The sequence below is a fragment of the Dromiciops gliroides genome, chromosome 1 (genome assembly GCF_019393635.1).
Source record: "Dromiciops gliroides isolate mDroGli1 chromosome 1, mDroGli1.pri, whole genome shotgun sequence".
Classification (NCBI taxonomy): domain Eukaryota; kingdom Metazoa; phylum Chordata; class Mammalia; order Microbiotheria; family Microbiotheriidae; genus Dromiciops; species Dromiciops gliroides.
Genome location: NC_057861.1, coordinates 683,291,635 through 683,579,992, shown reverse-complemented (window position 1 = coordinate 683,579,992; position 288,358 = coordinate 683,291,635). Strand labels below are relative to the sequence as shown.

General features: G+C 36.5%; 2 protein-coding genes and 1 pseudogene across 2 annotated transcripts; all 3 read right to left on the bottom strand.

Moving 5' to 3' along the window:
- Positions 1–33,528: 33,528 nt before the first annotated feature.
- Positions 33,529–33,883, bottom strand: LOC122736395 (annotated as a pseudogene).
- A 25,073-nt stretch (positions 33,884–58,956) lies between these two features.
- LOC122738765 (calmodulin-A-like) lies at positions 58,957–59,406 on the bottom strand. The gene has a single exon (XM_043980708.1). It carries the CDS (start codon positions 59,404–59,406, stop codon positions 58,957–58,959), a length of 450 nt encoding a protein of 149 aa, XP_043836643.1.
- A 16,940-nt stretch (positions 59,407–76,346) lies between these two features.
- Positions 76,347–223,115, bottom strand: LOC122753596 (CCR4-NOT transcription complex subunit 9-like). Its single transcript, XM_044001107.1, is given in 6 exon segments — positions 76,347–76,886; positions 76,888–77,260; positions 78,322–78,484; positions 189,929–190,117; positions 222,822–222,929; positions 223,037–223,115. Coding segments are annotated over 6 exon segments (1,452 nt in total).
- Between the last annotated feature and the right edge of the window lie 65,243 nt (positions 223,116–288,358).

Below are 288,358 nucleotides of genomic sequence, written 5' to 3'. Positions count from 1 at the left end.
ATTAGCCAGGTCACACAGCTAGTAAGTTGTCAGAGACAGATTTGAAATCAGGTCTTCCTGATTCCAGTGCTCTATCCATTGTACCATCTAATTGTACTTGGCTTACTCTTATTATATTTTTCTGTGTCTCCCCTCCTGAATTTGATTATACAATTTTTCAAGGAGAGAATTATGTTTGTTAGTTTGTTTTTGTGGGGCAATAAGGGTTAAGTGACTTGCCCAGGTTCACACAGCTAGTATGTGTCAAGTGTCTAAGGCCTGATTTGAATTCAGGTCCTCTTGAATCCAGAGTCAGTACTTTATCTACTGCTCCACCTAGCTTCCCCCCCCCCCCGCCTTTTTTTGAGGATTATGTTTTATTCATGTTTTTATTCCCTACAGTGGCTAGCAAAATTATTTGTATGTAGTAGGTTCTGTGAGAGACAGCATAGTATAATGGATAAAGAGCTGGGTTTAGAGCAAGGGAGACCTAGCTTCAAGTCCTAACTATGATATATTTTGTAATGTTGGACAAAATACTTTACCTCTTAATACCCAGGCTTCTCTTTACTGTCCATTTTGCTAAACTATAGTACATAAGTTTAAAGTTCTAATTCTGGGAATTCCCTGAATGGATGAAATCACAGGCTTGGAAAAAAAATAGGGAACATAAATATTTTTTTGACTCTGATATTTGAGAAATTGTTACATTAATTAAATATTATACAGATATTAAACATGTTTAAAATAGTTCCTCCAATAATTTTAACTTCTTATATTTTAAAAGGTTCAAGACTGTGTACTATTCATTCTAAATAAAAATAATTGAGAGAACGGGCATATTTCTGGCAAATACCCAATGAGAATGCATTTGACTCTTAGCCCAGTACATTCCATGTAATCTAACAGCAGGAAACACATTCAAGTTGAGATTATTGTAAGCAACCAGCCCATATCATGTTCCAAATTCCTCTATCCAATCAACCCAGTATCATTTTGGAACTAAGTTAAAATATGAAATATTTTCTTTCAAGTGGCCTCATTTTATTTCTTAAACTATTTTCAGGTTATTAGGTACACATGATGATAACTCTTATCCTTTAAAAACATTACATCGAAAAAGGAGATATGAGATTTAGGGTTAGAACAAGGTAGAGAAACCAGTCCACTCCTTTTATAGATAAAGGAATTGTGGCTTGAGGGTTGTTGTTTTTAAAACAAACAAACAAAAAAGTAAGATATGAGAAAGTCCCTGCTCTAGTCTTTTTTTTTCAGAAGTGAGAGGTCCATGGGTGTGATACATTGCATATATTTTCATAATTTTCAATGTATTGATCTTAGACTTCATGATCATTACGGATGAAGTAATAAGAATCACAGATTTGGAGAATGTTAGAGCTAGGAAGGGACCTTTGAGATTATCTAGTCCAGGGGCAGCTAGGTGACTCAGTGGATAAAACACTGGCCCTGGATTCAGGAGTTCAAATCTGGCCTCAGACGCTTTACATTTACTAGCTGTGTGACCCTGGGCAAGTCATTAAACCCTCATTGCCTGTGAAAAAAAGAAAAGAAAAGAGTTTATCTAGTTCAAATGGCTTTTTGATTGTTACTATTGATAATATTTGACTATTGCTAATAGTCTAGTTACTCAAGTTAAGGATTGGATTAATATAGCTTGTCTGAGTGTACAAAAATTTCTGTATCTGAGTCTCTGCAAGCACATATATTTCAGAGGTATAACTAAGAATTTTTACAATGGGGGCAAAGAAGAGACAAGATTTGGGAAAGTTATGTGAAAAAACATGTACTCTTAGGAGAAAGCTTAACTTAGGACCTTGAGAGAAGTTTAACCTACTGAAGGAATGGCTGCTTCTAGGGAGAGAAGATGGGGTGGGGAGAAAGAATGGGCCCAAAAGAACAATCTTTGAGAGAGAGGCTGAAATTATAGCTCAGGACAATGCTGACTATACCCTTTAAATTTTGGCACCCTGGGAGAAAACTTGTCACTCTACCCTAGTTGAAATTCTCTATGTCTTATGGGGGAACTGCTAGAGATTTATGAGGTAGGGAATTTTATATCAGGAAATTTGTACTTTCATCAGTTCCCTGGGATTCAGATATTAGAATTATTTGGCAAAAAGTAGAGCTGTTAATAAAACTGATGGAATGCAGTTGTTATCACTTCTTGGAAAAGGAACGGAAAATAGACTTTGGGGTGAGCAAAAGGATGCACAGCTTGGTACATTTCTTCAAGTCTTAGGGGTAGCTCTAGCTGTGCTCAGGTGAGAAAAGTCTCTTTGTTCCATTTCCTTATGAGAATAAACCCATTAGTGTTTTGGCAGGGCATAGGTCAGTGACATTCTAGATGATGGGGTTGGAATAGGTAAAATTTGTTTGTGAAATTTTTCTTTCAGCTATTGTGAAATGCAGCTTTCAGAGATAGATATTTTGAAACACAAAGTTATTCCACCTTTAACGTGTAAACAGAACATAATAGAGAGTGCCAATTTTGTCTTCTTTTGACATTTGATTTGTGTGGCATTTGGACCAAGTCAACCATTCTGTGCTGTTGGGCTGAGAAATAAGTCATGAGCACAAAAAAATGGGGCCATAGGTGATGGTATTGATTTTACCAAGTACAAAGTTGAAGAATCAACTTACTGGCATCATAGTAGAAAAATCACAAGCTGTTGTCAGAAGATGTTGATTCAAATTCTGATTCTGATGCTCAGTACCCTCGTGACCTTAGGTGAGTCACTTAACCTCCATTGACCTCTGCCTCTTCACCTGTAAAATGAGGGAGTTGAACTATATAGGTCTTTTGAGGTCTCTGTCAGGTCTAGATCAAGGGGCAGCTAGGTGGTGCAGTAGATAGAACACTGGTTCTGGAGTCAGGAGGACCTGAGTTCAAATCCAGCCTCAGACACTTGACACTTATTAGCTGTGTGACCCTGGGCAAGTCACTTAACCATGATTGCCTCAAAACATCTGGGGCCATTGCCAGCTATCCTGATGTATATCTTGCCACTGGAACCAGATGACTCTGGAGGGAAGAATGAGGATGGCGACTTTGCATAGCCATCTCTCACTTAAATCCAATTTACTGCAAGTCATGAAATCACCTGTTATGGTCATCTTCAAGAATGAAGGACAAACAACAACAAACATGTCCAGATCTATAATCTTATTAAATCTTTCTTAAGTATAATGAAATTTAGAATCAGCTTTTTCAGGAACAAAAGACAAAGATATTAGCTGTGATTTTAAGGAGAGACAGCTTTCTTTGTACATAAAAGAGTACCAGACTAGGAATTAAAAGAAGAGTCCTCCTCTTTATTTCCCTTATATTTCTATTCCCTAATTTATAAAATGGAAGTAATATTACTGACACTACACAGGGACTTTGGTGAAGAAGATGATTTAACTGTTAAATAAGAACCTTAGAAGAATGAAGGTACTGGACAGGATGCTGGATTTTTGGTCATAGGACCTGTGTTTGAATTCTGGGTGTGCCCCTGGTATCCTCTGTGACCTTGGGCAAATCACTTTATCAGCAAGCTTCTATTAAGCACTTAGTATGTTCTACATACTTTGATGTTTAAAATCTAAATGTGTGGTCCCCTTAAGTTAGGAGCTTTAGCACCAGTCTCTGGGCATTAAGCATTTATTAAAGCATACTAGGTATTAGTAAAAAGAGAACACATGGAGTTCAGAGAGTTAAGAAAAGGCCTTTCTAGCCTAGAGTTCCAGCTTGGTCTGGTTCTTGGTCTGGTTCTTCCTCAAGTCCTCCACCACAAGCCTGCTTCAACCACAAACTGCTCCAGCAAACAGTGTGGAAGCTTTTTATAAGTCCACAGCAGAGGTGGTCCTTACACACTGCTTCAAGCTGATTGGTTAGCATCATCCAAATCCATTGGTTTACTGGATTTGAAAGTAGTGTCTTGTGTTGAGTTCAATGTCCTTAGCTTCTGAGAACAATACCTTCTTAAGGGTGAGCAGGCTGGCTACTATCTAATTAACTTTAAGTAGGCTAATCAGCAAAATCAATCACTCTCACTTAATTGAATCAATTTAGATTAATCTCCAGGTGGGACCTTTGAGTATGTGCCAAATCCCATTATTTTCTCACAATACTGTGCAGGGGGTGTGGTTGTTGTTGATCCTCCCTTCTGGGAGAGGATCAATGACATGAGGAGGGTGATGTCTTGACTTGCAAGTGAATTGAATTTAAGTGAGGCAGAGTTGTTCAGTCATCAGTCTCACTCCTCCAGAGTCCTCTGAGTCCAGTAGTAAGATATAGGTCAAGAGGATGGTGATGTCCCTGGATGCTGCGGGGGACCTTGGCCTTTTTAAGCTAAGGTCTTTTCCAGGTCTCAGTTTGTCTGAGGCAATGTCCATTCAGTAATTGAGGGCTAGGGAAGAAGTAAGGCAAAAGTATCTTCTCAAAAGTATCAGTTTGGGATAGGAAAGACCTTCAGAGTTTTTTGGCTAGAACAGTTCTATTTACAATCACTCCAATTCATTAAAACTCATAAAATTAGCAAATGAGGCTTGGGCTGGAACCTATTATTGGCCAATTAATGAAAGCCAGAGTGATTTAGTTTCAAAGGCATAGTCAAGTAGCTCTATTTGAATCATAATGGGTTTGGAAATACTGAATGATGCAGGATGCAGGGCATACTGAGCAAAAGTAAAAACAGTACCTGCCTTCAAGGAGTTTACATTCTAATAGTGATGACAAAATATTCACACATTTGTCTCCATCTAAGATAGATAAAGAGCAGATATAAGGTAGCCTTAGAGTGGGCAGGCACTGGAAGCTGGGCCTCAGTTTCCCTGTCTGTAAAAAAGATCAGTATACTAGATGGCCTGTGAAGTTCCTTCTAGGTCTATAGTTGTGTGATCTTAGGCTAGGGATGAGACTTGTGTTTTCTAAAGGTAAGTTGTGTGAAGTCAAGGCCACTGTCAGTTAAATGAAATGTATGAAGCTCAGGGACAATATTGTTAATGGAACTCCACATATACTTTTAAATAATATTTTCCAATGAGACTTCCAGATGTTTGGGAATAGGTCTACAATTAAAGCTGATAGGAAGGTATTAATGAACCATAACTTTAATCAATGGCCATATGTGAAAGAAATGAATTTTCATGCCTAATATTCAGCCTAAAACAATTCAGCACTGCCACCCCCAACACTTCCACCTGGAGAAATAGGGGTACATTGGAGAGGGGGTGGTAGATTTGGAATGCGGAGACGGAGTTCGATTCCCAGGCTTGATTCTTACTAGCTATGAGACAATTTTAATTTCTACTTCCATAAAGTGGGAGTATTAATAAGTGCATTTCTTATCAAACAAAATTGTTTTAAGGGAAGATACTTTGTAATAGCCTTCAAGCTCTCTATAAATGAGATGTAACATGTGAGAGGAAAGAACACTGGCTTAGGTCTATCTCTCTACTTGTCTGTAACCTTCTTAGGTAAAGACAGATGCTGCCCAGTGGTAGTCCTTTTCCAAACTTTACCTTGAATTCCATCACAGTAGCATGCCCCTTTAGCAGCTGGTGTCTTTCTCTCTCTGGTCTTCAAAACTGTCATTATCCTGTTTATTTAGTTTAAATAAAGAATGGCAGTAGAGGACTAGGATGGGACCAAGATGACTTTGCTGGGTCTTGTCCTTCATTTTAACCTTCATCTGGTCTCCACCAGATTAAAATGTAATGGGAAAACATTTAACAAAATATAGACAAATACAATAGAACATAGATAATGTTAACATGTCATTCAATCCTGGGTGGTAGCTCCTATTATTATCCCTATTTTACAGTTGAGGAAACTACACTACTAAGCTGTTCCTGCCATCTAAGTATAAGTGCTGATAAGCTGTTCCAAGCTGGATAAGATTTGATACATATGGTCATGGGGGTAGAGTGTGATGTTCAAAAACCAACCTAGGTAAATATGGAGAAGTCACTTAACTTTTCTGGTCGTCAATTTCCTCAACTGGAAAATAAGTACTTTGGGAATAAATGGCTAGTTAAGACCTCCCTTAGCTCTAAATATATGAACCTATGCTCTTACAATGATTATTATACCTAAAGAAGACAGTCAAGAGGACTTTTGACCTACATTTTTACTTTTTCAACTCTAACACATTTTTATGAAACTGATCTCTGCTTTAGTATTAAGGACATTTTTTGATGTGAATATGAGAAAAGAAGCTGCAGAATTTGGCAAATTATTTTCAACCACAGACTGTATCTTCAGTCACAAATCAGTGATAGGTACAGAAAATATGATTCCATCATATTATTTTTGGCTTAAACATTTTTTTTATTTGGTAGTGTAAATTATGGCCTTAAAGATGGGTCCATCAATAAGTGGTCCATCATACATATGTTAAGGTACAAGATCTTTTATAAATATAATAACCTATGATTATTCAATGTTCAACAACCATTCAACAAACCTTTGTTTATTAAAATTAAGTAAGGTATAAAACAAGCAGAAATTAAGGGGAAGGGGAGGGAATAAACATTTATATAGTACTAACCTACTATGAACCAGGCACTTTGCTAAGCACTTCCCCTCCTCCCTGATGTCATCTCATTTGATCTGAACAACAACCCTGCTAGGTAAATACTATTATGATCTCTATTTAATAATTTACGAAACTGAACAGAAGTTAAGTGATTCGCCCAGAGTCACATAGCTAGTAAGTATCTGAGGCCAGATTTAAACTTAAATTTTGCTTACTCCAGGACCAATAGTCTATCTACTGCACCACTAGTTGTGATGTTTGGCAAAGGTATTTTCATTGACATGGAAAACATGCTGGATCGAAATGGAAGAGAAATTCTGTATGGATGATGAAGTTTTACAGTTGCTTGCTGATAGATAATGAGCTGGGACTAGAATCAGATAAGAAGAAAGTTTGTATTAGGGAAAATTTTCAGTCATTTTAATGATCCCAGGTTACTTGCTGTACAACCCCATTTTTTTACACTAGTTTTCTAGAAATGATCATATTTGGTTTGCATACTTTGTATTCAATAATAATTATAACAAAAATAACTAAAATTTATATAGAAATTTAAGGTTTGTAAAACACATCATGTATATTATATAATTTCATCCTCACAACAACCATGGGAGATAGATGCTATGATAATTTTCATTTTACAGATGAGAAAATTGAGACATATATAGCTATGTATCTTTTGAATATATATTCTCTCTCTATATATAATTCTATGTAGCATATCTGTTCTTTATAGAATTCTATATGTATTTATACCTATATATAGTATATATAGGAATATATATAGAACACACATATGTATATACACACATATACATATATACATACATGGAGACAGACAGAGACAAAGGGAGGAACAGGTAGGGAGAGAGAGGGGCAGCTAGGTAGATCAATAGAGAGAACACTGAACATGAGTCAGAAAGACCTGAGTTCAAATCTGATCTCAAATACTAGCTGTGTGACCCTGGGCAAGTCATTTAACTTCTGTTTGCCTTAATGTACTGGAGAATGAAATAGCAAACCATTTTAGTATCTTTACCAAGAAAACCCCATGGACAGTATTGGTGTGTTGTGTTCTACAGTGTCATAAAGAGTCAAACAAAACTGAATGACTGAACAAGAACAAGATATTTATCGTCTATCTATCTATCTATCTATCTATCGATCGATCGATCGATCGATCGATCGATCATATAGACAATGCTGCAGGTGGACTCTGAATTAGGCTCATAAGCAAATGGGAGAGATTGGAAATGATTGATTCGAGAAAATTGTATTGTGCTTTTAATCATCCTAAGTTGTTTCCTAAGACAAAGGCTGGCTGTCTTTTTAACATCAATATTCTCTTAGTGATGTTGTATGGTTGTGAGTCATCGAGTGATGCTGTGTGATTGTGCGTCATGCAATACCACAGTCTCTGAATAGTTGATGTTGTGGGTCATCCAAAAGTCAAGGAAGAATTACATGGTGCTGATGTGTGGGCGGTGATGTATTTATCAACAAGAACTTGCTGAGGAGGCAGAAGAAATGAGAAAAGATGCTGTGTGACCAGAAAAGGAAGTGGACCATTCAGGTGGAAAACCAAGAAAAACTGAGAGACTTAGAGAAAAATTGAAGGGATAGACTGGGGGATTTATGGAAAGATACAGACACAAGCTTTACCAAGCATAGGAAGAATTAGATAGGTTGCAATATCAATCAAATCTCAGATCCAGTGAAGTATATGTTTAAATTCATCATTCTTTCCCTGTGAGAAGATTTTTAATAAGGATTGGAGTACAGTAACACTGAGCACTTTGTTTATATGCCTTTGGCAGGCAAAAATAGGAGGGCAAGGGAATTGACCTGGACTGGGGACTGTTCCTGGTGAACATTGAGAATACCACCAAAATACGAAAACCATGGCAAACAGGAAAAACAGAGTAAAACAAATGATTATGACTCAAGATTCAGATGGTAGCTGCTGTTGACCACCACTTGTTCAACTCAGCTGCTTTTATCCATGTTGTCTTCATTTCTATTATTTCGACTTGTTAAATTTTGTCCCTGTACCCATATTTTGAAAATTAACACATGTTCATTCTCTCTCTTCCCACTGTTTGCTTTCTCTTTCCATTCCTCTTCCTTGCTTCCTGCTGCTTCTCTTTTCTCCTCCCTCTCTTCACTGTCCCTGTCATTTAATCTTTGTCTCTTTTCCCATTATATTCTACGGTCCATTTAAAATGATGACATTGATCTAGTTTCGCCATGTTGACATGGCAACAAAAATAGTCAATTTAAGTGAAAAAAAAAATCAAGTCTGTTTTTCAGTATCACATGGAAGAAATATTAGCATGATTGCCACCTGTTTAGAAGAACTGAGGAAATTACACCGATGTTTCCCCATTGTATAGGATAGCTTCATAATCTTAATTATGTCCAAGCACTGAATATTAGAACTGGAAGAAATGATCTGGTTCTAATTCACTCCTTTTACAAACAAGGAAACAGAGACATAGGGAAGTTTGGTAACTTGACCAATTTTACACAACTAGCATATGATAAAAATAAAGCGCATGGTCAGGGCAAGGTAATGGCCATTTTATAAAGTGCTTACTGTGTGCCAATCACTGTGTTAATTGCCTGACAGAAATACAAGAAAAATGAAAGGCAGCCTCTGCCCTAATGGTTGTACATTCCAACTGGGGACATGAAAAGGAATGATGTTTAACTTTAGAACAATGAAGGTTGTCTATCTTGGGCCTGTCCCCAAAGCATAGACACTGGGGGAAATTTACCAATGAAAGAATGGGGCCAGTCACAGAAAGATGTTCCAGAATGGGAAGGATACAGGGGCAGATGCATAACCCAGAGTGGGAGGCTGAGACTGCAGTTGAGGCAGGATGTTGAAGTGCAGAAAGTCAGAAACACAGGTGAGAGAATTATGGGGAGTTCGTTGACTTCCAGGCTCGTAGATTTTATTTTATTTTGTCTTTTTGGTGTTATTTCAAAATCCAAAGATTGATATATGAAATACAAATGAAATGACATATTTGTGATGAATAATACCTCTATATGATTACAAAAAGTACTGTGGGAGGAGAGGGGATTAACATTAAGGTCAATAATGTCTATAGGAATTAGATGAAATAAAAGAAATTACACATTCTCTTATTTACATTAATGATTATACAAGTTGTGCATAGAGAGGTGGCTTTGTAGTCAAGAAGACCTGATTTTAAATTCCATTCTGATGCATACTGACTGCATTAATCTGGGCAAACCAATCAGCCTCATAGTGTCCTAGACAATCTCTAAGGCTATAGGTTACAGAGAAGGTATTGGTAGAGGAAATTCCTCATGAAGAGTTCCCTCTATAAAGATCTAATTTTAAAAATTCCTGAAGATTCATAGAAGATTATTGGAAAGGAATAGGAGAGTTCACTTAAACTATGACCTTGTATTTTACCAAGTTTACACTTAAATCAACTACTTAGAAGTCTAGCCTGTTTTTAAAGTCTCCAGGGAAGTTTGCTTGGGATCCTTTAATGTTGAAACACCTTGAGCTGTTTGATAGATTAGAAAAATCATTCCTATTGCCTTTTTGCTGTATCCTAATCTCATGTACTCTTAGCAGGGAATATGAAGACACATAGGATATTTTTTTCCTGAATATCTAGGCCTGGAATGATTTGGAAAAGTCTATGCCTAGTGCTTGCTCATGCTATTAGTGTTAGAAAACCTGTAGGCTTATATTCAGTAGGTCTTTATGTCTGAATAATTTATGTGTTAGTTGTTTCAAAGGCAGCACTGAGAGGGATGTAATAAGTAAAGGTTGATATAAGTCATGGACATTAGGCTTTTTGTATATGGCAACCAAGAATTATAGATGTATGCAACAAAATTGGAAAGGAATGTGAAAGATCATTCAGTTCACTCTTTCTCTCCTTAAATTTACAAGTGAGGAAACTGAGTCCCAAATGACAATAGCTTATATTTATAGAATCTTAAAGTTTGCAAAGAAGTTTCTATACCATACCTCATTCAAGCCTCAAGACAACCATGTATAGGTCTGACTATTCCCATTTTAAAAATAAGGAAACTGAGCCCATACAGAAGCTAAAGGACCCTGACTTTCATATTTATGTGGCTTGCAAGTGTCAGAGATGGAATTCAAACCAACATCTCATTGACTCCAGACTCTACTACACAAAATTATCTCCTGGATGGATTGAATGACTTACCAAAGCAACAGAGGAGCAGATTTCAAATCCAGGTATTCTGTTTTAGCCTCCCTCTCCCTTTTTAATTTAATATTTTGTTTTCCTCCCAATTACATGTAAAAACAGTTTTTAACATTTGCTTTCAAAATTTTGAGTTCCACATTGCCCCCCACTCTCTTTGCCCTCATCCCTCTTTGAGAAGGCAAACAATTTGATACAGGTTATACATGTTCAGTCATGCAAAGCATATTTTCATATGAGTCATGTTGTAAAAGAAAACATAGACCAAAACAAATGGAAAATAAAGTAAAAAAAGTATGCTTCGATCTGTATTGACTCCATCACTTCTTTCCCTGGAGATGGATAGCATTTTTCATCATAAGTCCTTCAGAATTGTCTTAAATCTTGTATTGCTGAGAATATCTAAGTCATTCACAACTGATCATCATACAATATTGCTGTTACTATTATAAACTGTTTTCTTTCTTCTGCTCACTTCACTTTGCATCAGTTCACATAAACCTTTCTAGGTATTTCTGAGAGAATCCTGCTCATCTTTCCTCATAATAGCACAATAATATTCCCTCACAATTTCATACCATGCCTTGGTCAGCCATTCCCCAATTGATGGATATTTCTCAATTTCCAATTTCTTGCCACCACTAAAAGAGCTGCTATTAACCAAATCCCACTACTCTCAATGGTAAGAGGTTAAAACCACTTGTCATAATCAAAGCAGCAATTATTATACATGGGATACATCACTTTATGTCTTAAAGACTTGATGTCAGGCCTGATTTTCTGAAATCCTGATAAGATTTTTCATATGAAGGTGTCTTGTTTCCTAGGTTTATCTGTCCCATATCTTATGATTGCAATACTTATGGTCACTTAGAAATGCTTTGGGGATGGTTCCCATGTGTTTCCCTCTAAAATAGAGACTTTTCTACTGTGCAAACTTACAGCTGTTTGTTTGGCAGCAGAAATAGCTTGCTTTATAATGTTTCATTTTAAGAAAAATCCAAAGGAACAAATAAGTCATAGAATTTTTACCATTATCATTCAATTCATTAAACCCCTAAAGTATTGAGGTAAAGAGGTAGAGAAAAACTGAGATGAAATAATTTGGAGTACTTCTTTTTTTGGAGTTCAGGTTTGGTATAAAATTTTTTTCAGAGAAGTCATGCTTTCTTAAAGTACCTTCAAATAAAAGGTGTTCAGAAGTGGGATAGCTTCTATTCTAATACTTCTCCCTTTGTGCTTTCCCAAGTGACATCCATCGAGGTACTTGACTAAGCTTTCAGTCCACCATCTGTAAAGCCTATGAGATAATGAGGAAACAACTGCTGGACTCAATTTCCTCATCTGTAAAATCAAGGAATTGGACCAGATGTTCTGTAAGACTGGATCCAGCTCTGACATTCTGTGATGTGAAAGTTTGAAGTGTATATACACACTAGTCAACATAAGTTTTAAAAAGGAAAAAAAGTCAGTCTCATATTAGGATGTTTTGTATATACAATTTAAAATAAATAGTTGGACCCCGAGTAATTGACTTAATTTTTTCCATTTTCAGATGCTGCATAATTTCATCCTGTTTGATTAGTGCTTCATAAAACATCAACAAAATGTCCCATAAACTCTCATCAATATTATTAGATATTAATGGGAAATTAAAATTAGCTACAGGCTATATTATAAAAAGAAAAACATGATTTTGGGCAATTGGATAGAATTAAATGTTCTTAATTCTCAATTTAACTCTATATCCACTTCCCTAAAAATACATATGCACACAACATCACTACTAACACCTCAACCATAAAAATAGTTCTCTCCAATTCTTTTGTAATAGACTTTAAAAAATATCAACATGTATATTTAAGATTTAACTGTGTATATGGCTCTTGGGGTTGATGGAAAGAATGAAGACAAATACATAGCACTAAAATTCCTAATAAACATATTTTGATACCCTAAATTGATATTTAAAGAGGTAATGAGAATGAAATTTTGTGTGGTTTAGAAAAAAGTTTATTATTCACCAGGTTGGGATATATCTTGATGAATCAAATAGGATTATTATCTTTTAGAACTAAAAAGTTCTAAATTATTATCTAAATTATTAAAGATAATACTAGCTGACATTTAGTGCTATAAAGTTTGCACTGTGTTTCACATACGTCATCTCATGTGACCCTTAAAACAACCCTGTGAAGTAGATGCTATTATTACTTTACTGCCGAGAAAACTCAGACTGGGGAAGGTTATATAACTTATCCTTTGTCCTCATCCAGACTGCTCTGTCAGTATTTTCACATTCCATTCCCCTTGTTCTGACTTCATTTTCCTCCCCCTCTAATATCAACCCAATAACAGCCCATTTCGATTCTATACTGCCCTCTGGTCTAGAATCCCTTGCACTTTTGTTGTATTATATGCTTCTCTCTTACTAACCTCAGTCCTGGCTTTATTTCAATGTCTGCCTCCTCTGTTCCCATTTAGAAACGACGAGATCCTGCCAATTGGGTATGATATTGTTAAGGGCTAAAATTCTAGCTAGTCTGTCTAAAATATCTAATGAGTGGTTGCCAATAAATTATAAGCTTTAGCAAGAGTTAGACTTTTAAGCATTTATTAAGGAGAATAAGAATTTGGTAAAGAGAGAGAAAGTCCTAGATTCCTATCTATTAAAGGGAGAGCACATTTCTAGCTCCGCTCTCCACCAGAGTCCCAAGGAAAGAGCCAGACAGAGCGCTAGTCTCTTCCTTCTTCCTCCCACTACCCAACATCACTTCCTGATGCCAAAGAAAAGACTCCTGGTCTTGCCCTCAAAGACCTTCATTTCATGGGCAGAACTCTTCTACAGTAAGTCTCCAGCAGGTGGCATCATTCCAATTGTTACAATATCCAACTTCAAGTGGATGCTCACTACAGCAAGACTATCCTCTTTCTAAGTGATTCTCCTGCTCACTCCCCATAGAAGCTGTTTCAAACCTTCCCTTCTCAAAACACCACAATTCTTTCTCCCATTTTTCTCCACTAAAAACCTTGCCTCTTGCTTTACTGAGAAAATTGAGGCTATTCGACGTGAACACACTCTGGACAATTCTCTTCATCTCAATCCCTCTTGGTATCATCTTCTACTTTTTTCTCCCTTCTCTTACTATCTGAAAAAGAGATGCCCCTTCTCCTTGTTAAGGCTATCTGCATCATATATATGATTGTATCTACTTCTGTCAATCAACCAACCAACTAATCAATAAACAAACATTCATTAAGAACTTGCTATGTGCTGAACACAGTACTAGTGACTGGGGATATAAGTACAAAAAATTAAATAGTCCCTAATTTCCTCACTTTCAATGAGCCTTTTATCATGTAAGCTCATGGAGATTAGGTGGGAGGACAATATGTACATATTAAAATGTATTATATTATGTAAATATAAAACCCAACATGTTCAAAACTAAAACTATTATTTTTTTCTCCAAAACTCAATTTCTAAACTTCTTTATATATGTCAAAGGTACTGCCATCCTTCTGGTCTCCCACATTCCCACATTCAGAACCTTGGTGTTATCCTCAATTCTTCATTCTCTCTCACCACATAGCCAATCCAGTTCTGTATCTTGCCATGTCTACCTACACTACATCTCTTATATCTCATATAGCCCATGTAAAGAATTAATTGTTATTTGAGGTTTTTATGCCTCGGCACGCACTGGCCTGGGGTTCTGCAAACTGCACGGTGCTCCACCCACTGATTGTAGCTGTTGCCAGGGCTCTGGCACCTCACATCATCACCACTCGCCCACGCCTACATGGGCCTGGCAAAATCATAATGATTGGAAGTCTAGTGAGGGCAGTCATGTGACTGTCATAGCGGCCATCCCATTGGCTGGGCTGTGTGGGGTGTTTCTAGGTTTGGGGAGGAGAATTGGGCATTCTAGGTAGAAGCTGGAAAGAGACAGGCGTTCTGCTTCATATTTTCCACTGATTCCTGGGTGGTGTTATTTTTTCAGGTATTATAATTTCCCTTTCCCCATTTTAATTCCTTTCCCTTGATCCTACAGATCCTGTTTGTGTGTGTGTGTGTTTATTTTTAAGTTTGTTCTTGTTAAAATAAATCTTGTTCTGTTTTGAGGGAGGCTGCCTGTCTCCTTCCTTGCTCCAATATTGCTGCGAGCCCCTTAGCTAGCACTTCCCAATTAAAAATTGGTCCCCACACCTTGTCTCTATTTACACAGCTACCAATTTAGTTCATACTCTCAATTAGTTTAGTTCATGCTCATTATTACTCTTGCTAGATTATTTCAAAAGTCTTAAGTTTGGTTTCCCTCACTCATCTTTCTCCACTCCCATATCTCTTCTCACTCTAGTCAAAGTACTTTTCCTTAAGTGAAGATACAACTATGTATCTCCCCATCTCACTCAATTTGAGTGGCTTTCTATTGCCTCTAGCATTAAATATACATTTCTTTATTTAGACTTTAAAGCTCTCTACTAAGTGTCCCTAAACTATGTTTCCAGCCTTCTTGAACATTTTTATCCCTCCCTCACCCTGTGATTCATCCTTTTCTTTGTTCCTCATAGGTAATATTCCTCCCCATGCCTTTTTTGTGCTAGTCTTAGCACATGCCTGGAATTCACTCCCTTATTAAGACTACCTCATGGGGCAGCTAGGTGGTACAGTGGATAGAGCACCAGCCCTAGATTCAGGAGGACCTGAGTTCAAATCTGGTCTCAGGTACATGATACTTACTAGCTGTGTGACCTTGGGCAAATCACTTAATCTTAATAGCCCAGCCAAAAAAAAAAAAAAAAAAGGCTACCTCATAAAGACTTCTTTCTTTAAGAGGCGACTCAAGCATCATCTTTTTTCATGAAGCCATTATTGATTCTCCCTACCTCCATTGCTAATGGCCATCCACCATTGTATTTAAGTACTTTTTATGTATTTATATTTATTCACTTTATATTTATGATGGAAGGAATGGCCAAGACTAGTAAAGTTGCATATATGTAGGTACTGGTTGTCTACCCAATTAAAATTTAAGCTCCTTACTAATAGACATTGTTTGATTCTTTGTTACATATATCTACAGTGTCTCAAATATAGCAGGGATTTAATGAATGTTTGTGGATTGATTGACTTTCCCTGGGTCAAATAGCTAGGAAATATCTGATGTAGGTTTGAATCCAGATCTTCTTGATACCAAGTTTAGTCCTCTAACCCTTATACTATGCTCCCTCTTCACTATGTCATGGTACCCATTAGCAGTCTGATGAAACTTAGGAACCTGTTCTGAGAATAATGTTTTTAAATGCATAAAATAAAACACAGAGGATTACAAAGGAAAGCAATTATATTGAAATACTTAGCAAATACTACAGGAACAATATTCATGGATACCAGGTTAATATCTGCCCTTAGGATAATCTCATCATTTAAATGTAAATATATTGGTTCTGCATGGAATTGTGGAAAAAAGGACTGAACTTAGACCTGGCTTTTGAGTTTTCATTCTGACACTAAGCTACATGATACTGGGTAAGCAGCTTCAACTCTCTGAATCTGTTTCATTATCTGTAAAATTGTATGAAATAATTATTATACTCCTCACTGACAGGGTTCTTTTGGGGAAAGTAGCTGGTGGGGGAGGGGAAAAGCATTTATTAAACACCTATTATGTGCCAAGAGCTTATAGTTTTTTGCAACTATTATAATATGTAATCCTCATAACAACTCTGGGACATAGGTCCCATTATTTCCCCCATTGTACAGGTGAGGAATCTGAGGCAGACAGACCAGGGTTACACAGGTAGTAAGTGACTCAGGTCAAATTTGAACTCAGGTCTCCCTGATTCCAGACCTAGCCCTGTATCTGTTGCACCACATAATTGCTACTTTTATAAACATTCAAGTGTTTGGTGTAAGTTAATATCATCGCTTGCCCAAAGGCACATAATTAATAGTAAAACCTTAATTAGAACTAGCATCTATCATGATCAAAGGAGCCTCATAGATACTATGTTTGCGTAGTTTTATTTATTAAATTGTAAGATTTTGGAGCCATAATTTCTGAGATACAAACTATTTTTTTTACAGATGGGGAAACAGGCTCTTAAAAATTGTACTTTGCCGCCTTAACAAAAAATATAGTTGGAGCTAGGTCTATAAATGGCATAGACACTGGACAAAAAGTAGGAAAAAAGTAAATCAAAGAAATGGTTTATACATAAAATACTAAATATTCTGCTATCTCTAAGGATCTCAATTTGTCATGTCTCCTATATGTACCTGTTTATGAGTGGGCAATAAGGCATTTAGGCAGTTCATTGTACTATAATTTTTGGAGGGGGTTATAATAATATTTGAGTAACATGACATCAATAATTTCAACTTTGTATTAATAATACAGTCCAAAAATTTTTTAAATTTAACATATAACTTTCAAAATATTACATGTGCTCTGTCTAGAAGTGCTGCTTGTATGTATAAAAAGTTGAATCAGTTCATAATAGTTTATAATTCTGTTAATGTGTTCATTTTATAAAATAGAGGATTAAAAAATATTTCTCTTTTCTCCTCTTCCCAATCTTTCTACCTATATGCTGAAGAGCAGGGACTGCTCTTTGTAATGTATCTCTCTCTTTTATTCCTTATTTTCTCTTTAAGTTACTTGTGATGAAAAGGAAATAGTTTTACAGAAGTGCCCACTCAGTCTATTAGGCAAAACATCAATTGTGAAACCCCCCTCTCAATTATTTCCATTAGAGGAAGGGAGTAGTGTCTATTTGGTTCTTTTCTGAAGCTAAGAAGTAAAGGGATTTTTTTTTTCCTCTCGGTCATGATCCCAAACTTTTATTTCCTTCAGACAATCTGTAGGGTGCTCTGACAACTAAGCAAAAGATATGCGAAACCTCACGATATCTTACATAATTTTTGTCATGATTTCATTCTCTTTCCTTCCATTCTACTGAAAGGAAGCATAAAGTGCAAACTAGAAACAGGCTATTGACCTGCCTCAATATGGAGGACACAGCTGATGATTTAAAGGCATTGAAATATGGACTCTCAATTCTAGTGGGAATTTATTTTATTAAACTCTAGTTGGTCTCATTTCACTGCCCAGCTTCAAGAGCAAAAAGACAATAAGGGATATAAACTTAAGTGATTTTCTGCAGTTAAAATTGTTCTGGTATTTTAAAAAGCTGAATGCATTGACATTTGCCAAATGTAAATGCATTTTCCATCAGCTCAGCCAAGAGGAGTTGGATAACTTTGTTAATTTCTCAAAGGAACTACAATTTTCTCTACTTTCACAAGCTTTAGAAATTGGGGTTCTAGGTCTCTTTCCTACAATAGTAAATAACAGTGGAAAGGTACTTTGACTTAACTAAAAGTCAGTGGTGCCAATGAAACACCTCAGACCCTGAGGTCTGAGGGGGAAGCAGAAAGATAATTTAAAGGAAGGACAAAGAGAGAACTCTGGATGATCATGTTTAGAATACTGTGTTCTGCTTTGGGTACCACATTTTAGAAAGAGCATTGACAAGCTGTAGCACATCTAGAGCAAGGTAGCCAGTATGGTGTTGGAACTCAAAAGCATGCCATTCTAACACACATCAGTTGAAGGAACTAAGGATCTTTAAATTGGAGGAAGAAAGACAACAGTGGGAAGGACACAGTGGCAGTCTTCAAATATTTTAAGAGTTATTGTGGGGGGTAGCTTGGTGGCTCAGTGGATAAAGCACCAGCTCTGGATTCAGGAGGACCCAAGTTCAAATTTGGCCTTGGACACTTGACACTTGACACTAGCTGTGTGACCCTGGGCAAGTCACTTAACCCTCATAGCCCCACAAAAAAAGAGAGAATAAGAGAGAGAGAGAGTTATTATGAAGGAGAAGTAAACTTTTCCTTGACTCTGGAGGTCAAAACTGCATTGGACCAAGGATCTATAGGTTTTCTTCTAGCTCTATATCTAAGATCCTGTGAAGTTATAGGAAAATATTTCAGCTTAATTTAAAGAAAAATATCGTAAGCATTAGAGCTCAGAGTGAAGTGATCTTCTAGATGTAAAGAATATTCTCTCCTTGGAAGTCTTCAAACAAAGGCAGGTCCATCATTGGACATATTCAAAGGAAGATACATGCTTCAGGTAAGAGCAAGACTATAAATAGAGTAATGCTGTTTATAAGAGTTGTTATTGTTTAGGAACCAGAAGACCTTCTTCACAGCTTGCTGATTATTTCAACCCAGGTTGTAGGTTGACTTTCCTGTAGAAGGCTACTTTCTTCTACACAAACAGAAATGCTATTTCATATACAAAAAAGTCTTCCCCCCCCCCAATGTGAACCTAAATGAATATAACAAAGCAAAACAAACTTCAAAGCCCCTGTTTTAATGATAATCAGTGGTGGCTAACTTTGCATGCAAATGGCAATACACATTCATCTTTCAAAAAATAATCCCTGATTATATAAAAGGACCAGTTCAAATTTATATTTTTAAGAGCAAGAGAATATCATTTTGTACACTGAATTTATGAGAAGCCATCCATTAGAAAAAACAAATTATTAGAATGACTGTTTTTAGAGCTAGTAGAAAGTTTATGAGATAACCTAATTCAGATCATTATCAGGACATAATAAAGTATCTTTCATGTGCTAAGAAACTGCTGAAAGTTTATTGAAAAAAATAAGTCAATTATCCTCATTTAACATTTACTTATTTAATGCAATTCCTCTATTGCAGTCCTTCTCTGATGCCTCATCACAATGTGGTTGTGACACTTAGTTCTCAAAGGCTGTGTCAGTATAGTTCAATCTAATTTAGAGATATAAAATTTCCTCTAAGAACTTATTTGGCTGCAAACCATAAGTTTTGGTATGTTGTCTCATTATTGTCATTCTCTTGAATGAAGTTATTGATTGTTTCTATGATTTGTTGTTTGACCCACTCATTCTTAGGATAAGATTATTTAGTTTCCAATTAATTTTTGGTCTATCTTTCCACAGCCCTTTATTACACATAATTTTTATTGCATCATGATCTAAAAAGAATGCATTTACTATTTCTAATTTTCTGCATTTGAATGTGAGGTTTTTATGCCCTAATACATAGTCAATTTTTGTGTATTTGCCATGTACCACTGAGAAAAAAGGTATATTCTTTTCTATCCTCATTCATTTTTTCTCCAAAGGTCTATTATATTTCATTTTTCTAAAATTCTATTCACCCCCCTAAGTTCTTTTTTATTATTTTTGTGATTAGATTTATATAGTTCTGAGAGGGGTAGGTTGAGGTCCCCCTGTTTATTTCTTCCTGTAACTCACTGAACTTCTCCAAGAATTTGGATGCTGTACCACTTGGTGCATACATGTTTAGTATTGATATTACTTCATTGTCTATGGTCCCTTTTTAGCAAGATGTAGTTTCCTTCCTTATCTCTTTTAATTAGGTCAGTTTTTTCTTTTGCTTTGTCTGAGATGAGGATTGATACCCCTGCTTTTTTTATTTTAGCTGAAGCATAATATATTCTGCTCTAGCCTTTTACCTTTACTCTCTGTAGGTGTTTTATCATTGATTCCCTTCACTGAGTTTATCATAGTAATTGTCAATAGTGAGAATTCTTTTTTGTTTCTTATTAATATTTTAGCCTCTTTTGTGAATTTTAAAGTTGAGTTATGCTCCTGGGGCACAGTGTGCACTTTCCAGAGCTTCTTTTGCTAGGAGCCAGTGGCTAAGTCACCAGCTTTATGCTCTGAGGCATCAGCAGGTTGCAGCTTGCTCACTGTACTGGAGTGGCCCAGCCTAGTTGGGCCTATTGGGTAGTCAATACTCCAGCTGTGTTGGGGCTGGAGGCCTCACAACTGGCCTACTGTGCCAGTAGCTTACTAAGCTAGGATGGCAAGTCCCCAGCTGCTGACCTGTGCTGTGACTGAGAGCCTTTTGCTGGCTTGCCCAGACACCCTTTGTGCTGAGCTGTGCTCCCCTTTTACTCAGATGAAACAGACCTTTCCTGAAAATCTTCTAGGTTATATTAAGTCAGAAGATTGTTTCACTCTGTTTTCTGTTTTGTTTGCTTGTTTGTTTGTTTTGGGTTTTGCAGATCCAGAATATATTGAGATGCCTAATTTAACATTATTACTGAGGGAAATTTAGGAGAGCTCAGGCACCTTGCTGGTTTACTCCACCATCTTGGCTTTGCCTGCAGAGCTCCAATGTAGTTCGGTCTCAAACAGATTTAACCAGGATTGAATATAGACCTAGAATTGTGCTACATTGTCCAACCAGTGGCCAAACCAGCTACATTTGGAGAAGCCCATCAAGAGGTTGTCCAAAGAATAATGAATTATTTGGCCAAATCAGCACTAAAAGACCAATTAGTAAATTAAATAAATGTTGTCATCATTTTTGGTGAATGGACTGCCCGCACCAATACAACTGCATCCTTGAATTAAATAATTTTTCGCTACTAGTGTATAAATTATATACTCATTTCACAAATGAGGGAGCTACTTTTCAAAGTGTTCCAATTACTATGACCCAAGACCACTGAAATACTAATTCATTGGATCATAAATCTAGAACAGAAAAAAATAGTAGAGGCTGATTGTGTAATCCCTCAATTTTGGAGATGAGGCAACTGAGACCGAGAGAGATTAGGGTAGTTGTCCAGTTACATAGATAATAAGTAGGATAGGCCAGGATATATCCTTAGACCATCAAACTATTAATCTAGTGACATTTCCATTATAATTACTGACTCTCTGATGGTAAAGAAATGGCCTTAGAACTCAGATACCTTTGTCTCCTTTTGTACAAAACTGTTTGCTTGAAAACATATTTTTTACATTCCATGTGCTAGAATAAAGAAGGGCCTAAGTTATGAAGAGTTCTAAACAGAAGATTTTTTATTTGCTCTTTGAGGTGATACACACACACATCCTCTGGAATTTATTGAATTGGGGGAGGGGGTGACATGTTTAGACATGTGCTTAAGAAAGATCAGTTTGGTAGCTTGTTTGAAGATAAACTAGAATAGGGAGAAAATTGAGGCAGAAAAATCAAACAGCAATCCAGGAATGAGGTGATACAGGACTGGACCAGGATGGTGGCAGTGCATATATGAGAATTTTTAATGAAAGTAAACTTTACAGGACACAGTAAAAGATTAGATAGAGGTGAGAGAGAGTAAAGAATCAAGAATGACATCTAGTTGTGAAGCTGTGCACTAGGAGGATGGTAGTACACTCAACCATAACAACGAAGTTGGGAAGAGTGGAGGATTTGGTGGGGGGGAATGTCTATGGGACATCTGGTTCAAAGTTTCAAACTAGCAGTTTAAGAAAGACTGGGCATCATGAGAAAAGTTAGGGTTGGACAAATAGATTCTTGAATTCTCTGCATAGAGAAAATTGGTATCCCAATAATTGTCAAGATCATCAAATTAAATGGTACATAGAGAGAAGAGAGTTCAAGACAAAGCAGACCTGGAAGAAGACCTAGCAAAAGAGACTAAGCAGTAGAAGACAAATAGAAGGTACACTTAGTGATATCAATGTCACAAAAACCTAGAGAACAGAGAGTATTGAGGGAAAGAAGATCATCAGTATCAAAGGCTATAGAGAGCTCAAGAAGGGTAAAGAATGAGAAAAGAGAATTCATTTTGACAATGAGGATTTTATTGTTAACTTTGAGGGAAACAATTTCAGGTGAAAGAAGAAGCTGAAATGGAGGCACTGATTGCAGATGACTTTCTCAAGAAATTTAGCAATAAAAGAGAGGAGGGATATGGGACGGTAGCTTATAGAGATGGATGGAGGGATCAAGTGAATATTTGTTGAGGTTGGAGGATACACAGGCATATTTTTAGGCAATAGGAAAGCAACCCGTAGCCAGGAAGAGATTGAGGATTAGACAGAGTGGGGATGACAGAAAGGGCAGGATGCTAGGGAAGAAAGGGTAGAATGAGATCACTTGTACATGGGGACTGTATTATTCCAGGACTGTTCATGTAAATTACGGCTGTTAGACAGGAGGCACATTTAAATGTCACTGTTGTTGTACCAAATTGGACACTCCTTTCTGCTCTAATGTGATTTGCTAATGACTGATAGAAGCCTTGTAATACAAAGACTTGGGATCTTTGTTCTTACACTTAATAGCTATGTATAACTGGGCCTCAGTTCTATTACTTGCAAAACTGGGATAAGAATGATTATATTGCTGTGAGGAAAGACTTTTGTAATCTCAGAGGTGTGATGTCATTATGCGCTATTATTCAAAGGGTAAGTTAAATTGCTTTTACTTTTTGATATTTAACTCACATATATTATTATCCTGTAATTGTGAGGAACGTTTTGATTTTTTGGAAATTTAGCTATCCCCCTGTCAGTCATCTTGATAAAGTACAAATTCAAATTTCTTGTATTCTATAATCCAAAAGAAATACAATTATCTCCCTCTCCACCAAAAATCAAGCAGGCCAACAAACAACCCAACCCCTTTCCCAAATTTCTGTTTTTGGTCACAGTACCCAAATCCTTCTAGTTACATGAGTTGCAGTCATCCTACCAGATTTCCCCACATACAATTACTTGAGAAATTTTCCCTATTCTTCATCTATAATATCTCTTGTATTTACCCTCTTCCCTATATGTGCACAACCACCACCCCAATTCATGCTTAAGGGAAACTGACAAGCCAAGGGTCACTCTAAATTTACAAATCTGGGTCAGTTGGCAAGATACCTCTTCCTGCTTAAACTCTGTGAAACTAGTTAATACATAGCTACCAAAGTAAAAATTCTGCTATGGAAATAGGCCTCTAACTGATCACTGAAATAGGCCTCTAACTGATACTGCCTCATGTCTCTTTCTTTACTTGCCACTTACCCTTCCATGTCACTCAACAAATTCTACCCATTCTCTTTAATCATTTAGACTCTTCCCACCTTCCCAGTCTTCTTTCACACTATACTACACATTTCATGGTCCTATTAAATTGTAATCTCCTGGAAGGAAGGGTCTATCCTTTATCTCCATTTGTATTCCTTGCACTCAGCACCATGCTTGGCATATAGCAGGTGCTTAATAAAGATTGATTAATTCATGTTGCAAGGCTAGCCTTCTTTCACATCCTCACAAAAGACATTCTAGATTTCATCTCTATAACTTAGCACTGGCTGTCTGATATGTCCAGTGTACATCAGGTGCGTATCTGGTACACTCCTTCCTCACCTGTGTCTCTACTAATACTTTGTTTATGTCAAAACTCAGTTCAAATATCACCTCTCAGATAAAGTCTATCCTGATCCCCTGAGGAGCTAGTGATATACCCAATCAAATTATCTTGTATTTATGTACCATACATGTTCTATCACCTGATAGAATGGATGCTACTTGATAGTTTGGATTCTTTCTCTTTGGTCTATGGATGTCTATCTAGAAGAACTTAACATAATGCTTGGAACACAGTACACAGTAGGTGTTTATTAAATGCCTTTCAATTTGCTACCTTCCATGCAGACCAGAAATGTTTTGATACAGAGAGAAGGGAAGGGTAAGACTCTAAGTGCCACTGTATCTTTATCAATTATCCTTGCTCTGTTGAAACAAAGTAAACCTCCTTTTGTTAACCTTTCAATGACTTATAAGTGGCTCAGTTTGTCCCAATGTTAAAAAGGAATTAATAGTGTATGGCCTAGGCCTCTGCCCAGAACCTGTAATCAGGTAGATTTTTTTTCTAAGTAGGCATCTGAAGGTGCAAAGGGAGAAAGCCAAAAACACTATTTGTTTAGACTTGTGAGACTACATCATTCTCAAATGTCCTTTCTTGTGACCTGTTTTTCATTACAATAACTTAGTAGCACGACATTAAATTAGTTATGCCCTATCAAAAAATGACAGCAGGAAGTTTAGTTGAACTTCAATGCCAAAAGGAAGCCATATGTGATTCATTTTTATTTTTTAATGGCTTCCATAAATGGTCCCAGATTGAATTAGGAAAACCGGTATAGGTTTTTTGATTTGGTTACATGTGGTATTTAGTTAAATACTGAAGGATAAAAATGGAAACCAACAATACCCAGAAAGACCACAAGTTTTCATTTATTTTGTGAGCCACCGGGCACTATGGACCAATTGGATCTTGAAACTATTTCTTCATCAAGATGTTACCGCTAGAATTTTTCTATCAAAAAATCAAATGAAAATTTGACAGAATTGAGGGCATTTGTAGCCACGTAAATAACATCTTTGTTAAGTAATTATGAGAAAATGATATATGATGAGAGTTCATCTTTTCTCAGAATTTGGTGGAGCAGAGCACATTTCATTTTGCATAAGGAAAACAAACAAACAAACAAAAACAACTATGGGCTGTGGGATACCTAAAGGTTTCTCTATGGCTTATATAGTAGCTAACAAACTTATCATTGTCAATAAGGAAGGAAAACTGATAAGACCAGTAATTATAACTTGAAATTATGTACTTTATTAGGTTCTATGATACATTTTTTCTTCACTGAACCTGACAATGACCTAGTGATGTATGCAATTGCTGATAGAATGAAAATAGAAAAAAAAGTGTTGCATTAGTCATCTTGGAATATAATATGATTAGAAATTTACTATATCTTGGTGAAGCCATGTGGCGCAATAGATAGAGCACTGGCCTTGAAGTTGGGAAGACCTGAGTTCAAAGTACGACACTTACTAGTTTTGTGAACCTAGGCAAGCCACTTAACCACAATTGTCTTAAACATCCAGGGCCAACTCTAGTCATTCTGATGTATATCTTGCAACTGGACCCAGATGGCTCTGGAGGAGAGAGTGAGGTTGGTAACTTTGCATAGCTCCCCTTCACTTAAATCCAATTCACTGCAAGTCATGACATCACCTCCCAAAGTCATAGTCCTCTTTGAGAATGAAAGACAAACAACAGCAACAACAACATCCTGGTATTTACAGCCACAACTAGGGTGAGAAATTCATTTCCCCCCTCCTTGGGGTACTGAAATTAGAGGACATATACCACTGTGTGGTTTTTAGCAACATCAAAACAATAGTGTTTAGTTAGTAAGAATAATTATTTAAAATAGAAAACTTCCACAGGATGGGCTGGCTCCAATACTATTCTCTTTTACTGAAGTGAGTTTTAATTGTTATAATTCTTCTCCTAAAACAAAAAATTTATCTTTTTATTCTGAACATTTTTCTGATGGTACTATATGCTTACCAATAATAGAATACTGAAATCACTGAACAATCACAATGGCATGCTATCTAAAGGAAAATGTGCGTATATACATATACATATACATATATATACATATATACACACATACACATATACATAATATATCATATGTAACATATACATATTCTATATGTAATATAAATGGGACTCCTCTTAAAAATACTGTTGAGCTTTGATTAAAGAAATGCTAAAGCCTACTCTTGAATATGTTGTTATCTAGAGAAGATGGTATCTTTTTGTCACAAAGAGGTCTGTCTGTTCAATTTTATGATTATCCTATATCTGTGCTAGTTTTGCAAAATAAATATGTTTTATGCTATTTCTAAACTATATCTTAAAATTTAAATATTTTATACATAAACTATTTTATATTTAATATTTAACAAATTTAAAAAATGAAAGCATTTTCAACATCTTTCCTAGACTCTTAATTTATTGCCATATATCTACCTGTACCTTACCCTTACTCTACTCATTTCTCTGTCTTTGTCCTTACAAATTCTGGATAACCTATTGGAGAATGATCATGTTACAGGTTATTTCTAGTTGCTCTTATCCCAGATACAAACTTTGAGATAAAACAAAAAAGGTTTTGTTTTAAGGAAACTAAAGGGTGTGGGAATAAGTATTGGAGTTTTACTTATTTTCTATGAAGAAGCTGCCATGAGATGAAGTAATATAATGTAATATAATGTCAGAAGACCTGAAGAACTGCTTTTAGCATATTGCATAATCTTCACCTTTTAATGTAATGCATCAGTGAAATCATTGGTGTATTGGAATATAACCACAACTAATAAGTACAAAATTACTGTGAAGCATTCTTTTGATATCATTATCCTATACATTCAACTTTGAAAGTGTCATGACTTTCCTCATTTCCTACATGAAATTGATGATCAATTCTTATTACTTTTACTTGAACAATTTTTCTCTCATATCCATTCATTTTCTTTGCCAATACCATTTCAGGCTTTTGTCACCTCTCACTGAGACTTTTGCAACAACTTCCTGCTTGGCTTCTTTGACTTCATCCTTCATCCAATTGCCAAAATAACACTCCTTACAAATAAATCTGTTCACTGCATCAACTCCCCCCAAATCACACAATCAGAAAGCATATCAGAGGCTTTCTAGTCCAATATTTATCTGAAGAAGAAGGTTTTATATACCAGCAGTCCCTGCCTGAAGCCTTTCAGTCTTTTCTTGAATACCTTTCATAAAGTTTTGCCTGCTGATGCTAATTAGAAGTCTAATCCTTCTTCTACATATAGCCATTCAAGTTATAAAAGAGCACTCTGTCTCCCTCACTTCACTCATTAGTCTTTTCTTTTCCCTGGCTAAAAATCTCCAGTTACTTTCACCTCTAGGATTGCCTATATGTTAAATTGCAAACTTCTTAGCTAGACATTCAAGTTTCTTTATAATTCTTAGGTTCCTCCAACCTTTGAGCTTTGTTTTTCTTACTACTCTACTTTATAGTCAGAGTAGAATGATTGCTGCTTCCCATATTTACCCAAGTCACTTCTGCCTTTGTACTCATTGCCAACTATGTCTTGAGCACACTCCTAACACCTCCATCTGTTGAAAACCTTCTGTTACTTCAGGACCTAGCTCCTCAATGTGCTCTTTTCACTCCAAACATTGACAGAACTAAATTTTTCTTCATTGGATTTCTCATGTCACACTGTTTATCCTCTCCTGTGCACTTCATTTTATTCTAATTTGTATTGTAATAATTTTATGCATGGCTTATTCCTTCTAGGAGATTCTAAGCTTTTTGCTAACTTGGACTATTTAATTTTTCATCTTTGAATTCCTTTCTTCTATTGTAGTGACATATATGTTTAAATACTTTTTGAATTGAATTAACTTTTTCCTGTCATGTTTTCTAATTCTAGATTTTATGCCTTCATTCCATTTGCTTACTGTGACTCTCATTTGGAATGACATTCTTCTTTCTTTTCATTTATCTAAGGCTTCTTTGGCAGATCAGTTAGCCATTGAGTATTCATATAACATTTCTCATATTTTACCTAGGCTACCAGCAACCACCCTAGCTCAAAAGCAGTATATATAGAAGATATAACACTGCTATTAAGGACAAATTTATCATTATTCTTAGTAAGAGATGTGTCAGCTGAGGAAGAGATTCCAATAGGCAAGTAATTTTGATCAATATATTCAGATCTTCAAGCTCTGAAATCACCATAGGGACAATGAAATGAGAACTGATACTAAAGAGTGGGGCTTCTTAAATTTTTTTTCTTATGAACCATTTTTGCCTAAGAAATTTTTATGCAACCCTGGGCATATAGGTATATAAAATAGGTATACATAACCTTTTACTATTGCCAAATTTTTTGCAACCCCCACATTCAGTTATATAACCCCATATAGGTTATATAACCATATAGGTTATATAACAATCTACAGTTTAAGAAGCTTTGGTATAGAGAACAAGCATTGGCTACAACTCTATACCTCCTTACCAATCACACCTAGTCAAGAAGCAACCTGCCTTAGTCATTCTTCCTTGCAAATACAAACTTGCCCCCAAACTTTAAATGACTTCTCATTGACCAGAACATAAAGTTTATACTCCTTGAACTGGTATTTAGGACCCTCCAGAATCTTGACTGCAACTACTTGATTGTGTGATTCTGCCTTCTCAGACTTTACCTTCTACTAACTGTGTCTTCCTAATGCATTTGATCTGTCCAAATTTGTATACTCATTGTTCCTGAACACCCCCCTCCCCCCCCCCCCCCCCCACACACACACGATCTTTCCCAGGACATTCTTTCTGTCCTTTCTACACAAGGTCTGATAGAAAAAAAAGCTATATGTTGGGAGCCTTGAGGCCTTTATTTTTGCCTAAACTTTGCCAGTTGCATGATTCTGGGCAAATTACTTCCCCTTTATTACCTCCAGTTTACCTTCCTCCTCTAAATTTCTAGAATAATTTTTGTCTTTACCAATCATTTTATATTAATCATATGATATATTGTCATTTATCCTTTTTATGAATGTGTTTTGTTTCTTCTCCTCATTTCTAATCTTTCTTACATCAGTGATCTTGTCTTACATATCTATTTGGTATGCTTAGCACCAGACACAATTCTCTACATAAAAAATTCTTAATACATGTTTGTTATTGATGATGATAAAGATGACAAAAACAATAACTTTTATTCGTTTTATCCATATATTTCTAATTTTCCTTCCCTAAATTTAGTATTAGAGAATTTGGTGTAGAAGCCCACATTTACCTAATTGATACTTTTTTGATTTTATTGATCAATCATATTCCTTCATAATGTTGTCTTTTCAGAGATTTATAGTTGTTTATGGAATATATTAAAAACATAAAGTATATATACATGGGGTGGTAGTATATACATTTATATGCTTTATATAGTTATATACTTTATATCATTTATTATATATATAGTATATATATGTATATACTATATATAAAATAAATATGATATATATAGTGTGTGTATGTGTGTATATATGTATATATTTGTGTGTGTGAGAACCTACTTAAGTAAGAATGATTAAATTGAGACCACACAGTGGCTGACCCTGAGTAAAATGTTGTTCTCAGAGGCTGTGGATTATGACATCCAAAGGAGACCATGCCTGGCTGGCCCTGAGTGGCATGTTGTTCTCAGAGGCTGTGGACTATGCCATCAACAGGAGAGCACTATCAACCAATCAGCTTGAAGGACCTCCCCTTTTGGGGAGGGAGACAGGAAGTAGGAAGTGGAGACTGGTTCGCTGGATCTTTCTCTTTTCATCAAGAATTTTGGCATGGTGGTAGCAGGGGCAGAACAGAGTAGAAAGATCTACTCCACGTGTTCTCTATAGAAGTGTAGATAGCTAAATAAAGGTGGTTTTCTCAACTTCTCTCTCTTCACTACCTTCTAATATACTTTAATAAATCATTAAAACCTAAACTCTTGCTGAATTTATCAGTAATGTTAACCAGTTTCTCCCCCCCCCAAAAAAAAACTGGGGGGGGGCAGGTTAGGACCCATATTTAGATTTTAAACATCACAATACATACATACATACACACTTTAAAAAATAACAATGAATTCCTTATTGGCAAAGCTGATGGACTTTTCTCCTTCCTAATTCTCCTTGATATTTCTGCTACATCAGCCACTCTGGAATATTTATTTCCTTCTTGAAACTCGCCAGATGCCTTGGAAAATCCTGTACCATCCAGTTTTTCCTCCTCCCTCTATGACTGTTTCTGATTCTTTATCTGGCTTCCACTTCCCCTTAACTGTTGAGTTACCTAAGGCTTTATTTCTGTCCCTTTGTTATTCTCTCTATATAAAATTTCCCTGAGCAAGTGTATCCATTCTCATGTTAATCTCTTTACCAAATGTCCTCAATATGGGGTCCAGGAACATTTAATATGTTTTCAATAACTCCATTTTAAAAGAATTTATTTCATTTTTAATACAATTTATTTTATGCATTTAAATGCATTATTCTGGGAAGGGGTCCACGACATACAAAGAACTTTAAGAACTCCTGTTCTATATAGATTCTTATTCACACATATACTACACACATTCCTTTTCTCTCAGATAACATTTAGATGTATATTTCCAGATGTTTACTAGAAATTTCCTTCATCACCTTATACTCAATATGTCTAAAAGATTCTCAATATGGTACAATTCAATGCAAAAAGATATTACTATGTGCTGCACTCTGCAAATTTTTTCTTTTCCATGAACCCCCTAAGCAAACCAATGCCCTTTCTCTTAGAATGGTGCCTCCATTAACTAACAATACACCGCATCTGGAGGCTTTCTTTGGATCACTTCTCTGCTCCCTACCACCACTCCACTTCATTCCATAATCTTATCAGGCATCAAGTCCTATTTATCATGTTTTTAATCTTAATCTCTCCTTCCCTATTTCCACTGTCATTACCTTATTTCCAGAAAATGTGGGATAGTAAAAAGAATACTAATTTGGAATAAGTGTACCTGGATTAACACTCTCCTACTTCCTTTCCAACAGTGTGATAACTATTCAATAACTATTTAATAAGTGCCTACAGGTAAGCTAAGTGGCACAGTGGAAAAAGCATCGACCCTGGATTCAGGAGGACCTGAGTTCAAATGTGGCCATGGACACTTGACACTTACTAGCTGTGTGACCCTGGGCAAGTCACTTAACCCCCATTGCTCTGCCCCCCCCCCCAAAAAAAAGAAAAGTAAAAAGAAGAAAAAAAGAAGTGCCTACTATGTGCCAGGCACTGTGCTTAAACCTGGTTATAAAAACGCAAAACACAAAACAAAAGAAACAAACAAACAAACAAAACAAGCAAAAGACAGTATGTGCTCTCAAGGAGCTTGTAATCTAATGGGAGAGACGGCATGTAAAAATATATATACAAAGCAAGCTATATATAGCATAAATAGGAAATAATTACAAGAGTGAAAACACTGGAATTAAGAGGAGTTAGGGAAGGTTTCTTGTAAAAAGTGGGATTTTATTTGGAACTTAAAGGAAGCTAGGGAGGTGGAAAATAAACCATCAGAACAGAAGAAGGAGAGCATTTTAAACCTGAGAAACAGCTAGAGAAAATGCTTGGAGCAGTGAGATGGAGTATCTTTGTGGAACAGCCAGGAGGCAGACGTAACTGGATTGAACAGAACATGTCCAAGAGTAAGGTATAAGATTTTTTCCATTGCCCCATCTATAAAATAAAGTAGTTGGATTAGATGATCCTTAAGGTAAATTCTATTATCACTTCTTATTGCAAGCCTAAATTACTGTAGATGCCTTTATCTGACTGGTGTCCTTTATTTCAGTGTACTCCTACTTCAGTGGACAGCTAGGTAGTTCAATGATTAGAGCACCAGGCCTAGGATCCAGAAGACTTATCTTCCTGAGTGCAAATATGGCTTCAATTCTTACTACCTGTGTGTCTCTGGGCAAGTCACTTAATCTGTTTTGCCTCAGTTTCCTCATTTAAAAAATGAGCTGGAGAAGAAACTACTCCATTATTTCTTCCAAGAAAACCCCAAATGGAGTCAAGAAAAGTTGGACCCAAATGAAAGCAACGGAACTTCAACTGATCAATCTTCCACTAAACAAACAAACAAACAAAAAGCAACTGATTTAATTAAATGAAGGGGTTAAACTACATGATATTTCAGATCCCCTCTAGCTGTAAATTTATAAGCTTATACAATTTACTTCTTTGGCCTCTTATGCAGTGCTAGTCATATAGCATATACTTATCAAATACTTGCTTACTTGATGTTTATTTTATTTTATTTTATTATTTTTCCAATTGCATGATATGATTCAATTCATGAGGTTGTATCCTATGGGGCAAAAGGACAAGCAATACTCTCTAACTCTGCCTTTTTTGGTTACAGTATATATTGACTAGAGCTTTTCTTAGAAGTCTAGTGAAAGTCTGGGGAAATTAAGTTCTTTCCCACAATGGAAAGAATTTATTCTCACTCACATTCTTCCTGTGTGTGGGAGGAAAACCTTTCCTTTTGTTGAGAACACAAAGGATTATTTTCTTTGCAAATTAAGGCTGCTTCTCTAATAAGTTGTAGGATATGTCTACTGTAGTCAAAGAGAGATGTGGTGAGAAGCTGGTGTTTATGAGGTGATGACACTGACTGAGCCTGACTGTTTGGTTCAAATGGTTGGTGAACATATACCTAATGCCTTTAGATACATGAAGGAATGTTACTCAACTTGTTCTTGGAGAAAGCATGAGTCCTTTCATATTTCACCATGAGAGTTTAAATGACTGGATGTACTCTTCCATATTTAGGGGAGGGGGAATATATATGTAGTGGATCCAACTGATCTTCCCTTTCCTTCCCTCACACATCATACACCCCCATGTAGATGGGATAATGACAGGATTCCAGCAATTCACTTCTGCCTCTTAGAATCTTTTGCTCCCTTAAAGATTTAACTGAAATCCTGCCTTCAGCAAGAAGACTAACCTGACACTTACTAGCTGTTTGACCCTGGGCAAAGCATTTAACCCCAATTGCCTTAAAACATCCAAGGTCCTATCCAGTCATCCTGATGTATATCTTGCCCATACTGGACCCATATATCTCTGGAGGAGAGAGTGAGGTAGGTGACCTTACACAGCCCTCCCTCACTTAAGGTCAAGGTATTAAAGTACCTTGAAAGATTAGTTTTGCTACTTCAGGCAACTGAAAATATTTCTGCCTTTACTCAAGGATATATATCATGATTGGAGAAGGTCAAATGTACTTTCTTAGAAAAAAGGTAAGAGGATAGAGTATGAAGCTATAGGCTTATAGCTTGATCTCAATTCTGATCAAATTTATAAAACATGATATTAGATCATTGGTGAGCATTTAGAAAGGGAAGCTTTGATTATATGGTTTTATCATGAATAGAAATAGATCTAGATGTCCTAATTTTTTTTTCAAATTTTGCCGAACTTTATTGAAATTTTTGAAAGTTCTGTTTTCTATCACAGTAGTCCTTGAGCATCACTGTTTGGTGCTGGATTCTAGCAAGTCTTTTGCTTCATTTATTTTGGTTGTTAAATAAGGAGATCTACCTTTATCTGGGTGATTCAAAATCATCATTCTCCTGTGAACTGTTCTAATCTTGGCCTTGCCAGGAGATGGGGGAAGAATAAATCTTCTTTGTAGTTTCTGCAATTACTTGTTCCAGAGGCTTTTAGATTTGAAATGCACAGTGACCTGCAAATGTGAAGGCTGCAACCACTAATCCCACCACTATCAGTGTCCTGGCTAGTCCCTGGTTGATATAGGTTGGGGACGTATACTCCGCATAATGCAAACTCTCACTGGCCAGCCAGCACCTCTTGCAGCCATGGCAATTCAGGGCGGGCTGACGTCCAGATGTCCTAAATTTTGATCAGTATTTTTAAAATATCTCATACCATTCAAATAGGTAAATGTCAGCTAGACAATCATACAATTAGATATGTTCAAAATCAATTAGATAGTAAGGTTCGAAGAGTAGTCATCAATAACTAAAATAATGTTAATAGGTTTCCATGAGAGTGATTCACGGAGCTGTAATTGACGCTGTACAGTTTAATATGTTTGTCAGCGACTGAGATAAAGGGCTAGATTACATTGTCATCAATCAGCAGATGATAAAAATAAAATTGGGTTAGTAAATTCATTTTTATATATGTATATATGTGTATATATGCATACATATACATACACATATATACATATACACACACATATATGTGTGTATATATATATATATGTGTGTGTGTATGTGTGTATAAAGGCTTTGAGAGGCTAGAGAATTGAACTTAGAGAATTACCATAAAATTTAAGGTAGATAAATATAAAAAGTTTTATGCTTTGGTGCAGAAAGAAAACTTAAATGTATAAGATATAAAATGCATGATTGCATAGCAGTTTCTATCAGAAAGGTTTAAGGGTAAATCAAATAGCTTGGGGTTCATTAAGAGAAAGTATCAGTGATCTCATAATTGCCAAATATAATGGCCTTTTCTCAGTTTTCATCTTTAAAAATCTCTCTTCACTTTTTAATAATGTCCCCCTTTCCTGGATAATCTTTCTGCTCTCTACTTTCCTTAACTGACCATTCATTCTCAGTCTCTTTTTCTCTAATTTCATATAGGTCATGCCCACTGACCATGGTTATCTCCCAAGGCTTTGTTCATTTTAACCCTTCATTTTTTCCTCTAAACAATCACACTCGGTAATTCCATCATTTTCATGGGTTTAATTTTCATTTCTAAGCATGTGATCTCAGATCTCCACAAATATCTCTAATATCTCTTCAGAGTTACAGTGTCATATCAACAATTATCCTTTCAACATTTTGAATGGAATGTCCAGTATGCCTCTCAATCTCATCACATATAAAAATTATCTCATTATATTTTCCCCCAAACCTATCGGTCTTTGATCTCTTTGGGGTTTAGGACTAGAAGTCATATTGATGAGTGAAAGGTAAAGGCAGTTTAGTTACTTTGGGGGGAATAGTTCCAATTCCTTTCCAGAATGATTGAACTATAATGATTAGAGTGACGCCACCTGCTGGAGAGTTACTGTAGGAAAGCTTGGCCATGAGGAGAAGGTTTCTGAGGGCAAGCCTTATGACTTTTCCTTGGTGTCAGGAAGTAGCGTTTGCTCATGGGTACTGTCTATCAAAGCTACCAGCCACTTACCTTGGAGCTGTGTGTGCTTGTGGATGGGATGTGCTCAGTTTCACAGGAGGCTTCTGGGAGGAAGAAAATCTTGGGTCCTTTTTGTTCCTGACCTCACCATGGCAGGTCAGATGATGGGGTCTCTTAGAAATAGATTTTTACCTTTCTCTCTGATCATTAGATCCTAATGCTCTTTTTTTTTTTTTTTTTTTTTTGGTGAGGCAATTGGGGTTAATTGACTTGCCTAGGGTCACACAGGTAGTAATTGTTAAGTGTCTGATGCCAGATTTGAACTCAGGTCCTTCTGAATCCAGGGCAAGTGCTCTATCCACTGTGCCACCTAGCTGCCCCCCTAATGCTCTTTAATAAATACTTAAATATTCTTGCTAAAGCTTCTAATTTATTGGTGACCACTCATTAGATATTTCAGACAGTATAGCTAGAATTTTAGCCCCTTACAGATCAAATCAAATGGTGGCTGAGGAGGAGGAATAGCCACATACTGAGAATAAGGACTAATAAAGACCAAGCACATCCACACTTAAAGTCCCACAATCTTAATAAAACATCTAGTGTATTTCCTCCCTAAAGTATTTATGCAATGGTATGGACAAGGAATAGCGATGAAAGAAGATGGATGGACTGGCCCAATTTTTGTTTTCTATACAAAATATCTGATCTTTTGCCTCCATACCTTTCTTTGCACATGCTGTCCTCTTTTCTTAGAGTGTATGCCCTCATCTCCTCCTCCTCTTGAAATCATGGGCTGTCTTGGAGACTTGACTCCAGTACCATCTTCTTGACGAAGTTTTTTCTTGATTATGCTGATTGTTAGCTTCCCACCCCCCCCACCCCCCAACCAATTATTTTGTTTTTAGAGGCAACTTGGTGGCTCATTTCATCTAATGACATTGCTTTGAACTAGGCACTATTATTATCCCCATTTAGATTTAGAGCTGGCAAGGCCCTTAGAAGTCCTCTAGTTCACTCCCTCATTTTGCAAATGAGAAAAATAAGGCAAAACACAGTAAGTGACTTTCTTGATGTCACATCTATTATAGTTCTGTACAGTGATTTGAATCCAGATTTTTTTCAATTCCAAATCCTGCATTCTATCCATTAGAACATAGCACGTCTCTAACCCCTTATTGTATTTTTGCATTTTTGCCTTGGATCAGGCCTTCATATTTTCATTATTTAATTTCATTGTTTTTTATTTAAAATCAAACACATCAATCTTTTGGGATCCTTGTTTGCATTCCAGTTCTGTCATATGGCATATTAGCTAGTTGTTTCCACACTCTAATCCATAAATTTGAAGAGGGTCTCATATAAAATCTAAATAATGGTTGGAAATGGTCAATGGAATAGGCATAGCCAGATGCTTCCCTGCTGAAAACCTTCCAAGTTGACAGTGATTTATTAATCCTCCTTAAGTATAGTTCAACCAGTTATGAATCCATGGCATTACATTAATACCAATGTCAAATTTTGCCATTTTATCTTCAAGTATCTTTCTGGAAAATTTACAAGAAAACAATTATCACATGGGATTAAGAGAAGTAGATCCTAGGATAGAGACCCACATAAGTAAGATCACGCATCCATTTAAGTAAAAGGTAACATGGATACCATGAGAAATTTTGGTGCATGATCTATTACATTAAATCTGCCTAACTATAGATATTCTGCATTGTTGTCTGTCCTAGTTAGTATTGGTTTTCTGTTCTTTAGTAACATCAGTAATTCTGAGCTATGCTTATCCTTGGCTAATAGGACTAAGGCCACTAAGTATAGTAGTTGGAAAGATTTTCCAAGTTGCCATTGGCTGGCTGAGCTTCCCAGGATGTTAGCCATGTCAACCATAGGAATGCTTGGAGCATGGTCCAGATGTACCAACATACATGGGCACAGCTGCCCCATGTGCTATACTCATGAAGATCCTAACTATACTCTTTCTAGCCTTTCTAGCTTATAAAATAAAATTTGCATTTAGTAAAATTTTAAAATAAAATGACAAAATGTGAGTTACACAGATATGTCAATTCTGGGTTTTTATGATAATTATTCTTTTCATAGGTAGGAACAGTGTTGGGAACTCCTTCCACATGCATGACAGGTATGACAATTAATCTCTAAGTTATGGCCTTTGTTAGTCTCATGGAGCATTAAGAGGTTAAATGACCTGCCACTGATCACATAGTTTATAAGAGTCACAGGTAGGACTTTAACCCCGGCATCCCTGAATCAAAGGCTGGCTCCAGTCCACAATTCTATGTATGAATAGAGAACAATGCTAAATTTCAAACAATAAAATTTGGCAAGAAAGAGCAGTGTTGCTCAAGTATGAATGAGTGACTTTCTAAGCTTGAAATTTTTCTATACAGCTTTGACATCACTTATCACACAATTGTGAGCTGTTATAAGGAAGTAGAACAATTACAGAATAGCCATATTATTCATTTGGGGGGGGGTGGTGAGGTGGGTGATAATGGGTTTTTCCTTCATCATATTATGTAATTCATCTTAGTAATTAGGTAAGAAAGTTAGCATTGTATTAAATTCACAAAGGTCATTGAGGTTGACTAATTGTTGTTCTTACTTTCCCTCTGTGGTTTCCTATCCTCTTATTCTCATTAGGCCATGCTGCAGTTTGGAATCTAGGAAATAAGTTATTCTTCTCTTTCTAATGCCTATTCCCTTCACTGAGTTCTTCTGTAAATGGAATCAATGTACAGGTTCAGTTTGCAGAGCTTTTAGCCTTCAGGCTAGAATGATTCCTTCATACACAACTGGGGTATTTCTGTGGATGCAGATATACTAAGCATATTCCAACTGAAGAACAGAGGTATTCCTAATGTAGGATAAATGATGCTTTGTTCCATGGTGAGCAAAGAAGATACCAAAATTAGAATGGTCTAATAACATGTATAGTCCTTCAGCATCATAGAAACAACACAACCATTAGTAAAAAACAATAATTAGTAGGTGGCCCAGTGGATAAAAACACCCACCCTGGATTCAGGAGGACCTGAGTTCAAATCTGGCCTCAAACACTTGATACCTACTAGCTGTGTGATTCTGGGCAAGTCACTTAACCCTCATTGCCTTGCAAAAAAAAAGGAAAGAAAAAAAGAAAAAATAATTAGCTAAGAGAGAGCTTCAAGTTGGTAGGTTAGTGTATCAAGTTGTGGGTTGTTGTTACTGGGTCATTTCAGTTTGTCTGACTCTTCTTGATGTCATTTGAGTTTTTCTTGGTAAAGATAGTGGAGTGATTTGCTATTTCCTTCTCCAGGTCATTTTACAGATGAGGACACTAAGGGAAAAAGGGTTCAGTGGCTTGCCTAGGATTACACAGCTAATAAGTCTAGATTCGAACTTGGGTCCTCCTGACTCTAGGCCTGGCACTGTGTCACCTAGCTGCCCAGTTGTTTTGCCCTCGTTGAATAGTTCGTAGTTAAGCCTCTGTCACCAGGGATAGAAAGCCACAAAGTAATGTGACTTCCTTTTCATAATTTCAACTTTTAAAAATGCTTTGAGAGTTGCTTTTCTCCTCCTTACCAGGGAGATAAATTTTCTCCTTCATCTGTCCATTTTCTGACTGAGCATATGATACATGACTGGGGCAAACCAACTGTGTCTTCTTCAGTTTCTCTCAATTTCTCCTCTTCATATATAAGACCAAGAAAGGAAGTCATGTTGCCACATTTGCTATATAATACTTTTACTATAAATGTCTAAGATGTAATTTTACTATAAATTCTAGATGATAAGTTTGATTTCTACCACTTCTGACTGATATTTGATTACTTTCTAAATTATTATTTCAGATCAACTGAATTTTCATCAGTTGTGATTCTTTAAAAAATAGAAAATTATTTTCCCTCTCCCTATGCTCTTACCCTTGAATGGCTGAATAGATTCCTCACATTTTCCAAAACAAATAAAAAAATCACCTTTGGGTAGAAACCAAAGATGGAAAATTGCAACCCAAAGGGGGAATTATTCATAAAATTTAAGTGTCCCTAAATTAGGGCTTATAGTGGAAACAGTTTCACAACTTTAATTATATTGGTCACTCTCCCCAAACTATATAATGAATTACAGTAGTACCTAAGCACCATGAGAAAGCCAAGGACAAAATGTCAGACCTAACAACCACATCAAGAAAGGCCCTCAATATTTTTGCTAATTGTCTGCTCCCTACTAGGCATATGTTGCGAAATGCAGACATGGTCTTCAGCAAGGAACTGGCACATCCTTGTCTCGCTTCCCCCAGGGAGCTGGAGTGGAGATCCAAGGACTTAAATGATTGATTTTTGTTTCTTTTGGTTAACTAAAAATATTAAAACCACCAGTCCTCTTGACACAAAAGCTGAGAGATTAAATGCTTCTTTATTTTATGGTGGACCATTGCCTTCATTCTCAAATAGAATAGATTTTTTCCGACACAAAGGGATTCTGGGAAGCAAGGCAATTGCTTGAAGCTCCTGATTGTGCTGAAGATTATCAATCAGTAAAGGATTTGCTTTTTCCAGAAGAATGGATTGTTGCATGGAGGGGAAACAGCTGTTCTAAACATTTCTGTTAGTTTTTCTCCACTCAGGTTGACTTCAGATAAGTACCTTGGGGTTAGGTAGGAGGAGTGCAGAATTTACTCCCTTGGCTCTGGTTTGGTTTTTCAGAGAATGTGGTCTCCTGGTAGAATTAATAAGCAAAGAAATGAATGAATGGTTGGAGACTTTGAATATAGAGATTTCAGTTCCAAGGTGAAGTGACTTACCTCTCAAAGTTTGAGAAAAATAAAGATTTTATTAATGGTATTGACTAAGAAACTTTGAAAACAAAAGAAAAAGTTAATCCTTGGGATCACAGATTTGGAGTTGAAATGGATATTTGAGGTCACTGAATCCATCTCCATGACTTTACTTGTGAAGAAACTAAAAGTCAATTGAAGTTATCACTTGTTCAGATTCACATAGCTTATAAGTTTTTGAGGTAGGTTTTGAACCTAGGACTTTCCAACACCAAACATTAAATGCCAGTTTGATTATTAATGGCAACTTTCTGCTTTTTTTTTTTTTGAACAGCCACTGCAAGGTAATATAATAGGTTCTAGAATACCAAGATAAAATGAAAAATAGTCCTTTCCCTCAAGGGAATTGGGATAGCAGAGTGGGGGGTAGATGTAAATACTCATGTTTTGTCTATGCATTATAATTAGAGAAGTGGGAGCAAGTAGTAATGAAAACAGGGATCAGGAAAGGCTTCTCAAAAGAGATGGAACATGAGTTAAGACTTGAAGAATGTGAAGTTGAGAATAGAGTATATTCCAGATATGGGTGACAGTCTGCAAAGGTGCAGAAGTGAGATATGTAGGTCACAGAAGATAGATGTCTGCAAGAGATGGCTAAAATGTTCACAAATGGTTGGCTGACTGATGACTTCCTATTAAAGAATCAATCCTTTTATTCTCACTCCGTAGCCTAATGAAGTCAGAAACAATCATGTTGTACTAGGAACTGATTTTGAAATTTCCTTTCCTACCAAAGCAGAGAGGGAAATAGATCTTGATAGGCTACAATAGTCAGGTCAATAGCCAAAGGATGATTCTTCTAGATAGCTTCTACAAATAAGGAAAGAACAGTGAACAGCAGCTCTCTACCTGAAGAGTTTACCTTCTCTAATCTGTCTTCCTTAAGTGAAGTTCCTGCTGCTATATAACAGTAGGAGGTGTCTCCAGCCAACACCTTTGCCAAAAGTAGACCATTTGGTAAGCATAGGGTTGAGTTACAATCTACAAGGAAACCCAGAGGCATCTAGAATAAATTCTTTATTTTACACATAAGGAAACTGAGGCCCACAACTTCATAGACCACATCTCCAACTTTGCCCCAGCAGCCTTCTCATATTGTCAGTATTTCCAGCACCATGGCTTCTCAATCTGATTGGTGCATTCCTAAATGGAGGTTGCTCCATTTAAAGAAACACCCATGCCAGCTACATTCTCTTCAAACCCAGGTGAGTCCATTACTCTCTGGACTAGCTCTTCAGCTCAGCAGCAGCAGATTTCTTATACTAGTCCTCCTACAGCCTCCATTGTATGTGTTGTCTTCCCCTGCTTATATTATATATATGCTCCTGAGTGCACGAACTGTCTTTTTAGTTGTATTTGTATTCTCAGGCTTAGCCTAGTTCCTGGAATATAGCAAGCCCTTAACAGAATGGACTTTTTCTTTTCCATCTTTCCTTTCTTCCTTCTTTTTTCTCACCTTCATTTCCTTCCTTGACTTGTTGAAGATCACATAATTAGTTTGCATCAGAGACAGTATGGAAATCTGATTACTCTACCTGCAGAGCCACTTTCTACTGTATAACAGTAGACCTGGAAGTTAACTTAGAGAATATTTAAATGAATCTCCTCACTCTACATATGGTGAAACTAAGACTGAATAAGGAAGTGATTTTTTTTTCAGGGCAATGAGGGTTAAGTGACTTGCCCAGGGTCACACAGCTAGTAAGTGTCAAGTTTCTGAGGCCATATTTGAACTCAGGTCCTCCAGGGCTGGTGCTTTATCCAGTATGCCACCTAGCTGCCCCCCCCCCAAGGAATTGATTTCTAATCAATCAATAAGTGCCTACTATATGCCTAAAACTGGAGACAAGGGGTAGGAATCGAGAATGGTATCTTCTAACCTTGTTACCGATATCTGTGGTCAAAACACAGAGTCCCTGATTTTAAGATATAGGGTAATTCTAGAGTTGTAAGGGACCATAGAGGCCACCCATCTAACCTCATTACATTTGAATAAACTGACATGCATCGAGGTTGTGGCTTGTCTAAGTTTATTTCAGTAGTAGGAAACTGGCCCAGTGGATAGAGCACTGGACTTGGAATCAGGAAGACTCATCCTTATGAGCTCATCTGGCCTTAGCTACTAGCTATGTGACCCTGGGAAAGTCATTTAACTCTTTTTGTCTCAGTTTTCTCATTTATAAAAATGAGCTAGAGAAGGAAATGGCAAACTACCCCAGTATCTTTGCCAAGAAAACTCCAAACGGGGTCACAAAGAGTTAGACACAACTGAAATGAAGCAGCAACACAGGAAGAAAAGTTTGAGAATAAACCAAAGGAGGACGACTTTATAGAGTCAGGAAATGCCTAGCTCTGCCCCTCCTCCTTGTGCTCTCAATTAGGTCAGCTGTTTTTCATTACATTCATTAATGAAACTAAGGGAGAGGCACCTACCATTGAATATGGATTAAAAAAAGAGGTGAATGTTATACTTAGAGTGATATACTTTAGTGCTTAAGTCCTTGAGACCTTGATGGTTTCTCAGTTGCTAATTTCTTAATTTGTGCTTCTCCCCCTAAAGTCTTAAATTCCATGATTTACTTGACCCTAAATGCATAGAAGGGAATCTAAGGTGTCTATTATCACAAGGGAAGCTAGCTGGTACAGTGGCTAGAGTGTTGGACTTGGAGGCAGGAGGACTTGAATTCAAATCTAACCTCAGTCACTTATTAGTCATGGTGAGTGAATCATTTGACTACTGTTTGTTTCTATTTCCTTACTTGTAAAATGGGGACAAATAACAGTAACTTCCTTCTAGAGTTGTTGTGAAAATAAAATAAAATTTATTTATGTGTGTGTACAGTTAGATAGATATGTATATAAAGACAAATATATATATGCATACATACATATATCAATATCCATGTGTGCACACACACATACACATACATATATGCATACATACACGTATGTATATGCATACACATTCTCATACACATTCATATACACACAAATGGCAGGAACAGGTGGGTTGGGTAAAAGATAGAGTGTAAAACTTGGAATCAGGAAGACTTGAATTTGATTGTTGCCTCAGACATTCCATAGCTATGTGATCTTGGGCATGTTACTTAACCCACTTTAGTTTCCTCACTTGTAAAATGGAGAGAAAACATAACATTTATCTCACAGGGATATTATGAGCATCAAATGAACTCTTTGCAGGTCTTAAAATGTTTTGTAAATGCTACTTATTATTATTAAAATCATGATTATTACTTTACTAATAAATGTTAATTTAAAAGGCCCAGAGAAGTAGGGATTGATCTCTTTGTGAATGGAAACGTCTGGATTTGAACAGTTTGTTTGACTCCAAATTATCACATTAACTTTATTACCTTTTTTCTTCGTCATAATTTGCGTCTTCAGCACAAATTATCTTGAAAATCATTACCAGTTTGAGAGGAGCAAATAGTTATCAAAGGTCAGAGTTAAACTAGACATTCACAGTGCAGAAGTAATCCTTAGTCATAGTGTACACAAGCAGTGGAAGAGGGATATTTGTAATGTGTTTTGGTCAGTTGTTTTTCAGTCATTATCTAACTCTTTGTGACCCCATTTGAGGTTTCCTTGACCAAAACACTGGATTGATTTGCCATTTCCTTCTTCAGCTCATTTTACAGATGAGGAAACTGAGACAAACAGTGTTAAGTGACTTGCCCAGGATCACACAGCTAAGAAGTATCTGGGGCTTGATTTGAAATCAGCCAGATGAGTCTTCCTGTGTCCAGGTCTGGCACACTATCCACTATGCCACCTAGCTGCCCCATGAGTAATGTAGTATGGATCAAATAAGATAACATATAAAGCACTTTGCCAACCTTTAAACTCAATATAAATGATGATTGTTTTTGTTAATTGCAAAACAAATGACTTGTTGAATATAAAGGGAAACTTTCCGCAGAGGCATCTCTTGATACTGTTGCATTGGCAGAAACTATCAAATGAACAGATTAATGGGGAAATTAACTGAAGTCTAGAGGTTGTAGTAAAGACAACATCAAATGGAATCTGACACTATGTATGTTAGCTTGGGCAGTTCACTTTTTTTTTTTTTTGCAGGTCAATGAGGGTTAAGTGACTTGCCCACGGTCACAGAGCTAGTAAGTGTCAAGTGTTGGAGGCCGGATTTGAACTCAGGCCCTCCTGAATCCAGGGCTGGTGCTTTATCCACTGGGCCACCTAGCTGCCCCCAGTTCACTCTTACTGTTCGTCTCAGTTTCTTTTTTTTCTTTTCTTTTCTTTCTTTCTTTCTTTTTTTTTTTTATGTGAGGCAACTGGTGTTAAGTAACTTGCCCAGGGTCACACAGCTAGCAAGTGTCAAGTGTCTGAGGCTGGACTTGAACTCAGGTAGTCCTGACTCCAGGGCCGGTGCTCTATCCACTATGCCACCTAGCTGCCCCATCTGTTTCTTAATCTGTAAATTGAGGACAGGAGACTATACTAGTAGGCGTCTGAGGTCCATTACAACACTAGATCAATAACATTATGAGAGAGAGACAGAGAGACAGAGATAATAAATGAATATAAAGGAGTGAAAAGTGAGAGCAACTTATCAGACCCGAATGAACAACAAATAATGTTATGACTCTTCAATACAGAAGAATTTGCAACTCAGGTATCATTCTCATTGCTTCTTGAAGTCAAAGTGCTTTGTAAAACTCAAGCTATCATCCTATAACACTCCTTTCTTCATAACCAAACTCGTAGAAATACCTGCCTATGCTCAGTGCCTCTATTTTTCCTTCATTTATTTTTCAACCCATTCCAATATGGCTTCTGACATAATCAGTCAATTGAACTGCTCTCTCCAAAGCTATCAGTGATCTCAAAATTAGAAAGATTGTGCCCTTCTTACAATTGTCCTCTTTCCCAACATGTCTACCATATTTGATACTCTTGACAGCAAGATTTCCCTGAATAATTTCTTTTCTTTAGGTTTTTATTGCTCACTCTTGGTTTTCTTCCTACCTCTTCCTTCTCAAATTCCTTTCCTAGTTCATAATCTGCATAATATCTCTGTATATACTCTGAGTGTTTTTGACATTTTATTATCCCTTTATAAAAGTTTTATTTCATTAGATATTTCATAATTACACATACCTTTGTGAACAATAATTTTTTAAGATTTTGAGTTCAAAAATCTCTCTTTCTTTCCCATCCCTTTCCCTTCCTTGAGAAGGCAAGCATTTTTATTTAAATTATACATGTGAGGTCATGCAAAACATATTTCTATATTAACCATGTTACGAAAGAAAATTAAAAAAGTAAAAAGCATGGTTCAATCTGTATTCAGAATAAATCAGTTCACTCTCTGGATGTGTATAGCAATTTCCAAAATGTGTCATTTGGAATTATCTTGGATGATTGTCTTCATAAGAAACTGCAAATCTATTTTATAGAACTTATATAACTTGCTATTCCTTTTTCATATATAATGAATTTATCATGTAAATTTCTTTGTACTTTTCTCTTCCCCCTAGAGATGCCTATCATTCAATACAAATATGTATGTATGTTTATAAATTTATGTGTATATACGCATATATATACATATGTGAAATCATTCTATAATACTTCTATTTCTAAATTCTTTGGTTGCAGATAGTATCTTCCTTCATAAGTCCTCTCTAGTTAATCTGAGTAGTCATAATAGGCAAAAAGACTTATTCATTCAAAGTTGTTCTTAAAATATTCCTGTTACTGTATACAATGTTTTATTTGTACAAAACCTTTTTTTTTTAAGTGACTTGCCCAGGGTCACACAGCTAAGGGTCAAGTGTCTGAGGCCATATTTGAACTCAGGTCCTACTGAATCCGGGTCCTGTGCTTTATTCACTGTGCCACCTAGCTACCCCCTGTACAAAAACTTTTAAAAATTAATAATTTAAAAAAATTAATAAAACTGAAATTATCCATTTTACACCTAACTTTACTCTCTATCTCTTGTTTATTCATGATTGTTCACCTATCCATTAGTTTCACAAGTAATGTGTTCTATGTTCTTCACATTTTCTTGTAATATCTCCCTTTAAATCTAGGTCATGTATCCATTTTGACCATATCTTGGTAAATGATATAAGATATTGGTCTATGCCCAATTTCTACCATACTATTTCAAGTTTTCGAAATAATTTTCCCCAAATAATGAATTCTCCTCCCCAAAACTTAAGTCTTTGACCAGTCAAATACAAGGTTACTATATTTATTTGTTGCTGCAAATCACATGTGAACTCTGTTCCATGGTTCATATTATTATAATATTCAGTGATAGAATATGCCACAGAAAATGAATGGCTAATAATATTTTGAGTATGTCATACATGTAGAAAATTTCAGCATAACGTAACGATATTCATTTGCTCATTTAAAACTCATGATCTGTGTGCTATGGAATTTAAATACTATTTTTAAAAAAAACTCTAGGGCTCTCATAACCTCAGATTTCTCTTGATGTTTTATGGTAAGATATATTTTATACCTTTCAATACTTTAGTATAATCTTTAGAATACTTTAGGGATTTTTTTTTTCAGGGAAATGAGGGTTAAGTGACATGTCCAGGGTCATACAGCTAGTAAGTGTTAAATGTCTGAGGTCAAATTTGAACTCGGGTCCTCCTGAATCCAGGGTGTGTGCTTTATCCATTGTGCCACCTAGCTGTCCTCACTTTAGGGAATTTTCAACTAGTTTTTGTCACATACAATTTCATTGTATGACAGAAGAGCCCATGTGCCCTTGTTTTTAATGCATTCCATGGCATGGGTGTTCATCTCTCTGGAATTGTTGCCCTTTTGGTAAGTGAAATTGATCCAGTAAACTTTTGCACTATGACCTGAAAAGGATATAAACATCTGTTAGAATGACCCACTGAAGATGGATCATTGAAGATTCCTGGTCAGTCTTTGTTCTTTTCTAATAATCACAATGGCCACATTCAAAGAGAAGAATTTCAATTGATATAAAAAAAACAGACATGATCCTTTCCCTTTCTTAGCATGTGTAAAAGCTATGAAGATCTTTCATTGTCATAGTTGTCATCACCTTCACCACTATCATTATTATCATAGCATCTATTCTTGATTGTTCCCTTTTAAAAATGCTTGTTTCTGGCTCAAAACCATAAACATCAAGTGTGGAACCTTGCTAATGAATGGCAATCTCATCTAGCAGCATTTTCTTCATTAAGTTATCCCATTTGGGGTCAGTTTTCTAATTTTATCTTAAATAAAACTACTACTAAAATACCTTTTCCATTTAAGTCAACTTAAACTTCTATTGAAGACCAAGGAAGAGAACATAAAGTACAATTCTACAGTCTTATCTGTTCTCTGATTACTTATATTTATTTTCCAGAAAAGAGAAAAAGCCTGTTATATTATGAATTTTTTCTGAGGGAAGACAAAAATATGCCATATTAAACCTTTCATTGTTTTTTTTTTAAATCTAATTTTCAATGATATCTTTCTTTTATATCACCTTCATTTCCAAAAACATCACTACTGATTCCCATACTTAATATACCAACTTTTGTAACAAAGGTGGGGGGAGCAATTCAGAAAAACCCAACATATTATCTGTCTTACATTATATGCCAAACGAAAGACCTCTAGTTGTCTCTCTTCCATAAAGCAAGGAAGGGTGGTACATTTTCTCAGTAATTCTTTGGGCTAAAGCTTGGACATTCTAATTATAGATATACCTTCAAGATGTTACAAGTTTGGTTCTATACCACCACAATTAAGCAAATATTCAATAAAGTGAGTCACATGAATTTTTTGGTTTCCCAGTGAATAAAAATGTTATATTTATAATATACTGTAGTCTACTAAGTGTGCAATAGAGTTATTATGTCTTAAAATGTAGATACCTTAAATAAAATACTTTATTCCTTAAAATGCTGTCATCTTAGGGGCGGCTAGGTGGTCCAGTGGACAAAGCACTGGCCCTGGATTCAGGAGTACCTGAATTCAAATCCGGCCTCAGACACTTGACACTTACTAGCTGTGTGACCCTGGGCAAGTCACTTAACCTCCATTGACCCGCAAAAAAACCAAAACAAACAAACAAACAAAAATGCTATCATCTTGAGTCCTCAGTGAATTTTTTTTGTTTTTTGTTTTTTTAGTGAGGCAATTGGGGTTAAGTGACTTGCCCAGGGTCACACAGCTAGTAAGTGTTAAGTGTCTGAGGCCAGATTTGAACTCAGGTACTTCTGACTCCAGGGCCGGTGCTCTATCCACTGTGCCATCTAGCCGCCCCTTGTCAGTGAATTTTAAACTTTTGGTGGGTAGGAGTTTTTGCCTTGATATTGATGACTGCTGACAGATCAGGGTGGTGATTGTTGAAGGTTGGGGTGGTTGTGGCAATTTCTAAAATAAGATAACAATGAAGTTTCCCTTATTGATTGACTCTTCCTTTCATTTGAACACTAAGAGGGTTCATTGTAGGGTTATTATTTGGACTAATTTTAATATTGTTGTGTCTTAGGAAGTAGGGTGACCCAAGTCAGAACACATATAACATTTATCAATGAAGTACACCATCTTATAAGGGTACAGTTGGTGGTGCCTCAAAACAATTACAATAATCTTCTCAATAGATGTAGACCAAGTCTTTCATAAAGCATAATACTATCTTATATTAAAAATACTACCAATAGGAATAAAGGGACCTTTTTAATATCAAGAAGCATTTATCTAAAATTGAAAATAATCACCATAGGGAATGGAAATAAACTAAAACTATTCTGAAATCCTATTCCAAATATCTGGGCATTGACTAACTAAAGCACAGAAAAGAATTGGATTGATTCAATTACAAAGCACTTCTTAAAGAAACAAAGAGCCAATTAACAGGTGGAGAAATATTTATTGCTGTTGGCTATGCCATGCTAATATAATAAAAATAATACTACTAAAATTTATATAGTACTTTTAATGTTATACAAATCAAATTACCAAGGAGATACTTTGTAGAACTTGATAAAAATGATAAAATTCATGTAGAATAACTAAAGATCTAGAACATTGAAGAAAGTAATTAAAGAACTGATAAAAAGAGCACTTGCGGATTGTACATATATAAACTATATCAGATTGGTTGCTATCTTGTGGAGGGGAGAGGAAAAGGAGGGAGGGAGAAAAATTTGGAACTCTAAATCTTTTGAAAATGAGTGTTGAAAACTACCCTTACAAGAAACTGGAAAAAAATAAAATAAATGTTTGTTCCAAAAAAAAAAAAAAGTAGAAGAAGAAGTAAAGATGAAAGGGGCATAGCTCTTCTAGACCTCAGACTATATATAAAGCAGCAGTCATCAAAGCCATGTTATTTGATTAAAAAAAAATAGAGCAAGGGGGTAGCTAGGTGGCGCAGTAGATAAAGCATCGACCCTAGATTCAGAAGGTCCTAAGTTCAGGTCCAGCCTCAAACACTTGACACTTGCTGGCTGTGTGACCCTGGGCAAGTCACTTAACCCTCATTGCCGCCCCCCATGCAAAAAAATAGAGCAACAGTTCAATAGAATGGACGACACAAGGGAGAACCATAAGCAAATGAGGTATATACATATATACACAATATACACGTATAAATATACATGTATATATATTTAATATGTAAACATCAAATATAGTAAATATGTGTATAGTGTATACACATGTGTATATATATATGTTATTAATATTAAATTACATTAAAATACCCCAAACTACATGGTAATCTCAATAGATGCAGAAAAATCCTTTCATAAAGTGTAGTATTGTTCAGTTGTGTCCAACTCTTCATGACCCCTTTTCGAATTTTTTTGTTTTTCTGGCAAAGATACTAGAGTGGTTTTCCATTTCCTTCTCCAGCTCATTTTACAGAGGAGGAAACTGAGGCAAATAGGGTTAAGTGACTTAGCCAGAGTCACACATTAGTGAGTGCCTCAGGCCAGATTTCAACTCTCAAAGATGAGTCTTTTTGACTCCAGGCCCATCACTCTATCCAGTGCAATACCTAGCTGCCCTTCATAAAGTAAAATACTATTTTATACTACAAATCCTACAAAGGCTAAACCTAAGGGGACCTTTTAAAACATTATTTTAATACTATTTTAGAAAAGATTTTGGAATTCTGTAAATAATATGACAAAATCACCCATACCCTTTGAACCAGAGTTTCCATTATCAGGCTTTTACCCAGCAGACATTAATAAGAAGAAAATCCCTATATACTCTAAAATATTTATAGCAATAATTTTCATGATTTTTTAAGAATTGGAAACACAGTAGATACCTATCAAATGGAGAATGGTTAAACCAATACTACCATATTGATATAATGGAATATTATTCTGCCATGAGAAATGTTGCATGTTAATTCAGAGAATCATTGAAAAATCTATGTGAACTGATGCAGAGGAAACAGTCGAAAACCCCCCACAATAACCACAATGATAATAATGGAAAGGACACAACAAAAAAATAAAATGTAAATGTAACACAATTATAAAGATCAAGTAAGACTCAAATGAAGTGCTATAAAAAGAAACCCCTAACCACCCCTTCATGGAGATGAGAAGTCTACAGATGTTACACATTCCATGTTTTTAGACTTTTTCAATGTAATGATAAGGTTTAGGCTGACTTTTTTTTTCCTTCTCTAAAAATATTATATATAAATTTTAATATGGGATGGCTTTCTGTAAGGCACAGGGAGGAGGGGAATGATTCTTGGGATAACTACGATGATGTAAGAAATAGGAGATATCAATAAAAAAAACCTTAAAAAATGTGAAAACATGGTCACTCCAAGAAGATTTTTTTTAATTAAAAGAAATATTCAGAAGCATGTTCTGTTTCCTACTTTGATGGGAGAAGGGTTAAAGGAAAACTGGTTTGGACTTTGAAGTCTCTCCAGATTTAACCTACAGTAGATGTTGCCCATATTTAACCTGTTTATATTATTGTTATGAGATTAAGACTTGCTTTAGGGTTTGTGGTTTCCTTTTGCTTTGCATTCATTGCTTATTCAAAGATTCCAAAAATGCACCACTAGATTTCCAATAATTCTTGAACTTCCATTTTAATCCCAAGTGAGTAATTTCAAGAGTTGGCTATTTAATAAAGGCATTGTGGTGTTGGTTGTCACTGTTAAGAAACATAAAATTTTTCATTACTTTTCAAAGTTACCAACAGCTTCTAGAAATATGAATGAAACCACAAATATCTGCTTTGCCTTCTCTCTAACCACTTTTAAAAGTGAAACTTCACTCAAGGACCTTAAGGACTGGCAGTAAATTCTATGCAAGAGCTTTCAGGGTGTTCTCTTCTGTCAGTATCACTCAGTTGGATGTGTCAGAGGCAAGGAAAATTTGCAAGAATCTGACGGCATACTATTGCATATAGATGATCCCATATTTCAATAGGGGAAAAAATGAACAAACAAACAACAATAACAAAACAAATCACTGTCCAGGCAAGAAACTGAGAAACTGAAAGTTATACATATCAACGATTGATCTCTCCAAAATAACTATTGATTCTTTTAAAAAGTGTGTTTAAAAAAAGAAAAAGGACAGTCTTCTCTGAAGGAAGGAAAAGGAAAGGAAGGAAGAAAAGAGGGAAAAATCATTCTGTTCAATTTACAAATAGGTGAATTATGCAAGATCCAAGATCCAAGATAAACTATGCAACAATGATGGCTCAGGAATAGAGATAATTATTTTTAAGAGTAATCATAAACATACATTTCTTAACATGTGACTCTTCCATATTGTGAATAATATATGTATGTGGGCACTCATTTAATTTATACAATATTAGCATTTATTCAAGTTCTTTTAATTATTTGAAACCAAAGCTTTTGGAGAAAATATACCTAGAAGGGGAAGGGTTTTTGTTTTGCTTCATTTTTTCCCTGTTAGGGTATTCTAAATTATTCCTTCGAATTACAGACTATACCGTTATTTGTTCTTTCATTATTCTTTCTGTGAGCTTTTTGAATTTAAAGATAACATAAGCCACCTTTGCTTTTAGTATGTGTTATTGAATAGATGTGGAAGCACAAAATGGTGGTACTATATCCACTAGAAATTTATGTAACAACCTCAGAGAGGCTTTCGATGAAGCAAAGCTATCCTTTTTACATCTCTCTAAACAATATGCTATCCCACCCACTGCAATGGCTATTCCAAATCTTTTCATACTTTTCTCAATCCTCCCATGTGTCTTCCTCCTCTCACCCTCTCAGCTAAGGACCTTGCCTCATACTTCACTAATATCTTACTCTTCTATCCATCTCTTCCTCATTTTATATCACAGATGTCTTCCCATGACTATCTCCTTCATCTTTGTCTCATATGGCATGGTGGCCCTTATTAACCAAATAAATTCTTAAATGTGTATCTTTAATCTCATTCCCTTCCATATTATCCAGCAGACTGGCCATTTATCATAGTCATACAATTCAATCTCTCCCTTTCCAGCCATCTCTTATCACCCAGATGGCTTCTTTTACTAGACCCCTCCTTCTTTACTGTTTTACATGAATAAGTAGCCCTTTTCTTTGCTGACACAAACCTTTCTATAGGTAGAAGTAATTCCACTCCAACCTGTTTTCTCTCCAACAGATTGCCTCTTCTATTATCCCTAATCTGTCACTAATTTTCAGTGTATCCCTTCCTACATCCTTCTTACCTACTGCCTACAAATGTTCTCTTGTTTCCTCCATCCTCAAGGAAACCTCCATTACATTTATAAACCATAATTTTCTCAGCTATCCTCAATTTGATGTATATTTCCTTAGCTTTCAATTCTTTATTATATCCAAAAATATTATATCTATTTATCTATCTATCCTTTTATATATGTGTCCTTTTTCTTATTTCTTAGATCTCTTTAGGATATAGTTTTAATAGTGATATTTCTAGGTCAAAGGGTATTCTGTGTCATGACTCTAGGGGGACAAGTTGGACCAACACATAGCCTCTTTTCCACCAGGGAATGTCATCACTTACTAGTAAACTTGGCTCCTTTATAGGGACAGAAATACCTAACTGTAGTTCTCACTTCCCGAGCTGGTCAAACTAATGTCTGGTGATGAATACTGATAGTCAGGAGTTGACTACCCTTTTATGGTTCCTTTGATAGTTACAGTACAGGGTACTCCCCTCCCTCATATCTACCTTCCTCATGTTTCAGACAAATGAAATTATTTCACTCATTTTTTTCACTATGAGTTTGGAAGGAGATTCAAACTTACCCCTGCTAGGCTGCAAAGATGAGATTTCACAGTCTTATGGGGGAAAGGGGGGATATTTTATGTGACATATTAACAGTAGATTTCATGGGTGGGGTATAATATTCATATATCAACTGGAAAACACACCAACTACAAAACATGCTTGTGACTTAATGCAATCTTAATTAATGAAAGACAAATGTGTTGGAAATATCTGTGGCATGATGAAGGAATAGAATGTCTTCTAAAAATAGGTGGTTAGATTCCAGAGGAAGAAATCTGAGTTATGGAGAATCCCTGTGTCAATAGCTCAAGTAAGGCTCAAACTTAGAATTAGACTTCTCCTTGTACAGTGCTTCTGCCAATCAATGGAAAGCTTTATTGTGTTGATCTCCTTGAATGTTTTATATGATTAATTAATTATTGTATTTATGTTTGAGATATGGCCGATTACCTAACCCAACCAAATGTATAATTTCTTTTTAGCTTTCATTACATAGATTAAGTCTTGGCATAGGACCTTACATAATATTTGCAACCAGTTTCTCTTTCTCTGTATTGACATTTAAATTTGTCATCACATTGACAATGTTTTTTTCTTCAGAGTGGTAGGCTGACTGTGATCATGTAGTTAGAACTCAATCTCTTAGAGAAATATAGTAACACTGTGGGCGAGGAGACATACTACTACTATTCATCCTTCTTATTCCTGAGTCCTACTTGATGTACTTCATATTTACACAAAATCAGTCACAATAGCACCATGACTCTCGATTATGGAAATGTATTAAATGACATAGTAAAGCAGAACTAATCATAACATTTACCAAACAGAATATAAAAGCAATAGTAATAAAAATATTGAAGTGCAATAATAACTCTACATCATACTCTTCCACCAGTGCACAAAATTCTCATAAAGGATAAGGGGAGACACATGAATAGAAAAAAAAACTATGTGTCCAGAGACATTCACATCTCTGGATAACAAACCTTGACGTGCTTAGTCTCTTTACAGAACAGTTTCCACTATATATCACCTGCTGGCAATAATGCTTCTCTTTTATCTACAGCTCTATTGGACCTCATAACTCCCTAGTTGAGCAAATATGTTTCCTTGAGACTTTTGGGCTGCTGAACCAATGTCAGGATGTTTTAACGCATAGACACCATTCACAGGGTGCTACGATTATTAAATTTCAGTGATGAGCAGGTCCCTTAAAGCAGATTACAGTCGTGCTCCTTAGATCTGCTTTTGTCCTTCGAGGAGTTTCTTAAGTAATAGATAACAATAACGGGTTCTATTTTTTTTTTCCAATCAGCTCTCAGCAAAACCACACCTCTTCCCCTTTTACCTCAGGTCACAGCAAAGCAGATGCAAAGATTATGGTTTTTTTTTCTCTCTTTTTCTCCATTTCAAAACATAGAAGGCAGTAAAGGAGAGTAAAGAAAAACTGACATGTTTCCCTATTCTTAGGCTTTATGTTGGTTGCTGCTAGAGGAGTATTACTATGTTTGAAGATAGTCAGTTCTCAGTATAACAAAGCATGACTTTGAATCAGCATAACTCTCTGTAGCACAAAACACCTGCAGATTATACTGGTCTCCAGATAATCTCCTTTCACCCTAAAATTCTGCATTCCATAAACTGCTTTTCATCTTTTTTTTTTTCTTCTGATGTCTCCCATTCCTGGATCATCATGTACTCAGCTTCTACTTCTATTCTATTTCCTTGTATCCCACCCCTCAATTATATTTTTGAATAAGTCAAAAAGTATCTTTTCATTAGCAATGATTGATTTCTACCACCTGATGTGAGACAACTATTTTTTTTTTCTATTTTGGTTGGACTCCAATGATCCTTATGTACTTGTCTCAAAATCTTTAAAATAGTTATTGTTTTATAATCTATCACTTATAATCTTCAAATTTTTGAGAACAAACATAAATGAACTAGTGGACCACAAAACCCTGCAGTCATTTTAAGATTTTTTTTTTTTTTTTTTTTTTTTTAGGCAATGAGGGTTAAGTGACTTGCCCAGGGTCACACAGCTAGTAAGTGTCAAGTGTCTGAGGCCGGATTTGAACTCAGGTCCTCCTGACTCCAGGGCCGGTGCTTTAACCACTGCGCCATCTAGCTGCCCCCCATTTTAAGATTTTAGTTCTATTCCCTTAAATAGATTCCATCTGTGTACATTCGTCTGAGGAGCAGTTTGACCTCAAGTCTTCAAGGACGTGTGTATCTCTTCCTAAGAATTTGCATCTGAGACTTGGACTTCTCAATCTGAATTTATTAGTGTTTCTTATGCAAATAGCCCTCATTTCCCCTATCCCTTTCAGAAACCCAAAATGCCCACATGTAAAAGGGACAGAGCCATAAACTTATCTTTAAAAGTGGAAGAATTCAAGGGGCAGCTAGGTGGCACAGTGGATAGAGCACCAGCCCTGAGGTCAGGAGTACCTGAGTTCAAATCCGGCCTCAGACACTTAACACTTACTAGCTGTGTGACCCTGGGCAAGTCACTTAACCCCAACTTCCTCACTAAAAAAACCCAAAAAACAAAAAACAGAAGTGGAAGAATTCAGAGGTTCATGTTATTTGAAAATAATTTGTACCCATTCTAAGACAAAGGTTGGCAAGAAGATCATTTTAGGCATAGGAATAGGATTTAAAAGCTAGACCCTTGAAAAAATGTCATGTGATTGACCTCATCTTGTGACCAACATACTTCATCATGTGACAGGCATCATTATTTGTTTCATTATTTGACAGACATGCCATGTCATATGAAAGAATACATGGATCACATCACATGCCATGCAATGAGAATGCTACATCATATATCAAATATAGCTCATAATGTGATGGTAGACAACACAGTATGACTAAATGCACATAAAACATGCACTTATGTCACATGATGAACACATCCTGTCATATGACAACTGGATAATGTGATGAAACACATATGACCTATGTCACGTGATCCATCAAATTAAAAGATGCTTGCTCCTTGGAAGGAAAGCTATTGGGAATCTGGACAACATACTAAAAAGCAGAGACACCAACTTGCTGACAAAGGTCTGCATAATCAACTTATGGTTTTTCCAGTAGCAATGTATGGATGTGAAAGCTGGACTATAAAGAAAGCTGAGCACCACAGAACTGACACAGTTGAATGGTGGGGCTGGAGACTTTTGAGAGTCCTTGGACAGCAAGAAGATATAATTACTCAACACTTAAAGAAATTAATTCAGGCTATTCACTGGAAGGTCAGATACTTAATCTAAAGCTTAAATACTTTGGTCACATAATGAAAAGATAGGATTCTTTGGAAATGACCCTGATGTTGGAAGGATTAAAGGCAAAAGGAAAAGGGGATGGCAGAGTATGAGATGGGTAGACAGTATCATGGACATAATGAACATGAACTTTTATAAACTTCAAGAGATAATGGAGGATAGATGGACCTGGTGTACTGTGCTCTATGGGGTCATGAAGATTCAGACATGGCTGAACCTCATCTATTCCTCTGATCTACCACTCTATTTCTTAGTCAGTACCAGATTGTTTTAATCATTAGCACTTTATAATATACAATGAAATCTATAACTGCTAGGCGCTCTTCCTTCACATTTTTTCATTGATTCCATTGATATTCTTAACCTTCTGTTCTTCGAGGTGAGTTTTGTTACTATTTTTCAACTTTAAAAATAATTCTTTGGCAATTTGATATATCACTGAATAAAATAAATTAACTGTTGGGCAAGATATTTATGTTACCAAATCAATACATGTTTGTGTCTTTGTATATATGTATCTATGTATATGTGTGTGTGTGTGTGTGTGTGTGTCCTCTTTGAACCAATTTAGATGTGAGTAAGATTTAAGCATTGACTCTCCTCCCCATCATTTCCCCCTCCAATGTAAAAGCTCTTCCTTGCACACCTCTTTTATGTGAAATAATTTCCCCCATTCTTTCTTCCCCTTTCCCTTATTCCAGGGCATCCTTCTTTTTCACCTGTCCATTTTTTGTTTTGGACATCTTCCCAATATAATTAACTCACTGCTAAGTGACTTCTAATTTCCACTAATAAAGACAAAATTCTTAAAAGTTACATGTATCATCTTCCTCTAAAGAAAGGTAAACAGTTTAACCTTATTGAGTCTTTTATGATTTTTATGCTTCTCTTGATTGTTGTATTTGAGTCAAATTTTCTATTCAGCTCTGATCTTTCCATCAGGAATGATTGAAAGTCCTCTATCTCATTAAATGTCTATTTTTCCCCTGAAGCATTATATTCAGTTTTGCTGGTTTTGTTATTCTTGGATGTAAATCCAGCTTTTTTACCTTCTAGAATATCATATTCCAAGCCCTCCACTCCTTTTGCATGGGAAGTGCTAAATTTTGTATAATCATGACTGTGGCTTCATGGTATTTGAATGGTTTCTTTCTGATTACTTGCAATCTTTTCTCTTTGACCTGGTTGCTCTGGAATTTGGTCATAATGTTTCCAGGAGTTTTCATTTTGGGATCTCTTCCAAATGGTGATTGATGGATTCTTTCCATTTTTATTTTACCTTTTGGATCTAAGATATCAGGGCAGTTTTCATTGATAATTTCATGAAATATAATGTTTATGCGCTTTCTTTCATCATGGCTTTTATATAGTCCAATAAATCTCAAATTATATCTCTATCTAGTTTTCAGGTCAGTTGGTTTTTTTTTCTGATAAAGTATTTCAAATATTCTTCTATTTTTTCATCCTTTTGACTTTGTTTGAATTTCTCTTGATGTCTCTCATGGAGTTATTAGTTTCCACTTATTCAATTCTAGTTTTTAAAGAATTATTTTCTTCAGTAAGATTTTGTACCTGTTTTTCCATTTGACCAATTCTATTTTAAAATTTTTTTGTGCTTCTTTTACCAAATTGTTAGAATTTTTTGTAATTTTCTTCCTTTGTACTCATTTCTTTATTTTTTCCTCTACCACTTTTAATCGATTAAAAAAAATTAGCTCTTTCTGGAATGCTTATTGGGCTTTTGTCAACTTATTTTATTTTTTCATTTGAGGCTTTGCTTATAGCTGTTTGACTTATCACCTCCTTTTGAGTTTGTTCCCTGATCTTCCCTCTCAAAATATTAGTTTTTTCATGGGCAGATTCTTTTTTGTTGTTGTTTGCTCATGTTTCCATACTACTTCTTGATTTTGAACTTTATGTTAAGGTCGGGTTGGGCTCTGTTCCTGGCATGGGTATGTGGTATGGTCTCAAGCTTTAGGCTTTTCTGCACTGCTGGTTTCAGGTCTAGAAGTTGGTGTTTGGAAGTTTTGGATGCTTCAAAGTTGGTGTCATCTTGGGAAATCCACTGCTCTCTTAGTCTGGTCCCTATACTGGAAGGTTCCCTGATCCCTTTGGATTTAAATCAGTACTATTTCTCAGGGCCCCTGATGCCTTGTGAACAAAAGTGATACTGTCCCTCAAGAGTCCCACTTTCCTCTTTTTTGGGGAGGAGGGGGAAAAAATCTCATGTTGCTTTATGTTGTATTCTCAGTTGTCAGGGTTGGCTTAGAACCAGGTTATATGAGTAAGAGTGTTGAGGGGGGGGAGGGAGGAAGGGAGGGAGGGAGGGAAGGATCAAAGGAGAATGGGCATCACCAGCTGCCTTGGGCCTTCACTTTGTGGTTATCATCTGTACAAACTCTTCATAGTTAACTTGGCCATCTCCATCTATGTCTGCCTCTTGGATCATCTCATCCACCTCCTCATTGGTCAGCTTCTCCCCAAGGTTGGTCTTCACATGACGAAGCTCCACAGCACTGATATAGCCATTCCCATTCTTGTCAAAGGCATGGAATGCCTCTCTCATCTCTTCCTTGCTATCTATATCCTTCATTTTCCTTGCCATCATGTTCAGGAATTCAGGGAAGTCAATCATCCCATTTCCATCTGCATCCACCTCATTGATCATATCTTGGAGCTTGGCCTCAATCAGGTTCTGACTCAGGGACTGCATCACTGTACCCAACTCCTTGGTGATGATGGTCCCATTGCCATCCTTATCAAACAGGGAAAAGGCCTCCTTGAACTCTGCAATCTGCTCCTTAGTCAGCTGGTCAGTCATGGTGTGGAACGGGTGCTCTGAGCACCAGAGGAGGAAGAAGAGAAGCGGAAAGAGGAAGAGGAGGAGGGAGGAGCAAGGGTCTCACTGCTGAGAATGAGGCTTTGAAGGCAGCAGGGGTCACAGCTCCTGCCAGATCCCCTTTGCTGCTGCATGCTGGAGCTACCACAGACTGCAGCATGTGCTGACAACTTCCCCTACTTTCCTCTTGGAAGTATTTCTCTCTGCTCTTGAACCATGATCCAGAAGCAGATATAATCAATGAATTTGTCAAACAATGTCTGGTCCTGCATCCAGTGCTAACACGGAGGTCCCCCTGTAATTTCTGACCAATTGTCATGTCCCTTTACTGTCTCTGTCTTGAGAGCTTCTGAAGCTGCTGCTCCTTCTGATGCCACCACCTAGACCCACCACTGGTATGTGGACTCCAGAGCAGACTTCAATCATGTCACAGATCTCTCTTCTTGACTTCCTACATTATCTTGGGCTAGAAGAATGTCTGTCTGTCTGTCTCTGAATTTTTTTCCTTTTAACTCTGCTTAAATTCTCCAGAATTTTATTTAAAGCATTATTTTAAAGTTGTTTGGAGGTGAAAGTCAGGAGAGTTTGGCTTAGTGCTTACACTACTCTGTTATCTTGGCTCCACCCTTGGAAGTTGAAAACTTCCTATTTTCCATCAAAGATACTACTATGGAGGCAGCTAGGTGGCACAGTGGATAAAGCACAGGCCCTGGATTCAAGAGGACCTGAGTTCAAATCCAGCCTCAGATATTTGACACTTACTAGCTGTGTAACCCTGGGCAAGTCACTTAACCCTCATTGACCTACAAAGAAAGTAAAATAAAATATATATTTTTTAAAAAAGATACTACTATCCTTCCAATTTCCTGAATGGGGGGGGGTTGTATATATATGTATGTATCTATGTATGCATGTATGCGTGTATACACACACATATATATTCTACAGTTAATAATGTCAAATCCTTAGTTGTACAAGACCAATTGAGAAGAGGATTTGGGATCTCAGTAGATGGTGTAACTTGTAAATATATAAGTATATTCATTTATTAATTTAGCAAGTAGATCAGATGTTTCACCCACAAATCTGTTAATTCCCACTTCAAAAATAGTTCCACAACAACTCTTTTCCTTCCGAAATAATATGGTTATTCTGTGATCAAGTTTAGTAACTAATTTGCCAGTGTAAATCCAAACACATATTTTATAGAAGTATTTATTTATAAATGGAATTTTAGGTATTTGAACAAAACAGTTGTACTAGACACTTCATCTTTAATTTGCTCATCTTCTACACCTTAGAATCCAAAAATATGTTTTCACCATATAGAATCATCTATTCATCAAAAGATTGTTTTGCTCCATGAAATGTGCCCCCACACCTAGGGTAAAGATAGGAATGAAATGGTGCCACAAAATTTTTAAACTAAAGTATGTTTGAGATAAGCATATCCTTTTAAAGACGCCACCCTAACATAATTCTTCATTTATGAGTTATCTAACTTTCATTATGAACATTTTATTTTTATTGAAAGGAATGGCTCATCTTAAGGAACTTTCAGGAGATGGAAGTAAACCAATCAAAAAGCTTGATATAGTCTCAAAAGACAATTTCAGTCTGTCTCCACCCTTGACCATTTTTCACTTACTAGAATTTTTGACTGAATGAAAGACATCTTTGTTTCATAGTGTGTCCTCTATCCTGTTAGATTTTTAAAGTATTCCTTAAGAACTTTTGAGAGTCAAAGGAAACTGTCAGGGTGCACTATTAATAGAATAGAAAATAGGGGATTTAAGAGGGGAAGGCAGGGAAATGAAAAAGCGCAAGATCTTATTTTTGTGACACAGCTGATAGAGATACCATAGATAACTGTTCCTATTTTGGCTCTGGCAGTTTTGAATTCCCCCAGTGGTTTCAAATGGATATGGAATTACTCCTTCATTTCCTGCCTTCAGATGTATGCTGTTATCATAACTGCTGAGTGCTGCTCCCAAGGTGACTGCACTTTCTGTACTTGCCAGTTGGTTTACTTAATTCTTCATTCGCGTACTGAACCAAGTTCTTATGTATATATCTCTCAGCCAACCCAAGCATTGATTATTGTTGCATTTTTCCTTACTATCCTTTTCCAGCTGTCATCATTGGCAGTCTCTTTAGATGTCTGCATGTATAATGATGTCCTTTGTGCAAGAAAAAGGTCCCCTCAACATACACATGTCCTCTTGAAATCTCACAAAATTACCTTTTGCCATGATCAAAACTTCTAAGTTTTCAGTACCACTTCTAGCTCACGCTTAGCTTAAATCTCAAACCTGCATCCCTGGAATTACAGCATCATAAAGCTCAGGTGTTGACCTCTTTTTGGGTGTCAGTGCTGGTATAAGCAACTAGGCCCTACTGTGAGAGTCAACGATAAATCTTCTTCTGGCAGAGATGTCAGCAGGATAACTGACTTAGATAATGCCACAGATCTATGGAGTGGCAGAACTGGGAATAAAACTCAGATTTTTTAAACTTAGTGATCAAATATGGACATATGTATGTAGGTATATATACATACATACAACACATATACAAATAGACATCAATAGCCTATTTTGATATAATTGGTTTCTTTTGTGATCCTATTTATTTTATTTGCTTTAAAAAACATTCCTAGGGGCATCTAGGTGGCACAGGGGATAGAGCACCGGCCTGGAAGTCAGGAGAACCTGAGTTCAAATCTGGCCTCAGACACTTGACACCGTACTAGCTGTTTGACCCTGGGCAAGTCACTTATCCCCAATTGCCTCACAAAACAAAACAAAATGCAAAAAACCCCAAAGCATTCCTAGCAGGGACCCATTGGTATCTCCAGCCCTCCAAAGAGGTTCTTGACACAAATAAAGATAGAATTCCCTGTTTAAAGCAAAAAACACAGTATGTATGAGGTAGTGGACAAACAACAAACATTTACATAAGGAATTTATTATGTACCAGGCATTCTGCTAAGCACTGAAAATATAGTATAGTCCAGGGAATGAGGAATAGATGGACAGAGATCTGAACTTAGAGTCAAGAAAACCTCAGTTCAAGTTCAAATTCCTCACTCGAAGTAGCAGATAATGTAACCTCCCAGTGTTCTGGGTAATCCTCTAAAGCTGTAAGTTGCAGAAATGGTGCTGACCTGATTGTAAAAGGAATTTCTCAATGAGAGCTCCCTATAGGAATGAAATCACAGATCTTGGTCCAATTTAAACAAAATAAGAGAAAATGGCTTTCTTCATAGGATTTCTAGTTCCTGTAATGTCTCCCTCCTTGGGCAGTCTGAGGGCTACAATAAGACTCTCAAGATGTTAAAAGAACAAGAAGAAGGTATCCAGTATGCTGGATACACACCTTATGCAGGATATCCCTAAGGTAATAAATGATTATACAAGGGATCATGGTTCTGGAGCTCAAAAGAACCTGAGACATCAATAAGTCTGAGTCCTTTATTTTACAGATTAGAAAATGGAGCCTGGGAGAACTTAAGTTGTATATGCAGTCAAGCAGCCAGTAAAATGTTCGAAATGAGATTTAAATTCATGTATTCCTGACTCCCAGTCCAGTATCTCATCATCTAGGAAGTCCAGGATGAGAAGGTATGGAGGGATTGTTTGCACTGGCAAAAGAATACACTCAAAGAAGAGATCTCAGGTTCATTAAAGCATTTAAAATGAATATATTAGAAGGCAGTGACAGTGTGTACCCACTGGGTCATATTGAGACTGAAAGTCCTGTTTCAATCAGGGTCAGCCTGGCCCAATGTGAGCTCCAACTTAGTGACCCAGTTATTATATGAATGTGATGTCTCATTAAAGTGAACAATTAAACCAGAAGTTCAATAATGATGGAAAGTTCTAATTCACAACAGAATGGCTTCCTCGAAATGAGACAGCTCACCTGAATCCAATCAGAACTTTTATTTCTGAATTGGTTCTTTATTTAAAAATTTAAAAAAAGGGGGCAGCTAGGTGGCACAGTGGATAAAGCACCGGCCCTGGATTCAGGAATACCTGAGTTCAAATCCAGCCTCAGACACTTGACACTTACTAGCTGTGTGACCCTGGGCAAGTCACTTAACCCTCATTGCCCCACTTAAAAAAATAAAAAAATTTTAAAAAAGCTAATCCCAGGGGGTATGGGTGGGGAGGAAATGACAACTGTAACACATGTGTTATAGATAAACAACAAGCCAGTTTATCCAGACTATATTTTTTTTCTTGGTAATAGTAAGATACTTTAGAAAGTTCATTAGTTGTATCAAATTGTTAAGATCCCCCTAGTAGGGGTCAGCTAGGTGGCGCAGTGGATAGAGCATGGGCCCTGGATTCAGGAGTACCAGAGTTCAAATCCGACCTCAGACATTTAACACTTACTAGCTGTGTGACCCTGGGCAAGTCACTTAACCCCAACTGCCTTACCAAAAAAAAAAAAAAAAAAGATTCCCCTAGTAAATTACTGTAAGTATAGATCAACCCAGAGGAAGCAAAGTCTGAAATTATAAAAATGACCAATTGCTTTAAATGATGAGCTATTTTGAGACACTTAAAATATCATATAATTAAAAAACAATGACAACCTTTCAAGAGCACATGCTTAGTGGTCATTAACCCCATTAAATATGGCTTCCAATGAGCTGGAGTCACTAGATATTCTACTAGACTCTAACCTCCTCAGGAATCATTATCTTATTTAAATGTCATTCCCCACCCTCCAAAGTGTTCTCTTTGCACACTGTAGAACATTCATACAGTAAATTCTTGATGAATTAAATGATAAAAGTACATGGCTTTCTCCCTGAGGATGTTTATATATGAGGAAAAATGAATTCATTAAATGTCTAAGAATCATTTATACTTCTGTAAGCACTGTTCACTCTGGGAAACTTATCTATCTTATTAATCAATGTAACTGAAAAGTATGATGTATATCTTAAGTGTTTAATTGGAAGACAATTACTATTTACCATTTTGTAGTTGTATCACTTTTACCTTTCTTCAAGGAAAGTCCTCAACAATGAGGTATGGCCACTGCAGCTAAAAATGGGTGGTGGACTAGGGTGGAGTGGAGGGGTGTTTTAGCATAAGAGAGTGTGCATGGGTGGGAATTTTCTTTGGAGGGAATACCTCCATTGGTAATTTCAGAGATACATTGTCCTAATAGAATAAAGGAGTTTATCAAAAAGCATTTATAAGTCATAAGAAATATCTATCCCAAGTTGCTTGGCTAAATGTTTCTTTTAAAAATAATGAATTATGGGGCGTCAGCTAGGTAGCGCAGTGGATTAAGCACCGGCCTTGGATTCAGGAGTACCCGAGTTCAAATCTGGCCTTAGACATTTGTCACTAACTTGCTGTGTGATCCTGGGCAAGTCACTTAACCCCCCACTGCCCCACAAAAAAAAAAAAATGAATTGTGGGATAATACATTCAATATCAAAAGACCTTACGGGCCATTTCATCCAACCCTTTCATTCTATGAATGAAAAGAATTTTGGTACAGATATGCCCACATGGTCACAAAGAAAAGAAGTGAAAAAAACTATGATATGAACCCATGGAGTTTTGCCATATATGACACTTTATACTTTTCAACTGGATATATATCTTATATATAATATATATAATCTTATAAGTAAAATTATAAAATTATAAGTAAAATTACTCTATTATTAAAGAAACGAGATTAATGAAATCATTTTTACATTTAATATTTCTAATTCATTTTTGTTGTAATATTTGCAATTTTGTTTCTTGGTAGAATCACATGGAAAAAAATCATCAGAGATGTTCATGAATAACACATTCTAGGTCTGGATCTTCTACTGATTATATTGTGGAACCTACATTTGATTCATACATCGATGAAAATATATGGGTCCCACTTTTCCTCAAACTTGTTTAGAGTATTCAATTAATGCCATGTAGGCAATTAACACAAAACAATTTATTAACATTTATTAAGTGCCTATAATTTACCAGGCACTCTGCTAGGCACTGGGAATACAGAGGCAAAATATCAAAATGGTCTCTGCTTTAAAGGCATGTCAAGAGAACAAGGATTTATTAAGTGTTTATTAAGTGCCATGCACTGTGGATACAAATGCAGACAAAAAAAAAATCATCTCTCTACCTTCAAAGAACTTAAAATCTAATGGGGGAAGACACAAAATAGAGATGGAAATAGGGGCGGTGGTGGGGGGAGCAGAAGGGGTAGACGATATTGGTGCTACCCAAAGTCGGGGCATAATGTTGAAGTCTGGAAAGTCAGAAGCACAGCCTATAGGGGTGGTTGGCTTGGCCCCCCACCCCAAATGGAGGCCCTTGGAGGAATCCATCAATGGGAGAAGAGGGCCAACTGAGCAGAGAGAAATTCTAGTCTGAGACTGCAGATGGCACATGATGTGGAACCTTATACTGAGGAAGAATATTATTCATGTGTCCAACTTCATTCTCATATTTAAATTGTAATGGCCTTCAAAAATACACCAGACAGTTAATTCCTTTTCTCTAAAAGTAGATAGAATGGTTGAGTTTCCTGACAGGTGGGCTTATTTACATAACAATTAGATTTTCAGTTTCTCATAAATTATCTATTTAGTCCTCACAACAAACCTAAGAATCAAATTCTATAGTTACTTTTCCCTGTTTTGTTTGCTTGTTTTTGTTTTTTTGTGTTTTTTTGTCCTTCATTGTTTTTTTTTCTTTTTTCTTTTTGCAGGACAATGAGGGTTAAGTGACTTGTCCAGGGTCACACAGCTAGTAAGTGTCAAGTGTCTGAGGTCAGATTTGAACTCAAGTCTTCCTGCTCTATCCATTGTACCACCTACTCTTTTCCCTTTTTAATATCTGAGGAAACTGGGGCTTAGAGCACTTAAACAATCCGTAGATGGTGGCACGACTAGTAAATTTCAGAGATTACTTACATTCAGAGATCAGAGATTTGGAACCTAAGTTTCTCTTGATTTCAAATCCTACATTCTTCCAAATAAACTATGTTGTTTCTTATCATCACCATATTTGATCCTTATGATTGGGTGAAATTTGATTTAAAATGTGATATTCCTTATTCAAAATCCAAAACTACTGATTGAAATAACAGTGCCACAAATTCTGAAAATTTTGGTTTTTTGGTACTTAGAACAAATTTTTTTTGCTATTTATTTGAATATATACTCAATTGACCAGAATGTTCAAGAAAAGGCATATTCTAATTTTCATTTTGACTAGATGTAAATGAACAACACACACACACACACACACACACACACACACACACACACACACACACACACACACACACCACACAATTGTTCCAGTGATGGTTAATCAATTTCTTTTATAAAAAAGAAAAACAAAACAAAACAACATAACCACATTTCCTGCCCTAGAAAGTACAATGTCTTTTAGATACTATATCTTTTTGTAATGATTCAGAATCTTACAGTGTATTAGAGTCACAACCAAGAATATTTCTTATGTTACTGCATCTAACAATTGGGTTGAATCAGCATAGGCCTTATGGTATGCCCTGAAAATTGATTTGATGAATACATTCTCTTATATGAGCCTCCCTTGGGGTTTCAAAGTTACTTTTCCTGAAAATAAATTGGAGAAAAAAATTCTAGGTAATTGGGGGACCTCATTAATCAAAGTTTTAGGGGCAGCTAGGTGGCGCAGTGGATAGAGCACCGGCCCTGGAGTCAGGAGTACCTGGGTTCAAATCCGGCCTCAGACACTTGACACTTACTAGCTGTGTGACCCTGGGCAAGTCACTTAACCCCAATTGCCTCACTAAAAAAAAAAAAAAAAAATCAAAGTTTTAGTGCAGGGCTTCTTAACCTAAAGTCCATAAAATCTTATATCATGTGGAGGGACTTAAGGGGTTCCCCTGAATTGAGAAGAAAAATAAAATCTTTAACTGAAACTTAGCATTCCTTTTAATTAAATATGTAGGTAACAAACTTTTTTGGTTTTTTCCTGAGAGGGGGTCTTTAGGCTTCACCAGACTTCAAAAGGAATCCATGACACAAAAAAGGATAGGAGCTCCTGTTTTAGTGTATTGCTCTTTAGATTTTAAATATTCAAACTTTCATATAAAAATTAATGAAATAAGATAAAAATTCAATTCCTTGAATATCCGATTTCCTCTCCTTCAGTTAATTTAACAACCACAAGGTGGCGGCAAAGACTTAAAGAAAGGAGCTTCTCACCATATTTAAAATTTCCCCAAAAGTCCAATTCTCAATTATTGGAACAACCATTAAGCATATTCTAATATCCAATTCCCAGTAAAACATCGCTGTTATATAGAATGTAATCAATAGTCTCAATAGAACAAACAAAAGAGTTTCTCTTTATCTTTTGTCCTGAGTAGAAATTACCTTTACTCTTAGACTGGTAAAAATCTAATTGTTTCAATTAATTGAAAAAATATAAAAGTTTTTTTAAAAAATAATTTCTGCACTGGGATTCATGTTTTTAAGAAGTTTGATCTGAAAAAAAAGAAAGCATTCCTGTTACATGTTTGGTCCCACCCCTTAGCAAATATATTTATTACTAATTAAAATAAGTTATCCAATTTGAACATCTGAACATTTTGAAGTATTACAACCTTTGAGGTGTTTTTATATACACATGCATGCATTTACATACATACATATATATGTGCATTGTATATTTTTAGGAATTAATATGAAATTTTTATAAAGAATTCCTAGAATAATAACTGACAGAAAATTCTGACAAGCAATTCTTTTTTGGGGGGGGGGGCATTTGTTCTATGGTTCAAAGATGAAGGGGCATAGGAGTGGAAAAACACTGTTTTTGGAATCATAGGACTTTGAACATTGAGTAATTTTAGAGATCACCTAGTCTAAATAGCCAACTATTTTACAGATTACAAAGTTGAGGTGAAATAGATGAAGTGGTTTGCACAAGATCATATCAGTGACGAATAGTATAACTCTTTGCTCCAAATCCAGTGCTCTTTGAATTACATAGCAGATCTGGATTCTATTCCTGGTTCTGTTCCTAACTTGCTGTACAACCTCAAGTCAATTATCAAATCTCTCTAGGCCTCAGTTTCCTCATCTCTAAGATAAGGGAGTTGGACTAGCTGATCTCTAAACTTCTTTCAAAACTCCCAAACTCCAGGATTCTTGTTAAATTTAACCTTTTGAATGCTTTGAAGTACAATAAAATTAAAGTTGCAAAGAAATTTAGAGATGATCTAGTCTAGACCCCTTTTATTCAGATGAGAAAAAAAGAGGCCCACAGACAGAAGTATCTTTATCCAGGTTCGACTGATGGGACATGTGTTTATCCTTTGTTTTTGAAGAGGACCAATGGCAGCACCATTGATGTCTTAATTTGCATGTGAATTGGATTCAAGTGAGGCTGGCACACAAAATGGTTAACCTCACTTTCTTTTCCAGAGTCATCAAACTCCAGTGCAAGACAAAAATCAAGACAACTGGCAATGGAATGGGACACAGTGGCTGGCCATGTCCATAAAGGCAACTGAAGTGAGTACTGTGAAACACTGAGAGCTTGGTCAGAAAATGAGAACACCCTGGTCATTGGTGTTCTGGGGTTCTATTCAGTTACAAATCATTACACAAGGGGTAGCTAGGTGGCGCAGTGGATAGAGCACTGGCCCTGGATTCAGGAGTACCTGAGTTCAAATCCAACCTCGGACACTTAACACGTACTAGCTGTATGACCCTGAGCAAGTCATTTAACCCCAATTGCACCCCCCCAAAAACAAAACAAAACAAAACAAACAAACAACAAAAAAAAACCCCAAATCATTACACACCTACTGCATGCAAGGTATTGCATTAGACCCATGAGATATAAAGGAAAAAGGAAAAAGAAAAACATGTCAGTCCTTGCCCTTCACAAACATAGATTCAGACTACCATTGAGGGATACAAATAGAAAATAAATGACATACCATAATTATCCATTTGAGAATCTTAGGTAAGCATAAAATCAATTAATAGACAGTTAATATGGGGACAATGATAGATTCCTCTTAAGCCACCAGTATTACTAAATAGATTCTGACAACAAAAGGCTATTTCTAACAATAAACTTTGCCTTTAAGAGTCCAGACAATATTCCTGATATTTCATAATAGAGGCTCTTTTGCCCTAACCTTTAAAATGATCTCTCTGAAATATTTTGAGAGTAGCAAATCCTGATTTTACAACATTCTACTCTTACCTGTGGCTCCAAGCTATAGCATGTACAGTGGCCACACCCCAGTAAAAGTGTCTCAACAGATGGCTAACCTAAGATGAGGTTGACTGACAGGCCTCAGTCAACTCCCCAAAGAATTGTTCTCATCTACTCATTCTGTGAGGAGACTGACATGTTTTGAACTCCAGAACTCAAAATTTTTTGAACTATAAAATAATATCTTTGTAACTACAAACACATGAATAAATGCAACTGGAATGAATCAAGTTGTGAAAGCTCTCCATTTATAATTCGAGGGAGAATCCATCCTCCTTTGTTGTAGGGAACATATATTAATAAGCATCACATTTTCAGTTTGTGGATGCTGGTGATAGAATAGATGTGATACTCATATTCATTGATGTCCAAAGAAAAATGAAAAAATATTCTTAACTTAGAAGGTGAATGCTCTAAAATAATTGTCTAACTGAGGGATAACTCATTTGTAAAACTTTATGGTTTACAAAGTACTTTACTCACAGCAACCCTGTGAGATAAGTACCACCAGCATGAAGTGCATTTTACAGATCAGGAAAGAGGGACCCAAGGAGTTTGTTCTTTGCTCAGGATTACATAGGTAGTTACTTGGCCCTACAAAGCCCTGCTTAAGTTAACTCCTTCCTACTTTTACAGGCTTTTTATACCTTACTCCCTGTCACATGCTCAGTGATGGTGGCCTCATATCTATTCTACAGATAAGACACTCCGTCTCTCAGCTCAGGAAATTTCTGTTTGATTCCCTCATCTATGCCCACTGACTTCCCTGAATTCCTTTAATTCCCAACTAACATCCCATCTTCTAAAGGAAGATTTTCCCAACTCCTCTTAATTCTAGTTGCCTGTCTCTATTTCCTATTTGTCCTCTATATAGCTCGTTTTTACTTATGTGTTTGCTTATTTCTCCCCTATCAGAGTGTGAGTAGCTTGAGGATAGAGATTGTCTTTTGACTTTCTTTTGTAATCCCAGCACTTAGCACAGTGCCTGGCACATAGTGGAACATGTTCTCTTATGAAAATACAGTACCTTTGGACAGCTAGGTGGCACAGTGGATAAAGCACTAGCCCTGGATTCAGGAGGACCTGAATTCAAATCCAGCTTCAAACACTTGACACTTAGTAGCTGTGTGACCCTGGGCAAGTCAATTAACCCTCATTGCCCTGCCCCCCCCAAAGAAAATACATTATCTTTCCACTATCTTGTGTTTCCTTTTTAGAAATAATATCATTGTGACTTTCATACATATATATGTGCTAAATGAATGTAAACTTCACACTCTTAAATATCCTGAATTTTCACCTAACTCTGCATATTACTCCATCACTAGGTATATGAAGTCCCAGAAAGTTCAATATTTCATATTATCCTGGGGCTGAAAGAAGGATTGTGCTGGTCAGTCTGAATTGTCTAGGCATTTTAAAGAAACACAAGTTTGCTACTTTCAGGTATATACAGTAACTCAAATGGAACTAAAAATCTAGAAGAAAAGGTAATGCTGAAATCACTCCCCCTCCCTGTCATTTACACATGTACACAAAAGCCATCATAATGCTCTAGCTTTCCCTTTCAGCACAGAGAGTAGAAGAGAATTATTTGCAATGAGCATTTGACTATGGCAATGAGCATGTCCAAAGGGTCTGAGAATGATATTAGATTGTCACCTCTTTTAAGCCAGGGAAAAGTTGTCTTAAACAACTTTTTATCTTACACAATGCCTACTACAGAATAGAAACTCAATGAATATTGTATTCAGTGAATAAAGTATTTTAAATTTTGCACCTCTCCCCTATAGTTTTGAGTACACTGCCAATTCTCATTATTTATGAAGAAAAGTTGGCAGGGTGGTCAATTACAGAGTACTGGTTCTGGAGTCAGAAGATGTGGGTTAAATCCCACCTCTGCCACTTACTACCTGTATAAATTTGTGCAAGGCTCCTAGCTGGGTCTCAGTTTCCTCATCTGTAAAATTAGCAGATTGGATCAGCTAGTCTGAAGACCCTGCCCCCAACTTGAAGACGTATCCAACTTGGAATCTATGATCCCATGAGCCTATGATCTAAAGGTGAATTTCAAATTTTTAGCTGCCTTTGAAAAATTGCAAAATCTAAACTTAAGGGATTTTAATTAATTAAGTTTCTGTTCTACCATACCCCAGCCTGGGTTGTTCAGCTACAGTGTCTGAGCAGTAGGAAGAGTCTGGATGTACATTGGTGTTTCTGCTTATGTTTTTTTCCCCTCAGAATGTAGGGGTTTACACTTAGCTACCTGATTAATGGGTATAGATTTTCTGCCCATATAATGAATCGATTATATGATTAAAGCAAGCTACCAGTAATATAATGCTTGAATGTTTATAAAGTGCTTTATATTCATTTAGCCTAATAAGAATTCTATGAGCTGGATGCTATCCATGGTCACATAGCTAGTATCCAAGACAGAATTTGAATTTAGGCCAGCTTATCACCAAATCCAGGATTCTGGCTTCTCTGCCAGTTCTGCCTTGGATCATGTAGTCTAACCCAGTCATTTTATAGATGAGGAAATCGAAGGGCAAACAATGAACTGCCCAAGGTCATGGGGTTGGTCAGTTGCAGAGACAGTTTACTAACTCCAAATAAAAGATTTATTCTACTTCCCAGTGCTATCAGGAGATGATGCTATTTCTATAAGAGTAAAGAACAGCTCTCTTTCCTCAACCATGAGGGAACTGTAACAGATAGAAAGTAGCTGAGTGATGAGGAATTGGGTTGGAGATAGGAAACATTAGGCATCCATGAACACGCTGGCCATCAGCCAACACTCAAGTCAATACACGAGAGATTTGAACTCAATGTTCCATTCAATGGGCCTGGTTTGGCCACTGCTTTATAACATCTCCACATATTTGTTTCCTATTTTGTAGGCATGGATTCATTGCAGTAAGTAGTGCCCTTGTGACCTAAAATAATTAATGGAATTTCCAGAGGTGCTTAACACATAAACCAGACTGTGACTTACTTCCTGGTTGATTATAGTATAATAGATTCTTTTTTGGAAAAAAAAAAAGTTTTAGATACCTTACAGCTTTCCCATCACACTCAGTTACTTTTGAGTTACAAGTCTTTATTGAATTGCTACATACATGTATATATGTATGTGTACATAGTCTATACAACACTTCTATATAGATGAATATATACAACACATATATATTCACACATACATGCACACCTGTATATTGTACCTCTGTGTATATATATATGCATACATATATGCACATATATATGTATTTATATGTATATACATATGTATACACACATATTGTATTTCCCTTCCTAGTTGCTTTTAGATAATTTTCCCCCTTATTCCTATTGATGAGAGAGGCTACTTGATCACTTACTCTCCAAAATAAAATTTGAAACCATACACTTCTGATCTTCATGGAATTCTAGGGTTACCTATATGGATACAAATTCCTAACTGACCATTATAGAAAGCTTGAGAAAGAAAATGTAGCCTTATGTTCTTAGAAATCTTCCCAGCCCCAGCCCTTTGTGGGGCTGCTGTTTTCCTTCCTTTTAGTCTCTCTCATTTCCTCTTTGGTAAAACAGATTCTAAGAGAGAAGCTGGAAAAGCCTTCATTCTAGCCCAGCTGTAATCAATATCAAATCGTGCACCAGAAGACAATCTTACAGCTCACGATTTGAACAAAAGTCCATGTTTATAACAGGAACAGGAGAACAATATCATTTCTGTCAAATCTCCAACCAAGGTTACTCCTCCAGCCAACCCCCTTTGGCCACTGATACCAAACCTCATTCATCTTCTTTCTCATCATTATTATCCTGACCATGACAAAGGGAAATATGTTATCACTGAGTGTGAAATAAGAGCAGCTATGCTATCTATACCTTTTACACCCAAAGCATGTATTATAGAGCGTTCTGCACCGTAAGGTTGGGTGACAAGTCTTGTTGGATGCTCAGCCAACTAAGAGGCAGCGTGGTGGAGTGAACACAGAATATCTAGGGCCATCACAGCTTTTTCCAGGGTTCTGTGCGACTTGGAGCAAATTACTTACCTCTCTGATACTTAGGTTCCTTATCTGTAAAGTGAAGCATCTGAGCTAGATGCTTTCTAAGGTCCCCCGAGGCCTTCAGTTTTATAATCCTGTGCTCAGAGATTGAAATCAACTGGGCCCAAAGCATGGAAACCATTGAGACTGTTTAATAAAACCTATCAATTGACTATTTATTGAGCTCCTGCTCTGAGCCCAGTTTGTGTGGTATATTTATATGGATATAAATGTCAAGAAAAGAACACTGTTTGGCTATACTCAAAGGAAGTCTATTTGTAGTACTGTGCCTGTGTGTGTCCTGAGCTCTCCCCAAGGGGCAGGTCACAGTTAAGAGTCCCTAAAGCAGACTCAAACCTCCCACCCAGAATTTCTGGAGCACATGCCTTCTGAAGACAGTCTCATGTAAGAAGAGAGGGTGGGTCATACAGTCAGATGACCTGGCATTAAATTATAGGCTTTGCTAATTTCTATGTGTATTGTGGTTGTTGTTCAATTGTCTCAGTCATGTCTAACTTTTCATGACCCCATCTGGGGTTTTCTTGGCAAAGACACTGGAGTGGTTTACCATTCCCTTCTCCAACTCATTTTACAGATGAGAAAACTCAAGCAAACATGGTTAAGTAACTTACTTGCCCATGGTCACACAGCTAGCAAGTGGCTGGCTTAAAATTTGAACTCAGGAAGATGAGACTCCCTGACTTCAGGCCTGGCACTCTATCCACTGGGCCACTTAACTACTCTATCTTGTATATGTATCTGTATACATTTCATCTACTGTAGACTGTGAGCTCTCTGAAGGCAGGAACTATGTTGCATTTCATCTTTCTGTTTCCAGCAACTAGTGGGTTATTTTGTACACATTAGATGCTTGTTGCATTTTTGTCAAACTAAATTCAAATGTGTTACCAAGTACATGTAATATTTTCCATAGTCTTAGATGAAAAGTCAAGAAAACGTGGGTTTGAATTTTGCTTTTGACCCAAATAAATTACCTCAAGCAGTTTACTTGAATTCTTTGAACCAGTGTTTCCTCTACTGGAAAATGAGATAGTTAGATAAGGCTTTTGATGTCCCAGCTTTAATTCAATTCTTGAAAGTACTTTACATAGACTTTCTTGATTGATCCTCACAACAATTTTTGACTAAGGTAGTGGAAAAATCATTCCCATTTTGTAAATGAGAGAACTTAGATATAGAGTGGCTAAATGGTGTTTTTTTTCTTTTCACCAAGCTCATCTAACTGTTAAGTGAGGGAATTAGGATTTGAACCAAGGTCTTTTGACTCCCATAAATGTATATCATGTAGCTCTTTGTTTTCCTCTTGTAGTTATATCTCACAGAAATCAAAATTCCATTGGTTAGAATATGAAGAGTTGTGAAATCTTCAGGACTGGAAGGATGGAGACCTAATGTTAGGGCTTTTGAACTATGTTGAACAGATGAATGACTGATTTCCTAACTTAATTCTGACTCTGAGAACTCAATATATCTGATCGTACTAACAAAGAAATAAATCAAACACCACTGGACTAAATTCACTCTTTCGGTTTATGAAAGTGCAATTCTGAAAGTGTGTTCTATACACCTGAGAAAACAATGTCATGGTGAATCTCTCTAAATAATGAATGATTTGCTTCCTACCTAGCAGATGAATCAGCACTACGCTGCCTATATCCAGAAAGAACAAAATAGTGACTAAGTGGAATGGGCTAATTAAGGATTTTTAAATTATCACTTGTTCAAAATATGCCAATATTTTTATTTCAACTTAGGTATTTTACAAGATGGGTTTTTGTTGTTTGTTGTTGAGTTGTTTTTCTGTTCTGTCTGTCTCTTTCTTTTAGGTTTTAAAAGGAATATTTATTTTAAAGATATAGTAAGAACATAAGTATATACATTTCTACCCAAACATACTCTTCCCTATGCCACTTCAGTCTGTAGGGATAGTGGACTTATATTTAACTCAATTTATACATAGCCCTGTCCCACTAAATGTGTTATTGCTGTTTGGTGAATCTTTGTCTTAGTTCCCACTGGGCTGCATGCTTTTCCTCACTTATCAAGTGTTGGATACACTGAAAAACCCTACCTGAGTTCTGCTTCCAGACTCTCAGCTGTTGGTTAGCTCTGTCCCATGACCTTTTGAAACTCACAAGGTTACAGGACTCCAATACCCTTCATTTATAATGAAAGAACAAATACATGGCAAAAACCTGAAGTGTTATCCACAGGTCATGGGTCAACCTTGATGGGGTAGGCCCAAGGTCTCTCCCCACAAAGCAACACTTCTCTTCTTTCACTGGTACACTGCCAGAATCAAAGTAGTAGAAAAGGAAGGCCTGGTCAATGGGTGCATTTGGAAGGCTCCCTCAGATCTGGCTCAACAACCAACCAAAGATGTTCTTCCTCACGTTGACATATCTATCAGATTGGCCAGATCTTCAGGATGGTCCAGGATGTCTCAGTGGGGTTTGTCCTTTTTCTCTGGTGTGGTTTGATATAGAGGCCAGTGGTAAAACCTGAGCTGTTTCCCTCCAACATTCTCCCTTCCCTTTCCCCAAGCAGGGGACAAGGGGGCAGTAGGAGGGAATAGGGAAGATCACTGAGGGTGTGGGAGGATGCTGTGAGGATCGGTAACCTGGCCTTCCCACTGATTTTCCACCAGCTGTGCGAACCAGTGCTTGGTGGTGGTTTCATCTTTTAGTACCTGGGTAAAGGTGGTATCTTTCAGCTGGTCAGGCAAGCACTGCCTGAGTATTCCACAGGCCATGGGGTTATCGGAAAGGCGAAGGTAACATCTGATCACATGCTTCAGCAGTTGGGCAGAAGTTTCCTTGAACAGCTTCGGGACCACCTGACCCAAGATCACAGTGGCTTGGGAGAACTGCTCATACGTCTGACATATATGGGTCAATTCAGAGCCATTCAGGAGAATCTTCTGAAAGATTAATGTGGTGATGGTTTTGGAAAGTTTGCTTCCAGATTCCATAATGTGCAAACATAAAGGGATAATTTCTGTTGCCAATAAGAAGTTGATTACTTCCTGTTCATCTGTTTTTACCAAGGCCCCAGTAACTCCAAGGCTGGTGAGACAAAGATATTCAAAGGCAGGAGTCTTGGTGGCTCTTTGCAAAAAAGGAATACAAGAAGAGGCGTATTTGGGTTGCAAGAAATGCTAACCTGGTTTCTGGGTGGGATGCCACATCTTGCAATAGCGCCAATGCATTGCAATCTCTCTTAGACTGATGTGCAGTCAAAGTAGGTGGATTGATAGATGGATAAATATTTTCAATTTCCTGTAAGAGTGCTGCAACAGTAACAAAAGAATACCATAACATGGGGGCAAGTTCAGGAACAGACTCATGATTTTTACTTAGCTCCAGGAGAGCATTTTCTCTTGTTTCCAGACTGGGGAGTTCATTGATCCACTGGTAGAACTTCTCTCTATCCACCTGGGCCAATGCCGTAGGCACAGGAACTGCCATTGCCTGGCTGTGCCTCTTGGGAGTGGCCCTAACTCGATTGCCATGTCCAATTCAAATGTAGGAGAAGTTGCAGCCACCTCAATCCTCTCTAAACTCTTGGGGCTCCTCCCCTTCGTGTATGACTCTTTGTGACCCCATTTGGGATTTCCTTTGCAATGATATTAGAGTGGTTTGCCATTTCCTTGTCCAGATCTTTTTATAGATTGAGAAAACTGAGTCAAACAGGGTTAAGTGACTTGCCCAGGGTAACATAGCTAATAAGTATCTGAGCCCAGATTTGAGTTCATAAAGAGGAGTCTTCCTAACTTCACACGCATGATTCTATATACTGGGCCACTTAGCTGCCCCTAGTTGGGTTTTTATAGTTATTGCAAATATTAGTTTAAAAGAAGAATTTTATATAGTGTCTTAGAAATTATATGATATAACACAATACCAGGTTGACAGGATACTTTGCAATATCCAGATTCCTGGATTCCACATTTCATTAAGGTATCTGAGTCAGGTTAACACAACTAATTTTTAAATGATTTATTAAAAGCTAAGGGATTAAAAAAAGATTTTCACAAAGTGATTAAGGTGCTAGATTATAGAAGTAAAGAGGCACCTATATGTATTTGCACAATGTATTTTTCAAAGTCTCTTTTGACTTTGTTGTAGGCAAGACAGATATGAGATGGAGTCTAATTAGGGAGCTTCCATTTTTACTGACCAGAAACAAATGAATCAATCAATAAACATTTATTAAGTACTTACTATGTGCTAGGCACTGTGCTAAATACTGGGGATACAAAGAAAAGGAAAAGTCTATCCCTTTGCTAAAGAAGCTCATAATCTAATGGGTCTAGAAATGGAGAATTTAATGGGATGTGCTATGATGGGGCAAATATTGAAGCTGAATGGGAGAAGTCAGTAGAAGCTAAAATGGGGTTACTGTCCGTGGAGTTCCAGGGACAATAAGTGGTAGAATATGAGGCCCTAGTTCAAGTTTAGGGGAGTCAAAAATAAGAAGAATTCTGGAAGAATCTAGCGATTACTAGTCTTTGCACACTGTTCACTCAGAGATTTTTTTTTTTGCATATTATTTGCCTTGCTACTTTTGTACCTTCTCTACCATCTAATACTTCTGGAATGACCTTATAACCAGCTGTCACCTTCCTTTTTTCCAGACTAGAACTGTCAGAGCACATATTGGGTCCATGTCTATTGGAAGTCTCAGCTCTTATGGTCAACATTTGTACTGGTGACTTATCTGATGAAATAGATAGATGATATCTTACTGATTTGGAGAATGACACAAACTTGATTGGCCCTGCTAAAGAATTATATCAAAATGATCAAGATGCCCAAAGATTTTGCCAGTATGGAATAATGGGTCAGTTATCAGCCATTAAATTTAGAAGGAACAAAGGTGAAGCCCTGCCCTTAGTTCAATAGAATCAACTGTGTACAGACACAAAATGGTTGATGCGGCTGCCCATCAGTTTCTGTGAATAACAACAACAACAAGAGTCAATAGTTATAATTTGGCTGACCCTAAACCCTCAGAGGGTCCTTATTTAAATGGAACACAAAACATTTATGTGTTTTTAGCTTTTCCATGACCTTTCCCATATTGTCTATAGTGGAGTTACTCAGTGGTCCAAAGACCTTCTAGTTTTAAGATTCTGTGGATAAATATACAGCATTGGGGTGTGTATCATTATCCACATTGTGTGGAAAAGCTCTGGTTTGTGGATCAGAATACCTCAGTTCAAATTTCACTTCAGACATGTTCTTTTTCATCTAGGTGACCTTGGGCAAGTCACTTAACTTCCCCATTTCTCTTTTTCTTTTAAGGAGATGAGACTAGATATCTTCTCCAGTCCCTTTAAACTCAATCTGTGGTTCCTTGCCCTTACTCCCTGAATGCTTGAAATGGGCACAAAGTGTTTTTTGGGAAAAACTCAAAAATATTCATTTTAAGACAATCAGTATAATGTACAGAAGAATTGGAAAGACTTCAAAATGACATTTTTGTTTTTCAAATACCTCAATTACTTTAGAAGACCAGCTTTAGAAGAACATAGTCTGATAGATAATCAGAGAAGAATCTCCAGGGTAGGCACATTAAACATTCCTGAGTGGCCTAATCTTGCAGTGGCCTTTAAATCATACCATGAGATCCTTTGCTTAGACCTGGCCCTGGGAAAGGACGTGCAATTAGACTATAAATAGAAAATTCATCGGATTGTCTTTGATCGAGAACAGCTGAACATACAAATATAACCACAGCCTAAAGAAGTTATTTTTTAACTGGAGAATATTTAGAGTCTCCAGGCCTTGTGACATCCTTGGGGATTCTGTTTAATGCATGGGCATAGTCGGCTTATGTTCAGGATATGATAGTAATAAGGCAGATGTATGCATTTTAGAAACAAGAAATAGAATCAGAAGTTCCACTGAGGGCTTGGATGCTACTCTTTGATGAACAACAGATTTAGAGTAAACTTACACTTGACTCTCCATGTGCAAGATGAACTTGAATGTTATGATGGGCAAGTCAGGAAACAGACGTAAGAAATAAAAAGAAATAGTTGTTGGATTTAAATAATTTTTCACGAGCTTTAATCAATTTTATTTTTTTTTTTTTACTAACACAGTAGCCATTATTTTTCACTCACAACACAATAGCTGTAAAGGACTTCAGATATAAATGAGACCAACCTCTTAATTTTACAAATGAGGAAAATATGCTATAAGAGATTTGGCAGAAGGAACTGGTGAAGTTTAGCCTGGAGAAGATCAGATATACTGATGGCCCTTTTAGATTCTCAACTCTTTTGATAGGTGTTGTGGTCCAGCAAAGAGATTGCTGATTTATAAGTCAGAAGACATAAGAACAAGCCTTGGATTCAATCTGACATTACCTTTTCTGGGCCAGGCCTTTGACAAGCCTAGCCTATTTGCTCCTGGTTCACATCACAGCATTCTACTGACCCTGTCTCATACCATAACACCAAGTTCATACAAAACTCTCCAGAACATTCTTTCCAACTCCCACTGTTCATTAAATTTTTCACCCCATGCACACACATCTCTCTTCCTTTTTTTAAAGGTCTTAGTTTTCTTTTCCCTTTCTAGAAAGATCTATGTAGTAGAAAACACCCTTACCCATATCTTCTCTGCCATGTGTTACATATGATTGATCATGATCATGTAATTTCATATACCTAAACCTCTGTTTTCTTATTTGAAAAATAGTGATAAGAGTACCCATGTGACATATCTTGTAGGCTTATTGTAAAGATCAAATGGCATACCATAGGTAAATGCATTGTAAAGATATATATAGCTTAGATTTTATTTATTTCTGCCCTCCTATTCTGGTTTGTTTGTTTTATGTCTACTTCTGGCCTATCATAGCATGATATCAACTTTTATATTCAATGATATAATAATAAAATATATAATATAATAATAATCAACACTTATATTTAATAAGCTAAAACATGTGATCATAATACACATAAAATTCAACATTAACTCATCACTTACTAGGTACAGTGGACTGTAATATTTCCTGATGATAAAAAGACAATGTAGAATCCCTGTGCTTAGGCACCTAGATAGTATAGTGGATTTAAAACTGGGCCTGAAGTAAGGAGGACCTGATTTCAAATCCAGCTTCAGACATTTGCTAGCTGTGTAACCATGTGCAAGTCACTTAGTCTCTGTCTGACTCAGTTTCCTCAGATGTAAAGTGGGGATTATAATTGTATTCAACTTCCAATATTATTGGGAAGATCAAATGAAATAATATTTTAAGCATTTGGCACTGGCCCAGCACAGAGTAGGAGTGCGAATAAATACTTATTTCCTTCCCTCAGGAGTTCATAAACAAGTAAGGAAAGGGGAATAAGATAATATACATGAGTTCATGTAAATCTTATACTTGGGTTCAAAAAAATCAACTTTGCAAATACATGCGGGATAAATTATTGCTAAATAACAGTTCTTCTGAAAAAAAAGATGTGGATATTTTAGCAGATGATAATTTTAATGAACTAGCAATTTGATATAGTAGTCACAAGCTAATTTTATATTAAAGCTATGTAAAGGGAATTGGAACAGGTCATGGACTGTGACTGTAGCACTGTTAAATCCCCAAATCAAAACATGATCAGGATATTCCTTTTAGTTCTGGGCAAAACATTATAGTGAAGATAGTGATAATCTACCAACTGTGTAGAGGAGAGAAATAATGCTGCTGAAGGGCCTTGAAATCATAGCATAAGCGAAACTGGCGACATGTAACTTTCAGAAGACATATCAAGGGATTGGGGGAACAAGATAGCTGGGTACAAGTAGTGAATTTTTCACAGGGAGAAGAAATAGACTTGGTCTGTTTGTCTCCACAGAATAGACTTAGGAGCAGTGGGTTGATATGGAAAAAAGTCTGGAATAAAGTAGAGTTAGCTTAACCTATGTTTGCTGACACCCTTTCATATATTTGAAGGGAAACAGTGAGCAAGTTCTTTTGTCAAAGCCAAACATCCACATTTTCTACAACCATTTCCATTTTCTGACGTTAGTTTAAAAAACAACAACAACTTGTTAACAATGAATTTTATCCCAAAGTGGAATGGATTGCTTCAGGATGTGGTGGATTCCTTATCATTGATAGTCTTCAATCAAAGGATGCAATACTATTATGCTACATTGTAGAGGAGACCTCTGTTTCAAAACATTCTGTAGTACGTGGTCTCTTAGAACTCTGGGATTTACAGTTTGACTATTATAATGTAATACATGCATAAGAGAGGGCCAGATGTTATAAGAGATTAAAGGAGGGGGCAGCTAGGTGGCGCAGTAGATAGAGCACTGGCCCTGGAGTCAGGAGTATCTGAGTTCAAATCTGGCCTCAGACACTTAACACTTACTAGCTGTGTGACCCTGGGCAAGTCACTTAACCCTGATTGCCTCACTAAAAAAAAAAAAAAATTGGGGGCAGCTAGGTGGCGCAGTGGATAGAGCACCAGCCCTGGAATCAGGAGGACCTGAGTTCAAATCCGGCCTCAGACACTTAACACTTACTAGCTGTGTGACCCTGGGCAAGTCACTTAATCCCAACTGCCTCACTTAAAAAAAAAAGAGAGAGATTAAAGGAAAAGGAAAATATTTAAATATTTCTCATAAAGATAAAGCCAACTAACACTCACACTCTCTCTCTCTTTCTCCCCACCCCCCATAGCACCATAGAAAATGTGGAGAAGTAGGAAAAATAATTGGAAGCTTTCAGTAAAACAAACCTCTTAAGAATTAGAGCTTTCTAAAAGTAGGACAGATTGCCTTTGGAGGATATCAGTTCCTCCTGTATAGTATGTTATTGAGGGAATTCTTGTTCAGGTAACAGGTTGTACTAGCTGACATTTAATGTCTGCTCCAACTGCAATTCTCTCATTCTTCCCCCCAAATTATCAATCAAATAAGGATGCTTCTGTTTCTGCATTACTCACAACTAAATTTCAGACTTTGAACAATTTGAAAGCTTACCTCCTAACTAGTACATTGAGGTCATGACTCAGTCAATGAACTGAGGGGCAGCTAGGTGATGCAGTGGATAGAGTGTTGGATTGGAAATGAAGAATACTTGACTTCAAATCCTCTCAAATATTTATTAGCTATGTGTCCCTAGGCAATTCGCTTAACTTCGGTTTCCTCATCTCTAAAGTGAGGATAATATCACCTCCTTTATAGGTTGTTACAAGGATTAAGATGAATAATTTTTGTAAAAATGACTGCAAACCTTAAAGCACTATATAAATGCTAGCTATCATTATCATTCCCCTGTATGGATGCTATGTTCCAGCCTCATTAACTTTCTTGCTATTCCTCATGCATGACACCTTAATTCTCATCTCCTTGTGTTTTTATAGGCTGTCTCTCCTATTTGAAATTCACTCCTTCTTCAACTTTACCTTTTGAAATAATTTATTCAAAGCTCAACTCAAATGCCATTGGTGATATGAAGGCTTTTTTGATCTAAGCAGCTGCTCATACCTAAGCCTGGTGATGGCCTTGTGTTGATACTCTCTTTTTACCTATCTATCTATCTATCTATCTATCTATCTATCTATCTATCTATCTATCTATCTATCTGTCTGTCTATCTACCTATCTTCTATCTGTCTGTCTATCCATTTATTTATTTGTTTATAGGAACTCAGTTTTTCTCACCCAGTAGAATGAAAGTTCCTTGAGTGCAGGGACTTTTAAAGGCTATTATTGTGTCCTAAATAGACCTGTTTGTACAATTCTTGATATATCAAGGTTTAGTACTGTACCTGGCTTATCCTAAGAACTTAATAATGCTTGTTTGATTGATTGATTGATTAAACATTCATTTATACATCCTTCACTGCCACCCCCTAGCTGAAAGTGAATTCTCCCTCATGAAATTTCTTTTTATTCCCCTTATTACATTCTCTTGCATTATGCTTGTTTCAGTACATGTCATATCCTCTCCACCCCCATCCCTGTAGACTGAGCATTTTGAAGTCGGGGGCTATGAGTTTTCTTTTATTGTCTGTAGAAGCAATCACAGAGTCTTGCATGTAATTTATGCTTAAAGGTCATTGACTGTGTTGAATTTGAGTTCACTCAATTCATTTCAATTTTCACCTTACCAGTATTTTTTTTTTCTCACCCAGGCTTTACCTTACTTTCTTCCTTGATCACTACCTTCCCTCCTCCAGTTTTCCTTATATCTAGCCACTTAACAAAAAGTGTCATTATATAGTTATTAATCAATATGGTTCTATGTTTTAAAACACACATATATCTATATCCGTCTCTATATCTATCTGTCTGTCTACAAACATCTACATCCATATCCATATCCATATCTATCTATCATTTGTTGTTCTTGTTGAGTTCTTTCAGTCATGTCTGACTTTTCATAACTGGATTTGGGGTTATCTTGGCAAATATACTGACTAGTTTGCCATTTCCTTCTCCAGCTCATTTTAAAGATGAGGAACTGAGGGGAACTGGGTTAAGTGACTTGTCTAAGGTCACATAGCTAATGCCCGAGGCCAGATTTGAACTCAGGAAGATGAGTCTTTTTGACTTCAGGCCCAGCACTCTATTCACTGTGCCTCCTAACTGCCCCATGTATGCATATACATAATATACAGATATTCACGTATTTATAGACAAGCACACAATTATATGCATATATGTACATGTATAACTGCATGTTTGTCAAAATAGGTAAAAGTGTGAGTAAAATTATAGGCATATGTGTTAGATAGATGAGTGTTATCTAGCAGTAGTATAATGGGTTTTTCAGTCACTAATGAATTATACAGAGGCAGGAGGCATTAGTGGTCAGGTGTGTTTGTGTGTGTGTGTGTGTGTGGTGTGTGTGTGTGTGTGTGTTAATGTGGTGTGTTGATGACTAAGCCTACTTCACAAACTCCTTACTCAGTTTTACATAGATGTCCGTGTCCAAAATATTTCCTTTCTCGGGGGGGCAGAAGCCTCCAGATTAATGTTAGTTTTATTTATTTATTTATTCAATTTTAGTGAGGCAATTGGGGTTAAGTTGACTTGCCCGAGGGTCACACAGCTAGTAAGTGTTAAGTGTCTGAGGCCGGATTTGAACTCAGGTACTCCTGAACCTCCCGGGAAGGTGCTCTATTCACTGTGCCACCTAGACGCCCCGATTAATGTTATTGTAATAAGTGATTACTGAAGTCCCAAAGAAGTCTTGCCTCATGATTTGATTATTCCTTTCTATGCCTGCCTATTAATGTCTTTTGGCCTGTGCCTAGAACTATAACTGACAGCTGCATAGATATTCATAAACATTAATAGTCTCTTTAATACTAGGTTTTAAAATATCTAAAAGGCAAATAGGAGAAGTTCATTTGACCTGTCCTGGTATGTACAGAATGTAGACTGTAAATTTTACTTCCCATCTGGGGGAGACAATGTCACTCCCTTTGTTCTGATTGTATCTTTTATAAGACAGTGTAATTTGACCTGTGCACAGTGGTCGGGGGAAAAAAAAAACTGCCAAGTATGTTCAAGGTAGGGATCAGTTTCAGCAAGTGTCAAGTAATTAAAACGATGCAATGAAAACATTTGAATAATTATTTAACCTTTTCTCCTTCTTTCAAACTAGTGTATTATTATATCCCACAAAGACATTAAGAAATTCACTGCAGATATTTACCAGCTTAGAGGATAGATGAAAAATCTTGAAAAGATGAAGTTCAACTGGATCTTCTATCTTACATGATAACTAATAAGTGGATATTTCAAAACATCTGGATGATCAAAACCAAAGTTGTCACTGTTTGGTGCAAGTGCTGGGGAATTGAGTAATTATAGTCAATATTACAGTTAACACTCCATGTTCCATCCAGCAAAACTGACTTTCTTGCGGTTCTCTGAATACAATGATTGTTTAGACCTCTGTTTCTTTTTTATAGGCTCTCTCTGATTCCTGAATGTATCTGTTCCTCTTTTCCACCTCTTGGAATCTCTGCTTGCCTCGTCTTACTGCTCCGTCCTTCAGCTACCTCCTACAGTTTTCTGTTCTGGTTCTCTTTCCCTAAATTACTTTATCTTCTCTCTATTTTATGCTTATTCATCTGTGACTGTAATGTTTCTCCACCACCCCCACCCCCAACCCCCAGTAGAATGTAAGTTACTCAAGGGCAGAGATTGTTTGGGTTTTATCTGTTTCTCTGAAGTCTAGAACAGCATTTGGTCCTTATAAAATGCTTGTTGAATTGAATTAAATTGGAAAATAATTTATGCTAAAAAAGATACTAGATCTCAGAAACTTTGTTAGAAAAAACAACAGAAAGCCTTGAATATGTGGTTTAGACTCTGACTTCACTGTTTGCTCCTTGCATAGAGCAGAGCACAACTTCCTTTGGTTCTACTTTAGGTGAGATGGCTTGAGAAAACGTAATGTGTCTGGGCCCACTGTAGCAATACTTCTTATAGAAGGGGGAGTTGGCATCCCCCTCTCTATTGGATGGATGCATGATGAAGACTCTGGGGCCATGGCTCTTCCTCGAACTTTTTTCTGAGTTATTTGTCAATGGAGAGATCACTGCATGGTCCCTAAGAAAAGAATAACTTAAGATTGTTATTCTTTTATTTGTGAACCCCTCTTTCAAGTTTAGACTGGTCTTAGTGAATTAAAGCAGCAAGATCATGTCTATATCTACCTTGTGCAACATATTGGTAACTCAAGTTCAGATTGGTTCCAGAGAAGAAGGAATATTTGTTGGGCACATCTCTAAAAGTATAACAATAACATAAAAAACAAGATGTTCTCAAGTCTTCAAAACTAGCACAAGTAGTAGAAAAAGCTAAGTTATTTCATGGACTTGGGGGGGGGGCATTTTTCACCTTTGTAGAAAACAAATATCTTTACTCCTTATGGAAAAAAATAATATTGTGAATTGTCTTTCAAAATTGCTTGAACAGATCTAATGGGAAGGTCACCAAAGATTTTGTTAAGGATAAGAAAGTATTTCAAATAAAGGGAATTTAAATGTCATGAAGGTCTTCTTTTGGATAAATGTCTACTTAAAGTAAATAGAGTAAAATATTCCTAAAACTTCTCATGGGAGCAGCTCGGTGGCGCAGTGAATAGAGCACCGGCCCTGGAATCATCAGTACCTGAGTTCAAATCTGGCCTCAGACGCTTAACACTTACTAGCTGTGTGACCTTGGGCAAGTCACTTAACCCCAATTGCTTCACTAAAAAAAGAAAAAGAAAGAGAAAAAAAAACTTCTCATGGACAATCTCTCTCTGTCTGTGTGTGTGTGTGTATGTGTGTGTGTGTTTCCTTCTATACAACTTAATTTCAAATACAAAAACAGAACTTTCATAGGAAGAGTTCTTTAGTAATCAATCCATTAAGAAACTATTTTTGAGACCTTTCAAAACTATTGTCAGAGGGAGAGAATTTGTAACCAGAAATGAGAGAGAAGCAATTGGAAAAGAAAAACAACTATCAATCAATAAGAATTTGCCAAGTACCCACTCTGTGCAGGCACAGTACTAAGCACTGGAAATATAAATATTGTAAATGAAACAATTTCTACTTATATGGATCATTACATTCTACGTCTGTACAAAATAAACATAAAGAGAATAAATAAGAGAATAAGTCAAGATAGATTGACTATATTGTAGCTTAAATGGGAAGATAATAGGAACTGGGATAATTGGAAAGGCATAATATAGAAAGTAGTATCTGAGTTGCATCTAGATTGATGAGAGGCACTCCATGGGACAGAGGTGAGAGGGTAATACATTTCAGGCATGGAGGGTGGCTGGCAGGAGCACCAAGTGTGAAGAACAGAGAAAATGCCAATTCGACTAGATTATAGACGATAGGAAAGATAGAAAGGCACTATAAGGCTAAAAAGATGGGTTGGAAGCAGGTTGTGAAGGGCTTTGAGATCCCTACAGAAAAATTTATACTTTCTCCTAGAGACAATAGAGATTCAGTGGAGTTAATCGAATAGGGATTGACATGGTCCAATCTGTGCTGAAGGAAAGTCACTTTGATGGCAGTGTGAAGGATAGACTGGAGGCACAAAGAGACTTGGGGCAAGAAAACCAATTAGGAGCTAGTTGCAATAATTCAAGTGAGAGATGATAAGGCCTTGAAGGAAAAGATATGATCAGAAGTAAAGGGGAAGGGCAGCTAGGTGCCACAGTGGATAGAGCACTGGCCCTGGATTCAGGAGGACCTAAGTTCAAATCCGGCCTCAGACAGTTAACACTTACTAGCTGTGTGACCCTGGGCAACTCACTTAATCCCAATTGCCTCACCAAAAAAAAAAAAAAAAAAAGAAGTAAAGGGGAAGGGCAGCTAGCGGGGGCCCTGGAGTCAGGAAGACCTGAGTTCAAATCAGGCCTCAGACACTTGACACTTACTAGCTGTGTGACCCTGGGCAAGTCACGTAACTCAAATTGACTCTAAAAAAAGAAGTATTGGGAATATACCCTCTCTCCATGAAACTCATTAAAATTAGTTGTGTGGTAGGTATATGAGTAGGTAGAAGGGGATTGATGCAAGATTCATTATGGAGGTAGAAATGGTAACATTTGGAAACTGATTGGATATGTGGGATAAGGAAAAGTGAGGAGTTGAGATTACAAACCTTGGAGGCAAGAAGAATGATGGTGACTTTGATAAAACTGTGGAAATCTAGAAGAGAATAGGATTTGGAGGGAAGAAGAGTATGAGTTCAGTTTCAGATATATTGAGTTTGAAATATATCCAGCACATCCAATTTTAAAATAAGTAGTAGACAGCTGGTGACAGAAGATCAGGGAAGAGACCAAAACTAGATTTATAGTTGATGATAATAATAAAAAAGATATTTTTGATTATATGAAATTTTAAAAAGATCTCTTGTATGAATAAAAATAACAGAACTAAAATAAGTAAGGAAGTGGTTGAGAAAATATTTGCGTCATATATTTCTGAAAATGGTTTGATATCCAACATATAAAAAGGGAACGGACACTAATATGTAGGACCAAAAGTCAATCCCCAATGTATTTGTGTGTGTGTGTGTGTGTGTGTGTGTGTGTGTGTGTGTGTGTGCTGCAATGAGGATTAAGTGACTTGCCCAGGGTCACACAGCTAGTAAGTATCAAGTGTCTGAGGCTGGATTTGAATTCAAGTCCTCCTGAATCCAAGTCCAATGCTTTATTCACTGTACCACCTGGTTGCCTGCACTCCGTTGTATTTGTGAATAAACAGTCACGTGACAACCTTATGGGATAATTCATAAATCACTAATAGGAGGAATGCCCATTGAAATAACTTGGTGATTTCACATCATATCCAGCAAATTATCAAAAATGAAAAAAGAAAAGAATGGAATAGTCATCATTGAAGGTATCTTGAAAAGACAAACACATTAATACATTGTTGGTGGAGCTGTGATATAACCATTCTGGAAAGCAATGTGAAAGTATGAAAAGAAAATGGGATAAAGTGATTACTCTTCAAGGCACATACTCCAAGAAAAGCATTGACTTTTAAAATCTTTTATATGTACTGAAATGTTTATTTCAGAACCTTTTTTGTTAGCAATGAGCTTAAAGCAGATACCAAATGATTGACTCAACAAGTTGTGGTATAGGTATATAATGAAATATTATTACTGTCTTTTAAAATGATGGATATGATGAATAAAGGGTTTGGGAAGGTATATGAGCATATGTAAACTTAAGTAAGCAGAACCAGAAAACAATATGCAATGAGTACAATGATGTAAAATGCTTGGAATAGAAGAGGCTCTTAATAAATGCTATTTACTCACTTACTCACTGACTAAATGAAAATAGTAACAATAAAATAATTGAAACTAATGCTCTGAAGGATAATGAGCAAGCTTAGTTTCGAAAAAGGAATATGAAAATACATCTCCTTTTTGCACATAGGTAGAGGAGTGACAGATGTAATATGCTGCATAATTTCAGATTAAATAAAATAAATAAATAAAGTATTTGTTATGTGCTTAATATATATAAAATACTCTTAAGTGATGAAGATACAAATGGAAAAAGTAAGTCAATCTCTGCTCTTAAAGAGCTCATATTCTAATGGGGGGAGACCACACATGGAAGGTTTCTGTTACAAGTCAGGTGGGAAAGGTCGCATGGTCCATAGGGTTCAGTGGCAAAGAAAACCTCTTCTTTAATGTCATTCCCATTAATGACATCATATCACTTTCTTATGTTGAGCCATTGGACAGTTCCACTGAGGGCCAGAACTTTTTTTCTCTAGGTTTTCCATAGCTGTGGCTGCAGCACCTTCAGGGCCAGCTTGTATCTCCCCAGGAATTGTTTCCCAGGATAACTGAGGGCAGTGGGCTAGAAGTATTCCTATTCCCAGGGTTCTTGAGTTTAGAGTATTGGGCTGTCTCCCTCAGTGTTTGAGATCAGATTGTGCTCAAGGTCGTGGTTGGTGATTTGACTTACTTGGCACATGCTAACTCCTGTCTCCCTCTCAGAAATCTCTGCTGCTCAGATTGGCTTGCTTGCCTTTTGGCTAGCAAGTTGCTTGATGAATTGATTGGTTTGCTAAACTGCTTTCTTCTATTCTTTTTGTATTCTCTTTTAAGGAATGGCTTCTTGGAAAGGTCAGGCACTGAATATGTTAGGTAATGTAACAAAACTACACGACTACAAGAGAAAGTTAGCATAAACCTAGCTTATGGATATCAATATACATCAAGCACATTGCTAGGCACTGGGGATTCAAATACAAAGAACGGAATGATCACTTCACAAAACACATAAGTATGATTTGAGTTAAACACAGAAATAAAAAATAAGCAGCTGAGGATTTCTTTTTAAACATTGTTAACACCTAGAAATAAAGAACTGTATTTTATAATTGACTTTTGGTTTTGCAGGGGTATGCTAAAATGTGGTATGGTAGAAAGAATGCTGCAGGGGAAAATGGGCTTGAATTTTAGCTATCCTGTGTTTACTATCCATGTGATCTTGGACAAGTCAGTTCCCTCATCTTTAAAGTAAGTGTTATGGATCACATGGCTGAAATCCAAGGCTCCTTCCTAGGTCAAATTCTATGATCTTTTACTCTGGAAATCTAGAGGACTCTACCCATTAAGCTATATCTTGCCAGATCTATGGATTGTTAGCTGAGATTAGAAAAGACATACAAACTTTAGCTTGCTAAGTATGAAATAGTGAGAAAGTAAAAATGGTTTGCTCAAATCACTTCTTAAATAAAAATTGTGATTTTAGTATTATATTTTCCTAATATCCAAATGTCTTATTTGTAACTTGGCCTTACCCTACAACTGAGCCCCATTGTACATTTTGAAAATAGAGATAAGTTGCATACACAGTGAGAATTGAGGGGGAACAAAAAAACAAAACAAAACAGAATGTTCAACCTGATCGTGTCACCCATTCTATTTAGTAGTTTACAGTGACTCTCTATGAGGCCTCTAGGATCAAATGTAAAATCCTGTTTGTCATTTAAAGACATTTCCAACCCGACCCTCTCTTACCTTTCCAGTCTTGTTCAACTTCATTCTCCTCTACACACTAAGAATCTAACAATATTGGTATCCAAAAGTAACACTCCAGGGGCAGCTAGGTGGCACAGTGGATAGAGCACCGGCCCTGGAGTCAGGAGGACCTGAGTTCAAATCCGACCTCAGACACTTAACACTTACTAGCTGTGTGACCCTGGGCAAGTCACTTAACCCCAATTGCCTTACCATAAAACAAAACAAAACAAAACAAAGCAAAACAAAAAAAGTAACACTCCATTTCTGTGCATTTGTACTAGACATCCCTCATGTGTAGAACGGTCTCTCTCCTCAGTCCCTACCTCCTAGCTTTACTACTTTTTTAAAGATCAATACCCAGTTCCATCTCCTGCAGTAGGCCTTTGTGGCTCCGTTCCTTGTCCCCATGTCAGTGTCTTTCTTTGGAGATTACCTTTACCTACACTTATGAATCTTGCACATGCACAATTATTTGCGGGTTGTCATCCTGTCCTTCCTCCCATTGGTTCGGAGAACAGGGTGTGGCACAGGGTAAACTGTGCCTTGGTAAATGTTGATTAATTGATTGACCCGAAATTCCAAACCAAAACTAGAGTCATTTCTCTGGATTAAAACAATCTCTCTAGAATACCTTAATTTATGTGCAAGGAAGTCGAGAGAGAGAGAGAGAGAGAGAGAGAGAGAGAGAGAGAGAGAGAGAGAGAGAGAGAGAGAGAGAGAGAGGGGAGAAGGAGAGAGAGTGTCTAATGGTATGTACTTGTCCCCACCCCTTATCATGGACAACCTTAGAATCTTAGAGCTAAAAAACACCTTACAGGATAGAGAACTGGGCCTGGAGTCAGGAAGACCTGAGTTCAAATACAGTCTTAGACATATTCATTTTGTGACCCTGGGCAAGTCAATTAATCTCTATCTGTCTTAATTTCCTCAGCTGCAAAAAAGGGGTAATAATCGCATCTACCTCACATGATTGTGAGGATCAAATGAGATAATATTTGTAAAGCACTTAGCACAATGCCTGCCACATAGTAGGTGCTTCATGAATGCTTATTCCCTTCTCTTTTAGGCTAACTCCATACTTGATGCAGAAATCAACATCCCAGACAAGGGATTATCCAAGTCCTGATATAATACCTCCAATAACAAGGAACTCACTGTCCAGAGAGACAAAATATTCCCTTTTAAGGCAGCACTAATTATAGGGAAGTTATTCCTCCCTGTAACTTCTACTCATTGGGCCTAGTTCTCCACCTTGGATCTGTACAAAACTAATCATTCTATACAGCAGGGCATTAAACATTTGACAGTTACTATCATGTAATTGCAAAACCTTTGCTTCTCAAAGCTGTTCTTTAGTCATTTGTCAGTTGTGTCCAACTTTTTGTGACCCTATTTTGGGAGCTTTCTTGGCAAACATACTAGAGTGGTTGGCCATTTTCTTCTCCAGCTCATTTTGTAGATGTAGAAGCTGAGGCAAACAAGGTTAAATGACTTGCCCAGGGTCATACAGCTGGTAAGTGTCTGAGACCAGATTTGAATTCATGAGAACAAGGCCTTTCTGATTCCAAGCCCAGTTCTCTATCTACTGAACCACTAAATATCCTTAGTTACTTCTAACAAATCTAATTAATTGATCAAATTAGCCAGCTGACATCTGGAAAGCAGAATTGGAGACCACAGAGGAAAATTTTCCTGAGAGAGGGCAGGAGTACAGAAGCAGCTGAGCAGCAGCATGTGGGCACTAGATGCCTGGATGGGGCAGGGGAGTAGGGGGAAGGATGCCAAAAGGGTAGGTGAGTAGGATGCCAAGGATAAAATCCTTTGACTTTACTGTTTTGCCTAAGGCTGGGCCTGCCCATAACCCACACCATCTTGCTAACAGTGGTTGTGGCAGGTTGTAGCATCAACAAGAAGTGATATTAGATACAGCATTTTTGCAGTTCTCCCTGCTTGCTGCTACCTGCCTGCCAACTGGCGTCTGGACTGTGCAAGCCTTTTGCTAATCACAGAGGTGTTTGTTCCAGAGCAGCCATGTGTGACAGACGCTGCCCTCCCCCCACCCCCTCCTCATTCAGTCTGAAGAGTTGAGGGTTTTTGTTTTCGGATTAACCTCATTTAGGGGTTAATTTTGCTTCATGGGCTGCAAACACAAAAAAGAACAAGAGTAAATGATGTACTCAAAGAAATATATGAGAGGAAAAGAGGATGGGCAGTTAGGTTGCTTGGTGGATAGCCTAAAGTCAGTAACAACAAGTTCTAATTGGGCTTTAGACGCACAGTAGCTGTGTGACCCTGAGCAAGTCACTAAACTTCTGTTTACTTCAGTTTCTTCATCTGTAAAATTGGGATAATAATAGCACCTACCTCCCAGGGTTGTTGTGAGGACCAAATGACATAATAATTGTAAAAACTTATTATAGTGCCTGGAATATAGTAAGTATTATAATAATGTAATAGTTGTTGTTATCATGTGGCAAGAGGCAACAATAACCAGTTAAAAAAGGCTTTGTACGCCATTGTCACCCTTCTAATACCAGGGATTGGTAGGTGACATAGTAGATAGAATGTCAGGCTTGGAGTCAGGAAGATTCGTCTTCCTAAGCTCAAATCAGGTCTCCAACACTTACTAGCTTTGTGACTCTGCTAAGCACTTAACCCTGTTTGCCTCAGTTTCCTCATTTGTAAAATGAACTGGAGAGGGAAATGAAAAACCACTTCAGTATCTCTGCCCAAAAAATTCCAAATGGGATTATGAAGAGTCAAACACTACAGAAAAATGACTCAACAACAACAATAACAACAAATGTCAAGGCAAAGTAAGGAAGAACATTTTGTAGTCAATGATCATTTATTAAGCATTCACTATGTGTCAGACATTGTGCTAAACACTTTTGGAGTTGTTCAGTCACGTCTGACTCTTCATGATGCTGTATGGGGTTTTCTTGGCAAAACATATTTCCATTTTCTTCTCTAGTGGATTAAGCCAAATAGAAGTTAAGTGACTTATGCAGGGTCACACAGTTAGTGAGTGTCTGGAGTCAGCTTTGAACTCATGAATTCTTGATTCCAGATCCAGTACTCTATCCACTGAGCCACCTAACTCTTAGCGCTAAATGCTAGGGATATAAAAAAGGCAAAACCAGTCCCTACCCTCAAGGAGCTCATATTCCAAATGGGGAGTTGAACATAAAAGTAAGTATGAATATTCGAGATGTACTTGAGCAGATGGAAGGTAGAGAGGAAGACCCTTGCAGCTTTAGGAGTGGGAGTTGGAGTATTTAGGCAGGGGAGAGGAATGGAAAAAGCCTCCTGCACCAAGTGGAGTTCTAAGATAGAGATTCTAAGAGAAAGAAGTGAGGAAGGAGAACACACCAGGCAGGTGTGACAGAGTAAAGTCACAGAAATGGGTAATGGAATGTTAGGTATATGGAACAGCAAGTATGCAAGGATGGTTGAATACCAGAGTTCATGGAGAGGAGTAAAGTATAAGAAGATTGGAAAGGTGGAAAGGGCCAGTTGTGAAGAGCTTTAAATTCTAAACTGAGGAATTTATATTTGATCCTGAAGGCAATAGTGAGCCACTGGAATTTATTGTGTGTGTGTCAGGGGAAGAATCATGCCTATCCTTTAGGAAATTCATAGTAGCAGCTGATGGAGAAGGGACTGGAATTTAGGGAGAATTTTGAGACAGGGAGACCAATTAGAAGACTACTGAGATAGTTCAGGGAAGAGGCAATGAGGGCCTGACCTAGATCAATGGCTGTGAGACAGGAGGGAAAGGGAAACATGAGAGAGATGTGAAGATAGAAATGATAAAATTTGACAATGGATTGGAAATGTGGGATGAACAAGTATGAGGAGTCAAGGCTGACCCAAAAGTTGTGAGCTTGGTTGTCTTGAACGATATTGGTACCCTCAACAATAGTAGGGAATTTCAGAAAGAAAGTAGGTTGAGGGAGGGAGAGAGAAAGGGCTTTGTTTGCATCTATGGAGTGTTGAGATGCTTATGGGCCCCTACATGTTGAATAGATCTCAGAAGGAGAGCTTATAAAACAATGCATACAAAAATGACACAGGACCTGTTGGAAGGATCGGATTATGATCTTCTTTGTCAAAAGCAATGCTTAAAGCAATAATATCCTAGATCCATTTGAATCCTTTGAGTAGGGGTTAATTTTATGTATGTATCCAACTGCAATCAACAGTGCTTTCAATATTATAAAGTCCCAAATGACTATTAATGATCTCTGCTTAATATTTCAAATAAGGAGTGAAAAAGGTTGTAAAATGTGAATGACTTGATTAAGAAGCCTTGGATTGCAGAAAACCTAATCTGCTGCATTTCTCATGAATCATTCATATATTCACAAATTCTCATGAATCTCTAGATTGTACCCCCACATACCTCTGATTTCCAGAATGGTTGAGTGACTGCACTTCTCTAGGGGAATTTGGTTTCAATTACATCTCTATGCATATCTATTTATATCTATATATCTATATATCTATATATCTCCTGATCTATTGTCTCATATCATCTATTTCCTATAGGAGATTTTGAATGGATTATTCCACAGATATCTCAAACTCAAAAGTTTTAAAATATAATTCATTATTTTACCCTAAAACTTGCCTTACTTCCCACTTGCCTATTATGTAGAGGCTACCTCCATTCTTTCAACTATTCAGATTCACAACTTTGGTGTCACCTTCAACTCTATACACCACATATTAATTATCTTTGCCAATTTTTGTCCTTTTTATTTCCACAAAACCTGTTTCTATTCTCCTTTATATTTACTCATTTTTACTTTTAGTCATATCTAAGTGATGGCTTCAGGGTTTATGGTTCAGTTTCTCATCACCTCTTGCCACAAATACCTTCCCATGGCAATCCTTCATCCATTTGCTAAAGTGATTTTCCTAAGTACAAGTATAATCACCCCTCTCCTCACTAAACTCCACTAGTTCCCTGTTAGCTCTAAATTCAAAGATAAACTCCTTTTTTCAGACCTTTGAAGCTCTTCACAATCTGATGCTTTTCTACCTTTCCAGTTTATTGAACACATTAGTCCTCTCTGCACACACCTACTGTGTCCCATCCATAATGGCCTATGTTTTGAGGCCTACATCAAGTAACGGCCTACCTCTCACAGGTAATGGGCCATTTCAAGTTTCCATTATGTCTCCCATGCCTGGAATGCTCTCTCATATCATTTATGTCTCTTGTTTTCCATGGTTTCCTTCAAAACTCAGTTCAGTTGATGCTACCTTCTACTTGAAAGCTTTCCTAACACCCCCCGCCCCCATCTGCTAGATCCACCCATCCTAAACTGCCTTCTTTTCATTTCATATATATTCAGTGCATTCCTATTTATATACACAGGCCACTTTCTCCTTTAGAAATGAACTTGTTGAGGAGTAAGGACTTTTTCACTTTTGTCTTTGTATCCTCATTATTTATCACAGTACCTGACATATAACAGGGACATAATAAATGCTTGTTGTTGGATAGTCAACAAATAATTAAGCACATACCATATGTCAGGTACTGTGTTTAGATCTGGGATACAAATAAGAAAAAAAATACAGTTCCTGTCCTCAAAGAACATAAAGTCTAATGAGAAAAACAATGCACAAAAAGAACCTGGGGCGGGGGGAGTAGAGGGGATGCCAGAGAACACCCAGAACAGGAAGCATGATATTTGTAGTCAAAACTAGGCAGAATAGCTGATGATAAATGAGGCTGGAGGTCTTAGCCCTTTATATCAGGAGTCCTTGGGAGGAATTAATTGAATGATTGAATGTTGAATTGGTTCTGTACAGTAAGATGGTAAAATGGAAAGCTGAGTAGATTCAGAATTGGAAGACCTGGGTCTGAATCTCAGCTATTACTTAGTAATTATATGACATTGAGCACATTATACAACTTCTCTGTCCCTCATATTCTTAAGATCTAAAAAGAGAGAATTGATTTTTATGAGGAGTTCTAACCTGATGTGTATCTAAGAGTCATTGAGAGAGACAGAATGAGAGAGAGACAGAGTGACAGAGACAGAGACACAGATAGAATGAGAGAGAGAGACAAAGACAGAGAGGGGTATTTTAATACAATTTCGTTCCTTTGTGATTCTATGCATTTTTATGAATATATTTTAATCCATTATTCTAAGGAGTCTGTGATCTTTACCAGCCTGTCAAAAGGATCCATGATACACACACATACACACACACACACACACACACACACATGTTAGCTATCCTGAGACTGCTGCTATGCCAGTCTTTAAATGGATGCTAACTGCATTATGCCTAGACAGACCACATCTTGAATATCATGTATAATTCTGCGTGCCACAATTTAAGATAAAAACATTGACAAACTGAATAACAGAAGTATGAGAGCAAAGAAGACGGCGGAGGTCTGAGGTGCATGCAATTCAGTTGAAGGAACTGGGGATATATAACATGTAGAAGAGATGATTCAAAGCAGACATGATAAGTGGAAGGACTGTTCTGAGGAACTAGGATTCGCTTTTCCCTACTGCTATCCTTACAGTTTTCTTATCCCTTACTCCCCACCATGTTCTCATTTATCTAGTGACACTGGCTTCTAGACTGGTCCTGGAATAAGACCCTATGTCTCTTGGCTCTGGGTATTTTCTCTGGCTGTCTCCCATGTCTGGGATGCTCACTCTCCTCTGCTCTGACTTCCTACAAGTTCCAGTTAAAATCCTACCTCCTACAGGAAGCCTTCCTTAACCCCTCTTCATTCCAGTGTTTTTTACCTCTTTTATTTTTCAATTATCCTGTATATAGCTTGTTTTGTGTATATGCATTTGCAAGTTGTCTTCCCACTAGATTGCTGGAACTGTTTTTCAGTTCTTTGTATCCCTAGTGCTTAGCACAGTACCTGACCTGTAGTGGTTGCTTAATAAATGATTGAGTGATTCTTCTCCTGCTTGTCTCCAGGGGGTGAAACAAAGAGCACTAGATGGAAGTTACAAATGAACAAATTTGAGCTGGATATTGGGAAAATGCATTAAATATTAAATCTTTCTGAAAGTGGGCTACCTCAGGAGATAGGGAAGGTTCTTCCTCATCAGAAGTCCAGAGGTAACTTGGTGGTTTTGTGGCTAGAGCTCTGGACTTGAAATCAGGATAAACTGAGTTTTGAATCTTCACTTAGCCATTTTCTAGATTCATGACCACTGGACATGTCACTTCACATTTGTCAGACTCATTTTTCTCAACTGGAAAATAATATATAAAAATAGTCTATATCTTACAGAGCATGTCATTTAAGAAATAAAACCACTGAGGATCAGGATTTTTGTGAGGATTACAAGAGGTGATATATTTGTAAGGTGATTTGCAAACTTTATAATATCATATAAATGTTACTCATTGTTCAAGTAGAAGTTAGGTAACACTTGTCAGGTATGTTACAATGGGGATTCCTCTGGGGCATGAATTGTACTAAAAGGCCCCTTGAGGTCCCATTTAACTATGAAATTCTGTGGTTTACTGTATTCCTAGAAGTTAAACCTTCTTTATTCTCTTCCCATTTAAGAAAAATATACTTTAATAAAGCCCTTTTGTGTTGTTTGTTTTCTCTTAACTAGAGTAAGTGATTACTATGGTAGGAATTTTAGGTCCAAAGTTCTTTAGTAGGCAGGGGGGTGGAAAGAACCATGGGATATATAGTTGGAAGGAAACTTAGAGGCCATTCCCTCCAAAACCATGATTTGCTTTTCTGGTGAGGGAATCAAAATTATAACCCTCCCAGCAAATACATACAACAACAGAGGACCAAGGAAGTTATGACTTGCCCAAGATTATGAAGGTAGCAAGTAACAGAGCTGATATTTGGACCCTGGTCTCTGACCCTAAATCTAGCTCTTGACACTGTACTAAGGCAGATACTATTGAGTGGGAAGGATATTGCAGATTTTTGCTTAAGATTTATCCTAGGAAAGAACATTGACCTGTGCTTTAAATAGTAGAGTCCCTGAATTGCCTCTGATTGGGAACAGCTGAACATGGAGTTACAATGGCAGCTTAAAGAAGCAGATATTTTTTTTTCTTAGAGAATATTTTGGGTCCTCAATCTCCTCATAGTATTCTTGGGTGGCTGTTTTTGTTGTTATTGTTTGTCCTCCATTCTTGTATAAGACCATGACAATGGGAGGTGATATCATGAATTTCAGTGAATTAGATTTAAGTGAGGGAGGGCTGTGCAAAATCACCAGCCTCACTCTCTCTCTCTCTCTCTCTCTCTCTCTCTCCGCCAGAGCCATCTGGTTTCAGTGGGCCGGATGATTAGAGATGGCCCTGCGTGCTTGAAGCACTGAGGATTAAGTGATTTAGTAAGTGTCAAGTGTCTGAATCCAGATTTGAATTCAGGTCTTCCTGACTCCAGAGTCAGTGCTCTATCCATTATGTCAACTAGCTGTCTTGGGGTGCCTGTTTACTGCTTTACCATACCTACTATCTGCTCAAGGATGTGACAACAACAAGGCAGATTTGGATATTTTGGAAACAAATAGAATGGAAGAGTTCAGGGCTTGAGTGAGTATGCAAATACTACTTTCTGAGAAGGAACTGATGTATGTATATGTGCAAGAAGAGTCTGACCATAAAGAGGGACGAGTCACCCAGACACATATCACTTGGGAAAGAAAAGCACTGAGGATCCATTTGATTGACTCATTCTGACCTGATTGATTTTCCCCCCTCAATGTCACCACATAAACTCACAAAGCACTAAAAATGGAAGGAAACTGAGAGATTACGGTTTCTAATTCTCTCATGTTTCAAAAGAAGAAATCAAGATGCCAATAAAGAAAATTACTTCTCTAAGGTCACATACATAGTAGGAGAGCTGTGATTTGAATTGCAATATTTTTATTTCAAATCCTTATAGTTTTATCCATGAAAACCAACCCAAACCAGACAACAAAACAAAACAAATCCTCGCGTGGTATTGCATGCAACCTAGAGATGTTAAGTCACAACACTACTAAATGTCAGTCAGGAATCCAATCCAAATTCCCTTAACTTTGGGTCTAATACCCCTGTCCATTAACCCACACTTTCTAATTTCAACATAAATGGGAAACACCAAATATAAGATGTTCCTATTTGACATTTTTTTAGACATATATGGTTATACTTTCACATGATTGAGTGAATGAATGAATGAATGAATGAAACATTTATTGTTTCCTATGCGCCAATTCCTGTGTTAAACACTAAGGGATACAAATGAAAAAGCAAAGCCTCTGCTTTCAGAGGAAGAAACAAAATACATTGCAAAGTATATAATGATAGTGAAGAAATGAAGAAAGTTAAATGCTGACTTGCACACATTTCTGAGCACAATCATTTTATTGGCTCTTGGGGATCTCTGCTGTTGGGCACAGATGGCAGATTCACCCCCAAAAACTTTGATTCTATTCCCTTCTATGATCGCATATTTGTTGACTCAAATTAACTGTACTTTTTTTTCCCCTCACAGGATTCATGTTGCTCTAGGGAGGGATTTTCCCCCTTCTTTTCAGCCTGACAGTTATCTAGTTTTAGTATTAGAATGTTGGTGAATTATGAATTATGCATGAGAGTGACATGTGGCTTCATTGATCCAGAGAACACTGAAGCCAATTGTACTTTCATAAAAGGTGTGTAACCACAGAGTTATGGATATACATTTTATAGTGTGACTCTTTCTATTTTACCAAAACGTGAAGTAAAAACATAGAACAAAGCCCTGGCATATTCCCCAAGTTGATGGGTAAATAAGTAAGTCCTTCAGTATTGATTTAAAATGATGAGCTTGCATTGATCTACCTTGCCAATACTTTATGCAAGTGAAGTCCAAAAGACATCCAAATAAAAAAATTTAAATCACTTAATAAACAGTATTACCAAATAGTTTAAAATCTAGCAGATGTCCAGTCCATCAGCCAGCCTCCCCACCCCAGTCCCTTTTGGGAATAAGATGCATTTTTCTTTGAAAATGTAATGGAAAGAAAAATGAGTTTGGGAATTACCAACTGTTCAAAAATAACCAAACAATTGTGAAATATTTAAATACTAAACTAGCCCTTTTCAGAATATATAGAATGAAGTCTTTTCTATATCTCTTTTGATTTGGTTGCCCTTAGTATATTATTTTAGTAAGCAGTGGTCTATTTTTCCCCAGTACCATGAACCACATTGCAAGAGTGAAAGATGTCTTCATTGTTTAATGCCTTATAGAAATTGTATTAAGAGTAGGAAGATGACTGCCTTAGTAGCTGAAGACACACTTGTATATCAGATTTGTTTTAATTCTACTTATAAAACTTCTTCTAATGATTTTTTTTCTTCCGTCTTTGAATGTTCTCAAAAATAAAAACATTTGGCAGAGGAAAATCAAGGACTAATTTTACTATTGTCATCTCTTCCTTAAGAATGTTCAGACCCTCCTTTCTATCTTCACTAAAATTTAACAGAGGTGTGTGTGTGTGTGTGTGTGTGTGTGTGTGTGTAGCATGGGGGACTTCTTTGTCCTGTCAGTGGATGTTCCATGCCAGTTCATCCAGTATATACATGACCTTCCGTAGCAAGTCTAAAAAGTTGCTTATTAAAATATAAGCTAAAAAAAAATCCAAGGTAAAACAAGTGTCAAAAGCTAAATTTAAATTGTTAATTCTATGGGTAGGAAGAGGAAAAGAAAAATTCTAGAGGACTTTAAGGTATAATAGGTAGTGTCTTCAAAACAACTCTGTCAGATTGGTATAAGTTCAAAATATGGAAAACTAAAGAAACAAAAAGACAATCCTTACTGTATTCAAATATAAATCATTAACATTGTTTTGCAGTGTAAAGAAATAAAATGCCTCCATTCTTCCTGTGCACCCCAAATAATATCACTGCATAACACTTATACATCATAGAATTTCGAATTGGAGGAGCCTTTAAAGATGATCTTGTAATTAGTTACTATCAACCAGGAAACCGAATCTCAGAAACTTTAAATAATTTATTTGCTCAAGGTCATAAAGATGGCACATATAAAAGCTGGTCTTCAAATCCCCCTCCACTATTCAAAAAGCCATCTCTTAAAAGAGATTTTAAAAGAGAAAGGAAAAAAAGAGAAAAGGCAGTTGAGCAACAGCAAGGAACACATCAATCAAGTCTGACATTATGTGTTGTATTCCACAGCCATGGTCCCCTACCTCCACAAAGAAGGGAGGCAATTGCATTCTCATATATTTTCTTTAGCATCAAGCATGGTTATTACAATTATAAAGCATTCAGTTTTGAGCTTTGTTGCAGATCTTTCCATTTACATCATAGTAGGCTTTGTACATGTATATTTTTAATTCTTTTGGTTCTTCACAATTTTCTTCAATTCATATGAGTCTTCTCATACCCATAGACAAACATATAACTGTATACACATATAAATAAAATATGTGTATATATGCATATATTATATAGTTATTAATTTCTTATGGCTTTGCATTTATATTTTTATTTTATTGTATATTTCATATTTCTTTATACTTTTGACCTCTTTGGGATATATCCCCAGCAGTGGGAATTCTAGATTAAAGAGGACGAACAATTTAGTCATTTCCTTAGCATAATTCCAAATAGCTTTCTAGAATGTTTGGAGCAGTTCACAGCAACACTGCCAGTATATCAGTATTTTGATGGATATCTTTCTACAACCCAGCCAACACCGATTTTTCTAATCTTTTGTTATCTTTGCTAATTTGCTGGGTGTCAGGTAAAACATAGATATTGTGATTTAAATTTCTCTTATTAATGATTTGCAGTAGTTTTTTCATATGCTTGTTAATAATTGGAATTTCATATTTTCAGATCTCTATACTTTTATTCTTTGAGCATGCAATCATTGGGGAATGTCTTTGATGGTTAAATATTTATTAATTCCCTTTGTCTTTGATATCAGAGCCTTTTCAGAAGTATTTTATGTTGATCCCCCCACATCCTAATCATATGCTTCCTTTCTTATCCTAATGATATAGCCTTTTTTAGTGGAAAAGGTTTTAATTCTTTATAATCAAAATTGTTTATCTTTTGCTATCACCATATTTCTTTGTTTGGTTATGAATTCTTCTACTCATAGTTGTAAAAGGTACTTATGTTAGTTTTCTTCTATTTCTTTTCAGAGTTCTTCTGATATTTAGTTTGTGTATCAGTGTGGATTTCATTGTGCTATATAGTGTGAAATGTTGGTTAAGTTTGATCTTCACCAAGTTATTTTGTTTAGTTTTCCCATGAGTTCTTGTCAAACAGGGATTTCTTTCCTAAGTATTTGATGATGTTGTTTGTTTTTGTTGATGTTGTTTATTTGTTCTTAATATTGGATTTCTGAGTTCACTGGTTCTTCTTCCACATGATCTACTTTTTTATTTCCTGTGTGTATCAAATGCTTTTGATGATTACTGCTTAATGATGGAATATGAGATTTAAAAGTACTATTCTCCTTAAGTATTACTTTTTCATGATTTTATTTGAAATTCTAGATCATTCTTTACCCATGCCAAATGAATTTATTGTTACTTTTATTGGTAGAACACTCATATAAAAATGATACAAATAATATCATTTTTATTAGGTTGGTGCTACCCAACAATCAGTACAGAGTATTCCTCTTTTTAAATTAATTTTAAGAATGTTTTACAGGATTTTTAATAAATGAGTGTATATTGGAAGATTAGCCCAGATATTTTATGCATATGGTCATTCTGAATAGATACTCCTTCTACTATTTTTTTCTTTTTAGATTTTATTACTGGTATGTTGAAATGATATTGACCTTTGTAGGTTTATTTTGTAACTTGCTACTTGTCTTCTGATATTAATTTTGTCAATTATTTTGCTGATTGTCTAGGATTTTCTAAGTATATCATCCTGGTGTCAGCAGGTAGGGAAAGCATTGCCTTCTTTTTACTGATATTATTCATTTCTTGTCTTCCTCTTACCTCATTGCTATCACCAGCATTTCTTGACCAATGTAAAATAATAGCAGAGAATGGGTACAGCTCTGTTTTACTCCTTTATCTATCATATTTATAAATTGTTACATCTGTGGCTATGTTATATAGCTTTAACTTTTTAAAAAAATTCACTATGAGTGAGTGCAGTATTCTTTTTTCTTTTCTAGGTAAGACTCATTAAACAAAAAAGATATCAAGGAGAAAGCTGAGGCTCTATAAGTTAGAAGACTGGCTGACATCTTGAAGTCAAACCTAAGAGGAATAGTACATTCAGAGCAATTAACACCTATGTTCATCAGTCTGATCACATAGTTTGGGCATGGCAATTGATCTAGAAGGCATCCAATAAAACATCATACAATCTTTTTATTTATTTATTTATTTTTTTTGCAGGGCAATGGGGGTTAAGTGACTTGCCCAGGGTCACACAGCTAGTAAGTGTCAAGTGTCCAAGGCCAGATTTGAACTCAGGTACTCCTGAATCCAGGACTGGTGCTTTATCTACTGCGCCACCTAGCTGCCCTCATCATACAATCTTAATGAAACATGGGGTTTATCACCCCCAAAGTACCTATAGAAACATTAGAAAGAAATTCTTTATCAAGAAGATAAAAGAGGACTGACATTCTGAGGGCATATAATAGGCAGGCTTAGAATTTGAAGAAATAATTTTTGAATAGACAGACCCCACTTAAAGCAACAGTAAAGGCCAACAACTGATGTATACCACTGCATTTGTCAGATGTAGCCAAGAGGTCTATGATACAGGTAAGATCCAAGCAAAGAACCAAAATGAACACAATGAAAATAATCCCTATGAATTCAACCAACAATAGGTCAAAAAGAAGCATCAACAAATGGCAATCATAAATCCTTCCATTTCTACAAATGAGCATTTATTTATCCTCCCTTTTCTATAAATCCTTCCATTCCAGGATTTATGATAGCAATTCAGGATCTGGCTATTCCCACCAAATACAATAAAAAAGTTATCCTTAAAATGCCCAGATTTAATTACTGATACGGGTAATGCATTGAAATGGTAGAATCTGCAGTATATCACTGCAAGTTGCAAAAATTAATGTCTATTAGATGTCTCGAAACATATGATCAGAGAGATAGAATTATATACCAGAAAACGTATATAATGAGACATGAAAAATCCTAATACAATAAATACAAACCCCAAGATATCTCAAAAATTCAGAAAATAAATTGTACTAGATTCAGTTTCATTACAGATAGAATTATTGCCTAGAACTGTCCAGATATAACATTGATATGTAGAAATTTAAGAATGACATTTTTAATAGATGTCACCATATAAATGATCATGATCTCCACACTACTTATAATGAAAAGCTTTCAAAAATATTAAGGCCTAACAAAATAAATTACAGCCATGTGGGAAGAGTACATGTAATCCTCCTCTTACTTGTAGGGTCCCAAAGATACTTTCAGTGAGTCTACATATCATGAGCTTATATCCCAGTACTGTTATCAGTTAGGAAAACAGTCATTTATTTGCATGAACAATATGCTTAGAATATTAAATATAAAAGAATAATAATAGGACAGTGACTTGTCCTCAGACCAGTGTTAGTAATAATAGCTAACATTTACAGTCATGTAAAATTTTCAAAATGGGTTTTTACTTTGTCTCATTTGAGCCTCACAAAAGTTCTATGAGGCACAAACTATGTGTATTATTATTCCCACTTGGCAGATGAATCTAGGTTCACACATCTAGTCAGTTTCAGAGGGGAGTTTATGCTTGGATCTTGCAGTATTCTTTTCAGTACACCACATGTACTTCGTGGTGTCGAGTAGGGCTAAAATAATATGAATTCTCAAAAGTATTATACATCTTACTTGTATAGGAAGGGGTGGGAGGTGGGAAGAGGATGAGAAATATTCACTTGATACTTAACAAAAACAATCAGTCCTGAGTCTAACATTCCAGGATATGTGCTTGAGCTGGATGCTGAGTTTTAAATGGCTTGTCAGTGAATCATTTTACCCTGCCTCAAATTCACCATTACTGCCATTCATCAAAGGCCAAGTAAGATTTATTAAGTGCCCACTTGTGCACTTCCGACTGGACAAGTGTAAAAGATGTTTTTAGACCTTTTAAATAATCATTGCTTTTATTCCCCCTGTGTTTTTATTGGAAAGTCTTGGGTCCCCCCCCCATATTTTTCATTTCCTCTTGGAGAATGTTAATAATCTCATTATTCTTGTTTGACTGCCAAAAACTTCATTCAACATTTTGCTTCTATATTTATTCTGAAAATCTAAAGTGAGAGAAAATACATAGGGAAATTTAATTTCCTCTTCTTCACCTCTCCCAATCCTGCCTTCTCTTCCTGACCTGCTCTATCATATCTTCACTAGAGAAGTCTCCCCTGACTATCCCAGTTCTGTGCTTTTCAATATTTATTGTTGAGACTACTCATTAGGCAATTATTCATTTATACATTCTTATAATGTCAATTCTGTTATATCTCATACTCTGATTTAAACCGAGTATTGCTATATAGCTTTACATCTATCTACATCTTGTTTGTATTCTTCATAAGACTGGGAGGTCCTTGAGAGAGACTGTCTCATTTATATGTGCACCTTCCACAGCACATATAATAGGGTCTGGCTTATAGAAGACATTCAATAAATATTTGTTGATGTTGATTGAAATATAAGTTGTACTTCTCATTTACAGATCCTTGTATATAATATATATTCATTCATTGATTCAACAAATATTTGTTAGGCATCTACACTGCCACCTAACCTCTATTTGCCTCACTTTCCTCAACTGTAAAATGAAGATAACAGGAGCAACTTTGTAGTTATTGTGAGGATAAATTGAGATTATATTTATAAAGCACATTGCATAGTACCTGGAATATAGTAGGCACAACATAAATTCTTATTACCTTCCCTCTTATACTACTGTGTGCAGGACCCAAGGATAGATTCTGCTAATACAAAATAGATATGACTTAGACCCGGCTCTCAAGATGTTTACATTCTCCTGGTTGCAGGGGGAGAGGGAAGATGGGTCATTTGCTCTGATTTAAAGGAAGATGTATATAAAGGAGAATTTCAAGCAAAGTGATAGGAAAAGTATAAGGAAAGGAGAGGTCAAGAAAGGATTCATAGTGGAAGCAGTACCCGAGGCGATCCTCAAAGAAACTTTAAATGATGAAGAAATATCAAAATGGTGATGAGTCTATTGTTGACAGGAGACCGTGTGATCTAAGGTAGAGAAATGAGAGTGGACATCCAATAAATATGTGTTAGTAAAACAAGAAATTTTTAAAAATCAGAAGCTTTTAGCAAGCAAAATAAAAAAATGAGACACAGGATAATGAAATACAAGACACAATACACAATAATGTCTGTATAGGAAGAGTATGGTAGAAGATCATGAGTAATATTGCTTCATAAAATACCGAAAAAAAGTATGACATGAAAGTCCACATGAAGTTTGGCATGATACCAAGCTGAGCCTTATCTCCAAGAGACTCCATAGATGAAATAGGAAAAGAAATAGAAAACCTATCATTTTTAGACTCACACATTTGCCTCAATATACAGCATTAGCTATAGGAAAAGGGATAGCTACTGGACCAGTTATTTTTTAGTATAAGGGACTCCCTGGTGAGGATACATCCTGTACCAATGTATCTTGTTTGTCCCTTAGAGTCTTAAATATCTGCTTAGAGAAATGAGAAGTGACTTGTAAGGGTCCATATGATCAATGTGTGTAAACTCTAGACTGGAACTCAGGCCTTCCTTCCTCCAAGGCCATCAGTACTCTACTCATTATGCTATTTCTCTTGTTGCAATGGCATCTTAGAAGAGGAAATTGTAAAGAATGGCTTGACCAGACCAAACAAAGACAGTTATTCTCTGCAAGAGATAACACAAATAACAATACTACTGCTAGGTTTATATCCCAAAGACATTACCAAAGAGAAAATAAGACCTATCTGTATAAAAATAATCATAGCAGCTCTTTTTTTGTGGTGGCTAAGAATTGGAAATCAAAGGAATGTCCATCAATTGGTGAATGGCTAAACTAGCTGTGCTATATGATGATGATAGAATATTATTGTGCTATAAGAAATGACAAGCAGCATGATTTCAGAAAAACCTGGAAAGACTCACATGAACTGATATATAGTGAAGTGAGTAGAAGCAAGAGAACATTGTGCACAGTGACAATATTGTTAGATGAAGAACTATGAATTACTTAACTAGTCTCAGCAATACAATGATCTAAGATAATCCCAAATGGTGAATGATGAAGCATTCTATCCACTTCTAAAGAAAGAACTGATATTGCTTGAATAGAAACTTAAGCATGCTATTTTTCACTTTTTTCTTTCATTTGTTTCTTTTATTCAAGTTGTCTTATATAAAATGACTAATATGGTAATGTTTTACATAATGTACATGTATAACCTATATCTGATTGCTTGCCACCTCAGGAGGGTGGGAAGGGAAAGGAGAGAGAGAATTTGGAATTCAAAACTTCAAATAAAAATGTTAATTTTTAAAGAGGTGATATAATCTTAAAAGTATTGAGGAATTACTTTAAGATATATCAGGTGGTACAGTGGATAGAGTACCAACCCTGGATTCAGGAGGACCTAAGTTCAAATCCGACCTCAGACACTTGACACTTACTAGCTGTGTGACCCTGGGCAAGTCATTTAACCCTCATTCCCCAGCAAAAAAAAAAAAAAAAAAAGCTATATCATGGAAGGGAAAATATATGCACATGTGTGTGTATATATACAAATATGTTTACATAAAACATATGTGTATATACATATGTATGTAGGAGGCAGAAACTCAAGGACTATATTTATATGCCCAAAAGGAAACAGAGGTCCCATGAATCTACTGACCAATGAATCCTAGATAATCTTTATGAAAATTACCCATACATGTATCCAGGACAACCTGGATGGAAATATTAAAAGGAAAAAAAAAATTAAAAGGATTTTCTATAGCTAATTCAAAAAGTGTTTAATTCAGTAGTCCAAAATACATCTTTAAATGATCTTCTCCCTCTTTTAAGGAGTACCTCACATACGATCATATAAGCATCATTGATAACTGGATTCACAGAGATAATTTTGCTCAGTAACCCCTACTGAGCTATGTCAAACAAAACTAAAAAGAGGGAAACATCTGGTCACCAAAAGTGTTCTTTACTGTCATGAATGATATGTTGTGCTGGGTCCAAGTGGAAGGATTCTTTAGAGATGATGAGGTCATCTAATGCTTCTGTTTGTGGATGACTTGACATGATTGCATAAAGCCACAAAATCTAATGGGATCTCCTCAGCAAGATTCACATTTACTCAAAAGATATTCGCCAAACACCACTTACAGAAACAACTAAACAAATGAAAAATACCTATTGTCCAAATTATGAAATACGGGCAGCTCATTGAATTAGCACATCAGTATATAAATCTAAGGTAACCACCATATATGGTTAATGACTTAGCCCAAAATAAAGCTGAAGGAAGAGAATAGGTTTTATTGTGTTTGAGAAAATGAATAAAGTACAATATTTCTTCCTCCCCCATCCTCAATTCCCCATTCCCCATCCCCATATCGAGAATATATGGAAAAAAGACTTGGAGGCTGGAAGGGAAAGCCTTTTTCTCTTTCTATCCCCAGTTTCTAGAGAATAATTAAATACTTCTTGGCCCCAAAGAACTTATATAAGAGGGACAACATGTACATATATGAATGTTTCTACATGTATTTTATGTACATATTGTATATAATGTATAAGATAAAATTGAGGAGTTCTTTTTTTTTTTTTTTAGTGAGGCAATTGGGGTTAAGTGACTTGCCCAGGGTCACACAGCTAGTAAGTGTTAAGGGTCTGAGGCCGGATTTGAACTTAGGTACTCCTGACTCCAGGGCCGGTGCTCTATCCATTGCACCACATAGCTGCCCCAGGAGAAGTTCTAACAGGTATGCAGGGTGGGGTGGGGGATCAGAAAGGCCTTATAAGTATATGAACAGGTAATTGTATGATGAAGAAATCAATGCTATCTATTGCCATATGAAAAAATGCTCTAAATCTCTATTGATTAGAGAAATACAAATTAAAAAAAAGTCTCTGAGGTACCAGCTGACACCTATCAGATTGGCTAATATGACAAAAAAGGAAAATAATAAATGTTGGAGAAATGGCAGAAAAATTATAATTCTAATGCATTGTTGATGGAGCTATGAACTGATCCAACCATTCTGGAGAGCAATTTGGAACTATGCCCAAAGGGTTATAAATCTGTGCATACCCTTTGACCTAGCATACCACTATTAGGACTTTTCCCCAAAGAGATCATAAAAAAGGGAAAAGGACCCACATATACAAAAATGTTTATAGCTGCTCTATTTATGGTGGCAAGGAATTGGAAATTGAGGGGTTGCCCATCAATAGGGAAATGGCTGAACAATGTAATAGAATACTACTGTAGGGTAAGAAACCAAGAGCAGGCAGATTTCAGAAAAACCTGGAAGGACTTGCATAAACTGATGCTGAGTGAGATGAGCAGAACCAGGAGAACATTGTACACAGTATCATTAACATTAGGTGCTGATCAACTGTGATAGACTTGATTCTTCTCAGCAATACAATGGTCCAAGATAGTTCCAAAGGACTCATGATGGAAAATACTCTCCAAATTCAGAAAAAAAAACAACTATGGAATATGGATGCAAATTGAACCATATTATTCCTTTTGTGTTTGGTGCTGTTGTTTTTCTTTTTTGAGGTTTTTCATTTTTGCTCTGATTCCTCTTTCACAGCATTACTAATGCAGAAATATGTTTAACGTGATTGTAAATATATAACCTATATCAGATTACTTGCTGTTTTGGAGAGGGAGGAGGGAGGGAGGGAGAAAAATTTGAAAATAGAAATCTTATAAAAACAAATGTTGAAGACTATCTCTACATGAAACTGGAAAATAATAAAATAAATACTTTCATAATAAAAAAAGAAAAAAAAAGAAAGGCCATATAAAAAGTGGGTTTTGGGCTGAGCTTGCAAAAAACAGCTAGGGATTTCAAGAGGTAGATTTAAGGAAAGGTTGCATTCCAGGGCTGAGATATAACCAATGTAAAATCACAAAGATGGAAGATGTTGTGCCATGTGTGAGGAAAAGTGAAACTGTAAGAAAATCAGTTTGACTGAACCAGAGAGAAGGTAAAGGAGAGAAATGCATATAATAAAGCTGGAAAGCTAGGCTGAAAATTCTTCAGAGTGTCCAGATGGGGAAAGGGGAGCAGGTAGGGCCTTGAGTTTCTATGAAGGGACACAGAATAGTACTAGAATGGTTGCTTGCTATCATGTTTGCCACTATAGATGAGAGTGGCTCCGAGCTCTAGTGTCAAGATCCCAGTGTTGGTGTCAGTGGGGAAGGGGTGGGGTACTTCTGTGAGAAGCTCAGAGAGCAGCGGCCACCTCATCCATTTCCCCCTTCCCCATCCCCTGGGTGATGCTTGGTGTTGGAGGAGACAATTTCCATACTAGGAGTTCATTGTGCTGAGAAAATCACATATATCTTTTAAGTAAACTTATCATCCAATACTTCTGTATTACTGTGATCCATGGATTTATTTATTTTTATTTTTATTTTTTTTTAGTGAGGCAATTGGGGTTAAGTGACTTGCCCAGGGTCACACAGCTAGTAAGTGTTAAGTGTCTGAGGTCGGATTTGAACTCAGGTACTCCTGACTTCAGGGTCGGTGCTCTATCCACTGCACCACCTAGCTGCCCCGGATTTCTTTCTTAATGAATTACTTCTCCCTCTACCCCTTTGGCTTAGAAGAGTATAATATCCTGATCTTTTGAGCCCTGGATGAGAGCATTGGCCCTGTAGTCAGGAGAACCTGAGTTCAAATCTCAACTCAGACACTTACTACCTGTGTTACCCTAGGGAATTCACTTAATCCTAATTTCCTTAAATATCCAGGGCCACCTCCGGTTGTCCTGATATATATCTTGCCACTAGACGCAGATGACCTTGGAGGAGATACTAAGGTTGGTGACCTTGCACAGACCTTTCTTACTTAAATCCAATTCATTGCAAGTCATACATCTGTCATGGTCCTCTTTGAGAATGCAGGACAAATAACAAATAGAGTTGTATATCAACATCTTCCTAAAACACACATCTGACTAGGCTCCTGGGCTGTTTGAGGCCCTTCCCTGACTCCCCATTGACTTTAGGTAAAAAATGGGCTCCTGGTTTGATATTTAAATCCATTTATAATATGGCTCCAGGCCTATTGGACCATCCCTTTCAAGCATTCCACCTTCTAATCCTTTTTGGAGTTCTTTCAGCTCCTCAAACTCTCTTGCTTCTGTACCTTAGCACATGCATTCTATCATCACTGCCACCTGCTAAAATCTTGAACTGCCTTCAAACCCCAACTCATGTACAATGGTCTGCAGGAAGCCTCTCCTTATTCCCTTTGTTGTCAGCACTCTCTTCCTATTCCTCAAATGATTATTTGCATACTTACCTGTCTGCATGTTTCATCCCCTCAGTAGAATGGAGACATTTTAAGATGACCTTTCTTTTTCCTTTTATCACTTTGTCTCCTGTTTATCTAACACAATTTCAGGCACATAATGGGACCTTCATAAAAAAAAAAATCTTTGAATTGCATTGGATTATATATACAATTACTAACAGCAATCCTATGTTTAAGTACTCAAATGAAGTTCCTTTTTGTGTATGTTTTCGCTATTATCCCATATTAGTAGCAAGTATTTTTTGCTTCTTTTACATCTTTGCTATTTCCCCCATGGCTTTGGGAAGAGTGGAGAGCTCAGATTTGCATTTTAATGTTTTTCCTAAAAGCTCCTCATGATGATCTCTGAACAGGCGAACATAAAGTTTATTACCACATCTGGGATTGTTTCATAGCTCTTCCAAATTAAGAAGCAATCTTTTTTTTTCTTTTAAATCATGATTTATAAATCATTTGATCAGTGACAGTGCAATGTTAATTAAATGTGCTAAAGCTCCAAATTATTAACTATTAAAATCTGTACTCAGTTTTCAATGTCTGATTTTCCTAAAATTCAATTAATGAGGGCAGCTAGGTGGAACAGTGGATAAAGCCCTGGCCTTGGATTCAGGAGGGCCTGAGTTCAAATCCAGGCTCAGATACTTGACACTAGCTGTGTGACCTTGGGCAAGTCACTTAACCATCATTGCCCCACAATAAATTCAATTAATAAGAAAATTTGTAAATATGTAAAGAAATAAATTTTGACTTATACAAGTTTGCTGGTTTCCCCCTACATGACCTATATCCTATTTTCTCTCTCTCCTCTTTACCACCTTTAAACTATCCTCTTTACAATTTCCATATCACTAAAAAATATACTTGTTCCTTGACCACACCCAAATTCTACTGAACCTAAATTATGTAAAAAGGGGTTAAAAGACAAGCTAAGTTTCTTTTAGGCTAGCTGCCTATTTTTCATTAGTTTTATTGTGATACAGGCCATTATTTAGATTTGTGGTTCAATGAAAATATCATTTTGTATTCGAAGAAAAGTTCACTTTATTTGAGGAAAGATCCACTAAATGACTCTTCTAGAATGTCGCTTGAAATAGAATTCTCATTTAGGACAAAGCTCATTATTCTAATATGAGTGCCAATTTACCAAATGTATTTCCTGAAACATCAAAATGTCATATTATAAAACCTTGATGAAACATGATTAATCTATTAATGTATAAATATAGAACTGCACAGGAACCTCAGAAGCCATTTCACCCAATCCTCTCTTTTTATAGATGAGAGAACTGAGGCTCAGAGAATTTAGACTTGCTCAGGGTCACCTGGCTAGTAAGTGGCTGAGGTAGGATTTAAACGTAGGTCTTTACTGACTCCAAGTCCAGAACTCTGATACATGTTGCTTCTTCTAAGGACTGTCTCACTACAGCAGTATCAAAATACTTTTGTTTTATACATTATCTCCATAGTTTGGAGCATTTTATTTTTGGTTGGGATATAAAATCCACTTGAAAGAGTAGTGGTATAGTTATTATGTTATGTTGTTAGGTTAGGTATGGTATGGTATGGTTGGTATGGTATGATAGGCTATGTCATGTCATGTCTCATCGTGCCATTCCACACCATGCCACGTCATGTTTTATTATAAGACTCTATTTTGTATATCAAGTTGATTTGAAACTGTAAAGGGAATGTTCTGTCTTCTGAAACAAAATAGTGGATGTGACTATCTACTTAATTTTCCTCTCAACCCTGAAATGATGTTTTCATCCTCCTCCACTTCCCAAGACCTTTGTTTTTCTTTCCTTCTTTCAAAGAATTAAGGCTAAGACTACTACTTAAATAAAGTCACCTCAAATTCATCATGGGAAGGAAAATAGGCACTTAGGTGCTACATAGCTTCTCATATTTGAGATTTTAAGGAATATTACCAATCATAAATCTATTTATCTTTCAAGAAATGTCAGAGATAACTTTTATTGTGAAGGTTTTGTTTTTGTTTGTTTGTTCAAGACTTCTTAAAACTTGGAATCCTTCTCCATGTTTGTTATTTTTAAATTGCCTCTTTCTCTGTAGAAGTAAAGAAGCTTGGGAAAATCTTGTCTCAAAGAGGAGAAAGTGGGAGATGGCTGTGAAACTTGAGCATTTGTTAGTTTTATAATGGAATCCTAGCATTTGAGGTAAATTCAGTTGTGTGTGGGAGGCATTACGTTATGAACACTACTACTTGGTATGACGGCAGATTGGAGACAGAGGGCCTGGAAAGAGTATTTTATTTTTGATGTTGGAGGTAGAGATATAACCATTTTAAGAAATGCATTGGGGGCTCATGTGGAAAATGTATTAAGGGAAAAGCTATGTACACAATACCTATCTATACTTTGCCTATGATCCCGTCTCCCACAACTACTATTAATTGAACTGCCTTTAGAGGAATAATCCACAACAAAAGTGAAAAAAGACATACAAAGTAATTAGATAAAAAGACAGAAAGGAGGAACCCTCTGTCAACAGATTTAGGATTAAAAGCTAGGGTACAGTAGAAGGAGTACCTGGCATAGCCTGGAAAGTAATAAGACATGGATAGTCTGGGTATCATCCTTAAATGGAGGCCCTAAATAGGCATTTAAAACCTCAATATGGCATATATAACAAAAATGGAGAATATTGGATATTGGAGGGGTTGTGGGAAAGCTGGTGTGCTAATCCAGCACTGGTGGGGTTGTGAAAAGAACCAACCACTCTGGAGAGCACTTTGGAATTATGCACAAAGGGCTATAGAAATGTGCATACTCTTTGATCCAGCTATACCACTACTTGGTTTTTATCCCAAAGACATCCCCCAAAAGAGAAAAAGACCTCTTTGTACAAAAATATTTATAGAAGCTCTTTTTGTGGTAGCTAAGAATTGGAAATCAGAGGAAAGCCCATCAATTTGGGAATGGATAAACAAACTGTGGGATATGATGGTGATGGAATATTATTGTGCTATAAGAGATGACAACCAGGATGACTTCAGAAAGTCCTGGAAGACATATAAGAAATGATACATTATGAAGTGAGCAGATCCAAGAAAACATTGTGCACAGAGACAGCAATATTGTTTGATAAGTAACTGTAAATGATTTGACTATTCTCAACAATACAATGATCCAAGACAGTTCCAAAGGACTATTGATGAAACATACTTTCCACCTCCAAAGAAAGAACTGATATTGATAGAACAGACTGCAGCATGCTATTTTTCACTTTCTTTCACTTTTTTTTCTAATCAAGCTTTGTTGTATAAGTTGACAAATATGGTAATGTTATACATAATCATGCATGTATAACTGATATCTGATTGTTTGCCACCTCAAAGAGGGGAGAGGGGAGGGAAGGAAAGAGATATAAAAACTGGAACCCAAAATTATAAATAAAAATGTTTATTATTTTAAAAACACAATAAAACCTCATTAGCATCCCTGCCTTTGTCGAGTCTAGGGTATCCCACAAAAAGACCTAAGAAATATGATCTACAAATTTATAAATAGATGATAGATGGATAGAAAGAGACAGAATGTGATGAATATATACATATATGCTTTTAGATGCTATATACTTATCATTATATACATTGTTTTTTGCCATTCTTTCTCGAAGAAGACCATGTCATGGGGAGGTCATGTCATGACTTGCAGACTTTCAGTGAATTGGACTTAAGTGAGGAAGGGCTGTGCAAGGTCACCAGCCTCACTCCTACAGAGCCAACTGGGTCTAGTGGCAAAATATGCATCAGGACAACTAGAGATGGCCCTGGATGTTTAAGGCAATTGGGGTTATGTGACTTGCCCTGGATCACACAGCCAGTAAGTGTCTGAGGTAAGATTTGAACTCAGGTTCTCCTCACTTCGTGGCCAGTGTTCTATACACTGTACCACCTAGCTTCCCCATATATATATATATATATATATATATATATATATATGTGTGTGTGTGTGTGTGTGTGTGTGTGTGTATGTATATGTATATATATAATATATACTACATGCATAGATACAAATCTGTGTCAAGCATATACAAACATGCATATGTTCATATATCTATATTATATTTATTTTGTGTTTATATTTAAAGAAACTTTAGCCTGTGGATGGTGAGGTTAGTGGAAGTTTTACAGCAAGTAACAGAGTAAGAGTTTTAGGGGACTTTGGGAGAAAAGGGGAAAGGCGACAGTTGTCCCATTAACACTAATATTCCCAGGCAGCAGTCCATACCTATCACATCTGCAGTTCCATTCTTAAAGACCATGGGAAATTGCTTCTAACCAAATGGACAAGGTGGGAGGTGCTTGTTACCATATGTATTTTCTCATAGGAACTTGCCTGATAGAAATAAGCCAAAAGGGATGGGACCAATACTGATCTGTCTTTCTTTGATTTGCGTTATTCTAAAATTTATCAGTTAAGTAATACATTGCCATATTTAATGTTATTTTTATAAACAATTCTAGGCAACCCCATCCTTGGGTTAGAGAGTTTGCACTCTAAGGTCATAAACATAAGCCATTCCATTACTAATATTCTAAATGCAGAAGTCCTATGAACTGAAGCTATATTTTATAAATCTCCTTCATAGATAGGAGTCAAGGTTGTGTGTGTACACATATATATATATATGTACTGTGAAAACTGGAATGGCATCCCTGCTGGAGAGATACAGTAGGGAAGCTTCACCATGAGGAGAAAGCATGTGATTTAGAGATCATGTGACTTTAGCATCCAGAAGTTACATCTATGGAACCACCAGTGGGACTTGTCAATCAGAGTTACCAGCCAATTAGTTTGGAGCTTTGTATGTGTGGATGGCCCTGTTTCCTGTTGGGGAGGAGGTTTCAGGGAGAGAGGAACACGGAAGTGGACACTCACTCATAGAAGAACTCTCTTTTCATCTGGGAAACAAGCATAGCAGCAGATGGAAAACAGGGGGGCCTCCTCTTAGTCGTTTGGACACTGGCGTGGTGGTGAGAGATTTCACATGGTTCTACTAGGAAAGAAAATTGCTTTCTTTCTCTCCGGCTATACTGAATTAGATCTGAGCTAGGATTTCCATGCTATAATGACTCTGTTCTCAATCTCTCTCTCTTCACTAACTTATAATATATATTTTAATAAATCTTGAAAAGCCCAAACTCTTGTTGAATTTATCAGTGATTTTAGTCAGCTTCCCCCCAAAGATTGGGGGGGGGGGAGGCAAATTAGAACCCACAATTTAGATTTCAAACAACACAATACACACACATATATATGTATGTATATATATGTATGTATATATATACATATATGTATATATAATTGTAACATATCTACTATCCACACAAAGTTTATGCACAATTATTTTTAAAGGCATCATGAACAAGTTAGAAAGGAACTAGACATTAACTTAATCTGGACCGGCTGGGACTATAGGAAAATCACTGAATTTATCAATGGCCCAAGCAGCTAAGTATTTAAATTCCACACAAATGTCCCATTGACCTGCATCAATGGAAGGCATTTCCATGACGGGGAGCTCTCTCCACTCATTAAATCACAGATATGCTTTCTTCTTTCTGATGTGCCAAGTATTATGCTGGGCACTGTGAATACAAAGACAAGAATGATTCAGTCTCAATCTTTAAAATGAATATATTCTACATTATAAGTAAAGTTCCTTACTATTATAAATTTATGATCTGAGTGAAAGCATTCCAAACATCTGAATTTAAAAAAAAATTATCCTAAAGTGATTTTCTTTAAAAAAAAAAAGACAAGTTAGAAATTGTCCTGCTCACGCTCACCACTGTACTGATAAACTAAGTCAGCGGTCTGCCCATCTGCTGTCAGTAAAGGGGAGAGAGATGTAGTGTAGATGTGAATATAGTTTATATTTAGAATCATCGTATTTCAAAATTTTATGGAATTGGATCATGTATTGAAATCCAGTTACTCTGTATAAACTGATCTAGCACTTTACACAAGAAAATCTACCCAAGCTCTACATGATGAGCATGACTAGCCATGTTCCAGTCTGAACTTTCATACCATGTTTTAGATGACTTTATTTTTTACCCCTGGAGTGTCCTTCTACCATTGATGAGTTCTTGGAATCTCTGTTTTGAGGAAGGGTAAAGACCAGTCATACTTCAGTCTTTGGATTCCACTACCATTCTTTAGCATCCTTCTCCTTCAGCTCTCTTCTCCAAATGGTGAGTTCCTCCTAAGATCTTCATTTTGAAGAAGGGCCCAGAGAAGCCAGGCTTCATTCTCCAGGCTCTGCCACCATGTCTTCACAAGGACACCTTCACCTAACTCTCTTTGTACTTCCCTTTTATGTATCATCTATCCCAATTAAAATCTAAACTCCTTAAGTTCAGTGACTATCTTTCTCTTTGCTTACATTTATATCCCTGATACTTAGCCTACATTCTGTCATTTGATAAGCAGTGAATAAGCTCGTTGACTTGATTAGAAAAGCCAAGCGGATGAAGAATGCTATTGTCAAATTTATGAAGTGCAAGTGGATGATAAATTCATTGGGACAATTGGTTAGGATATTTATCTTAGATTAGCACTACAGATAGACAGTGAGCTAAGCCTATGCTTGAAGAGGAGGAAGATAATGGTATGGATTTTATTTTATGCTATTTTGTATTCAGTAATCTCAAGTTTTTCCATAAAACATACACACAAAAATCATTAGAAACAAAATTTTCCTAATAATGTCAGATATCTACAAATAATGACCTACCATGATCTCCTAAGAATCAACATTGCAAGTGACCCAGAAGGCAACAAAGAGAGGGAGTCCACAAGCAAGCTTGTTGCAAAAAAATCACTATCAGTGATTCATATTAAAAATGATGTAAAATTTGTCATCATCAAAATGTATAAGGAAAGAAAATGTGTCCAAGTTGTAGGAAGAGTGAGATTTAGCCCAAAGATCACACTGTTCCTAGCAAAATTATGAAATACCTGGAAAATGACTTTTTCAAACTGCAGCTACAAAGCATAGCACTAAATCATTTATTAGCAGGGACATGCTTTCCACCACGGATGCTACTGTAGCTGGGTGAGATAGAACTCAGCTCAGGAAATGTGCAGGTGAATTGCCTTTAGGAGAGGGAGAGGCTTTTAAGCACCATTTCTGTCCTTGGGTGCCTCATGCATCACATATATGATATTATGGCCAAATGCTCATGGTGCCTTTAAAGATTCTGGATTAGGGAGAAGCCTTTTGGGGTATCTCTTTATTTTCTTTTTTTCTTTGCCAGGCACATAAACAAAGGACAGAGTTCATCTAATTTAGGAGGACTATGCCACTGCCTAAAAATGTCCATATGAACACTTTCAGCTTCGGCCTTATTTATTTATACATTTATCTTTTTAAAAAATCCAAATCATTTAGGTGTTTCCATAAGTTGGAAAGCATCCTTTGGAGAAGCTCCATCACTTCAGAGGAATGCTTGTATATTTATCTTGGAGAACTGCATGTTTTAGGTTGCTTTTCCAGGATCAAATCTTGCTCTAAATTTCTATTTGACAAAAGCAGTCTCGTGTTTAGTGGCTACACTACAAAGGCACCGCTACAGATGGTGTTTAGAGAATATAAAAACCAGAGGCCATAGTTTGCATATCACATCCTAACATCAAACAGGATGGCCTTGTTGATCATGCCTTCCCCGCCTCTTCACAAAGCCCCATCTTATACTTAACTTAGCAATTTGTCCTTTGGTATAGCATGGTTTTAGAAATTGCCACGTGAAAATAAGAGTGTAGCTATCATTTACTTAAAACTATTTTATTGGTATTAAAAAACACATTATCGGGGCAGTTAGGTGGTGCAGTGGATAGAGCACGGGCCCTGGATTCAGGAGGACCTGAGTTCAAATCCGGCCTCAGAACACTTGACTCTTACTAGCTGCATGACCCTGGGCAAGTCACTTAACCCCCATTGCCCCACAAAACAAAAACAACAAAAAAACCAAAACAAAAAAACCAAAACACATTATCAGTCACTTCCCAATGACTCCTCATGCCCTCTCCACATAGAATCTTCCCTTGTGATTTTAAAGACATATTTTTGTGCTGAACACCAAATAAAATGGTTTTGTTCACATATATAAAAAAGAAATGGAAAAGTGGGTAGTTCATGAAACTGCAGATCTCTATTTTATATAGCTTTGTTTCCCTTTAAGAGCCCTTATTTATAATAAAGAAGTATAATTAAGCTAAACAAACTCATTGTCCGTGTCAGACAACATATACCTCATTCTTCACCTATGGTCCTCTACCTTTGTGCCAAGAAATCTTATTTTTCTTCCTTGCCCCTTATGAAGATTTTATAGTATTCCAATTTTCCCTTCCTATTCATAAAGCCTTCTGGATTATGCCTCTGGTTAGAGTATATTTATATAGCTTTGTGATATGGTATCTATTTGTGTACCAAGGTGTTGAGGCACTTTTAGAAGATACCTTTAATTGGTTGCTTTGGTTTGAATATTAACAATCACCCCTGGTAACTAACCAATCCTGGCCTTCCAATTCTATAAAACTCTTATTCATTTCCTTTTGTAATAAAACACAGGGAATTTATACAACATTCTAAGCCTCTCTTTACATCTTTTGAAATTGTAGGAATATCAATGGGTCATTTTACTTTCAATAGGTTTTCCCTTATTTTTGCTATATGACCTGCTTACCCATTTTACTGGTCAGCTGTCTTTTCCACAATACCCTTAACTCCATATCTCCTGCACAGCATTTCAGTGGCAATGTACCAAAGTCTTCTTTTGTTCACTATACTACATTCCATTGCACTTTGAAAAGGAAAAGATGAGAAGATGTGTTTCAATCTAGTACCCATACCTACTGGTAAAAAGAAAAAGTCTAAATATGTCATGCATATGATTTTTTTTAAAAGTTCATCTTTTTATGTTCCCTCCCCCACCTACTTTTCCACCCTTTCTCCTGCGAACTTGTGAATTAATTAGGAAATCATTCATTTCCCATACAATGTGTCAAGCTCACTAAACTCTAATAGCTTAACTTAAAACTAGAGATTCCATTTATATGGCAATTAGTTAAATTCTCAAAGAAATAACTTCAGGTATATACTGCTACTTTAGTTAAGTGAGAAAATTTCTTGATCGATTCAGTTAATCAGAACTAAGGGTGAACAGGGCCTGTAGACCTACCTGAATCAATTGAAGCCTTTGGGTGTGAGATTTGGTCATTCTCTAAACTGGTATTAAAAGGAGAAAACTCATAACAAGTGAAATTCTGAAAGTTTGAAAGTAGAGAGGAAGAGTAGAATCATCCAAAGCAACAGCTCAGAGTTAATGAACCAAAGGAGAAAGAGGGTTATGACAGAGAAGAGAGATCTCAAGGAGGAACACTGACCTCATGGGCATCTTTGAACACAAGATTTAAGATTAATGTCACCATTAGTCCCCACTTATCCAAGGACTGAGGAAAGGACCCAGGAAAGGTCTGTTCTTTCCCCAGCTTCACTTCCTGATGTGTCTATCCACAGGTATTATAATATAATCTTTGTTACACAAACATTTCTAGTAACCTGAATTTTGTCTTAAATACAAAGAGGTCAGGGGTCAACTAGAGACACGTATAAAAATAAATTAAATAAGAGAGACAAACCTTTGTGTATATATTAAGAATTCTTCTAACTGGGACTCAGAGTGGTTTTGCTTGTATTCCCAGAGCCTAATTATGTGTACCCTAAGGGATGTTATATTGCCCTTATGATTAGAATGAACTAATTGGGCACTACAATTAAACACATAAGAGAAAAACAGAAAATAATTTCTATGAGAGTGAGAGAGAGAGGGAGAGAGATAGTGGGAGGGGAAGGGGAAAGGGAAGAGGAAGAAGGGAGAGGGGAAGGAGGAGAGGGAGAGAGGAGGGAGGGAGGGAGGGAGAAAGACATTTCCAGCTAGGGGCATGTGGGTGAGGGAGGTGTGAGAGAGGAGTGTGAATCAGTAAGAATTCAATGGAAGGGGTAGTCTGGGAACTGAATTTTTAAGGCTTAATAAAATTTCAACAGGCAGAAAAGGATCTAAACAGTTTGGAGATTCTGGTCAGGGCTCCAGTTTGGCAGTAAATGATGGACGCACAAAATATTTGGCACTGAATATTTGATCCATGCAGAAATTTTGATGTTTGTGTAAAGCTAATTAAAAATTAACTGCTGTCATTTAGGGTTTAAAAATAATAGAAGGCAGTAATTAGTTGGCCTCTGTTTTAACTGCACAAGCATCTGTTTCCAGTACTCACCAGGGGTGATTATAATCTTTAATTTGAAGACATAATGTCCATGGGAAACCATGTTTACTCAAAAAAATGCATTTTCTACCTTTAGAATTTGATAACATTCCTGTTTTCCATCATTTTCAAGAACATTAAGAAATCACCAGTGAGGATTCAGCATATTAATGCTGAAGCACAGGTTATTTTAACAAGGCTACTCATTCTCTTTCCTAAAGTATTTAATCAGTTTTTGGCTTGGATTATATCTTGATATGCTTATCCAGCATGACTGAATGGCTTCATTCTTAATAATGAGGCTAGTTAGGCAGAAGAGCTAATGCTGGCTCCAGTAATGAGCATGCAGAGACAAGACACTAACTTCCCCTGTCCTGTGATGATAGGATGATTCCCCAAGCACAAAGAAATGCCATTAATTAAACATATACTGCATGTTATCGCAAAAGATTACTTTTTCTAGGAATAATTATCATTTGGCTTTCTGGAATGGTGTGCATGGAGAATAGATAATGTGATTACAGACATTCCTTTGGCTTCTCTCAAGATCTGAGCTCAAATATTTCAGATGAGAAATATTGCAGAAGTGATGGTCCCACCAAAGATCTAGGAAGGAAATACTTAAGAATGTGATTTTCCTTTTGTTTAGACTGGTGCCATTGCATAAACATCTGCTGATTTTTTGCTGCATTTGCAGTTCTATGACATGTGGTTCTAAAAAATGTTAAGGGAAGCTTTTGACAATGTTGTCTTCCATGGTTTTTTTAAAAAAAATGAAATGGGAGTTAATGAAAAGTTTCCAGTCATGTCAACTCTTGGACCATCCAGCAGAATTTAGACGATCTCCTTGAAGTTTACCAAATACTTTTCAGGAGAGTTTTCTAGGGTGTTAGAATTCAAGGAAGAAGACAATAAAAATTCTTTAGTTGGTAGATGTAAACTAGAACACGATAGTCATAAAATCTCCACCTTAGAATGGAATTAAAGGGTCATTTAGGCCAGGGTTTCTTAAACATTTTGTACTTGTGACCCCTTTTTGCCCAATAAATTTTTATGTGACCCCGAGTATATAGGTATATAAAATAGGTATGTATAACCTTTTACTATTGCTGAATTTTTTGGCAACCCCCAAATTCAGTAATGCAACTTCACATGGGATTGTGACCCACAGTTTAAGAAGCCAGCATTTACATGAATCTCCCAATCTACTCTGTGCTTGAATATTTGATTGATGAACTAATTAACTCAAAATTTTGCCCAGTTCGTTTTGCAAGTGTCAATTATGAAATAATTATTTTTAGTTTTGAAGTAAAATCTTCCCTAATGATTCCATACCATTAATCCTAGTTCTAACATTTTTAGGAAAATGGGATAAGGGTATTCCAAGTACCATATCAAGCCCTTTTAGATCTCTAAAGATTGCCATTATTTTCACTTCATTCATAACTGATGCCTCATTGTGGTATGGATGCGGCTCAAGGTTTTTGAAGCATACGGCAAGTTACAAGTGCTAGTGGATTCTACCAAAAAGATATAGTTGGAATGTATTCACTGTTTGGTATTTCATTGAGGATGGTGGCTGCTTGGGGATAACTTTATTTACAATCACTTTATCTACTTTGACATTCTCTCTGCTCAATTAGCTTCCACATTCTTTTACCCACCAGCTTTTACCCAAAGGGAAGAGACAAACTTCAAAGTTTGCGCACACTCTCAACACCCATTTAGGCTCCTTTCCTTAAGTCTTGTTGCCCCAAAGACAGATTGCACATGCCTATATTATCTCACCAAAGAGAATTTGTCCTTGAGGGCAATGGTTATTTCTATGTTTCTTTGTATGCCCAGAGCCTAGGATGCAGCTTGCTGCATGGTAGAGACATTGAATAAATATTGATTGATTGAACTGAAGGTCAATTTCAGCAACTTTAAAACTACAGCATTTAAGTAAAATGGCCTGTAAGTTTCCTTCCCAATTCTAAATCTATGACTATTTGTGTCATTTTAAAAGTATTTACAGAGTATTTATCACATTTCATCTTATTTGATCAACATAACAACAAGGCAGGTATTGCAGATATAATTATCTGGAATTACAAATGAGGGAATACAGCTTTGAGTGACTTGCCCCAGAGCACACAAATATTAAAAAGTGAAAGAAGACTTCAGACTTTTTATTTCAAAATCAATTGAGTTTCCCCTACCTCCAGGCTGCTAGGTTTCTAGGGACATAATTGCATGAAATTACATTGATTACTTTTATCCCATTAACCTACTTTTTGAGTTATCAATTGAAATAAAAGAATCTTACTTGAATTATTTTTATTTAAATATTATTCATTGAACTTATTTTTATTTTAATACATATTTGAATTTTAATAATTCTATTTTCCTATTCTAGTTACCTGTGCTTGAACATGTAGCTATCTTAGACTTTTCCATTTTCCTAATCTCTCACCCAACAAGCATATTGAATAATTAAATAAGAGAAAAGGTGATGGATTTGGAATCAGAGGAGATTGGTTCCATAACAGGTGTTTAGTTCTTGTGTGGCCCTTCAAGCAAGTGGGCTTTATTTTATTTAATTATAAACTAAAAGGTTTGTATTAGATGCTCTTTATATTTTCTTCCATATATCTTAGGATTTATGAGTTTTCTTTCACCCATCTGGCATCCATCTCTTTGTTTCCATTCCCACTGTTATACCTATTTTTAAATTGTAGATATCTTTTGTATTTTTAAAAATATCCTTTTCATTCTTGAATATGACCCTTACCCAGTGAATCATCCCTTATGAAAAAGACTTTTTAAAAGGAGAGAATACATAAATAAAACTAACCAATATATTACTTCATTCTGAAACTGTATTCAATATTGCATACCCATAGCTACCCGTCTCTAAAGTAAAGGGTAAAAGCTAAATTGTTTTCTTCTTTTCTCTGAGATTAAGCTTTGCCCAATAATCATAAAACATAGAGTTGTGGTTTTGTTGTCATTGCTATGCCTACAAACAAGGTGAACTTCTAACATTATGAAACATTCTACCTCATCTCTGGATCCTCATTCATTGAAGTTATTCTAGTTATTGTGGATACTTCACTTTGCATCAGTTCATATACAATGTTTTCTCATGCTTCTCTGAAGTCTATATAGTCAACACTTCTTAGAGTGCAGTAATATCCTATCACAGTCATATGTTCAGATTTGGTTAGCCATTCACCACTGCTACTGTGGCAGTTTGGACCCTTTAAGAAGTCATATCTGGGGGCAGCTAGGTGGCGCAGTGGATAGAGCACCGGCCCTGGAGTCAGGAGTACCTGAGTTCAAATCCGGCCTCAGACACTTAACACTTACTAGCTGTGTGACCCTGGGCAAGTCACTTAACCCCAATTGCTTCACTAAAAAAAAAAAAGTCATATCTGTATTACTGCAAGTTTCCAAAATAACCACTGCCTCCTATCTTTCTTTCTTCCCAACCTCTCCTCTCTCTAATCTCTCCTCCCTCTAATTTTTTCTAAGGGACTGTTTGCCTGGTATTTCCTCTTTACTTTTTCCACTTATTAAAATTCTACCCACTAATAGAAGACTATGTGTTATGCTTACTACTTGTGTGACCTTGAACAAGACACGTAAAATCTATAGACTTCAGTTTCCAGGGCTGTTGATTTTATTGTTGTTGTTGTTGTTGTTGTTGTAATTGGGATTCCAAATCATGCCCAGGAGGTCTCGCATGCTACTGTATATAGAGAACAGATATAACTCCAGCTTGATGGAGAACATGCTGAGGCAATTTGATGCTTTATAAATTGGTGAGAGATGGGTTAGAGAGAGATAATGGATAGAGAGGAGAAAAGAAGAGGGGAGAGAAAGAAGAAAGGAGGAGGAAGAAGGAGGGACAGGAAGGAGGGGAGGGAGGGAGATAAGGAGAGAGAGACAGAGAGAGAGGTGAGGAGTAAGGGATATGGGAAGAAAAAAAAAGAGGAAGAAAAGAAGGAGGAGGAAGAGGAGGAAAAAGAGGAGCAGATATATGTCATTCCAAAGATGCTATGAGAGAAACATGGGGAGAGAATAGGTATAGACACGTAGTGTAAGGTAGATCTTCAACATGTCTCTGATTTTCAGCTGGCCTCCCAAAGACTATAAAGTGGACCTCCTTGCATGACATCAAGCCCTCTTTCTTGTTCAAATCTGAGGTCTCATCTTATTCTGCTGAAAAGGGCTTATTCGCTCTTGTGTATTCTACTCTGTATAATATATCCTATTTCTACTTGCTTTTGCTTAGGTAAGTTTGTTTAATCTCTGTTCATTGTTTGTGATCAACATTTGGTGGAAAGGGGCTAAGCTATTGAATATAAGCTGAGGGGCATCTTTCCCCTTAAAGGCAACCAATGAAGTGACTTTTCTTCTAAACCAGACTCTCACCCCTAGATAAATAAAATAAGAAAGGCAGATAGTTATAATTTTAGTGTAATACTCCTCTTGGTAATAGGCAAAGGAAGACTCAAGTGCTGAGCCATACCTCATCTTCTTCCTTTAGAACAGCAATCTCCATTTCCGTTGGGGAAAGTTGGCCAGGTTCCAAAGATATCTATCTATAACATCCATAAGCTACATTTATATGTTTAGACCATCCATGCAGATGTAATTGTCTCACATGGAAAAAATCTTACATGTAATATATTGGTCCCTTCAAATTCTAAACCTATGATCTTTTGTTTATCCTTCAAGGCCCAGATTGGCTCAAATTACATTCATTGTTCAATGCAGCCTTTCTAGCTTGCTTCAGGTCATAGTAATCACTTGCTGTGATGGCCTTCTAGTATATATTATTATAAATACCCTTCATTTTACAATTAACCAATGATTGATTAACTTTTCCTTTTGATTAACATCTCATTTTACTTAGTTCTTTGTGTGTTGTGTACCCAAAAGTTGTTGTTGTTGACTTGTTTCAGTCATATCTGACTCGTTATAACTTCATTTGGGGTTGTCTTGGCAAAAATACCAGAGTAGTTTTCCGTTTCCTTCTCCAGACCACTGTACATATGAGGAAACTGAGGCAAACAGGGTTAAGTGACTTGCCCAGGGTCACACAGTTAGTAGGTGTCTAAGGCTGGTTTTGGACTCATATCTCCATGATTCCAGGCTTGTCACTCTATCCACTGTACTACCTAGCTGCCCCTACCCACCAGTAAGGACCTATAAAGCAAGAACTGTATTTTATATGTTATAGGAATATAGGACCATAGATTTAGATCTAGGTGGGATATTAGAGGTCATTTACTCTACTGGTATCAAACAAATAGAAACAGGGGTCACTAAATTATACATAAAGATTCCTGCCAGCTACATAATGACTTAGAAAACAACATATTAATATTATGTTCTATTATGTTTTTCAGAGTGGCATCTTATGTGTGCTACTCAGGGTTTCTGATGCTAGAAAAGTTTCTAGTACAATAGTCACAGAGAAATGGTCATAGGTAGCCCCTCTAGAGAAGATCACAACCAGAAAACTGTAAAGTACTGAAGTTTGAGGGCTTCAACAAATTATGAAACCATCTACTCAAATAGGTGGAGGAAAACTGTGTCCACATTGTTGAATTCTTGGATTCTGTTCAGTTATTTGTTGAATGCCTACTGTGGGGAAAGTACTATTTTAGACTCCGAGAGTATGAAGACCAAAATAGTCCTGCCCTCAGGATGCTTGCATTTGACATGATATTATATTTTTAAAAGTCTAAGTTTTTCCCTTGATCTTTTTTTCCCAGAAAGAGGAGTTTATCAGTAACCATATCCCAGTATTTCTCTTAGAGAAATCAGTGGGAATACTGGCTATCTTTTAACTCCACAAATGACATAGCCAGTGGGTTAAGTGCAGCTGTCTTTTGAAGCACATTGTGGATGTTACTTGAGAGTTCTCTTTGATCCTAGTCATTTCTCCACAGGCCTGTTTTATTTTCCTCATGACACTTTTTGAGGTAGGGGAAATGCTGGTTGGCCAGAGTGCCTGGCCAAATGCCATGCTAAAGTGGGAGCATGCTAAATGCAGAAGGACTTGGGTGCTGAGCAGATCAAAGAGTCTGTCATATGTTGGCTTCTCAGGACAGTTCAAAGGCCTAAATGGATTCTGGCCTTTAGTCCTCTCTTTTGTTTCTTTGATATCCATGTACAAGTGGCTTCATTCCATCTCTGGCTTTTTTTCCCCTCCTAAATCACCCTTTACCTTCCCCCAGCATATTTTAATGGCCTTTTATCTAATTATCCAAGGAGCTGAGATTGAATGTCAGAGGACCTATGTTCTACTTCTATTTCCAGCGCTGGCACCAACTCAGCGTCTGATTTTTGAATGAGGCACTTGGTGAATCTATTAAAGTGGATGGAGACATGAGGACGTGTGTCTCATGCTGGGGTACAATGTGTCCTCCTCTGTTGAGGCAGGTGCTTGGACTTAAGGGTGGCAGTTTCCATTGGGATCCCTGCCAAGTAAGCCACAGGGATCCCTGGGGGTCAGTGGGCTTCTAAGAAAGGTACATTTGTTCCCTCTTTTTATTCAACTGAGGGATTCTTCCAGAGGAGGCCAGGCCAGCCTGAAACTTCCTGATACCCTTGCAAAGACAGCCGTCACTCTCCCAGCCACCCTATTATTCTTGGCTACACTTCAGGCACACCCTTGCTGTGCATGTACAATAGCAGGAAGGGGAAAGTTCGCAAGTTGGGAGACACAACTTCCCTTGCGTGTTCCCCTGGTGCTACCCCATGTCCCTTTTGGAAGTCCAGTAGGAAGTATAATGCTCACTCACCAACTCCTTTCATATTCTCAGTCAGCTAACTTTTAAGTAGCTTGTGTGGCCATCCCTGAGAAGACTGGATGCTGCTGGTCCGAAGATCATAGTGAATCATAGTTCTTGAGGTAGATGGGACATCAGAGGTTTTCTGATTTAATATTTTCATGTTTTACAAAAGAGGAAACTGAAATTTAGAGACATTAAGTAACTTCTCCAAGGTCACATTGTTAATGTGTTCATTAGAATTTGAACTATTTTCTTCTCTCTTTCCACTATCATAAGCTTATAGATTTAGATCTTGAAAGTAATCTTGGGGGCAGCTAAGTGACACAGTGGATAAAATGCCAGTCCTAGATTCAGGAGGACCTGAGTTCAAATCCAGCCTCAGACACTTGACACTTACTAGCTATGTGACCCTAGACAAGTCACTTAACCCTCATTGCCCTGCTCCCCCCACCTCCCCCCACAAAAAAAGAAAAGAAAAAAAGAAAGTAATCTAAAGGTCATCTAAGCCAATAACATCATTTTACACGTTGAGGCTTAATGAACTTAAATAACATATTCATGGTCATGTAGTTATCTTCTGCCTCTACCATACCACCCTGACTCCACAAGTACCCTTGACAGAGGTATATATTGGCTCCTGTAATTCTCAGTGTGTTTCACCAATCATTGATATTTTATGCCAAGCTAGTTTAATTTCCAAACTAGTCACATTATTATTAGAATGCTTTAATAATAAATTTCAAAATACACCATACAATTATTTTCATATAAGATTTCATGATACTAATTTCCATGCATATGTAATGTCACTGACCTATTTATTCCCTCCATGTGTACAGACTGAAACCCTTCCATGCTTTATCAATCTTTTTGATTCTTGTCTATGTCCTACCCTAGTTCTGTTGGAGAGATTCTTCCACTGTTCTGGAAGACTTCATCCACGTCTTTTGTTGTTGCTCTTGTTGGCTTGTTTGTTTTTCTATTTTGTGAGTAACAAGATAGCACTCAGTCTATCCATCTGTTATCCTCCCAAGCCACATAATGAACCAATATTCCTTCCCAGGCACATATTTATTTGATGATATCTCTTATACCACTCCTAAGTACAGCTTAGCATTCCAGCCAACTTCTAAGTATCATGCAATTCTCCATTGCCTTTGGGTTGTCTTCAACCTTGAATCTTTAGAGATTGTGCAGTTCCAGGATTGGCAACCCTATATTGAAGGAAGGGGAGGGAGTAAAGGAGGAGGAAGATGTTAAAAAGATGATGTTTTTTTTAAAGGATCAATTTTTGCATTAGAAACAACTTGGGCATGTTAGAAGCATTTCCCTAAAGCACCTAGCCCTCTCTTCTTTCTATTAAATTCTGGATTCAGCAGCTGCATTGCCTATCCCAGAAAGATGTACGGGACCTTTAGGATATCTTCTTGACACTGTAAAGGAATTTTCCATCATCAGTATAAGTTTATAGTTAGCGTTGATTGGGTTTGCTTAAGCTTAAACATTACGTGATGATTAGTGAATTGTCCAAATGACAACTATAGCAACTAAGTGACAGAATGAGAACTGGAATACAGGTACATGGTAATACCCCTCCCCCTCTCTTCGTCCTCCCTCCCTGTGATGAAATTATAGATTCTCTGCATGATGGGATTTGTCCTTTTTTCAGCCAGAGGGACAAAATCTTAGAGAGTTAAGCAATCCATTTAAAGTTCACTTCATATGAATGGAGACGTATCAAAATTCTAGCCAGCCTTTAATTCTCACCGCAAATGCTGTCTTCTACCCTAAACCCTCTTCCTGATTTCCCTCTCCTCAGGAGCAAGTAATTTCTCCTCCATCTGGATTCTGAGAATATTTTGTATTATTCCTATGCTATTCTTCATATTTTTTTACATTACTTATTGCTTATTTCATTTATTAGATTGTACATTCCTTGAAAAACAAACAAACAAAAAAGCATGTACCTTTACTAACTCAACCTCTTAGGATTACTTACAATAGCTAGTATGATTCCTTTTACATAATAGCTAATAAATAAATATTTGTTAAATGAACGCACGTTACTTTATGTAATCTAGTGCCCTTTTAATTTTCTTGGTCCTTTATATCCTTTTTAAAAATAATTTAAATTTATAGAATAAAACAAGCATTTCCATAACATAATACAATAAAAAAATGATTGCATGTACAACTGCACTTCTACTATGCACAACTTGCTATTCCTTTTAATATACAACAAAATTATCATGTAAATTTCTTTTTTTTCTTCCCTCCTTCCCCCTACCCTAGAAATGGCCACCTTTAGACACAAAAAGCTTAATATATCTAAAGTGATTCTATATGTACTTCTATTTATCAGTTCTTTCTCTGGATTTGGATAGCATCTTTTGTCTTATGGTCACTTAGTTTATTATCATTTTCTTTAATTCACATTCTAAATTTCTCACTATTCCATTTGGCTTTCTACTCACACTGTCATCACCTTAATTCAGACACTTTTTACATCTCACAAAGACTCCTAATTGATATCCCTGGTTAGTATTATAAGATTTTCAAAGCATTCTACAATTAGTATCTCATTTTATCCCAACAACCACCCTCGGAAGTTGATACTATTATTATCCTCCTTTCATAGATGTCAAAACTGAGGCAGCCAGAGCTGAAATGACTTGCCCAGATAATAAATATCTTAGTCAGAACTTGAACCCAAGGCTTCATGACGCAAACTTCTGATAACTCATTTCTCGTCTTTCTTCAATGAGTTCAATAATTCATTCACAGCTTTTCTCTCCTTCCTAACTAACTCCTACCTCATACTTACTAAAGGATTGCAATATACATATTGACTCTTCCTTAAATACCCTAAGGACTCAGTTCCCCAACCTACTCACTTCCCATGACCTACTCCTCTACTCCACCTCAGCCACACACAAAGATGGCACTTAGCACAGTACCTGTACATTGGTGCTTAATAAATGTGTACTGGTTGATTGATTCTAGGTCCAGGGCTCTATCCACTCTACCTTGTAGCTGCCTCTTCACTCCAATACTTTTTAACACAGGTGCCAGAATCATTTTCCTCACTCTCCAAATTCAGTCTTGTTTTAGAATACCATACAGTTGTGAGGACCAAATTACTTGGAGCTGTGAATGACAAGCTAAGGATTATGTACTTCCCCATGTCAGCAGTACATGGGCACTTAATGTTTTTTAGCATAAGAGGGCCGTGAAACCAATACATAATAGATATTTCTGAATGTCTCAGTGTTTGGAGGAAAATATCAAAAAGTACTATAAAGAATCAAACCAATGCCAACAAGAATATATATATTTTTAATTTGAAAAGACTAGAAGAACTGAATATGTCCTGAATGATTTGTCCAGATAAGAACTAAAATAAATAATTCCATTTTGGTATGGCTCACTTTGAGTAAGTAAATAAATCAATGCATAATCTATGCTCAATGTTAAGCATCAACAAAATGAATTAAAATCATGTTGAAACTGTTTATATTTAAATTAATTTTCACAATAAAATATGCATAAGAACTTGTTAGATTCCCTCTACATAACCCTTAGCTTTCTTAGTGACCTATTCACTTTTCATTCATGTGTTAGCACTTACTGTGTATTTTTTACTTCTGCAATTTTTAATTTTTTTCTTTGTGTTATTTAATAGAGATTTTTCCATATATTTCTTTCTATCACTCATATTCATCAACTTTAAATACATCTTAGTACTCAATCATATTAATACAACAAAATTTATCCAACCATACCTCTATTGTTTCCAGTTTTATTTTGTAGTTACAATGAACATGGCTATAAATATTTTCAAATATATAGTTTAATTTTTTTTTGCAAATCTCCTGAGGGTATGTTCCAAACAATGGAATTATTGAGACAAATGGTATGATTATTTTTGTAACTCTATCAGCATACTGCCAAATTACTTTCACCAAAGAGTCTACCAGTTTGGAATTACACCAGCTATGAATGAGTATGCTTGTTATTCCATAATCCTGCCAGTGTTGATTTTTCTCACCATGAATTACTTTTTCTATACTATAACATATTAAATTGCACTGAAAAGTTGCTTAAGTTTTATTTGCTTGATTTAAAGTGATTATTTTTTTTCTTCAATTTGTATAAATTAACTGTTCATATCCTCTGCCTCTTCATCCCTTGGGGATAGAATTACTCTTTGGCTTTTACCTTTTTGCCATATATACATAGACATAGACATAGACATATACAGGTTTACTTATACATACCCATGTATACATATGTATATATACACATATACATATATATTTAATAAGTCTATTTTTCTTTTTTCATTAATTCCATTTTTATTTGGTCCTTTTTTGGTTTTTGTGTTATGAAGCACATTTATTTTTTCCCTAACAAATTATTCTATTTATTTTGTCAATACAATTTAATTTTCCCTCCAGAAATGCAACAAATATATTGTTTAATATTTGTATATATGTATAAATGTATGTGTGTATTTCTACATTTAAGTCCATGATTCAACAGGGATACATGAACCATTATTTGATAAATAACTACATTTTACTCCTGCCATTTTATTAACCAGTTTTCCCAACTAAAATTTTAAAATAAGCAATCCTATTATGAGGATTTTCCTCTATCATATATTTATCTAATATTAATATTTTCTATTTATCTCTGGTCCATTTCATTTGGGATCACTTCACTTTGAATGCATAAATGAAAATTATAGGTTTAAACCAAATTTTAGTCATAAAATTATATTTTTAATATGCTAGGTCAGTGTATCCCAATTGGTGATATATAGACCCCTGGTAGTCCATAGATTTATTTCAAAGGCTTGAATTTATAAACAAATATTTATTAACATCTTACCAGAAGTATCATAGATTCTGAACTAAAAGGGACCTTAGAGACCCAGTAACCTACCTCATTTTACAGATAAGAAAACTAACGTATAGAGAAGTTAAAGGATGCCCAAGGTCCCCCAGCTAGTAAGTGTCTGTCAGGACTCTAATTCAGAGCTTCCTGAATCACAAGTCCAGAGTCCTATCATATAGGCTACCTTCTATACACTGAAAATTTTCTATACACTGAAACATGTCTTCTATTCACTAAAACATATGATCTACAGACTGAATATATTTAGGCAATGGTGATGAACAAAATATTTCAAAAATATTTAAATGTGTTATATAGTCATAATATTTGTCATTATATATTTTCTCACTCAGTGGATATGGCTGACAATTAGCTTACAAACCACTACTATCTTTTCTCATTTGAGCTTCACAGAAACCTTGTGATATAAAACTGCAATTATTAGTATCAATATTTTCAAGTAAGGAAAGTGAGGTTAGGAGAGGCCATTTGGCTAGCAAGTATTAGAGAACAAAATGCTTCACACATAGTAGGCAAATAAATACTTATTAACTTGAATTAGAGAATTTGAATGGTGGGGGAGCTAGGGGGCACAATGGATAAAGCACTGGCCCTGGATTCAGGAGGACCTGCGTTCAAATCTGGCCTCAAACACTTGACACTTACTAGCTGTGTGACCCTGGGCAAGTCACTTAACCCTAATTGCCTCACAAAGAAGAGAATGAGAGGAGAAGGAGACGGGAAGGAGAGAAGGAGAAGGCGAAGGAGAAGGAGAAGAAAGAAGAAGAAGAAAGAAGAATGACGAAGACAAGAGAAATACAGAAGAAAAAGATGGAGAAGAGAAGAAAGGAAAGAAGAAAGTAGGAAGAAAGAAAAGAGAGTAATTTGATTTTGAATGGCTTCTTCAGGTTCAGGTAGCCTCATATTTTTACTAAGTTAAAAAGGGTTCATTGTGTTGGGAAAACATTGGGAACCAGGGCCTTAGGGAAAAGTTACTATATTAAGAATATGATTGAATATTCAGTGAGGAATGTTTATGTGACAATCAACCTTTAATGTCCTTTGCCTTAGATCCAGATTTTTTCTGTCTGACTTTATTGAAGTATAACTGAATTTTAAGCATTAGGAAAGTCTTTAGCAAGACATCTATCCCTCCCCTCCCCTCCATGAACACCATAGTTCTCTAACAGGTAGCAGGGGAATTAGGCTAGCATGGAAATGGGGAATTGGATGACAGAGGAAAAAACACACACACAATTCATTAAAGAGTAGAAGTTACAGAGAGGTAGATTTAGGCTTAATGTATAGTATAGGGTCCTGATGATGAGCAGGTTATGATTTGTCTGAAGAGGAAAAAGTTTGGGGGTAGGGCAAAGGTCAGCAGGCTTTCATTCTCCTTGAAAAGTCAAATCCTTGTCTTTTGTATGGAGCAGAAAAGTATGATAGAGGAGATTGGAGACAAATTCCTCATTAGTGTCATTTAGCTCATTTTCCATTTAAAAAGGATTAGAGTAATAGGGTTATTTGTCTCATCTAGGGGAATATTGCAAGAATTAAGAAATAAAATGGGTTTCTAATCATAATGTAGATGTGAGCTGAACTGAAGGATTCAGAGTATGACAGTAAAAGAAAGATTAATTCAAAGATGTAAGAAAACACATGTGACTTTAGCTTGGGTTATTGGTAAGTAGCCTGGTTGAATGAAGGGAAAGAGCTTCATAGACACTCACTGAAAGAACTGAGTTGCAACTTTTCCTTTCAGGGAAGAAGCTTATGAATATATTATTATAGCATCTCAAGGGTCCCCTGGCGACACACATTCTCTGCACGTGTGTTCCCCTAAATATGAGTACGTTGGCCATATGTGTCTTCCATGGGCATATGACCCACAAGTGATCCCTAGGTATGTTCCCTCTTCCTATTTGAGAGTGTGTGTGTCTGTGGGAGTGAGCTGAGGGTTTATGAGATGGAATGTTCTGTTGTTACTTTTATTATTATGTTATTTCATATATTATATGTCTTATCATTGAACTGTTTACTCTCTGACTGACTAGTAAAAGTAAACACATCACTGGAGACTTGTGAACTGGTTTGAAAAAGATTCTGGCCCACAAAAGGCTCAGAACCTAGTCATGTTCCTCCATGACTCTTGAGTACTAGAGAAAGGACATATTTTTCACTGATTTGAGATGCTTCAGAATAGAACGGAAGGCCTCGGGTTTTAAACAAATCAAGCTTCCTGATCATGTGTCAGTAGTGGTATAGAAGGGAGTTGAATGTGGGTCCTACATGGCATTGGGGGTGCTTTCCAACACAGATTCCCCACTCTGGGTGGACCTTAAGAAAAGTCAGGCCAGGCTCTATTATTAATAATTTGCTCACAGAACTTAATCTCGTGTATGTATGTGTGTGTGTGTGTGTGTGTGTGTGTGTGTGTGTGTGTGTGTGTGTATAGAGAGAGGGGGGAGGGAGGAATACTATATATAGGATAAATAGGAAATAAAGAGGGAAAGCACTGGAATTAAGAGGAATTAGGAAGGCTTCCTGGAAAAGGTAGGATTTTAGTTGGGATTTAAAGGAAGATGGTTGGGGGTAGTAGAGCAAAGGAGAACATTACAGGCATGGGGGACAGCCATATCAGAGATGTCTGAATCAGAGGTGAAGTGTCTTATTCATGGAATAGCCAGGAGTTCACTAGATTGAAGAATACACATTGGGGAATAAAGTTTAAGAAGACTACAAGGATAGGAGGGGGCAGCCTGAATGTCAAAAAGATAATTTGTATTTGCTCTTGAAGGCAATAAGAAGTCTACTAGAGTTAATCAAGTTGGGTAGGGTGTGTGTGTATGTATGTATGTGTATGTGTTGTGTGTATGTGTTTGTGTGTGTGTGTGTGCATTCAAGCAATCCCAATCAAATTAAATAGAGTTACTATAGAGGTTGCTATGAATTCCATCTCACAAATAATTCTTGATGTTATTTATAAATGTATAACCATGTTGTAAATTCTGTGAGACATAACTTGATATATTCCATTCTATATTGTTCCTCTCCTCTCCTGCTAGGCACTCTGACTCCACGAAATAATTGGGGTCCTATGTCAATTTGCCTCATTTATTGAGAATTCAATTCTAAAACCATCATTTATTAGTCACCTCTTTTGTGATAGGTATGAGTGAGATGAGCATGAGTGAGAAGAACAAAAACAAAACACAAAAGAAGCTCCTGCCCTCAGGGAACATGCATTCTATTGGAGGAATACAACATAGATAGATGATGGATAGATTAGATAGATAGATAGGATAAGTGCTAAGGGAATAGCACCTATGGACAGGGTAGAGGAGAGCAAGCATTTATTAAATATCTACTACCTGTCAAGAGCCATGCTAAGTACTTTACAAATATGGTCTTGTGATTATCATATCAAGCTTGAGAGGTGGGTGTTATTTTTATCCATATTTTTAAATTGTGAAAAAACCAGGGGGACGGGAGTTTAAGTAACTTTCCCATGGTCACACAGCCATTAATGTCTGAGGCTAGATTTGAAATCAGGTCGTTACGGAATTCAGATTCTGTGCTGTATACACTGTGTGATCTAACTGCCTCTAGACTAGAAGAATCTTAGGAACTGACTGTCACTATTCTTTGTGAGAATTCTTAGGACAGAATATAACAAGTCCTTATGAGAATTCTACCACAGTTCTTTGCATCTCCTACTATCTCGTCACAGGGCTTGCATATAGTGTTCATGAAACATATTCTGGTTCGCATTTATAGGAGGAAATTAGATTATCATTGTATGATTTGCTTTTCACATTGCTTTATTTCTTTTTTCTCTTTTAAACTTTTCTTTTGTTTTATTTCAATATTAGAATTTTATTTTTCCCAAATTACATGTAAAATACAAATTTTGACATCAATTTTTAAAACTCTGTGTTTCCAAATTCCCTTCCTCCCCTCTCTCTATACCCCCAACCCAAAGAACTCAAGCCATTCAATATAAGCATACATGAGCAGTCGTGACAAAACATTTCCACATTAGACAATATTGTCAAAGAAAACAGACAAAATACAAAACTTCAGATAAAGGAACTTACAAAAAAATTATGCTTCAATCTGTATTCAGATACTATCAGTTCTCTCTCTGTAGATGGACTGCATTTTTCATAAGACCTCAGGAGTTGTCTTGGAACATTGAATTGCTTGAAAATAACCAAGTCATTCACAGCAGTTCATCTTACAATACAGCTGTTATTTTGTATATAGTCCATTTCACATTGAATCAGCTCATGTAACTTTTCCAGTTTTTCGGATAGCATTCTGCTCATCATTTTTTATAGTAAACTACATTTGTGTAGTGCTTTATAGGGATGATTTCCTTACAATAAACCCATGAGGTTGATTATTTGCAACAGGTAATAGATCACATTTTTATAGTACCTTATACCTGACAAAGAATTTTCTTCACAATAGCCAAGCCAATGTTAGGACCATACATTTTTCATCATCAATGAATCATCATCCATCAATCCTCCTCATCATCATTCAATTCTCATCTTCATCAATCAATCCTCATCCATCAATTCTCATCTTTATCCAATCATCTTCAAACCATCAGTCATCATCCTTATCCCGTGCTCATCCTCATCATCCTCGTCATCATCATGTTACATTACTCTTGCCTTTGCTTCATCATTTTACCGTTACTATTATTAAGTGTTTCCCTCCATCCTATTCCCTCTCAGTGATATTAACTCTATTTTCTACCTTCTTTCACCCTATCCCTCCTCAAGCGTGTTTTGATTCTGATTGCTCCCTCCCCCACTCTGCCTTCCCTTCTTTCACCTTCCCTTCTTATCCCCTTCCCCTCTTACTTTCCTGCAGGGTTAGTTGGATTACTCCACCCAATTGAGTGTGTATTTTCTTCCCTCCTTGAGCCAACTCTGATGAGATTAAAGTCTTTGAGCCAATTCTCATGAGTATAAAGCTCATTCACTGCCTCACTCCTCCCCCACCTCTCCCCCCACTCCATAAGCCCTTTCTTGCTTCTTTCATGGGAGATTTCACCCATTCTGACTCTCCTCTTCTCTCTTCCCCAGTGCAATCCTCTCCCCCCTCAATTTTACCCTAAAGATGTCATCATGGGGCAGCTAGGTGACACAGTGGACAAAGTACCTGTCCTGGACCAGGAGGATCCGAGCCCAAATCTGGCCTCAGACACAAGACACTCACCACTTCCGCAACCCCAGGCATGCCATCCATCCCTGACCACCCCACAAAAAAAACCTGATAAATGAAAAAGAAATGTTTTACATATATCATCCCTTCATAATCAATTCCCATCTGTGCCCTCTGTCTAAATTTATTCCTATCTTCTGCCTTAATACTGAGAAAGTTCTTATGAGTTAAAGGTATTGTTTTCCCATGTAGGAATGTAAACAGTCTAAATTTTTAACATGCCTCATGATTTCTTTTTCCTGTTTACCTTTTTATGCTTCTCTAGGGTCTTGTATTTGAAAATCAAATTTTCTGTTCAGTTCAGGTCTTTTCATCACCAGTACCTGAAAGTTCTCTTTTTAATTGAAGTCCCATTTTTCCTCTGAAAGATTATACATAGTTTTGATGTGTAGGAGATTCTTGGTTGTAATCCCAGTTCCTTTGCCCTCTGGAATATCATACTCTATGCTTCCTATGTCTTACTCATTGATTACAAGTAACTTTTATTCCCACTAATTGATATGTTTCCAAACACAACAAGAATTTCAAATAGGTAGTATAAGCATTATTAACCTTAATTTTAGAGATTAAAAAAAATTGTCTGTCAATCAACAAGCATTTATTTGGAACTTTTGTGCCAGGCACTGTGATAAATGCTGAGGATACAAATCACAACAAAAAATAGTCCCTCCTCTCATGGGTTTCACAGTATCCTCTGGTTTTCTGGGAGTTTAGGTACAGATCCAGCCCACGCCTTTTTACAGACTACAGCATTAAGGCCAAGATAACATGTGTGACTTATCAAAGGCCACCATCCAGTAAGTGGCTGGTTCAGAATTTAGAGCCATGTCCTCTGAATCTCAAGCCAGGGCTCTTTGTACAAGGGAATTATTTCACTATATTTTAAATAGTTCATTATTGCAAGTTCTCCAATCCTCCTGGACTGATGTTCACTGTATAATTTAAGGACATGAGATCCTTCCCATTCTGAATGGTCTGAGATCTATTCTTGAAGGATGCTGTGTGCATCTCACAAAGTGCTCATCTTTTCTTTTCTTCTCTAGTATATATTGAAAGATGAAGAAATAACTTTACACCAAGGTTCCAAAAATTCTGACATCTCTTTGGTGAGGAATCATTTAATATACACATAATATCTGCATATTAGTCATATTTTTCAAGGTTTTATTTTTAATGAGTTAGCACAGTGTTTATAATGGGTTCCCTAGGATAGGAATAGATAAAAAATATTCCTTGGTATAATACTCAGGGCAGTTAGATTTGGGAAATATTGAGAAAGAATATTTTTATAGCCACATTTTGTCCTAGGCAGGGCCTGCCTATATCCATATAAAGCAGTCCCAGATCTTTAAAGAGATAAGGATAATTTTCATGCTGAGGTTAAATCTACCTACATATATTTTGAATCTTATTGCTTATAAATCATTTATCTTTTCATACCATCTCCAGGGATGAAACCAGCTGCTCTACTAACTTCTGACCACTTGGAATGTTTGGGGATAGGCAATGTGATTTGGTCCATTGCATATTAGACTTGGGAGTAGGAGAACTGACATCAAATTTGGAGTCAGGTGACCTTGTTGCAAATCTCACTCGGGCAACTTATGAAATCTTGGACAAGTCACTTAATTTCTTTGTGGCTAAGTTTCCTCACCTATAAAAACATGTAGCTAGAGTCAGGTAGACAACATTCTGAGTTCAAATCTGACCTCAGATACTTACTAGCCATATGATCCTTGGTAAATCCTTAACCCTGTTTGCCACAGTTTCTTTATATATAAAATAAGCTGGAAAAGGAAATGGCAAACCACTCCAGTATCAGCAGCAAGAAAACACCAAATGTCATCACAAATAGACATCATTGAATGACTATAACAAGTGAATAGAGGGAATCTAAAATTTTCTCTTTAATCTGTAATTTCTATATGAAAGTCTTACCCTGGACTTCCATGAGCAGAGCCAAGATGACAGAGTAAAAGAAGTCACTTGAATTCTTCCAATACTTCTCTCCAAACAAATTTAAAATAATGGCCCAAATTAAATTCTAGAATGGCAAAGCCAGCAAAAGGTCAGGGTGAGATTCGTTCAGCCCAAGACAATTTAGGAGGTTGGAAGGAGAAATCTGTGACACAGAGGTGTTGCTTACACCAGAGTCCTAGTAATAGGAATACATATTGTCAAAAGAAAAAGCAGGAGCTTTGGGAGTTCTTCAGCTAGAGACAGTAAGGAAATCTGGTAGCTGGTTTGAAAGAAATTAAGGGAAAATCTTGTGTTAGCACTACATGCAGTACTGGGAGCTATTTGGGAACTTCATTGCCCAGATCCCCTTCTGGATCACAGGTCAAGTGTGGAAAGGAGTAATTCTTGTCAAGAAGGGGGAACTGATGGCATCTAGGTGGTGCAGTGAATAAAAGCACCAGCACTGGATTCAAAAGTAAGTATCTGAGTTCAAATCTGGCCTCAGACACATGCCACTTTCTACCTGTGTGACCCTCAGCAATGTAAGGAATTAATTGTCATTTGTGGTAACTCTCATTGCCCTGCCAAAAGAGACAGAGAGAGAGAGAGAGAGGGAGAGAGAGAGAGAGAGAGAGAGAGAGAGAGAGAGAGAGAGAGAGAAGGGAGCAACCTGAGGAAAAATATTGTTTTCAGTCACAGGGATGAGCAGCACTGAGGAGCAATATCATTTCTGATCCCAAGAGAATAAGGGCCCTGAGGTGCAATATCACTTCTGTACTCAAAGAAGCAAGGATCCTGAGTAGCAGTATCAATTGTAATCCCAGGAAATCAGGTACCCTTCCTGGTAAGGACCAGAATGTAGACCAGGAGAGCAGTTACCACAACCCTTGGAAGCAGCAAAAACTTCCAAACCCTAAGAACTCGCTATCAAAATAGCAAAGCAAAAAAACTTGAATCATGGGACAGTGCCCCTCCACCAACCCCCTTCCAGGAACAGAGGCTGGAAAATGAGCAAATAACAACAAAAGGACCCAATCATAAAAAGCTACTCTGGTGAGAGAAAAACCAACACACAATGTCAGAAGAAAACAATTAAGTCAAAAAAAACTAAAAGCAAAGCCTCAAAGACAAAATATGCATCTGACACAAAGACCATCAAGTATTCCTGGAACAGTGAAAAATGATTTTCAAAAATAAATGCATGTGGGGCAGCTAGGTGGCACAGTGGATAGAGCACTGGCCCTGGAGTCAGGAGGACCTGAGTTCAAGTAAGGCTTCAGACACTTAACACTTATTAGCTGTGTGACTCTTGGAAAGTCACTTAACCCCAATTGCCTCACCAAAAAAAAAAAATGCATGGTAGAGGGAAAGTTAGGTAAAGAAATGAGAACAAGAGAAGAAAACTATGAAAAGACAAGTAACAGCTTGAGGAAAGAGGCTCCAGAAATACTGAAGAAAATAATACCTTAAAAAAGAAAAAAATGGCCAAATACAAAAAGTAAAGAAAAAAAAAAGTACAAACTTTCAACCATGAAAATAACTCGTTAAAAAGTAGAATTGGCTGAATGAAAAAAAATAGGTGTACAAAAACTCAGTGAAGAAAAAAAAAGTACTTAAAATTAGAATGGGGGCAAGTAGAGGCTAATGATGGCATGATATAAGAAGAAATAAAGAACAAAGGGGCAAAAAAGAAAAGAAAATTTGAAATGTCAAATTGAAAAACAAATGACCTAGAAAATAGATGGAGGAAAGATAATTTAAGAATTATTGTACTGAAGGTATGTTGGAAAACTAGGACACTAATCCATTGTTGGTAGAGTTATGAACAGATCCAACCATCCTAAACAGCAATTTGGAACTATGCCCAAAGGGCTATAAAACTGTTCTACCCTTTGATCCAGCAGTACCACTGTGAGGTTTATATCCCAAAGATATCCCTAAAAGGAGAAAAAGACCTATTTCTACAAAAATATTTATAACAGATCTTTTTGTGATGGCTATGAATTGGAAATCAAAAGAATGCCAATTAATTGGGGAATGGCTAAACAAACTGTGGTATATGATGGTGATGGAATATTATTGTGCTGTAAGAAATAACAAGCAGAATGATTTCAGAAAGGCCCAGGAAAACGTCTTTGAACTAGTGTATAGTGAAATGAGGAGAACATTATGCATAGTGACAGCAATGTTGTTTGACAAAGAACTGTGAATAACTTAACTATTCTCAGCAATACAGTGATCTAAGACAACCCCAATGGACTAATGTTGAAGCATACTATCCACCTCCAAAGAAAGAGCTGATATTGAATGAAGACAGACAGGAGCATGATTTTTTCACTTTCTTTCATTTTTTTCCCTTTTATTTGAGTTTTCTTCTTCAAAATGAATAATATGGTAATTTTTTACATAATTGCACATGTATAACCTGTATCTGATTGCTTGCTCCCACATGGAGTGAGGACGGAAGAGAGGGAAGGAGGTATACAACTTGGAGATTAAAACTTTAAATAATAATGTCTATTATTTTGAAAAAAATTATTGTATTATCTAAAAGCCATGATGAAAGAGCCTAGTCATCATATTCTAAAAAATTCTTAAGGAAAACTGCCCCAATAAGTGAGAACAAGAACATAAAATGGAACTTAAAAAAAAATCTACCAATGGCCACCTGAAAGATATTCCAAAATGAAAACTCTCAGGAATATTATAGCCAAATTCTATAGCTCACAGGTAAAGGCAAAAATGCTTCAAGCAGCCATAAAGAATTGTTTTGCATAATTGCACATATATAACATATACTTGATTTCTTACCACCTCAGGGAGAGGAGAGAAGAGGGAGAGAATTAGGGATAAAACTTGGAACACCAACTTTAAATAAAAATGTTAATATTAAAAAAAACCAACAAACAAATAAATTAAAAAGGAAATAAAAATGAATGCTGAAAATTATCTTTACATGAAATTGGGAAGAAAATAAAATACTATTAAGTGAAAAGAAATCACAGAATTCCCTCCACCTCCCCCCCAAAAAGAAACCATTCAAAGACGATGGAGTCACATTCAAGATCACAGATTTAGCAACTACCACATTAAAGGATCAGAGGGCTTAGAATATTATATACTGGAAGGGAAAAGAACTTGGATTACACATATGAATAACCTTCCCATCCAAATAGTATAATGCTTCAGGGTAAAAAAATTGGATATTTAATGGAATAGAGAATGTTCAAGCATTCCTGATGGAAAGACCAGAACTGAATTTTAAAAATTGGACTTTCAAATACAAGAGTCAATAGAAGTATGAAAAAGGCAGGGGGCGGCTAGGTGGCAGAGTGGATAAAGCACCGGCCCTGGATTCAGGAGTACCTGAGTTCAAACCTGGCCTCAGACACTTGACACTTACTAGCTGTGTGACCCTGGGTAAGTCACTTAACCCCCATTGCCCCGCAAAAAAAAAAAAAAGGAAAAAGGCAAACATAAAAGAGAAATCATAAGTGTCTCAATAAGGCTAAATAATTTATTTTTTATATGGGAAGATTATACATGTAACCTCTAAGAATTGTACCATTATTAGGGAAAATGAGAGTGATGCAAGACAATCATGAAAAAAGTCAACAGCTAGGTAAAGGAGATTGAAAAAGAAATACTGAAGATATTTAAAAATAGATTAGGCCAAATGGTAAAAGAGGTACAAAATGTCAATGAGGGAATGAAGGCCTTGAAAAACTGATTTAGCCAAATGGAAAAGGAGGTACAAAAGCTCATTGAAGAAAATAATTCCTTAACAATTAGAATTGAACAAATGGAAGCTAATGACTTTATGAGAAATCAAGGAACAATAAAACAAAAACAAAAGAATGAAAAAATAGAGGGCAATGTGAAATCCCTCATTGGAAAAACAACTGACCTTGAAAATAGATCCAGAAGACATAATTTGAAAATTATTGGACTACCTGAAAGCCATGATCAAAAAAAAAAAAAAAAGAGTTTAAGCATCATCTTCCAAGAAATTGTCAGGGAAAATGCCCTGATATTCTAGAACTAGAAGGCAAAATAGAAATTGAAAGAATCCATCAATCACCTCCTGAAAGAGATTTCAAAATGAAAACTCCTAGGTATATTATAGCCAAATTTCAGAGATCAAAGAGAAAATACTGGCAGTAGTCAGAAACAATTCAAGTATTGTGGAGCCACAGTCAGGATGACACAAAATTGAGCAGCTTCTACATTAAAGGATTGGAAGGCTTGAAATATGACATTCTGGAGGGCAAAGAAATGGGATTACAACCAAGAATCACCTACCTAGCAAAACTGTGTATATTCCTTCAGGAGAAAAATTGGCATGCAGTGAAAGAGAGGACTCCCATGCATTCTTGATGAAAATATCTGAGTTGAACAGAAAATTTGACTTTCAAATACAAGACTGAAGAAAAGCATAAAAAGGTAAATAGGAAAAAGAAATCATAAGGGATATTAAAAGGTTAAACTATTTACATTCCTACATGGTAAAGTGATTATTGTAACTCATAAGAATTTTCTCATTATTAGGGCAGCATGATGGAATATATATAGACAGAGGGCACAGATCAAAACAATTTCAGGTTAGGGTTCATACCTATTGGACTGAATAACAGAACAGCAGAAGAAAATGACAAATGTAGGGAATGTGAGGAAAATGAGACAATACACTATTGGTGGAATTGTAAACTGATTCAACCATTCTGTAAAAGAATTTGGAACTATGGCCAAAGGGTTAACAAAAACAAGCATACTCTTTAACATAACAGTACCACTACTAAATCTGTATCCAAAAAGAGATAAAAAACAAAAAAATATTAAGGGACATATATGTATAAAAATATTTATAGCAGCTCTTTTTGGGTGGCAGAGGTTTGGAAATTAAGGGGATGCTCCTCCATTGGGTAATGGCTAAACAAATTGTGCTATGTGATTATGATAGAACATTATGGTGCCATAAGAAATGATGAGGAGGATGCTCACAGAAAAACATGGGAAGACTTATACGAGCTGATGCAAAGCAAAATGCACTGTGTACAAAGTAACAGCAATATTGTAAGATGATCAGCTGTGAATGACTTGGCTATTCCCAGCAATACAGTTATTCAAGACAACTCTGAACGACTTAAGATGAAAAATGCTATCCATTCCCAGAGAAAGAATTGGTGGTTTCTGAATATAGATTGAAACATAATTTTTTAACTTTATTTTTCTTAAGGATTTTTATCTGTTTTCCTTTACAACCTGACTAATATAGAAATGTTTTGCATAACTACACATGTATAACTTATATTGAATTGCTTGCCTTCTTATGGGAAGACGAGGGAAGCAGGAGAGAAGAGAATCTGGAACACAAACTTTTGAAAATGAATGTTTAAAAAGAGTTTTTACATGCAATTGAGGGAAAATTCTAAATAAACAAAAAAAAAACAACAAAAAAAATTGCATTAAAAATGGATGAGTAAGAAAGAAGGATGTCCTGAGAGAAGGCAGAAGGAAGAAGGAGACAAATTATCTCACATAAAAGAGGTATGTAATGAAGGGGCTTTAAAGTGGAGGGGGAAATGGTGGGGAAGTTGGCTATGCTGGAACTTCATTGTCATCTAAATTGGTTCAAAGAAGGAGTATGAAGGATGTTATAAGTTAGTTAAGGGGGAATAGGAAGATTTACCTCCCAGATCTATGGATAAAGTGAGAGTTCATTACCAAACAAGAGATAGAGAGGATCATGGAGAGTAAAATGTAAAATTATTACTATATGAAATTAAAACATTTTTGCACAAAATCTTATGCAGCTAAAATTTTTAAAAAGCAGAAAACGGGAAATTTAGATCAAGTTTCTCTGAAAAGTTCTCATTTCTCAAACAAATAGTGAATAGAGTCAAATATATAAAAATAAGAGCCATGCTCCAATTGATTACTGATCAAAGAGTATGAAAAGACAGTTTTTAGAAGAAATGACAGCTATCCAAAGTTACATAAAAATGCTGTAAATCACAGTTGATTAAAGAAATGAAAATTGAAACAATTCTGAGATATCACCTTGCAACTAACAGATTAGCTAACATGACAGAAAAGGAAAATGCCAAATGCTGGAGAGGATGTGGAATAATTGGAAGTGGAAGTGATATACTTTAAAAATAATTATTAAAAACACCAAGGTGGGTTGGCCGACTGGGCTAACCCACTAATACACTTTTGGTGGAAATGTGAAGTGATATCAGTGTTCAGGAGAATAATTTGGCACTATGTCCAAAGACATAAAATAAAATTGTGCATACCCTTTGACCCAGCAAAACCACTACCAGATTTGTATCACAAATGGTTAAAAGAAAATGGAAAAGGATCTATATGTATGTATCTGAATGTGTGTGTGTGTATATAAAGTATATATATATATATATGTATATATATATATATATATACACACACACACATGTGTGTTTATGTGTCTCTATATATGTGTGTGTGTATAGCAGCTCTTTTCGTAGAAAAAGAATTGGAAATTGAGATTATTTGGGCAATGACTGAATAAATGTTGGTAAATGTTTATCATAGAATACTATTGTGCTATAAGAAATAATGAGTAGGATGGTTTCAGAAAAATCTGGGAAATATATGAACTGATATGAAATGAAGTGAACAGAAGTAGGAAAGTATTGTACACAAGAGCGGCAATATAATAATGATGATCAACTGTGAAAGACTTAGCTAATTTGATCAATACAATGAATCATGATAATTCCAAAGACCCATGACAAAAAATGCTATATCCTCTAGAGAGAGAACTAATGAACTCTGAGTACAGTCTGAAACATACATTTTTCAAAAAACTTTCATTTCCTTTTGTTTTTGAGTGTTTTTTCTCTTGAGACATAGCTAAAACACAAATGTGTTTTTCATGACTTTACATAGATAATCAATATATTACATAGCTTTTCAATAAGTATAAGTGAGCAGGAGGGAGAAAGAGAATATGGTACTCAAAATTTTAAAATATTAATGTTATTTTAAAATTTTAATTGGGGAAAATTTAATGAAAGAAATAAAATATTACAAAGAAAAAAATCATTTTATTTGTTTCAATCCAATATTCTTGTTTAAAAAAAGATATTTTTGAGTTCCAACCCTATAAACTATTTCAAGATATTTAATGGATGGTCCACAAATCACATACAACCCACAATACTATAGTGTCAGGAACCAGATTAATATGTAATTGGTAAATATTTAACAAAATAAATAAAATTTTATTAAAATATGGGCAACAGTACATTTTTAAAGATATACATATATATATATAATATATACATATATACACATCCCACAAGAATTCTTAAGTTTAGATTTAATTTGAGGCCATATTAAGTGTGGCCTCATTTCAATTTGAATTTGATAGTCTGATTGTGTTAGAAATCCCTTTCTGTTTAGTGCATTCTGAAAATTTGATCTCTACTAAGTATACTTTTTCCTATTAAATTGGGGAAAAAACTTAAATAGCACAGGCCTGAATACCCTGATAGAGAGCACCTTCCAAGTTGACTTTAAACTTGATGTCAATTCTTTAAAAAATTCTATAGCAGATCATTATTAACATTTTTGCTGAATTTCTAGATTCAGAAGAAGGAATTACAAAGTATGAGTATGTCTTCATCAAGAGCAGCTCATAGAAATCCAGCCTCATTTCATTTTTGGCAGGATTTCATTACTGGCATAGGAGTTGAATGTTGTAGATATAAATTGTAGCAAAATTTGGGGCAATAAATCTCATACTGTTTTTGGACAGAAATGGAGAAATATGGTTTAGATGATCATACAACCAGATTAATTCAGAACTGATTGGATGGCCCAGATTAGAATTAATGGTGGGTCGATTATTAACTTTTCAGGAAGTTTCCAGGGTAAATTTGGCTTTGTGTGGATTAAAAATTAATCATTGATTTAAGTAAAGGCATAGATATAACCATCATTTTTTTGAAATAAGACAGAGATGAGGTGAATACCTAACACACTGGATGACAGTCAGGATCCAAAAGGATCTAGAAAAACCAAAGTGTTGGGCTACATCTAATAAGATGAACTTCAATAAAGAAGAGGAAGGAGAAAGGAACAAGCATTTTAACACACTTTCTGTGTGCCAGACACTCTACTAAGTGCTTTACAAATATCTCACTTGATTCTTGATAAATACCTTAGGTACAAAAAAAAAATCAACTTTACTTTTATAATATGAACAGGTATGGGTAGATAGCAGCTATTCTGGAAAAAAATCTGTAGGGTGTAGTGGCCAGAAAGTTCTTTTCGAATCATCTGTATGATGTGGCAGTCAAAAATATCAGTTAATCTTAAACTGCATAGAGCTTGGAATCCAGGAATAGAAAGGTGTTAATCCTACTGGACTATTCCCTTACTTTCTGGGTTTAAAAGGCATTGATAATGTAGACAGTAGTCCAGAATTAGGCAGACACAATAAGAAAAGGTCTTGAGTTCCTGTCATATGAGGATCACTTGAAGGAACTTGTTTTAATTACTCTGGAAGGGAAAAGACTCAGCAGAGACATGGTGTCTTTCCAGTATTTGAAAGGAATTCACATAGAAAACCAATTAGATTTGTCCCATTTTGTCCCAGAGAGCAGAACCAGGATCGATGATTGAAAGTTGAAGAGGCAATTTTCTACTTATTGTCAGGAAAGAATTTCTTAACAATTAGAGCTCTCCAAAAGAAGAATGAGCTGCCTCAAGAGGTGATGGCTTGCCTGTCCTTCAAATCTTCAAGCTTCAAGCATTGATCATTGTTTGAGTAGGTTACCTAAGAATCTTCTTTTTTTTTTTTTTTGGTCTATGAATTGAACTATATGCCCAGTACAGTCCTTTCCAACTCTTATATAATTTGATTCTTTAAGCCGTTAATTATTACTCATTGAATTCATCTTTTCAACCAGTTCTCCATGCAAAAAATTGCACCATTGCCTTTCCCAACTCTCTCCATCTTTTCTGCTATGATATGAGAAATCTCATTAAATGTTCGGCTAAAATCTAGGTAAGCTACATCTTCAACATTCCCCTGTTCTACTGGTAACCCAATCAAGAAAGTAAATAAAATGTTTGGACAATAACTGTTCTTAACAAAGTCATGATTGATTTTTGCAATCTATTTCCTCTGAAAAACATTCTCTGACCATTTCTTTAATAATATATTCTAGAGTTTTGTTGGGAATAAAGATCAATCACACTGGCCTATAGTTTGCAGGCTATATCCTTTCCCCACCATTTAAAAATTGGCATAACATTTGCCTTTGTCCAGTCTTATAGCATCCCTCCTATTCTTAATGATTGTTTAAACATAGAGATAGTTATAGTGACTCAGCAATCTCATCTTCCATTTGTTGTTGTTGTTTTTTTTTTTCATTATGTATATATGTGTGTAGGTCAATGGGGCAAAGTAACTTGAATTTACCAAGGTCAGCTTGGTATACTTTTGCTATCTCCTTACTTTTCTTGTGTATAACATCCTCATTTCTTTTGTTGCTTATGGTAGTATTAGATTTTTGTTGGTGTTGTCCTATAATTTATATTAAAAAGTTAATTTTCTTTGGTAAATAGGAATTGAAACATTTTTTGGGACAGATCAACATAGAAATTTCTTTTATTTTACTCTGTGTGGTTATGTTAAAGCAGTTTTGTTTTTCTAATGGGGGAGAGTAGGAGGGAGATAATTGTTTTTGTTAATTAAAAAATAATTTTAAAAGAAAATAAAGCAAAACATGGAATGAACTACTTTGTCATTTTTCTCTGCTGTCCAGAGTCATCATCTTATATATCCAAACAGCTTCAACATCATGTTTGTTTTTCCTCTTTTCTCCAAAGTAGCTTTAAAACAAACAACTGAAAACTGTTTTTCTCTTTCTCAGATAAGTATGAACTTTAACTCCCTTCCCACTTATGATACCATATATTTGCATAAATGATGTTACCTTCTCTTTCATTTTTTTTGTATATATCATTTAAGAAAATTTAAATTGTTTGGTAAAGTCTCTGTATGTCTTAATCTTGTTATACAACTCATACTTTTCCTCTTCTTCAGAATCTGAGTTCCTCATCTCTCCTGGACTGATTTCCCCCGTAAAATTTTAGTATAAAAGGGTCTGTCTGTCCTCTGAACCCTTTAAAATGTGCTCTTTGGGAAAGATGGGGTGCATGTCAGGTTTTGCTCATGATTCTTCTCTCCATCACAACCTCTAAAGAATGACTCTTTCTTCACAGGGTTCCCATCAGCTCCACTCCAACAACTGTTTCCTTTCTTCTAGTGAGAATTAGATCCAGAAAATATTATAATTATTTTGGTTCCTCTGCCATTTAAAATTAACTTATTAAGGCAAGTCACTATATTAGTTCCTGTTCCGCTTTTGGCAGAGAAGAAGCTGTAAATTACAATCTGGATAGCTAAAATCTCCCTACACTTATATCTCATTTCTCGACAAAAGGTACTGCAATCTATTTGACAAATGCCCTTATTAAATTCCCTTTTCAATCCCAGGTGGATTTGGTGTACTACATGACCCAAAATTGCTCTTAATTCTCCTATCCATTGACCTTCATTCTAATGCTCTCAGTCACTTTTCCACCCTTCATTTCTTGGTTTCCTAACCATGGGTACCTTAATATAAAATGCTTACCCCAGTCTTACCTTTCCCCTTTGGAAAATACATCAGATGTCAATGTAATTAATTAATCATTACCACGAAAGAAAATTTTCTACAACATTCCCAATAAGTGGTCTTCTGACTGACCACATAAAGATACCCCATGATCATGACCTCCAGATGCAGCCTATTCTAATTTGTTGACTCTTCCTTTCAGTGACTTGCACAACATAGCATTAGCTGTCTTTTTGATGAAAGCTTACATAAATGAGAGAAGGGATCATGGAGTTTCCCTTCTCTTCCAGAATAAATTTTGAAAAGGCATCTTGTCCTATTACATAGTGAGAAATAAAATATTTCTTTTCAACAGTATTGACAATTTGGCCAGATTAAAATTTTTTTTTCAGTCATGGTTTTGGGAGACTTAGAAGAGAGTCTCTTGTTAACCCCACTGTATACATAATTCAGCAATTAGTTATCAGTTACAGTTTTGCTTTAGAAAGAAGGTTCCTTCCTTCCCTATTATATCTCTTCCTCACAAAAGTTGTGCTGACAAGGAGTTGAGTCATATCTCTAGTAAGCTTGCCAAAAGCCACACACTAAATGAGGGGAAGATACAAAATGAAACCAGGTACACTAGATCCCAAATGATAATTAGATAATTATCCACAGCTGAAAATACATCTATGAATACACATTTTGAGAAAAGTCGATTGGGTAACAAAAATGTTGATGTTTAGGTGAAAGAATCCATTTATTTAGAGAAGTAACCAGTAATAAATTTGTTATCCTGTTACGGACTACAAAGTAACTTTCATATGCCTCTCCTGGTATGAGGTTCAAATGACAATATGTAAAAATTAGAACATTTTTCTCAGTCAAGATCGAATGGTTATTCACTTGTTATCTTTATAGGTGACAGGCAGTTTCAGGTGAAAGGTACCTTAGGGATTTAACCCAATGCTCTTATTTTGTAGATGAGGAAATTGTGTCCAAAGAATTAAAAGAACTTGCCCAAGGTAATGTGGAAAGGTAGAAGAAGAGTTTGGATTTCAATCTTTTTTTCCTCTGACCTCTATCACCAATCCTTCTATCTCACCCTCCCCGCATTGGCACTTTTCTATGGTTGATTAGTTCAATTGTGTAGAAAATGGTAACAATAGAGACAAGATGTAAGAGGATCTCAACTTACCATTGTAGGCTAGTTATATTCACTAAGCTTCATTATGTTCCAGCCATCAATCAATAAATAAGAATTTATTTAATAAATGCTTTCTACATGCCAGGCACTGTGCTAACTCCTGAGGACACAAACCAAATATGAAATGGTCCCGGTGTACAGAGTTCCCTTTCTCTATCCTTCTGTCAAGGTATTGACAATAATGGGTACTGTGAGATTAGTAGCTGGATGAGTATAAAGATTCATCTCATCTCTAGAAAAATAAAGCAAAGAAGGTGTCCTTGCCCCTAATGTGGATGCCCATAGAAAAGCACACATCAGATTTCTGGGAAACCCAAAGGTAGAAGGGATGGAAAAGTTATTGGATGACATGGAGCATTCAAAGACTTTGTCCTGTCTGGATAACGAACTGAGACAAAAAAGATGAAATTTATCAGAGATGAATACAAAGTCCTATGAAAACTGTTTAGAAATCAATTACATCAATACAGTAGCTCATGGGCAAATAAGAACATGTGGCAGCTCCTTGTTTACAGGCTTATCAAAGGATACTAACATATACCTTTCAATCAGTGAAAACCTCTTTGCTTCTTCTTTCTCACTCAAGGAACTCCTAATAAATTGATACATATTCAGTATTCATTCAATGTTTTGCCAAATACATGAAGGAGTATTAAGGCCCTTTTCAATTGATTACCTTGCCTTCACAAATCATTCACATATTAGAAATTAGTATTAATGTATATATTGTTGACTAGCTAGCTATCTGATGTATGACCATTATAAGCCATTCAGACCATAGAAGAGATGATACCAGAATAGTAAAAATAAAATTCTATCCAGCTGTAAATAACATTCTTTGCCATGCCAACGAACAAAAAAGAAAGGCAGAAAGAGAGAACTCTATTTCTCCCGTTCAACTATAGTAGGGAAAAAAATGATGGTTTAAATTATGAGTAATCAAAAGACTTTTTGGAACACCTCACTATTCCTTTCTTTTTTCTTTTTTATTTAAGGTAATTAAAAAAATCAGTTATAGAAACTTGATGAGAGGACACTTGGTGTATGAAAACAATATTAGCCTATGGAATGCCAAGGCTTTAGTTCAAATTCTACCGCTGATATTCATGAGTTCTGGGAACTGCAAGTCTCTTAACCTTCTGACCTTTAGGTTTTTTTTCTCCTTATTTCTATAAAGTTGGAATGATAATGTTGGTAGTATAATTTACCTCAGAATCCTTGGAGGAACAATTGAGTTAACACAGTGTTAACACACGATATACACACATATATGCATATAATATAATATTTTTTAAACCTTAAAGTACTCTTATTATATTCTGATAGGTTTGTCTTCTATATTTTTGACATATTTAGAAGATAATAGCCTTTTATAATTCTTAACATTTAACTTCTGTTCTTTTAAGTATTTTTAGAAAGTTTATTTTATGATTATAACTGTCACTATGCTTTTGTTATAATATATATTATTGTCCCTGCCTCTTTACCTGAATTAAAAGCAGATATACATGATTGTTGATCTTAAATGCTTCCAGATTAAATCTTTGTTACAAATATGCTCATGCTAAAACTTTACTTTGCATTTATTATTAGGGTCTTGTTCTAAATATTTTGCACTGGAAAGGATCATAGGGAAGTATAACAGTTATTTTGCAGGGAACTGAGGCACTGAGAAGTGAAATATCACATCTATAATCACAATGGATGGTACGTGGCAGATATGGGACAACAGTCTCGGTCTCTCTGAGTCTAAGACTATGCTCTTTCCACTGGATCACACTGGGGTGCAGAAGAGATGTAGGAGGCTATAGCATTGCTCCAAGAATAACTCTCAAGGAAGGGAAAAAACAGCAATAGAAGTGAAAATTCGGGAAAAGAGATGTAGAAAAGTAGTAGAAGTAGAAAAAAGAGTAAGATGAAAAGAAAGAAGAAAAACAGAGGACAGTAAGAGGAAGCTTTGAGGGAAAAGAAAAGGATAGAAAGGTGAGAGGGAAGGGAAAGAAAAAAGAAGTAGTGGGGGAGGCTAGAAGAATTCTAGAAATCCATCAGCTTCTCAGAAGTGGAATTAGAAGAAACCTGAAACAATAATCTTCTTCCACTCCTGTTTCTATGTTCCAGTTCCACAAACTTCATCCTGAGACATAAGTCATTGGACTCTTTTAGTTTCTAAGTACTATCCTCTATAGATGATTGAAGAGAGATTCCTTTTTTTTCTTAGTCAATTGAAACTTTAGATTTTCTTAGTGAGATTTGATCAGTCTATAAAATTTATAATTCTCCTCTGAGGAATCTGTGCCAGCTGGCCTTTATATCCACTAAGGGATCAATGCCAAACATTGCCATACTGTTGGATGTGCTCCATGGATTTCAGCCAAAGGTAAACCCAAAATGGGACCAGCCCTAGGCAAAATTGTAAACTAGGGGGAAGTTTGCCTTTGTTAATCCTCCCACCTCCACTTCTAGCACCCTTCTTCTCCACCTTTGCTTTTTTTTTCTCCTTCCTATGTATGCAGTGACCTCGGGTTGCCCTTCACAATCTCAGAACGTTATTGTAGCTCCCAGGCCTACTTTCTAAGGCAGTGACCCACTATGTACCTCCTGGTTTTCCCAATCTCCAGTCATATCCCATATATTGATGAAATGTTTAATTCCATAGGGATTTGATTCAGAACATTGGAGCACTGGAGAGATCTACATTAACTAACATGAATGACAAATCTCAGCTCTAATGTAGTGTCTTCTTGGAAGTCTCCCCTGTTTCTTTCCCTCCATTTACAATGTGATAGATGGTGTGGGTTTGCCTTTATTATCTCATAAAGATGTTAATATTTCCACCATGATGAAGGGCCATTAGGATAGAGTTGACCTGTGGCCCCTTGGCAAGCCAACTTGCCCACAGATTTTCCAAGGCAGCACTTCACTAGGATTTTGGCATTCTGATCAGTCACAGGCAGGGAGATGGCAGTAAGTTCTATAACCGATGCCTTGTCACATTTCTGCCATAGGCATAAATAATGAATCATGGGAAAGAAACTGGCAAGTAGCCAGGTGGGGAGCTGTATTGTCATGGCACTTTGTAAAGCAGGTACTAATACACACAGAGGTATTAAACCTTCTGGCCCTTTGAGTTCCTAGGAATTTTGGCTTTGACATAGCAGTAACTAAGGCTGAACTCCTCAAAGCACTAAATATTCTCTTTGTAAAAAACAGAGACACAAATCGAACCAGCATATTTTAGAACCTCTTCTCCCAACACTTCTTTTCCTGACCCAGACCCTATTTGTTCATCTCCTCTTCCTTCCTATACTTTCACTAGGAATCAAGACTTTTTTTATACATGGCCCTTCTAAATCTTGTACAATGATGCATTCCATGACACCATTTGAATATGATCTGGACTTGGGGCCACTTCTCAGAGCTGGGCATGCTTTCATTCTTCCTTGCTTTAGCCCTTAAATTTCTCTGGACATTAAGGACTACTTTTTTCTTGATTCAATGACTGGCTTGGATGGGGGTGGGGAGGGGGGGGGGGTAGAGACTTTTACTTTTGCTTGCTTTCTCATGAAGACACAGTTCATGAGCATAGCTCAGTCCTCAAACTGACCTATTGCTACAGTATTCATGATTTATCCCTGGCACCAAGAGATATGATAAGAGATAAAACAAAACATCAATGAATTAGGATATGAGACCCAGATCAATTGGCCTTGGCTAGATTGTATCTCTTGATATGGATGTCTGCCACTGTAACAATTGGAATCACGCCACCATGCTGGAGACTTACTGTAGGAAAGCTCCACCATGAGGAGAAGGTCTCTGAGGGCAAGACCATGTGTCTTTTCTTTGGCATCAGGAAGTGACGTTTGCTTATGGGAGGAAGAAGGGAGAGGCTGGTGCTCTGACTCTCTCTCTTTCCTGAGGACTCTGGTTAGAGAAGGGAGCTAGAAATGTGCTCTCCCTTTAATAGATAGATGAATCTAGGCCTTTTGCTTTCTCTTCACCAAATTGTTATTCTCCTTCATAAATGCTTAAAAGTCTAACTCTTGCTAAAGCTTATAATTTATTGGCGACCACTCATTAGATATTTTAGACACCACTACACACTGATGTTCTTTTATCTGTGTTATCATTTCTTTGTTAGCATCTGGTAGGTTCAGGGTGTTCTATGGCAGCCACACATGGATAACTGAAGAATGCAATTTCAAATGTTCTGCTCTAAGTGGGTGACTCAGTAATCTTTTGAATCCTGAACAGGGCTAGAACAGTGACTGTAGTGACATCAACAAGCTAAGGTATATATGGAGGAGAAAGGATCAGAGAAGAGGAAAAAAGGAGAGGAGAAAAGAGGTGAAGAGAAGAGAGGAGGGAGAGAGAGGAGAGGAGAGGAGAGAAGAGGAGAGAGAGAAAGAAACAGAGAAACAGGAGAGACATGCAGAAAGACAGAGAGACAGACAGACATATCATTGCATTTAGTAATGTGCTTGCCTATTGGTCATTGGTACAAGTACCCAAGTATAACCCATCTCTGATCCAAACCTTTTTCTTTTTAGATAAAGGAAAATCTTTTAGGAAATATATAAATGGCAAATAAGATGCCATGCCATTCTACATGATATGAGTTAGCATGGGGCAGTGAAAAGAGTACTAGATGCAGTGTCAACAGCATAATTAGCAATTTTCATGTCTGGTGCAAGGGGCACTAAGCATATCTTCAAAAGAAAAATTAGTAAGAAAAGTGGCATTGTTTTTTTTTCTGTAGATTATTTTCACATCTAACTTAATAAAAGATAGCTATATTCTCAGATCTGCTTTCTCATTCAATCACATGTGGTATGTTGAAATATATAAGGAAAATCTAGCTGCTCATAGATCTGTAGTTGTAAGATTGAAGGAATATTTCAAAAGGGAAATAGCATCTTAGTATTATTATAAAATAATTTGACCCTGTGGATCCTCCTGAAAGAACCACTATTCTAGAATATAGTTTAGGTATCAAACTCACTTAGAAACAAGTCCCTACAGACCCTTGCTAACTCCATGACTCAGGACAAGTAACTCAACCTCTCGGGAGGAATGGTATCTGTTATGGGGAAAGCACATGGGTCCTTAGGATTCCTCTGTAAAGAATTACACTCACACACATCCTACTTAGAAATAAAAGAACAGTTTTATTTGGTACAAAAGAAACTGGCCAGGAGGAAAGTTTAAAACTCTTTGCTCCCCGACTAGACTGGGGAGCACCCATCTGAAGGATTCAAGAAGCACATAGCAAATGAAATCAGATCACTGAACATTAGAATGCTACAAAACATGGGGACATCCTTCAATTGGAACAAGGAGGTTTTCTATGGTAGATAGAATGAGGGATTTGAAATCAGAGGACTGGGGGTGGAATTCCTTCCAATTGTGCTATATCCTTGCTTGACCTAAGGCAGATCACTTCATCCCTCCTTCCCTTGGTTTCTTCATCTGTAAAACAAAAGGAATTTTATTAGTTGACTTTTGAGGCCCCTTCCTGGCAGTCAAGGAAGAAGCAAAACCCACTGGGTAAATTACAAATCATAATAAGCCTTCATTATACAATATAATAATAGCTAGCATATACATGGCTCTTGAAAGTTTAAAAAGCATTTTGTAAGTGATAGCTCTTTTTTTTTTCATTATAACAACTGTGCTAGTGTTATCCCAATTTTACTGATGTGGAAACTGAGCCAGAAAGAGATGAAGTACCTTTGCCTAGGGTCAAATATCTAGCATATTTCCAAGGCCAAAATTTAAACTCTAGTGTTCCTGTCTCCGCTATTCTGTTCATATATGCCCCCCTAGGCTGCCTTTGATATAGATATAAATTCTTCAGCACAATAATATTAGCTAGTGTTTATTTAGCACTAAGCTTAAAGATTATTTATATATATTATCTCATCTGTTCTTCACAGCAACACTATAAAGTAGGTGCTATTATCATCCCTACTTTTCATATCATGAGATTGACTCTAATAGAGGTTAAATTGATTTGCTCCGGGTCTTTATGCTAATTGGTATCTGCTGTAGAATTAGGAACTCAAATTTTCTCAACTCTAAAACCAACACTCTATTCAATATACCATACTACATTAGAAAATGGATTCCTAGACCCAGAAGCTGATAGAAAAAGAAATCCTGGTTTCTGAAGATGTTGGGGGGGGGGGAGGGCAATGGAAGGTCTTTTTTTTTTTTACAAGAGAATGATAAAATTTTCATAGAAATTAAGTATCTCAATCTTGACTCAATACTGATTAAGAGTCTGATTTCATAAGATAGCTAGGTCCCTAATTTGAAAAAATACTTGTTGAATGTGGTCCAATTTAGTAAAGTTTTATAATAGTTTGTGTCATGAGCCCAAGAAAAGGTAATGACTATTGCATATGCTAGGGGGAAAATAATTTTTGCAAGTGAGCCATTTTGAAATTTACTCACTTGCTCAGCAGTGCATACAAAGTCTGGTGACTAGTTCCAGCTGATTTTCTATTTGATTTCCAGTACTGACATTCAAGTCTATTGAAATGTTAATAACAAGATTCATTGGTTTGTTGATATATCAAAACATCACTATTATTCATGCAATTGTTTGTTCATTCATTCTGCAAATATTAATTTATTAACCCAGATTAACTGACCAGCCTTAAAGGACAGGGGTGGAAATGTTGATGTGCTTACAATTGTAGTTACAATCTGAATTCAGAATTACGTTTCACTTGGTTAGGGGAATTATTTTTAAACTGGGGCTTTTGCCAAAGTCAGAATAAGTAAATCACTTTAAAGAAAGCACTTTGGGAATGCAAATAGTGACCCGAAAGTGATAGGGAATAAAAGAGAAAAAAGGGAGAAAAGAAAATGAGAACAAAATTGAGACCAAGGACAAACACGCTTAGAATGGATGACTTCTAGAAATGATGTATTCCTCCCCCATGAGTCTTAGGGAAATATAATGAATCAGCATTTGTTCACCATTCATTTCCCAGGCAGTGAAATCAGTGATGTGCAACACTTAGAATGAAGCCTGATTAAGTTTCCTGTAAGGGAATTCTTCTGTGAACATCCTTTGTATCGCCTTCACACCTGCTGAGCTAGGGGAAACAGAGCAGCCCCTTTCATTACTCCAGTTAAATCCTGTCACAGGGATGACATCATCTCTCTCAGACATTTTAAACCAGGGCCCTGGAGCCAGCCCTTTCAAAACACTGCATAGATAAAGATCATGGACATCTTTAACTGATCATGTTCTCTAACTTGCTCAGAGCTAGTCTGCAGCAGGTACCTTAGGTTATCTCACTTTGTGGAGGCAATTGTGCCTAAGGGCTAAACAAACTTTCTCAGGTAGGTTTTAGCCTGAGATGGGTCTCTACTGAAAGGGAAAAAAAAAAAAAGATTATGTGCTAGTCTGGGCTTTGGCTAAAGTTCTCTCATATACCTCAGGGGTTTGATTCTCAGTGACAGGGAATGCTTGACTTTGGACTCTTCTCAAACCCTCAAACAAAGAGCCCCACAGATGGCTTTAGGGCAGACTGTTTTCATCCCCCCCCCTTTTCTTTTTCTTCCTTTTTCTTTTTCTTTCTTTCTTCCTTCCTTCCTTTCTTTCTTTCTTTCTTTCTTTCTTTCTTTCTTTCTTTCTTTCTTTCTTTCTTTCTTTCTTTCTTTCTTTCTTTCTTTCTTTCTTCCTTCCTTTGACTAAACAAAAAAAAAATCATTAAGTTAGACATGAATACAGGTTAACAGAAAAGTCTATTATTCTTGGCTCTTCCAAGACTTCTTTGTTCATTGTTACCATTGAAACTTGGAAGAATGGGAAGAAGATTATGTGAATATGTGTGCATGATGGAGACCTGGGCAGCAAAGGGGGTGTGCCAGCATTACATCTTACTTAAATTTCAAATTAGATTGAAAGGAAAGGAGTAAGTTCCCTAACTGGAGTTTCTTATCACAAATCATCCATGGAAAGAAGGGTTTTCTTTTTGATAAGAAAAAAAAAAAAAAGAAAAAAGAAAAAAAAAACAATGGAGGGCCTGGGTAAGAGAGTAGGGAAGGGAAAGAAACACTTTTAGGGATTTAAAACTTTCTCAAGAAAAGATGGAGTCTCAGGAGTGATAGAATATTTAAGTGGGATTGGAGTGGAGCAGAAAAATATAAGTATTTTAGGAGAAATACTAATACCTTTCCCCTTTCCCTTAAGATGGTCTTTGTTTTTATTTTTTCCATTGAAGTTTAAATAATATACATTTTGACTAAAATGTATTTCTGAATTTTCTGTAAAGATAAAATGCCAAATGTGTAGCATCAGAAAAACAAAAGAAAATGGAAAAGTTTTGGTGTTCAAAGGTTAATTGAAAGATTGTGGTTCTAACAATTGTTAAGGGGGTTTTTGTTTTGTTTTGTTTTGTTTTTCTGGTGGCCAAGTTTTCCTCTTCAGTTCCTCCACCAACACCCCCTCCTGTTTACATTTATTCCATGGTCATTTACAGAGTACCTATTTCATGCCGAACACTGAACCTTAGTTACCTAGTGCTGTGTAAGATAAGATAAGGGGACCACCAGTTTTACTTCCGTCCATTTTGTCATGGGAATACCTTTTTGGATATATATATATATATATATATATATATATATAACTGGCCCTTTATCTCCCTGGTAGTAGATTTTCCTCTTTAAGAGTTCAAACTGGGGCAGCTAAGTGGCACAGTGGATAGAGCACCAGCCCTGGAGTCAGGAGGACCTGATTCAAATCCAGCCTCAGACACTTAATACTTACTAGCTGTGTGACCCTGGGCAAATCACTTAACCCCAATTGCCTCACCAAAAATAAAAAAGTTCAAATTGTATTAACTAGGTTGTTTTATGGTTTTAAGGATTGCTAGGTGCTCTTGAACTATGTAGATATAAAAATAAACAAACAAAAATGGACTTTTAACATCTATTCACTTATGAAAATATTCCTAACTGGGGCAAGTAGTGATGGTGTAGTGTAACAGAAGGAAAAGACCCAGAGTCCATTTATTATCATGATATTGGACAGTGTATCCAGGATATCTCCTCTTGTCATGATAAACTGAGTACAATTGTCAATCCAGTTCTCTCCCTTATTAGGACTGAGTGAGAAGACATTTATCTTTTGATACCTTTACATGTAGCTAACCTTGAAGAGTTCCTAGTTTTCTGGACTCTTTTGGACATCAATCTGAGCATAATTTAGCAATTTTCTACTCAATATTTCAATAATATATAATTTCAATATTATGGGTACCACTTTCACCAATGTAGAACTCCTTTTCATCCATTCCCCTTCCCACTCACTTGTCCCATATCCCACCCCAGATCCCTTAATAGAAAGTCTTGATGGATTGCCATGGCTAAAATTAATTTTAGACACTCTTTTCTTTTCACTCCATACTATATCACTTGGTGATCTCAGCTTCCATAAATTCATTTATCATCTCTATATAATTCCAATTTCTATATCTCCAATCCTAATCTTGATCCTGAGCTATAGTCCCACATCATAAGCATCTTAAAGTAAATCTGTTAAAAATGGAATTCATTTATTATCTATTCCCTCAAATTCATTACTATTCTCAACTCCTTAGTGACTTTATGGTCAAGGGCACAACCATTCTCCTAGTGACCCAGGCTCCCATTCTCACTGCCATCATTGACTTCTTACCATTTCTACCTTCACAGCATGATTCCTCTCTCCCCCCTTCTCTCCACTCAAAGTTATTCCTATTCATGACTTCATATTTTCCTGGGGCTACTGCAATAACTTTCTATTTAGTATCCCTGCTTATCTCTTCCCCACTCTTATCTATCCCCTACTCAGCTGCCAAGAGGATTCTTTTAAAATGTAGGTTTGCCCATGTCACCTACCCACTCAATAAATTTTAGTGGCTCCCTATTACCCAAATGATCAAATAAAAGCTCTACATTACTTGACTCCTTCCTACATACCTGGTCCTCTTACACTTTATTCCCCTTCACATGCTTTATGATCCATCTACACGAGTCTACTTGTTACTCTTACATGGTATGACATCTCCTGTCTCTTTCCATTACCACTATTTATAGCCCATGCCTGAATTGCTCTCCATTCTCACCTTTGCCTCTTAGAATTCCTTGCTTCCTTCAAAAGACATCTCAACTTCCAGCTAGACTTCCTTCAAAAGTCAGGTCACATTCTTCTGGACTGGGAATTGGGAAGACATGAGTTCAAATCTAACCTCTGACACCAGCTATATCAGCCTATGTCTCCCTCAGATTCCTATCTATAATATGAGGATAAAAATAGCATCTACTTCCCAGAGTTATTGTAAGGATAAAATGAGATTATATTCATAACATTAAAGCACTATCTAAATTCTATTATTATTGCATAGGATGCCTTTCCTATTTTCCCCAACTTCTAGTGCCTTCCTTTCTGAGAATACTTTCCATCTCCTAAGTATTTATCTGTTATACACCTAGTTATGTATGTAAGGCATGCATGTGGGGATGTCTAAATGTATAGGTGGCATAGATAAACGTTATCTGAGATTTGATCTGACTTTTTCCATCTCGGAGGGGACATCTTCCTTTGTAGGCAGTAGAAGAAAGACCATGTTGACACTGCTAGCAGCTTAGTTGAGGGAAGGACTGGCAAGATTAAAGATAAATGGCAGTTAAACATTCTTCCCTATCTCCAACATGGCTATGGAACAAAAATTATTGTTAATTCTGCCTTCCCCTTGAATATCTCTAGTATAGGGATATGAGTCTGGGTTCACAAGGAACTTTCAGTCTTATTGAATCCAAGGCTACCTCCATTCCCCATGTAGGCCATCAGAGTAGGATTTTGGAGAATTTTCCTGACAATTGAGTATGATGTGCTCTTGTCATTTCACTGTAAGTTTAGAAGCAGAGTCTGATTGACTTTCTACATACATGACTAGCATTAAAGGCTTCCGATATTCCCCCCCAACTCTGGAGTTCTATGATTTTGTGAGACCATAGTGTGTCCATCTTGTAGCTCACTTGGGCCACCTGGTTTCTTTCTCTATCTTCTTCAATGTTATCTCTTTTGTTCAGCCTCAATTAATTTCTTCAGTTTATGCATTGTTAACTTTGACAGGTCCTACAATGTTGCAAATGTTGTTCTGCATATTTCTTGTGGCTACAGCACTTTATATTTTAGGTCTGCAAGGTCTTTGGTGAAACCCATACTATCACCAACCAAGAGCAAATGCATATCTATTTAGATTCCATTTCCCTAGAGTCATGGACTCTTGGATTGTTGGGCTTGGAAGGGACTTTAGAGTTCTTGTCTACTATGCATATTTTACAGATAAGGAAAAGTGCTTCCAGCACTTCTGTAAACGGTTTTGAAGAGATTATTTAATTTCATCTTGGCATATTCTTCTTTCGATGATGATAGTACATGGATTTTGAAACAACCTTATTTTCACTATGCAGTCCTTATTCATTCCTGCCAACAGGCATACAATTGACACATTGGCAGAAATGAACAGGGATTATAAGAAGGGAAAATGATATTATTCAAGGATCCTTATGTAATTTATTCATTCAATAAAAATTGATCAAGTAATCACTTGGTGCAAAGTATCATGCTAGGTATCATACTATGCATTGAGGACAAGGGGATACACATGGAAAACAAACTCGGCTATCAAGGAGTTTATAATCTACTGAAGAAGAGTAGAAGATAAGAATAAAAAGAAATAATTAAGATAGGAAGGAAAATGCAATGATTTCAAAGGAGATGTGGCAAAGTGATTTGAGAAATTTGAGGAGAGATAGATCACTTTCACTTGGGATGGTAGGTCAGGAGAAGCTCTTTTGCATCAGCAATACTCTGTATAGGATAGAAACTTAAACAATACTTGTTAGATTAGATGAGTTTTGGCACCTGAGGTGAACCTTTAAGGAAAGAATAGGCATTAAATTGTTCTAGATTCTTGAATAGGAGATTGTCCTATTAGAAGCACTTTCCAGATTATTCTAATTAGTTGTGGAAGGCAGGGCAACCCAACTAACTTCTTAGAGCTTTCATTTTCCTTAAAGTGAGCTGGTTGATGTCATGACCTTCTACCATGAAGCAATTTTTTTTTAAATGAAAGAAAAAAATCCTTAGAACAAATATGTATTGCTTAACAAAATAAATTCCCACATAAGCCATAGCCAAAACTGTATATCTCTTGCTAAAGATTAGATTCTTCAAATCTCTAGTAGAAGTGGGGGTTGAAGTGGGTATCCCCTAGATTCTTGGTTTATCATTTCATTATCAGAATTCTTCAATGTTCAAAGTTGTTTTTCCCTCTAGAAATGTTATTGTCATCAATCTAGTTCTTCCTCACTTCAATCTACATGAGTTCATCACAGTCTTCCCAGTTTTTTTTCTGACAGTGTCCATATCATCATTTCTTAATACTCCATTGAATTTATATATCATCATTAGTTTGACTGCTCGACAGTGGGGAGAACCTTCTTAGTTTCCAGTTTGGGGCTTTCATAAAGAGAGCTGCTCTAAAAATATTTGGACATAGAGGTCCTTTCCCTTTCTTTGATCTCTTGGGCCTCTGTAAACTCTTAGATATACTCATCATCTACTGTGTATTATACAGTAGTTCTATTTGGTGTTATCATATCTCCTCAGTAGAGTAGTTGAGCTAGACATCACACCTTAACAAAGGCTTTGCATGGATCTAGTGCTTAGCTCCATGGTCTCCATACACAGAGGGCTCTTAGTAAATTCTTGTCTTATGTTTCATTGTTTTTTTCCCCCTTAACTATGTAATTGTATAATCTGGTTAAATGTTAGAGTCAGGGCTTATTTCTTTATGTTTGGTAATTCATTTACTCTGTATCCTGAAATACAATTCAGAACATAGGCTAAAAACTACAAAGAAACTTTAGGGTCATGTAGGCCAGCCCTCTCATTTTATAACTTAGTGTAGTGAGGCCAATAAAAGTGACAAGACAAGTGAAGTGACTTACCCAAGGTCACACAGGTACTCAGAAAGACAGAATTTGAACTCAGTTCAGGTTACTTTAAGTTGCTCAGACTTTACACTACACAATTTCTACCTCCCAAAACAACCTTTTTTTCATTCATTCATTCGTTCATTTATCTATTTATTTACTTATTCATGAATTCATTCATTTGTTGTTTATTTTATTTTATTTTATTTTATTTTTTGTTTTATTTATTTTTATTCAGTTCAAACCCAAACATCTAAGACACTATATAAGAAGAGACTAATTTCTATTCTGGGATTTTTACATGTTCCTTCAACTTGTCTCTTCATGTTCTTCAACATTTATTTTTACTCTTACCAAGTCAATCACACAGATTCTTGCTGTTGTCAAGGGGCAGGGTATGCAAGCGTGGCTCTAGGAAAGGGCAAAATCATTACTGTGAATGAAATACTGGGTCACATTTCTGAGTTAAATTTAGTCCATAGATTCAAATAGGTACAGAGATGACCTAGAGAATCAAAGGCAAAAGGGGGAGATGACCTGAGGGCAGTCTTGCAAATGGCACCCTGGGACCTTGTCTTTTATTAGTTAATAGTCTCCTTCCACCTCCAACCCCTAAAAGATTGCTGCCAAATAGCAAGAATGAGGCGGGGTGAGGGCGTGGGGGAAGGGGGGGTAATATCAACCATCTAGGGAGATTCAACAAATGTTGATGGTCTTGACCAGCTCCTGTTTTTGTTTATTGCCAACTCAGTGAGCTCCTCCTTAATGATGTCTGGGATTCATGCTGCAATTTACACTTTTTGTATCTACCTCTGGGTTAAAGTAAAGGGAAAGTTACCCTCTTCTTGTGTTCCCAGGTAGGTGGTGATTCCAAAAGAGAATAGATTGGGGTTGAGGGTGGGGAACAGAGAGTTAGAGTTCAGGGGAGAAGGAGGGGTGGGGAAGACAAAATGGGGGTTGTGAGAAAGTGAGAATGTATTGCTTATGGCAGGAAGGAGTCAGGCTACTAGCCCAGTTAGATTGTTAGGAGTGATGGCTACTAATGAGAATTAGCCCCAGACTAAGTTAATTAGGCACTTGTCTGAGAATCAGGCAAAGCCCTAAATCTCCCCTGTCTCTAAACTATAACGGTTAAGTACTCAGGGTAAAAAATGAGAATGCAGTTTCTTTTCACAAATTCCTTATGTACTTACCCCCACTCCATCCTACCCCACTCCCATCTTTTCTTCTTTCTCCTTTCTTGATCTCTGTTTTATGGTTTGTTTTTTTCTTCATGTAGAATTTTGCCTCTTCTATTTCTTTCCCTTTCATACTTAGGATGCTTCCATGAAAATATTCCTAAATTTATCATAATTGCTATCTGTATCAAGTTTATCCTTGTATTCTAATCCCCAGTTTGACAACTACCCTGAATGGGTGTTTTCATGGAAAGTGTCTCGGTGAAAATATTTGGGTTTCCCTATAAACCTCCTGCAGTGTTTGATGTAGTATAAGGGGATGTGATCTAGTATGAATGATCAGGGAATTATAGATTTATGACAAGAAGGGACCTTAGAGACCATTGAGTCTAATCTCTTTTTTTACAGATAAAGAAACTGAAGCACAGTAAGATTTTTTTTAAACATATATGGTCAACGTCACATAACTAATAAATTTCTGAGGTGGTATATGTACCCAGGTGTTCCTGACTCCAAATCCATCTCTCTTTCATGTCGTGACACCATGCTCCCAGATGTAGTAATTTGCAGAGTTGGAATTTCAACCCACGGAATTTGATTTCTGAACTGGCACTACTCCTAATGCCCCATACTACTGAATACTATGTTTGGATTTGTTGTGTCTTGTTTAGAGTTGAATCGCATCAGACCTTTGCCATTCACCAATAACAAAATGAGGGTTGTCGTGCCTGGAATATGCCAGCTTTCAACGAGATCAATGGCTTTCTTCATGATGAACTTCATTCTCTCAATGTGTCCTTGGGCTTGCTGTTCAAAGAAATTCCCATTCTTTAGTCCCATTGCTGTAATTTCCTTGAATCTCTTTCTTTCATGTATATCATGATGTGAGGAGATAGAACACTATTGTGTACTGTTGGATAGCTCTCACATTATGAGGCATCCCTTATAGAAAGGCTCTTGGAAGTCACAATCTGAGTCACATCTGAGAGGATGCCAAGTTTTCGATATGGTTCAGACTGATGAAAAAGTTGTTACCAATGTGATTGATTTATCCCATGAATTGGAGTTAATAAATCCCAGGCATGGCTGTTCTCACCTCTTGGTTCAGCTGGGAGTCACTGAATATAAGCAATTCAGTCTTATCATCTGCTCTGCTACTGGGTTCTAAAGTGGTCCAGACCTTACTATCTGCCCTACTAGTATGCCCTTTACACTGTTGGCTCTGACCACTTTCCCTTTTACCCACTAAGGAGACTTTTAATTTCCCTGTAGCTGAATTCTTTATGTAAATTGGTTCCTTAAGAGCAGATATTATCTCATTTTTCTGTTTATCCTTAGCATTTAGCACAGTGCATAGAATGTGTTTAATAAATGTTTGATCTTCTCTACTTTCCTTTTGCCTTCCTTCTTTCTTTCCTTCCTCCCTTCCTTTGTATCTTCCTTACCTATATGTGTGTGTGTGTATATATATATGTATATATGTGTATATATATATATATATATGTATATAAACATATTCACAGAATCACAGGGATTGAGCAGTGATCATCTGATCCCACCCAAAGCAACCAGAACAACAAAAAAATTAATTCCCTCTAAAGATTACCCAACAAGAGACCATCCAGCCTTTTTTCTAAGAGTTTTAATGAGAGGGAACTCATCACCTTCATAGGCAGAATTTTAGTAAGGGAGCATAATAATAATTTCAATATATTAAAAGATAATAAAATATTTTAGGTGCTGTACTGTTGTTTTAATACTGTTTATGACAACAGGCTTTGTAGTGGCAATGGGGCCTATGTGTCAGAGCAGGAGTTGATTGATTGTGTTGGCTAGTCGCCCCCCCCCCCCCCAGGAATGGCCCACTGTGATGTCCTTTTGTTGCTGAACTGGTTTAAACTGCTTTAAAGAGATATATGTGCACAATAAAGATACTTAGAGAGCTAGGAAACTAGAACTCTTCTCCTTTAAATAAAATAATGATGATAAAGTTGTATTGCTGTCCAAATTAACTTTAAGTTTTTTCTCTAAAAAATCATTAGTCTCATGGAAAAAGCTTAATTTCTAACCAATAAAAACTCCAAGGACTGAAGAATCTTGTGATCTTTTGGCTGTGAAATCCTTTTTTCCTTCATTAATGATCTTTGTCTAGCCACTGCTTTTGCTGGAATTCTGCCTTGCCATTTGGTGCGATATCCCATTTATAAATTTAATGCGAAACTTCTCTCAGATTACTCCAATGGGGGGGGGGGGCGCAGAATCTTTTCAGGTGAGTGCCTCCAGGATAATGAAGTGTCCAAACTTGATAGATAATTACCAGGTAAATGTATACACACACACACACACACACACATACACACACACACATATATATATTCATATATATTCATATATATGTATGCATATATATTCATATATATGTATGCATATGGTTCCTTCCTCCCTTCCTCCCTTATCTATTCTAAAACTGTGCCTGTTTATTGTCTATCCTTTACATATACACACAGAGAAGCCTATATAATTACCTATTCATTATATAATGTATGTATATATTTATATGTATACACACACAAATACATATATGTATATATCTGTTAATTATTCTTTATACTGTGTATGTATATATATATATATATATACACATATATGCTTAAACACATATACATGTGTGGGTATATATGTACATACATATAAGCATGTATGCCTTTTAACTACCTGAAATTTTTATTTATATATATATATATGTGTGTATGTTATATTTATTTAAAATATATCAACAAATGATTTATAAAAGACAAAATGCAAGCCATCAACAGTCATGAAAAATCTTTTGAGTTACTTATAATAAGGGGCAATGGGAGCACAGGAACATTCTTTGTTGGTGAAGTTGTGAATTGGCCAAACTGCTGGAAAACAATCTGTCAGTACACATTAAAAATTACTAAATTTTGCATATATTTAAACCCAGAAATCCCACTACTAGTCATATACTCCATTCCTATCAGTAACAAAAAGAAAGGCCCCATATATACACATTTTTTATAACAACACTTTTATATTTGCAAAACAAAATTGTAAACAAAGTAGATGCTTATCAATAAAAAAAAGTCTCAATGCATTACTATTAGCACAGTGAATAGAGTGCTATCAGGAAGACTCATCTTCCTGATTTCAAATCTAGTACCAGACACTTACTAGCTGGGTGACCCAGAGCAAGTCACTTAACTCTATTTGCCTCAGTTTCTTCATCTATAAAACGGAGAAGGAAATGGTAAGCTACTCCAGTATCTTTGCCAAGAAAATCCCAAATAAGGTCACAAAGAGGTAGACATGACTGAAATGACTACGCAGATAGTATAAGAAAGGAAGTTATTAGAACTTTTTTTAAACAGAATCCTGTAATTTTATTGGTGTAGGGAACTCTTGAAGTACCTCCTCAAACAATGCAGAACCCTAACTTTTCTGATTGTTTTAGTTTAAGAAAGCTGCCTAGAACACTGAGAGATTCAGTAACAAGGCCAGGGCTGTACTGCTAATATATGGGAGAGAAGGCACTTGAACCCAGGTCTTCCTGGTTAGGAGATCAGTTCTTTATTTACTGTCTCATACTACCTTAGTAAGACATTATTGTTGTATAAAAATAAAGTATATTAATATAATGTCTCAACTTCCTAATTTGATGGTGATGCATAACCCATATCTCATGACCATATCATAGCCAAACAGTCTGAGATAATGAACATTTGTTTTGATATTAATCTTAATCCCAAGGTCATTGTGTGACTGCTTTGCCGCTCACTGGAAAATCCCACAGGCTTTTATATGTATTTCTTCTTCAAGAATATGATTGTAAAAGTTTGTCTTAGCCTTTCTCAGCAAGTTATCTAGCAGAGCAGTTATTGAACATAGATTATCCAAGGAAAATGTGGGGGCTGGGGTGGGGGGGATGACTGGCTGACATTTTTATGTACACTTTTGTCAGGCCCCACTCTTCAGATCTAAGAAATTCAATTCAACTTAACAAATATTTATTTAGCACTTACTGTATGCTAGGCACTATACTAGAACAGTGGGCATCCAAAGACAAAACTGTAATAGTCCTTGCATTCAAGGAGTTTACATTCTACAAAGAGAACTATTGAGTTCCTAATCTTCTGTGGACATCAGAGCAGTGTTGGAAAACTGATAAAAATGATGATTATTTGTTATACTAGTCTAGCCCTAGAGGGCAACTCGATGGCACAGTGGATAGAGTGTTGGGTAGAGAGTCAAGAAGATCTGAGTTCAAATCTGACCTCAGACACTTATTGGCAGTGTGACCTTTGGCAAGTCACATAACCTCTGCCTTAATCAACTAGAGGAAAAAAAATGGCAAATCACTCCCAGTATCTGCCAAAAAAAAAATCCCATGGACAGTATGTTCCATGTGGTCATGAAGGATCAGACACAATTCAACCACTGAACAGCAGTGTGAATAGTCATCAATCCAAAGCATGCAGCCCTGGGTAGAACAAAGACCAGGAACTAAGATTTTGCTGCCAGAACTTTGACTGCTTAAATATTGTCCATATCAAATTATCAGTGATGAATCATCATAGTCTCATCAGATGAAATATGCCACATTTTATATGAATGTTCCTACTATTGCCCAATTGTTGTACTCTTTAAATATGGTTTGTAAATGGCATTTTCTTAGCATTGATTCAACAAAACCTTTATAAAGAGAGAACAAAGAAGACTATACTCAGTGCTAGGGGCCAATAAAAAGCTTAGATAAGATCTAGTCTTTGTCCTTAAACACCTTTAGTCTAATCTAGTAGCAGGGTAAAACTTTAAGACTATAATACATATTGGAGTGGGGCAGATTGATTCAAGTCATTGTTGCTGACCAGAGGTATCAAGAGAGGTTTAGTAATGGAGGGGGCATCTAAATCCAGCGTTAAAGGCTGGGTACTTTTCAATGACCAAATTAGAGGAAAAAAAGGCATTCTAGACATGAGACATGAGTGCCAGGCCAGAAATCAGGAAGATTCATCTTCCTGAGTTCAAATGTGGCCTCAGGCACAGCTCTGTGACCTCGAGCAAGTCACTTAACACAGTTTTCTGGAGTTTTCACATCTGTAAAATGAGTTGGAAAAGGAAATGGCAAACGGCTCCAGTATTTTTGCCAAGAAAACCCTAAATGGGTTCATGAAGACTCAGACAAGGCTGAAAAAATGACTGAACAAAAACATAAGAAACATTAAAAGAAAAAAGTATAAAGTGTTGTGCTATTGGACAGGGGATCCCAACCTGGGTATGCATACCTCCAGGTGCTACAAGAAATTTATTGAAGATATGGAGAATTAATTAATCTTTTAAAATTCTTTTAAGCACATATGCAGGGTAAATTTTAGAATTTATTGTTTCACTCCTTTTAGAGTTTATTTCTCATCTCTACCTTGGATTTCACATTAAAAATGACCTTCCCTTCAGGGCCCCTTCCTCTGGTTGTCTGATTCTTCTCAGAACCTCTATTTTAAGGAGAACCCCATGAACACTCATGTCTTCATTCCTTTCCAGGCTGCATTTCTGATTCTTCCCAGATGTTATCGAGGTTCATAGTGCCTTCATCTTCCTTCCCCACTTTCCTGCTTCCCTTTATGTGTTATTTTCTTCCATTAGAATAGAAGTTCCTTGAGGATAGGCACTGTCTGTTTCTACTTCTATTTTTATTCCCAGTACTAAGCAAAGTGCCTGTTCACATTAAGCCTTAAAAAATGTTTGTTGACTAAAAGGCAAAGAATATGAGGACAGGAAAAAAAAACTGGGAACCTCTGGTATAGAGATAATATGGGAGATATATTTTCAACTCCTTGATGAAATACTTCATTTAAAGTAGGATTCTTATTTTTGTGCGTGCGTGTGTGTATGTATGTACATGTGTGTGTGTAAATGACCTTTTGGTCAGTTTACTGAAGTCTATGAACTTCTACTTAGTTTATATGCATAAAATTACAAAGGAAGGGCAGCTAGGTGGCTTAGTGGATAAAACACTGGCCCTGGATTCAGGAGGACCTGAGTTCAAATCTGGACTCAGACATTTGACATGTACTAGCTGTGTGACCCTGGGCAAGTCACTTAACCCTCACTGCCCTGTAAAAAAAAAATTACAAAGGAAGCTAATGTTTGTTCAAAGTTCATGGATCGGGGCAGCTAGGTGGCATAGTGCATAGAGCACCAGCCCTGAAATCAGGAGTACCTGAGTTCAAATCCAGTCTCAGACACTTGACACTTACTAGCTGTGTGACCCTTGGCAAGTCACTTAACCCCAATTGCCTCACAAAAGAAAAATAAAGTTCATGGATCCCAGGTTAAGAAACCCCAATTTAAATCAATATTATTTTCATTGTTTTTTCAAAAAAACAGAATCTTTTTATGTAAGGCATTTATTTGAAGGCAAACTGGGGTTTTTATAATGTGAATAAGATTTTCCCTAACCTTTAGACATAAGTGATTTAACTATGGTAATGATCAGTATATTAGCTAAAATTATGATTAAATATATTTAGATATTTTTATTAGTAGCTTAAGTCAATAATAATGGATTGTTAGATGCTAGTAGGGCTATATACATATTACATTTAAATGGTTCTGTAACCATACGTAATTATCAGCTAAGTCCACAACTTTAAAAAGTCAACTACCAAGAATAATAACTCCTGAGCCAGATAGACCAATCAGGAATGGTCACCTACTGAAGATGGTAAGATGACATATAGAAACACATTACTTCAGTTGTGGGAGCACCTGTTTGTGGCTCTTCCTCACTATTCTGTGTTTTGTGATTCTTTTAGATGTGAACTACTTTGACTGCATTAAGTGGTTTTTCTAGCAGTTATTCTCTATTTTGATTATATTGTGTGTCTAAAATTGGTACTGTATAAATACTTGTAAGCTCTATTGGGGTATAAAAGCCACTGAGGCCCTGGGCTTGGGGCCTTTTGGCCATAGACCTGAGGTCGGCTTTATTGTGAGACAGGTACCCTCTTTCAATAAACCTATTTCCCCATGGCTTGGAGATTTTGCTGTTTCTATTCTTCATCAGACTAAGAAATTTTCCTGACAATATTCCTTAAATTAGGAATAGAGCAACATTTGTAGCCTTTGAAGGAAGCATAAAGTGTTCCCGGTAAACAAATGTATTTGATGCTATTTGTCACAACAGCTACATTTGATACTTCTCCTATGTCTGTCTCTCACTCTTGTGCCCTTGAGGAACAAATAGATTATGTTTTAAAACCTTTCCAAGTAGACACAGCATTTCCCACATATCAACTCGAGGAATGCAATCAAAGGACATGATTGATTGTACAGGCCTAGTTGACAAATTCACATGCTTTTCTTGGTAGTGCTTTTAAAACTACCTTAATGAAAATATCGTGGTCATCACCCTGACTTTATTGAAGAACATTTAGATTCTTGAGGGTCATGATTATTCAGGTGGGATTTTTTTTTCTCCCTGAAATGGCTAAAAGTTATAACAATGGATGTTATGGTACACAGAATTCTTTCTTGGCCAGATAGAAAAAAATGATTGCACTTATGAAATTTATGTAGCAGTCGAGTATTCTTTTGTTTCTTCTCCCAGTGCCTGGCACATACTAGGAACTCAATAAATATGTATTGGATTGAATTGAGTACTGGTGGAATACATTCCTCTTTCTAGATGTAGTTTGATTGTTAGACCAGTTGATGTGACAATGGTTGGGTACCACATAGGGATACTGGATCCCGGAAGAAGGGCTAGAAGGAGCCTTTGAGATTATCTAGTTGGCCTTCTCATTTTAGAGATGAGGAAACTGAAATACATGGATATACTCTATCACACAGGCAGCATCAAAGGTGATGCATGAGTACAGGTAACCTGTCTGGCAAATAGGTTCTATGTCTACCAAGCCATACTTTTGAATATGTATTCTGATTTCTTTTTTCTCCTCTGGTGATTGTTAAAATTACTAAATATAAAATTATCAGACATGAACATTTCCATACACAATGGTCAGAAAAATGGAGATTTGTACAATAAGACCATGAATTTAGTACATGTAAATTGTTTCCCTTTAGTATATAATAAATTTAACATGATAGTATCCACGTTATTTTGCTTTTCTCTTTCCCTAATTCCACTTCCATTATCCCCTATGTATTGTTTTTAAAGTTTCATTGTTTCTTTATTTCTTCTGCTTTCACTTTTCCCATCACTATCCCTACCTTTCTAACCCTTTCCTCAGTAAAAGTTCTCTTTTATAACAAAAGTAAAATCAAGGAAAATGCCGTTGTACTGTACTATAATACAAAAAATCTGCACATATACGCCACCATCTGTTCACTAAGAGGTTGGTGATATGCTTCAGGATCATGTGTGGTCATTTTTTTGAAGAGAGATCTTAAATCTTTCAAAATTATTTTCCCTAAGACTGTTGTGCTCATTAAAATATTTTACATATTCTTTTCCCTTCATTTTTCAGTTCTAGTTTCAATAATTTCAGTCTATTGCCACGTAAATCTTTGGTGACACAGCATGCTTCAAACCAAGCTATTGGTCATCTAAGTTCTGTTTTTAGCTCTCCCATGGAATTATACTTAGGTTTCAATACTTCTCTGTATCCATGATGTCATTCACATGGGTACATTCCCTCCATTAATGCTAATTATGACTCATCCATGCTTTTTCAGTCTGAGTGATTCTTCCCCACATCCTTCTAGAAATATTTAATTTTAGCTCTACTCAATGTGCTTGAGGGACCCTTGCTTGTGTTTTGATATTTTATGAAACCCATGAAACATTTGGTGAAGTCTGTCTATTCCTCTCCCTCACTCTTGCTACATGATTAAACCAACTCTATTTTTAGGTATACTTTTTAAAATATGATTTAATCTTCATGTCTATTGAAATCCAAAACCATAGGATTATACATGGCTACAGGTGGGAGGGATCTTAGAGGCATTCGTTTTACACATGAAGAAAGTGAGAGAGGTTAAGTTTCTTGCTCAGGGTTGAAAGACAATGAGCATGACATAGGTACAATTTGATCCCAGGTGTTCTGGCACCAGAACCCATGATATCCAAGGAATCAAGGGAAGATAATTTATTGGCATTGTAACCATGTATTTGCTCCATTTAATTCAATTAAACACTACCTTCTAATATGCCTGCTTTGTTCAGACACAGTGGATGGTAAAGATGAATAATAAATGAATTCAGGGGCAGCTAGGTGGCTCAGTGGATAAAGAACCGGCCCTGGATTCAGAAACACCTGAGTTCAAATCTGGCCTCAAACACTTTACACTTACTAGGTGTGTGACTCTGGGCAAGTCACTTAACTCTCATTGCCCTGCAAAAGCAAACAAATAAAAATATAATAAATGAATGCTCCCTGTTTTTATTACTTGCTTTTTTACTTCATGGCTAGTATATCATCTTCATAAAGTAAAGATGCCACTCTAGGCCAAAAGGATAATTCTAAGCTTTTATAAAATTGCTACATATTATGCTGGCCCATCCATTTTTTTTTAGTGGGGCAATGAGGGTTAAGTGACTTGCCTAAGGTCACATAGCTAGTGAGTGTCAAGTGTCTGAGGCCAGATTTGAACTCAGGTCCTCCTGACTCCAGGGTCCGTGCTCTATCCACTGTTCCACCTAGCTGTCCCTGGCTCATCTGTTTTAAAATTTACTTATTTTTAAATCTTGGTTGCTTACTTTCCCTGCTACCATTCCTTCATGCCATAATGCTTGACTAATTTCATTACATTCCAGTATTTTATTATATTCAAGTCCATAATTTCCCCAGTATTAATAATTTCCTACAATTGTAATACAATAAACATTTACAAAGCATCTTCTGTATCTCCCAGAATGCATTGTGCTCTCAGTGATGGAGCCTCTACATAGTTTAGAGATGCCACAGTTTATTCTTGCTCTCATGAATGGCAATTGTCTATTGGAGGGGAAAATAACTAACAAAGAAACTGCAATATACAATTGGGAATGTATTGGAGCTGTATAGAGTAATATGTGAGGTCTGAGCTGAGTGGGAGGTTGTCACTAATTGGGAGTCTTGCAGTTTTTTCAGTGTGTATTTAAGTTCATTCCGGCACAATCATGCTTCTCCCTGAGCACATAACAAACAACCTACCCCCCTCAAAAAACAATAGTCCTCGACTTCAAGGAGATAATATTCTGCTGAGTAAAAACATGTAAAATATATTTAAAATATATTCAATGAAAAGTAAGAAGGGCTCAATAAAAACTGGAGAGGAAAGAGGCATCATGGCATAAAGCATTGGCCTCTGAGTCAAGAAGAAATGAGTTAAAATCCCACTTCAAACACTTACTAGCTATGAAACCTTGGGCAAGTTAATTAACTTTTCTGTGCCTCTGTTTTCTCATCTGTAAAAAGAAGACACTGGAGGTTTTGGTCTCTAAGTTCTTTGCAAGCCTTAAATCTATGATCCTTTGACCCCCGTGACAGTTTCAGTAATAGAGGGGAGCTTATGCAAAGTCATGGTGCACAGCAGGTGGGATGTCATGGACAACGGATCGACTGGGCTGGGCTGGAGCATGGGATGCATGTAAGGACAAGCGTTCGATGTTCTTTCACTATTGTTGTTGTTTTCTGAAAGCCAATAATTATATCTCTAAGCGTATTGTGGTATCAGGAAACATAATGAACTTGGGAGGAGAGACCAAATTTCTACTCCAGGCTCAGTCAAGAACTATTTGATTATTAGCAATGATTATTTTTCTAGGCAGTACCTCCTGAAAAGAAAATGAAAGCATTGGATCTCAAAGCTTCTTTCTTGTCCTAATAGTCTGTGAGTCAATAATTTATATTTTTCTGCATGTATTTATGTCACAGAGGGCTATCACCACAAAGAAATTGCCACTCACAGTGTGGAGACTTTGTTGGTCATGGGGAGGATGACTGACAAACAAACAAAAAACAAGTCTTGAGGCTTTGGTTATAATCTGAGCTCTATCACTAATTGTGTAAATTTAAGTATTCACTTGACATCTTAAGCCTCAGTTTCCTTATTTGAAAAAAGGCTAGAGAGAGGTCAATGCATGAAGAATCTATTATTTCAGTGGCATGGAATTTACCGGTACAGACAAAAATTCCTACAACTTTTAGTCTTTTAAGATTTGCCCAAAGCTCAGAAAGTTTCCATAGCTGACTTGCTCATATACCCATAAGTAGTAAGTGCTAGAAGTGGGAGTAAAACCCAAGTTTCTCCAGGCATCTATCGTGCCAAGCTTCCTGAAGGATAGGGTAGGGCAAATTAATCATTAAAATCTCATTAAGCTCTAAACCATTCCATGACCTTTATCCAGTCTTCCAGGCCTACCAAAGAAATTGGAGATCGAGTTTGTTAAATCCTATTTGCTATGGTTTGGAAATGGTTCTCAGAAGATAGACCTTTGGGCCAGGATATCAACTAGAGGAATCCTGTTTCATACTCCAACATCTTACTCAACTACATTAAGCAATGATGCAGAGATATACAGATTTGAATTCCAGTATTTTCAGTTGTTTTTGTAATATGTCTGGGTCCCCATGCCCTGAAAGGGCATGGGCACCCAGACATGGCACAACAGATTAAAAAGTGGGAAATTTGCCACTGTTTAACCTACATGAACTAAACAACTTCTCTGTCTGATTATTTTCACTGTGTTGATATATTTTTTTACTTAGTCATTGGGATGTTCGTTAATAATAGCTCAGATTTATATAATATTTTATGGTCTAGTGATTTGGCCTCAGATACTTACTAGCTGTCTGACCCTGGGCAAATCACTTAACCTCTGTGTGCCTCAGATTCCTCAACTGGAAAATGGGGATAATAATAGCACCTGCCTCTCAGGGCTGTTGTGAGGTTCAAAAGAGATACTATTTATCAGGTGCTTTGTAGAGTGCTGCTGCATAGTAGGTACTTAATAACTGCTTGTTCCTTCCCTCCCTATTTCCTCACAATCATTAAAAGGTCAGGAGTGAACATATCATTTTGATTTTACAGTCGAGGAGATTGGCTCAGAGTTGAAATGACTTTCCTAAGATAAAAAATAATAATATCTAGCATTTATATCACACTTGAAGTTTAAAAAAATATTATTTATAAATATTTTACACACACTTCATTTGGTCTTCACAACAACCCTGGGAGGAAGGTTCTATTCCCCATTTTACAGAAGAAGAAACTGAGGCAGATGGAGATTAAAATGATTGCCCATAGCCAAAGAAGTATGTGTCTGAGGGAGGATTTGAACCTGAGATCCAGTCCTCTCTGCACTGTGATTCTATCAGTCTTCACTTAACCCCAGAGCTTGGCATAGCACAAATAAACAGATGTTAGATGGATGGATAGATGATAGATAGATAGATAGATAGATAGATAGATAGATAGATAGATAGATAGATAGATAGATAGATACATACATACATACATACATACATACATACATGCATGCATACATATATGCATGCATAATTACATGGATACATAGACAAAGAAATATAAATAAAATGCTTTTCCATTAATTTAAATTCTCTTAATCTTATTCAATTATTCATTCATTCATTCACCACTGCTGCCTCTTAGTAAGAAATGCTGTTTACAAAGCATTTTATTATACTTGACTCTAACAGACTTTATTACACCCGAACCTCACAGCCTTGTAAGGTAGGTTATGTAGATATTAGTATTCCCATTTTACAGATAATAACACTGAAGCACAGAGAGGTAAAGGGATTTGCTCATGGTTGCCCAGATTGCAAATGAGAAAACTAGGATTCAAATTCAGGTATTCCAACTCCTACCCTTTCCAATATCACATCATGAAGACTGTAAAATGTTTCAGGTTACTTGGGTTTTTTCGCCCCTCATTTTTGGTGTTGCAAATATGCTCCCATTTTTAAATGTTAGTTTTTTCAGACCATTACAATTCCCTCAGGCTCAAAGGAACAAAATGATTTAATCCTTTTGGTCATTGAAAACAACCTTTTCCTCTGTTACAACTTCTGTTGTTATCAACATCATCAACAACAACAATAATTGACTCTAGGAGCAAATATTCGTTTTCACCTATGTCCCAGAGAATGGTGTGTGTGTGTGTATTTGTCTGTGTTTCTGTGTTGTCTACTTTCTTTTCCTAGCCTGTCTGCTTTTCTCATCAGGCCATTGACACCAGACTGTTAGCTATCATCTTATCTTTTTAATCTAGACCATATGGTAACACTTTAAATTAAGGTAGCATGTATACATGTTAATCCTAATAGATGTGACTGAGTTTGTCCTCAGACTGTCTGGCACCAAGTCTCGCTAGTGTTAAATCATGTGACTCAAGCAGAGACTTTTATTGGAGCCCACTAGGACAATCTGGGCTACAATCAACTTCCTGACTAGCATTAAAACTTCGCATGTTTCAGCACAAGCAATTTTAGAGAAGTGAGTAGTAATTACACTTGACCTTAAAATTTTCAGGTTCAAAGGAAACACAGCTTCCATTTTCCAATGATTGTGCACCACTACACGCTAAGTCTTTAGAATCTATAAACTGCTCTCATCATTGGGTTAGACAGGTGTGTACTTTGCCTACATAGACCCCAGGAAAGGTCAGCATTTGTGGTTCTCTGATTCATTTGCAAGAACGGAACTTTCCTGATACATTTTTAAAATCTGTAGCAATGATTGACTAATAAGCCTCTTTGCATTAAAATTTTAAAGAATAAATCTTATAAAGTGCTAAGTCAACAAAGGCTAAATCTATAGAAAAAGTATGTGGGCTTGGAATTTTTAATTGCTGGAAGGTCTAAAAACAACTCAAGCTTTTGTATAGATTATAGGATTATAGATTTGCAATTGGAAAGGGACTTCAGAGATTATCTACCTAAGCCCAAACCCTCATTCCATAGATAAGCAAACTGAGGTCCAATGAAGTTAAATATTTGGACCAACTACACACCAAATACAAGTTTGACAGAACCAAGACTCAGTTTCCTCATTTATAAAAATGAGAGTGTTGGACCAGATGACTGTTGGAGTCCCTTCTAATTTGAGAGCTCTCATTCTATGATCCTGTGATTCAAAAATCCAGCTTTTCTGACCTACAATGCAGCCTGCCTAGAATGGAGGAGAAGCAGGTGATTCTTATGCTGTTAAAATATGGAAGCAAATTGTCAGGAATGGTCTGGGGTTGTTTTTCTGGTAATGGACCTCTTGGATTATAATTGCCATGGCTCAGTCAAGCTATCAGTTTACAAAGTTTATGAAGCAAATTCCTAGTGCAATAGATAGAGAATATCAGCTTTGTCAGTATGAGAATATTTTCTTGGAGCATGTGTGGTGTCACTGTAAAGTAAATCAGCTATAATTGGTATTTATAATTCAGTATTGTTTTTCAGTTTTATCTGACTTTTCATGATCCCATGGCCCATTACATGCCAGTACTGGCCATGGAGTTTTCTCAGCAAAGCTACTCCAATGGTTTGCCATTTCCTTCTCTAGCAGATTAAAGCAAACAGAGGTTAATTGAGTTTGTGTAGTAGGATCCCACAGCTAAGTGTCTGAGGCCACGTTTGAACTCAGGTCTTCCTGACTCCAGGCCTAGCCCTCTATCCACTAAGCTACCTAGCTGCATTCAACTCAGTGTCCCTTAGGTAAAATGATTACTGACTTAGATTCATGGCCTAGAGTCAAAGCACCAGATGGCATTTGACTTTTAAATAGTGGAGAAATTTCCATTCTAAAAATTCACTGTTAATGCACTATGATTTAGGAAGTCCATGTTTTTAGTCAACAGGTTGCATCAAAATGATGTCCAAATAATCTCATAATGATGCTTATCTAGACATGTCTGTAATTGCCCTTCACACATTGATATAGGCCATGGCTTGGGGAAAACACTAGATCTAGAGTCAGTTAGACCTGGGTTCACACTCTGTTCTGAAATAGCAGCTCTATGACCTTAGGAAATTAACTTCCTCTTTGTGATCCTCAATTTCTTCATCTATAAGATGACGGTTACAATTCTTGTACTTTCTATCTCAGAGGCTTGCTACTGGGAAGCTCAAAGTTCTGTAGAAACGGAAATTATGAAACTGATTAAAGTCAGGGATCATATGATTTATTGGAAAGGCATTAACATCCTCCCTTGAGGTTCTAAATGCATGAATCCATTTCATTGTGTTGGAAGTAAGTGATGTTATTATTTAAATACTTTCAATTATTTTAATAATAAAATCGTTTTCATAAAACATCTTGTCAACTCAGTTTTGTTCTCCATCTTCTCCCCAACTCTTAGTGGATAGTTTTTACCTTTGTGATACAATTGAAGCAATATATGATTCAATTAAGCAACCACTTATCATGCCCTTATTATGTGTAAGGCACTGGGATAAAAAGATTTTTAAAAATGATGTACTCCTTAGGCAAGTTCTCTGAAAGAACTTCAAATTCACTTCAACATTTTTTATTCTTACATATAGACTCAGAGAAATAAAAGTGTAGTTTAAATAAGAGTAAGAGGCTCTGACCTGGAGTCAAGACCTATCCTTTGAATAAAATGTGAGTTTAAGTGCATGGTCATTACAGTAAGATGATAGGAATAAAGTGGTTGTGGAATCACAGGATATTAGGGGTCATCTAGTCCAACCAATACCTGAGTAAGAAACCTTTGTACAGGGGCAGCTAGGTGGCGCAGTGGATAAAAGCACCAGTCCTGGATTCAGGAGGACCTGAGTTCAAATTCAGCCTCAGACACTTGAAACTTACTAGCTGTGTGACCCTGGGCAAGTCTCTTAACCACAATTGCCTCACAAAAAAGAATCCTTTGTACAGAATTTATGAAAGGAAGCTCTCTAGTCTTAAGTTGAAAACTTTAAGCAAGGGAGAACCCATTATGTCCAAGGGCACCCATTCCATCATTGCACAGCTTCAGTACCTGGGGAATTTTTCCTGATGTCCAGCTTGTTGGCCTTTTTGCAACTTCTTCCCATTACTCCTGGTTCTGTCCTTTAGAGAAGAACAAGTCTGATCCCTCCTCCACAGATTAGTTGTTTAAATATTTAAAGACACAATAGCTGTATGACCCTGGGCAAGTCACTTAACCCTCATTGCCCTGACCTCCCCCCAATTACTTAAAGATAGCTATCATTTTCTTCCATAGGCTTCTATTCTCCAAGCTAATTATCCCCAGGTCTTTCCATTGATGCTTTTATGGTATGAACTTGAAACCCTGTTTAATTTCAGGAGGAATGATAAATCTTAGTAACTTCTGTCAGGGGCAGCTAGGTGGCACAGTGGCTAGAGCACTGGCCCTGAAGTTGGAAGGCTCTGAGTTCAAATCTCACCTCAGACACTTATTAGCTGTGTGACCGTTGGCAAGTCACTTAACCCCAATTGCCTTAAATATGCAGGGTCATCTCCAGTTGTCCTGACATTTATCTTGCCCCTGGTCCCAGACGGCTCTGGAGAAGAAAGTGAGGTTGGTGACCTTTCACATCAATCCCTCACTTAAATTCAGTTCTCTGCAAGTCATGACATCACCCCAATGTCATGATCCTCTTTGAGAACAACAGATTCTGTCATATAAAAGTAGTATTTATGCTTGTATAACATAGACACCCTGGTACCCACTGCTAGGTATGTTACATTTCATTCATCCTCCATGGTTCTCTGTTAAGGGCATCCATCAATGGGAATATAGGCTCTCTGAAAATGGCTCCAGACACCACCAGCTCTGTTCCCTCAATTGTAGTGAGTGAACTCCTAAGTTCTAGTCCCATTAACATTAAAAATCATAAGCTTTTACATAGGAATATTTCCTAAACAGGGTATCATCACAAATATACACACTCCCCCAACAAGTGGGAGACATAATTGCCCCACACTCTTTGCACCACTTTAGCCTCTAGGGAGAGAAAGAGAATTAGGTTCATAGCTTAGTTTGGTTTATATAGAGCACAATCCAAGTTCCTAGTTAAAAACTCTCCTCAGGCTTGTGTCCCAGGGACCTTGGCTTCTATGCTGAATTGGCTATACCATCCTGCCTATAATCTTGGTTCCAAGGTTATCATCATAGTTCAGATTCCTGAATCCAGTAGAGATTATTGTTGGCATGTGAAACTAAGAAAGACAAATGAAATAGAACAGAAACAACACTCCTAGGCCCATGTCTCGAAGGCCAGGTTAAAAAGGGAGAAGAAGAAGATGAAATCCTTCCTCTCCCACTGATTTAGTTCATGATGCTTATCTTATGGGTAAATTGTGATCTTTACCCTCTGGAAAGAACACGAAAGAACACCAGAGAGTGATGGAAAAAGAGAGGAACCAGCTTGATCTCAATCATTTTAAAGATGTCGGCAGCTTATCAAAGGAGACTGCTATACCCGTCAATGTGGTAAGGTCTATAGAGGCCTCCATGTTAGACAATCTGGACATGCTCAAAGACCTCTTTGGATACCTATGTGTTTGGACATCTGAGTATGCCTAGATAAGTCTGAGTTACATATTATATAATGATTTACTTTATACTTGTATTTAATAGCCATAATAAGTATAATATAAATATAAAGATTTGTAAAGTCACTGGGGGAGTTTTATGTCTGGGCTATCTAATAGTTCACCTATGTGTTTCTTTTTTTTTTTTTTTTTAGTGAGGCAATTGGGGTTAAGTGACTTGCCCAGGGTCACACAGCCAGTAAGTGTTAAGTGTCTGAGGCCAGATTTGAACTCAGGTCCTCCTGACTCCAGGGCCGGTGCTCTATCCACTGTGCCACCTAGCTGCCCCCACCTATGTGTTTCTAGTGCATATCTGTATTAGCAGAGTAAACTTATGGGGGGGGGAAGAAAAGAAGAAAAGAAAATATAGATATCTCTGTGTTTACTCTCTCTATATGTATGTATAAAGGTAAATGTATATATATATATATATATATATATATATATATATATGTGTGTGTGTGTGTGTGTGTGTGTGTGTGTGTGTGTGTGTGTATAGATAGATAAAAGATAGCCCTGAATTTTTTTCTAGGGGCAGGGATGTCAATTAATCAACAGATGATGATAACCAATCTCTAGATGCTTAATGAGAATAAATGAATAAATCCAAATATTTTTTTCTGAAGCCTTGTCCCCCAAACCTTAAAATCCACTCTGTCTTTATGACCCTCAACTTCTGGAAGAACAAGGAATAATGAAATTCTTTGAATGTTTATAATTCTCTAGATATTTGGCATTGTATTGGCCTTAGCACCAAATGTTTCATCATGGAATTAGTGTATAATCATTCATTTGTACAATAAGGGCTCCTAATTACTTTAAATCAAAGCAGACAAGTTGGCCACAAATTGCCTCAGATGGTCGCTTTGCACTTAGACACTCTTGGGGAAAAGTTTGTTTCTTGGAGTGGTTTTAATGCCCAAATTTTGCCTTGGCCAGAGAGTCTCAATTGTCTCAACTTTCTTTCAGAAACATTCCCCTCTGTAACCACATTTTGCTGACACCTGATTGGCTACTTTTTTCCTTAAACAATTTGATTCGAAATGTGGTTTTTAATACCACTCTGCTTATGCCCAGAAAAGTATTTTGGACATTTCTCTACTATCTCTTCCCCCTGCCCCCCATCAGAAGTCCTCTAACTCTTTCTATCTACTGCTATTCTATGTGTCTGCTTCTCCTAGAAACAAATATAGGGTCTTCTAAGACTAGATGGGCAAGTTTAGAGAAGGGAAGCAAAATGAGAATCTAATGATAATACTAATAATAATGGTAACAACAATGAAAATAATAACAACTAGTATTTATCTAGTTCTTTACATGTATTATTTCATTTTATCCTCCTATGAACCCTCTGAGGTAGGTGCTATCATTTTCCAGATTTTGCAGATAAATAATCAAGACAGAAAAAGATTAAGTGACTTTACCACAGTCATATTTGTTTCAGGCTGGATTTGAACTCAAGTTTTCATGATTCCAACTCTACTTCTTCACTGTACCACCTAGCTGCCTCAAAGTAATAAAGTGATTAAATGAAGTATAAATGAGGATTAAATACCTCAGGGAATCATAGAACAAATTTCAGCATTGGAAGGGATTTCAGCAGCTGTTTTGTCCAAACTAATTTCTGAAATGGGATCTCTACTGTACTATACTTGACAAGTAGTTACAGTTCCTTTTCTTGATGACCTTCAATGAGGGGCAATTCAACAACTCTGGAGAGAGTACATTACTTTTTTGAATAGGTCTAATTGTTAGAAAATGATAGATATTTTCTCTTGTACTTATATTAACAGATTAGCCAGCTTCTCAAGGCACCTCTCATGCTGTTGCTGAGGGGAAGGAGGCCATCCTTAGAAATCCCCTCTGGCAATTGAGAAAATTTTATACTTGCCTGGCCTTGAACAAACTAAGTTATTGCTTCAGAGTATCTCAGCAAATAAGTTTTTGGCAGTCTACCATGAAATATTGCCAATGATAAGAACAATTCCCCTTTTTTCCCTTTCATCCCCCTTCTCCAGCTCAGCCCCAGTATTGCATGGTAGAAGTGTTACACGAAAAGGTGGCAGATTGTTGCTCCACTTTAATAGCCAGGAACTCTCTGAAAAGATGACAGGAATTCATCTTCAAGTGTTTCCCTGACAATTGCTCCATGACCTTTACAGAGTGATTTGAGACTTGCAGTTTTAGGGTTTATCACTATCTAGATGTCACACAGTATGGATGCCGCCAACACTTAGCTCAACACTTACTACAGTATTATGTTCAATGAGTTATTCCTTACAATTAAGCATTCTTTATTTGAAAGGTCATTTAAAAACATAAGTTGCTTTCTTTCTGTATATAAAACAGCTGATGCAGTATGAGTATGAAAAGTTGAGGTTCTGTTTCTAATACACTGCTCAAAATATATAAATAATTTTTAGCCTATTAAGTTAAATCAAAGTTAGCAAATGTTGAAAATTTTGAAGGAAATGGTAACTAGCTATGTTATCTTAGCTAAGTCAATGGATTAAAAGCCAGAAGAGATGGTAGACACCATCTAGTCTAACCCCAATCATTTAATAGATGAGAAAACTGGTCCTAAAACATATAGCTTATAAGGATCTGGAAGTCAGGTCATCTTGTCTTCAAGGCCAATATTTTATCCACCATGCCACTTAGTTACCTCCACTATTAGGTAGCAGAGGTGAGATTAGAACTTGTGTCCTTTGACCCTAAATCAATATGTCAGTCACTTATATTCTCTGAGCCCTAGTGTACTGATTGGTAAAGTGGATTTGGACTATTTCAGTTATTAACCTTTTTTGGGGTGTTGTTTGTGTCAGAGCCTCTTCTAGAATATATTTCTTTTAAAAATATTAAACACTTTTACATATAGTTTTGAGTTCCAATTTTTATCCTTTCTTCCCTACCTCCCTTCCCCTTTCTCTGCAATCAGACATGGGTTATACATGTACGATTATGTAAAACATTAACATATTAGTCATTTTTACAAGAAAACATCAATAAAAGAAGGAAAATGAAAAATAGCATGCTTTAGTCTGTGCTTTATCAATAACAGTTCTTTCTTTGGAGGTGGATACTATGTTTCATCAATAGTCCTTTGGGATTGTCTTGGATCATTACATTGTTGAGAATAGTTGTCATTTGGGCAGCTGGATGGTACAGTGGACAAAGCAACAGCCCTGGATTCAGGAGGACCTGTGTTCAAATCTGAACTCAGAAACTTGACACTTAATAGCTATGTGACCCCGGACAAGTCAGGTAATCCTCATTGCCCTGAAAAAAAAAAGTATAGTTGTCATTCACAGCTCTTCATCAAACAATATTGCCATCTCTGTGCATAGCATTCTCTTGGTTCTGCTCACTTCACTATATAACAGTTCATATAACTCTATCTAGGCTGTTCTGAAATCATCCTGCTTGTCATTTCTTATAGCATAATAATATCTATCGCCATCATATACCACAGTTTGTTTAGCCATTCCCTAATTGATGGGCATTCCTATGATTTCCAATTTTTAGCCACCTCAAAAAGGTCTTTTTGGGAACAGCTAGGTGGCACAGTGGATAAAGCACCAGTCCTGGATTCAGGAGGACCTGAGTTCAAATCCAGCCTCAGACACTTGACACTTACTAGCTATGTGACCCTGGGCAAGTTACTTAACCCTCGTTGCCCCTCGCAAAAAAAAAAATAGCTCTTTTTCTCTTTTTGGGGATATCTTTGGGATATAAACCTAGCAGTGTTTAGAATATATTTAACGAATTTGGGGCTTCTGGGGTGTTGTGGGAAGACCAATCTCTCTGGTGTGAGGGCTGCCAAGCCCTTTCTCATGGCTCTTCTTCAATTTTGGTATTCACCTGCCTCTCAACTCTCACCTGTAGCTCCAAGGAGCTACAGATGGGCTAAACCAGGTTGAGGGTAATAGACAGGTGCTTAGCAAAGTGTCTACCTCAAGCATGTGAAGACTTCCCTGGTGGAAGAGGGATATGTGGACAATTTGTTGCAACAAGCCATGAAAGCAGAGTAATCAGGAACTATAGGGCACTTCAAGCTTGGTCAGACATTGAAGATGCCAAGGTCACCCACTTCCTTCCAAGCCATTGCCAGCTGTCTTGACTTTTGTCTTACCACTGGACTCCAATGATTCTGGAAGAGAAAGTGAGGCCGATGACTACACAATTCTGCCTTACTTACATACAATTTATTTGTGAGTCAAAAGACATCACCCATACCATTTTAGCATCTTTGCTTACCTCCAAGTCCTGTGGTGCTGGCCAAGTGATGAAGTAGCAGGTGCAAATACTGGGGAACTATAGTCACAGCAATGTTCACAGGTGGCCTAGACCAAAGGATCATCTTCTTATTAGACTGGAGCAGCATCGGGATGCAACAGTCTCCTGGGTCTTTAAGCAGCCTTTTTAAAGGACCACATTGCTTACATCCTGGCATGAGAAAGTGTGTAGAGAAGATGCCCTAAAATGATCTGCTTTAGTTAACCTAACCTTGGACTGCTTACTAGGGAGCCTTCCCTGTGGTTCAAATACAAAAAATGTACAAAACCTTTTGTGAAGCGAATTCCACCCACCATTGGTATATGGTGCTTCCATTATCCATCTCTATAAAGGAAAGGAAAATAAGTTATCCTATGACAATCACAGGGCTGTCTATCTCTTAGTCAGTGCAGGAAAGATTCTTGCTAATGTCCTCCAGGATTGGTTGATCCTTCACCTAGGACATGATCATCTACCCAAGAACCAATGTGGCATCAGAAAGAGCTGAGGCACGGTCAATATGATGTCTGCTGCCCAACAACTCGTGGAGAAATACCAATAGCAGTATGGAAGTCTGTACATAATGTTGATCAATCTGACCAAGGTCTTTGATATTATTTGTGAGGGCTGGTGGAAGATCATGACAAAAATTGGTTGCCTAGAAATGTTCATCGGTATTGTATGTCAGTTTCACTATTGCTTGCTTGCATGGGTTCTGGATAACGGACAACGTTCTCACACTTTCCCAGTCAACAGTGGAATGGAACAGGGCTGTGTGCTTGCTCCTATACTTTTTAGCATGATGTTTTCAGTGATGTTGTCATACACATTCAATGAGGACAAAAACGACATCAAGGACAGCTACCACATTGATGGTAAGTTATTTAACTTGAAAAAGTTACACGGTAAGACTAAAATGGAGGGAGAGTCAGTGCATGAACTTTTTGCAGATAATTGTGCACTTAATGCAGCCTCTGAGTTTGACATGCAACAGAGTATCTATTTATTTTCTGCCACTTATACTAATTTTGACTTGACAGTTAACACTAAAAAAACAGAGATTCTCTACCAACCAGCACTGCGCCATCCATATATGTAATCATTGGTTACAGTAATCGGAAAAATTTTGAATGCTGTGGATAAGTTCACTTAACTTGGCAATATATTTTCCAGGCATGTCCACATAGATTATGAGGTTGACATATGCATTGCAAGTTTTAGCTCAGTGTTTGGGAGGCTCCCAAGGAAAGTGTGGGAGAGAAGTATTGGTCTACTTAGCAAACTGAAGGTTTACAGAACTATTGTGCTGACCCCAATGTTGTGCCTGTGAAACTGGGACAATCTACCAGCATCATACCAGGAAATTGAATTGCTTACATTTGAATTGTCTTGGGAAGATTCTGAAGATCACCTAGCAAGGTACCAGAGACTGACATTCTTTCTTGAGCTGAATTTTCAAGCATTCAATGTCTACTGCAGAGAACACAACTCCGATGGACTGGCCACATTGTTTGAATGCCAAACATATATTTGCCTAAAAGACTATTTTAATGAGAACTCAATTACACAAGACAACCACTCACACAAAGGTCAGAAGAATCAATACAAGGATACTCTGAAGGTCACTCTAAAGAATTTTGGAATCAATTGGGAGACATGGGAGACACTAACACAAGACCACCAGGTATGGCATGCCTACATGAAAGAAGTTGCTGTGATCTATGAGTAGAGCAGAATTTCAGTATTCAAAAGATATGTGAAATGTGCAAATTTAGAGACATTTCTGTTCCAAATGCTCATGTGGACTATTACTGTTTGACCTATTCGAACCTTCTGAGCTCATATTTTTCTGATCAGCCACAGTTGGACACACCATATCTTGACCCTGACATAGTGATGTCATTTTGGTCCTCTCTGAATGTAAAGGACAACAACTATTAATAAATTCAGAATTAAGAGAAATGTTACATTTCAATTGGAAGTTAATGAAAATGAAGATGTATTTTTTTTTCTCATTTAGGTTCACACTCCTTGTAGGTACATGGATTCTAAGTTAAGAACACTTGGATTTGATCAGCAGGCCTTAAAGTGTAGACCCTAAGATTCTTTCAATCGGTCTTTGGGTCAAAACTTTTTTCATAATAATACTAAAACATTTAATTTGTGATACTATAAATATTGATAGATATAACTCAGATAAACCAAATGTAGTCTTCAATAATTTTTAGGCCTATAAAGGGATCCTGAGACCAAAAAGTTTGAGGATCACTGGCCTAGAGGATTTTTAAGATCCTTTTCAGCTCCACTATTTTATTATTCTAATATTGTTTTCAACTTTCTTAGCTCTTTTGAGCAGTTCAAACTTGCCCTGTATCTACACTGCTGATACTGGGATAATAAATATTTACATTTAAATGGCACCTTAAGGTGTGTTGTTGTTCAGTCATTTCAGTTTTGTCCAACTCTTTGTGACTCCATTAGGATTCTCATGGCAAAGATCCTGGAGCAGTTTATCATACATATCCTTCTCCAGGTTATTTTAAAAATGAGTAACTGAAGCAAGCAGGGCTAAGTGACTTGTCCAAGGTCATATAGCTAGTAAGTGTCTGAGGTCAGATTTGAACTCAGGCTTGGTGCTCTATCCACTGTATCACCTACCTGCCACACTTTAAGATTTAGAAAGCATTTTATAGACATTATCTTATTTGTTCCTCACAACTAAGATGTGTGGTAGGTAGTGCCCAGAATCCCATTTTACAGATAGGAAAAACATAAAGTAAGCAAGTACTAAAGTTTGCTAAAGTTAACAAAGGTCAGGGTGAACTTCAGTTCTTCTTACTCTAAAATTCAACCTCCATTCCTCTGTGCCACATTCCTTTTCCCTTTGGATAAAGTTAATATAATGGTTGATGTATGTGTGGACCATTTATGAATATGAACAATTGAACTCTTATGACTTCAGCTTTGTACTAGACATGTTAAATGTGTCATATTGTTAATTTCTATCTATAATTTTGCAACATCCCATGCTCTGTCTACTGTTATTTCAAAGGGTATTAAAAGAAAAGGACATCTTACTCCAATACATCAAGTATTCAGTACTTTAAGTATCTAATTTCACCAGCCTGGGTACTTTTGTTACAAATACTTATAGAATTCCCCCTAATATTGAATGGTTTGTCTTCAAGAATTGCTATTGATGAATAATTCATATTATAATCCACCTTCCGATAAACCTTTTCAATTCAGCTGGACAATAAAATACCAAAAAGGACCCCAAGCAAAATTAATCTTCACTGGTCATATAAGTATATGGCATGTAGAACCTTTTGAAGCACCATGACATAGAAGACCATGTACTAGACTTGGACCTCAGAAAACTGGAAAACATATGTTCAAATTTTATCATTGACACTAGCTTTATGACCGTGGACAAATTTACAATAATAATACAGAGCTGGAAGGGACCATGGAGGACACCTAGAACAATTCCTGTATTTTATAAATGAGGAGACTAATACCCTTAGGTAAGGTTGTGCTAAAGTCAGCTCAAACAGTCTCTTGTTTGCTACATTTTCAGTGCAAACATTTACCTCTCTCAGAAAAAACTGGAAATCAGCATTTTTTTATTGTCTAGATCAGTGATAGCAAATTCAAATAGAAATGAGGATTAGTATTCCATGCATAAGGAGCTCTGTGGACCCTACGTCGATTTAGTTTTAAAATTTAATTATTTGTGTTATATTGGGTTTTTATTTTGTTAACTATTTCCCAGTTATATTTTAACTTTGTTCAGGTGATACTTGGGAGTGTGATAGATGAGGTCCATTGACCAATCTTGCTGTTGGACACCTCTAGTCTAGATTTAGGAAAGTGATGGAGAAAATATTAATAATTCAGATTAAACTTAAAAGTGCCTTGTGCCTACATTATTGTGGAGAGTTGGTTGTTAAACATTTACCAGCATATTATTGCAAAGTCACAGTGGGATGAGTGGAAGACTTTGAATTCAAACTCAAGTCCTCTGATTTCAAATCTAGTACTCATTTTACTGTGCCCTATTCCTTGAACCTGTTTATTTATCTATAACATGAAGATAAGAGTATCTATAATATCTATCTCATATGTTTGTCTGAAGCTTGAATGAGGCAGTATTTATAAAATACTTTATAATTTTGGGAAGAGGGTTAATGAATTTAAAGAACAAAAGTGTTCATAACTCCTAAAATTTATCTCAGCTAGCAAACTTAAAAAAATTAAGTGACTAATAAAATTTAGGCTGGTTTAGCCCATCAGTGACTATGTGGATAGTATGAACACACACACACACACACACACACACGCACACATATATATATATATATATATGTATATGTATAAAACAACATTTAGGGTCTACTACTGGTGCACGAATGGGGACAGATAAAATCAAAGGGGAAAGCAAAATCAATTAAAGTCTCTTTAACAGAGTCTTTGTCTCAATTGCCCATCTGCTTTCTAGTGAAATTAAGAGACTAGCCTCATCTATCAAATTGGCAGAAAGGAAAGTCATGAATGCATCAGGGAGAAATATTAAATTGCCATTTAAATGTAAATACTATTACATAAGACCAGTGATTGCCTTCTTGCATTCCACTGTTAAAAGGCCAGTTCTGTGTAGGTGGATGTCAAGATGATTAAAGCTTTAGCAATTCAATTGTCATTTCACAGACAATAAGTAACTATAGTAAGTGCAAGTCTGTCCATTTTGATGGAAGAGTTCTCCTTAACAGCAGGGTGATCCTAAGAATTGGTCAGGGTCTGTTTGACTTTAGCTGAATCCCAAACTTTATGAAACAGTGTGTGCCAGTGACATCTGGCTTAAATACGGAACACTTCTTAGTACCTTTAAGCTTCATAATTGTGGGATCATAGGATCCTATATTTAGAGTTGGAAGGGAAGTCAGAGGCCATGTAATTCAATCCCTTCATTTTTCAGCTGTAGAACTGAGGCCAAGAGAGGTTAAAGGAATTGTGAGGGTCACACAAGGCTGTAAGTATCTGAGGCAAGATTTAAATTCAACTCCTCCTGACTCCAAATACAGTGCCCTTTCCTTTGTACCAAAATGACTTGCTAACCCTTATCTTGACCCTATGACAATCAGAAGTGATATGAATAACCCCAAACAAGCCCTTCTGAGTTTAAGTGAGTTCCCTTCCAAAAGCCCCTACCCCTTCCCAGCCTCAAAGTCTTTTATTGTTTGGAATAAAGTTGAAAAAGCGTGAATCCTCCATATTTAATCCCTATACCTAAAACTTTATCACTTAATATATGTGGGCCTATGTATATGTACCTATGTAATTATATAATTTTATGTTAACTAGAAATATCATATATAATCTGAATTAGCTAGTATAGAAATATATAAGAAAAGAAAAACATTTAAAATGTCTTAGATGTGGCCAGTGAGCACTGAAAATTATTCTTAAAACATTCTAATTAATCTAAATAGAAAGCCTTGGCTTACCCAGAGTGGTCAGATATATGGCTACTTGCCTAACATGACAGAAAAACAAAAGTAGAGCCTTGAAATGCAGTTTAGACAATGGAAACAGTGTGACTAAAAAGGTTCAGCCTCCCAGTTTCAAATGCATTTCAGTGGCCTATGAAATCTCCCCCCTAATATATCACCGGATTTCAATTCATTGAGTCCTTTGCCTTAGAAAACATTATAGCATCATTAATACATCACTGTGGCAGTGCCCCCATTGCCCCAAGTTTTCTTAATGCAATGTCAGAACATGTGTTTTTGTTAAAGGCATATATAAAACCAGAATAAACAGTCATTATCACCTTAAAAATTCCAGCTATCAAGGCTACACATTAAGCCAACATCTTTGGAAATTCCACTCCATATGGAAGTTATTCACAACAAAGGTCCTTCTCCCCTGCCAGATGGGAACAACTCTGCTGTGTTCAAGTAGCCCAGGGAGGAGCTACTAATGTGTCTTTCCTCACGTACCTGACCCTTATTCTTAAAGACCCTAATGAATTCCTTTTCCTTTTTCTTTTTTTTTAACCCTGTTACTCATGTTGTAGGCACCCTGGCTGCAATTTACATGTAGGCATTAACATTTCAATTAATTTTAATTCAATTTAATAAGCCTTTATGAAATGCTTACAATGCATACTGTTCTGGAGACATGAAGACAAAAAATTGTTGTGGTCCCTGCCTTGAAGAACCTTATATTCTGCTGAGGGGAAGCAACAAAGGAGTCAATATAAAATATATATAGCAAAGGAAAAGAGAGTATATAATGCTACAGTGAGCAGAGACATGGTATTAGAGTGAGAAAGCCTGGGTGGTTTGAAGTCTTGCCTCTAACTCTTAATGACTGTGTGATCCTGGGCAAGTTATTTTGCTTCCCCATTAAGGGCTATGTAGAGGAAGTTAAACAGGGCCACTGAAGTATGCAGAAGATCTGCAATTCCATCTATGTCACAGCCTCTGTGTGGCTTAACAGACAAGTCCTAGGGAGTTGTCTAATTCACATAAAGATTACCTGCAGAGGCAGGGTCACATAGATAGTTAGTGCTGGATTTTTTTCTTGCCAGCAAGCCTGAGATTCTAGCCACAATACCTTGATCTCAACAAAGGTGTCACTTTAGAAATGACTGGAGGTATATCCTAACCAAAGGGAAATCAGGAAACCTGTCTAGAGTTGTTGCAATAGTAGAAATTCTCTCTCCCCCCATCTGAAGGTGAATTGTAGGTACTGAATTTTGGGGGAAAGGGTAGATACGAATCTACATTTGAAGTTCAAAGTTTCTGAAATTATTTCTATTTAAATTACTTCCCAACCTACTGAGCTTTCAAGTTTTCTAGGATCCCCTTTTACTTTTGACATTTTAATTTTAGGTTTTTTTCATTTTTCCTTTTACAGTCATTTTTGTATATTTGTTAGTAATGTTTTCTTTTCAAATGTTTCTATTGCTAAAGCATCAATGTACCAATCTTTTCTCATTCTTACCCTCCCACCCCACCCCAGCATGTCTTTTTTAGCAGGAAAATTCCTTGTCTGTCTTCATTCATGACATGTTCAGTTAGTACGAGCAGACTTGGCTCTCTTTACTTACATTCCCTTTGCATGAACTTAGCATTCACTATATTCCCTTCTGAGGCTTCTCTATTTCACATCAAAGCTGATCTTGTTTCCTATCACAGTGGGTCAGATTTATTCCCCCCAATTATAATGCCACCTGGTGGTTAAGTGTTGAAAACAAATGCATGGCACTAGTCCTTTCACACTTGACCAAGTTCAGCTAAATTATAGTGTCAGGATTTTTAAAACTAGAAAGTCTTTGAGAGGCCATTTAGTTCAGCTCCCTCAGTTTACAGGGGAGAAAACTGAGGGGCAGAGAATTAGAGAGTTGCAAGGTACCTAGCTCAATGACTTCAATTAGGTTTGATCCAGGACTGGAAGACAAAACCAAAACCAAAACCCAAACCCTCTGCTCTTTCATCTAATTGACAAATGGCCATCCAGGCTTTGCTTGAAGACATCCAAGGGGGGTGGGGGAGAGCCATTGTTTCCCAAAGTAACCTATTTCACTTTTGCATAGTTCTAATTGTTAAATAGTTGTTTCTTACAATATTCTAACTGTGCCCTTTTTTGCAACCTTGTCCTATTGCTTCCATTGGTGTTTTATAGTGTCAAGCAGAACAAATTTATTCACATGAGAGTTCTTTATTTCTGTGAATAGAGCTACCATGTCCCCTTCAAAGAGCACTGAGTTGCCCAAGGTCAAGTAAGCAACAAGTAGCAGAGTGAAAATTCAAAAATACATTTTCTGACCTCAAAACCAGTACTCTTGCTTCTATTTCATAAATATACTATGAAGAAATATGAGTCTCCAAACCTCTTTCTCTTCATCTATCCAAGTAGTGAGAAACATTCAACTATGAGTTGATCACAAGCAAGAATAACTAAATTGACAAAGTGGTTTCCTAATCTCGGAAGGCACCTCATTTAGTCATCCATTAAGCAAATATTTATTTATTGAGTAAAGATTGGGGGTAGGTAGACATATAGTCCATGCCTCAAGTAGCCCACAGTCTACATTGGGGGAGATAAGAAATGCCCACCAATAATTATAATACAATAAAATACAAATATAATATAATATAACATACTCTAATAGAATATAGTATACCACTATAATATGATGATCATAATATAATCAAGCAAAACCATATATAATATTATAATTGCAATATGATATAACACAAAATATAATAGAATGTATCATATTATATGGTGTGATGTAATATAATATAATAATATAATATAGTGTGATATAACATGATATGACCTAATATAATATAACACAATATAATATTACATAATCAAATTGTAAATTGTGCTACAGATGAGAGGTAAAAAACTCATTTTTGACAAAGAGAATTGGGGCATTTTATGAAGGGGATGGCATTTGACTAGTCAAATTGTCCTTTAATTTTTAGCAGCATTGATTTAAACTTTGAATCTATTAACTGGATATTTCTAAGTATCTGGATAATTGAATAAATATTTCCACTTCTAAATGTATTTTTGTTATTGTATCAGTTTGCGTGTATATAGAATCCGTATTCAGATATAACAAATTGCCCCCAAAGCAATATAAATTATAATTTATTATTTAAAAGTTAGATGATATAAAACTATTAGTTCAGTTCTTCAAAGATTTGTAATTTATAACTTAGAAAATGGTCTTCATGATTAATCGTGGCCAAAACACATCACTCTATAGCCAGGCTAGTGATGACTGTCTGTCTTAATGTTGAGCCAGACTGCTCTTTAGAAAACAGGAAGATGGTTTCTCATTAAGCTGAATTCAGAGTTTGTTTGTTTGTTTGTTTGTTTTAAACTTACTGGGTCTTGCCAGAGCTTGTATTCTATTTGAAATAGGCTTAGAGAATTCAGGGCCACTTCCACATTATGATGAGCTTTTAGCGTAGGTCTACTGGAAGAAGGAGAATTTATTTTTTCCAAGAAGACTATCACAAATCTATTACCTGACTAGATAATTCATAAATTGATTTATTTTCTTCTTTCTTTTCCTTCCCTCCTTCTTTCCTTTAATTACTTTCTGTTGTTCCCTTCCTTCCTTCTTTTTTTCTCTCTCTTTCTTTTCTTTTTCCCTAGGTAGAAGTGTGAATGAGAATCCATATTGAAGTTCATGCAGTTGACTTCAAGTTGGGTTGTGTGAAAAATGCTTTCTAAGACTTTAAGTTCTATATGAATGTGAGATATTAATTTTGCTGTTAATAACTTTTGAACTTAGCATTTAGGGCACTGCCATAATGTGGTTGCATCCTTCCTCTCCAGCCTTATCTCATTTCACTTTCAATTATTTTACACTGCAGCAAAACTGAACTCTTATCTATTTCCTATCTCATCCTGCAGATCAAAGCCTTATTCTTTTATGGTCCCAGCCAGCTCTTGTGCATTGAATGGATACTCTTGCCATCCTCATCTAAGACTTTCCTTTCCCCTTCAAGGTTCAATTTAGGTGCCACCTCTTTCATGAAGCTTCTTTATACATCCAATCTCCTCCTCTAGGATGAAAACCATTTCTCCCACTTCATGTTTCTCAGAGCATTTTGCTGGGACCTCTCCTTATCTGATTACAAACTTGCTACTTCCCCCTCTTCCATCAGCCAAATTAAAATGCAAATTCCTTAAGAATAACATTTATGTCATATTTGCCTTTGTATTTCTTTTGCCTTATACCCATTGACAAAACATTAAAAAAAATTAAATGTAATTATAGATTAAGACTATATCACTTTTGATGTTCAGTCATTTTTCAGTCACATTCAAAGCTATTTGACACCATTTGGGGTTTTCTTAGCAAAGATACTGGAATGGTTTGCCATTTCCTTCTTCAGCTCATTTTACAGATGAGGAACTGGGCAAAAAATTTTAAATGACTTGACCATGGTCACATAGCTAGAAAATGTCTGAGGCCAGATTTGAATTCAGGAAGATGTACTATACTGTAAGTTAACTAACTAAATTCAATTTCTTTTGGTGCTTTTTCCTGACAACCATGCCCCAAATCTCATTATGTGTGTCAACTCTAATTCTCCTTTTTTTTTGTTTTTGTTTTTTTGTTTTGTTTTTTGTTTTTTGTTTTTTTTGTTTTTTTGCGCAGGGCAATTGGGGTTAAGTGACTTGCCCAAGGTCACACGGCTAGTAAGTGTCAAGTGTCTGAGGCCGGATTTGAACTCAAGAACTCCTGAGTCCAGGGCCGGTGCTTTATCCACTGCGCCACCTAGCCGCCCTTAATTCTCCTTTTTTATTTTGAAGCATAAGAACCTTTGGGGATTGGGGTGGGCAGTAGAAGGAGAGGTTAGACCTTTGCTCTTATTTGTGCAGAGAATTTCTGTTGTATAAACATCCTCTACTAATGCACATTAGCAATATTCTGTTACTGTATTTTTTAAATTAATAGATGGCCCTGAGAAATTATGTGATTTTCCCTCCCCATGGTTAGAAAGTAAATCTGTATCTACTGTTTCTTGAACTGTTAAATAAGAAGGCTGAACTAGAGGAACTCTAGAGTCTCTTCTAGGCCTCAGACTAGCAATTATAAATGAGGAAAGGTAATTAGGTATCTTTTATTTCCATTAAAGAAGAGATTAGCAACTTGTTTTGAGTTGAAGACATCACAGTACAGTCCAGGCCATGGTTGTCCATTGTTCAATGTGGTTAAATGTTAGTAGAGCCTATATACTGCAACCTAACCACTCTCCTACCAAAATTCCTATGCCTGGTTTCTTTTTCAATTGGTATTAACTCTTAAATCCATACCTAACTAATTATCGAAAACACTCATTTTTTTATGTATCTTATAAACACAAAAGGGGAAATGGAGTCTATATCAGATTCTTTTACTTTATTTTACATTCTGAATTTAACATACAACAACAATATTTCCATATATAAAATAGTACTGAAAAAGATTATATATATATATATGTGAATATATATATATATATAAACATGAATCTATTAAAAAGAGTTTACAATTAGAAATTTAATGCTGTTTAAATAGTATACAGGCCCATATTTTCCAGGTTTATTCCTTATGGCATCATGAGTAAATTATTTATTTAGGTTTATATTTCTACTATGATGTAATTTTTATATAGTATGGTGTAGGGAAGCAACTCACATTTCTGGTGTGCAGGACTGGATCCATGAAATTTTTTAGGGAAGAGTTTGCACCACATATCTATCACTTATTCATCTGAGCCTTCCCACTTTCCCGCTGCACAAAACCATTTCTCAGGAACAATAAAAGAAATACTATTTATAAATGAAATTCAGCTCAATATTTCTTTTTATTCAATTCAGGGCCCACACTGCATATGTGAAATGTCTTTTCAAGATATGTACACTGATGGAAGTAAATAGTATAGCTATTGATCTGAAATCCATAATCTGGACAACATGAATTCTTTCTCTGCTTTTGTTTGTTCGTTTGTTTGTTGTTGTGGTGGTGGTTTTTTTTTTCTTGGGTGGATGGTTTTATTTAGGAGGCCATATGGGGTTCCTCTCATACTTTGCATAGGATTTCTGTAACATTGGTAAGTGACTAGATTTTTATATCTTTCAGTTAAAGAAAATGATTTGCCTACTTAGGTCTGCCACAAAATCTTTTATAATTTTAACAAGTATAGCTCACTGCTGGAATTCAAATGTTTTCTTTGATAACTTGCTGGAAAATAGAATATTAGGCGACTTTTGTGGGCCACTTTCATTTTATATCCCTACTTTCTTACCAAAAAAAGGGGGGGAAAGGTAGCTGGTTGGTGCAGTGAATAAAGCACTGGCTCTGGATTCAGGAGGACCTGATTTCAAGTCCAGCCTCAGACACTTGACACTTAGCTGCATGGCCCTGGGTAAGTCACTTAACCCTGATTGCCCCGACCCCCTAAAAAAAAAAAGAGAAAAAGAAGAAAAGAAAAAGAAAAAAAGAAAGAAAGCAGCATAGAAGCCAGTACTCATTTTGTTAATATTGTCATTAAAATAATATGCAAAACAGGGAAAAATTGAGGCAACAAGGCAACACAAAAGTGCCACAAGGATTTACTAAGCACTTACTCTATGACAGGTACTGTGTGAAGGGCTGGGAAAACAGACACAAGTAAAAGGTCTCAACAGATTATATTCTAATTGGGGAAGACAACAACTGGGGTGAGGTGGGAGGGGAATTAAGGTACTTGGTGCAAGGGCTACTGTTGAAATCTAGAAAGTAAGAAGTACCATGAGGAGAGGAATGAAGGTTGTCCAGCCTGGGCCACAGGAACAATACTCCAGTGGGAGAAGGGGAGCAGTGTTTCAGAGATGTTTCATTCATGGAGACATGTTCAAAGGTGAAAAGGCCACTGGAGAAGACTCACGTTCCAGAGAGAGACTATGGATGAGAAATGGTGTCGAAGTCAGGAACATGTTAAATTTCACTTTGCATTTGCTGTCCTGACTAGTTGCAACTGCACAGAACAAGATACCTTCCTACCACCACTTCCTATCCCCTTTTGTGTGTTGTCTTTTCCTTTAGATTATAAGCTCCTTGAGGGCAGCTTCCTTTGTATTAATTGTATCTCTTTGATTAGCACACTGTTTGGCACATTTTAGGTGCCTAATAAATGTTAATGGCGATGGATTCGATAGGAAGAAAGGTAATATAAATATCATATATATGTATATAATACAATACAATATACTACATGTATATCTTATACACATGTATACATATATATAGTATAACATAACATTTATACATAGACATAAGTATATGTCTATGTATTATTTGTGTATATACAGCTCTCTGTGTATACATGTATACATATATGTATGTATATATACATACATGTGTGTGTATATATATATACATATATATATATATATATATATATGAGATAGAAAATAGATCTAGATCAAAAGAGCAATTCTTTGATTTTACAGATCAAGAAATTAAGAACAGGAGGTTACTAATTGCCCTGGATCACAGAGCTAGAAATTGTCTGAAGTAGGAAACAATCCTAAGCCTTCAAAGTTTCAAGTCCAATGCATTACTCACCACACCATGCTAAAGGCTTCAAATAAAAATGTAATTTTTAAAAGAGGGGATAATGATAGCAAGAACAAAAACAATGCTATCACATACATCTGAGACTTAATAGTATAGTATGAAAAAAATCTATCCTTGGGGCTGTTTCAATTTCATGGTAGCTCATACTCTCATGGTGAGCATTAATAAATGCTTGTTGATTGACAGACTCATTAGGTACTGTAGTTCTTTATGAGTTTCAAGACTGCGTAGCCTGATAAATTAAGATAACATTTCTTTTTTTATTATGATTTCATTAATTTTTTTTCAATATTTATTTTGCCTTGGTTTTTGTACCAGTCATGTCCTTATCTAGTTTTGTTACCCTGGCCAAGTCACTCCCTGTTTCTGGGTCTAGGTTTTCTTTTCTGTATAATGAATTACCTCAACTGATTAATGTATCCAATACTTTCCTGTTTTAGATGTTTATGACTCTACTAATTCTGTGATCAGATAGTTAGTTGGTGCAGTGGATAGTATGGCCTGAAGTCAGGAAAACTCTTCTTCCTGTGTTCAAATCTGATCTTAGACACTTACTAGCTGTGTGTGACTTTCACAAGTCACTTAATGCTATTTGCCTCAATTTACTTATCTGCAAAATGAGTTAGAGATGGCAATGGTATACCACTCTAGTATTTTTGCAATGAAAACACCAAATGGGGTCACAAAGTGTTGAATGCAATTAAAATGTCTGAACAGCAATTCTATGATCAAGTTATGTGTCATGACCTTGGTTGTGGAACCCAGGCCTTAATAGATCATTTCCTGAGTTACTGTAGTCAAAAGAATTTATCACCTGCCAGTCTTCTTTCTGTGGATCTGAAGATAGGCCTCTCTAGACTTACTTAGACTGCTTTTGAGATATCCATATGCACAGTTTCTTTGTAGGCCTTTTTGGTTGGGTAGGACTTGTCAGAGCTTGAGCAACGTTGGCACAAGTTTTAAGAACCTAAAGCTGCATTCATGTTATGATGAGGCTTTTCAATAGATGTTGCAGAAGGAATTTGGTGGACATATTTTTTTTTCTTTCAAATAAAATAAAGCAAACGTTCTTGGAAACTTCATCTTTGTAGGTATTTTACTAGACCTTTCTTTTTTCAAGATTAAAAAAATAAAATAGTCCCTAATCTACAATCCCCAAAATACACAAACCATGTGTGGATGATCACAAAATAGTAATTAAAATCATTTTGAGACTATAGCATTCAAATTTGTGTAAAAGATAGAGCAATGGTCTTGGAATTTGAAGGCCTGGATTCTCATCCTTGTTGGATATTTATTGCCTTTATGACATTGGGCAAGTCATTCACCTCAGGAAGACCTGATTTCAAAGCCAACTGTTGGACTCTAGTTGTATGACTGTGGACAAGTCACTCAATTTTTCTCAATCTCGATTTACTCATGTATAAAATGGAAACAATAAGTAGTTCCTACCTGAAAGGATTAAATGCAGAACTAAAAGTATTATATAAATACTACTTATTAATGACTTCTCTGTGTGCGCTTCTTTCTCTTTCCCTTCATTGGGAATCATATCCTTGTATTACCCAATATGCAGAGATATGAAGAAAGTGATTGGGCAAACTTTTAAGTTTTACATAAATGTGAATTTTTATTATCTTCTTTCTCAAGAGTTAATGACATCATGTGCTATTTCCTAACAATAAAACCCTCACCCAAAGAAAACTGAGTGAAGCAGATAAAAAAAACTCTCCAGGTGGGGCTGTGATTACCTCATACTATTTGGAATGCCACAGAGAACATTATAAAAACTACCCCCTGAAGAGGATCCTTTAGATACAAGCCTCCAGCTCTCTCCTTCCCCACATCTTTTCACTTTTCTTCTAAGAAACCTTCAATGATTCTTTAATCTAGCATTTAAGTTTCTCCACAATCACAGCTTTTCTGGTCCACCTTCCTAGCTTCATTTCTCTCTACTACTTTGTCCCAGTTAAACTGCTACTTTTTGTAGTGATGAGTATTTCTGCATCTACATCATTATCATGATTTCCATTCTCCTTTCTGATTAGTCTAACCCTACTCATTCTTCAAATGTTGCCTATTTCCATTATGAAATCTATTCTTACATTCCCATCTTGAAATGATTTCTCTCTCATCTGACTCTAAATAACATTCATTGCCTGTTCAACTCTGCTTAATAATCCATTCTAAGATTTTGCCAGGGATCTAGTATTTCTCATATATTAATTTTTTAGTTATCTTTTCACAAGTAATAGCTTTTCTGGGGATGCTTCCCTAATATACATTGGCACTAGCACTGTGGGTTTCCCGAGACCCAAGAAGGGAATGACAACTTCTTTAAGTATTCTGAAAGTTACTCTGAGTGACTGAGGTTTCTGAATCAGGCTGTATTTCCTGAGTCTCTCACTGGTATGTTCCCAATTATCAATCAACCATTAGCTTTTACAAAACTTGTTTTGTTTTTGTTTTTGTGTGGGGCAATGAGGGTTAAGTGACTTGCCCAGGGTCACACAGCTAGTAAGTGTCAAGTGTCTGAGACTGGATTTGAACTCAGGTCCTCCTGAATCCAGGGCCAGTGCTTTATTCACTGAACCATATAGCTGCCCCAAAAAGTTTCTTTTTAAGGCAGTATAGCATGTAAAGTAGTTTCAAAACAATCCCCCCAAATCAAGGCTGCTTTCTCTGCTTGAATGTACATGTTCCCTGGGAAAAGTAGGTTTCAGTGGTTTTACACTCACATGCATACATACAAACACATACATATTTGTGTCTAATGGTAGCAATTTCTGGGGGGTAGGGGAGGGAAGAAAAAAAGGAGGGAAAGGAAAGTTACATGATAATTTAATTATCTATTTAAAAGGAATAGCAAGTTGTATATGATTGATTTGCAAGTTCCTCTTGAATTATCTTTTCTTCTATTTACTGTTATGGAAATGTTTGTTTTATTTCTTAAGTTCAGAAGGAAATAAATACTTTTTTAAAAGTAAGAAAAGAGCATTATTGAAGGTTGTTTTTTTTAATTCATTAAAGAGAACTGAAGGAAGGTCGGGAAACTGACAAATGGTATAGTTTATAAACAGGCTGAATTTATTATTTTAAAAGAAAAACTATGAAATATAGATTCACAACTTCATATAAAATTCTCTGTTTTACTTTGTAGATTAAAGAAGTATTCATCCTACTTATTTTTTTTATGTTCAGAATAATAAAAAATTTTTAAAAATAAAGAAAAGAATGTTCTGTCTTGGTGATATCAGTAATGACTTCTGAACTCTGTTAAACAAATATTTAAAAACTGCCAATTATGAGCAATGTACTGTGGAAGTCACATATACACACACAGAAATCAAGGTACAGAACAGAATGAAAGGAAATGGTGAGAATGGTAAATATTATGAGAAATATTAATGTTTCCTTGAATTTGGAAAGGAGCATTCTTCCACATGGATAACAGCCGGCTAGCTCTGGATCAAAGAAACAAAAGTTAGTTACTACACTGGAATTAGAAAATACTCCCAGTTCTCTTATCCCCAAATATAAATAAATTAAATAAAATAACTCAGAGGCCAGAATCATAGAATAAGGATGGAGAGAAACAATGAGAGAAATCCTCCCAAAATAAGGATGCATTCTGTCCTTGAACACATATTTCCTGAAGGAAAAGGGGTCAAAACTTAAGATACAAAGATAGACATATGTAGAAATCAAGTGAAACACTTGACTTTTAAGTCCTATGGAGACCTCATTTATTTTGCCTGAATATATGATAGAAGATTTTTACTTTTCTTTCTTTTACGGGAATTGAGAGGTTTGGGATAGAGGGGTTGGCAGGACTTATTCTTAACATGGAAGCCAGACTGACTCTTAGCAATGATGATTTATTTTTGTAGGAGCTCATAAGTAATCAATTAAATAATCCATTCTAAATTGTTTTTCAGAGATCAGATAAGCCTGTTTTTCCTTTCACAATGCAGAATCTAGCCTCCTTCCCCCAGGTGTTCTATCTTATCATTGTCTTTTTCATTTAGCTTGGTTCGATTTTTGAAGATCAGAAAATTTGCCCATCTCTACTATTCCGGAAGTACTACTATTTTTCTTGCTTCCTGTTAGAAATAACAGATCCCTTGATATGTCATAGCCTCATGGGTCTAGTTCTGGCAAAGATATCAAAGGCCATTGCCCATATTCCATTCCCCTCATTTTCCACCCAGTGAGGGTTAAGTGACCTGCTGAAGTCCAACCATGTACTGTCAGAAGTGGGATTTGGAACCAGGACCTCAGGATGTGGAGATAGCACAAAAACACCTGAGGGAGAAAGGCTGGATTCTGCATTTTGAAAGGAATGTTGCTTTATCTCATGCCAGGCCCTGAAAAGAGTGACGATGTTACCAGACTAACACTTTGGGAAAGTCGCTTTGGCGGTTAAGTGGAGTGGGGAGATATTTGATGGTAGGAGAGCAATTATAAGGCTATTGCAAAGACTTTAAGTATTTTACTTGATATAAATGGATCATATCACAGACTTGCCCCTCCCCTTATGGGCTTCACATGGCCCAGGCACTCTCTATGACTGTTGGTCCCCTGTAGTTGGAGAGGCTTCACGATCTGGAGTGGAGGAGCCCATGCCACCACTACTCCACCCCTGCTGCCACCTTAGTGGAGCTGGAGAAGATGGGGAGTTGAATTTGCATAGTGTGGATTCATCTAAAACAAGAACTATATTTAAACTCACAAAGAAAATAGATTGCAAAAATAATTACCTGATAAAGGTCTGATATGTAAGACATATGGAACTGATTCAGACAAAAGACATTCACTAATAGAAAAATGGTCAAAGGATATAAACATGCAGTTTTTCCAAGGACGGAATTTAAGCCATCAAAAGTCACATTAGACAGGGGTAGAGCCAAGATGGCGGAGGAAAAACATTAAAAGCACAGGGCTCCTGATACAATCACCTCAAAAATATCAATAAAAGAAGCCTTGGGGCAGAAAACACTCAAAAATATGGGCTGAGAGTTTTCTCCAGCTATAGATAGATTTCAGGGGGCTGTGCTGGGCCACAAATAAAGCCTAAGCCTGCAATCGGGCAACACACCAGACACCCACCAGAGGAATTTGCCCCAGTGCCTCTGAATCAGTTGCAGCACCGCCGTCTTCTGGAACCAAGCTAGCGGTTGGACTGAACGGTTGGCCTGGTTGGGAGGGGGGGGGTAAGTGCAGGGGTACCAGTGGACTGGGGGGAAGTATTTGACAGTCCCACCCCAGCAGGGAAGCAGGAAGAAATCCTGAGTGCCAAGAGACCCAGGTGGGGGAGGGGAGCAGGGGAGCAGGGGAGCAGTCTCATCGGAAGCTGAGAACCATACCACAGTAAGCTTTGCTGGTTGGTTGCTTAGTAAGTAGGCCTGAGGTTATCTCTGGACCTGAGAACAGGCCAGGTGAGATTAAAACCTGCCCCCGCCTTAGCCCAAAACACCTGGGACCCTCTGAAGCTGAGAACAGGAGTAGAGTCGAGAAGCAGTCCCACCCCACCCCCACCCCACAGTGGAGAGTTTAAAATCAAATGAAAGCAAGGCCAGGCAGGCTGAGAAGAAGCAAACCATCCCCTGGGCCACGCTATAGCTTGAACATTGTGTATTGGAAGCAGCCCCACACTTTAAGAAGGAATTAAAAGGCAAGAAATAGTAAGCCAGGATGAGCAGGCAGACAAAGCAGAAGACCATTGAAAACTTCTTTGGGGGTAAGGTAGACCACAATACAACCTCAGAAGAAGAAGATAATAACAGGGTCAAAGCTCCAACATCCAAAGCTTCCAAGAAAAATAGAAACTGGTCTCAGGCCATGGAAGCTCTCATGAGAAAAAAAAGTCAACAGTTTGAAAAGCCAAATGGAAAAGGAGATTAAAAAACTGTCTGATGAAAAGAACTGCCTAAGAATTAGGATTGAACAAATGGAAGCTAGTGACCTTATGAGAAACCAAGACACAGTAAAGCAAATCCAATTGAATGAAAAAAATAGAGGGCAATGTGAAATATCTTCTTGGAAAAATAGCTGACCTAGAAAATAAATCTAGAAGAGATAATTTGAAAATCACTGGACTACCTGAAAAACATGACCAAAACAAAAGCTTAGACACCATCCTCCAAGAGATTGTGAGGAAAAATTGCCCTGATATTCTAGAAGCAGAAGCTAAAATAGAAATGGAAGGAATCCACCGATCACCTCCTAAAAGAGATCCCAAAAGGAAAAACTCCAGGAATATTATAGCCAAATTCCAGAACTCCCAGGTGAAGGAGAAAATACAACAAGCAGCTAGAAAAAAGGAATTCAAATACTGTGGAGCTCCAATAAGAATAAAGCAAGATCTAGCAGCTTCTATATTAAAGGACCAAAGAGCATGGAATAGGATATTCCAGAGGGCAAAGGAACTGGGACTTCAGCGAAAAATCAGGTACGAAGCAAAACTGAGTGTAATTTTTTTTTTTTTTTTTTAGTGAGGCAATTGGGGTTAAGTGACTTGCCCAGGGTCACACAGCTAGTAAGTGTTAAGTGTCTGAGCCTGGATTTGAACTCAGGTACCCCTGACTCCAGGGTTGGTGCTTTATCCACTGCGCCACCTAGCTGCACCCTGAGTGTAATTTTTGAGAGGCAAAAATGGGATTTCAATGAGAAAGAGGTTTTTCAAGCATTTGTGATGAAAAGACCCGAACTGAATAGAAAATTTGACTTTCAAATACAAGACCCTGGAGAAGCATAAAAAGGTAAACAGGAAAAAGACTTCATGAGGGATGTTAAAAGATCAAACTGTTTGCATTCCTACATAGGAATATAATACTTTGAAATCATAAGAACTATCTCAGTAAGAAATTTACAGAAGACAGGGCTGAACTGAATATGAAGGGATGATATCTGTAAAGCATTTATGTTTTCTTCTTTGTAGGACAGACAGGGTGGGGTGTCATGTCTGGGGCTGGATTTGGGCTTGGGGCCTCCTGGGTCCAGGGCTGGTGCTTTGTCCACTGTGCTACCTAACACATGATGACATCATTAAAATAGGGTTGAGGTGTAGGAAGAATAAACTGGGGGAGGGAGAAGGGGAGAGATGGTCTGGGGAGAGGTAGTTCACATGAAGGAAACAAGAAAAAAGCTTATGGAGGAGAGTAGAAGACAGGGAAGGAGTTGAGGAATGCGTGAACCTTAATATCATCAGAACTGACTCAAAAAAGTTCTATCATACATACTCAAGTAGGTATAGTAATATAACTTTGTCCTGAGGGGAGGGGGGCAGGGAGGAAAGGGGAAGGGGAAAGAAGGGAAAGAGGAAAGGAAGATTGGGGGAGGGAGCAATAAAAAGTAAAACACTTTCAAGGAAGATGAAGATGTTCTGCATTACTGCACCAGTATGACATATTGAATTTCTTGATCTCATAGGGAGGGTTGAGGAGGGGGGGGGGGCAGGAAGAAAAATTAAGAACACAGAATTAGCTCAGGGACCCTGATCTCATTGGAGTGGGCTCATGGAGGGAATAGCTTTCATACCCAATAGGAGGGGAAGAGGATAAAGAAGGAAGGGTTAAACAAGGGAGTGCAGAGCAAGGGAGAGGATAGTCAGAAATAAAACACCTCTGAGGAGGAATAGGTAAAAAGAAGATAGAGTAAATGTCATGGGAAGGGAGTGGGATGGAGGGAAATAGTTATGATGATTGATTATAATGGCAAAACGTATGGTACCTACTTTGCTGGGCTTTTATGAAGAAAATTCTCTGTCAAGCTTAAGGTACTATATACAGGTTATGATGAACAGGATACTATCAGAAAAACCTGGAAAGACCTACATGAACTGAAGCAGAGTGAAATGTACTGTATACAAAATAACAGCAATAGTGGGGGATGATGATCTGCTGGGAAGCATGTGGTTATTTTCAGCAAGGCAATGATCCAATATAACCCTGAAGGACTTATGAAGGTGGCAGCCCTTCTGCAGAGAAAGAATTGATGGAAACACATTTTAATTTTTTTTTTCATTTCCTCTTTAACAATTCCTTAATCTGAAGTTTTGGGTTTTTTTGACTGTTTTCTCTCACAACTGGCTAATATGGGAATTTTTCCATGACTACTCATGAATAACTTATTTTGAATTGCTTGAGTTCTTGTGGGTGGGGGGTGGGAATGGAGGTGGGAAGAGAATTTGGAACACAAAGTTTTTTTAAATTGATGTTAAAATTTTGTTTTTACATATACTTTGGAAAATAAAATTCTATTTAAAAAGTCGCATTAAAAATGCTTCAAATCCCTAATAATTAGAGAAATCCACATTTTAAAGTTTGAGGGCCTACCTCATGCCCATCATTTTATTACGGAGAACCAAAAAAAGGTGGCAACTGACAGTTTTTACAGAAGTGATGTGGATAGATATTAATCCACACTTGGTATAGCTATGAACTATTGGGAAAGAAATTTGGAACTATATTGAGACAGTCACAAGTCACTGTGCATACCCTCAGACCCAATGATGCCAGTATTAGATCAATACTACAGGGAATCAAAGAAAAGGGGAAAAGACTCATATATAGTAAAAATAGTTAATAGCAATTCTATCATTTGTAGCAAAGAAATGAAGAATATTTGAATAAATTATGGTACAAGAATTTAATGGAATATCATTGTATTAAAAAAAATGATGACAAATCCAGCCTCAGACACTTGACATTCATTAGCTGTGTGACCCTGGGCAAGTCAGTTAAACCTCATTGCCCAACAAAAACAAAAATTATGACATATGTGTTGTCAGAGAAACCTGGGAAGACTTACAAGAACTGATTCAGAATAAAGTGAGAGAAACAAGGAAAACTATTTCTATAATAATAGCAATGTTGTAAACAAAAATACCTCTGCAAGACTTAAAAATTCTTATTCAGATAGTGACCAGCAAGTATTCTAGAAGATTAATGATACAACTTGATGTTCTTAGGGTTCATAATAAGATATTTATTTTGAGACAGGAAATGTGGGAACTTGTTTACTTAACAATGAATATATGTCACAATTTAAAAAATTATGTTGTTTTCTCTTTTCCTCCCCTCCAATGGAGGTTAGCAGAGCAGATGGATGGTATGGTGTACAATAGAACCAGCAAAATATTAAATATAAATGAAGAAAAGGTATTAGTATTCTTTAATATACAGATGAACAAAGAAGGAAAGACATTTTTGAAAATTACATGTTGAATTTAGTATATATAAACATAAATATATGGAAAAGCAAGCTGTATGTAATAGAATTTTTATGTATGATCATCTTTCTATTCTACTTTATAAATAGAACTGCTTTTTTGGTATATGTTTATTCAGTTAAGGATTTTTTAAAAAGTAAAAATTGTATCTTTTTTAGAGTAAAAGATATTTAAATACTCCAGGAGTGAAGTTATGAGGATTCAAAGTGGGATGGTAGCTGTGTGAGCAGAAAAAAAAACAAAAAAGAAAGATGTTGTGATGGTATAAATGACAAGATGTGGCAATGAAGTGGATATATGGGGTCAATGTGAAAAATGATTCAGGATTACACTGAGATTCAGAGCTGAAGTGACTTGAAGGATTAATGGTAATCTGAACAATAACAGGAAACTTAAAAGAAGGGACCATTTGGAGTGGAAAGATAATGTATTCTCTTTGAGACATGTTAAGAGATACCTATGAAGTATCCAATCTTGCCCTGTCCTCATGCTTTGAAAAAATAAAAAGTAAAAAATAATAACAAAATGCCTTACATTGTCCTTCCATTCTTTCAGGCAATCATCTTACAGTTGTCTTTCCTTTCACTGGTAAACTCTGAGGGAAAAAATTCCATCTATTTTTGCCTTTATCATTTCTTCTTTTAACCACTTCTCAAACACTTGAAATCTGGCCTCTGATGTGACCCCAAATGAAACTGACCTCTCCAGATTTACTGTTGATTTCTTTACCTACCAAATCCTATCATATATTCTCAGTTTTCATGCTTCCTCACCTTTCTAAAGCACTGGAAACTATAGACCTCTATCTCATAGATATTCTGTCTTTTCTGGTTTTTACAACTCTTTTCTCTCTGGGTTTCCTACCTAACTGCTTCATTCTTTTCTCTCATGTATTGGATTCTCTCATTTATCATGTCCTGTGCCCCAGCAGAGTGTATATCCAATGACTCTCTGCTGGACTAATGTACTTTCTTTTCTATTCTTCAAATAAATTTCACTGGACTATCAACATGACCCATGACACAAAAAATAGTGAAGAATCTATGATTTTTACCCAACCATCTCTTTTTAACAGAAGAGAAAATTAAATCCCAGAGAGGTTCAAGTTAATTACCCAAAGTCACAAAAGTATTAAGAAGCAGAGATCGGATGAAAACCCAAATCCTCTGACTCTAATGTCTTTACCCTCTGAAAAGTCTTTACCCTCTGAATCACAGATGCTTCATCTGGGGTTCTATCTGCCAGATAGTATGCTTCATTCATTGAGAGCCCATTCATAGAGTAGCATGGATAAGACTTTTGTTTAAAGAACTTTATATATTCTTAAATTCCATGTGTATGTGTATGTGTGCGTGTATGTGTATTTTAAGAAAGGACTTGTTCTGGCTTATTGACTTGTCAGAAGTGGTTTGGTTTACAAGCTGAGACTTTCTGATCAGAATGTACAGAACTAAAAGTCTCATGTAAGCCAGGAAAACCTTATTGTTATTTGTTCCAGTTTTCTTTGCCTCGGGTTTGGTGGCTCCCCCCTCCCCTTAAGTGCAGCTATAAAATGTTGAGATATTTGGAGAAAGCTAGAAATTTGGGAGGTCTGGACTGCCATTGCTAGTCATCCCCCTGGGATAATATGGTGTTGTAACATGTAATAATAACAACACTTTTTTGTTAGACCTTATGAAATGTTGCCGGCTAGTCCAACTGGGTGAAGTTGGGAACATTTTGTTCTCCTCCTGATTAGGGTGAAGAGAGCTTCTGTTTCTCCTACTGTGCTAGGCACAGAAAGGTAAGATTGATTGCTTCAGGAAGTCAGACATAAAATAGGAAGTAATAAGTCCCCAGCATGAGTAAAATATAACATTTGAGTCAGCACTGAGATGCACAGGATGAAGCATCCCTCAAGGGAATAGGAAAGGAAATGTTAGATAATACAATGGGGTATTCCACCATTCATTTATTGGTAGTCTCTGGCCTCTCTCCAGAAAGTGCTGCATGTAGGTAATCTGATTAGAATGGGATAAAATAATGACATGTACTTTTAGAACACGTTTAACCTTTGCAAAGAGCTTTATGTCTATTTTCTCATTAGATCCTCAAAACAACCCTGAAAGTACTACACATTTTACTGATGAGGAGGTTGAAATTCAGAAAAACCCTGGTCACACACTTATACAATGTCAGAGACAGAATTCAAATTTAAGTTCATTGGAACCTTGATCACGAGCTGGAAAAGACCTTAAACTCCAACCTTATTTTATAGGTGGGTAAAATGTATTCTAGGGAAGTCTAATGATTTGCTTAAGGTCACAGAGATAGTAAGTATCATAAGTGGGATTTGAACTCAAGTCCTCTGCCTCCAGAGTTTGGGGTTTGGTTTGGTTTTGTTTTGCTCTACTATGTTGCCTCCATCCTCTTGTGACTTACCAAAAAAAAAATCCAGAATTCTTTTCCTTATACCATACTAATTTTATGATAGTGATTTAATGCTCACTAAAAGAATTTCAGGGTTTTTCAAATGTTTTTAGTAATTTCCTAGATGATTTACAGGGCATTGTACCTTGCCTTTTAGAGTGAAACAAGAAATTGATTTTATTTTGAAAACTTGAATAAGTATAAGCAAGCTTTGCCTTACCAAATAGAGAAAAGTTGAATATTAACATACATTTTGTACCCAACACAATATCTTTAATGCTCTATGGCATATTCTAATGTCAAGAAACACGCTTTCACTGGGTAAATGGCCATCCTGTAAGGTCCTGTATTTTCTAATACAAGTAGTCACTCTCTGAGTTATGTATGCCCAACTCAGATCATTTATGTGTTAAAAAACAATTAATTGAAGACTATCCCATTAGCTTTTGTGAGATGAATATTACAACCTCTTATCCAGCCCTAGGAGGCTAATTCAGCATTTTTATTGTCCTGACTTGACTCATATTCTAATACTAATATTCCATTATTTTTCATTACAAGTCTTCAGGATTTCAGCTGCACTTGTAGGGTAAAAAGTCTTTCGTGTTTTCATTTGAGGGTCCAACTACTATTTAAAATGTTTCTATGAGAAAACACATTCCAACTTGCAAGCATATGATTTACAAAGAAACTGTTGAAACATAACTCAAAGATCACTGTAGAGCTTTTTCAGTTTATTTTGTTCCATTAAGTGAGCATCCTAGCCATCATAAATAGAATGATATTCAATAAAAATAGGTATTACAGAAACTGATTCTACATAACCAAAAAAGAAAGTCTTGAGAAATGGAATTCAAACAGTTGTTATAGAAATGTTATCCTAAGATCCATGATGGAAAATGATATCTGAAATCCCACAAAAACAATAGCCTCCTTATTGTCATGATTGTCTTTATCATTGTTATCATTATCAACAGCAAAACACAGTTCTGGGCATAGGACATTGCAGGCATAGTAAGGATTCAGTACAAAGTACTTAAAGTAATTTAGCCCATTCTTTAGTGTGTTCTATGTGATGAGCATTCTACTAGATATAAGGAAAAGATATGTAATTTACATAAAACATATACTTGCCTTCATGGATGTCATAATCCCAAAGACAGTATAAAAGAAAAATATAAATAATGATAATGCATGGTGTTTTAAAACAAGAACTTTGCAAAAAAAAAACATTTGAGGGGAATGGCAAGCATAATAGGAAAGTAGAAAGCACTCTTTCTGGATTCAGAGAACTTGGGTTCAAATCCTGCCTCCAATGCTTGCTACTTGTATTACCTTGGTCAATTTATTGTTCAAAATCAGCTCCCATCCAAGGAATATGTACTTATCTAATTAAATGGACCGACCATCCAATTGCTGGCATAGTCTGGACAGTCAGCATTTTTCATTTATTTGTTCTTTTCATATGCATTATCCTGCTGATCTTTTTTTTTGAGTATGCACAGATTTCACTGAGGATGCTTTGTACTCACCCATGACTTAATGCAGTCAGTGTAATATCATCCATTGGTACAATTTTATCATTGGTTGGTAATCCTTCATTATTTTGCATTTCCCAGTATATAATTCAATTAATCAATCAATAAATTAACATACCTTGAGTATAGTGAGAAAGTAATGAAGGCAGCTGGAAGAATGAAAAGACATTGGCCACAAATTTTGAAAAGCCTCAGTTCAGTTTGGAGGAGAGTAGTCGTATATTATCTACTTCTTCCTATAAGCATAGAGATACTGGGGGATAAGTAATCATCAGGGATAGACATGGTGGTTAGTATGTGTTTCATGTTCACATCATCAAGGCCCAGGCAGAGGGCAGAATGGTGGCAACTACTTAACCTATTTTATCGATGGCAAAGTCATGCATGTAAAACAAATACATGACTCTTGGTCAGGCAAGCAGTGACAACAGCACCTGTGTTGTATTTATTTCTATTATTTGTAAAAACTGAATAAGTTATGCTAAAATATCCTTCAAAATGGGAATTACCAATTTCTATATAACAATAACAATGCTCCCATTGTTGTTATTGGTTCCTTCCTACCATTAAGCCTCTAAGGAGAAAGTCTTTCATTTCTGCTAGTCATAACATTGTGTTAAGATTTCCATTCTACTAAAGGAAGAAAGGAGATCAGTGAAGAATCACTAATCAGTACATTTGTGGTAAGCGTTTGGTATCTCATAGGTACTTTTCGGTTGCTGGCCATATCTACACTATACTGTTTCTATTCAAGTTGTTAAGGGCTAAAATTCTAGCTAAACTATCTAAAATATCTAATGAGTGGTCGCCAATAAATTATAAGCTTTAGCAAGAGTTAGGCTTTTAAGCATTTATTAAGGCGAGTAAGAATTTGGTAAAGAGAGAGAAAGGCCTACATTCATCTATCTATTAAAGGGAGAGCACGTTTCTAGCTCTGCTCTCCGCCAGAGTCCTCAGGAAAGAGCGCGAGACTGAGTGCCAGTCTCTTCCTTCTTCCTCCCACTAGCAAACGTCACTTCCTGACGCCAAAGAAAAGATGCATGTTCTTGCCCTTAAAGACCTTCCTTTCATGGCAGAACTTTTCTACAGTAAGTCTCCAGCAGGTGGCGTCATTCCAATCTTTACAAAGCAATCATCTCCATCTCTTCCCTAATGGTATCTTAAACTGTCAGGAACCAACCGGGGCTATAACTAGAAAGCTTTTACCTTCCCTTGTCTTGATCTAGACCTCCACTGGGAGGAAGCTAGGTGGAATCAGGAAGTATGAGTTGAAATTTAGTCTTTCTCAGATTGTATTCGTGTGACTATGGGCACATGCCAACTACCATACCAAACAACCAAAAATCACCTGACGTCTATCTAACTTAGTTTCCTCAACTATAAAATGTGGATAATAAAAGCACCTACCCCTCAGGGTTATAAGGATCAAGTGAGAAACTATTTGTAATATGCTTAGCCTAGTGGCTGTGGGTGCTTAATAAAGGGTTGTTTCTTTCTTTTCATCTTTCTTCCCAGCTACCTCAAAGCTGTGTATTCTGTATGACATCATTTTCATCTCCCCTTTAATATGTTGAATTCCTTTATTAGAATCTAAGATTTTTTAGAGCAAATATTATCTTTTTTATTTTTGCTATTATTTCTATCCCTATAACTTAACACATGGCCTGCTTAAGTAATAAGAACGTAAATGCTCTACCTATCTATTTATCTTTCCACAGTTAAAATAGGATCTGGACTTCAAGGACTTTGGTTTAATTCTGATTTTGCCACTTACTCTTTGTGTGACTTTTGGAAAGTTATTTTACATCTCTTGGCTTCAGTTTCTTCATCTGTAAAATTAAAAGATTGTAGTATATTACTATTAAGGTTTCTTCCAATTCTAAAACTATGATCCTATGGTATGGAAACTATCACAGTGGAAGTAATATGTCTACAGTAAACTGTATCATCCCCAAAACATTCATAAACATGATTACAATGCAAAATTGAACTAATTTGCATTCTTTAACTGATGTATTTTTGTTATCATTTATAGTAGATAATCTATGATGAGTCCCTAAATCTCATTCTGTGATGTGCCAAAATGCTTCTGGTATAAAAGAAGAATGACTGGATTAGATTAGGTGATTAGGTACACATCAAGGAATTTTGTACTTGGAGGAATACTATCTTGAGAATTTTTTTTTCAGGGCAATGAGGGTTAAGTGACCTGCCCTGGGGTCACACAGCTAGTAAGCGTCAAGTTTTTGAGGCTGCATTTGAACTCAGGTCCTCCTGAATCCAGTACTGGTGCTTTAACCACTGTGCCACCTAGCTGCCCCCTTATCTTGAGAATTTCAAGGAATTTTTAAAACATATCTTAAGAGGAGAGGATACCAAAATAAATTTTAATTTAAAGCCACTAGGCTAAGCATATTACAAATGGTAATATCCTTATGATAACCCAAAGTAGTAGGTGCTTTTATTATCCACTTTTTATTTATATAATTTTAAAAAGCAAGGTAAAGAACATCAACAATTACTAACTTATCTTGCAACTTTTTTATCTCTAAGAAGCTTTGTGTGACACAAAGTAGTTGCTTAATTAATGTGTGTGTGTGTGTGTGTGTGTGTGTGTCTGTAGGATCCCTTCATAAAAACATGAAGAAACACGTAGGTTTTTGAACACTTTTCTACAGGAAACCATATCTTTATAAACACACACTTGAATGAAAGATGTCAAATAAAATTCTAGACCATGTTGGGTTATTTTTTTGAACATTATAAAAATAATTTAAATCATTAAAGAAAAATGCAAACTTAAGCCATCTTCCAATAAGGGGACTCTTATGGAAATGCTAAAATTATACAATGTTCCTGGATAAATCCAAAAGAATGATACACTTTGTTTACTATCCTTATATAACATTATGTGAGACATAAGCCTCCAGGCCAACTGAAAATGTTTGTCAAAGTCAAAGAAAATGAAGTCCTTTAAAATGTATCCCCAGCCTGTTTTTCCAGACTGATGACAAATGATTCCCTCTTACACTATGTTCCAGTCAACCTGGCCTACTTTCTTTTCCCAATACACTGTTAAGGGCTAAAATTCTAGCTAGTCTGTCTAAAATATCTAATGAGTGGTCGCCAATAAATTATAAGCTTTAGCAAGAGTTAGACTTTTAAGCATTTATTAAGGAGAATAAGAATTTGGTAAAGAGAGAGAGAAAGGCCTAGATTCCTATCTATTAAAGGGAGAGCACATTTCTAGCTCCCTTCTCCGCCAGCGTCCTCAGGAAAGAGCCCCAGAGTCAGCGCCAGTCTCTTCCTTCCTCCTCCCACGAGTCTGCGTCACTTCCTCCCCGCCAAAGAAAAGACTCCTGGTCTTGCCCTCAAAGACCTTCGCTTCATGGGCAGAACTCTTCTACAGTAAGTATCCAGCAGGTGGCGTCATTCCAATCGTTACAACACTGTATTCTATCTCTAGACTCCTTAATTTTGTATATGCAGCCTCCATACCTGGAAAGTTTTCCCTCTTTACTCCAACCTATCAAAATCATTAACTTGCACCAAAATTCAGTTCAATTTCCATCTATTTCAAGAGACCTTTTCTGATTCACCCAGTTAATAGGGCCTCCCTCCTATCCCAGGCCCTATTTATTTTATAAATATCTTACATTAATTTATCTGGGAATATGTTTTAGCACTCTAGAAGATTTTAGGCTCCTTAAATAAAGGAAAAGTCTTTCTTGAATCTTTGTATCCCTAATTCCTAATTACAGTATGTACTTAAGAAATTATAATTGATTGGCTAACTGATTACGGTATTGGTAAAGGATCAAATGGATTAGGGTTTCTTTTTGTAAGAAAGGGTCATCCAGATGAATTTGTTTACAGATGACACTGTGTTGTTTGCGTTAACTCCTAGAACTTTAGAGAGTTTCCTAAGTGAGCTATAGGATTATTCAAGATAAATTAGTATAACAATCCAAGCTGGATATAAGAAATTTACCAATGAAAATTGCTATACTTTTTTTTTTCTGTTCACTGTTTTCCTTTTAAACAATTGTACTGATTTTATTTGTGCTAACAAAAACAAACAACAACAAAAAAAAACCTTTTCAATTTCATATACTTGTAATGCACTATCTAATCTATTATCCACTATTGAATGATTTTTGAAAATATGGTATTGTGAGAAAATAATGGGATTTGGCAGGGCCAGGGGCCCACCTGAAGATTGATTTGGAATTGATTGAATTGGGTAATACTGACTGAGAGAATGACTGAGAATCTACTTAAGGTTGATTAAATTGAGACCACACCTGGCAAGCCCTGAGTGGGGTGTTGTTTTCAGAGGCTGTGAACTATGACATCAACAGGAGACCATCCTCAACCAATCAGCGTGAAGGATGGCCCTTTCCGGGGAGGGAGACAGGAATTACCCAGGGAGGCTTACTCCCTGGCTCTGCCTTCTTTCCTTCCAGGAACCTCAGGTTGGTGGCTGAGGGAAGAAGCAAAAGGAGTTGATTCTGAATCCTAGGGTAGATAGGCTTTGGCTTTCTTTCTGAACTCCACGTGTTTTATCTTTACTAACTTCTAATATAATTTAATAAATACTTAAGGACCAAACACTGTTGCTGAAGTTTCTAATTTATAAGTAAATCCTAGCTAGTTTCCCCCACACACTGTGGGGGTGGGGCAAGTAAGGACACACACATTAGATGTTATTGGTCATAGTTTCTAGGTTTTTTGACTTGGTCTAGATTTCAAGAAAGTGAGTGATTCTTAGATTCATTCTCCTTGAACTGATTTCTGTGTGAATTATTTCTGATAGCAGATTTCTTGAATTTTTAAAATACTTTTACAAATTTTTAAGTTGGTTCTGATATTGTTTAGCTTCCTTGAGCCATTATGTTCCTTTTTTTCCATTATTATTTTAAGGCAGCCTGCTTCTTGGGTCAGATATTTGACCTTTTATTCTGTAGGATTCTTCTACATCTCAGAAGCATCTTTAGAGCATCTCTGGCCAGATCACTGATAGATGTTAGTCTTCTTTTTCTGTGCTAGCACTGACTTTCTTGTCAGGGCCCCTTAGCAGGGCCCACATATTTTTTGGTGTGTATTTATATGAATTATGAATTATCATAATCTCAAAAGAATCAAAATTGTGGGTGGATAAAATGATAAATAACAGAATATGGCGATGTGCAAATAGGCTGAAGCATATTTCCAGTAGTGACCTATATGCTGGAAACACTTTGAGGTATTTAATTGAGACAATATATAATCAGAAAAGAAGATAATTATATGATATGACCCAGATGCACTGTATTTTGTCTATGATGACCCTGGGAAGTGAGCAAGAAGAGATAGGTAGTCTACATACTGCCCTGGTACACGTAAAATTTTATAAAAAAAACAGGCACAGACATTCTATTGAATCTATCTTTTGTGGACAAATCATGGATGAATATAAAGTATCACACAGGATGAGAATACTCTAAGCACTCAGATCTCAGATTCACTGAAGTGTTGAAAATTGGAAATCACCCAGCCCAAAGGACTACAGTAAAGTAGAATAGCCACACATTCAATAACACAGTTATTTGTTAAAATGTTTGAGATTGAAATAATGGAATTTATACTTTATATAAAAATATAAAACATTCAGTCAATATTTATTGAATATCTACTATGAAGGCACACAGTGAGACATTGGTATTAAGGGTTCAGAGGACAGACAGATAATTTCTTCCTAGGGAAAATTTCATGGATAAGGTGTCACTTGAGCTAGACCCTGAAGTATGATTAGGAAGGATTTAGTTATTAGATATAGTGGAATGCGGAATTCCTGACTCAAAGAACAATGTGAACAAAAATACAGAATCAGGAGAGAACAGCACATAAGCCAAAGAGGGGCTGGGGGTAGGGGTAAATGGCAAGCATATCAATTAAGCAGAAGAGGTTGGTACATGATAAGGGTAGTATGAGAAAAGGCTAGGGAAGTCTCAATTTTAGACAGCCTGAAAAGTCTGGATATGATATGATAATAGAGAGTTAGTGTTACAAAAGCTTTTTTGAGAAGGAGACTGATATGATTAGAACTATGCATGAGGAAAATTATCTGATAGTGTTCTTTACTACTGTTGTGTCTCCTTGTGATGTCCATATGACTCTGTACTGTTAGTCTGCGTCAGTGGACCGCAAATTTTGCAGGTTTGAACCACACACTGAAGATTACATTGATGCCTTCTTGACTCATGGCTTTGAGTACAGTCTCTGTACAAGATTATCTCTGCTTTCTGAGGAATAGATTAGCTAAGAGTGGAGTGGCATATCACCTTTTGTATGCTGATACTTAGTGATTAATTCTTGGGTATTTTTAATTCATAAGAGAAAATGCAGATATAAAATGGCCCTCAAACCTGTGTGTCCACTTCTACTTCTATAGTGTTAGTGAGAGGAAAGGGGCAGAAGGCATTAAAAATAACACAGCTTTGAGGGGGGCAGAGCCAAGATGGCGGAAGAAAGGCTATGATTCTCCCAGCTCCTGAAAACCTGTCCACATACCTCTAAAAATAATGCCATAAGCCAACTCTTTGAGTAGCATAGCCCACATGAGAACATAGCGAGACTCTTTTCCAGCCAAAGATGGATTAATTAGGTGATTCGGATCACCTGAAGTTTGGGGTGAGAGAAGAACACAAAGTATGGAGCAGTATCAGCCTCAAGCAGGCAGCACCTCCAGAGCCTCAGAATCTCCAGCTACTTCTTCTGAAACTTACCTTGTGGACCAGTGAGGGGGTCCAATGGTTGGTGGAAATAGCTGAGGTATCTGCTAGAACTGGGGGGGGGTGCCCACATTCTGAAACAGCAAGAAAACTCTAAGGAAAACCACCCAGTTGGGGAGGGGCACAGGTGTGCCAAGCTTCTAACCGTAGAGAATCAGATTTCAATCAGACTTCCATTTCTGGGTCAAAGAGAAAGCAGCCATGGGTACTCACTGGCCAGGCAGGTTGAGAAGAAGCCCAATCACCCCCTGGGCCACACTATAGCTTGGAACAGTGTGTTGTAGAAGCAATGCTATACTTTAAGGAGTTAAAAGCCAAGAAATAGGGGATCAAGATGAGTAGGAAAAGAAAACAGCAGACCATCAAAAGCTTCTTTGCGGGCAAGGTAGACAAGAATACACCCTCAGAAGAATATAATAACACTTTTATCATGAAAATAATTACTCCTTATGTACCAAACTCTGTAGTAGAGAATGAGTATATGGAGAAATTCTATAAGAATTGAAGTTGAGGGGGCAGTTAGATGGTAGCCCTGGATTCAAATCCAGCCTCAGACACTTTAAACTTACTAGGTGTGTGATCCCGGGCAAGTCACTTAACCCTCATTGCCCTGCAAAAAAAAAAAAAAAAAATGAAGTTGATCACACCCTCCAGATTTTATCAACATATTTGTTCAAAAATGGGTGATTTTAAAGTAAAAATGAGAATAGAGAATGACTAGAATATATAAAAAATATGTCAGAAAGAAGAAACCAGAGAAGCAAGCCAACAGTTTATAGTCTATTTAAAAATCTCACACATAAATCATATGAACAAGGCCAAAAGTAACCAATCAGGATGTGATAGGCATGATAAGCACCAAATAACATGAACAAAATGAAATTAATTATATACTTATGGACAGGAAAAATGATAATGTAGGAATAATTCCTGATTTACCTTTTCACAGTCAAACCACCGACCAGTTAGCACAAAAATAAAAAATTAATATCAAGTTAAAAGAAAGAAAAAAAATTGACAAGATATGGCACAGAATACAAAGTATTCCAAAGTGGCTTATTTAAATCAACACCTTGTTATATAAAGTGGGAAATGGATAAAAGGACAGACATCAACATGGAATATCACAACTTCCTAAAGAGGTTTAACCAATATAAATAAGATTCCATAATGAGGAGAAATAAGATTGGTGAGAGATGAGATCCATGAAAACATCTAAGAATGGAACTAACAAAGCAATAAACCAATTTTTAATGGAAAAGTTGAGTCAAGATTTCTGTAACAAATTCTTTTTGCCTTTCTTGACAATGGATCTATAATGTTTGGACTACAACATTTAGAATCTCTTATGTGACATATTAGAAAATAGAAAAGATGATAAAGTAAAGCAATGATGTTAAGAGTAGTTGAACCTAAGTAAATTTTTTAAAATGGTGTTTTTACTGCTTGTAACATAATTTTTAACATAATGAGGAACTACTTCTTAAGATACTTGAAAGAGGGAAGGATACTGTGGTTCTAGAAAAGTGTTGATGACCTTACTATTAATGAAAAAAAAAAGGTGAAAATGGTACCAACTCATATACTTATTTTTCCACCCCTCTAAAATCCATATGTGAATAATTTCCTCATGTACCAAAGGCATCTTTAATTAAGGTTTGAGCAAAAATGAACTAGGCAGTCAGTCAAAGAATTTATTGAATACTTTCTATGTCCCAGACATTGTGCTAAGAACTTGAGAATCAAAGCAAGGTCAAAAACAGTTTCTGTCCTTGAGAAACTCAAATTTTATTGGGTTTCTGATAATGTGAAAAGTGGACCTTTATATGTGAGATGCCAAAAAAAATAAAGTGGCAAAATTAAAAAAAAACAACAACAACCTCATGACAAATTATCATCATCATCATCATCATTAGCAGGGGAGGTGGTTCACTTTTTATGGGCCATATTACATAAGAGATATCTTTATTTTGTTATTTACTGTTGTACTTTTTCTAGGGGGAAGAGGAGCTGGAAAGTTAACATAAGAAGGTTTTCTGTACTCTACCATTAAAGTAAATTTTAATGAAACAATTATGCATTTGAAATTGGACTTGTATTGCCCATAAATACATTATAATTATTTAAGTAAATGTGTGTTGGATTAATTGTTCAAGATAAGGTAGAGAGATGCCCATTCCTTATCATTTGGCTTCAGTCTGTGATCCTTAATCATAATGATGCTTTCTATCTTCATGTCAGCATCTGGAATATTTTATACTCATGCATTGTGACATCCTGTTCTATTCATGTTCACACCAATTCCACACTAAGTGGGTTAGTCACAATGCAAGTCTTTTTATAGAAAACTGAAGAGTTGAGGATTTTGTGTATGTGGTCGGGAGGGGGGGTGGGGTTAGAGGAGGTGAAAAGAGACACTTCCAAGCACGAAACATTTATTTAGTGGTGTATTTTTGGTCAGCAGCAGTTCATTCTATATTTCCAAAGTATTTAGGACAAAACAAAGATCATGGTGTTTTTATTGGGATTGTTTCCTCAAATTAACATCTGAGTCCTCTTCTTTTTTCTTTGCTTTTCTTTGTTTTTTAAGTGTGCCTTATGGAAAATAAGCTTATTTGTTATTATTTGTAAGGCAGCTGCTTTAAATCATAGCTACTTTCAAGTATGTGTGTGAAAGAAGACATCACATACAGCTTCTCTGTCAGCATTTCAGTTACAAATGGGAGAAGCTTCTCATGCTGAAAGCACAGGAATAAAATGAACGCAAATGTAATCATAAAATATTAATCTCTTATAATCCCATAAAATTATAGTAAAACATCACACATCATCTCCATATTAATGACTCTTTGCTCCTTTTGCCTACTTCCCTTTCTACTATGTTTTATTCTTTCATTTTAGAAGGCTCACTTGCTTTAAACATATACATATACACGCACAAGCACATACACACACATTTCCATATCCTGTAAGAGGAAAAGCATAGTTAGTTTAAATCGGAAATCCATTATTCATTCAACTTCTGACCCCTTTTCTCCTTCCCCTAGGATTTTGCTTACACCGTTTGGTTTCCTGATGCATATATTTGGAGGAAACAGTTGTCTTGAGAGAACTTCAGCAAGAGTGAAGGGTTGACTTCTACAAGTCCCAATTGGCCCAGAAATTTCATGAGAGCAAGTTCCTGCTGCCACTTTTGGATTCTGCTTTCAATGGGATGGGGAAATCATGGAAACAGGTGTTCCTGTGGAATTTTGGTGTTTCCATTTCTATTTTGAGTTAGAAACCAGAAGTGGAACATGACCGGTGATGATCATGGGAAAACTATTTTTTTTTTCAGTTCAGTTCAGTTCAGTTCAATTCACAGAATTTCATTGTAAAAAGGCATATCAGTGGCCCTACAGTATAACTTATGCCTGGTTAAGAATTTGGCATTTCCTTTAAGCACCTACTATTACTTCTGAAGCAGCCTATTCTATGTTTGGCGAGATCTAATAATTGGGAAGATTTTTTTAAACTATACATCATTCAGAATTCTCTTTATTACAATTTTAACAAATTATTTCTAGTTAAAGCAGAATGTCTTACACTAAAAACCCTTTTACTATTTGAAAATGACCCACATCTCCCTTACTCTTGTCAAATTTCCTCTTCTCCAGGCTTAATATCCTTAGTTACTTTGAGGGAACATAACAGGATATCGAAAGGGATTGGAGGTGGAAAATGATATTGATCAAGGTCTAATCCTATTTAGTAGTGACTCTAGAATTATTAATGATATTAATTAAGTACCCACCCACTTATTAGGCACAAGTCCCTAAATCAATGGAACTCTATTATTATTTGATATTGCGCCTTTCTCAGGTTCTCTGGGCACTAACTGCCTCTTGTCCTTTCCTTCACTGCTTCATAGGTAATGACTCTTTCCTTTAGTTAGTCTATTGTTTGATATGGATTGTTCAATGAGATTGGGCTTCTGTTTCCACATCCTATGTTGGGAAACTTCTTGTCCTGTTTCTACTGAAGGCCTCACCTTTCTCTTAGTCATTAAAAGCAAGAAAAACAAAAGTATTACTTGCATGTAGCATAGACACCCTGCAGGTTATCAGCATGTTTCCTAAAAGGTGGCACCTAGAAATAATCACAATACTCCAGATGTGTTCTGGATGTGATAAAACACCAGAATGCTCTCCTGTACCTAGTTCTGGACACTATGCATCTCTAAAGTTACCTGAGATTTCATTAACTCTTTTGGTTGTCATGTCACACTACTGACACTTTTGTGAGCTTGTATTTAATTGACCACTTCCAATCCCACCCTCCTGCCATGATATTTTTAAAATTTGTTGTCTAGCTATGTCCTTCCCTCTCTCTCTCCCACTTGTGGAGTTGAGCTAACCCTATTAATTTCCATCTTATTCAGTTCAACCCTTTGTTCTAGCCCTCCAAGATCCTGAATCCTGATATGTTGATGTAATTGTACTAAGTTATCCCCCCTACAGGTTTTTGTCATCTGCACATCTGAGAAATATACTACCTATGCCTTTGTCAACACCATTGATAAAAATGTTAAATAGTATAATTCAGTTCATCACACATTTGCTAGTCAGCTGTTATGTCAAAAGACCTGTTAGGCTTTGTACTCTCCTGCAATTTGAGTGGTATTAAGAATTACTATATTTATAACATGGAGAGCATGAAGGAAGGAGGAAAGGAAGGAAGAAAGGAAGAAAGGAAGGAAGGAAGGAAGGAAGGAAGGAAGGAAGGAAGGAAGGAAGGAAGGAAGGAAGGAAGGAAGGAAGGAAGGAAGGAAGGAAGGAACGAAAGAAACAGGGTTGAAAAGGTAGGGGCTAGAGCCATGGGTAAGGGGATCCACACTAAAAAAACCTATCCCCCAGACAGTGGAAACTTCCTAAAAGAGCATTAGCATAGGAATAACATGGATGAGATAGTTTGTTTGAGAAAGTATCATTTGCTTTCTGCTTCATTGTCCCTGGAATTGAAAGAGTTTTGGGCCTTAGGGTAGGATGAGCTAGGTATCAATTCTGGACCCTTTCCCCTCTAGTTTCCTCATCATCCCCTCTTTATTCCAGCATTTCTGGTGTGCAATAATCTAGGGCTGAATGCTCTTATATTTTTCTTGCCCATCACTCAGGCTTCCTCCCTACCTACATGATCTGAGATGCTTCAATCCCTTCTCAGGTTTGAGGTATAATACAATTCCAAGTTGACATTCTATAACATACTCTTGGCTTTCAGAAAGGATATTGAGAGAAAACTGAAGGCACCAGATTTTGTAGGTCTCTGGCTTAGGATAGAAGATAAAAAATGATAATACCTAACACTTATAAAACACAGCATGGGTTCCAAAGTACATTATGCATATGATTTAATTTGTTCCTTACCAAAAACTTGTAAATTAGGTACCTTGATTATCATTACCTCTCTTTTGCTAGGGAAGAAACAAGGCTCAAAATGTTTAAGTGATTTAAAGATGGGTCACACAGCCCCAGTTGTGACTTTGATCCCACACCCTTCTTCCCCTGCTAGAAATTAGCCCCAGTAAGCAGTCCCTGCTTGTCTTTTTTTAATTTAAAAGAAAGAAAAGCAGACCTATTACAAAAATTTATAACTGATCAAAAAGTCCACATTGCCTTTGTCTCCTACACCCTTAACAACAACAGCTAAAAGTCTCATTTTGTACTCTAAGTATCAGGTGGCGAATAGTATATTTTATCATTAATCCTCCAAAATCATGGTTAGTACTGTACTTATCTGCATTCTTCAGTTTTTAAAAGTTGTTTATCTTGACAATATTGTCATATTGAAAAGAAGCACTGCAACTGGGGCCTGGAGGCAGAGCCAAGATGGCGGCGAGAAGCCAGGAAGTTGCCTGAGCTCTTTAGAGTTTCCCTCAAAAACCACATTAAATCAAGCCTCTAAATGAATTCTGGAACTACAGAACCTGCAAAAAGACAGAGGGACACAATATTCCAACTTGGGATAATTTAGAAGGCTTCAGGAAAGGTCTGTCTCACTTTGGTGAAAGACGAGGGCAGCAGAGCACAGCTCAGAGCAGCACAGCAAAGCACGAGGAGGGGGTCTAGGCAAGTCTGCAGGAGGCTCCTGGCCACAGCATAAATCAATAGCAGAGGCCCCTTGGTTCTAGCTCAACAGACTGGTGGCACAACAGGCCATTTGTGAGACCCTCCAGCCCTGGCTGAGAGGGCAAACTGCCAGCTAGAGAACCACCCACAGGACAAGCACAACTTGGCCAAGCCATCCCAGCACAGGGAGCAAGCCCAGGACAGTGAGGAATCCAAAAGCCACAGAGGCCTGAGAGCAGAAAGCCAGTAACCAGGCCCTTATCCCCCAACACAAGAATCTTGCAACAGTGGTCTCTATGCCCCAAGAGCAGACCTCAGTGTTATAAGTTTAAAAATAGGCTAAAATATGTGTAAGAAACAGAAAAGGACCTTTGCCATTGGGAGTTTCTTTGGTGAAAGGGAAGCCCAAAGCACAAACTCAGATAAGGACAATACTGTCAAAATGCCCACATGTGAAACCTCCAAGGGGGCTGATGAATTAGTCCCAAGACCAAAAAGACTTCTTAGAACAGCTCATAAAGGATTTTAAAAATCAAATGAGAGAGGTAGAAGAAAAAAATGGGAAAAGAAATGAGAGAAATGAAAGTTACACAAGAAAATTATGAAAAGTGAGTCAACACTTTGGAAAAGGAAGCACAGAAATTGATTGAAGAAAACAATTCCTTAAAAGATACAATTGGGGGGCAGCTAGGTGGTGCAGTAGATAGAGCACTCACCCTGGATTCAGGAGAACCTGAGTTCAAATCTGGCCTCAGACACTTAACACTTACTAGCTATGTGACCCTGGGCAAGTCACTTAACACCAATTTTCTCACCAAAAAAGAAAAAAGAAAAAAAAATCTAAAAAAAAAATACAATTGACCAAATGGAAAAGGAGGGTCAAAGGCTTACTGAAGAAAATAAGGCACTAAAAATTAGAACTGGGCAGGTGGAAGCTACTGACTCCATGAGACAACAAGAATCTGTCAAGCAGAATCAAAAGACTGAAAAAATAGAAGAAAATGTGAAATACCTCATTGGAAAGACAACTGACCTGGAAAATAGATCCAGGAGAGATAATCTAAGATTTATTGGACTACCTAAAAGCGAAGATCAAACAAAGAGCCTAGACACCATATTCCAGGAAATTATCAAGGAGAATTGCCCTAATATTGTAAAATCAGAGGATAAAATCATCATGGATATAATCCATTGATCATCTCCTTAAAGTGATACCAAAAGGAAAATTCCAAGAAATATTGTAGCCAAATTCCAGAATTATCAAGTGAAGGAGAAAATAGTACAGAATGAAAGCCAGAATTAAACAATTTTAATTTCATGGAGCCACAGTCAGTATTACACAGGAACTGATAGCTTCAAAAAATTAAAGGACTGGAGGATTTGGAATATGATATTCTACAAAGCAAAGGAGCTTGGATTGCTCAACTATCCAGCAAAATTGAGTATTATCTTTCAGGGGAAAAGATGGACACTCAATGAAATAGGGAACTTCCAAGGTTTCCTAATGAAAAGACCAGAACTGAATAGAAAATTTGATCTTCAAATACAAGACTCAAGAGAAATATAAAAAGGTAAACAGGGGAGAAAAAAAGTTATTCAATAAGGTTAAACTGTTTATATCCCTACAAGGGAAGATAATACTTTGTAAATCTTGAGATCTGTATCTCTATTAGGTTATAGTTATTAAATTGACTTTGATGCTGATGATCTATAGAAAACTAAGGGGTAAAATTAAAAGGAGAATGGGGGAGGAGAGGTAGGGGGATGGGAATGGGGTTAATTATATCATATGAAGAGGCACAAAAAACCTATTACAATAGAGGGAAAGAAGGGCAGGGTGAGCATTGTTTCATCCTTACTCTCATAAGATTTGATTCAAAGACGAATAGTATACTCACCTATTTGGATAAAGAGACTTAGTTTACTCTTTAAAGAAGTAAAAGGGTAAGGGGAAAAGGGTGGTACTGATAGAAGGGAGGGCAGAATCAAGGGGGGAAAGGGGAAAGAAAGATCAAATTGTCTATTCAGTTATGCTCTTTTCATCAGGAAAGCTTGAAAGTCCCCTATTTCATTTGAATGTACAATATTTTCCCCTGAAAGAGAATGCGCAGTTTTTTCTGGGTAATAGATTCTTGGCTGGAATCCAAGCTCCTTTGCCTTCCAGAATATTGTACTCTCCAAGCCGTGTGATCCTTTAATGTTGAAGCTGCCAGGTCTGTACAATCCTGACTGTGGCTCCATAATATATAGACTGCTTCTTTCTGGCTCCTTGGAGTATTTTCTCCTTCACCTGATAATTCTGGAATTTCACTACAATATTCCTCGGAGTTTTCTTTTTAGGGTCTCTTTCAGAAGGTGATTGATTGATTCTTTCAACGATGATTTTATCCTCTGATTCTATAATAACAGGGCAGTTCTCCTTGATCAATTCCTGGAATATGGTGTCTAGATTCTTTTTCTGATCATGGTTTTCAGGCAGTCTGATAATTCTCAAGTTGTCTCTCCTAGATCTGTTTTCCAGGTCAGTTGTCTTTACAATGAGGTATTTCACATTATCTTCTATTTTTTCATTCTTTTGATTTTGTTTGATTGATTCCAGGTGTCTCAGAGAGTCATTAGCTTCCAACGGTCTGATTTGAATTTTTTTTTTTTTTGCAGGTCAATGGGGGTTAAGTGACTTGCCCAGGGTCACACAGCTAGTAAGTGTCAAGTGTCTGAGGCCGGATTTGAACTCAGGTACTCCTGAATCCAGGACTGGGACTTTATCCACGGCGCCACCTAGCCACCCCTGATTCAAAATTTTAAGGCATTGTTTTCTTTAGTCAGATTATGCACCTCCTTTTCCGTTTGGCCAAATGAATTTTTTTAAGGAACTGTTTTCTTCAATCTTTGTGCTTCCTTTTCCAAGCTGTGGATTCTTTTTTCATATTTTTTTGTGTGTGTGTTGCTTTCATTTCTCTCCCCGTTTTTTCTTCTACCTCTCTCAATTGATTTTTTAAATCCTTTTTGTGCTCTTCCTAGAAGCTTTTTGATCCTGAGACCCATTCATTTTCTCTCTTGAGCTGTCACATGTAGGCAATTTGAGAGTATTGTCCTCATCTGAGTTTGTGTTTAGCTCTTCCCTGTTGACACAGAAGCTCTCAATGGTAAGAGCTCTTTTTGGTTTCTTACTCATATTACAACTTTTTTTTTTTGTTTTAAAGTTGAGGTCTGCTCTTGCGGTTCTTGTTCTGGGGGATAGGGACTGTGTCACTGGCTTTCTACTCTGAGGCCTCTATGGCTTGTGGATTGCTCCCTGCCCTGGGCATGCTCCCTGCACTTGCTCCTTGCACTTGCTCTGGTATTCTGGGACAGCTTGAATTGGTTGTGCCTGTCCCGTGGGTGGTCTTCTATTTGACAATCTACCCTCTCAGCTGGTGCTGGTGGATCTCACCAGTGACCTGCTGTGCCACCAGCTTGCTGAGTCAGAATCAAGGGGCCTCAGTTGCTCTACTGTGGTCTAGAGTTTCCTGCTGACTTGCCCCAACCCCCGCCCCTGTGCTGTGCTGCGGTGCACTGGGCTTCCCTTTTCCCTGAGTGAGACCAACCTGAGGAAAGGGGAAAGAAAAGGAAGGGTAGGTCATAAAAGGGAGGGCAGATTGAGGGAGGCAATGGTCACAAGCAAAACACTGGTGAGGAGGAATAGGGTGAAAGAAGAAAAAAAAAGTGCAACACAGTAATCTTAACTGTGAATGTGAATGGGATGAATTCTCCCATAAAATTCAAGCAAATAGCATAGTGAATTAAAAAACAGAATCCTACAATATGTTCTTTATAAGAAATACATTTGAATTAGAGAGAGACACCCACAGAGTAAAGGTAAAAGATTGGAGCAGAATATATATGCTAGCTGAAGTCAAAATAGCAGGAGTAGCAATCCTTATCTCAGACAAAACAAAAGTAAAAATAGATCTAATTAAAAAGAGATAAGGAAGGAAACTACATCTTTTTTATTTATTTTTCATTTTTTATCTAAAAGTATTTTATTATTTTCTAGTTACATGTAGAGATAGTAATTTTCAACATTTTTCTTTATAAGATTTTTAGTTCCAAATTTTTCTCCCTCCCCAAGACGGCAAACAATCTGATATAGGTTATGTATGTACAATCACATTAAACATATTTCTGCATTAGTCATGTTGTGAAAGGAGAATCACAACAAAAGTGAAAATTTCAAAAAAAACAAAAAAAGTGGAAAACAGTATGGTTCTATCTGCATCTAGATTCCACAATTTTTTTTTCTAGATGTGGAGAGCATTTTCCATCATAAGTCCTTTGAAATTATATTGGACCATTGTGTTGCTGAGAAGAGTTAAGTCGATCACTGTTCATCATCACACAATGGTGTTGATACTGTGTTCAATGTTCTGGTTCTGCTCATCTCACTCAGCATCAGTTCATGTAAGTCCTTCCAGGTTTCTCTGAAATCCATGTGCTTATCGTTTCTTACAGCAAAATAGTATTCCCTTACATTCATATACAATAACTTGTGATTGTACATTGTGAGAATATTGTTGCCAGGGTCCCCTGCTGAGAGATCATGAGATCATCCTCAACCAATCAGCTGGAAGCAGTGTGGAAGGCAGTTCATTTTGTCAGTTGGTGGTTGGAATCTCATGGTGGTGGTGGTGGTAGAAGAATGAATAAGGTTAAACTCTGATCTCTCCTCCAGGGTAGATAGATTTTCCTTTTCTTTCAGAGACACTTGTCCTCTAATGTATTTTAATAAATATTTAATGGCTAAACTGTTGTCCTAGCTAGCTTTCCCAACACTGGGGACAGGTAAGTTGACCACACACATTTAGTTTTACCTGTCACAACATATATAACCTTTATCTAATTACTTTCTGTCTTGAGAAGGGGAGAAGGAATGAGAAAAATTTGGAACCAAAAACCTTATGAAAACAAATGTTGAAAACCATCTTTATATGTAACTGGAAAATAGTAAAATTTTTGTTATTATTTTTAAAAATATTGTTACATTACAGTATTGTTGCATTATATGAATTGTTCCCATAGTTCTGCTTATTTCACTCTGCATCATTCTATACAAGTCCTCCCAGGTTTCTCTGAAATTGACCATTTAATATTTCTTGTACTCTAGTAGTATGCCATCACATTTATATACTGTAATCTTTTAGCTATTACCCAATCAGTGGCATCCCCCCCTCACTTTCTAATTCTTTGCTGCTGCCAAATATGAATATTTTTTGTCCAACTTTATTGAGAAAGTTTTTTTTCCTTTTTTGTTAATTTAGGATTAATATTTCCCTTAACTATCTTTCCTCTAATCCCCCCTTTTCCATTCTTCCTTTGTCCTATTTCCCTGCTGAGTGAATGTATTTCTGTACTTAATTCTGTTTGTGTGTATATGCTTCCTTCTTTTGATCAGTTCAGATGAGAGTGTAATGTAAGTGCAATTTGCTCCTGCTGTCCCTTTCTCCTTTGAATAGACTTCTATTTGTGCACTATGTGAAATAATTTTCCTTCCTTCTCCCTTTCCTGCCCTAGTATATTTTTTCTTTTCCCTACCTTACCATGCTCTATTTAAAATATCAAAATAGAGACCCTCACAGACCTAAGTGTAAAAAGAGCATTTTTCTCTATTATCCCAAATGATAATATAATACAGAGGGGATATATGTATCATTTCCTCATATATGTATGTAAGCAATCTATCCTTTTTTAGACCCTTATGATTTTTTTTCCATGTTTGCTTTTTTAAAGTTTGTTTACTTCTCTCTTTGCATTTCAAAGTTTCTATATAACGCTGCTTTTTTTTTTTTTCATCAGAATGCTTGGAAACTCTCAAGTACACTGAAAATCCATTTCCTCCCCTGCCCCCCACCATTGTATTATACTGATTTCTCACAGGTAAGTTATTCTTGGTTGTAAGCCTATATTCTTTGCCTTCTGAAATATGGTATTCCAAACACTTTACTCCTTTATAGGGGTGGCAGCTTAATCATGTGGGATTCTGATTGAGAATCCTTGGCACTTGAATTATTTCTGACTTCTTGCAATATTTGTTAGTTTGAACTGGAATCTATGGAATTTGGTTATAGTGTTCCTGGGAGCTTTCATTTTGAGTTTTCTTTCAGGAGATGAAAGACTATTGAATTTTTTCAATTTCTACTCTACCTTTACACTCTGGTTCTTAGACTTAGCAGTCTAAAAGTTAGTTCTCTTTTAAAATATAATGTAAAATTATGTCTAGGCTCTTTTTTTGTCATGGATTTCAGGTAGTCCAATAATTTTTTTTATTCTCCTCAATCTTTTTTGCAAGTAATTTTTTTTCTATTGGATTTTACATTATTATCTCTTTTTATGTCTTTTGACTATTAAAAAATGTTGGTGTGTCATGGAGTCATTAATTTCTATTACATCCAGTCTAATTTTCAGGGAGCTTGTTGAATGGGTAAAGATTTATACCTCTTATGCCATGTTATTAATTCACTTTCAAAATCTTTTTTTCATTGCTCTAATTTCTTCATTTTTTCCTTCAAGTGCTATTGCTCTCATTACATTTGCTTAAAAAAAGACTTTTTAAGACCTTAGTTTTTTTATTGTTTTGGTTTCATCTCTTTTCAGATCTCTAGTTAAATTTCTGTCTAAGTTGTGTTTCTCTTTGAGGCTTTGCCTTTAGATATTTTGGACTTTTTCACTTTTGGGATATCTGTTTTTTGAGCCTCCTTGTCACCATAATAGCTCTTTATCATGGGACAAATTTTCCCCTTATTCTTCCAGCCTACTTCTTAGTTTCACAATTTCTGCTAGGTCTAAGCTCTGCAAACTTCTGGAGGGAATATTTGGGATGGTCTTAATGCAGTTTTATTGATGAATTGGGTATAGTGTTGTTTCAGGATATCAGGTAAAGCTCAATCTGTTGTGGTTCAGGTATTTCAGTCATGTCTTACTTTTCATGATCTCATTTTGGGGCTTCCTTGGCAAAGTTATTGGAGTGGTTTCCATTTCTTTCTCCAGCTAATCTTATAGACAAGGAACTGAGGAAATAGGGGTAAATAATTTGCCCAGAATCACACAGTTAGTAAATGTCTTAAGCCAGATTTGAACTCATGAAGATAAGTCTTCCTGATTCCAAACCCATTGCTCTATACATTGGGTACCTGTAAATTTTCAGTGCTCTCAAAATAATCTTATCCAGGGCAAACTTTCATCATTGTTCTCCTTCCCTTTTCCTTAGCTCTTCACATTCCTGAGCAATAGGCTTATGGATCCTACAGAGTTTCAGTAGTCTTTTCCTGTATTCAGACACTGTCAACCAGTTGGAAAGCTTCACTGGTTGAGAGTGACAGAAGTTCAGGTTTCCCCTTGGTCTGGAATTCCTGCTTAGGTTATTCCATTTCAGGCTTCACACTGGATTAGAGGCTGGAGCTGGGATCCCACTCTGCCTCCATGTCAGAGCTGAATAGCTGCTGCTCCCTTTTGAAAGTATATATTTTTCCAAGCACAGCCTAGGACTTGTGATTGTGTTTTCCCAGGAAAACCAATCCTTTATGTAGGTTATCAGTATAACTTGGATCAATGACTTGGAAAATGGGTAATGAGAAAATAGAGCTACCAGCTGACACCTTTCTCCACCCCATGTACAGTTTTAAGTCCCTTTCTGCTGGATTTGAGAATTTTCAAGTTGTGTGCATAAGCTCCCCTTGCATTAGAGTACTCTGAGGGTGGGAGGATAGTGGTGGTGGTAAGCTTCTGGTTAAACTCAGTTCACAGAGTCTTAAGATTTCTATCTATGCATCACTACTCTGAGTAGAATTGGGAAAAATGACTTTCTCTGATTTTTTCCCTTTGGACTTTCTGACGAAGATCTTCTGGATTTGTTTGGAGGAATTTCGTATACAAGTATGTGGAAGGGGGGTGGTTGGGGACATCACTATACTGCTGTTCTGCTATTTTGACTTGACTCTCTCTCCTTCTCATTTTAATTCCTCCCTATCTACTGGTTCCCTACCCAATGCCTAAAATCATACTTAAGAATCTCCCATCCTTAGAAACAAAAACTAAATCAAGGCAAAGCTAATCTTTCAAGTGACTCCACCTCCCCCTAAACCTATCAGTACATTTCCCTCCCTTTTTTAAATTGAAAAGCTGCTGGAAAGAGTAGTCTAATCTTCCTCCTCCCCTTTCTCACAACCCAATCATTGTCCTCTCCCTCACCTTTAAATTTCAATCAGTTCTAATTATTGTGGATTCTATCTCTTTAATGTATTTCTTCTCCTTGGGTTTATTATCACCCTGGTTCTGTCCTTCATCACCTCTTGACTTATTTGAGATTTTTTTGACATTAACCTGAATATGTATGTTGAGGAATGTGAGAGAAATTCTTAATGAAATCCAAATTAATTGCAGAAATAAGTCTATATTGAATTTAATGGAAAATTTATATCTTCCCATAGCAAATTCCTACCATCTTTTGCTGGTGGATTGCACACAAAGCATTACTTTTTCTCTCTGCCACATATAGACTCCAAGTTCACTGTCACCTTCAAGTCATCAATTATGCTATTGTACCACTCTATCAACCTAAGATAGCCTTTGCCCCCTTCATTTTACCTGTTCATTACTATCCATTTTTCAAGACTGAGATAAAATTCCATCCTCTACTTCCCTAATAATATAAACATTCTCTAAATCATTTTACACTTAATATTTGGTTGGCACAACAATGATTACCTTGTTCCAAATCATCCTGTTTGTTCATTGAGTAAGTGGCCCTCTATTTTTAGTTCATAGGAAATTGCCTAACTAACAAACTGCCTTTAGTGAGGCCAGTGGAAAACTCATTTCTAATTTGTACTTAGAGTTGACAAGAAGTACCGAGCATGTTGTTTGTGTCACACATTATGCTAAAATGATGACAATGTCTTTAGTTCTTTAAGGCTTATGTACATTAACTTGTTTGATACTCCCAACAATCCTGTAAGATCATTAGTACCACCACAGGTAATTGCTTTAAGCAACCTCTCCCTCCCTCATTAATAGTAATATGGTTACCCAGCTAGGAAATGTCAGAATTAGGATTTAAAAACCAAGATTCGCCTGATTTAAAGCCTATTACAATTCCCACTGTACCATACTTTTAAAATGTTTCTTTTGATATTTTTCTATGTATGAAAGCTTTAGTTTCCATTCACACACTGTTGGTTCTACTGATGCATGTATCTATGCAATTGTTCAGTTGTTATGAAATGAGTGAATATGAATCCATGTTGACTGACTGATTATTCTCACTTCACTGTGAGAGTGCTATATGGACCTGGGTAAGTCAACAGATTTGTCTGTGCCTCTGTTTCCCCAAGAGTATAATGAGGTAGGGATAGCTACACACAAAGCCTGGGTGATAGGTATAGGTATAGTTTGCTGAGATCTTTCCTATTATATTTGCCCAGTCTATATATTTGTCTTGCTTCAATTTTAAAATTATAAATACCTAGAAGGTAAAGATTCAATGCAGTTCTAGTTCTGCTTCTTATTACATGTGTCCCTGGACAAATACCTTAACCTTTGAATCTTTAGTTTTCTCCTCTGTAAAATAAAAAGAAGAGACAAGATGATTTTAAAAATTCCTTACAGATATAAATCCTGGGATCTGGACTGTGTACCCCAAGATGGTGATGATACTTTATAAGAAGTCAACAAGTATTTCTTAAGTACTTGTATGTACCAGAGACTATGGTAAACATATTTTTAGATAAAAGTCACTTCACTAGGTGAATCAGTTGAACAAGTCTCATTTGGAGAGGGAATTTATATATATATATATATATATATATATATATATATATATATATTTAAAATGTGAGCCATTTATTAATGGAAATTGAATCCACATCTATACATATGCCTCAGTGCCTTTTTCCCTGAAATGAGGGCTTTAGACTGATTCCTATAAAGAACCTTCCATTTCAAAATCTATGATCCTATGAGTCTTATATACATGTTCTTCATACAATCCTCCTTTTCTCTTTAACATTGTATGTGGAGATACTCATCTTATTTGTTGTTGAAATATTTTTAAAAGTGTGTGTGTATGTTTCTGCATGCACAGACATGTAAAACACTGGTTGCCTTGTACCAACTGCCTGAAGGCCAGGTGTGTGATATCTTATCCTTTCTTCAATGTTCTCTGGCACCCATATTGGGGTTTGGGTTTTCTTGGTTCTCTGAAAATGGTTCTAGACTGGACCCATGATACTCCTTCAAATGTAGGAGTTAGGCCTCTGTACCCAGTTCCATATAAACACTAACAATCAGATCATCTTTTGTAACAAAATATTTTCTTTAAATATATAATCACAAATATATGAACAGCTTACTCCCAACATGTCTTAACCTTTTTACCATACCACCTCATACTTTAAGGAAAGATATGGGAAAAGGTTCGTAACTTAGCTCAGTTCCTTAATAGTTTAGGCTAAGCATAGGCCCTGGATTCAGGAGGATCTGAGTTCAAATCCAGTCTCAGATACTTGACACTTACTAGCTATGTGACCCTGGGCAAGTCACTTAACCCCAATTTCCTCACAAAAAAAAATAGTATAGGCTAAGATCCAACTCTCCTTGGGTTGAAGTCCCAGACATCCCGGCTTCTCCAGGCTTTCTTTCTACATTGGCTAGCTACAACATCTCACCTGGAATATTGGCTCCAATGTTGCCATTTCTCAAACTCTGCATTCAGTGGGGATCAACAGCAGCACTTGCTACTGAGAACAAATGAAACAAAGCATGACAAATACTCCAAACATGGAGTCTAAAAGGACATAGGGGCAGGGAGGGTATACCTTCTCCCAGTTCAGTTCACAACATTCTTATTATGGGTTTCATAAAAGAGACAATATCAGTTGGGTCAGATTTTAAATTTTAGCCTCTTCTCACTACCGACTTTCTACTACACAGAAAGCAACTGTCTCCCACGTGACAAGAGAATTTAGGATTGAGGGTTCCTCCACTTTAGGTAATCTGGTCATGCCCAGGTCAATGCTCATCCATAAGTGTCTACCTACATGCAGTATTTCCCATATGGTGGTTTCATTGGGTTTTCTCACTCTCCCCTCTGATTCATTTTGCAACCCTGCAAAATCTTAGCAGACTATCTTTAGCAATTTCTGTGACCAAATGAATTGATTGTGATAGTCTTCTGCAAAATTGCCTAGGTCACTTCTAGGATAAGAGTCTTTTGATTCATTGCTTATACTGTACGTTGAAAAAAGTAGCTTAATATTTACTCTGCTGGGATAGTCTTTAAGATCCTACTTCTATTTGAGTACAATGAATTCTCTATTAGATCTTTAGTGGAAGTTAAAATTTATACATATATATCTGTGTGTATGTGTATGTATTTATGTATGTGTATATATTCACAACACATATATGTGTATTTGTATATTTTGTATACATTATCTGTGTGTATGGTATTATATGTCTGTATTATATGTGTTATACATACATGCACATGTGTGTGTGTATATATATATATATATATATATATATATATATATATATATATATATATATATATACAGAGAAACAGAGATAAAGAGAGAGACAGAGACAGAGACAGAGAAGAATGTGACAAATGAGAGTAGTGCACCTGGGTTCAAATTTGAGAGGGAAGAATGGAAAAAGAACATTAAAACCTGAGAGTATGTGTGAGAGAAAAAGAGCCTTGTGTTAGATTATCTCAGATTCTAAATCCTGTGATTCATAGCTAGTAAATATATTTTATTTTTTTCTCTGTGTACATGATACATCCCCTCTAAGTCAACAACATATAAATTCCTTGAGGGGTTGGAAAGTCATTGGAAGGCCTATTTTGCATGTAATCTTGTGGGGATGTACATGGATTCATTTCATAGTAATTTATTGTTGTCTTTGTGTGGAGTACTGTGCTAGATTCTGGGGAGTGTGATATATAGACAAGATAAAGGCTCAAAAGATAAAATAAAATAAAAAAAATCACAAAGGCCTTTTAATCCAGTTTCCTCCTTTTATAAAGGAAGAAATTGAGTCTCCAGGATATTAAATGACTTGCCTATGGTAATATAACTAGAGAGCCCCCTGAGGCAGTATTTGAATACAGAGGCCCCTACTCTCATGGATGATATATAAATGTTATATATTCACATATATACTCTAACACTATAAATGGATCTTTGGACATACACATATGCACACACAGTGTGCATGCTAACATCCACAACAGTGAAACATAATAAAGAAAATGAATGAATTTCATTTCTGTTTATACCTCTACTGACAGATCTAAATGTTCATTTAAATAAAATATTCTGCTTCACTTAGCAAAGCCATTATCCATCAGTAACCAAATGTATCTTTGTATTTTGAAAACTGTGTTTAGATTTTTGAAAGAGAAGCTATAAAAAGAACAGAAAAATGAAACTCATAAAGTTGAGTGATTTTTAAATATTTCAAGGAGGGAAACTGAAAGGAGAAAAAAAGATAAAGTAAGAAGAATGGAATCAGGATAGCCAAGAGAGATGAGATGCAAATACAGAGCAAGACACAGAGATAATGTAATTATCAAGAAATAGGATGAGAAAATTTTCATTTGAGGCCTAAACATACCACTGTATTTTACTTCTAGAAAAGTCATGGAGATAACAGAAATGCATTTGTGTTTACATATTCATTTTGAATCATATGAAACAGAAACCAATCTATTGATGTCAACTCACATTTTAATTATTTTCCAGGAATCCTCCACTTCCTACCCCCATACCCCCCAAAAATCCCCTTCTTAAATGGTATTTGGTTAGTTTCACCAATCAGTGCTTTTTATAAGGTTTTTATAACATTTTCAAGTACTTTAGATTACTCAGGGAAAACACACCATTGTGCTTCCTGATCCCAGTATACACAAATACAGTTAGCTTGATAAAATGAGAAGAAAATTTATTTGCATCAATAACATTTGAAGTTTATGAAATAGACACATTTATGTAATCAGTAATGGTCAGTTAAGAATAATTAAACAAATACTCCTTTCTCAGAATGCTCCAGGAAGTGAATATGAGGATAGACTTGGTCTCTTAAAGGATATGATATAAATATATAAACCCGAACTACTTTAATCTTTGTTTAAACAAAAAATCCCATCCCAGTTTTGGTATTCGGGGCTGTGATTGAATACATCTGTTCACTGGAGAGTATCACTATTTTAAAATTCATGGTGTTACAATAAATTTAGATTTTAAGATTTGCTTGGCAGCCTCATTTTTATTCTTTTAATAATGCTATCTATACAACAACTTCTAAATCAAAGAATTCCAAATCATTTGAGGTTCACATTGGCATTCAAGGAAAGACAAACTGTTCAAGTTCTGATCCTGACATCTACTAGTTTTGTCATTCTGGGCAAGTCACTTAATCTTCTATGCCCTGGGCAACTCTCTGAATAGAAGTTGCAGAGGAGGAGATTATTTGTCTTGGTAAAGGGACTTTCCTCATTCCAGAGTTCCCTAAATCAATAAAATCACTGCTATAATGCCTATTCATATTCTAAATCAACAGGGATAAATTATTTCTATTGGTTTTAGCAATGCACTGTGCATGGCCTGACAGCCTTCCAGAAGAAGTCATTGTTTTATTGACCCCTACTCCTCAAGCAGATTGTTTTTTTCCTGGCAATGGTGAAGGTTTGGATTTAATTTCCTTATCTGGTTGCACTTCTCCTTTCACCCATGCTTCAGTAGCATCCAGTCCTGGAACTTACACCTAGGACGTACCCCTCAACAAGGCACCTTCCTCTGATTGGAAGGCTCTTCCTAGAACTTCCATTTAAAGCAGGTGCCCAAGCCAGTCATGTCTTTATTTCCTACTAGGCTGCATTCCTCTGAATGTTTCCATCATGACTTCAAGCCTGATACTTTATTCCCTCTCTTCTCCTTCTCCACTCCCTCCTAGCATTTCACATTCCTTCTATAGTTTTCTACATTAGGATGTAAGTTCTTTGAGATCAGAGACTGTCTTTTATTTTGCTAATATTTATATATCAGGCTCTTAGCATAGTTTGACCGGCACATACTTAATAAAAGATTGTTGACTGACTGACTTGCCCCAGTGGAAAGTGGCATGTACAAATTTTCCATGTTCAAAAATAGCCCTAACCTCTGATCCTTGCCCAACTCACCCCACTAATTATAGATTCATTGTGTTACTAAATACTTCTTTGAGAAGACTGATATTCATATGAAGAGTTAATTCAGTCATTTTTACTTTGGTTCATTTGAATTTTAGCAGAAAATAGGGCTTTGTTTTGAAGGGTATTAATTTTGAAACATAAAACTCTTGGGGTAGGGCAGGCCTGAGAGAAGATAAAAAAAAAGTGGGGAGCACTGAGTAGTCAGAAGGCATAATTAAGATACTGGACACCTGAATATGGGAGAGAATCCAGGAAAGAATAATAAAGTCAACTTAGCATGCTGCTTGGTAATTGTGCCTACAGCCCTGATGGTGTGCCATGAAAAAAGCCATATCATTGAAGTTTTAGGCATGAATTAACAATGCCTGACATTATGCCTTAAAATAAAATATCCAGGACCAGTCCTAAACAAAACTGTGAATGGTTATTGTACATTGTCTTTGGCAAATACCTAGGTTAGAGGTGAAATTTTGAATTATTTTAAATACATTTATTATTAGTAATTTGGAATTATCTTACAGTAAATAATAGTTTCTAACCTTTTGTTTGAGTAATGTTTGTTCACAGCTTTTAGCCATTTATTGAAAGAAAGTGTCTCATGACTTTATATATTTATTTTTTATTTCCACTATATCTTGAATATTAGACCTTGTCAAGGATATTTATTAAAAAGGTTTGTTTGTTTGTTTTCCTGTCCCAATTGATAGCTTCTCTTGTTCTAGATGTACTGATTTTATTCTACAAAAGATTTCTAATTCCATATAATCAAAATAATTTTGTTTTGATTTTATTTTCTTTTCAACCCATTATTTAGTTTTTTATAAGAAATTCTAGATTCTTTTTTTGTTTATTTTTAACATTCATTTTTTAAAATGAGTTCTAAATTCTTTCCCTTCCTCTAGTCCCTACCCCATCCATCAAGAAAGCAAGCAAACTGATACCAATTATACGTGTGAATTTATGCAAAATATATTTCCATATAACCCAGGTTGCAAAAAAAGGAAGAAAAATTAAGAAAGTGAAAATACTTGAATTTGCACCCAGAATTCACCAATTCTTTCTCTGGAGGAATTTATTTCATCCTGAGTCCTTCAGAACTGTCATATTATTGGCTTGATCAGAATAGCTAATCTTTCATGGTTGATTATCATTACAATATTATTGTTACTGTGGTACAGCCATCTCCTAGTCCTGCATAATTCATTCTGCATCAGTTCCTTTAAGTCTTGCCAGGGTTTTATGACTCTCTCCTGGTCACTATTTCTTATAACACAATAATATTCCATCACAATCATATGTCACGACTTGTTCAGCCATTTCTCAATTGATGCACATCCCCTCAATATGCAATTCTTTTTGACCACAAAAAGAGCTGCAATAAATATTTTTGTGACTGTAGGTCCTTTCCCTTTTCCTTTGATTTCTTTGGGATACAGATCTGATAGTGGTGTTCTGGGTCAAAAAGTATGCACTGTTTTATAGACCTTGAGCATATTTCTAGATTCTTCTGCAAATGCTTAGACTAGTTCATGACTCCACCAACAGTTTATTAGTGTACCTCTTTTCCTTCATGAGTTCTAGCATTTGCATTTCTGATCAATGTGAGGTGGTACCTTAAGGTTTGGTTTAATTTGCATTTAGATAAATACATTTCCCTAATCTACAGTGAATTAGAGATTTTTTTTTTCTTTTGGCAAGGCAATTGGGGTTAAGTGACTTGCCCAGGGTCACGCAGCTAGTAAGTGTCAAGGGTCTGAGGCCAGATTTGAACTCAGGTCCTCCTGAATCCAGGGCCAGCTGCCCCCAAATTAGAGCATTTTTATATAACTATTGTGTTTTTAAAAATTATTTTCAGGGGCAGCTAGGTGGTGCAGTGGATAGAGCACCGGCCTTGGATCCAGGAGGACCTGAGTTCAAATCTGGCTTCAGACACTTAACAATTACTAGCTGTGTGACCCTAGGCAAGTCATTTAACTCCAATTGCCTCACCAAAAAAAAAAAAAAAAAACCAAACCAACATATTTGCTACTACTGTATTTTATAAATCAGTTGCTATTGTTATTATAAACTAATGTCTACTGCACCTATTTTGGCAGTAAGCATTTATTATTAATTAAAATCATGTATACAAGTAAAGAATTGAACACATAGCAGTTAGCATAAACAGGAGAAAATCCCCAGAAGATCCATGGTCTCAAGGAGAGTTTAGAAGACCTACAAAGCCTACACTGTCCTAAGAGGAAGAGCCCACACCAAGAGACATCATTCTGAGCCAAGGGAGTAGGTCCAGGGAGTCAAGAAAGAGGAAGCCTCCAGTGGTCAAGGCATTTCCTTATGTCCCCTTGGGCTTGTCCCAGACAAGATTTGAACTTCCTCAAGAACTGGACTTTCTGGAGTTGGTGGGGTGGGGGGAGAAAGGATTGAAACTGATCTCTGGGTCCCCCTAAGAAATTCATTATTAATAATTATTTTCTCACACTATAGATAGCTTTGATTTCTTTTTCTGAAAACTACTTGTTTCTGTCTGTGACTATTAATTGAGGAATGGCTTTTATTTTTATAAATTTGACTTAGTTCAATATATATTTGAGAAATTAGGCCTTTATCAGGGAAGCTCAATGTAAATCACTTCATTACCTAGTTTCCTGCTTTAATTTTGACTACATTGGTTTTATTTTTGCCTTTAAGAGTTTAGATGCTCTGCTATTTGATGGATGTATATTTTGTATATATTCCTTCATTGTGTATAGTATTTTTTTTAGCAAAATGTAGTTTCCCTGCTTGTTTATTATTAGTTTTGCTTTGTCTGAGATCATGATTACTATAAGTAGATTACTTTAGGCAATATCATTTAAAAATTATATTAGCTTAGCCCAGTTTTGAACAATGACTACCTTTCCAGTTATTTGTTTATTTATTCACTCATTTGCCTGTTTTTAAATGTTTTCTTTTTCTCAAATAATAAACATTTCCATTTATAGTTTTGAGTTCCAAATTTTATTCCTCTTTCCCTCCCTGAGGCTGCAAATAATCATATATGGGTTATACATGTATGATTATATAAAACATTACCTTATATGTAATTTTGTACAAGATAACTTGAATAAAAGAAAAAGATGAAAGAAAGCGAAAATAGCATGCTTCACTCTATGTTCAATCAATATCAGTTCTTTCTCTGGAGGTGGATAGTATGTGTCATCATTAGTCCTTTATGATTCTCTAGGATTGCTGTATTGCTGAGAATAGTTAAGTCATTCACAGTTCTTCATCAAACAATATTGCTGTCTCTGTGCACAATGTTCTCTTGGTTCTGCTCACTTCACTATACATCAGTTCATTCAAGTCTTTCCATGTCTTTCTGAAATCATACTGCTTGTCATTTCTTATGGCACAATAATATTTCATCAACATCATATACCACAGCTTGTTTAGCCATTCCCCAATTGACGGGCATTCCTTTGATTAACAATTCTTAGCCACCACAAAAAGAGCTGCTATAAATATTTTTGTATGAATAGTTCTTTTTTTCTTTTTGGGGGATGTCTTTGGGATATAAACCTAACAGTGGTATTACTGGATGTAAGGATATACACAGTTCTATAGCCCTTTGGACATATTCCAAAATGATCTCTAAGATGGTTAGATCTATCCATAATGCCACAAACAGTAGTCCCAACTTTCCCACATCCCTTACAACATCCAGTATTTTCCTTTTTTGTTATATTTTCCATGCTAATTGGTATAAGGTGATATCTCAGAGTTTAGTTTGAGTTTCTCTGATCAATAGTGATCTAGAGCATTTTTTTCATATGATTACGGATAGTTTTGATTTCTTTGTCTGAAAACTGGCTGTTCATATCCTTTGACCATTTATCAATTGGGGAATGACTTGTATTTTAAATTTGACTTAGTTCTGAGAAATGAGGCCTTTCCCAGAGATACTTGTTTCAAAAATTCTTTCTCAGTTTTCTGCTTCCCTTATAATCTTGGTTACATTAGATTTGTTTGTGCAAAACCTTTTAAATTTTATATGATAAAAATTTTTTATTTTACATTTTCTTTTATTCTCTATATCTTCTTTTATCCTAAATTCTTCCCTTATCCATAAAACTGACAGATAAATGATTCTATGCTGTCTTAATTTGCTTATGGTATTACCCTTTATGTGTATATCATGTAACAATTTTGACCTCATTTAGTATATGGTGTGAGATGTTGGTCTATACCTAGTTTTTACCATATTGTTTTACAGTTTTCCAAGCAGTTTCTGTAAAATAAGTTTTTGTTCCAAAAGCTTGGATCTTTGGGTTGATCTTACACTACTCATTTAGAACAGTGTAATTTCTACCTATTCTGTTCCACTGATCCACCTCTCTATTTATTAGCCAGTATCTTATTGTTTTGATAATTACCACTTTATAATATAGTTTGAGATCTGGTACTCTTAGACAACCTTCTTTAGTTTTTCTCTTTGATTCCCTTGATATCCCTGAGCTTTTGTTTTTCCAGATGAATTTTGTTATATTTTTTTCTAGATCTACAAAATATTTTGATAGTTTTATTGATATAACACTAAATAAATAAGCTTAGGTCAGATTGTCATTTTTATTATATTGACTCTGCTTGCCAATGAGCAATTAATAATTTTTCAATTGTTTAGATTTGACTTGATTTGTGTGAAAAGTGTTTTATAGTTCTGGTCATATAAGGCCTGGGTTTGTCTTGTTAGGTAGACTCCCAAGTATTTTATATTGTCCACAGTTATTTTAAATGGAATTTCTCTTTCCATCTGTTGCTGCTAGACTTTGTTGGTAATATATAGAAATGCTAATGATTTATGTGGGTATATTTTTATACTGCAATTTTACTAAAGTTGTTAATAATTTCAAGTAGGTTTTTATTTGATTCTCTAGGATTTTCTGAGTATAACATCATATTATCTACAAAGAGTGATAGTTTTGTTTCCTCATTACCTATTCTAATACCTTTAATTTCTTTTACTTCTCTTATTGCTATAGCTAACATTTCTAGTACAATATTAAATAATAGAGGCAAAATGGGCATTCTTGCTTCACCCTTTATTGTATTGGGAAAGCTTCTAGCTTTTCCCTATTACAGATGATGCTTGCTGATGGTTTTAGATAAATATTACTTATCATTTTAAGGTAAGCTCCATTTACTCCTATCATGGGTGCTGTATTTTGTCAAAGGCCATTTCTACATCTATTGAGATATGATTTCCAGTGCTTTTGTTATTGATATAATCAATTGTGCTGATAGTTTTCCTAATATTGAACCAGCCCTGCATTCCTGGTAAAAATCCCAGCTGGTCATAGTGTATGATCCTTGTGATACATTGCTGTAATCTTTTGGCTAATATTTTATTTAAAATGTTTGCATCCATATTCATTAAGGAGATTGTTCTCAAATTTTCTTTTTGCTTTGGCTTTTCCTGGTTTGGGTATCAGCACTGTGTTTTTCAAGTGAGAGCTTTCTAACTGTATTTATATCAGCCTTTGTGCCATGGTAAATAGACTTCCAAGTATTCTATGTAGTATATTTTATAAATACTTTGAATAGAATTTCTCTTTCTATCATTTTTTCCTGCATCTTCTATTGCCATTTAGAAATACTGATTATTTTTATGGATTTATTTTTATTCTATTTTACTGGAAGTATTCTTGTCTTAAATAGATTTCTCAGTGATTCTAAGTAAACCACTGCATTGTATGCACATATGCATAGTTTTATGTCATCTTTCCAATATTTATACTTTTAATTTATGTCTTTTATGCTATTGGTAGCATTTCTAAAACAGTATAGAAATTCTAGAATTATTAAAACTATATTGAAGAAAATCAAGAGTGAGGGCATTTTTGCTTTATACACTGAATATATTAGAAAAGTTCTAGTGCTTCTCCATGCCAAAGAATATGAATATTTTTTTTGTTTTCAATATTTACTTTTTAATCACATTAAAAGTGACCCTTCTATTCATTTGATTTTTAGGGATTTTAGCAGAGATAAGTGCTTTGTTGTGTCTAAGGAACTTTTGTGCTTCTGTTGATATAATAATGTAGTTTGAATTCTCTTTGTTTTTAATAAGATTAATTAAGTTCATTGTTTTTCTTAATGTTGAACCACAATTGAGTCTCTGGTAAAAATCCAAATTAGTCATAAAGAGTTGTTGAATTTATTATTTTACCCTTTAATATTTAAGATTGTGATTGTTAAGTTCATGATTCCTGAACTTTTTCCTTGCTCTGATTTTATCCCAAACTGAATATCACTTATTTTTAACTTTGATAATATTAATTTGATGATAATCCATATTCGTAGACTTCCTACCTTGGCTTCAGTATACCTCCCAATTTCAAGTTCCTTGAATTTATTTAAATTGACAAACTACTTCTTTCTCTCATTCATTCTTCCTTCCTTCCTTTCTTTTTTCCTTCCCTCTTTCTTCTCTCCCTCTTTTTTCCTTCATTTTTTGCCCATTTTCCTTCCTTACACTCTTCTTCCCCTCCTTCCTATTTTTATTCATTCCTTACTCCCATCCTCCCTTTACTTCCCTCAATTTTTCCTTCATTTCTTCTTTCCTTTTTCTTCCTTCCTTCCCTCTTTCCTTTTTTCCCTTTCTTCCCTCCTTTCCTTCTAAATTGCTTTCCTCTTTTCCTTCACTCCTTCCTCCTTTCCAACCTTCCCTCTTTCATTCTTTCCTTCCTTCCTCCTTCTTTCACTTCTTTCTGTCCTTCCTCTCTCCTTTCCTTCCTTCCTTCCACTATCCCTTTCTTGATTTCTTCTTCCCTCCTTCTTTTCCTTCTTTCCTTCTTCCATCAGCTTCTTTTTTCTGTCCCTTTTTCCTTCCTTTCCAACTCCCTACCCATATTTCCTTCCCTCTCTCCTTATTTCTGTCCCTCCTTTCCTTTATTTTCTATCTTCTTTCTTTTCCCCCTTCCTTCCATGCTGTTTTCCTTTCTTCCTTTCCTCCTTTCCTTTTTCCTTCTCAACATTTTCTTCCTTCCTTCCTTCCTTCCTTCCTTCCTTCCTTCCTTCCTTCCTTCCTTCCTTCCTTCCTTCCTTCCTTCCTTCCTTCCTTCCTCCCTTCCTCCCTTCCTCCCTTCCTCCCTTCCTTCCTTCTTCCTTCCCTTTCTCCTTTCCTTCATTCTTTCCTTCTAAATGATAGGGACAGGATCTGAACATGGGTCCTTTGAATCAAAAGCCAGTGCTCTTGTTGCTCTACAACTGTGTATATAAAATACTTGGGGAAATAATGAAATTCTACATTCCTAAATGCTAACACAGAAATTAGCAAGGCTATTTTTAAATCCACCAAGGTCTGTCCCTGCTATTGAGCCAAGTGATGCCTAAATCTCCTTTCTTTACCACCTTCTCTCTTCTAGTTTCATTTTTCTTTTTGCTGGTTTAAACCTCATATCATTTTATTTAGGAAACATTAAATTTCTCAAGAAATTGTTATTAAAAACCCTACAGCTTCTGTGTTCTAGTGTGGATTTTTAAAAAGTAGATCTTAATTGTAGAAAAAAATTTGGGATACCTTTTCAGGAAGTCAAGTCTTTTTCAGAATGCTGTCCTTTCACCAAGTTGAAACTCTTTATTATTCTGCTTATATTAGGTAAAATTCTTTCTAAGAATATTAATTTTATAATCTCTGTCGAAATTGCTACCTTTAAAAAAACACACTGCCTATACTTGACAATCTAATTATAGGTTTTAGTAGGTATGCTGAGAGGTCTAGTGATTGCCATCTTGCATATAACACAGCCAATTACTCTCATTTCAGGAAACCTTATATTATTAGCAATAGTTAGCTAAATGGCACTTTAAAGCTCAATAAAGTATCTCCAAAGGTCATTGGTAATTACAAACAAGAGCCAAGTCATATGGCTTTCAGGAGCACAGTGTTTAAACAGGACAAAAAAAAAACCACCTTGGTCTGTAATTTAAGGGGTGCCATGTTGTCCAGACAGAGTGTCCCCTTCCATATCCCAAGATTCTTCCCACCTCGGTATTTTAGAATTGTTAAGGATTGGGTGGCCCAGACAACCATCTTGCTGCCATAAGGGATATTTGGAAGAATAACAATGTCCCTTGATGGAAAGTCAATGAGAACAAGGTCAAGGGTAAAATCTTCAAGGTGACTGGAGGTATCTCAGGTCCATTTTTATATATTCTTGGATTCCCAAGGAACCTTCAGAGACTTTAGTGTGAATTTTCATGTATGGGCTTGAAATCCTGCTAAGGGGAAAAAAAGACACACACTCATTTAAGATTGTGGAGAAGTTGACAGAATTGGAAATGGGATAAGGAGGACTTGAACTGACTTACTCTGCTATTTACCCAGTGAATTTCTTTGTATAAAGCTTATACTCAAATCAGCAAGCTCTACTCCCAAGCAATGGTTCTCTTGGTCCTTTGTGGCCTAAGTGTGACTGACCAGTTCAGCAGTCTTCTGAAATAGATGAGAGCCTGCTTAGAAATAATGATGCCCCATATTATATGTCTTAAACCAGTCATTGATGGTTTTCCTATCTTTGAATTTTTCAGTGGTTGGTCATTCCTTTCTTTTGCTTCTGTTGTAATAGAAAAACACTGGACAAGGGGATAGAAGCCCTGCATTCAAATCCTGGCACTGATAATTAATAGCTCTATGACTTTGGGAAAGAAATTTGGATTCTCAAATGCCTAATTTATAAAATGGAAATCATATTATCTGCTATTCCTATTTCAGAGGCTGTTATAAGAACAGAATAAGAAATTGTATGTGAAAGCACTTCAAAAAAACCAGGCAAAAACAGGTTATTATTTTTGAATACTTTATTGTTAGCACCTACTTCCCTTACATCACATTCAAGGACTTCTTGGCAACCCTATTATACAAACTCCATTGTTATCTGAAGAGAATTGGGAATTGAAAATAAATCTTTCCTCATAGAAAGGGTAAGACCCCTTTGCTTAGGTGATCATAAAAACACTACAGTGATATCTGAAGTGGGGATCTATTTTGCTGAATGGTTTCTTTTTACTCCCTTTGAGCCAAAAAAAAAATGTTTGGGCCAATAGGCTTTAGGGATGGTATGGATCTTATATATCTTATAGCCTGCTCTTTTCATTGTCCATCATCTATTTATAGATGAGGAAAATGGTGTCTAAGATCACATTGGATTCAAACTCATTTCTTCTCATTCCCAATCTAGTACTCTTTCTACTGTGCTACATGAAGAATATAGATGGTTCCAAACCTGGAAGTTTGGAAGAATTTGGGCTGATTATAAAGAACAGAGAGATTACAGGAATAGACAAATCATAATGTCATATATGTAGCTCTAGAAAAAAGCTCAGTGGCCACCTCATCCACACCCCCCCCCCTCCCCATCATAACAGATGCAGACATTGATTCTCTGGGTCATTAAGTAACTGAACCAAGATCATGCACAATTAAGCACCAGAGGCAGAATCTGTAGCCAGATCATGTTACTCCAGAGATGGTGTTTTTTCCAATGTTCCTTCACTTTTTCCTTTTAGGGAGAAGATGAGGAACTAATTTTTGAAAACACTGAATACAAGGTATGGAGCATAGAGGAATGTATATACAGTGGGGGGGGCACCTGTTTTGAAACTGCAGGAGTGGGAAAATAGTTTTAAAGGAATAGGAGGATGGTCATTGAGGAGATGATGTAAGGTGGCTTCACTCTTTTCAGTAAAGAAGGAGATCAAGTCATCTTCTGAGAATGAGGAAGAAGAAGACAGGATTGGGGCATCTACTATTGACAATGTGATATGAAGCAAATAATAGATGAATAAATGGATTGCCATGCAGCAATAAAACTTCAGGTAAAATTGGTTGCCATAACTTTGTAGTGAATTTAGTCATTAAAGTTTCATGTTTCTCACTGTAAGTACTTAAATACTCAGGGGAAGAAAAGACTAATGGTAAGGGTCTCTTGAAGTGAAGGCTTTTCAAAGCATTAATGATGGAAGATGAAGAGAGCAAGACATTCAAGACTAGGGCAAAGGATATTTTGAAACAGATGACTAGAGGACTGTGACTGGTTGCAGAGGGATGTGAAGCCAAAATATAGTAGGTGAACTAAGAAAATACTGAGGGACTGAGGTAATGGACATTATGAGGAAAAAGAAAATGAAAGTGTCAGAGTCAACAATTATGATCAAAATAGGAAATTTCAACATTTAAAGTTGGAATAATTTTGAGTGCTTCCAAGATTTATCAAGTGAAGTTAAAATGGAAGTAGAATCAAAGAGTTCAGGGAACAGTGAGGCTAAGTTACATAAGCAGAGGTAATCAACATAAATGTTGAGGTCTCAGGGAAAATGTAAAAGTAAGAAGATTTCATGACTTGTTTACAGTCTTACCAAATTATTTTATAAAATGATTGAAAATTGGCTTTCTTGTAATAATTCTCTGTTTTAATGCTTACTTTTGGTTCTAGTTACTCTGATTCTCAGAAGAGCCCCTGCCTTGTTTTGACTTTGACCTTCCTTATTTTGTGACTCATTTCTGAATGAAAGATAATTTGTGAAACTATGAGTTGACATTCCCCAAGTTTATTTTTCCAAAATATAGATCAGTACGAGTTATGTTGGATACTATCAAGGAACATGGGGAAATTTCAAGAAAGGAATGATATATGGGAATGAGGGACTTAGAAGAGAAATTGAAAGGCCCTTGTTGAAAGATGTATGGGGACTCCATGAGTTCCTCATTAATCTCATTTCTTTAGCTTCTTTTTTTTTTATTGCGTCAAGAAATTAATTTGCCTTTATGTGGCTTTGCTGATTAAACACATATTTGCTTAATGAGAATATGGACACTATTTCTAACCAATTAGCTGTTATTCAGATTATAACTTAATAAGAGGGGAAAATACCTGATAATCTTCAGCGGGGAGATCACCTAATTTTTACTGTTTAACTCCAATTCACTAAAGTAACAAATTTGAGCTCTGACCAACTGAACTACCCACATTTAGAAAACTAAGGACAGTCCTCCAGGGCATACATACTTAGAGATTTGCTTAAAATGACATTTCAGCTCAATGGGCTAGTGGCCAGCCCATGAGGAGAGGCAATTTGCCCTAACCTGCCCAGTTCTAAATTCTAGTAAACTCGGAAACAATTGGGGAAGGGCAGCTTGCCAACCTTTCTATGACTCAGGAAGAAAATGATAGGGGTACATCAGTACTATGGTAAAATTTTACTTATTGTGAGTTTGGAGTCAGTAAGCATGGTTTTCCTACAAAAGATTGCAAAAGCCCTAACATAGAAGGTGGACATGTAGATCTGATAAATAGTTTCTCTAAATTCTGGATATGGAGTCAGAATAATCAAAATCCTCAAGGTTTGTAGCATTTCTGCCCAAAACAGGGATTTTTTTAAACTAAAAGTATACACTGACTCAGAAGAAATCCCAACATCCTGCAGAAAGATAATAATCTGTCGTAGAAATATGTGTATCCTCAATCCCTAGTACAATACCTGACAGAAGGTAAATGCTTAATAAGTACTTGGTATATTAATAGCCCTAGAAGAATTGGAACTGACAGACAACAGACATCTTTTTAGTGTGGTTCCCTAATGCTTTGGGTTATCTAGTCACATAGGATTAAAGGGTAATACACAATTTTTTTTAAAATTCAAAACTCTTTTACAATATCGTAGAGGTATTCATCATTTAATCCATACTAGAGTGATTTTCTGCTAAATCTTGCCTTTTAAATGTTTGTCCTTACAATAACTGAAACAATTAAATCCAATTTTCAAGGATCTGAATATTTCAGTTTTTGCTTGGTGGATTATTTTTTATATTTTTTAAATCCATATTTGACTTTCTATCTACCACACTCAGAGCCTTTCTTCTCTCACCACTGTGTCTGTACTTAGGGAATACAGGTGAAATTAAAAACATTGTGAGCTAACCACAAGATGGTTGAGTTTTTAAGGAGGCATAATCATATAATATACTATAAAGCTAAACATAAATTCTTTGAAGGATCTAATTTTTAAAAGTTTTGATGCTCTTTGTTCATTATATGGAATAATGAAATATGGTTCTATATCATAACCTTTTAAATACCATTCCAAACATCTTCATGCAGTTTTTTTTTAATGGCTAAAACCATTTCACTAAAGCTTTTATGAAAGACCAAAGACACCCTGTATTGTTTACTGCTGAGCATTCAGCTAATGCCATGCTTATTCCATGGGCACTGCAATTGGAGGGAATAAGATTATTCAAGGGAACACTGGCATTCTAACAAATTTCTCTTCAACATTATTCATTTGCCAACTTTAAAGACATAGTAAGATGAATGAAGTAGATGGTGGCTCCACCCCACCCCCACCTCCCAAGGAATTTTTACTGCTTGCTTCTGTTCAATACATGAGGGGCCAAGGGTTATAGAGCTGTTCTCAAGTGTGAACACCTGCCCCTCTTGAGACTTTATTTATATGGGGCCATATTTTCATCCCTTCGTAATCCCCTGGTGTCCATTGTCATATCCTCAAACTGAGAGGTACTTTAACATAATGCCCATTGTAGATGAAAAAGGGGCATGTTTCAGTCATGTGCAACTCTGGTTTGTTCTGTTTTGCATGGCCTGAAATAGCTCATTAAGGCTTCATGGTAGAAATTGTTGGTGTTTCAATAAAACAAGCTTTCGTTCTCAGCATTACCCTAGACTGAAATCTAGGGGCAAACATATAGATCCTCTTGTTCAAGAAAACGACATTGCATTTCATTTCCCCAATAAATGAGAATCTGTTCCCATCAGCCATTCAATTAAAACTATTATCTTCTAATATACTTTTCTTATCTCTCTCATTCTTTGCTTCTCTATACACTTTGAAGGTGGTCTGGCGGAATTTGGTTTCAAACTTTTTTTTTTAGCTTTAAAAAGTCTAGATAAAGCTTTTGACCCTGAGAAGCATTTTAATGCTGGCTCCAAACATTGATCAAAAAGAGCTGTCACCCATTTGAGATAATATTCCATTATAAAAACCTCCTTAGAACCATCCAGAAAATACTAATGCTATTATTTTTCAAAGTCTTCATTTTATTCATTCATTCATTCATTCATTTATTCATTCATTTAGTTATTTATTCTTAATGATAGGTAGAAGGAAGAAATTCTTTCTATTGTGTTGTTTTCTCAAGTAATAATTGCTCTTTTTTTTTTTTTTTTTTTTTGCAGGGCAGTGAGGGTTAAGTGACTTGCCCAGGGTCACACAGCTAGTGTCAAGTGTCTGAGGCTGGATTTGAACTCAGGTCCTCCTGAATCCAAGGCCAGTGCTTTATCCACTGTACCACCTAGCTGCCCCAGTAATTATTGCTTTTAAGGAGAAGATGATGATAATTATCTTCTTATATGAACCATGAATCTGACGGTAGAGGGGTCATAAGAACAAGAGAAAGGCATAAGAGACGTCCATTGCTAACCAGAAATAGGGTCATAGGGTCATAGATCTGAGGCTGGAATTTAGAGGTGATATAATATAGATGCCTCATTTTATAAATGAGAAAACTGAAACCTACAAAGGATAAATGAGTTGCTCATATTTATAAGGGTTTAAGCATTAAAGATATAATCTGAACTCAGGCCTTCAGATTCTTCTGCCAATACTCTTTTACTGTATTTGCTTCTCAAATTTCTATGAATGAAATCAGGGACTTACAGAAATAGCTGATCTAAAGAATGAGACACTTTTATATTTTCCCTCTATTACACATATGCAAGATAAACTATAATAGCATTACTCTTAAAATACTTTTATGATATGCAGTATACCATTTTCATGGAGCAGGGTTAGGCAAGGCCCCACATCTTCTTCCTCAGTCAAAGTTGGGTACAGAGTAGATCTCATCTAAAATGAAGAAAATTTCTTGGTTAGAATTTAGGAGTCATTTTTAGCAAGATAAGTACTATGCTTTTTTTTTTGATTATTGAAAAGGGAATGGAAAGGGAACAAACATTGTTAAAGCACCTACAATGTTGGCAGGAACTATGCCAAAGACTACAGATATCTTACTTGATCCTTGTAGGTGCCATTATTGTCGCCACTTTACATCTAAGTAAACTGAGGCAGATAGTGGTTAAGTGACATGCTAGGGTCCCACAGCTGGAAAGTATCAAAGGCAGAATTTGAACCCAAGGTCTTCAAGAATCCGAACTTTGAATGATGACAAGAAGAGCAGGATTTATCGGCTGGAATTACCCATATGATTTAGAGCTGAAAGGGACTAAAGTCTAATTTCCTCATTTTTAGAAGCACATACTGAGAAGCAAAGGGGCCTAAGTCATACAGGTAGGAACAGAGCTAGGAACCAGACATAGTCACACTAACTCCAACTCAAGTGTTCTGTCTGTTTTACCACGCTTGGGCCTCTGGGTTTATGATGGTGCCACACTTTTCACAGATGACTCCTACATTTCATCTCTAGCCCTGACTTCTCTTCTGAGCTCTAGTTTTTCCTCTTCAGTTCTCTCTTGCCACCTCAAATTCAGCATGTCTAAAATGGAGCTTACCCTCTCAACAAACCATCATGACCCCAGATTTTCTTATATGCATTACCACTACCCACATTTTCCCAAGCACCAGACTTAAATTTTCAGCTTCATTTTATATATGTCTCTTTTGCTTCAATCATAGTCTTATATTCTTGCCCATTGAATATAAATGCCCAACCCTTCAGGCAACCTTTCTAAATAGTTTTAGTCTTACCCTTCTCCATATCAAGAATTTCAGAATAGATGTCAATTGCCACGTCTGCCTGTATGTGGCACTCCTATGAACATATTAGGAATTAATTCAGACTTCTTAGTCCAGCATTATTTAAAATTTTCAGAACTGGTGTGTATGATTCATCCTCTGCTTTACTTAGCAGTAGTTGTCCTTTCTTACTCTGTCATATTCCCTGGGTTATAGTATATTTAACATTGTGTTTCCTCTCTAAATTTGTCTGCAGATGTTGTGGCTAATAAAACACAAGGAATCAGCTACAGTTATCCTCCTGTTGGAACAAATCCATTGGCTCACTGGAATCTCATTTATCATATTTTAAATCTCAGTATTCTTGGCAACAGCTCATCAAAAATGTAGGTTCCTAGTAATCCTGAAAGCATTTAGGTTAAATCCATGTCACAAATTGAATTTCCATAAGGCCATTTTCATTATTTTCCTAGAACACAGTTGGTGCTTAATAAATGTTGTTAGATTGAATTGAACTATTTCTTAATGCAGGCTTAAAGAATGCTTTCTCTTATATTTAAAAATTCCTTGATAAAGGTATTAATGATTTGACAAAGAGGGAATAGTTCCCCTTCCCACATTGTTCTTTTTAACCATGAAATTTACTAGCTTCCTTTTATTACTTCCTCTCTCCAGTGGTCAGACATGTGTCTTAAGAAGATTTCCCTACCAGGTGTGGGATTACAAAGGAAAGAGATTGGAACAAGAGAGAAAAATTAAGAGGATGGCCCAGGTGAGAGGTTATGGACCTCATTTGCCTCATCTATAAAATGTGGAGGTTGGACTAGATTACCTCTAAGGTCCCTTATAGTTCTTAATCTGAGATCCCATTTCCCATGATGCCAATACATGTAAAATAACTTTATTAGAGATCAATGGGAGAATAAGGAGGAGATAATTCTGCTGTTCTTTGCCTGGTCAGGACATAACTGGTTATACAAATTACATTTTAGGAAGGACACCAGAAAACAAATGAACAAAAAACCAACAATAACAAAACTAAAGCAGTATGACATGGTGACAATCATGCCACCAGAATGGTGAAAACATTATTGTTTATGCTGTATAAGTATTGGTTGAAAGAAATAGGGGAAGATAGAGGAAGACTTAAAGGGGCTGTGATAATTATCTTAAAGTAAGTTAAGCACTTGTGTGGATGAGGGAATAAACATTCTCTAAATTTCAATAGGTGGAAGTTATGAAGAGTCAAATGCAGCCTTGAAATCAGTAGAAAAACAAAACTTAATAATGGAGATAACCAAAAGTGAAATAGGGTGTTTTTGAATATATATAGATTTCATTTATTTAGAGCTGAAAGGGAGTATAGGGGTCATGTATTCCAGTCCCCTCATTTTACTAATGAGGAATCTGAGTCCCAAAAAGTTTAAGAGACTTGTCCAAGGTCACACTGATTGAAAGCGACAAAGGCAGGATTTGAATGAAGGTTCTCTGACTCTGATCCTACTATATGATGAAGTACTGAGTGTCCTTACATTGTAGGTCTTCAAGCAAAATCTGGATGACTGTTTTATCAAAGGTGTTGCTCAGGGTTTTTATTTATTTATTAGCATAGAATGGATTAGATAGATGCTAGGCCCCTTTGAAGGATGAAAATCTATATTTGTGATAATAATCGCATGTTTTTTGACCTGATAATATATAAGATGTTTTGTTTTCAATTGCATAGTTCATGTTCCTAAAAACCAAATTGTTGTCCACCCTGTAGACTATCATGCGTCTAAGTATGTGTGTGTGGGTTCTGTACTGATTTTTTTGTGGCTGGTGGCTTTTCTTCTTCTATGCATCATTCTCCCCTGCATGTCCAGGGGCCACCTGCCTGGCATTAAAACATGCCGGGGCTATTGGGGGGGGGTGCTGTCCTGTGGTTTTGAAATTTTATTTTTGCATATGTAATCCATTTTGTACAGGTAGCTAACTTTGTAAATGCTGTGTACTCCCCATCTGCCATGGCTGCTGGTATAAATAAATTGCATTTTTCTGTTGTTAAAAAAATTGGTTATTTTACTTTTTCCATTTTCTAGAAGTTCTTCCTTTCATCTACTTTTCCCCTTGATGTTCTAATTGCATATTTTCTATATTGGTAGTGACTCTGTATGTTGGGCCTCAGTTTATTTCCTTGTCCTCAGTTCTTTCTCTCATCCATGGATGAGTAGTTGTTCTTTTTGGCCATGACAGTTGCAAGGAGGTGATATGTACTACCTCCTAACATCTGGACCATAAATGTCTTCCCAGATTGCTACAAGTCACATATATACCTTAAGCACCCACCTCCTGTTGCCTCCACCTGGAAGAAGAGGAGGCCTGTGTAAATCAAGAAAGAAAAGCTGGTAAGGAAATCACTGGATGTGTTTTATTCATGTCAGGGATTTGTAAGACAGTGCCATAAATCCAAGAAAGAAAGCACACTGTCCACGTTAAAAGTAACAGACAGCTGTGAATTATGGGGCTGCAAGTCTATTGTGCTATTCAAGTGATATTAGACACCAAAGCAGCATGGGTTGTGGGGATCTTCCCCTTCCCACCCTCCTGGAACCTAAGATCTGATTTCAGCCCCCAACTCAAAATGGTATTGTATTTCTTATTTAAGAAATACATCTGTTTTTCTAGGAAATGGATCTGTTTTAAACATCTCCTGTTTAGATAGAAACTGAGTAGCTTTTAACAACATATTGAATGATCTCTTCCTTGAATTCCTGTTAGGAGAGAGTTTTTTGTTTGTTTGTTTTTGAATAATTATCTGAAATTTTGTTTCATCCATGGTGCAGTTCCCCAGTTGAATCTTCCTTTAATTTTCCTTAAAAGTCACATGAAAACATGGTTCTTCTTCCTGCCCACTGCCCCCTCCTCAATTGTACTACTTTCTTCGCCCTTCGCCTAGTGACTTTGGTCTTAACACACAAGAACGAAATGATATAACTAAGCTTTAGGATGATTTAAAATTCACCAAAACCTCAGGCTAACTTTTAACTGCCAATCTTTCCTCATTTTTAATTCAGATAATAAAGCAAAAATGGATTAAAAAACAAACATGCTTTTCTTAATCCAAAACAGGAAAGTACAATTCTTAGCCAGGTAGCAGTTTTCTGAAATTGCTATCTGAGAAGGGCATTATGAGTTTCTAACTATATTGATATAACCTAAAAATACTGGTCAAAGAAGACTGTGAATTCTATGTATAAAGAAGATATTGGGGAAATTTTATAGCAAAGTATTGGAAATCAAGTCTTATGTTCTTTATCATTTATCTTTTGCATCTTTATTATTCTGAATTATGAAGAGTAGGATGGTTTAAAAGACCAGAATGAAATGTTTCTCTCCTGGAACATCTTTGAAACCAGATATCCTAAGCAAATGCTGAGTCTCATAGAGAGCTTAGGTGGCATTGATATACCTTACAAATTTTAATAGTATAATAATAGTCATTAGGAGTTGATGGTTTGGTCCATCTGGTCCAGTTTCTTTAAGAATTGGTGTAGTGGAAGTAGTCCTGCATTGGAAATCAGGAGACCTGGCTTCTAGTCCTGAAGCAACTCTGCCCTCAACTGACTGGCAACTGATTGGCCAAATTACTCCCCCTAACCTTGGAATAAGAGAATCGGCTTAGAAACTAACGGACTCAACCTGGGGTTTATGCACTTTTTTTTTCTTTAATATATTGATATAATTAGTTTCCATTGTACTTCCATGTATTTTATTCTTTTAAAAATAGGATTCTGAAAAGGGGCCCATGGGCTTCACCAAAGGGGTCTTTGTCATACTCAAAAAAAGGTTAAGAATCTTTCTATTAAAGTATTGCTTAGGTCTCTTTCCAACTCTGTTTCTATTACATTTAATCAAGAACAATTTTGGGGGGTATCAAAATGCTCTTCAAAATCTCCAGCCATTCCCCTCTAAAGTTCTATTGTTAAGTTTCAATGGGACATGAAAGTGGTTCTAAGTTCTCAAGAACACAAGCTCTGACAGGTCCTTCTAAGCTGCAAAGGGTGTGAATAAGAGTTTGGTGAAGGACTGTAATTGTTTGTCCTTCATTTTCAAAGATGTCCATGATATCAGGGTGATATGAATTGTAGTGAATTGGATTTAAGTGAGGGAGAGTGGAACAAGGTCATCAGCCTCACTCTCTTTTCCAGAGCTATCTGGGTCTTCAAGCTATCTGTGTAAATCAAGAAAGTGGCAAGATATATATCAGGATGACTGGAGATGACCCCATTCATTTAAGTCAATTGGGTTAAGTGACTTGGTCAAGGTCACACAGTAAGCTTCTGAAGTGAGATTTGAGCTTAGGTCCTCCTGACTTCAGGGCTGGTGCTCTATCCACTGTGCCACTTAGCAGCTCCCTGATGATAGATTATTTTTCTGTTCTTGAAGGAACAGGCTGTCTGATATCTGAAAGGCTGATTGCCTTGTTGAATATGAAATTTAAATATATTTAGGCCACACAATCTCTCAAAGTGATATGTATTTTGTGTTGGATGTATTTTGTGGCATATGTAATGAATAACATACATAAAAATTATAGTTGTAAATGTTCATATTTAATATTTTAGATGGAGAATTTTGAATATTTTAACTTTGTTGTCCCTTGAAAGCATAATTACTCTGTATGCAAATAATGCCAAATACACATGCATATAATGGGGTTATTATTGGACTGAAAGAAATATGAGGAATTCAGTAGCTCTATTCACCATGCCATTGATTACAGTAATTTAAATGGAGACAGAATTTAAATATTGCCAAGCTCAGCTTAGTATGAAGTATCTCTCAGATGGTTGGTATTTGATTTTATTTTTCTTTTTAGTAAATTACAATGGGGGAAGGGAATGTGTGTACCTCCCCCCATGCCTGGGATTGCTGGGAATCAATTTTGATGCTAAAAAAAATGTACAAACAGTTCATAGTTTCAGAACTAAAGACCAATGGACTTGAAAGTACTATTTTAACCTCCTTTCTATAAGTATTCTCAGGAAAAATGGAAATGGTTCCAGGATCCATTTTTAAAATTCATTTTGAAGCCTGCTGGCATACTTGGGGTTAAGAATGAAAACAGATCCTTTTACAGCAACAGGCCAGTTTTTCTGAACTACCTATTTCTCAAAACTGAGAGCCCATTTCAAACCCTTTGGAACCACTTGAGGGCCAGGCCAGCCTGTAGAAGATGCAACTGAAATGGGACAAATCTGTTTTCCTCAGAATGTATCCACTGTTCTCCTTTCATAAGAGAATGTAAATCTTATATGCGAGCTAGGGTCTCCAATGACAACACCAGTAATCTGTTTTATAGATCTTCTGCCCAGGAGTAAGCCCTACTCAACAGTTGCCTCATGACTTTTAATTAGGGTGAAATTGAATGCAACCCTTCCCCCACCCCAGCCACATCTCCCCCCACCTCCACAACCCCCCCATAACTGCCTCAGCTTCTGTTGAAAGACGGATGAAAAGAGGTTGAATTTGCAAACCTGACTGCTCAGCATTTCTTCCAAGCCATATTTTCTCAAGCTCTTTTAATGGCTAATCAGCCGTTGGGAACGTGTGTATTTTCCTTATCCCTCATTGCTTTCTGTCTTGGTGATGTCATTCTTCTTTACCTTTGTTGAATGCTATTATTAGCATGCATATGGTTAAGGCCAACAGTGCTTGTAATGTTTTCTTTGTAATGTCATGAATAAGGCTTAATTGTTCATGTCCTTTCAATAGGCTTTCTGAATAGACATTTTTATTAACCTAACAACTTTGAAAATAGCTGTCTCAAGGCAAGGAGAAGTAGTGATGGTGGTGTGTGTGTGTGTGGGGGGGTGAGTTTGCAGTGCATTGGGAAGGGGGAGGCAATAACCCTTCTCTACTCTGAAACAGACAACAAACAAAGCTTAAAGAACACAGGGCTTTCTTGTGCAGAACGTGACTGAACTTAACTCATTTAATCCTGGGCCCCAGGGTAGGGGGTGCAGCATCCCCAGTTTTATGGGGTATAAGGTTCTTTCCTAGATTTTCAATAGGCCACCTGAACCCACAGCAACTCCAGGCAGATTTGTCTGCACTCAGATGCACACGTACACAAAAAGAATGAGGCCATTGTTGGGGGCTTGTGCTAGGCAGCGTGTAGGAGAAGAGACACACGAGAGATCAGTTTCTCTGACAAACTTTATTTAGTGGGTACCTGTAGAACATCAAGTCTGTCTGTCTGTCTCTTTTTTTAATGCTTAATGCAGCCAAATGCTGAGATTACATTTTAATGGGAAACTTAATAGACGTTCTCAGGGGTAGGATTTCTGTATAAACACATGTGTATGAACAGATGTCTCTTATCTGATCTAAGCTTGACACTCCACAAAAGTAAAAAGGGGCTCATGAATGCCTGCTAGGTAGCATGCTTGCAAAAGTGTATATTTAAATATTCCACTTGATAATCCCCCCAAATAAAATAAAATAATAAAATAAAATAAAATGCATGATGTTCCTGGCATGAAGACCTTAGAGTAAAATTCAGCACGTTGGCAATCATTTATAGAGTGTTGGAAAAAAATCACTTGCTAGGTTAAAGGTGACCTTTTTCTTACTCTAGCCTATCCAATGAATTCATACTACATTATTCTGTTTTGATTTTTCTAGCAATCTAATGAGACGGGGAGCCTTCCCTATTGAATCATCATCAGAAAGGCCCTGTGATTAATGCACACATTTTAAATTTGATAAAACTGAAGCTTAGACATGGTCCATCTGATTGGAAGTCAGGGGATTACCCCAAATTAAAGCAGTAGGGGTTGCTGCAGCCATGGGGGATCTGAAGGCTAAGGCTAGCTGATTATCTGAGCTTGAAAGGGGGTAAAGGACAGGTGGTTAACCGGAAGCTGCTGGCCTTGGTATGCAAACTCCCTCCCAAAGGCATTTATCAGGAGAGTTCTAATGAAATACTCAGTCTCAATGAATGAGTGCTCTTATTTTAAGAAAGGATTTTTTTCTTTTAAATTAATCTGGATGTTCCTTTATTTAAAACAAAAAAGCTTGTTCTCTCTGGAGGTTTTTAAGTGATAGGAAATGTCTCCCTTGAGTTTGGCATAACAAATGGGAGGTTATTTTATATCCTTTCTCTTCTTTTGTCTTGTCCACAAAAATTGCTTCTTTTGCTTCTGAATAAAGAAGCTCTACCTACAGAATTACTCCAGACAAAGTAGAATGTGCATTTGATTAAGCTAGCTAAGTTCTATGTCTCTATTGCTGGGCACTGCCAAGCCATCCATCAACAGAGCTGACTCATTCAGAGAAGGTAGAATAGTGATGGCCCCACTGACAGAGCTAGCAACTAATTTTTTTTTCAAATGACTTTATATTATTGTGTAATAGTATATGTGATACATCCTTTACAAGTTAGGCAATATATCTATGATGTGGGCAAGCACATTTTTCTTTCTGCACATGAAGAATGAGAAGCATAATAACCATGTGTCATTCTCCCCGCTTTGTCTCCCCAGAAGAACATAGATTTGTGGCCACCAACTTCAACTGTACTTCTTTTGGCAATCTTTTGTTTTTGTTGCTCGGTTGTGTCAGACCTCATCTAGGGTTTTCTTGGCAAAGAAGCTGGAGTGATTTTTCATTTCCTTTTCCAACTCATTTTACAGATAAAGAAACTGAGAAAAACAGAGTTAAATGACTTGCCCAGGGACACACAACTAGTAGGTGTCTGAGACTGGACTTGAACTCAGGTCTTCCTGACTCCAGGCCAGATGCTTTATCAACTGGACTACCTAGCTGCTCTAGAGTCTTTGTCACCTTAGAGACTTTCATTCTCCCATATGCCCAAGGTGTATGTTAATAGGACTTTGGGGCTGTAAGGCCAGAGACATGGGATCACAGATTTAGAGCAGTAAAGGATCTTACAGGTAGAGTCCAGCCCCCCAATTCTAGAGACTGAAAAAACAAGGTTTGAAAGAAATTAAGTGACTTGCCCAGAGTCACATGGGAAGTGTCTGGCATAGGATTTGAAACCATGTTTTCTGACTTTTAAGTCCAATTCATTGTCATACCCCCTCTGCAAGGCAGTAGCACTCGATGTGCACCTCCCAGATCATCCAGTCCACTTCTTTGTTCTTTCATTTCATATATGAGGGCAGCAAGGCCCAGAGATGAAATTAGTTCACCACAGTTACCCTTGGAATTAGTTATAGGATCAGAATTTGAACCCAAGTCTTAGCACTCCAAATTCAGTGATTCTTTTGGGGAAACTTGAAGTAAACTGAACTTTAATGAACTGAAGCGTATCAACTTTAAATAAACTGAAACTTTTATTGCCATTCGTTCTAAAAGTGGTGAGATTAAGATCCTTTGAGAGACATCTCTGGACTTATAGGGTGTATGCATACATAAATTATTTGGTTTTCTTTTTTCTAGCAATCTTATGAAGAGGGTAGTATATCTATCCCCATCAGTTTTTATAGATTTAAAAAAAAATGATCGGGGGCAGCTAGATGGAGCAGTGGTAAAGCACCGTCCCTGTATTCAGGAGTACCTGAGTTCAAATCCGGCCTCAGACACTTGACACTTACTAGCTGTGTGACCCTGGGCAAGTCACTTAACCCTCATTGCCCTGCCAAAAAAACAAAAAACAAACAAACAAACAAACAAACAAAAAAATGATCATTGGAAAAGGCCTTAGAGACTGTCTAGTCCAATGCACTCATTATCAAGATGATAAAATTGAAAAACTGTAAGGGGCTAAAATTCTAGCTAAACTGTCTAAAATATCTAATGAGTGGTCGCCAATAAATTACAAGCTTTAGCAAGACTTAGACTTTTAAGCATTTATTAAGGAGAATAAGAATTTGGTAAAGAAGAGAGAAAAGGCCTGATTCATCTATCTCCCTCCTCCCCACCCAATTTCCTTTCTCTTTCACGACTATAATAGCCTCCCTCCTCACTTCTGCCCCTTGGAATACTTGAGTCCCCTTCAAGGATCAGTTCAAGTATAGCCACTATTAAGTGACCCTTTCTGATTCACCCATGTATTAGTGTCCCATTCCTGAAATTACTATCTTACTATTTTCTTTACATTTCTGCATCTAGCATACTACCTGGCATGCAATATAAGCTTAATAAAAGCCTGTTGATTTGAGTTTAATTGAACTGAATTGAACCCATCCTTCATTCTGACAAATTTATCTTCTTATAACATTGATCTGTAACCAGGACATCCTACTAAACCTCTTCATTCGTTGTTCTCTACATTTAGGTCAAGGCAAGTATTCCTCAGCATGACCCGTCATGTTCATTATAATATTACTTCTCACCAATCTCCTAAACACACCATCCATCCCAGCTAATTTGTTCGACCACTTCCCCTGAACATATATTTCACTTTCCTATTTCTGTGTGTCCCATCTTCCCCCTCCCTTACCCTCGGTCTGTCTACACCTTACACTTTTTTTTAAGATAGTTCAAATGGATCTTTCTTTGTGAACTTGTCCTGCACTATTTCAGTCCACTGACCCTTTTTATAGCATCTGTACAATTCATTTGCCAATTAATCATGTGATGGTTAGACTAGGTGACCTGTAAGGTCCCACATAGCCCTAAATCTATGATCTTACTTAGTTCATTGTAAAATTTCTTGCCTTTATATCGACTCTTCCCAAGTAGATAGTAAGCTTCTTGACAGCTGGGATGATTTCTAATACTTGAAGTCCTGAAAGAGTGTTTATTGGTTGTTGTGTGGAGTATTGAATAGAAAAGGAAGAATCAATCCAACAAATACACCTCCCCCTAACAGTGAGATAACATTCCATAATCAATGAGATGGTTAGCAGTGATAGTGACCATAGCTGCCAATTCATAATCTGCACATGTGAACAATATGAAGGTAATTGTTGAATTTTTCCCACATAAAAAAGGAAAATAAATAAATAAACAATAAAAATAATAAAAATCAGTTTAGATTCAAAAGTGCTATCTTTGAATATGAAAACAAATGACAACTGTGTCTACAATGTACAATAATATGGTGCTAGAAAGTGAGACAGGTAGGTATTTGGGGTGGGCATTGAATCATAGAATTTTATCTCTGGAAGAGACCTTAGCCATCTCTGATTTTACAGATGAAGAAACTAAAGCCCCAAGAGGAAGTAAATTGTCTAAAATTATTCACATAATGGAGGAACTAAGATTATAGTATACTTTTTAGTAGTGTATAGTACTTATGCCCACTTAATTACCTATGAAACTACCCTATGCCTACCTCAACCATTCCCAATAAATCACAGGATCAAAGAATTGGAAAGGGTTTAACAGATTATCTAATCCAGGACCTGCCCAGGGAACTGGAATGACTTGCTTAAGGTCACACAGTGGCAGATGTGGGATTTGATCTCTTGGCCTCAGACTTCAAGTCCAGCACTTTGGCCACCTTGTCTCTCCTCTCAAACTCCTCAAAGAAATCTGAAAAATGTTAATTTCAGATATGAATATGTATCTAAAAACATCCATTAATTTATCAAATAACTTTTTAAGCCAAGAAACTGTTCAATTGAACAACATCTGAAAAAACAACAAAAAACAGAAATTAAATTCAGTTTTAATAAATGTTAGCCTATGCAAAGCACCAGGAAACAAAGATGAGTAAATGACAAAATTCTTTCCCTCAAATAGTTTAGATTAAGTATAATAGGCTAAAAGTCATCCTTTTATAGACTGGGTTTCCAACAAATGGGAGAGAAAGCATATACATTTCCTTTTAAAGTAAGAAATAGGAAACAGCATGACTGGTAGTATAATATTCAGTAGGTTGTAATGGATGAATTTTGTGATTTTTAAACATTTCTCCAATTAGGCCATCATGAAGTATTTAAGTATAACTGACATGAAGGAAATGTTTTTATATTGTATATTATATATAGAATAATAGCTTTCAAAAGGAAAAGTTAATCCCATTAGCCTTTGACCATTTGCTATAGCAATAGAAGAAATAAAAATTAATCAATACGCATTTGTTAAGCACCTACTGTGTACCAGGCATTGTGTTAATCTATATGAATAGGAAGTGGACTTGAAATTTCATGGGTACAAGGTAATTTTTGGATGAAGAAACTTAGTCTGCCAATGTAGGTCAGGACTTTTCTCTGCAACCTATATTCTTAGCTAGATGGCTAGGTCACTGAGAGGTTAAGTGAATTGCCCACAAGTGCAGAGTCAGTATAAGCCTGAGTGAGGATCTGAATCTATCTTCTTAGCTTGGGGGCCTCTTTCCTATCTACTATTCCTCTTGTCTTTCCAGACTATATCAATGATGGCTTTGTATCGATAGCACTTACACAGTGCCTGGCACACATTACAGAATTCACAAATGCTGATTGATTGATATGCTCAATGGGCCAGCCAAACTGGCCTATTTGCTATCTTTCATAGATTGAATTTCATCTTCCATCTGGTTTTGCCTGGAGTGTATTGGCATATTACCTACATCTCTGAGAATCCCTAGTTTCCTTCAGAGTTCAGTCTCTTTCACATGAAGCCTTTCCTGAATACCTCTAGAGGTAGCTAGATGGTGCTATGGATAGAGGTTTAGAAATGGACTCAGAAAGATCTGAGTTTGAATATTTGTCTCAGATACTTACTAACTAGATGACTTTGGACAAGTCACTTAACCTTTTTCTGCTTCAATTCCCTCATTTGTAAAATGGGGATAATAACAACAACTCCATCCCAGAGTTGTTATGAGGAAAAAATGAGATAAAATTTGTAAAATACTTTGCAAATCTTTAGGTGCTATATAAATGATATTATTAGTCAGGTATTCAATAAAGATTTACTCATCTGTGCCAGCTGGGAAATGAAGAAGTGGCAGGTCTGGATTGCCACCCTTCAATCAGAGGGACTCCAGGAGCAGACAGTTCTAATGAAATCTGAATCCTGGAACTGAAGGGATCTTGCAGGATGACAAGGTTGCTGGGGCATGATGACAGTCCAAAGAAGGAGGAGGTGGTGGAGAAGAATGAAGAGGAGGAAGAGGAGGGGGAAGAGGAGGAGGAGGAAGGTGGCTTTTCCTGGAAAGCTACTAAACATTTCTTTGAGATTTTTAAGATGTTTTGGATATTCCAACTATACATTTTTGTATATTTTATATTTTAATGCATTTCTTGATATTTTTATCTGATCTCTACAGCATACTAAACTGAAATACCATATAATGGTATTACCTTTAAATTATTAACTTTTGGGGGGTATCATAATTTTCATACAATCTAATATTAAATTCAATATATGTTTGAAAGTTACTTTTATGGATTATCAGAGCCCAAAAGTTCATCATCAAGCATAGCCAGCCTCCTGGTGATGAATCTCCCCAAATTTATGTTGAAAAGCAGACCTAGTCTGTTGCTAGTGTCAACCTGAAATAAAGACTGCCAAAACAGCAAAAACTAGAGTCTTTTAATTGAGGCAAGGGAATCTGTTACATAAGTTGTTTTGCATAACAACTGAAAGTCCATATGGAAGGCTGCTGAGGGGTTGACATCTGATCAGAACAGTTCCTTTTTTTTTTTCTTTTTTAAACTGGTTTCTGTAGTCCTCTTTTAACTGTTTTTGATCACCCTCAGGTAATTCATAGATCTGGGATTAGGCCAGGTCAGATGTATTCAATACTGGAACCATACTAAAATCCTTTCCAGTATGGTAGATGCAGACAGATATTGCATCCACTAGATGTGATGTTTTGAGAGTCTAAGATCACCCTCACTATACAAAGAAGCATTAAAATAAGGCTTTGTAGAAAGTTTTCATTTTTAATAAGTATGTGGATCTCTTTTTGTCTCTTTAAAATTAAAAAAAAGAGGACAAATAACAATAATCTCTGGGCTGTGTTGTCACTGTTGAATGGAATAACATTTGCTGAATGCTTTCAAACTGAGACAAGCAATGAATTGTTACCGAATTGGCTATTAACAATGCCTAACTGGCTTGAGGTAATTATGGGAGGAAGCTGGGTTAGGGGTGGGGAGAGTGGCATCTGGAAAGAATGACGAGGAAATGTAGTTTTCAGAAGCGTTTGGGGAAACTGTGAATTTGGGCAGGAATGATTGTGACTTGGGGGATAATGGGCAGCATTTGGGAGGACAAGGGAAGCAAACAAAAGGCAATTTTCTGCAGGCTGGGTTTTGTCACAATAGGCAGCAGCAGAAGAAATGATGCTGGGGTGGAGTAGAATGGAAATAATTTGAAGTGGACTAGGAGTGTGGGAGAAGGGTCATAGGGCAAACCACAGGGAAACGCATAGTGTAAAAAAAAATCTAAACTAAATTAAAAGAGGAAAAAAGAAGCTCTACTAGAACTAGAAGTGAATTCAAAGATCCAAGTAAGAACACAATATAAGCTGAGGGTTCCAGGCCCAAAACATACAAACAAAAAGGCCACAAAAGAGCATAATGACTTATTGTTATCAAAAAGCTCTAAGGGAAATGAAGTAAGTCTTATTCAAATCCAAGGAGGGAATCAATTCAAAGGAGAAAGTAGGCCTCTTCAGGAAAATAGGCTTGTTTTTTGTTTCTGAAAATGTTACAGCTTTGTTTTTAGTACAATTTGTATGGTTTTTTTTCCCTTAGTACATGGAGACAGCTTACTATACCTATTGTCTTATACTTAGATTTTCTTTCATAGGTAAAACAAATTGAGAGAAGAAGCCAGGTGTGAGAGGAAAATGATGAATTTGGAGTCAGTAGGCATGGGTTTGAGAACATGTTCTGCCATTGTACTGGTTATATAAGCTTGGACAAGTTATTGTTTTTTGTGTTTTTTTAAATGACTTTGAGCCTCGGTTTCCTCATTTGTAAAATGGGCATAATATTAATCTACTTTAACTGTTTCACAGAGTTGTTGGGAGGTACAAATAAGTGACTATATATATAGTATCATATAAGCATTTTTAATCATGAACCAATTTACAAGCAGATTACTTGATTGTTAGAACCTCAAGAGCAGGGATAGCTTCTTACCTTTTTCATATTCCCAGTGCTTAGCACATTGTCTGGAACAGAGTAGGCAATTAATAAATGTTTATTGATTACTGAAGAACTGGAGTTAGGGTTACATTTAGTAACTGTGAAACAGTTATTTTCCCTCTGCTGAGCAACTTGTATTTAAAGAGGATTGGTTCCTGGGGGCAGCTAGGTGGTTCAGTGGATAAAGCACCGGCCCTGGATTTAGGAGGACCTGAGTTCTCATTGCCCACCAAAAAAAAAAAAAAAAAGGATTGGTTCCATGGGTGGCTCTTGAACTGTACTAATTCAATTCCAAAACAAGGACACAGGGAGAGAGGTCAGGCTACAAAATGAACATAAATATGACAAATGGAGAAATCTTTTGATATCAGATATCACTTGTTTATCAAGATCACTAGACTTGAAATCAGGAAGATTTTTAGCCTGGTCAGAATCTTACTAGCTTTGTGTCCTTAAATAAGTCACAAACCTTTCTCAGCCTCAATTTCCTCATCTTCCAAATAGGAATTAAAATAACACCTATCACACAGGATTATTGTGCAGATCAAATGAACTAATACTATATTTAGAGTGCTTTATATTTCTTAAAGTGCTATATAAATAGGAATGAATATTAAATTTCTAAATTATATAGGGAAATATAGTCCTGCTGGGAGAGAAAGCCCCTAAGAATGAAATTCTAAAGATATAAAAGGAAAAAAATGTCCTACCAATGAGAAATAAAAACAGAAGGTGTATGAAGTAGCTAATGTGGCTGTACATTGAAAACTCATGAACTGAGATTAGGGGAGGGGGGGGAGGGAGGGAGAAAAAATTGAAATTGGAAATCTTATCTAAACAAATATTGAAAACTAAAATAATAAATATATTTTTAACAAGACCTGAAATTGTATAGCTCTATGGAAATAAAATCTATTATTTTGGTTATTTTAATAAAAAGATATATATAGGGGGAGCTAGGTGGCACAGTAGATAAAGCACAGTCCCTAGATTCAGGAGGAACTGAGTTACAAATGCGACAAGTCGCTTAACCTTCATTTCCCCTCCCCCCCCAAAAAAAAGATGTATAGAAGAGGAAAGCAAGGTCAGGTAGCAGAGAATGACTATGAGAGTGTGGTATGGTCCATAGCATCAGGGAGTACTAAAGCTCAGAATGAGAAGAAGCTGGGAGGGCAAGTTAGAGATTTTTAAAAGTACATTCTCTGTCTCTCTTTGCCTGACTTTCTGTATTCTCCTTCTCTCTTCTCCCTCCTCCCTCCCTCCCTCCCTTCCTAGCAGTACCTAATAAATATTTGTGGAATTGAATCAAATTGAATTTGTGGAATTGACATTGGTGGGCACTTGGACAACTGCATTTTTATGTACAGGAACAAGGTGGGAGTGAAGGCCTAGAATGGACTCTTTCTTTTTGTATTCCCTCTATCTCCTCCCTTTCTCTCCCTTGAAAATTTCTTAATTTTAGGTGCCACATTCTCTTTGAATTCTTTGTTGATCCTCCCAACCCTCTCTTTACTTCCACATTATACTGTCTTTCTCCTCCAATTTTCCTAGAGAATTTTATGTCTCTCCTTTTTTCTCCATCACACTATATTTTTCTCACCATTTTGTTTCTGTGTCATTTCTTAAAATGATATATTAGTTCCTTGAGAGCAGAAGGGTGTGATGCTATTAATTTCCATCTCCCTGACAGGCAGCATAGTTTCTTGAACATGAGAACTGCTTAATAAATATTTGTCAAATCCTAGAAATGAGGCAGTTAATGTGAAGAATAATTCACTACAATTTTCCAAATAGAAATCTGATCTGGTGAAGTTTCCCACTTGGCTGTTGGCTATTTTACAATAAATTCATATTAGTAGCACAGATACGAAACTAAAACCTTCAAAACAACAACAAAAATGTCAAACAAACAGAATTTGGTTGGTGCAAAGGACCACCAAGGTCCTTTAGTTCAACATAGGGGAATAAGGAAAGAATATACATTTATTAATCCACTATTATGTGTCAGGACTAGACTAAATGTTCTACAAATATTATCTCATTCAATCTCACAACATCCCTGCGTGGGGGGGGGTAGGTGCTATTATTATTCCCACTTGATAGTTGATGAAACGGTGGCAGTCAAAGGTTAAATGACTTGTCCAGAATCTAGTAATGTCTGAGGCTGGATACGACACATCCCTTTCTGATTCCAAACCCAATGGGCTATCTACTGGGCTTCCTAGCTACCATAGTCCCCAAAGAATGAATTCTCTCTTTACCATTTTGTTTCAAATTGCCATTCGGCCTTCTAAAGTACCCCCAGCCTCCATTCCCCACCTAGTGCTAACATATTCCTGTGCTCTTCACAGTCATGGAACAAGGCACATTTTCCCCATTGGCATTTTACTGTGTTGAAAGATATGTACAGGGAAGTAGAAACTAAGTCCCTCTTAGAACCAGTGTTGGCTCATAATGATCACCACTTCCTTTTCTAAGCACTCAAATCCAACCACTCTTTTGCTAGGTGTTCGACTATTATACTAGGTATTGATGGAAGCTCATAAACCTATTGGTGATGATAGCCATCCTTTCTCCTCCCTTTTTAAAGTCAAAGCTGATCATTATTTCTACATACCAGTTTACTCTTTCAACTAATTAAAATTACATATCTTCAAGTATTAAACCCCAACTGGTGAATTAGATTAATCAGGAAGTAACTGGAATACTGTAACTTGATTCACAAGGGCTTATGAGTGGTAGAGTTTATAATTGGGTACATTTTTCTCTAAGGCTTAAATTTGTCTAGCTGTTGCACTTAATCCTAGGCAATTGGAATAATGAGCTAATTAATTTTAGAGCAAATTAGCTCATAAAAAGATGCTATTTTCATAGCCAAACCACTCTGGCAAACCAGTCCCTAAAAATTTGAAATGTGTTTTCTTTGTTAGCGACACAGGTCAGTAGGGACATCCTGCAGCATATTAGAAATATGTTCCAGCCAATTTGGTGATCTTGGTGGCTTGCTTCTGTGGTTACTTGCTCACCAAGATGTTAGATTCCAAGTGTAGGCTACATAATTGGATCCCCACGGGTAATCTTGTTGCAAACAAATAGATAGGATAAAAAGGATGGTAGCCACATTCAATCTTATTTTTCTTTTCTGTAAAAAATTCAAAACCCATCTAAGCTTACAGAATGCAGAGAAGCAAATATGAGTCCTATCATTTCCCTGGTGATTCCATTCCCCTGAAAGGATGATGAGGGTATCTGAACTTTTTGTATTGAGGGGCTACAAAGATCCTTATCTGAAGCCTTATAATTGACCACATTCAAAGGAGGAGGTGCTTATAGGTCAGTCAATGAATGTTGGGCCCTGCAGCCTTTGTCATTTCCATTGAAGCCACTTCTGTTCAATCACCCACTAATGCATACTCACATTTTTTTCCCACTCTCCTTTCTTCTTTTCTCCATTCATGCTTCCTGCTATAAAATCTGAAGTCTGTAGGGAATTGTTTTATCCATCTGGAAAGAAAGGTGGAAGGGGTCATTGAAGGAGACCCAGACACATGACACTTGTCAGTTTATAAAGGCATAGGAATCTTCAGATCTTGTATTTACAGTGGAAGCTATAACATTTAATTCAACTCCCTCATTTTACAAATGAAGAAAAATCCTGGAATGACTTCCCCAAAGTCACACAGGTGGTAACTGACTGTTTACTGTGACAATGGCCAACTTGGAATCCCATTAATTATAAACTAAAAGAATAGGACTTGAGTAATTCCAGTGCACCAAAACCTAATGGCCCAAAGAAATTAAAAAAAAAAATTGGTTGGAAAAATAGAGATTCAATTTAGGTGTAGGAAGTTGATAATAGAACATAAATCAAGATACTAAGAATATGGGGATCAAGTTATTTGTCTGAGTCAAACTGTTTTCCCAAAGCTTAGAGTTCTTTATAGTATCAGCTAATGATACCCTTCCCCCCAAATCAGTATGTTGGTTAGTCAGTTAATAAACCTCTATCAGCTTTACTAGTGCCAGGCATTGTACTCAGTATTGAGGATACCAAAAAAAGGGGGCCACATGAGTTCCTGGTCTAATGGTAAGAAGTTATGTCACAAATTAGGTCCTCATTCTGTTATGCCCCACTCTTGTCTAAGATGACAGCTGTACTCCTACAGATTACGAGGAAATCATAATCAAGTAGTGGGAAATCTATGTGTTATTTTTTTTTTGGTGTTTGTTTTGTTTTTGTTTTTTGTGAGGCAATGAAGGTTAAGTGACATGCCCAGGGTCACACAGCTAGTAAGTGTCAAGTGTCTGAGGCCGGATTTGAACTCAAGTCCTCCTGAATTCAGGGCTGGTGCTTTATCTACAGCACCAACTAGCTGCCCCCAACCTACATGTTATTGGTAATCTTTCCAGACCAAATAATCAGTGCCAGAAACAATCCAACAGTCCAATAAACATTTATTAAGCACCTACTATGTGTCAGGTCCTATACTAAGTACTGGGGATATAATTATTGAAAGGAAAGATATTCTAATCCTTTCCCTCAAGGAGCTTACAATTTAAATAGGAGATGAACACATCAACTGCAGGAAAGTGTGGTGGGGCATGAGGAGTATCTGGCAAGGGGTCATCTTTTTTCTGGAATTGAAACCTGATCACTCAGCAAAAGTAAAGTGGAATGAACTGAGTCCAATTTCTGCATTGAAAAAAAGAGTCTGGTACTTTTCCCTCTAGTCCTTCAATCAATCGTGACCAGTTAAGCAGCCTGTTTGTCAATTTAGCAGTGATGAGCATGACCTGGGAGGAACATCTTGTTCTTGGCAGTTGAGATGAGGCAGGAAAACAGATGCAAAGTGGAGACACTAAAGAGAAGTACAGGGATTTTAATTCCTAATTATATGTTGCCATTATATTTTATTTTAAAATAGACATATAGGAGCTTTCATAGGTGTTTTCATCCTTCCTTGTCTGGTGTAATCTACCTTTCCAGGTTCCTTAATTATACAGTCCAATTAAGCTTTCCTTACCTTTCCTTGCCCATGACAAGACAGCTCTCAAATCCATGCCTATGCATAGACTATTTCCCATGACTGTTTTTTATTCTTCATTATTCTGTCAGCTTACTGGATCCTCTAATTCTCTTGAAAGGAAGACCCACTTTCCTTGTTTCTAGTGTTTTCCCAATATCTTTTTACATATTTTGTGTACATGATATTTCCCCTACAAGCACAAAGACTATTTCATTTTTCCCCTATGTATCCAGTACCTGGCACATAGTAGGGAGAACTTAATAAATACTTGTTGATTGGAATTTAAAAAAATCTGCACATGCCTATATTTGAGTAATTCAAAGTGAAGTGTAAAATGAAACTTAAGTGTCAAGAACAAACCATAGCATAGAATGTAAGCTCCATGAGGACAGAATGTAACATTTTTTGCCCTTGTATCTCTAGCATCCACAATGCTTGGCACATATTATGTGCTTTATAAATTTTTGTTTATTGATCGATTATCAAGAACTCAACAGATGGTCCTTGGGTTTCAAATGTGATGGTTCTTTGTCCAGGAAGGAAAAGAGTAGAAGAGAGCTGCCCTGTATCTCCCTACTAGGTATCCTTAGTTGAAGGAGAAGAAATGTTTCCTAACCCTTACTAGTCTTTATGACTTTCCTATGCCAGTAGGTTTTATACTGTCTAAACAGGCAGCATCAATCCATGGCGGCATAGTGTGGCCCACTGTGGGAAGCATTTTGTGGGGGAGGTGGCTGTGAGGAAGGCATCATCATAACCAACAGTGTGAGGTGCCAGGTGAAAGAAAGGCAAGGTTGAAGAGCTCCTCTTCTCCTTCTATCTCTTAGAAGGGATATTATTAAAGTGAATGTAGAGTATGAGCAGGGGGTTATTTAAGTGTGGAATGTAGGTTATCAAGTAAAAAACCAACCAAACAAAAATGTCTACAAAACATTGGGTCTCATAATTTTAGTCATCTTTTAGACCTAACTAGAAAGCCATACCAATTTATTGTCTAAAAGTATATAGTTAAGAAAAAGAAAAAAAAGAAGAGTGGAGAGGAGACAAGAGGAGAGGAAATTAATTATTTGATTCATAGATTACATATAGACAGGACTATACATATATTTGGCCTAGGAGAAGATACTCAAGCATGATGTCTGCTATGTGAGTATGAGTTATTTGTCTATCCAAAGGACTCCTTATTCATGATCTTTTTCCCCTGTGCTTGTTCCTTTTGACTACTTTGTGTGTCCATGGCACTATCATTCACCCAAACCCCCATGATTGAAATCTTGGGGTTATCTTTAATTCTTCTCTACCCATCACCTCTTACTTTTCTCCTCATATCATGGTCACATCCTCTAGGTTTTTTCTCAGCAGTATCTCTTTGCCATTCTCCTACCCATGGCTCCTTATTATTTGTCTTTACTATTATAAGAACAAAACAAAAGGAAATAAAACAAATAAACAACAAAAAACACCTCAAGAAATCATTCTGCCTTCTTTCTCTGCCTGTCATCTTCTATATTATGGTCAGACTAATCTTCCTGGTACACAGAGTTGGGCTCATCTACTCCAAAATCTTCAGCAATTCCCTACTTTCTTCTGTGTAACATCTGAACTCTTTTTCTTGGTATTCCTCACAATTATACTCTCCCAGACTTTTCTAGTGTTATCATATATGGTTCCACTTCACTTCCTCTATGCTCTAGCCAAACTAGATTCTCTTTGTGCTCTCCTTGCACTCAAAAAAGAAAATTTCCTTTATTTTCTCACCTTTTCTTGTGCACACATGCTTCTCATGTTTACCTTCTTCTCTTTGCCTATTCAGTTTTTAAAATTTAATGTAAACTGGGGGCAACTAGGTGGCACAGTGGATAAAGCACCAGCCCTGGATTCAGGAGGATGTGAGTTCAAATCCAGCCTCAGAAGCTTGACACTTACTAGCTGTGTGACCCTGTGCAAGTCACTTAACCCTTATTTCCCCCCCCCTGAAATTTAATTTAAATGTCACCTCTTACTTGAAGCTTAATATAATACCTTGTGCAAGTCACTTAACCTTTATTATGCCTCTTTCTTTATCTATAAAATGAAGGGCATGTACCCAGTGGCTTCTAATATAACTTCCAGCTTAAATTTATGATGCTATGACCTTTCCAAGGGGAACAAAAAATCTTTCTCCTTGGACTTCAGGTAACACTTCATTTTGGGCTTCTCCAAAAGCACATTACAGGTATTTTCTTTTGCGGGGCAATGAGGATTAAATGACTTGCCCAGGGTCACACAGCTAGTAAATGTCAAGTGTCTGAGGCCAGATTTGAACTCAAGGCCCTTTGAATCCAGGGTCACTGCTTATCCATTGAGCCATTTAGCTGCTCCTCATATTACAGGCGTTTTGCATTATAGTTGTAAGAGAGAGGCATGGCATAGAGGATATAAGCCCAGTGGCAGGTACAGTTTGGGGCAAGGGTGATAAAAGTGGGATGGGTAGTACTAAAGACTAGCTTTTTCAGCTGTTTGTCTTTTACCAAAGCAGATCCTGCCCCCCACATGTGGCACACAATCCTATCCCTGGATCCATCTTACCATGGTCTAAGTGGATCCAATATAAGGTGGGTTTTATTAATCTCACTCTACATCATCTAAACTCCCTTCCTTTGCATTTCCACATGCTATTGTTGGCTATTTTCCTTCTTCCCTCCATGGTTCTCCAAGCCTAAAGGCATCCACAGAAGATGGTGATTTCCACTGCAAGGCTAATCCCATAGAGAGACTGCTGTGGCCCCAACTCCAATTCTCATTCATCAAAGCCATGTTGCATATCTCTTTTCATCTTTGTATGCCAAACATCCTCTTCTCAGTCTCTTTCTCTGAACTCATTCCAGTCCATTTCTCTTTCCAGTGCTCATGTGCCAAAAAAACTAACCTAGTTTTCTCAGTATGGTCAAACAAGAATTCTTTAGAATGATTTTATGATCTCTGTTTTCTGTGATCTGGTGTGATACTTTGGTTTAATCAGCTTTTCCCTGCCTTGAGTTTTTTCCTTATGAATTCAGTTCAGATTCTTGGTCTCTGTTACTTCAAAAGATCCATGATATCATCACGGTGGTTACTCAAATAAGAATAGTTCCATGTTTTTTAGTAGATAGTTTCATGAGTATCTTTTACCGAATATAATCATCACCTCCATTGGTAGCCTACACTCCAGCAAGCCTCTGCAAGTTTAGTTAGGTTAATCAGTAGAATTGTATGTAAAGGCTTTCCAATTTGTAAGAACATGCTGCTAGCATAACCTTCAAGAATCCAAGGTAACTTCCCCATAGAGCCATAGCTAGTGAAATTTTCAAGTGGAAGTCATAGGGATGGATGTAGAAGTGATGAAGGGGTGAGTCATGGAGAGTGTGTTATGACTTGTGATGTGGCCACAAAATAGGACAATGGGAAAAACAAGAAGTAACTCTGTAATATATAGAGGTCTTTACCTTCCTTTTTTGTTGTCATTTGTAGCTTTTGTTGGTTAAAGCTATTTAACAAAAATATTCTTAGATGGAAAAAATAGTAGTAATTCAGTTTATAGTTACATGAAACTCAAAGAAATTCCACAGGGACACCTAAGAATTAATGGTTTGAAGTCTTTGCACTAAAAAGATGATTTCTTTAAGATGTTATTTCTTAAAACTTGTTGCCTTTACATTCAAAATAAGAGATGTTATTCAATTTAAATTTAAACTTATTTTCTTTTTCCTCTCTATCATAGTGGAAATATCTATAAATAATTCAGCAGAGTCAATCTGGGGGCAGAGCCACAATGGCTAGGAACTTGCCTGAGCTTTCCCAGTTTTTCCCTCAAAAACAACATTAAATCAAGCCTCTAAACAGATTCTGGAACTATAGAACCTACAAAAAGAGAGACACAATCCTGCTACTTGAGATAATTTATAAGACTTCAGGAAAGGTCTGTCTCATCTGGATGAAAAGGCAGGAAGGCTCAGGACTACTCGTCTCAGCTGGCAGCTCAGCTCAGCAAAGCTCAGCTCAGTGGGCAGCTCAACACTGCTGCAACTCGACACAGCTGAGAGTGGGGCAGCTGAGAGCTGTAAGAAGCTTGCAACAGTAAACCCTGTGCCCCAGGAGCAGACTTCAACTTTATAAGTTTAAAAATAGGCTACAACATGAGCAAGAAGCAAAAAAGGACCCTTACCATTGCCAACTTCTATGGTGAAAGGAAAGACCAAAACTCAAACTCAGATGAGTTGGTCAAAATGCCTACAAGTGAAGACTCAAGTGAAGTGGGAAGTGGGAAGATGATCTTGTTTCAAGACCAATAATTCAGCAGAAACCCTTTGTAATGTAAGTTATAGAATAGCTTTGTTCATCACTGGTTATGTCTAGTCATTTTAGATACTGTCCACATCTTGTTATCTGAGAGCACTGCCAAGACTTTGTGGGCTTCTGCCCCACATTGCCAATGATTATAGTGTGGATCTCCATTTGTTTGCATGAGCATACACCAGAATGGTGGGTTCTGTGTAGGCCATTGTATAATTACTACAGATAAGTACTGAGTTGTTGAAACCCTTTGCATTTTACCATTTGCAAGTTACCTTCCTAGCAAAGAGTTATTATTGTCATTCTTTATACACTTATTAGCTAGATAATAACCAATGATCACATAGTTATTATCTTTTTATCACAAATTAATCAAGGTGAAGGCCATCTTTGCATGAGGACCAGGTCCAGGTAATTCTGGGCAAGTGTTTAATCTCTTCCAGTCTCAATTTCATCACATGCAAATGGTTATAATAATATATCACACTATTAAGACATCAAATGTGATCAAATAATATCACATTATCAGTATATCATTATAATCATTACATTGTTAATGTTATAAGGAAAATAAAGGATATCATAAGGAAATGATATATGTATAAAATACTTTCTATACCTTAAAGCCCAATGTTTATATCATTGTTTATGTTATTTTTATTATTGTTATTAGTGTAGCTAGTAAAAATCAAACCCAAATTTACCACATTGCCCAACATAGGAGGAAATGTAGTGCAATGGAAACAATGTACTAGATGTAGAGGTATTTTACTACCCCTGTGATACTTGACCAGGGACTTTACTCTTCTGGCTTTGTGTTTGTTTGTTTTGTAAAATGAAGGGGTTGGATTGGATGACCTTTAAGGTCTATTCTACCTTTACATTTTTGATTATTATAGCATTGTATCTCCATACCATCACAGCTTGGCTCACCATTCCCTTGTACCAGAAAAAAATGGAAGAAGTTAAATAGGTATATAATTTGGGGGCTAATTTTTATTCATTTCAGTGGGCAATGATCATTTCTCATAGATGTTGTTCAATCTTTTCAGTCATTACAGTCATGCCCAACTCTTTGTTTTTTGTTTTTGTTATTGTTTTGTTTTGTTTGCAGGGAAATGAGGGTTAAATGACTTTCCCAGGGTAACACAGCTAGTATGTGTCAAGTGTTTGAGGCCAGATTTGAACTCAGGGCTGGTGCTTTATCCACTGCACCACATAGCTGTCCATGCCCAACTCTTTTTGACCCAATTTTTGGGGTTTTCTTGTAAAAGATACTGGAGTGGTTTGGCATTTCCTTCTCTAGCTCTTTTTACAGATGAGGAACTGAGGCAAACAGGATTATGTGACTTGCCCAGGGTCACACAGCTAGTATCTGAGGGCAGTTTTGAACTCATGAAGATGAGTCTTCTTGATTCCAAGATTAGTAATCTATCCACTGCACCACCTACCTGCCTCATTTCTAACATTCTGACATATGATAGAACTTCTTTTCAGTACTACTTGATTTCTAGAGAAAACTTCTTGCGTGAAGCCCCCTTGGTGACTACCAGGAAGAATTGACCTCATTCCTTCTTTAAGAGCTTTTGTGCCCCTCCCTCTCCTACCTATCCAAATTTTACTCACTGTTCTACAAAACTGAAACTTTTATTTTTAGTACACTTTAAGTTCCATTACTTTTCCCTGGGAAAATTGGAGAATGATGTCAAAGTACCTCTGTCTTCCCTTTTAAGCCTGAAAGGGGTACTAGATACTCAGATCTCTATCACACTTCACTGAATGCAACCAGAAGTTAATAACCTACTAAAAACTTCAGGAACCACATAATTTCTTTGACTTTTACTTTGAGTGAAATTACAAGGTTAACATTTTAAAGCAAAGTCAACCCCACATTTTAACCAAAAGGAAATATACAACTGCACAAGAAATTTGAAGAAAAAGAAATCATTACAACTCAAGACCATCACCCAAATCTCAAGCATATTTGTAGGGAATTTTTATCACACTGAGAAAAAATGTTCCATCATTTACCAAGCACATATGTCAGAATAAAACATCATGAAAGGGTAGTTCTTTTATTAAATAGTAAAAAAAATATGTGATTTCCTCAAGTCCCTTCACTGATTCAAATTGCATCCTCAGGGTGGGCAACTAGGTGGCACAGTGCATAAAAGCACCAGCCCTTCATTGAGGATGACCTGAGTTCAAATCCAGCCTCAGACACTTGACATTTACTAGCTGTTTGACTCTGGGCAAGTCACTTAACCCTCATTGCCTAACAAAAACAAAAAAACAAACAAAAGCAAATTGCAACCTCTATGAGTTTTCAGAGAAGAAATATTAACCAATGTTTGACCAACCACTTTGTTATGAGCTATTCTGAATGTAGTAAGATTGGCAAAGTAGCACAGAAATGTCAAGTTAAGAAGGGATAGATTCAAATCCTACCCTCTGACATTTACTAGCTGAGAGATGCTGGTACAGAAGCTCCAGTTTTCTCATCTGCAAAATGAAGGGGTTAGTTGGGCTTGATGACTCTTAAGGTCACTTCCCCATCTAAATCTGTGACATAATGTTCTTCATTGGACACAGAAACACATTTTTCCTTGGACTTTAAATTATGCTTATTCGAATTAATTTATTGGAATGTAGCAGAGCTTGTTCTTGTACAATCTTTGAGACGCCAGGGCTACCTTTATACCAGGATGAGACAGTAGAGGAAGCTTTGAGTGGAGTGGCTTTTTTCATTTAACTCCTCAAAATAGTTCACTGTGCTTTGCTCTGAAATTTCTGAAAGCGGTTTTCATAGAGGATCTCATTAATTCCCGAGGCTCCCTGTGAGATTGACATAAATGGCAAATACCAAGCTCATTTTATTAGTGGGGACATGGGACCATATGTGCCCAGAATTACAGGGTGAGTCACATTGGAAACTGGGAGTGGAGCCCAAGTATGCAAACTTATGTGCATGTTTTACTTTTTACCCTACCATGGAACTCCCTGATTCTGAAAGGACCATATATACATCTTTGTAGACATTCTTGCCATGAATGTCTCATCTTCCCTTATTTCTGCTAGAATCCTGAGGATGAGAATATATTTTATTGGGGAAAAAAAACAAGACATAACAACTATATATTTCTAAACATTTTTAAATGATTAAAGGACAATAAAAATCAATATTATTTGAATCAAACACACCAAGGATTTGACTTTCCCTTAGAAATTAAGAAAAATAACAATTAACATTTATATAAATTGTGGATTACATTTTAAGGTTACACTAGGCTTTACACACATCATCTCATTTCATCTTCACAACAACCTATGAGAGTGATTCTAGTTCCAATATACAGATGTGGGAACTGAGGCTAAGGGCACTGAAATGATCTTATTTTTATAAGGTTATACAGCTAATAAGTAGCAAAGTGAAAATTCAAATCTAGACCTACTCTTTGCTAGTCTAATCTGCTTTTCACAATATTATGTTGCCATTTTTACGCATGGGATCAGAGAAATTCAAACCAAAGGACAACTTAGAGGTCATCTCAGTCAACTCACTTATTGGGTAGTAGAGAAAATTTAAACTCATAATGAGAAAATAGTTTGTCTAAGCTTAAATGGATAGGAAGTAATCGATTTTGAGTTCAAACCTATGTTCTCTGATTCAAAAATCTGGTATGTTTTTAACTGCCCTATACTTTGACTTTTTTCCATTCAAGTTTGAGTTGAGATGAGAATTCAATAGGGAACATACAAACCTGCATAATCATCCATGTAGCCCTCCCTCTGATACATACTAACTTTGTGGCGTTGGTCCAGTTACTTAATTCCTCAAAACCCAAGACAAGAAGTTGCTAAGCAATTGATTATCTGTCTTGGTAGAGGTTATTTGCTTTTTGGGGGATTTCTCTACACAAATTAAACCACAGTTCTCTGTATTATAATTATAATTATCATTATCATTATCATTATCATTATCATTATTATTATTATTATTATTATCATTTTAGCTTAAAACTATTTTAAACTATTAAAGATTAAAGTACAACATAACTTTTGAGTCACCCTGTACACACGTATATGTACAGATAATTTGCATAGCAAAATACTAGATAATTTATTTAAGGTACAATTTTATAATTTAAATGTATATTCTATTTATTCTATTATATAAAATTATGTGGCATATTTTTTCATTATATTATATATTAATACAATGTAGTATATATGTATATGTGTGTATATATTATATATAAATAAATATATATTATTTATATATAAATATATATATAAACATTTTGAGATAGAAAAATTATAAATGGACTTTTATTATCCAGGAATTTTGGACTCACTAAATGATGTGTGTTTCAGCTTCATTGATTTAGATGTGAAAAGAGCAATTTAAATTCAATACCATCATGTGATAGATAAGGAAACTGAGACCAAGAGATAAAGTGATTTTTTTTCCTCAAGGTTAGGCAGGTAAATAGCCTGAGTCAAGTCCTAGAACACATGAACCAGAGCCCAGTTGACTATTCACACTACCTCTCAGTTGTTTTTTCCACTGCTTAATCTTAGGTACTGTTGATCCTCCATTCTTAAGTTCCTGCCAAAAGGAATTCTTGGAGAAAATTAAACTCCACTTTGTGAATTGGAAACTCATTCAAGCTGAAAAGTTGAATCGCATGTAAGGCTACATTTAACTTAGTGGGTCAGATATCTTCTGAAAACTAAGGTCAAAAAAGTGAGTTTGATGTTATTTCTCTACTCATGCCGAAAGATACATTGAAACTAAAGGCATGATCCATCACTTTTATTGCTTAATCTTGTGATGCTTTGGCAAGGGTCCTTAAATCACTGATGAATGCAGTCTCTCTTATTTTTTCCCAGTCTTTTGATACTGCAAATTCTCACTTAACTCAAACATATTAACATAAAGGAAGGGGGGAAAGGGGCCCTTTGGAAAGTTTAAGTTGCTTTTAGAGGAGAAGCAGTAGAAGTGAAATAGCAAAGCTATCTTCTGTCATCAGACTTCTTTGTAATCTGAACAGATTTGAACTTGAATATGTTACAAAGACAAGTTTGTATACCTTAATCATTGCAATCTATCCTGGTTTTTAAACCACTGCTGGGGCCAGGAGTATTATGAATTTTTTAAAGTCGTGGATCATAAAAAACGGTGGTATTGGGTTACCTCTTGACAGATAATTTTACATCATTTAACTGGTTATTTCACATTTTGTTGGAATTGATGTGGAGCAGGGCAGGGGGTGATTTGAATGTCAGCCATGCAGTGAAAAATCAAATATTTCCTTTCTAGCTAACGCATCCCTAAAAACCATGATGCTTTTCAGTTTAGTAAAAAATTCCAAATATCAAACATATCTGGTAAAGCCATTCATGTTCCATCATCCCATTTCACCTGTATTATTTTGTACCTGAACTTGGTGATCTCTTTCAGCTGCAACTATTGCTACAACAACAAATTCAATGGAAAAGAGAATATGCCACTGTAGGGTCTTGGTTTGCTGATTCATTAGAGTCATCATAATTTAAGGACAAAGTTGGGTGTCAGTAAACATAAAAAGAGATGATTCAGTTTTGAAAGATTTTTCTATCCCTATCTGCCAAATCTTTTAGTGGTAAGTCCCACACTGTAGGTTGTAAAAGAGATCATAGGGGAAGCCTGTTCAGTTGAAAAGGATAGGGCATAAGTTGGGTGTGACTTACTACTATGAATAAAACTCAACACCCACATATAAGAAAAACAGTCTAATACACATTGCTCCACGTGGTTTTTTAAGGTCCTGCATTATCATTAACCTTTACTTTCCAGCCAAACTGAACTACTAGCTGCTTCCAAATATTGGCCTGCTCTTTTTCATTCCATATTCCTGTAATGCATCTCTATTTGTGGAACTCCTCATCTTCAAGGCCAAGGTCAGCTGCTACTCTTTCCTTTAGGACCTTTCCTGAATTCCCCTCCTGCCCCAGCTAAGAGTAATTTGTTCCTTCTCAAATTTTCAGAGTACATTTACTAAAGTTCTTTTTTTCCTCTCTCATATACTGATTTGTGTCCATGAAGTTGGGAAGGAAGGAAGGGAGGGAGGGAGGGAGGGAGAGAGGGAGGGAAGGAGGGAGGAAAAGAAGTAAAAAAAGGAACAAAAAAAGTATTTATTAAATACCTTCCTTGGGCCCAGCAGTGTACTAAGTGCTTTACAAATATAATCTCATTTGATTCTCACAACAACCTTAGGAAGTGGGCACTGTTATTATTCCCATTTTGTAGTTATAGAAACTGAGGCACACACTTTAAATTATTTGCCCATAGTCATATTAGCTAGTATGTGTCTGAGACCAGATTTGAACTCAGGTCATACCTCCTTTAGGCCTGATATTCTAACCACTGTGTCACTTAGTTGTGTTGATTGTAAATTATTGGATTGGGGGGAGAGGTAGTTATTTTTCAATCTTTGTATCCACTGCCCCTAACACATGGCCTCCATGCATAATAGTTGTAACATGAGGATTCATTTAATTGGATAAGGCCCAACGTTTTTAGAAACCTTGTGTGAATAAGTTAAAAATAATGATTTTTAAAGGACTCAATTTGATCGTGTTTATTTCCATTGTGTTCTCTCTAGGCAGAACAGAGCATTAAAGGTTCTTGTAACCATTCCTCAGAGGCAAAGGAGTATAGTACAAAGAATATTGAACCTAGAAGAATCATGTAAGAGTTGAATTTATCATTCCATTTTTGACACAATAGCAGTGTGATCATGAATAAGTCATTTACCCTCTCTGAACCTTAGTTTTCTCATTTCTAAAATGGAAATCATGCCTATATTAAGTGT

Excerpts from the sequence above, each read along its gene's own strand:
- LOC122738765 (XM_043980708.1), bottom strand. The coding sequence starts at position 59,406 with ATGACTGACCAGCTGACTAAGGAGCAGATTGCAGAGTTCAAGGAGGCC.